Source organism: Homo sapiens, chromosome 18 (assembly GCF_000001405.40).
Source record: "Homo sapiens chromosome 18, GRCh38.p14 Primary Assembly".
Lineage (NCBI taxonomy): Eukaryota > Metazoa > Chordata > Mammalia > Primates > Hominidae > Homo > Homo sapiens.
The window spans coordinates 50,495,855-50,781,119 of NC_000018.10; the positions used below are offsets into that span (position 1 = coordinate 50,495,855).

At 44.5% G+C, this 285,265-nt stretch overlaps 1 protein-coding gene and 2 long non-coding RNA genes across 13 annotated transcripts, besides 3 other annotated features; 2 read left to right on the forward strand and 1 right to left on the reverse strand.

The window, feature by feature from the left end:
• The first annotated feature begins 63,757 nt into the window (after positions 1 to 63,757).
• MAPK4 (mitogen-activated protein kinase 4) lies at positions 63,758 to 235,972 on the forward strand. Of its 11 annotated transcripts, none has more exons than XM_017025839.3 (6): positions 63,758 to 63,989; positions 167,235 to 168,650; positions 219,225 to 219,369; positions 226,084 to 226,245; positions 230,108 to 230,321; positions 233,304 to 235,972. In XM_017025839.3, the coding sequence occupies exons 2-6, from the start codon at positions 168,105 to 168,107 to the stop codon at positions 233,998 to 234,000; spliced, it is 1,764 nt and encodes a 587-aa protein (XP_016881328.1). In that variant the 5' UTR covers positions 63,758 to 63,989; positions 167,235 to 168,104; the 3' UTR covers positions 234,001 to 235,972. The 11 variants fall into 11 exon arrangements, with proteins under 11 accessions (XP_016881328.1, NP_002738.2, NP_001278968.1 ...); NM_002747.4 differs by lacking the exon at positions 63,758 to 63,989 and adding an exon at positions 64,233 to 64,389; XM_011526076.3 differs by lacking the exon at positions 63,758 to 63,989 and adding an exon at positions 64,408 to 64,905.
• LOC124904302 (uncharacterized) lies at positions 208,589 to 210,285 on the forward strand. The gene is made up of 2 exons (XR_007066369.1): positions 208,589 to 208,999; positions 209,106 to 210,285. It is a non-coding gene; the product is annotated as an uncharacterized LOC124904302 (long non-coding RNA).
• Positions 225,622 to 226,122: an enhancer, noted in NCBI's record as "H3K4me1 hESC enhancer chr18:48247846-48248346 (GRCh37/hg19 assembly coordinates)". NCBI's record gives its function as "activates a minimal SCP1, AML or CMV promoter by ChIP-STARR-seq in naive H9 embryonic stem cells {active_cell/tissue: H9 hESC(naive)}" and the evidence as "EXISTENCE:reporter gene assay evidence [ECO:0000049][PMID:30033119]".
• Positions 226,123 to 226,623: an enhancer, noted in NCBI's record as "H3K4me1 hESC enhancer chr18:48248347-48248847 (GRCh37/hg19 assembly coordinates)". NCBI's record gives its function as "activates a minimal SCP1, AML or CMV promoter by ChIP-STARR-seq in naive H9 embryonic stem cells {active_cell/tissue: H9 hESC(naive)}" and the evidence as "EXISTENCE:reporter gene assay evidence [ECO:0000049][PMID:30033119]".
• A 16,342-nt stretch (positions 235,973 to 252,314) lies between the features above and the next one.
• LOC105372116 (uncharacterized) lies at positions 252,315 to 256,807 on the reverse strand. The gene is made up of 4 exons (XR_935467.1): positions 256,644 to 256,807; positions 256,440 to 256,509; positions 254,425 to 254,479; positions 252,315 to 252,434 (listed from the first exon to the last, which is right to left on the reverse strand). It is a non-coding gene; the product is annotated as an uncharacterized LOC105372116 (long non-coding RNA).
• Positions 280,317 to 281,024: an enhancer, noted in NCBI's record as "NANOG-H3K4me1 hESC enhancer chr18:48302541-48303248 (GRCh37/hg19 assembly coordinates)". NCBI's record gives its function as "activates a minimal SCP1, AML or CMV promoter by ChIP-STARR-seq in primed H9 embryonic stem cells {active_cell/tissue: H9 hESC(primed)}" and the evidence as "EXISTENCE:reporter gene assay evidence [ECO:0000049][PMID:30033119]".

Below are 285,265 nucleotides of genomic sequence, written 5' to 3' on the forward strand. Positions count from 1 at the left end.
TACATATAAACACATTTAGTGATCTCTAAAGTACCATCCAAATGCAAGTATAAAAGATTAAAATACTGTTGTCTGTTATACTTCTTAAATGCACACAGATATTACTATTTTAGTAGCTAAAAACAGAGCCAATTTTCTTATTGGCATTCTTCTATTCAGTAAAGTAGGTAATATAAATTGTATGAATACACATTTCCCCCCCTCCCCGTTGAGATTCAATAAAGTCATTTTTAGTTTGCTTGGTGAAAAAATATAGTAACCATGTTAATCTTTCCTAAATTAGCTCTCAAACCAAGAAAAAAAGAGGGTTGCTTAGCACTGATGTATAAGAACTAAAATGTTCTTTGAAATCAGAAAGACTTAGATTTGAATGTTGATACTTCCGCTTCTAAGCTTTGTGACATTGGTATATTTAATTTCTGTATATTATATGAGGATGATAATGCCTACCTTATCATGTATAAAAATTCAAAGGAGATGATTAAGGATGGTCCAATACTACTCACAACTCTGGCCCTAACCATATCCCACTCAATTATTTACCACTTCTTAGCTAACCCCTCCATTGAAGGAAAAGTTGCTCATTCTTATCAGGGCCTTTGATTGATCAGGGCCCAGGATATCACTGGGCCATATTTTATTAGTGGATGAAGACACAACATACCACAAAATGATAATCGTTTTGCTCTTCTGCACCCATGAAAAGAAGATTCACTTCTACCTCTTCTTTTTCATGCATGTGGTAGGCAGAATTCTAAGATGGTCCCCAATGATCTCCTCCTGATACTCATGCCTACACATAATCTCATCCCCTTAAGTGTGGGCTGGACCTGGGGACTTTCTTTTTCTTTTTTTTAAGTGGCTTTATTGAGATATCATCCACATATGATTCATTCATTTAAAGTGTACAATTCAATGGTTTTATTCAAAAAAATCAATATTAAATAAAGTATACTCAAAGATATATGAAACCATCACCAACAACAATATCTGAACATTTTCATCACCTGAAAAGGAAACTGTGTACACTTTAATTATCAACTCCCTATTCCCCTATGCCTAAGCAAGCACTAATCTACTTTCTGTCTCTAAATATTTGCCTATTTGGACATTTTATAGAAATGGAATCATATAATATGTGGTCCTTTTGCGACTGGTTTCTTTCACTTAGCATAACGGTTTCAAAGTTCATCCATCTTGTGGCATGTAACAGTATTTCATTCCTTTTTATGACTGCACAATATTCCATTGTATGGATATATCACATTTAGTTTATCCATTCATCAGTTATGAACATTCGAGGTGTTTCCACCTTTTGGCTATTATGAATAATGCTGCTACAAACCTTCAAGTACAAGTTTTTGTGTAGACATGTTTTCATTTCTCTTGCATCCATACTTTGGAGTGGAATTGTTGGGTCATATGGCAACTCTATGCTCAATCATTTGAGGAACTTTCAGACTGTTTTCCAAGCGGTTGCAACATTTTACATTTCCTCCAGCAGTGTATGAGGGTCTTGAATTCTCCACATCCTCACCAACAAGTTATTTTCTTTTTTTAAAATTAAATTAGCAATGTTAGGGTGAAGTGGTATCTCCTTGTGGTTTTTATGGATGCTGAGCACTGTTTCATGTGCTTATTAGCCATTTGTATATCTTCTTTGGAGAAATTTCTATTCACGATTTTTACCCATTTTTAAATTGAACTATTTGTCCTTTTATTGTTGAGTTGTAAGAGTTCTGTGTATTCTGGATACAAGTCCCTTATCAGATATATGATCTATAAATATTTTCTTCCATTCCATAAGCTGTCTTTTTACTCTCTTGATAGTGTCTTTAGATGCACAAAAGTTTTCAATTTTGATAAAATCCAATCCATTTTTTTTTCATTGCTCATATGTTTGGTGTCAGATCTAAGACTCCATTGCCAAATCCATAGTCATGAAGATTTATCTCTGTGTTTTATTCCAATAATTGTATAGTTTTAGTTTTGACATTGTGATCTTGATCCATTTTGAGTTAATTATTTGTATATGTTATGCAGTAAGTGTCCAAATTAATTATTTTCCCTGTGACTATCCACTTGTTCCAGTGCCTTCATTGAAAAGACTATCTTTTCCCTGTTGAATGGTCTTGCACCCTTCTTGAAAATCAGATGACCATAAATACATGTGTTTATTTCTGGACTCTCAATTCTGTTCCATTGAGCTATATATCTATCTTTATGCCAATATCACACTGTCTTGGTTACTGTTACTTCAGAGTAACTTTCAAAATCTGGAAGTGTGGGTCCTCCTACTTTGTTCTTCTTTTTCAAGATTTTTTTGGCTTTTCTAGATTCCTTGCAATTCCATATGAATTTTAGAATCAGCTTATCAATTTCTACAAAGCAGTCAGCTAGGATCTGATAGAAATTACACTGAATCTGTAGATCGATTTAGAAAGTATTGTCATCTTAGCAATATCAAGGCTTCCAATCTAAGAAAATGAGATTTTTAAAATTTATTAAGATTTCCCTTTAATTTCTTGCAACAGTGTTTTGTAGTTTTCCAAGTTTTATTCTTCTTTTAAGTTTATTCCTAAGTGTTTTATTCTTTTTGATGCTATTGTAATAGGATTAATTTCATAATTTTATTTTTGATTTGTTTATTACAAGTATGTAGAAATACAATCTTTTTTTATATACTTTAAGTTCTAGGGTATGTGTGCACAATGTGCAGTTTTGATACATAGGTACACATGTGCCATGTTGGTTTGCTGCACCCATCAACTCATCATTTACATTAGTTATTTCTCCTAATGCTATCCCTCCCCCGACCCCACGACAGGCCCTGGTGTGTGATGTTCCCCACTCTGTGTCCAAGTGTTCTCATTGTTCAATTCCCACCTATGAGTGAGAACATGCAGTGTTTGGTTTTCTGTCCTTGTGATAGTTTGCTGAGAATGATGGTTGCCAGCTTCATCCATGTCCCTGCAAAGGAGATGCACTTATCCTTTTTTTGGCTGCATAATATTCCATGGTGTATATGTGCCACATTTTCTTAATCCAGTATATCACTGATGGACATTTGGGTTGGTTCTAAGTCTTTGCTATTGTGAATAGTGCCGCAATAAACATATGTGTGCATGTGTCTTTATAGTAGCATGATTTATAATCCTTTGGGTATATACCCAGGAATGGGATTGCTGGGTCAAATGGTATTTCTAGTTCTAGATCCTGGAGGAATCACCACACTGTTGTCCACAATGGTTGAACTAATTTACACTCACACCAACAGTGTAAAAGCTTTCCTATTTCTCCACATCCTCTCCAGCATCTGTTGTTTCCTGACTTTTTAATGATTGCCATTCTAACTGATGAGAGATAGTATCTCATTGTGGTTTTGATTTGCATTTCTCCGATGACCAGTGATGATGAGTATTTTTTCATGTGTCTGTTGGCTGCACAGATACCTTCTTTTGAGAAGTGTCTGTTCATATCCTTCACCCACTTTTTGATGGGGTCATTTGTTTTTTTTCTTGTAAATCTGTTTGAGTTCTTTGTAGATTCTGGATATTAGCCCTTTGTCAGATGAGTAGATTGCAAAAATTTTCTCCCATTCTGTAGGTTGCCTGTTCACTGTGATGGTAGTTTATTTTGTCATGCAGAAGCTCTTCAGTTTAATTAGATCCCATTTGTCAATTTTGGCTTTTGTTGCCATTGCTTTTGGTGTTTTAATCATGAAGTCCTTGCCCATGCCTATGTCCTGAATGGTATTGCCTAGGTTTTCTTCCAGGGTTTTTATGGTTTTAGGTCTAACATTTATGTCTTTAATCCATCTTGAATTGCTTTTTGTATAAGATGTAAGGAAGGGGTTCAGTTTCAGCTTTCTACATGTGGTTAGCCAGTTTTCCCAGCACCATTTATTAAATAGGGAATCCTTTCCCCATTTCTTGTTTTTGTCAGGTTAGTCAAAGATCAGATGGTTGTAGATGTGTGGTGCTATTTCTGAGGCTTCTGTTCTGTTCCATTGGTCTATATATCTGTTTTGGTACCAATACCATGTTGTTTTTGCTTACTGTAGCCTTGTAGTATAATTTGAAGTCAGGTAACATGATGCCTCCAGCTTTGTTCTTTTTGCTTAGGATTGTGCTGGCAATGTGGGCTCTTTTTTGGTTCCATATGAACTTTAAAGTAGTTTTTTCCAATTCTGTGAAGAAAGTCATTGGTAGCTTGATGGGGATGGCATTTAATCTATAAATTACTTTGGACAGTATGGTCATTTTCATGATATTGATTCTTCCTACCCATGAGCGTGGAATATTCTTCCATTTGTTTGTGTCAATTTTAGATCTTTCCTGCTTTCTTTTGTGGGCATTTAGTGCTATAAATTTCCCTCTACACACAGCTTTAAATGTGTCCCAGAGATTCTGGTATATAGTGTCTTTTTTCTTACTGGTTTCAAAGAACATCTTTATTTCTGCCTTCATTTCGTTATTTACCAATACTCATTCAGGAGCAAGTTGTTCAGTTTCCCATGTAGTTGTGTGGTTTTGAGTGAGTTTCTTAATCCTGAGTTCTAATTTGATTGCACTGTGGTCTGAGAGACAGTTTGTTGTGATTTCTGTTCTTTTACATTTGCTGAGGAGTGCTTTACTTCCAATTGTGTGGTCAATTTTAGAATAAGTGCGAAGTGGTGCTGGGAAGAAAGTATATTCTGTTGATTTGGGGTGGAGAGTTCTGTAGATGTCTACTAGGTCTGCTTGTTGCAGAGCCGAGTTCAGGTCCTGGATATCCTTGTTAGCCTTCTGTCTCATTGATCTGTCTAATATTGACAGTGGGGTGTTAAAGTCTCCCATTATTATTGTGTGGGAGTCTAAGTCTCTTTGTAGTTTTTTAAGGACTTGTTTTATGTATCTGGGTGCTCCTGTATTGGGTGCATATATATTTAAGATAGTTAACTTTTCTTGTTGAATTGATCCCTTTACCATTGTGTAATGATCTTCTTTGTCTCTTTTCATCTTTTTTGGTTTAAAGTCTGTTTTATCAGAGACTAGGATTGCAACCCCTGCTTTTTTTTTGCTTTCCATTTGCTTGGTAGATCTTCCTCCATCCCTTTATTTTGAGCCTATATGCGTCTGCACGTGAGATTGTTCTCCTGAATATAGCACACTGATGGGTCTTGACTTGTTATTCAGTTTGCCAGTCTGTGTCTTTTAATTGGGGCATTTAGCCCATTTACATATAAGGTTAATATTGTTATGTGTGAATTTGATCCTGTCATTATGATATTCACTGGTTATTTTGCCCGTTAATTGACGCAGTTTCTTCATAGCATCAACGGTCTTTACAATTTGGACTGTTTTTGCAGTGGCTGGTACTGGTTGTTTCTTTCCATGTTTAGTGCTTCCTTCAGGAGCTGTTGTAAGGCAGGCCTGGTGGTGAAAAATCTCTCAGCATTTGCTTGTCTGTAAAGGATTTTATTTCTCCTTCACTTATGAAGCTTAGTTTGGCTGGACATGAAATTCTGGGTTGAAAATTCTTTTCTTTAGGAATGTGGAATATTGACCCCCGTTCTCTTCTGGCTTGTAGGGTTTCTGCCGAGAGATCCACTGTTAGTCTGATGGGCTTCCCTTTGTGGGTAACTTGACCTTTCTCTCTGGCTGCCCTTAACACTTTTTCCTTCATTTCAACTTTGGTGAACCTGACAATTATGTGTCTTGGGTTTGTTCCTCTTGAGGCATATCTTTGTGGTGTTCTCTGTATTTCCTGAATTTGAATGTTGGCCTGCCTTGCTATATTGGGGAAGTTCTCCTGGATAATATCCTGAAGAGTGTTTTCCAACTCAGTTCCATTTTTCCCATCACTTTCAGGTTCACCAATCAAATGTAGATTTGGTCTTTTCACATAGTCCCATATTTCTTGGAGGCTTTGTTCATTTCTTTTTACTCTTTTTTCTCTAACTTTGTCTTCCTGCTTTATTTCACTAATTTGATCTTCAATCACTGATACCCTTTCTTCCACTTGATTGAATCGGCTATTGAAGCTTGTGCATGCGTCACGAAGTTCTCGTGCCATGGTTTTCAGCTCCACCAGGTCACTTAAGGTCTTCTCTATGCTGTTTATGCTAGTTAGACATTTGTCTAATCTTTTTTCAAAGTTTTTAACTTCTTTGTGATGGGTTTGAACATCCTCCTTTAGCTCGGAGAAGTTTGTTATTACCGACCTTCTGAAGCCTACTTCTGTCAACTCGTCAAAGTCATTCTCCATCCAGCTTTGTTCCATTGCTGGCAGGGCGCTGCGATTCTTTGGAGGAGAAGAGGTGCTCTGATTTTTAGAATTTTCAGCTTTTCTGCTCTGGGTTTCTCCTGATCTTTGTGGTTTTATCTACCTTTGGTCTTTGATATTGGTGACCTACAGATGGGGTTTTGGTGTAGATGACTTTCTGTTGATGTTGATGCTATTCCTTTCTGTTTGTTAGTTTTCCTTCTAACAGTCAGGTCCCTCAGCTGCAGGTCTGTTGGAGTTTGCTGGAGGTCCACTTCAGACCCTGCTGGCCTGGGTATCACCAGCAGAGGCTACAGAACAGCAAATATTGCTGCCTGATCTTTTCTCTGGAAGCTTCGTCCCAGAGGGGCAGCCACCTATATGAAGTGTCTGTCAGCCCCTACTGGGAGGTGTCTCCCAGTTAGGCTACATGGGGGTCAGGGACCCACTTGAGGAGGCAGTCTGTCTGTTCTCAGAGCTCAAACGCTGTGCTGGGAGAACCTCTACTCTCTTCAGAGCTGTCAGACAGGGACGTTTAACTCTGCAGAAATTGCCTGCTGCCTTTTGTACAGCTATGCCCTGCCCACAGAGGTGGAGTCTAGAGGCAGTAGGCCTTGTTGAACTGCAGTGGGCTCCATCCAGTTTGAGCTTCCAGGCTGCTTTGTTTACCTACTCAAACCTCAGAAATGGCAGACGTCCCTACCCCAACCATGCTGCCATCTCACAGATCAATCTCAGACTGCTGTGTTAGCAGTGAGCAAGGCTCCATGGGCGTGGGGCCCACAGAGCAAGGCATGGGAGAGAATCACCTTGTCTGCCAGTTGCTAAGACCTTGTGAAAGGCACAGTATTTGGGGAGGAGTGTCCCATTTTTCCAGGTAGTCTGTCATGGCTTCCCTTGGCTAGGAAAGGGAAATACCCCGACCCCTTGTGCTTCCCAGGTGAGGTGATGCCCCACCCTGCTTTGGCTTGCCGTCTGTGGGCTGCACCCACTGTCCAACCAGTCCCAGTGAGATGAATCACGTACCTCAGTTGGAAATGCAGAAATCACACCCATCTTCTGCATCGATCATGCTGGGAGCTGCAGACTGGAGCTGTTTCTATTCGGCCATCTTGGAATGCCCCCTAGATCAGTCTAGAAATACAATCTTTTTACATTGATCTTGTATTCTGCAATCTTGTTGAACTCGTTTATTACTTTTGATAGTTTTTTTTACTAGATTCTTTAGAATTTTCTATATACAAGATTATGTCATTTGTGAATAGAGATAGTTTTACTTCTTCCTGTCCAAAATGGATGGCTTTTACCTTATTTTTCTTGCCTAATTGTCCTGGCTAGAACCTCCAGTACAATGTTGAATAAATGTGGTGAGAATGGGCATCTTGTGTTGTTACAGATCTTAAGGGAAAAGAATTCAGTCTTTCACCATTAAGTATGATGTTAGCTGTGGGTTTTCCATACATGTCCTTTATCAAGTTAATGAAATTCCTTTCTATTCCCAGTTTGTTTGATGTTTTTAATCATGAAATAATGTCAGATTTTGTCAGATGCTTTCTCAGCATTAATTGAGATGATCATGTGATTTTTTCCCTTCATTCTATTAATGCAGTATATTATATTGATTGGTTTTCTTGTGTTGAACCACCTTTGCACTCCTGGGATAAATTGTACTTGGTTATGTGTATAATTTTTGCACACTGCCAGTTTGGTTTCTTAGTATTTTTGTTTACAATCTTTGCATACATATTCATAAGAGACATGGATCTGCAGTCTTTCTGTGATGCATTTGTCTTATTTTGGTATCAGAATAATTTCTGGTCAGTTTCTGGGGAACAGATCATCTCATATTCTAATTTCATGGAATGAATTAGGAAGAGTTCCTTCTTCTATTTTTTTGAATTTGAGTTTGTGAAAAGTTGGTATCAATTATACATTTGGTAGAATGTCTGCATTGATGCCATCTGTTCCTGCTTTTCTCTTTGAGTAATCTGATTTTTTGTTACTAATTCATTCTTTTCCATTATTACAGTTTTGTTCAGAGTGTCTATTTCTTCTTGGGTCAGTTTTATTAGTTTATGTCTTTCTAGGAATTTGTTCATTTCATCCAGGTTATCTAGGTTTTTGCATATAATATCATATATTTTGCATGTATTCCCTTTATAATCTTTTTTTTTTTTGTCAATCTAGCTAAAGGTTTGTTAATTTTATTGATGTTTTCAAAGAACATGCTTTTGGTATTGATTTTTATATATTGTTTTTCTCTTCCTTGTTTCATTAATTTCTATTCTAATCTTTATTATTTTCTATCTTCTCCTTGCTTTAGATCTTTCTTCAGCATCTTCAGGTGGAGGTTAGGTTGATTTGAAATCTTTCTTTTATAATATAGGCATTTATAGCTATACATGTCCCAGTAAATGTCACTTCAGCTGCATCCTGTAAGTTTTGGTATGTTGTGTTTTTATTTCATTCATCTTAAAGGAAATGGTGGGAGAGAGAAACACGATAGGAAAAAAAGTTAACATTTGTTTTTTGTTTTGTTTTGATACAGAGTCTTGCTCCGTCACCCAGGCTGGAGTGCAGTGGCACAATCTCAGCTCACTGCAACCTCCACCTCCTGGGTTCAAGTAATTCTTATGCCTCAGCCTCCCGAGTAGCTGGGATTATAGGCGTGTGCCACCATGCCCAGCTAATTTTTGTATTTAAAAGATATTTAAAACACGATAGGAAATATTTGTGTTTAAAAGACATCTTTCTTCTTTTTAATATAGGCATTTATAGCTATACATTATAATATGTATAGCTATAAATGCCTATATTTTTGGATTTTCCTTTTTATTTCTTCTTTACATAATAGTTACTTATGACTGTTATTGTTCCACATATTTTCAAATTTTCTAAATGACATTTATATTTTAATGAGTAGAATATAATAAAGGTGAGGAGACATCACTTTTGAGAATAGGTTTCAAAAGACTGTGACTTCTCTCTCGTTTGCACATGCTCTGCTTGGCTTTTCCCACTTGCTTATTCTGATAAAGCAAGCTGTCATATAATGCACCACCATATAGAGAGGCTCATGTGTCAGGAACTGAGGGCAGCCTTTGGCCAAGAGGCCAATAAGGGACTGAAGTTCTCAGTCCGATAGCTCACAAGGAGCTGAATCCTATCAACAACCATATAAATGAGCTTGGAAGTGGACCCTTCCATAGTGAGCCTTGGTTGACAGCCTGATTGCAGTGGTATAACACAGTCTGAGCCCAAGGACCCAGTCAAGGCATGCCCAGATTTCCGATTCACAGAACCTGTGAGATAATAAATGTTGTTTTAAAACCACCAAGTGTTGAGGTAATTTGTTACATAGCAGTAGATAAATAATAAGATGTAGTTGCTTCAGAAAGAGGGCCTGGGTCCTTTGAATGGGCCAGATGCTTATTTTTATTTTCTGTCTCCATGATGTAAGAGGCCTAGAAAGGACCCTACCTCATACATTGTCTCTGTGCCCCACCTTCTCTACTGGAAACTGAGTGTGGTAAATCAGGTTGGATCTTTTCTGGGGAACTGACCATCTCAGATTCAGGTGAGGAAGAACCAAAAGGCCTCCTTTAAGTTCAATTCTTCAACTCAGAGTTTGTATTGGGTTGGTGCAAAAGTAACTGTGGTTATTGCAGTTACTTTTAATTGCAGAAGCCGCTATTACTTTTGTACCAACCTAAATATTAGTGTACAGTGGGGCTACCATGTCTAAAGTGTTCATTTGTTTCCCATTTGGTTATTGTCCTTCATAAGTAAGTTTGTTTGTTTATAACCTTAAGGGTGGAAGGTGAGAGGATAGAATGAAGCTCCCAAGCCCTACACCAAACCCTCAATAGAGATAATGAAAGCAGAGCATTCAGTACATAGTAAGTGCTCAACAAATGTGAACTTTTTGACTGGGTGCAGTGGCTCCTGCCTATAATCCCAGTACTTTGGGAGGCCAACGGGGGGAGATCACCTGAGGTCAGGAGTTCAAGATCAGCCTGGGCAGCATGGTGAAACCCCATCTCTACTAAAAATACAAAAATTAGCTGGGCATGGTGGCACACGCCTATAATCCCAGCTACTCGGGAGGCTGCGGCATAAGAATCGCTTGAACCCAGGAGGTGGAGGTTGCAGTGAGCTGAGATTGTGCCACTGCACTCCAGCCTGGGTGACAGAGCAAGACTCTGTATCAAAACAAAACAAAAAACAAATGTTAACTTTTTTTCCTATTGTGTTTCTCTCTCCCACCCAGTGCTCCAAACTCACTCAAGTTATGACATAGAGTCTCAAACTGTCTGCATTACACCCTGGGGTCACTTGTATTTTGTGGTAGCAAAGCTCCTAATTTGTTTGCTATTGATGTATTTATTGCTAGACCTTATTGAAAAAGGAATTCAACAAAATTCAACTCAACAAACACCTTGGTGATGGGCATTATGCTGAGATTGCACAAACAGAGGGGAATAGAACACAGTTTCTGTCCTTAGACCTGAATTCGGAACTAGTGCCTGGAGAGGGGGTTTGTTTTTACAGATCATCTCACGATTTGAAGGCCAGTCACTAAGAATCCACTCATTTTTTCCCCCATATTTCCCCAACTGAAATTACTCAGGAACAATGTCAGAAAGTCTAACACTTCCTCCATTTTGACTTCAGTCCTGGTGATGGGTCTTCTCTGAGGCCATCCATGTGGATATCTCCTAGGATACAACCATATCTGGAACAGAGGCCTGCACTAATGGAAGTCCCTCCATTACCCAATAAGAAAAATTGGGGAAAAACCCTGAACCTCAAGTCACTTCACAGCCACTTGTCACGAAATGTTCACAATAATGGTACAACTCAACAATGACTGCAGATGAATGGCTTCCTGCCTCTGTGTAATATACACTTGCACAATGGTCAGGACGTAGGACTGCTGTGAGAAAATGCTCTTGATCTGTGAAGTTGGAATCCAGGAATTCTGGAGGAAGATGGAGCACAGGTATGAGAGGAGGAAGGAGAGAATGACCCCTTCCCAGGCCTCCTGATCACGTGGGCACATCATGCTAACATTAACATATGAATGTGCGGGCTCACAGTTGCCACCTATTTGACAGCATTGACAGCAGGATGTTCAGTGTCCCCCAATTAATCCTGGTATGTCTCTGGTGAGTTCTGGACCATTGAGGTCCCCAGCCCACAGGCCACTTGAGGGCAGTGTCTCCCCACTGCAGCTGCTGCTGGGCTGCTCTCCAAAAGCAATGATTCTCCCTGCCTAGGCTGCTGTTTCCTGGGCCCCCAAAACTGCAAAGTCCTTCTGAGGCCAGTACTGCTGTCTGTTATTTCATCTTTTCTTGATGCACGCACTGCTAGAACCACACTGTGTTCTAGGTGGAAATCGCCAGCCCAGACCTACCCTGGCCCTGTCTGGCTCTTAGGCCCTTCAGCAACAATACATGTGCCCCAAGCCTCTTGCTTTCCTTTGTGAAAACAACCCCCCAAGGTCCTTTCCTCTAGTCTCTCCCCCTGGAACTTAAACTTACAACTTCTGTCCCACAGACTGGCCATTCCCTGCAAGCACATCAGCTGGTACCAAGAGGTTTGGGAGGCACTGCCCCACCAGTTTGTTAGATTCCGAATACATATCTCTGGGTGTCAGAGATACTTGTAACATCCTATTACAGTAGTTCTGGGAAATGGACTTTTTCTTCAGGGCAAGAAGAAAACTAAATTTTTTTAATAAGTTGGAATAGCACTTTTTGTCCCCCCTGTGGCCACACTGTTACAGGTATAACAGGTAGATATGAGTGAAGAAGACTAAATTCCTTGAGTAGCTTGTGTTGTATGTGACTGTGTGTGTGTGTGATGTTGACCCACGTGTACCTTAGTGCAAGATTAGAAGATCATAATGGAAGCCTCTCCCAGCTTCACTCTTGTCCTTCTGGAAATCCCATCCTGAGGGAAGGATGAGGTGAGTCGTGGCATGATGGCTAAGAACATTAACCAGTTTCCAGAGCAACGAAGGGAGCTTTGGAATCTGCCTTTAAGGAGTTTCTGTGCTATACTCCAGAAGAAAACTTAACGTTCAGTTTTTAGGTACAAACAGCTATGTTTGGACAAATAACTATGTCAGATGCTTGAATGAAAATATATCCTGGGTTTTTTCTTAGTCTTTCAAATGCATCCAAACCTTTCTGTTGTACTTTTCTAGGAGGCAGTTGTTTCTCTTCTCACAATGAATCAAGCCAGTTAAAAACTGCATGTTCTGAAAGATTGGATAAGGAAAATGTGGTATATGTATGCCATGGAATACTATGCAGACATAAAAAAGAATAAGATTGTGTCTTTTGGGGGAACATGGATGGAGCTGGAGGCAAATATCCTTAGCAAACTAACACAGGAACAGAAAACCAAATACTGCATGTTCTCACTTATAAGTGAGAGCTAAATGATGAGAAGTTACGAACACAAAGAAAGGAACAGCAGACACTAGAGTCTACTTGAGGATGAAGGGTGAGAGGAGAGAGAGAAGCAGAAAAGATAACTATTGGGTAGTGAGCTTATTACCTGGGCGATGAAATAATCTGTACAACAAACTCCTGTGACACAAGTTTACCTACGTAACAAACCTTCACATGTACCTCTGGACCTAAAATAAAAGTTTTAAAAAAAATAAAATTTTTAATTGCATATTAAACAAATTAATGTATAAGCCTGCCTGAGGGGTAAGGAGTAGAAGGAAAAAAGAATGAACACAGGTGGTGAGACTATGGCTACAGGCTTTGTTATTAACTGAGTGCTACTGTGCAAATTAGGCTTTCTGTGCCTCAATATCCAAACCATTAATGTAAGGGTTGTTAAGTTAGATTAGATATTCTTGTAGGCAACTTTCAATGCAAGTATTCTCTGACTATAGATATTCTCTCCCTCCCCCTTTTTCCCTCCTCCCCCATTTCTCCTCTGTTGACCTCTTTCTCCTTCCTATTTCCCTTCAAGATCCTGTTTCCTTTTTCTTATGTGTGTTGTTTTTATTCCAAGACTTTTACACAGGCTCTTTTATTTTCATCACCAGGCAATTTGTGCCAGCGAGTGTGATGCAAATATAGTTAGACAGGATTTTGGTTCTGACTGAATAAGAATTGCTCCACTTGAGTTTACAAAAAATACCCCCCAAAAACAAAAAACCACCACCCGGGCCCTCTAAACCAATTCTATTGAAAGTTTCTTGGCTTCTGAATTTAAAGAACAAGTTGTTCCTGTCGGAGATTCATTATAAAATGTTTGGTTCACCTCCTTCACCGTTAGTGACAAACACACAAAATGAATGCTCAGAGGAGTGTGCAAATCCGAACTGTCCTCCAGAGTAAGGACTCTCCCCTCTGCCGCTACATCAGTGAGCCCACGTTTACAATCTAAAAATTATCCTGAAGCCAAGTCTATCTAAGGACATGAATTAAGGATTCTCAGAAACTGAGTGTTTTCACATACACACACGTAGACACACACATGGCTTAGACAGTTCATGTCAAAATAGACTGAAATTAGCAACTTGGACTTTTAAAATAGTCTCTCTTACTTACGGAAACAAGTGGCAGTGATGGGCTGCTGAAATTGGGAAGAATAAGAAAAACCACAAAAATGGAAGCATCTTAAACTTCCTTCTATCAGTCAGTGACAGAATAGGATTCAATTGCTTGAGGTGGCTAACGTACTATGGCCAAATGATGGGAATCAGATGTAGCTTCCCTTTTCTTGCCACTTTTATCAAGGAGATAGAAAATAAAATTGGAGCAAGTGGAATAAACAACGCTTTAGTCCCTGAAGCCCAAGATAGGTGAGGAATTAAGAGCTCCTACTTCCCAGCTGAGTTACTCTCTAGGCAGTTAAGATTGTCAGGCCATAGCAGACACCGAAAAAGTCAGGGACCTATTATCCTAATACAGGGAGTAAGGGTGTTAGTAACAATAATCCAATCTGACATAGAGAGTCAATTCTAGAAAATATAGGTGGGTGAGCTTCATGCTGATCCCAGGATTATTTAATGGATGGTTCACAGGTACTTAGAAAACATTGGCTATAGGAAGCCAATACAAATTATTATTATTTTGAGACAGGGTCTCACACTGTAGCCCATACTGGAGTGCAGTGGTGCAATCACAGCTCACTGCAGCCTCAACTTCCCAGGCTCAAGTGATCCTCCTGCTTCAGTTTTCCTGAGTAGCAGGGACTACAGGCATGCTCCACCACGCCCAGCTAATTTTTAGATTTTTTTTTTTTTTTTTTGTAGAGATGGGGTTTTGCCATGTTGCCAAGGCTGGTCTCAAACTCCTGGCCTCAAGTGATTCTCCCACCCTGGCCTCCCAAAGTGCTGGCATTACAGATGTGAACCACTGTGCCTGGCCTAGGATTCTTTAAGAATAAGTCAAGTCAAGGTAATTCCAGATTTTTCTTACCCCCCTAGGTTTACTTAACAATGAAATAAAGGAAATGTACTTTATTTGGATTTTAGAAAGGCACTTTAAATTTTTTCCATGAATACTACTCAGCCATAAAAAGGAATGAAATAATGGCATTCGCAGGAATCTGGATGGAAGTGGAGGCCATTATTCTAAGTGAAGTAACTGAAGAATGGAAAACCAAGCATCATATATTCTCACTTATAAGTGGGAGCTAAGCTATGAGGACGCAAAGGCATGAGAATGATATAATGGACTCTGGGGACTTGGGGAAAAGGGTGGGAGGCAGGTGAGGGATAAAAGACTACACACTGGGTACAGTGGACACTGCTTGGGTGTGCCAGAATCTCAGAAATCAAATAGCTTACTCATGTAACCAAACGCCACCTGTTCCCCAAAAACTGTTGAAAAATATATTTTTAATATAGATATATATACTTACGTAGTATATACATATAATTCAAAAATTGATTCCATGATGTTCTTGAAGACAAGATGAAAAAATAACAGATCCTAAATAGTGTGGTTAAAGTTACAGGTGTTTATACAACTATTCTTAAATACTCCTGATGAATAGGTCATGTGTTTGCCTAGAAGGGGATCTTTCCAGCATGCTGCAGAGTTCTGCTTTTGGCTCTGTCTGAGCCACCATTTAATATCAGAGATTTGTGTGCAGCTAGAGATATGAGAGAAGCAGCACAGACGGGAGTCACGGATGCAAACAAAAAGCTTAACATTCACCAGGAATAAATGGCAACTACTCTCCTTAGGCATGTGGAAAAACAACATACCAAACAAACAGAAATCAAGTGCAAGATGAAGAACCCCATGGGAATGACTTGGGAGAATGAAGAAAACTTGAGAATTCTACTAGAAATCATAAGGACTTGATTAAAGGGAAAATACTGCTAGTTCTTACACGGAAAGACTCAGTGTTATAGAGATGTCGAGTCTCTCTCAATTGATATATATTTTAATAAATGAGTTTAACTCATTCCTATTTTGGGAAATTACTGATGTATTTGGAAATCTTTCTTGAGGCTCTTTTGCTTAGGAAGAAATACGTAAGGGCTTCCAGGTCACTGGCAATGTTCTACTTGTGGGTCTGGATTATGGTGTCGGGGCATTTGCTTTATAATAATGTGTTACATTTCACATGTGTCTTATACCTTCCCAACCACAACCTCTTTCCTCTCCCCAGAGGCAGCCGCCATCCACATTTTTATAGTAATCAATTTCTAGCACTTTGCAGCATGGTTTAAGATTCATTCAGTCTGCAGACATGTTGCCGTAGTTTACCTTTATTGCCATTTAGCATTTTTTTGTTTAAACGTAATGCAATGTGTTTTCTGTTTTCTGTTGGTGATTATTTTGGTTGTTTCTGGTTTTGTTGTTGTTGTTGTTGTTCTCTTTTTGGCTTTTTTGTTTTTGCCACAGGGTCTTGCTCTGTTACCCAGGCTGGAGTGCAGTGGCATGATCTCAGCTCACTGCAACTTCCACTTCCCAGGCTCAAGCAATGCTCCCTCCTCAGCCTCTCAAGTAACTGAGACTACAGGCACACGCCAATAGGTTCAGCTAATTTTTTTTTTTAATTTTTTGTAGACATGGCATCTTGCCATGTTTCCCAGGCTTGTCTTGAACTCCTGAGTTCAAGCAATCCTAAAAGTTCTGGGATTATAGGAGTGATCCACTGTGCCCAACTATTTCTGATTTTTGAATATGAAGAACATTGCTACTATGAACCTTCTTGTGTATGTGTCTTGGTGCATGGGTACTCAGGTTTCTCTTGGAGTTATATTCATATACATATACACACACACACCTAGGAGTAAAAGTGCTCAGCCACAGGATATGAGAATCTTCAACTTTAGCAGATAACATCCAAACTGTTTTTCAAGGTGGACATAATATATACTTCCCCCAATAAATGTCTGATTCCTTTTTTTAAATTTATTTTTTAGTGACAGGGTCTTGTTCCATCATCCAGGCTGGAGTGCCAGAGCATTCTTATTCTTCCACATCATTGCCAACTCTTGGTATTGTCAGACTTCTAAATTTTAGCCACTGTAGTAAGCCTAATTATCTTTAAAATTGTCATGTGCGTACTTAAGTTTATACTCTCAGAAACCCTGAAACTAATCACCACATATTTTCCCTGAGACATGACAAGAACATTACATGATTTTATTTTCCACTGCTCCTGAAACCTTACACACACTCACCCATGTTATTATCCAGAGTTTTAGACCTAATTATTTTTTAAAATAATATTTTATAAGCAATGCTTATTATATGGTTTACTTTTTGTTTGTGTAGCATTACTTCTTCCATCCCTTTACTGTGTTCTGGGTTCATTTTCCTTCTTGATGGAGAATATTCTTTGGTAATTCTATCAGAGCAGGTCTGTGGGTGGTAAACTTTCTGAGTCTGGAAATGTTTTTATTTCATGAAAATAAGGTGTCATTTCATATCACTGGAGTGATATGATGAATTACTTAAACAATTATGTTTTAAAATTAGATCCCCACTTCACACATATTTTTAGAAGGGTCCAGGATTAAAGTGTATACAATGACATTACAAAAATTGACAGAATAAAATATGGATGATTGTTTATATATAATCTTGGAATAGGAATTCCTCCTCTATTATGACATAAAACCTCAAACCTCACCTTTTCAAAAAAACATCATGAAGTTAAAATACTATTGCAAACCTGGGAAAAAACAATTGCAATGCATATAGAAAGCAAATAATTTATTTTCTTAAAATACAAACAGGATTAAAAATCAATAGGTAAAACAAACAAAAAACCTACTAGAAAATTTGAATATAAAATTTACAGAAAAAGAAATACAAATTGTCAGCTGTATTTCAAGATAAAAATACAAAATAAAATGAGATGTCATTTTCACCTACAGATTGGCAAACATTAAAAGGTTTTGTAGTTTCCATTGTTAGCACCAGAGGAAGCATGATGTAAAGACTCATTTTGTAACCTTTTTGAGAGATAATTTGGTAATACCTATCAATCTAAAACATGTGAACTTTTACTAAGTAATCAGACTTCCAGGAATTTATCCTAAGGATGTACTAACAAAACTACCCAAAGATGTATACAAATTAATCAATAAGATTTTGGTTAAGTCAATTAAGAAACATCTTCACAGGTAGAATACCTTTGCAGCCATTGGGAATATTAGCCTCCCAGAGTGACAGCAGCTTGTGAAGGAGGGACTATGATCAGCATTCCCATTTTACAGCTGAAGAGGCTAAGAAACTATGACTCTTTTAATCAAATTGATACAAAACTAGGAAATGAAACTTAATATGTACTATTATTAGGTAGCAACTATCAAAGGGATATAAAAGAGTGAGCCATATCCATTACATGGGAAGCGTGGCTGGGCGGCCTCAGGAAACTTAAAATCACGGTGGAAGGCAAAAGGGAAGCAAGCATGTCCTTGCTTCTATACGTCCTAATATGTCCTAACATGAAAAGATATCCACGTTACTAAGTTAAAAAGAAAAAGTGCAATAAAAAAGTAGAGTGTGATCCTTTTTGTTTAAAAAAATACTATATATGCTTATGTATACAGAAACCTTCTGGAAAGATAAAAAATAACTAACAATGATAACTTCTAGAAAGTAGGCCTGGTGGTGGAGGTGGAAACCTAACATTCATTTTACATTCTACTCTACTGTTTGAACTATTTCACCATATACACTCATTTTGAAAAGGCGGTTTTAGTTAAATGAAAGCTTGGTTTGGTCCCACCATGTAACCTGATTTCCCCAAAACTTAATGTTATTTCCACCTATATTATTAGATTACAGCATCCACAAAATAAAATAATTACATCCTTTCTGGTGGGAGTTGGAAGCAGACTGAATATCCTTCCTGACAACTGGAATATCCCATAGATGGCAGACCCTGCCTCATAAGCTAGGGAGTTTCCACTATTTTCACAGGCTCCACAACCTTAAGACAAGGATAACAGAGAAAGGACTTTTTATTTGTGTAGGAGACTAAACAATCCTTAAGATTTTTTCAACTCTATGACGCTATAACTCTAATATTTACAAAAATGCGTTTAACATTCAGGATTTTGGAAATGTATCTACTCTATAAGACTTCTAGGGTCAGTCAAAATGACACAGGAGCCAATTTCAAAGGGCTCTCACTGGTCAAAGGTGGAGCATTTATTCATCAAAAAGAAAAATAAATGCAAGGGTTTCAAACACATAAAACCTATGCAATTCCCACAGGCCTATAATAATAAAAAGTAAAAGCATCATTGGTCATCTTTGGAGATTGCTCGGGTATCAACTCATTATACTGAGAATGGATAAATATGAAGGGAATCAAGCATTTATTCTGTCTTTCAAGATTTATCCTGATTTTCAGGGAAAGCAAAGAGTTTATGAGGAAAATTCTCCTTTATAAATGAATCATAGCTAATTATTGCAGGAACAACAGAATTAGAAAAATCAAAATTTTCAACCTTAAGAAAATGGTAGATATAGGCACTGCTCATTAATGGTTGCTAAAAATCATTCAGGTGAAAGGCATATAGGGAACCCCAGAATGGATGAGGATCCAGCTTCACCTGAACCTACTGATCAACCTCAGCATTGCTAAGTGGGACATCCAGTCATTAAGTGCATTCCGGGTACGATGTGATAGGGGAACACAGACCACTTCCCAGGAAGTATTCTTGCCCCTCCCCCAAATTGAGCCTAAAAATTGGAATTAAGCCTAATTCCAATCAAGTTTTAGATCCACCCAAGAAATACAGGAGGTAGTGGCACATGGTCAGCAATACCACAAAGATGCAGTCAGTCAAGGCCTCAACGTGGGAAATTCTAAACTGCACAATAAATTACCCAGTTTACTAAAAAAATAAGTGGCATACACAAAAAGAGGGAACTGCTGTGCGTTAAAAGAGACATGATAGCAAAATGCAGTGTACAGACCTTATTTGGATCCTGAGTTGAACATACCAACTATGAAAGACATTTTTTTCAACAGTCAGGAATACTTGAACATGAACTTTTAGATGATGTTGAGGAATGATTGTAAATGTTGTTGGTTGTGACATAGTTTCAGGGTTAAGTGTTTTTAAGTTCTTATCTCTTACAGATACACATTGTATTTATAGATGAAAGTATTTATAGATGAAATCTGATGTTTGAGATTTACTTTAAAATAATTCATTAAACATGTTGCAAAGAGTGCATAAAAAGAACAGGAGGCTGATGTTTTCGTACAGGGGATGGGGGGCTCTGCTGTCATGTGTTTTTGAAATTTTTCATAATAAAAATTTTAAAGATAAAAAAGACAGCCTATTCATGTAAAGCATCTCATATTGCACCTAGGAGGCACTCAACGTATTCGCTATAATCATAGTAACAGCACAGAAAAATATTCTACTAATTTTTACTGACAAAGTTAATAAAAGACATTGAAATTGATCATTATGATATGATTTTGTTAGTACAGACCTTAACTGGGGAGACGGACTGGATCAAGTAAAGGCTCTGACTCTCACTTTAACGTATTTACTCAATGTCTCAAATACTGCATATGAATAAGTTCTTGGACTATGAACAATAAACTTTTAAAAATAAAATTCTGAAGCTAGCAGCTTAAGTTTTTTGGTTTAATATTTCTAGATGACAGTGTATTTGGGGCATTTCCTGCTTAAATAACTTCTTTCTTCTTGTTAATATTCTCACACTTTCAGAACTCAGCTATAAAGAAAATTAAAAACTAGGATTTTCAAATTACCTTTATAAGATACAAAGTGAAGTATCTCGTGTGATAAATGGATATGATGTCTAATTTTTTTCACTCTTTTGGGCTTGTTTCACACATACTCTTTCACTGTATAATTACCCTAAGTAACTTCTGATTAGTCCCTAATAGGGTAAGAGGGTTCATTGCATATTGAGAACCATTTTCCTCAAGAAAACAAAATTCCCTATATTCTCCACTCCCACCACACAGTTACCCGTTCATCTTCAGGTGTAGTTCCTGTAACAAGATAAGAATAGAGAATCCCTGTGGAGACAACCCTCCTGGTCCACCGAGCCCCGAAGCAGTGCCTGGAAATACCATTAACAGGCCATGCCTGGGGCCATATATGAGACTGACCACCTTAGGGATGCTCAAGGTAATCATTAACTCCCAACTTCCTGAGTCTAAAACCTTCTGGGACTCCTTGCTATTTTGAGAATATAATATTGTAAGAAAGGGAGAAAATGTTTTTTAAAATCATAACTGCCTTCAAGGAGTATGGATGCTATGACAGTCAAAGGGGCCAGGGTCTTCCATGCTGATATGGTAATGAGCCCTATTTTTCATCTGAGCACAATAATGGCTTTTGATTTGGGCCTGGTGCTGGCTGAAGGAGCATGGGCAAAAGAGAGTTGCGGCGCAGGTTTCCATAAATAACAAGAAGAATTTGGAATTCCTGGGGGCAATCTGATGGGGACAGGGGAGGGGAAAGGAAAAGAGACTGAAGGAGAGAGAGGGATTTAGTTAGTCGACACAGGCTGGGACACCATATATTGGAGGGAATCCGGCCAGTGAGACATCTACTGGCGCAGTGGCCAAAATGACCTTTACAGAGAGGGAGGTCTACTATGCAATTTAACATTGTGTTTCTGCAATTTAAATACTTTTGGTTTTCCCGAAAATTGCTGTACAAACGAAGGCCTTGATATGGTTTGGCTCTCTGTCCCCACCCAAACCTTATCTCGAATTGATTCCCACGTGTGGAGGGATTACAGGAGGGAGAGACCTGTAATCCCCACGTATTGAGGGAGGGAGGTGATTGGATCATGGGGGTGGTTTCCTCCATGCTGTTCTCGTGATAGTGAGTGAGTTCTCATGAGATCTGATGGTTTTGTAAGTGTTTAACAGTTCCTCTTTCACACACTCTCTCTACCCCTGCCTTGTGAAGAAGATGTCTTCTTCCCCTTCCACTACAATTGTAAGTTTCCTGAGATCTCCCCAGCCATGAGGAACTGTGAGTCAATTAAAGCTCTTTCCTTTATAAATTACCCAGTCTCAGGAAGTTCTTGATAGCAGTGTTAAAATGGACTAATACCGGCCTTAATGATCAAATTTTTGTTTATGTTTTGTTGCTATCTTGGTAGCAGTGGGGTGAAGAAAATCAAAGAAATACACTACATTCTCTATCAGGTTGGGTGGAGCCAGTGTGGAAAAGTATAAAGTTCATAAACTCAAGTATACTCATCAAAAGAAAGGAATTAGATCCAGAGGTGACCATGAGGACATGAGCCTCTGGGAATTTGCAAAAATGGGCAAAGAGCTTAGACTTTCTACCAGCTGTGGAGTGTTTGAGCAAAATCTTCTCTAGCTCTTAAGAGGCAAGGTTACCTCAGTTGATAATGAGTCTCACGACTCTGTGCTTGTGCCAAAACATCGCCCAACCTTCAAAGCGGTCACATCTAGTTTCTCTCTTTCTTCTTCTTCTTCTTCTTTTTCTTTTGTTAGAGACAGGGTCTCACTCTGTTGCCCAAGCTGGAGTGCAGTGGATGATCATGGCTCACTGCAGCCTTGAACTCCTAGGCTCAAGTAATCCTCCTGCTTCAGCCTCCCAAGTAGTTGGGACTACAGATATGTGCCACCACAACCAGGCTAATTTTTTAATTCTTTATTTGTAGAGATGGGGCCTCACTTCATTGCCCGGGCTCATCTTGGATTCCTGGCTTCAAGTGATCCTCCCATGTCGGCCTCCAAAGTGCTGGGATTACAGGTTTGAGCCACTGTGCCTAGCCCACGTCTGGTTTCTAATGTTGAAATGAAAGCCAAGTTTCCTTCATTAATCCCCTTCAGTCTGTTCCCATTGAGCCTAAATAGTTATAATAATTTCAGCCTATCTTCCTATGAAAGTGATTCAATCTCCATCAGCATTTCAGCTGAACTTCTTGGACTCATTTTCATAAAGACTAATTGCTTGTGTAAGGTTGTGTTTAAAACAAATGTTATCCAAGTTCAGTGTTTCTAACCATTACCACTGACATCAAGGAAGTTGAGTGTGTGTGGGAGTTTGATCATCCCCATCAATCCAGGAGGACACTGTTCTGGGAGTCTGAGGTCCCAGCTTTTGGTCTCAGCTTTACCATTTAACTTGACTGTGAGCCCTCAATTTCCTTATCTGCAAAACTGCAAAAGCCCTCAATTTCCTTATGTGCACTGTTCACCTCATAAGACTGTTGAGAAGACTAAAAGAGATAACACATCAATGATCTTATTCAGAACACAAAATTATGCAAATAAGGGTTAATATTTGGGCTGATAATAGTTCAACAATGTAAAAAATGTATTTCCTTTGTTAAGGACTATTTGATTCAACAGTGCGCCTGACAGAAGAATTACTCAACCCTGACTGTTCTTTATTTCTCAATGGGTGATCTGGCAACAGTCTAAACAAACACAAAATTTAGAACCCCTTTAAACCTTCCTAGTAGTTCATTTTCCTTCAAGCATTTAAGCAAGCCAACAACCCAAAAAACTTCCAATTTCTCTCCTATGAACAAACTCTGCACAGAGAACTCAGCCAAACTTACTTTAGCGGTTACTACCCTGAGGCTTTTGATGGTTCAAAAAGTACTTCCTTTGTAAGCCAAAAATCTAATCATTAGAGAGGGCCAATCTCAAAGAAATAGCCTCGGGACTGTAGCACTTGAGTTAAGTAGGAGAAGCACTTTCCGGAATAGTGTCTCCCAGCATTCTACTGGTTCAAGGCTGCAGTTGCCTTTGTCTGCTGTCATCCCTCTGCTGAATTCTCTTCCTGTTCCAGGGAACAAGGCTGAAGAGCCTCCAGGGCTCAATCATGCAAATGCTGATCAGATTTAGGTAACTAGGGCAGAGAATTTTACAGAGGGGTGGAGAAAGTCACTAGAGTGACACAGTAAAAATGCAAATTAATTTCAGAGCAAGCACTTTACCCACCTCCCAAGGCACTTAATGATTTCGGATGAATGACTCTGAGTCTGAGGGCCACCATGATGGCTCTTGGCTAGACTTTGGTTTCCCAGTCTCTTCTCCCTGAGCATCTAAAAGTTATTGCATGAAAGGGACATACACTCCCTGAGAAGAGAGCCCCACTATCTGTTCCTTATTTTTTTCTTAAATGCGTTCTCTCCTCAGGCTTTTCTCCTTTTCATTCCATTTCTAACAAGACCAAGTACAACATATTTACACATCTGAAAATCTTTATTGTCTAAATACCATCCATTATTAATTGTATACCTGATCCAATACACAAAGCAAGTCAGTCAGGGAGCAACGGCTTGCATTCTGGTTCCTCTAAAAATGTAGAGGTGGGGAAAATGATCAGTTGGGAGTAATTATAGGGCTTTTTTTAAGGAATAACTTTTTCTTTTTATAAAATAATAAATGCTCATTATAGAACCAGGCAAAAAAATTATAAGTAGCCTTAAATCTCTTTTGTTGGACATTGAGCATTTGGCTGTGAGACCCAGATGTAGAAAAATGGTGTTTTAGCCCAGAACACTTTCCTCTCCATGTATCACCCACAGGGGAGAAACGCACAAAGGAAGCAAGGTGAGGAAAAGCAACTCCTTACTATTAGGAGAGGCTTTGGCTCCAAAGCTGAGATTTGAACTCCCGGACCTGTGCTGGTTCACATGCAGTGCTCCTTTTCAGGAAAATAATTGGGCCTATATAGCCTTGAACCCATGCAGGATATAAGCTGCTCCATGAGGGACCTCTAATCCTGAACCCAAGGGGAATGATAGCTGCCCCTATTGAAGAGAGGAGCCAGAATAGGGGCCACTTAGGCTCTAGACCTATGATGGGCAGTAGCCCTGGGTCCAATTGCAGGTGGAGAGAGCAGCTCCGGAGAAAGAGAGGGAGATGGGACTGCGTAGCAATTCACCCCAGCCATGTGTGCTGACCGGGAAAACAAGGCCTGTTGGTGATCCAGGATATGACAGTGCAGATCCCCCTTGACCTCCTTGGGGTAGGCTAAAAGGAGTATGGAGGGAGGAGTGGAGAGATAAGGGGAGAGGTTTCCCCTAGAGATTTTTACCTTTGACCCTACACCCCCATTTTCAGGAAATCTATCTTAGGAAATAATCAGCTACCTATGGAAAGCTCTGCTTATAAGAATGGTCAATATGGCATTATTCATTCCATCTAAAATTCAGATATTAAGTGTTAAATTATCATAATTAAAATGATGAGGCTTTCAAAGGCAGACACTACATATCAAAGTTAGGAGCTATCGCTCTACCAAAGCCATTTTCTGATATCAGCACCACTTTCAAGGGGTTCAGCTCATAGCTCCAAAATATTTATTTTTCTAACTTTCACATGACTAATCCATTTTTCCAACAAGTAAAACAATAGAAAAAAGACAGTGAAATGCCTTTCACAGATCCAAAGAGTGGTGAAAAAGCCAAACATAATACTCAAAGACATTTGCAGCTGGGCAGGACTTTGGAGATAATTTAGTCCAGTACCCCTCATTGTACAGATAATAAAACTGAGTCCTGGTGAGAGGACATGACTTACCCAAGGTTAGGTCAGAAGCAGAGCCCTACATCTCTGACCCTCCCATCTGGGGCTCCCTCTGCGGCCCCTCCCTGAAGCTGCAGGGTCCTTTGCATTCTGGGAGAGATTTGGATTAGGCCCTTGCTATTGACACAATCTCTGATTAAAATTCGCATTCAAATAGAGATGCCCCATTTAACAAATACACGTGCAAGACACCCGGTAATATTTGAATGTCAGTAAACAATGAATAACTTCTTTTATTTTTAATCTTTTTGAGACAGGGTCTCACTCTGTTGCCCAGTCTAGAGTGCAGTGGCATGATCCTGCTCACTGCAACCCGGACCACCTGGGTTCAAGCAATCCTCCCATTTTAACATCCCAAATAGCGGAGACTATAGGAACACACCACACCCAGCAAATTTTTAAATTTTTTGTAGAGACAGGGTCTCCCTATTTTGCCCAGGCTGGTCTCGAGCTCCTAGGCTGAATTGATCCTCCCACCTTGGCCTCCCAAAGTGCTGGGATTACAGACATGAGCCACACACCTGGCCAACGATGAATTTTTTTTTTGTACAAGTATATCCCATGTCCATATATATTATTTGTGTGTGTGTGTGTATATATATATATATATATATATATATATATATATATATATATATGCATAAACACTGAAAATTGTTTATCTGACATTCAATTTGAAAGTTGAAATCTAGGCATGTTTTTTAAAAATTTGGGCATTTTTTATTTGCTAAAACTGGCAACTCTATATTCAAAAAGAGACATGTCAAAGATTGTTAGAATAAGAAAAGATCATCCATTCCAATTTTCTGATTTTTTACAGATGAGAAAACTGATAAGCAGAGCGAAGCTGCTACCTGCTAAGGTTCCGTGGTTGCTTGGTGACCAAGTTGAGACCACAACTCAGAGGAGATGGTTACCAGGGCCCCTTCTAACACACCATTCTGGATGTGCCTTCCTTCCTGACATTAAAAAAGTTCAACTTATAAATCTTTTAAGAATGAAATCCTAAGAAATCTCATGTGCAGTCAATTTCCCCTCCACACCTCTCTTAGGTTGCAGCCATACACTGAGGGCTTTCCTTGATGCCAAAACAACCTAAAGCAATAGAAGATTCTTGGAAGATCTTAGAACGGTGGATCTCAGACTCCAGCATGCATCAGAATCACCTGGAGGTGATCACTTGTTAAAATGCGCATCGCTGGGTCCCACCTCCAGAGTTTCTCATGCTGGAAGTCTGGGAGAGAGACCTACAATTTCCATTTCTCACAAGCTCCCAGGTGATGCTGTTGTTGCCGGTCCAGGAGTCACACTAGAGAACTACTGGTTTAGTTGATGCAGCCATGCCTATTCGATGAGAATTCCCTGATTAAACCAGAGGGAAAAAAGAAGTCTTGTGTTTGGGAATATTGTGTCTCAGTTATAGAAAATCATATTCTGGGCCGGGCGCAGTGGCTCATGCCTGTAATCCCAGCACTTTGGGAGGCCGAGGCAGGTGGATCACCTGAGGTCAGGAGTTCAAGACCAGCCTGCCCAACCTGGTGAAACACCATCTCTACTAAAAATACAAAAAAATTAGCCGGGCATGGTGGTGTGTGTCTGTAATCCCAGTTACTCGGGAGGCTGAGGCATGAGAATTGCTTGAACCTGGGAGGTGGAGGTTACAGTGAGCCGAGATCATGCCACTGCACTCCAGCCTGGGCGACAGAGAGAGACTGTCTTAAAAAAAAAAAAAGAAGAAGAAAATCATATTCTGTGCTGTATGTTATTAGAGAAATTGTTTTTTTAAGGGCAAAACCAGCCTAAATAAGTTTGCTGAGCTGAGATCAATAAGACTGGACAACAGCAATGAATTAAAGGATTATGAGGCAAGTTTAGTTGGGAAAGGAAAGAAGGAATAGGAACAATGATTAGTTTCAGGAAAGAGGAACCACGTGAACAATCTGAAAAAGCACTGTAGTCAGAATGTTCTGTGACTATGTCATACCTTTTATTTTTTCCCCCCAAACTTAGCTATCTAATTATGTGGCTAATTGCAGCTGAATGAAACATTCTGTTGAGATGATTAAGGCCAATATGAGAAATTCTGAGGCCTTTGTTCAATCACTTTTGTGGGAACTCAGCGCCCTATTTCTACTGTCAGAGCTGGAGGCCGCAATGCAGTTTCCCACCCCTCAGCCCCTCCTTCCCTCCCCATCCCTCCTCCTCCCAGCCACTGCTGCCTCCTTACTGCTTCCTAAACAATGACCAGATTGTTACACCTCTCTTGGCTTCTTCTGAAAGAAACCACCCAACTGAAGTTTTCAAATCTACCCTTTTCGTCCTTGTCCTCCTTCAACTGGCCGCTCCGCAGCCCTGAGCTTCAAGGCCAGGGAGTCCTGTCACATGTCTGCATCTCGCCTCACACTTTGCAAATAACAATGCATATGTGCCATAATTATTTGCTCTTCCACCAAATGGCATAGCTCATTTCTATAAGCACTGGGGGAAAGATGCTCTAAAACGTCCAGTTACATCTCCAACCTGAGGGGACTGAGAGAGACATTCCCAGAGAAAGAGCAGTCTTTTCTGAGAGACTTGGGTGGCCATGGTGTAATTCCATGGACAGAGCTTAATTGGAAAATATCCATGGCAGTAAATAAAGAGCAAAGGAGAAAAACATTCCCCTCAGCCAGCAGCTGAGGCAGAGAGAGTTGGCCCTGCTTGGTACTTATGGATCCCCAGGAACTCATTTCCAGCTTGCCTGAAGGCAGTCACTGGCCCCATGAAGTCAGGAGCTAAAAGCAAAGGGTAATAGTTCCCTGAATATAACTTCACAGTCCAGCAGCCCTCCCAGGAAACTCTGAGGGGCACCTCACCTCTGAGGCAAGTGCAATAAAAGCAGACTTCAAATCTCAGCTGGGAATTCAGGGGATAAAAATTAGAGTTAACTCCTTCAAGGATACCAGTGTGGTATCCTTGCAGTTTAATACTGGGTTCTGGTTTCCTCGCTGCCTCTCAAATAACATGCCTATGATTCCCTGCAGAGAGGCTGGGAGCCCAGTGTGGGCCAGGAATAAAGAATTGTGATATATCCCAAGTAACTGAGGCCATGATGAGAAGCAGCATTGGCTTGCAGGATTAAAGCAGTGGAATGGAAGGGGGCTTGTCACCCAGACCCCTCTCGCCACCGTGTCTCAGAGCCTTCATGGAGACAGGCAGACACATTCTTGGGGAGGGGTTGGACTGAGTCACACAGTTCCGGAGGCCACTATTAATTGTTGGTTAAACCAGTCTGCAAGAATAAACTGGCATGGAACAAAGAGGATGAGTGACCCAGCAAATGTGGCTCAGAGGGGGCACTTCAAGGGCTGGCTGCCTGGACCTCAGCAACAGCCACCAAAGGATTGAAAGGACCCAGCTGTGGCTTGTGAGGTTGAGATGGCTTTATTGGTAGGCCAGGAGCCAGCTGGGTACAAGGCATGATTTGGGGGCCCCTATGAAGATTTCTATTGCCAAGCCCTTTCATTCATTTGGAAACTCAACAATATAGCCTTTAAAACATAAATCCCCTTGAAGAAAAGTGGCTTACTCTCTCCAGTGGGCATTTATCATATTATGATCTTCCAGATAGCTCCCTCAACAGCTTTGGGAGGATCATACCCCTACTGCTTCTGTATGGTGTCTTGGAACGAACATCCCACAGGGGCCCGATCTTCACTCTTCCCACCCCTGGTAGAGTCAGGGGCTAAGCTCAGTGACCAAGGCACAGCCAGGGTGATACCTTCTCCTGGAACTCTAGGTCTTACACGAGTAATTTCCTAGATGCAAGGACAAACTTTTCATCACAGCAGCAGCAAGCAAACCCTGCCTGCTTCATGGCCACTGCCTGTTCCTGATGGCCCTCTTCCAGGTCTGGTCCTCCAGCCTCTTGTGACTTCACCCTCAGGAGTTAGGGACTCCATCAGTCAGGGGTGCTTGCTGCAAGCAACATAAACCAATTTGGGTTAATTTGATCCTCACAACTACCTTGTAAGTTAGATAGAAGGATAATTATAACAATCTCTAGAGTGAGGAAAGAGGCTCAGGGTGGTAAATATATTTTGAAGACCCAGCAGCTCTACGTGGCAGAGCCCAGACCTGAACCAAGGTCTTCTGTCCCTCCCTCCCCCACATCTATGGCCCAGGCCAGCCTCCTCTCAGATAGCAGAGAGTATTTTGATGCCTCAAAAAATAATCAAGAGAAGGGACTTGAACCCTGAGTTCACAATTAATGAAGATGCTCAAAATCAGGTCCTTCCAAGAGTAATTGGGCTGAAGGTGTGATGGACAGAGCAGGTGAATGAGAGAACACCAAAAGGAGGAAATGGAATAGCCTAGAACAGAAGAGAGGGCACAAAGGGTATGAACACAAGGAGGAGAAATTATTAATAAAAATAACAGCAAATATAAATAGACATATACCCATATATGTGTGAATGTGTTTGCTATGTGTAGGCACTGTTCTAAACTTTACCTATTTACATTTCATAGCCCTGCAAAGTAGGTAGGTATTACTTCCAAGACAGGTAGGGGCCGGGCACGGTAACTCACTCTTGAAATCCCAGCACTTCAGGAGGCCAAGGTGGGAGGATCGCTTGAGCCCAGGAGTTTGAGACCAGCCTGGGCAACATAGTGAGACTCTGTCTCTACAAAAAAAAAAAAAAAAAAAAGAAAGAAACTATTAAGCCGGGTATGGTGGCATGAGCCTTTAGTCCCAGCTACTCAGAGGCTGAGGTAGGAGGATTGCTTGAGCCCAGGAGTTCGAGGCTGAGGCTGCAGGGAGCAGTGATCACACCACTGCACTCCAGCTTGGGCAACAGCAAGATCCTGTCTCAAAAAAAAAAAAAAAAAGACAGACAGACATGTATTACCATTGTTGTCATTTTACAAATGCAGAAACCAAAGCACAGAGAAGACAGGGTTACATCGCTTGGTCACACTGCTAGTAAATAGTAGAGCCTGGATGTGAACCTATGTAGCTTGGTTCCATTCAAGTACACTTAGCCTTTATGCTACCCTGGCTCTCCCATTGAGTAAGTCAGCCCTAAGAATACCATGGAAGTAGAAAGAACGCTGAGGTTCATGAGGTCTAAGAGAAAGTTGTCCAAGTAGAAGGGGCATCAATTTGGATCCTGTTCTGCCTCAGAAGAGCTAGGTCATCTTGAACAAATCATATACCATCTTTAGTCTTGGATTCTACATCTAAAGAATAGAGCCAAAAATACACCTTTGTGAGGAATTCAACACAAGTCTTACAATATTAGGCAAATAGTAACTAAATAATATTCCCCTGTTGCTACACTGGAGGATATTTAATGGTGTTTCATAGGAAGTATGAAGGAATTGAGTAATGGTGGATCAAACTTTGGATCCCTCTCCAGCCCAGGAAATTAGTCTCTCCCCAAGAGAGATTTAAAGCATTCATCCCTTTGCCACCCCCTGCAGAAAACTGCTGGCCCTGCAGAGAGGAAGCCACCCGCAAAGAACACAGAGACACAAATCATCCATATTAGACAACCCAAGAGGCACACTTGGTTTATTGTCAGAACAGGCAGCCAGCAGAAGGTATTGGTGGGAACAGACTTTGTAGAAACCACTAAATAAAGACTGAGCGTAGAGGCAAGCTTGCTCACATGTTTTGGTGGAAAACTTACTACTGAGGGCTCAGCCTAAAGCATGGAACAGGAGTCTCAATATTGCAGTAGAGTGAGACGCACAAAGTGTGAGACATGGCAGAAGGCCTCCAGACTGCACCCAACATAACATTGTCTTCACCACACTTATCAAGGCTTATCAACAGCTCCTTGTGAGAAAGAGCTGGGGGTGGTATTAGAAGCCATGTTTCTCTTCGTAGTTGTTCTGTATGTAGCCATATCAAAATCTATCTGTCAACCTATCTTTCCATAAATATATGATCTTTGCAGAGCATGAGCTCAGTCTTTTTCATGTCAAACCTCAAGTTAAAGAAACCAGCCAAGAAGGTTATGGGGTGCTATCTAGACTTGGGAAATCCTATGATAGTCAAAATTCTGTGCCTGAAGTAGATAAAATAGGCAAGTGGCATCCCATAAAATTATATCTTGATAAAACTTATTAACTTAATGTTTTATGTAACATTAAAATAATATATGCAAAGCACTTACAATAGTGTTTTGCCCAGAATGGGTCATTTCTACAAGTAAATCTCTCAGGCAGCATCATTTTTTAAGTGCCCAAGGTCTAAAGATGACTGTATTTGATTTGATAGGGATTACCAAGGAAGATTGGACAGACTAACCATAGCTGATCACATACACATAATTATCAACAGCTTGGTAGGGTGATTGGAGCAGGAGAGTCCAGTGAAATCCATCAAAGAGGACATTTTGTCAAAGAAGTGCAGGCAGAAGGTTATGAGCCAATGGAAACGGAGAGTTTCAGGTTAGAGAATGGGATATGTGGATGCCTGAATTCTGGCAGAGGCCGGAGGTAGAAGGGAATATGAACACAGAGTGAGCTAGGTAAGAACGGGATGTCGTTGGAGAAGTGGCTGGAACACATGGTTGGGGAGTGTGGTTGGAGCACTCAGACAGTACACTGAGAAGAGGCATCCAGCAGGCTCCTGTCAAGGCTGTGACAGGCAGGAGGATGACAAGCTTGTTTCTGGAGGGGGAAAGGAGGACAAATCAGAGGAGAAGCAGAGCAAGGACTTCCAGTAAATTCTGCAATAGGACAGGAGTGTAAGCTGGGGACAGATGGTGCATCCCTGGTTATGGGAAAGCCCAGCATGCACAAACAAATGACCAGATGACATTCCAGGAAAAGAGAGCTTTTGTGTATGTGTGTCTGTGTGTGTGTGTGATGCCTGCTTCTACTACGTGTTCTGGGGCAGGGGTGAACATCAGGTTTTCATACAAGTACCAGTGCCCAGCCAGGTAGCTTTGGTCATAAGAGCCAAGACAAACAAACCTTTAGATAAGGGAGAAAAGGCAACATAGAGCAGGAGAGTGTCCAGTGAGTGGTGCAGGTAGATGAGGCCAGAGGAAGCAGGCAGGACAAGCCACAATGGGGAGGCAGCCTGTGGCCTGGCTTTTGAAGGAGGAGCAGGAAATTGGGCAAAGGAAGAAACATTCTGCTCCACTTTCCAGCTCTTTTTTTTTTTTTTTTTTTTGAGACAAAGTCTCGCTCTGTCGCCGAGGCTAGAGTGCAGAGATGCGACCTCTGCCTCCTGGGTTCAAGTGATTCTCATGCCTCAGCCTCCCCAGTAGCTGGGATTATAGGCACCCGCCACCATGCCCGGCCAATATTTGTATTTTTAGTAAGATGGGTTTTACCATGTTGGCCAGGCTGGTCTCAAACTCCTGACCTCAAGTGATCCACCCACCTTGGCCTCCCAAAGTGCTGGGATTACAGGTGTGAGCCACCACGCCTGGCCTCCATGTTCTAGTTCTCTATTCAGGTGGGTCTCACACTTGAGCATACATCAGGATCACTCGAAGACTTGTTAAGACAATTTCTGGGCTCCAACTCCAGAATTTCTGATTCAGTAGGTCGGGGATGGGGCCTGAGAATGTGCATTTCCTACATGTTCCCAGATGAAAATGACACTGCTGGCCTGGGGACTGCACTTTGAGAACTACTGATCTAAAACAGTGGCCTCAGAAGCAAGGTCTCTCTGACCTCCCCTCGCCCTCTTACTTCTCGCCTCTTTTTCTCCCCTGAAGTGAGTCATAAAAACCAGAATTCCTCTTTCCCAAAATGGATCATAGAAATTAGAATTCCTCTCCCCCAAAGCAAGCCGTCAAACCTAGAAAGGTCATTCTCTCCCTTCTTTCTTGAGTATCCTCATTCCAGAGGGGTCCTTGTGCCATATCCAGGAGGAAAGAATGCCATACAGAGGCCAAGAAGAATCTGAACAGACAGGCCTTGCTGGATTTCTGCCTTCCGCTCTCAGCATTCAATCACTTGCCCTTTTTCCAATCACATTTCTACACCACTGTCCATTCTTCATCAAACCTAGGCAGAAAAATAGATCTTTGGGTTTTTATTTCTGAAGGCTCCTATGTCACGTAAAACCCTGATTAAATAAATGTGTCAAGCTTTTCTTCTGTGAACATGTCCCTTATGGTGGGTGAGGACCCTTCCATGCCTATAAAACCATGGAAATTCTAATTTAGGAGCACAGAAATAACTACACCCCTTGCCTAGTCAAGAAAAAGAAAAACAAAACAAAACAAACACAGTGGCAAGAAGAATGAGTTGAAAGTTCCATTTTGCAAACTTGGCACATTAATGCCCTTCAGAAAGATCAGAATTTGGCTTGGTCAGGGACAGGAAAAAAGGTCACAAACCAGGATTGTGCTGTGGGGAGGAAGAGTTCAATGGTTCCAAACCCCAAACTAAAAAGCAAAGTGAGAAGGTCTGGCGGGGCTGGCCTCAGGTCAGCCAGGAAGACCAGTCAGACACTGGGGCAGGGCGGAGGGGGTGGGAGGGGCTACTTAGGCATTTGGAGTTGAGGAACACTCAAGAAAGCGTTCCTGAAACCAAAGAGACATCTTCCCTTGCTTGTCACAGGTGTTTGAAATACCAGTATTAAGGTTCCATTGAAAACAACAACACAAAAACAAAACCTCTGGGCACCTCCCTCTGAACTTGTAAAGAATTCAACCAGAGCAGACAGTCAGAGCCTACATTTTCATCCAGCCCCAATCCCACCTTGCCCTGGCAGATTCTGTCCTCCTCCAGCTTGTGACCCTCCACTGTCATTGTCTGAGCTCCTGACTCATGTGAGGGGCTTTAAGGTGGAGATTGCTTCTACTTCTACTTCTACTTCTTGCCCCACCCCCTCTGTGGGAGCAGTGATTTACACATAATATGCTCTTTTAAATAGTTAACAGTTGGCTAGGCGATGTGGCTCAAGCCTGTAATCCCAGCACTTTGGGAGCCCGAGATCGGCGGATTGCATGAGCTCAGGAGTTTGAGACCAGCCTAGGCAACATGGTGAGACCCCTGTCTCTACTAAAAACACAAAAAATTAGCCAGGCGTGGTAGCACTAGCCTGTAGTCTCAGCTACTTGGGAGCCTGTGGCAGGAGAATCACTTGAACCTGGGAGGCAGAGGTTGCAGTGAGCCAGGATTGTGCCACAGCACCCCAGCCTGGGCAACAGAGCAAGACTCTGCCTCCAAAAAAAAAAAATAGTTAACAGTTGTTAACTATTAATAGCTAATAGTTTTTGAATTAAACAAATACACAGGGAGCTCTTTTCCTTAAGATTACCTGATTTTAAACTATATTTTATGCACACATACATGCAGGACAGTTTCAAGTGTAGAGAGCTGAACTTGAAGTTGCAAGTTGGTTCTGGACCCTGACCTGTCACTTAGAAGCTGGGGAACCTTTGCATCTCTCAGGTTATTTGATTTCCCATCCATTAAGTGGACACCTGTCTGGGTTATCTCACAGATTTGTGCAGAAGAGGATCAAATGAGATGAGTGAAAAGTGCTTTTAAACTCAGGAATGGTATGAACATCAGAATGCTTCTTCAGACATGATTTCTCTCCATGGCTCCCTTTCATGTATATTCTTGGCTGTTTAACTTTGATCTGGCCATTGGATGACAAATGCTTAAGATAGAGATACTCCTGCCCTGTCCTTGAGAAACGAAATCAACTTTCTTTAAAGCTCTTTAGGGAAATAGTCTGTATGTAATGGTGATCTAGTCACAGAGCTCTGGATGTCTGATAATAAAATTAACAGACTTATATAAAAGTGGGAGCAGAGGTCCTGCAGCGCTGACATCATCCAACGGTAGCCCTTCCTATGTGGACCCTTTCAGAATGAGGCAAATAATTATTAAGTCTTAAGAGGTTTAAAGTGTCACTCTTGCTAAACCACATCTTTCTTGCACTCTAGATGTGCAGCTGATTTTTCAGACCAAGGTACAGGACCTTATATTTATCACTGTTTAACTTTACTAAATCTCACCCTTTGGGAAATATGGAAAAGTATGGGCTAGATGCAACGACAGCTAAATTTAGTGGTGACAGTTTTGGGGCAGAGCAGGTTAAAACCAGAGCCCAGAGGAATGCCTCTAGAACTCCATCTCCAGGTGGTGATGCTTCCGTTAATCAAGTTCTTTTGCACAAATGTTCTTATGTGTTCATAGTGTCCAAAACCTTGCAGAAACTCAGTTGTACCACCTACTGTATAGTCCTATTTCCCACCCCAAAAACTCTACTAAGGAAGGAAATAGGGGTAGAGTTTCCATGCAGGGTCTGTGACCACGTCTTCCTTTACACTCAATGTCTACAAACCATGACCTTAATAATCTGAATTGACATGAAACTGAGACTGTTTCTATTCTTCAGACACTGTCCCCTTCTCCAAGATCCTCAGAAGTGATAGTTTGGGCTGATTCTTCTTGTTTACTAATCCACTCATTTTCCCAGGATATGGCCAGATTATCCAGGCTAAGAGAATTGAGGCACTGGGACCAAGCTCATCACTTTCAGACACACTCTTCTCTCATCCTGACTGCCTAGCCTCACACAAGTTTGTTCTGCCTTTGCAGTCTGAGGCTTGCTCTCCTTGATGGAGAAAATAGAAGCACACCAGGAAGGAGTTAGGCAGTCTATTTACTTAATGTCATTCCCAGCTTATTATTTTTAGCTTCAAACACCTTGTGGCAATAATTCTGCAGTATCCCTCACTGATACTTGTTTTCTGCAAGAAACACAGAATTATGTACTCTCAGATAACCTGTGAGGGGAATAAAGACTGCCTTTAGCCTCCTTCCACTGCCTGTGTTAGGAGTGGTACCTTCCCTTCCAAGTGCCTTGTCTCTGTAGGGTTTTCTATCCCACCTTTCAGGGTCCTGCCTGAAACACACTGATGCTATTTTAACAGTGGGACCTTGGTAATAAAGCTAGAGGTGGAGTAGCAGGAAACTGACATTCTCTTTAGCATTGTAATGTCCAGGAAATAAGTTAGCAGGGGATTCACATTGGCAGGATGAAAGATCTGTTTATCCATCTCTCTCCTTAAGGTTAGATCATGATGAACGTCTGTTACCTCTCTCCTCTCCCCTTCACTCCTCCCCACTGCTGACGATTCCAGGACCTGACGTTTCTCTACCCCTGCAAGGGGGTGACCATTTGGAACCCCTGAAAGTCCAGAAAAAACACCCTGAATTTATCAAACAGTTTGGGAGGTCAAATTGAACGGAATGGATAATCCAATCCCTAAATTCCACTGTCCTGGGAATGCTGTGTGTGTTGTAATATGACATTCAAAGGAGGAATGAAGGACTGCTCACATGTACTTTCTTCTGCGATCCCATTTTAACGATAAGGAGCCTGGAGCTAGCAGCACACCTGGGCTGCATTCTTTCTCTGGCAGCATGCAAACTCATTTTTACCAAGGTGCCAACTGATTGCTAAGGTGATACCTCTGAGAGCCAACTGCATTTTATAATATCAATATCCACAAATATGTATTGGCCTTCTGCCACACTCACAGCATTTTCATTGACACTGGGGCTACAGCATTGAACAAGACTGTACCTGCCTTCATGGGTCTCAGATTTTAGTGGGAGTCAGATATTGAGCAATTAATCACATAAATTTGAAATAATAAGAGTAATATGTACTATAAAAGAGGAGCCCTAGGTGCTTAGGAGGCCCACATAGGGGAACTTAACTGATCCTGGAAGAGTCACTTTAAGAAGTGACATTTCATCTGAGCTCTGAAAATGAGTGGGTCTGGGTAAGTGCAGAGGAGGAGGCAAAATGTTCCAGAAAGAGATGAGCATGTATATGACTGTCCTGAGGTAGGGAGAACAGAGAGACTCTTCCACGACTGGAGTGAAGTGGGTCAGATGGGGTGGCTGGAGAGGTGGGCAGGAGCCAGGCCACACACAGTCTCCATATCCTGGACCAGTTCAACCCTTGAGGATTTTATTCCAAGAGCAATAGGAAGCCAACTGCAGGCTTTAAACAGGGGAGCAAAGTAATTAGATGTGCATTTTAAAAATGCAAACAGATAGAATATGGAAAATTGACTGAAAAGGATTAATATGAGAAAGCAGGTGGTCAGGTCAGTCCATTATAGTAGTTCAGATAAAGATGATGGCATATTGAACTAAGGTGGTGACAGTGATGATGAAGAGACGTTAATGGACTTGAAAGCCATTTACGAAGTCAAACATCCAGACATGGGGATTAATTGGATATGGTGTAAGGGAACTGTTCACAGTGGTATGTAGAAATGCCCTTTGCTGTTGTAAGGATGGTGGAGGAGGTAAGGTGGAAAAAAATCAGGGTTGTGTTTTGGAGATGTTGCATTTAAGGGACATTGGAAACAACCATGTACTTCATGTGACAATCTAAACCTGCCACTGGGACCCATGGCAAATTCCATCCAGAAATAGGCCTGCAATTATAGACCAGGTTATATAATCACCCTGGCAGAACTGGAATTACTGAGGTGTGTATCTAAAGGCAAAAAATGATTTACTGGGAGAAGTTGCAAAATGACTTCATTAAACTGTATCAAAGTAAAGCTCCATATTACTGCTTAAAAATCCATTTTGCCATTTTTTTTTTTTTTTTTTTTTTTTTTGCTGGATATAGACTTCTTTGTTGACAGGGTTTTCTTCCTCTCAGCAGTTTGAATATTATCCCACTGTCTTTTGGCCCATATGGATTCTGATGAGAAATCAGTTGTTGATCTTATTGAGGATTCCTTGTATGTGTCAAGTTGCTTTTCTTTTACTACTTTCAGAATTCCCTTTTTTTCTTTGTCTTCCAACAGTTTGATAATATATCTCAGCGTGATTCTCTTTATTTATTTGGGGTTTGCTTAGCTTCTTGAATGTGTGGATCCATGTCTTTCATCAAATATAGGGCTTTTTAACCATTATTTCTCTTTTTTTTTTTTTTTGAGACAGAGCCTTACTCTGTTGCCCAGGCTGGAGTGCAGTGGTGCGATCTCAGCTCACTGCAACCTCTGCCTTCTGGGTTCAAGTGATTCTCATGCCTCAGCTTCCCAAGTAGCTGGGACTACAGGTGTGCACCACCACACCCAGCCAATTTTTGTATTTTTAGTAGAGACAGGATTTCACCATATTAGCCAGGCTGGTCTTGAACTCCTGACCTTAAATGATCCACCCATCTCGACCTCCCAAAGTGCTGGGATTATAGGCCTGAGCCACTGCACCTGGCCAATTTCTTAAAATATTCTTTCTCCTTTCTATTCTCTTTTTCTGCACCTCCCATTATACATTCACTGGAACTCTCAATGGTTTCCCACAGATCTCTTAGTTTTGTTCATTTTCCTTCCTTCTTTTTTTTTTGTCTTGCTGCTCAGATTGGGCAATCTCACTTCATCTATCTTCAAATTCACTGATTCTTTCTTTTGTCAATTCACATCTGCTGTGGAACACATCTAGCAAATTTTTTCATTTCGATTATTGTACTTTTCAACTCTGGACTTTGTATTTGGTTTCTTCTTTATTGATATTCTCTATTTGGTGAGACATCATTCTCATAATGCCCTTTAATTCTGTATACATGGTTACCTTTACCTTTTTGAGCATATTTAAAGTAGTTGATTTTTGTCAGATAAGTCCAATATCTGGGCTTCCTTGGGCACAGTTTCTATTAATTTCTTTTTTTACTATGTATGGGCCATACTTCGTTGTGGGTATTTTTTGCATCCTTCATGATTTTTTGTTGAAAACTAGACACTTTGAAGGTTATAATGTGGCAACTCTGGAAATCAGATTCTCCTCCCTCTTCAGAGTTTGTTGTTATGTTAATGCTGGTGGTTTCTGTTTGTTTGGTGACTTTTCTGAACTAATTTTGTAACATTTGTGTTCTTTGTCACATGTGGCCACTGAAGTCTCTCTGTTTAGCTTAATAATCAGATAGTGGTTTGACAGAGAGTGCATGAAATGCCTGCAGCCAAAACCAGAGAAAATCTCCCAGCCTTTGCAGATGGGCTGTGTGTTTCTTTTTCTCTCCGTGTGTGTGTGTGTGTGTGTGTGTGTGTGGTGGGGTGTGTGTGTATGTGTGTGGTGTGTGTGTGTGTGTGTATGTGTGTGGTGTGGTGTGGGGGTGTGTGTTGGGGTGTGTGTATGTGTGTGGTGTGTGTGTGTGTATGTGTGTGGTGTGGTGTGTGTGTGTGTGTGTGTTGGGCATATCTTCAACACTCTGCTGGGCATTTTACAACTTTGTTTTAGTCTTTACTTCCTGCTTGTGCAGAGCCTGAAGGTCGGCCAGAGGTGAAAGCTTAGAGCCTTTCAGGTTTCTCCTGAGCATACGCACTGCCCTGGACATATGCATGGCCTCTAGATTCTCAGGAATAGGTGGTAGCTTTTCACAGCCCCATTCTCACTCCCCACCCTCTTCTCCCAAGCTTTCTGATATGTCTATTATTTGCCCCAACTGTTATCCCTTGTCCTGGCAGCAGCGGTGAACACATTTGCCTTAAACTGTTTCTGACAAATGCTCCCCCAGGTAGCTGCCTCTCTGCTCTTTGAAACTTCTGAATTAAGAAAAAGAAAGGAAAGTCCTTTCCACCAGTTCTTCAAGGACCCACCAGACAGGTCACACCAAGCACCCACAATTCTTTGAGAACAAAGTACACTCCATTTTGTCTGGTACCAGGAACCCACACTTAGAATGCAGGCTGCCATCTTTAAGACAGCTGTTGCTTCTGGGAGGAGGGGATGGGGGAAGGTTAAGTTAAAATGCTGAAAGTTGTTTTACCAATATTCAGCCTCCTTTTTCTTGATTAAGCATCAGTCTGGTTGTTGTAAACCTTTGACTAGTTTCCAGAGTTCCAATAAAATTGATTCTGACAGTTTTTAAAGGGTAGGTGCGGTGGCTCATGCCTGTAATCCCAGCATTTTGGGAGGCCAAGACAGGCAAATTTCTTGAGCTCAGGAGTTTGAGACAAGCCTGGGAATCATGGCAAAACTTTGTCTCTATAAAAACTACAAAAAAAAATTAGCTGGGAATGGTGGCATGTACCTGTGGTCCCAGCTACTCAGGAGGCTGAGGTGGAAGGATTGCTTGAGCTCAGGAGGTTCGGGCTGCAGTGAGCTGTGATCATGCTACTGCACTTCAGCCTGGGTGGCAGAGTGAGACCCTGTCTCAAAAAAAAAAAATAGATTCTGACAGTTTTTGCCAGTTTATTCACTGTTTTTGTGAAGAGTTCATCTCTTGGAGTTCTCTACTCCACCATTTTCATAGTCATCTTGCAGTGTGTGTATGCCTAAAAGAATTACAGGCTTTGAGTGCTGGCAGAATTCGTGATGGTTGGTGACAGAGTCAGAGAAGCTAGATACTGTCATTAGCTAGCTTAAGGTCTGGCAATGCCCATGTGGTGAGACTAGGAGACAGAGATGGGTAGATCCACTGAATACAGACATAATGAATGGGGTGAAGAAGGTGAAGACAGGAAGATCCAACTTTGATCAATATTTCCCCTCATTTCTTCCTCACATTATCTGCTTTTCTAAATAATAACTGTTAAATATTACGTGGCTAACTCCATGCCACATATTTAGGCACTACTTAGGAGACAAAAGAAAGAGCAAACCACATATGTGCCCACAAGAGAGGTTTAATTTTGCTCATGAGATGGCATTTGCCTTAAACAGTCCCAGAATTAATGCAGGGAAGGTAGACGCAGGTTGCTGTAATGTGGTTGACATTAGGATTTGTAAGTACTTCTTTAGGATTTGTAAGGACTAGACATGTGCTGTCCAATATGGGAACTACTATCCACATGTGACATTTTAAATGGAAATTTAGATTAGTTAAAATGAAGTAAAATTTAAAATTCAGTTTCTCAGTCACACTAGCCACATTTCAAGTGTTCAAATGCTACTTGTGTCTAATGGCTACTGAACTGAATAACACAGCTTTCATTGCAGAAAGTTGTATTGGACAGCGCTGGGCTAGAAAGTGGAAAACCAACTCAGAATGCAACTTACTCATTTTGAGAAATCTCCAACTCCTTGAAAATAATCACATATTGCAGCCATGAACAATGAGAGGCTAGTATTAAAGGTATGTTCCTTTAGGTCAGAGATTATGTCTTCATAGCTTTCTGAAGTAGATTCCTTCAAGGTCTTTCTCAAAATTCACATGAGAAATAGAAAGAGACATGTTAACTGGGAAAGAACTCCCGAGGGTGAAGGCCAGGCCCGCATGCTGGCTCAGTAACAGTGCCTCAGCTATCAAAGGGGAAGGGTGATTCTGAGGTTTTCAGGATGTTCATCAGATTTTTCCTCTCAAGCCCCATAAATTCATAACTAAGTCTTAGAGAAGAAGGCTTACATGGGTAAAATGGAGAGAAATCTTCTCACTCCCCATATCTCTGTGGTATGCTGGGATACATGACATGGTACTTTGGTTCCCACACATCAGAGTGAACTCCATTTGGGATTCAATCTCTCCCTTTGGCTTGAATTCAGCAAGGCTTCCATTTAGCTCCAGAATCAGGGGTAGGCAAAGCACAACTGCTGGCTCTGGCCGTGCCCATTCAGTAATAGCTCCTGTACAGGCATCATCCCTGCGCATAAGCTTGGAGCTCTGTATGAATGGAGTTCATGGGGCTGGGCAGGTGGCAGCAGCAAGGGCAGCCCTCTGAGACAGGTGCAGGCACCCAGTGTTGCCATCTCACTGAAGCTCTCTGCAGCTGCATCCAATCACTAATGAATAGGCCCATTGTGTTCTTATTTTCAATGACTATATTTCATTTCTGAAAGTTTGATTGGTCTCAAATCTGCCTATACATTTTCTAAATTGAGGTGTATGTTACATTTAAAAATACATAGTTTTTAAAATGTGCAGTTTGATGAGTTGGTGCACCTATGCAATCACTGCCTCAGTCAAGATACACAACATTTCCATCACCCAAGTAGGTTTCCTCCTGTCCTCTCCCAGTCAATCCTTCACACTCTCAACCCAGACAAAGAGCCATTGGTCTTATTTCTATCCTAATAGTTTGGTTTTGCCTCTTCTAGGACGTCATATAAATGGAAACACAGTATGTACACTTTTGTGTCTGGATTGCTTTGCTCGGCATAAGTTTTTGAAATTTCTTAATGCTGTTTCATTGTAGTATTTCTGTTGAGTTGTTTTCCATGGTTTGAATATACAACAATATGCTTATTCACTTGATGGTGAACAGTTGAGTTACTTCCAGTTTTTGTCTATTATGAATAACACCGCTATGAACATTTTCCTACATGTTTGTGGAAACATGTGTTTTGTGGACACATGTTTTTATTTCTCTTGGGAAAATATCTAGGAGTAAAGTTGCTGACTCACAGGGTTGGAGAATGTTTAACTCTTTAAGAAACACTAAATGTTTTCCCAAAGTGCTTGTATCATATTCTACCCCCTGTACCTTATGTGAGAAACCCTACTGCTACATGTCCTCGCTAACACTTGATATTGTCCAGCTTTTTAGTTTTTGCAATTCTGGTGGGTATGTAATGCTATTTCATTTTGGTTTTTTGTTTTTGTTTGTTGGTTTGTTTCTTTGTTTTTTGACACACTCTCACTGTGTTGCCCAAGCTGGAGTGCAATGGTGTGATCTCGGCTCACTGCAACCTCTGCCTCCCGGGTTCAAGTGATTCTCATGCCTCAGCCTCCCAAGTAGCTGGGATTACAGGCACCCGCCACCACACCCAGCTAATTTTTGTGTTTTTAGTAGAAACGGGGTTTCACCATGTTAGTCAGGCTGCTCTCAAACTCCTGACCTTGTGATCCACCCCCATCGGCGTCCCAAAGTGCTGGGATTACAGGCGTGAGCCACGGCGCCCATCCTCATTTTGGTTTTAACTTGCATTTCCCTAGTGACAAATAATGTTGAGCATCTTTTCATATGCTTATTCATATACTACTTTTATCAAGTTTCTCATCAAGTCTTCTGTCCATTTTTTATTAGATTGTCTTTTTATTAATGAGTTATGAGAGTTCTCTACTCTCTAGACAAGTCTTTTTCAGGCATAAATGACAAATATTTTCTCTCAGTTTGTGGTTTGAATACTTATTTCTTAATCATGCAATCAGATGAGCAGAAATATTTGATTTTGCTGAAATCCAATTTACCTGCTTTTCTTTTATAGTTAGTGTGTTTTGTGTCTTGAAAACTTTTTGCCTAACCTAAGATGATGAAGGAGGCTCCTATTTTTTTCTAGAAGCTTTAAAGTTTTTGCTTTTACAATCTTTCTCATGTTAATGTTTGTGTATAGTATAAGGTATGAATCAAGATTAATTTTTAAATACAAATATTAAGTTATTCTGGCACCAACTATTAAAAAACACTTTATTCCCCCCTATTGAATTACCTTGGGACCTTTGTCAAAAATCAGGCTGGGCGCAGTGGCTCACGCCTGTAATCCCAACATTTTGGGAGGCCAAGGCAGACGGATCACATGAAGCCAGGCATTCGAGACCAGCCTGGCCAACGTGGCAAAACCCTGTCTTTACAAGAAATACAAAAATTATCCAGGTGTGGTGGTACATGTCTGTAATCCCTGCTACTTGGGTGGCTGAGGTACGAGAATTGCTTGGACCCGGAAGGTGGAAATTGCGGTGAGCCAAGATCATGTCACTGCACTCCAGCCTGGTGACAGACAAGAGACCTTGTCTCAAAAAAAAAAAGGAAAAACACACACACACAAAAAAACCAATTGATTGTTTATATATGGGTCTATATTTAGACTCTCTCTTCTGTTACACTGATCTATTTTATTTTCCTTATGCCAATATCACATTATTTGGATTACTAAGGCTTTATAATAAGTCTTAAAAGATAGTATAAATCCTCCAACTTTGTTCTTTTTTTTTCAGAATTGTTTTGATTGTTGTAGGTACTTTGCATTTCCATATAAACTTTATGACCAACGTTTCAATTCCAACAAAAATATCTAATGAATTTTGGTTGGGATTATATGAATCTGCAGATCAATTTGGTGAGAACTGACATCTTAACAATATCAGGTCTTCCAATCAACAGTCATGGTATATCTCTCTATTTATTTATCAGTACTTTAAAGTTTTTAGTGTTAGGTATTCATTGGGCCAATATCTAGGAGTGAAATTACTTTACCTTTAGTGTAAAGGTCATGCACATTTTTTGTTAAGCTAATTCCTAAGTATTTTGTGCTTTTTGACGATATTGTAAATAATACTTTTGAGAAATTACATTCTCCAATTGCTTGTTATTACTACATAGAAATACAGCTGAGATTTTATATTGATCTTGTATTCTATAAAAGTAACTTTTAGTATGTCTTGAAGGTTTTGTAGATGGCTTTGGATTCTCTGTCTACACTGTCATGAGTGTAGATTAAAAAATGCCTCTTCTTTTAGTTGTGTCTCTGCTTCTAAAATGGAGAGTTACCTTTCCAGACATATATTTCTATAAAGTTATTCTTGGAAATGTAGAAGCCTTACCCTGTTCTGCTCCTTGTTCTTCTTTAATTTAACACATCTTGGAAATATTTCCATATCAGTACAGAAAACTTCTCCTCATTACTTTTTTTTAAAAGTTACATCCTCCATTGGGCAGATGTATCCATTTATTTACCCAGTGCATTTTGAATGGACGTAGGTCATTTCCAATCTTTTGTTATCACAAACTAGGCTGCAAGGAGCCCCTTTGATAAACATTATGTCGTATGTGTGCAGGATTAACTTTAGATAAATTCCGAGAAGTGAAATTACTGGGGCAAAACATACAGGCATATGTAATTTTGGCAGATATTGCCACATTTTATTTCACAGACTTGTACTACTTTGTACTCTCTCAGCAAAAGGGGGTAACTTTTCCCACAGCCTTCTTGATAAGGGCTTGTCAAACATTTGGCTATCTCTCACATCAAAAGGTGAGAAATGGTGTCTTGGCATCAACTGCTGAGGAGTTACTTGGAAAGTGGGCCCACAACTGCAGAACGATGGATGTCCTTTTGAAGGGGTTCAGTACTGCCTGGGCCACAAGTGTCTGTCTTCCCACTTGCCATCCAAGAAGGCCTCCCTTCCACAGCCAGCACAGCCCCTCTGACCATCCAGTGGGAATGCTCTGTGCCATCTGATCCCTGAGACTGCGGAGGCCTGATTTGACTTAGCTCACACCATCACCCACCCCACACCCCTTTTTAACCACGTGCCAAGATGGAGGTGTGGAGTCAAAGGGAAAGGCGCCTCCCTGCTGCACTCACACCTACACTTGTGTGGGACTCACAAGAACCAGCTTGAAACCTCCTTTTAGCTCAGGAGAATAATAAACACCCCTAGTATTGCCTAGAGGTGGACAGATTAAGGGGTGAACAGAGGATTGAAGACCTGCATCAAACGCAAGCGTATTAAAACCTCTCCAAAAAATTGAGAGTATGATACCCAGCCTGGGCAACATGGTGAAACCTCGTCACTACAAAAATAACAAAAAATTAGCCAGGCATGGTGGTGTGCACCTGTAGTCCCAGCTCCTTGGGAGGTTAAGGTGGGAGAATCACTTGGGCCTGGGAGGTAAAGGCTGCAGTGAGCCATCCATGATCACACCACTGCACTTCAGCCTGGGTGACAGAGCGAGACCTTGTCTCAAAAAAAAAAAAAAAAAGAGTTAATGACACTTAAATCAACATCTCTCCACATTGAGTATGCCCATTTCCTAACTATTAGGAGCTATGGAGGAGGATGTCCAGGGGAAAAAGAGGACAAAGATATTGCCATCACTTACTTTCAGCTTGCAATTATTTTTCCAATATGCTGAACTTGCAAATGCAAAGGCTATGAAGGAATTTCCTCAAATCTCTTATTTCAAATGCCCCTCGCCCAACCCCCTCCCAGAAAGCACTGTTAGGTGTTTTTAAGTCCCTTGTCTTCTAAGTCCCCTTTCTCAGGTTCCTGCCTGCTGTTCCCACTGTCTACAGCTACACAACACACACTTGATGCTCTGGGACTGCCTCAGGCTGCTGTTTACCTGTGGTTTGTAGAGTTGATACAGTGGCCCAAAGACAGACACACTGTCTGTATGAGCACCCTCCCCTGCATGAGCACACAGGCTTAGCCTCTGAGGCATTTCAAACCCCTTTCTAGGTTGCAATCAAAAGCTAAGTTTTTCTCTAACCTTGATTTCCATCATCCCCCTACATAAAGCCTTTCCTAGAGTAAGGTTATCCCTTTGCTGCCAGCATACACTACATTCACCACATCCATTCCTGCCTCCTGGTCTTCGCTCATGCTGCTCCCAACTCCCTCTCTGCTGACTGTTCAATGTATGTGCATCCTTCAAGATCGAGGTCAGCTTGCATCGCCTCCATGAAAGCTTCCCTGACCCTCTAGTCCCCAAACCATCTCTCCCTCTTTCTACTCCTAGCACTTTCGTTAGGGCCTTCACCTGTCACTTATCTCCTGCCTGTGACATCATTCGGCTCTGTCAAATGATTTAACTTCTCTTCCCTAGCGGCTTGTAAGTAACTTCAGGGCAAAACCTACAGATGATAGTTCACTGGGTTATTTTCACCACTGTGTCTAGAATTTACTATGTGCATAGCAGTGTCCAGTAAACACGTGTTCATTGAATAAGCAACTTTAACTCTTGCTCTTCTCCAGACTTGGTAACCATTGTAGTGAACACAGAAGGTCATTGCTTTGCACATTAGTTTTAACTCCAAGCAGGGCTTTTATCCCTGTTTTCTCACCCATGAGGCCTCAGAATATACTCAATTCATTCATGTTCAACCAGCATCGGGGCCCATTTGCTCTTTTTCATTAACCCACTAACTTATCACCCTTTTGGTAATCGGGGCTCAAGGACAGCTGTTTCACCAGCCCCTCTGGAAAGACCCCCTGCTCTCAGCAGCAATGTTCCAGGGTCCAGGCTCACTCTCCCTGGCTTCTCCTCTCAGAGGAGCTGAATATCAAGCTGTCAAGTGGGGCAGCCTTGTTCCCCAAGCACACCTGCCCTTCTCAGATGAGGCCTGCTGCCCCTACCCTAAATGTTCACACAATTTAAGTAGCCATTTCAACAGATAACCATGTCAAGAAAGACTCCCTTTGAACATTCCCATTTGTCTTTTCTCTTTCCTTTATACAGAAACTATCACTTACTCTTCCTTTAGGCCAAATTTTTCAGGAATCAAATTTTCAGGGTGGCTGGGCATAGTGGCTCATGGCCATAATCCCAGAAGTTTGGGAGGCTGAGGCGGGCAGATCACTTGAGGCCAGGAGTTCAAGACCAGCCTGGGCAACATGGTGAAACCCTGTCTCTACTAAAAATACAAAAATTAGCCAGGCATAGTGGTGCATGCCTATAATCCCAGCTGCTGGGGAGGCTGAGGCACGAGAATCACTTGAACCTGGGAGGTGGAGGTTGCAGTGAGCCAAGATTGTGCCACTGCGCTCCAGCCTGGGAGACAGAGTCTGTCTCAAAACAAATTTTTCTGGTCTCAAAAATAAATTCTGTTGAGGGTTTTAGGAATGTTGGAGCAATCCATTTGCTGAAATAAATTGAAAGCAGTACCCTAAGTAAAGAAAATCACTTTCTGACAGGTCCAGGATCCCCAGGTTATCTAGGGACCTCAAGAGGAGAGAGATTTACTCAACTCATAGGTATTTGAGGGTACAAACCCATGGCTGGGCTCAGCTTTTTAAAAAGTCCTCTGAGATTCCTTATGAAACAGAGTTCCATCAAAGGCAATTTTAAAAGCCTATGTGAAAAATAATTATTGTTGCTGCACTTCATACAAATAATCAGGCCAAGTATAATAAAGCAAATTGGTCTTGCCATGATTTGTCTTAAGTAAAAATGGAAGACTGGAGAGAGAAAAAGTATGCTTCAAAAACTATGGTACATGTGTTATTAGATTCTAGTCTTATCAGCTGTTTTTGAGGTTTTCTTCTGCAATTTAGACTCACCTTGCTTATTCCTGTGAACCTCAGTGATCTCTGACTGCTGCTCAGAAGAAACAAGAGGGATAGGTAATGTAAAAATCTAGATCGATATTCTAATTCTGGGCACGTAGTGGAATCAGCCAGCAACCCCATATCAGCTTGGTTCCAACAGTTGCCCAGTTCATGGAAAGCCTTCTTATTTAGTTTACTTGGGATAGTTTTACTTATTTTACTTTACTGTTGTGAAATATATTTGCTATTCTACTCTTTGTGTAGGAGTGCAGGATAAGCTTACTCAACGTTTTCTTAAATTGAATACTTATTGATCTGCCAGATATCACCTTTTGTTAGGACTCAAAGTTATAAATGGCCTCACCATATAGATGCTTTCTGACTGAGCTCCTCTCTACTCTGAATACAAGAGACCCTAATAGTTAGGCAGGAATATCATCGCCCTATTCAGCCTGAAGAAGTTACAGAATATGGATCTTTGTTCCTCTACAATCCTTGTAAAAGGGAGGGGGAAAATGTCAGAGGCATTTAAACCAGAGCGACTCCATCTTGAATAGGGGCTGGGTAAAATAAGGCTGAGACCTACTGGGCTGCATTCCCAGGAGGTTAGGCATTCTTAGTCATAGCATGACATAAGAGGCCAGCACAAGATACAGGTCATAAAGACCTTACTGATAAAACAGGTTGCAGCAAAGAAGCCGGCCAAAACCCACCAAAACCAAGATGGCAATGAGAGTGAGCTCTGGTCATCCTCACTGTTCATTATACGCTAATTATAATGTATTAGCATGCTAGAAGGCACTCCTACCAGTGCCATGACTGTTTACAAATGCCATGGCAACATCAGGAAGTTGCCCTATATGGTCTAAAAAGGGAAGGAGCCCTCGGTTCTGGGAATTGACCACCCCTTTCCCAGAAAACTCATGAATAATCCACTCCTTTAGCATGTAATCAAGAAGTAACAATAAGTATAAGCATCAGAGTGGTCCATGCAGCTGCTCTGCCTATGGAGTAGCCATTCTTTATTCCTTTACTTTCTTAATAAACTTGCTTTTACTTTGAAAAAATAAAAGAAAGCAATAACCAGGTTCTAGAATTAATTCTTTATTTGAATGTTGATACCATTTTTTATTTATTATTATTATTTAAAGATTTTTTTCCATTTTCATTGTGGCAAGATACACATTGTAAATTTACCATCTTAACATTTTAACTGTATAGTTTAGCAATATTAAGTACATTCATAACATTGTGCAACAATCACCACCATATGATTAATTCTTTGCATGAGGATTTCCTCAATGACTTGGAGGCTAGAAAAGTGAAACAGGCCGAGTATCCATCTTCGAGTTGGGCTTCTGCCTAGGGTAGTAGTCATAATGATAGGGACATAGGGAAGAGAAATTCTAGGCAGAAAAGTGCAGGTCCCTGGTGAAACACCACCCTCCAGCTGAAAAGCCTGAAACCGCAGCCTAAAGTGAGAACTTATATCCCTGTTTTCCGGCTTGAATGTTGCATTTTCCTAAACCACCCATGGCACCGTCCTGCCCCATCCTGTGCCTATAAAAACCCAGACTCAGCTGGTAGATGGGACTATGGCTGGACATCAGAGAGAATCAGCTTGACTTCAGAGGGACAGCCTGACAGGATAACTTTGGAGAAGAATCCAGCTGGAGACGGCTGCACTTCAGGGATAGATTACCTACCCGCCCCATCCCCTTTTCAACTCCCTTTCCTGTTGAGAGTTACTTTCATTGGCAATCAAATTTCCTGCATTTACCATCCTTCAATTTGTTCATGCGACCTCATTTTTCCTGGACGCCAGACAAGAGCTTGGGAGCCATGAGTGTGGATACAAAAGACTGTCACACTGGCCCTTTGCCCTCACTGGCTGAGGGCAGCCGCCTCATGCAAAAAGGAAAGGGGCCCAATGAACTGTTAACACTTAATCCACGGAAGGCAAAGCTAAAAGAGCACTGTGGCATGCCTCTGGGGCTCCGGGAGTTGCAGGCACCACCGCCTGGATGCTACCGCGGGGCCTGCACAGAATTTCACTCCTGCCGGCGCCAAAGCGGCTGGCTGGTTCCGCCGCTCGTTCTTGGACTAATTCACTCCAGTTCTTGCACTAATTCACTCACTCGCTTCCTCCCGTGAGGAGTTTGGAGTGGCGGGCTGAGTAAATGAGGCACCCCTGTCACGAGTCCTGTGAAGGGGTCGGGGAAATATCCTGCTTTGGTAACAACGACTTACATTCATACAGCTTCTCACGGTTTGCCAGATGTTTGCATATTCATTATCTCATTTGACCCTCCCTCATCATCACCCTGGGACATACAGAAGGTTCTGTCATGGGAGGAGGAGGAACCTCCATGCTTGGCCACTGCCTCCCTCCCATGCTGAGTCCTCTCCCTGAGTGGGATGTCATGACGCAGCCCGTGTGTGCCTATAGCAGAATGAGATTTCAGCATAGAATGACTGACAGCCTAACAACCATGTACCTTACTTCTTCTTAAGGAAAGGCAGAGAATAAAATCTGTCCAGAGGAAAATGACTGTTTTATCACTGGTCATGAGCCTTGATGGCCTCGTAAGACTCAAATAACCTAAGCTAAGGCCAAGAACCTGGGCCTGTGAGGGGAGGGTTGGAAGGTGGGCAGGGAATTTGAACTGCATGTATGTTGGATAGGTAGCCTCTCGGTGGCTTCATCTGCAGCACTGCCTCCTGCCCATCTGCCCTCGAGAGACCGGCCTCCTCCATGGCCAAGTTGTTGTGATGCTGCCACAGATATAACAAGATCCTTTGCCTGGGTACCATGAATGAGAGTCTCTTTGCCTTTTCCAGCCTGATATCATGCAATGTCCTCTGAGTAGAAGGGGATTAATCGTCCATCTGCTATCTACTGGTTTCAGTCCACATAAATGTCTCTGACCTGGATCTTGCCATAAGGGTTATTTGCTGTCTTTTACCTCTGTCTTTTGGCAATAGGGGTTTGGGCTATAGGGATGGGCTCTGACACATCCCCCTGCACTAAATTATTCAACATTCCTCTTATCTTTGCAGAGAAGGAGACTGAGGCCCAAGAAAGGAAATAAACCAAATATACAAAGAAAAGGAAATGATAAACTTGTGACTAAACATCAAATTTGCTTCCAAAGTTCCCAGCCGCTTGATATCAGAGGGCAACATGATGTGCCGTATAGACTTCATTTTGGAGAATTTAATATACCTGCTAGTTTTTCAGGTATATGTCCTTCCAGTGCCAACTGTATAGCCTCTATTCCATTTCTTTTCCTTCATAGCAAATTTCATTATTTTTTAGAAACAAAATTTTCTGATTATAAAAATAATAAATGCTAATTTATTAACAACACAGGAAAATGCAAATTTTAAGAGGTTCTTCTGTAACTTTTGACATTTTTATGTATTTCTTTCCTGCCTTTCTCTTTGCATATAAATAATATACATTATACATAACAACTTTATAATCATATTTATAGCCTGGTGCTTTTTATTGGATTCATTATAAATATTCATGTCATTAAAAATTTCTTTCAAAATATCATGTACATTGGCTGGAACAATATTCCACCATGAAGACATACCATAATTTATTTAACAATTCCTCTGTTGCTTGATATTCACACTGTTGCCAGCATTTCTCTATTATAAATAAAGCTGCAATTATCATACTCCTACCTAAATCTTTGTCAGTATCTCTAATTATTTCCTTTGGATAGATACCTAGAAGTGAAAAATCTAGGTCAAAGCTTAGCAACATTGTAACACATTTGATTGTGTGTGATACACAGTTGGTCAAAACTTCTCGAAATAAATGTCTGTATTTGATGTCACCATGCCTTTCCCCTTTTCTCCCGCGCTGCCTGGCTTTTGCCCGCTCTGTGTCTCTGAAATGGCTCTCCTGAAAAATCTCATGTGTGTTTTTCAGTCTCATAACACTTGACTCCCTCATAGCATTTGTACTGTCAGCTACCCACTCTTCCTCAAAACTCTATTTCTTTGACTTCTGGATTCCTTTCTTTCTTATTTATCTTACTGGTTTTCTGACACACCTGCCAAGACTCAGGAACTATTCTGGCTGTCAGTAACAGAAGAACCTGCTAACAGTGACTGAAGTGAACAAGGACTTATTTTTCTTGCACAACAGAAGACGACATATAGCTGCCAAAGTTGGCTTAGTTGCTCACTGATGCTAGGTCCAGTATCTCTGAGATTCTCTTGGTATTCCCTTCATGCTTGTTGCCTCAAGATCACAATGTGGCTGCTGCAGCACTAGGCATCACATCCACATTCAAGAAAGAAAAAATGAGGCAACCTCTCCCTTTTTGCAATCATTTTATTCAGGAAGCATGTTCTCTTTAGCAGGCCTCCTGCTGTGTTTCATCAGCCAGAACTGGGTCACATATCAGGCTGTAAGCCAATCTTGATTCATCCTCTGGAGGCCTGGGATGGTGTTACCTTCCTGAAATCAAGAGACTCAACCTGAACAAATCAATGTTGTTTTGGTAGGAAAAGGGGATGGTAGAGTGTGGAGAATGGCTTTGCATGGACATTGAAGAGAGTTGCTGCAATTGTTGATTTTAGATTCCTTCCTTAACCCTCTTCCTATTTGAGATGCTTCCTAGGAATATCAACCATAAACCCAGATTCCCCTCCTACCCACAACATGATGATAGTTCAAAACCTGAATCTCCAGCTCAGGGTCCAGCACCCTCACGGTATTTCTCTTGAGATTCTTCAGGTATCAGAAACCCACTTTCTCTGTGATGAATTTTCCCAAACTTGTCCCAATTTTACCTACTCCAGGGGCTTTCAAATGTATTTTAATATCAGAACTTTTTTTTTTGTTTTAAATGGACATTACATGGAAAGACATTACATAAAGCAGATACTTTTATTTCTATCTTGCAGTCCTCCTCCTCATGGGGTGGGTGGGAGAAGGGTTGTGCATCTCTGGGAATCTTTTTTTTTTTTTCTATTTAGAGTCCAGTTCTTGCTCTGTTGCCTAAGTTGGAATGGAGTGGCATGATTGTGGCTCACTGCAGCCTCAAACCCCTGGGCTCAAGTGATCCTCCCATTTCAGTCTCCTGAGTAGCTAGGACTACAGGAATGCACCACCATGTCCTGCTGATTTTTTGAAAAATTTTTGGTAGAGATGGGGTCTCACTATGTTGCCCAGGCTGGTTTCAAACTCCTAACCTCAAGAAATCCTATCTCAGCCTCCCAAATTCCTGGGATTACAGGCACCATACCTGGTTTCAATCTCTTGGAATCTTTAGGACATTGACAAACAGAGGTTATCCTGATGCCTTGGCCTGGAATCCCCCAAAGCAGATCCTAAGACAAATGCTTATCTGATACCACTCTATTAGGGAGTGTGGGCAGTCCCAGGGAAATAGGAGTGAGGAGAAAGGCGAGTCTTTCCAGTCTTCCAGGGCAGGGAAGGAGGGAGAGAAAATATGCAATCACACTAAGGAGCTAGTCAGCACTTGGCATCCCCCTCAATTGATTGCCTCATTTGCCAGACCCTCTTCTGAGTGTCCATATGAGCTGTTGCATCTTAGGACAATCCATCTCTGGGGAGAATATGAGAAAAGTGTATCTGCTGGCTCCTGAGCCCATTGGTCAAAACATCACCTTCCCATTATACGCAGGGTCTTGGTAGCATCTCACACTTCAGGGGCAGCAGATGAGCCTCAGAGCAGGAGGTTAGAAGTGCGCAGCATGAATAAGAGGTGAGGTAATGTTGAGGGTACCTGAGCAGGGACAGTCCCTGAGGTGGCCAGCCAAAATAATGTGAGGCCACAAAGATCTGAGGTGATACACAGAAGGAGTCTGATATAGTTGGTGAACACCCCTATTATACAGGTGAGAAAACTACAAGCCAGAGAGGGAAAGTGCCTTGTCCAGTCTTATACAGCTAGTTAGTGGTAGAATGCTGCACACTAGACTCTCAGGCTAGTGCTCCTTTATCCTGCTAAGCTCTCATTGCATGCATTTTTTTTACCTGTTTTTCTCTTGAAGACTCAAGAAAGCATCATCAAAGCCCTGACCTTTCTCAACTGAATATTCTAAGTGGCTTTGGTATCAGCTTTATCCAACACAGACTGTGTGCACATTTTAATTGGAGCATTTTTTGTTTGTTCGTTTGTTAACCAGGTTCCTTTAGAGTTAGGCAAAGGAAACTTCCACTTCCACAGTGAAGGGGAAGACTATTATTATCAGCCACATCTGCCAATATTAGGTAGAGGCTTTGTTCGTCTTTGCCACAATTGGGCAGCAGCCATCCTTATTTAATAAAATACTGAGGATAATTCTAAACTGAGAGTGATGTACCAAACTTAGACGAATGCTTTATAGTTTCATATTCTTTTTAATATTGAAAATTGCCATTTACAGTTCCCTTTCTTTTACAAAATCCTTTTCTGTGATTGACGTGGTATACATTAGGCATAACTATAATAATCATAGATTTTCTTCCAGAAAACAAAACCAAACTGGGGAATAGGTATTAACAATGCATAAAGAAGTCATACTTGTACTACAGAGAAAGGTGGGAATTAGTTACCTTGTTTTAGACCCTGGACCTTTCTAAGAATTGTTATTCTGTGAAATGATTTCCTGAGGCTGGCCACCTCCTAGGAGATGATACTGAAGTACAGAGGGCCCTTGAACAATACGGGTTTGAACTGTGTGGGTCCACTTATATGTGGATTTTCTTCTACTTCTGCCACCCCAGAGACAGAACTACCCCTCCTCTTCTTCCTCCTCCTGAGCCTACCCAAAGTGAAGATGACAAGGATGGGGATCTTTATAACGATCTACTTCCACTTAATGAATAGTGAATATACTTTCTCCTCCTTATGATTTTCTTTTTTAACTTTTGTGGGTGCATAGTATACGTATATTTTTATGGGGTACGTGAGATATTTTGATAGAGGCATGCAATGTGTAATAATCACTACTCTTTTAGCTTTTTTTTTTTTTTTTGAGACAGAGTCTCTCTCTGTTGCTCAGGCTGGAGTGCAGTGGCACGATCTCAGCTCACTGCAACCTCAGCCTCCCAGGTTCAAGCAATTCTCCTGTCTCAGCCTCCCAAGTAGCTGGGACTACAGGCGCCTGCCACCACACCTGGTTAATTTTTGTATTTTTAGTGGAGACAGGGTTTCACTGTATTGGTCAGGCTCGTCTTGAACTCCTGACCTCAGGTGATCCTCCCGCCTCGGCCTCCCAAAGTGCTGGGATTACAGGCGTGAGCCACCGTGCCTGGCCTCTTTCAGCTATTTTTAAATATAAAATTAAATTATTTTTTTACCACAGTCACACTGTTGTGCTAGCAAATACCAGGGCTTATTCATTCTTTCTATTTTTTTGTATCCATTAGCCATACCCACTTCCCTCTCCCACCCCCACTCCAACTACCCTTCCCAACCTCTGATAACTATCCTACCCTCTATCTCCATGAATTCAAATGTTTTAATTTTTAACTCCCACAGATAAATGAGAACATGCAATGTTTGTCTTTCTGTGCCTGGCTTATTTCACTTAACGTAGTGACCTCCAGTTCCATCCATGTTGTTGCAAATGACAGGATCTCATTTTTCTGTGGTGGAATAGTACTCCATTGTGTATATGTGCCACATTTTCTTTATCCATTCATCTGTTGACAGACACTTAGGCTGCTTCTAAACCTTGGTGATTGTGAATAGTGCTGCAGTGGGAATGCAGTTATATCTAAGATACACTGATTTCCTTTTTTTGGGGTATGTACCCAGCAGTTGGATTGCTGGCTCGTATGGTAGCTCTATTTTTAGTTTTTTGAGGAACCTCCAAACTGTTCTCCATAATGATTGTACTAATTTACATTCCCACCAACTGTGTATAAGCATTCCTTATGATGTTTTTAAGAACATTTTTTCCTCTAGCTTACTTTATTGTAAGGATATAGTATATAATACATATAAAATAAAACATATGTGTCAATCAACTGTTTATGTTATTGGTAAGGCTTCCAGTCAACAGTAGGCTATTAGTAGTATTCAACTAGAGATCATACCACTGACAGAATAGACTCCTTGTGGCAATAATATACCCAATTATAAACAAGACCTAAGGCCACTCTAGGCAAGGGTTAAGTCATGTACCCCCTACACTTAAAAAAAAACTATGTGCTGCCACAAAGTTTCTTCTCTTTCTCTATCAGCTAAACAAGCACTAGCCTCAAGACAAGCAATGTTGAAATAATTGCAGCTCACTGCCAGATGCTGACTGACATTCCCCCCACCATTCCACAAGCCATAATTACAGCTTTGATTGGATACAAGAGTGATTTCAGTCATTTCATCCTGCTAAAAGACCACTGACCATAGACTGGTTCTGGCTGGTTTACACAGGCTGTGCACTGAGTGCCTTCATGTCCTCTGCTTTACCTTTTGATGTATAGTGACGAATTGTAATGCATTTAAATGTTAGGGGTCCACCTGAAAGTGAACATGGGCTGACCGTAATAGACATGTTTCATTACTACACATGCATGTATCCCCTCTTCATGAGTATTCATAGCTCCTTCTATAACCTGTTGAACATGTATGCTTGGCCAACCTGTTCAGTTTAAATCCTTATTCCATCTTACCCTCCCTCAAAGTGTCTGCTTTTGGTCTTTGCTGGAGGCTACACTTCTCAGCCTGTCAGAATGGCCAGCCTGTGTCAGGATGGCCAGTGTAATTCACACTTTCTTGCAGAATTCAAGGACAATCCCACTAATTGACAGGCAGCAAGTAGCTGACATACTAGAGTGTTCTATAAAAACAAATGACACTGACTGACATGCAGGTATACACTCCTAATAAATTCACCAATCCTTGCTTTCCTTCTGGGTACACATACTTCCTGGCCACTAGATAGCTTTTATGAGGACTCAGGTTTGTTCAAATTCTTTTTCCAAAGAAATGGAACTTCCTAAAAGATTTTAGGTTGTTATATTCTTGAATTGGTTGAGCAAAATGTGTCTTCTGATCTTTGATAGTTGACTGAATGTGCTGGTGAAATAACTGAAATTCATTGTGCTTTCACTAAAGACTCGTGAGTGTGTCTGTGTGTTATTTATATTAAAAGTATTTAAAAACGCATTTGTATTTAATCTACCCAGTAATAATTTTTATTGTTTTCCCATGAAAATTACACAAGCAAGACTAACCATAAGAAATGCCATTACTAGTAAAATTTCTGATGCATAGACAGAGGCTGCCTTGGATGTGTGCTAAGGCTCATAGAATACAGACGATACAGTAATTTTAAGATGATGGTCTTCATAGAGCCAGAAACAATTTATTTTCAATTTTTGAAGTGAAAATTATTTCATCACTTAGAAACACATTTTTAAATGTCCCTTGAGGTTTTTTAGTTCCTGTAAACAACAACAACAACCATGTGTTGCTCATTTGAATTATAGCAGTGTATTTCTTATCTGGCATTGGGAGAGTGAGGGATTGGAGATAGTGATCCAATTCCACATTTACTGAGTGCTGATGGAGTTGGTATGAGACTGCTTTCCATATGTGTGCAACCCACATCCATGCTGAGAAAAGCTGGGGCCATGAACATGCTGACTTAGGGATAGGGAGGTGAGGCAGGACAGGAAGAGAACAAATAGACTAAGTTTAAAAGTTAGAACTGTGAATCTTTGTTCAGCGGGTTATAACCATCAGGGTGTAAATATATAACACTGTTCTAAGCATGTAGTAAGCACTCGATAATTAAGTGACTAGGACAAATATTAGATTAATTGTCTTCTAGGCTTCTGGATGTCAGGGACCATACTAGCTTGGCATGATCGTTGTTTGGGAATCTAAAACAATAATGTATACTCAATGATTTGGGAATTGAAGGATGAAGTTCATAGATCACTCTGAGGCTGTTTAGCTCAATTAGGTACCAACAAGACACAGGCAGTAAGTTTTATGTCCATAAAGATATGGGCTATTCATCAAACCATGGATTACTTTTATAAGCATGAGCCACTGTTGGTGATAAAGAAAAACTCAAGCAACAGGATAAGGGGGAAAACTCAGAATATATTCTAATAACAGGATATTGTTTGTATGAGAGGAACAGGACATTTTAGCAGGTCAGGTGATGAATTAAAACAACTTGGAGAAATGAACAAAAGAATCATTGGACTCTTTGGACTCTCAGGGAGAAATGACAAAAGAGTCAGACCTCAGTTAAATTCAAGTTTCTACACAGAGCACATGAAGGGAGGAAGTAGGGTACTGAATCTCAAATGTTTTTTGATCATGGGTCATAATTTAAAAACCATTTAATGGTGTGACCTATGGCATATATACATACAAACATATATATCTGAAATTGTAATGTCATAAGTGATACTCTTATCATTTACAATGAACTCTGTTATTTTCTATTCTATTCTATTCCATCATTTCAAGAATACCAGCACTATCTACCTAATTGATTTCACAGCCCATAATGGGTTATGATCTGTAGTTTGAAAAACACAGGGCTGGGTAAACACCAAGGGTAAGAAAATGTACTTAAAACTCTGGTGAGGACTTATCTATTATGGGTTGAAAGAAGAGACTGCTGGGATGGGCCAACCCAGTCAAGAAACTTCTGGGAAGTAAGCAGGCTGAGAGGTCTGCACTGCCTGTGGGAGTCAGGTGAGAGTCAAGATCTGCCCCAGGTGACCACTGGATACTGGTCACCTGGGTTAACTTGCTTTGAAGACATGCCAGAATTTCTACCCAAACCTATAAGACATTGAGCATTTTGAGGGCTACAGAGGAAGAGGGGGGGATTGGTATCTGGTATCACCGAGTGATGCTAGTTACAAAGGATCCTGGACAATGCTACCTTGATGCATGGTTACAATCTTTGCAGATCTTACAGAGGAAGTAATTTACACAGTAGGGACTCAACTCTTCCCTGCTCAAAATGTTGAAAGAGCGTCTCATGATACTTAGGATAAAGGTCAAAATACTTGTGATGGGCTACAAACCCCTTGCACGGCTTGTGCCCTGCCTCTCTCTCCACCTGCTCTCCCCACCATCTATCCTACCCTGTAGCCTGTGAGACACTTTCAAACTTTCCAAACTTTTCCTTAGTGTCCCTCATACTGTTCCCTCTACTTGAGCCACTCTTCCTCTGTTCTTCAACCAATTTAATTTTTACTCCCACATGAAACCTTTCCTGATTCCCCAGATGAGAGTAGGTCCCCTTGTTAGACCCTTCACAGAGGAAAATCACTTATTTGTGTAAGCATGTATTTAATATCTCTCTCTCTTATTAGACTATGAGCTCTGTGAAAGCAGGGACTATGTCTGACAAAAGATAAAAACATCTACTTTAAATATCTTATCAGGAAACTGCATTTCATTTTCTTTGATAATATTTAGAATATCTTCTGAATCTATGCTTATATCACCTTTTTATTGATAATATTAATTTTTTCTTTCTCTTTTCCTTAACCAGGCTTCTGAGGAGTTTACCTATTTCATTGTTCTTTTTAAACACCAGATTTTGGGTTTATTTATTCTTTTTACTATTTTTAGCAACACCACTACATTCTCCTATTAGTTCTAATAGTTCTTCTAAAAGAACTAGAGTCTGAAGGTTTTTAGTTGTGCAATTACAGCATTTACAATGAAACAATTTCTTTCTTCCTTTTCCATATTTGTATCTACTATTTCATTTTCATGTCTTACTGCTTTATTTTAGTCTCTAAAACAATATTAATAATAGTGGTGATAGGAGGCATCTCTGTTGTATTCCTGAATTTGGTGGCTTTAGTACAGCTCCACTTTGTGTGCTGTTTGCTGTGTTGTTTTTAGTAGTTAGCATTTATTGTTCCTTGAAGGACCAGTAAGGTTGGATGAAATCCAGAAGCGTCCTGGGAGTCACACGAAAAAATAACTATTTCAGGAGAAAGGAGTGATTGACTACATCAAATGATGGATAGGTCAAGTAAGATAAAGCCTGAGAACTGATCATTAGATTTAAAAACATAGAGGTCTGTGATGACCTTGACCAGAGCATGGAGTGATGATTGGAATGGGTTAGACAGAGGATGCGGGGAGAGGAGGTAGAGACCGGGAGAGGAGGCAAGTTCTGTTTTGCCAGGAGATGTTGTAAAGGGGAGAAGAGAGTTGAGGCAGCAGCTGGAGGAGAATGGGGTCAAAAGAGTATTTTTGTTTTGTTTTGTTTTTTAAAGATGGGAGACATTAAACTATATTTGAAAGTTACTGCTTAGGACCCAGCATTAAGGTAAAACTGGTGATCAAACAGAGAGAGGCATGTTATAGAGAGATGTGCTTACAAAAGTGAGAGGAGCGAGATCTTGTACACAAGTGGAGGGTGACTTTTTTTTTTTTTTCTTGAGACAGAATCTTGCTCTGTTGCCCAGGCTGGAGTACAGTGGTGGGATCTCAGCTCACTGCAACCTCCGCCTCCCAGGCTCAAACGATTCTCCTGCCTCAGCCTCCTGAGTAACTGGGACTATAGATGTGCGCCACCACGCCTGGCTAATTTTTTATATTTTAGTAGAGACATGTTGCCCATGTCGCCTAGGCTGGTCTTGAACTGCTGAGCTCAGGCAATCTGCCCACCTCGGCCTCCCAAAGTGCTAGGATTACAGGTGTGAGCCACTGGGCCCAGGCAGAAAGAGGCCTCATGCAGTATTCAGCCCTCTTGCCCTTCTGCCTTATGCCATATGAGGACACAGCATTCCTCCCCTCCAGAGGATGCAGCCATGAAGCGCCATCTTGGAAGCAGATACCTGACCCTCACCAGAGACCAATCCTGCCATTGCCTTGATCTTGGATTCCCAGCCTCCAGAACTGAGGGAAATACATTTCCGTTCATTATAAATTACCCAGTCTTAGGTATTCTGTTATAACAGCACAAACATATTAAGACAAGGAGGGAAGGCAGACTATGAGAGACAGGGACAGATGCTGGTAAGTGGGCCACTGTAGTCGCCTATTGTTTCTTTTTCTCCACAGACGTATAGCTTTCCTAGGTGATTCTCATAAGCGTGCAAGTGTGGAATCACTCGTCTATAGCTAGAACCAAGCAACTTACACAGCTTATCACTTCCTTCAATCAAGTTGATCCTACATCTTGGATCTCATCTCTCTTGTGATGAGGAAAGCCGTTTCCAGAAGAAAGAATGAAGAAAGTGTGATTTCAAATTCCTAGGCCCTAGATCCCACTCTATGAGAACAGCCCAGGCTGGTCTCAACTTCATAGCTGGACAGGCTGGACCTATGAGAAAAGAGAGGGAGGAAAGGAAAGGGAGAGGGAGAGGGAGAGGGAGGGAGGAACAGAAAGAGAGAGAAAGAGGTAGATAAATAGAGACAAGGAGAAAAAACGTCAGTCCTCTCCCAAGAAAGAAGCAACCCAAGAGGAAGAAGGGCACCTGGCTGCTCAGGGTATCCCCTCATCTAGAAGCCATGGTATAGTGGGTTCCTCAAACATGGCCAGTGCTTACCCCCGGAAGAGAGGCCACATGCAAAGTCATTGGCCCCGATGCCAACTCCTCCTGGGAACAGAAAGGGTGGGGTCAGGAATCTGTTTAATCACCTAAGTTGCTTCCCTCCTCTACCTAGATCTGAGTCAAAAACAGGTGCCATGGGAGACAAATTTAGCCAGCACAATATTTTTGAAAAGTATACCGAAATACCCTAAGCAAGGCAGACAGGGCACTTTTTTGCTCTGTGCAGCACCCCTTGCCCCCATATCCTCCAGGGCTACTGTAGATGTGGGCACCCCTGGCCTAGCTACCGAGTTACAGCTTCTGGTGTCTAGTCACAGGCAGTAAGGAAATGCTGGCTCATTTTTTTTTCCTCCCAGAAAAAAAGTCTTCAAACAGAATGACCTGGTGAACTTCCCAACTCCAGAATTCTGTGCAGTTATTTTCTAGTGACTGACACCGACTTCAGCCAGCTGTTTCTTTAGAAGTCTTCCCTATGGAGTAAAAATAAGAAATAACTTGTTTCCTGATAGCAGCAAGGAGAACAGAACACCACTTTACCTGACAGTGGAGAGCCCCAGACAGATACTCGCTTCCTGTTCATTCCCCTGCCATCGTACGGTAATGGGCACTGATATTAAACATGCATATTTCACAGTCTCTTGTCCCGCGATTTGGAGGATGGCCATTCACTATGTATGAACCACTCACTCATGCTCATCACACAGAGAAAATTACATTTTCCCAGTTGCCAAATGGAAGAGATAAATTATCTCACGTGGACAAGCACATTGCTCTCAAGAGCAGCTTCCAGACCTAAGATAAACAGATTAAAAAAAAAAAACAAAAACACGCTGGAGGGGGACTCTGAGCTTTCCAGGTGTTGATGGGGGTCAGTCTCTTCATTCGGACTCGCCAGATCCTCACTTTGCAGTTAGTGGGCTTAAAGTGGCGGGACATTTGCCCTTCTGTTTCTTTTGGATTAAATGAGCAGCCTTGGGGCCTCTTATTCTTCCTTCATAGAAGAGATGTTATAAAAATGAATAAATCAACACAAAACATTTCATATTTATGCCTACTTGCTGAATTGATACTACTTGTAATGAAAATCAAGGAAGCAAAATGTTAAAATGTTCTCTTTGGGGAAGACACATTGGAATGTCTTACCACAGATATACACACACTCGCTTGTTACACACTCCTTCCTTATCCCTAACTATTCTCTGAGGTTAATGAAGGTCCTGATAACTGCAGTCTCTAACTTAGCATATCATCCTAAACCTACTACCTGCACACATAGGAGTCGCAGCGCAACTATGTACTAATGGCAGCCAACACTCATTACCCTTCATACCACCATCACTGTGCAAACCCTTAGTGCATTTTCCAATATGATCCCACAATCCTTCATTTTTATGTTTTGCCCACGCTAAAATTCGACAGCGAATTCTTGCAACAATTATTAAGCGTCTGGAATTGTATTAGGGTCTGGGGGTAGAGGTGGGGGACGAAGCGGGAATAACTGCAGTACACAGCAGACCCTATGAAAGTGCCAAAACGCAGGTCTCACTCGGAAGGCTTTGGGAGTTGGGAGAGGAGAAGGCTCATGGGCAGCTAAAGCCACCAGTGACCTCATTATGCAATATTTAGGTTATCAGACTTTTCTATGCCTAGAAAAGCAGCGCCTCAACCATTCCAACGGGACGCACCGCGTTCAGTGACGACCCTCATCGGTGCCCACAGCTCTGGGCTCGCTGAAGGCACCACAGAAGCACCAGTTATTACCAGTGTTAGGGTCCAGTGGCTTCTTCTGTCCCTTTCCTCTGGATCCCAAAGTGTTGGTTCTCTTTTGTTAGTTTTATTCCGGTCATGCCAATGAGCACAGATTCACAGCCCAGGCGGCCCGCTCGGAATCCCAGGCCGGCTGGGGACCGGTGCACTTGGGCTCCGCGCCCCCTCGACCCTCGGCCCAGTGCCCCTTCCCGCGCGCGCGGGTCTCCCCGGTTCCAGAGCCCACCGGTCCCCGCCGGCTCCTTCTCCCCACCCACCCTCCCACCGGGCCCCCGGCGGCTGCAGCCGCGCGGGGCTGGCGGGGCGGCGACCGGGCTCAGGCAGATCCCCGCTTCCCGCCTTCTCGGCGCCCCCTCCCTCCCGGACGGAGCCCGAGGATCCCCCACCCACGGCGGGCGTGAGGAAGGGCTTCTGAGTGACTGGAGCTCTACCGCGTGTGCCCCGGGAAGGCCAGGCTACCCGGGACGGGGCTCGGCTCCCCAGGTGAGCTCGTCTCCGCGGGACTGGGTCCGGGAAGGCCCCAGGACCGCGCGGCTGAGCGGCCTGGAGGCTGCGGGAGGGCAGAGCAGGGCGCGCGGGAGACTGCCGCCCCCGGGCGCCCAGGGCCCGGCTCCCCAGCGCCACCGCCGCAGCAGGTGGGGGCCCAGTGGGCGGGGGCGGGGCCCGGCTCTGGGCGGAGCCGAGGCGGCGGCGGCGCAGGCTGGGGCCGGGGCCGGGGCGGGAGCCGGAGCCCGAGCTGGAGCAGCGAGCCGGGCTGTCGGGGCGACCGCGGGAGCTCGCCGTGCGCCGTGGCTGGGACCGGCCTGGCCGAGCGCGCCGGCGCCGCGGCCGCAGACAAAGGGCGGCTCGCGCCCGGGCCGCCACGCTCTCGGGCTCTGCCTCGGTAAGTGGCTCCCCTCCGCTGGCTTTCTCCTCCCGCCGCCTGCGCCTCTCGGAGTTCGGCGGGCTCCGGAGAAGCGGGGAAGAGATGAGACTTCCCCGCCCGCACTGCCTCCCCACCTTACCCTAACAATAAGCCCCCCAGGCCAAGCCACTGCCAAACTAGCGAGTTTCCGAGCGGCGGGGGTCTCCCGCGGGACCCGCCCGGCTGCCCTGGGTGAGCTCCTCGCCTGCAGACCGCGCGCCGGTGCTGTCCTGGACCCGTTTGGGATGGGAGGTTGCCGCTGGGCTCCTCGCGTTGTGTTTAGGGGAGGAGGACGCAGGGGCCGGGCGCCGCTAGGGGACCCCACCCCCGGGGACAGTCCGGAGCGCTTGGGGTCGCCGAGGGGCAGTTCACACTGCGAGTTCAGATTCGGATCGCAGTCCCGATTATCCTCCCCTCCAGCCTCTCCCTTTCTCGTTGAAGGGTTAATACAGCGTCCTCTCCCCTCGCCACCCGACAGAGGCGCCTACACTGGCGGTAGGTAGCCCCTGGGAGAGGGGGAGTGGGGGGACCCCGCCGCTTTCGCCGCTGGGCGACCCAGAGCCCCAGCCTGCCGGAGAGGGCAGCGGCTCGGGTTTGACATCCCAGCTGGGTCCCGGGCCGGCTCCCTGAGCCTCCTCCCGGGTTGCTCTCTATCAGGAAAGCAATCGGAAGTCAGGCCGGCTTTTGCTTTTGTTCTGCCAGCTACTCTACGGAATCGTAGGTGAAGCCGGGGTGGGCGGATGCCCCGGGAGGGGGCTGTGGCGGGAGTTCCAGGTGCGTCCCCGAAATGACCATTGGAGGCGGCGGCTGTTTCCCGCCCCTGGGTGGGGAATGGATTCCGATCGCTAATCGATACCCTGGAGCCAGCAGTGGGTCAGCAGCGTCCCGACAGAGCGCAGCGGCCGCGTACTGTCACGCGCCTCTCCAGCACTCTCGAAAGCACTACCTCGAGACGTGCATTTCCATTCATGGATCTGTGCCTGGGGGTTGATTAATGTCACCCCTGCCTGGGTTGAGGAGTGTCCACAACTGCTCAGTAGCCATTTACTGGGAGGTTACTGTGTGCAAGGCAGCTATCTTAAATAACCTTAATGTAAAATATACTTATTGAGCACCTACTATGTGAAAAGCAGGTATACTGCAGACTTTTCAATTGAATGGATATGTATTGAGCACCTACCCCGTGCGAAGGTGAAGCGTCATGACGTTCTCAATGTAACAGATATTTATTGAGTACCTACTATGTTCAAGATAGCTATGCTATGACCTTATTGTAATATGTATTTACTGAGCACCTACTAAATACTAAAGGCTTTTTTGCTGAAGGGTTGCCCAGTGTACTTTTGGGGTACGGATAGAAACAAGGGAGAGAAAATATAATATCTTCTGAACCTCGAGTCTTCAACTCCTTTAGTGACCTGCGTTTTAACCTTTCCAAACCGCTTGTGTGGTGTATGAAGGGCTAGTCTTCTACACTTGAGGGTACACTTCTATGCTTGAGGGTTTGTCAGACAGGAGCAGGGCTGAATAGTAAAAAGGCTTGCTCTGGAACCTCTTTCCAATTCAGTTTCCTTGCATTAGAAAAGTCAGCCTCTTTGCATAAAGCACCATGGAGTTATCACAGGGAATCAAAGGGCAATAAGGCAAAGCCCTAATGCTCAAAGGGACAGAGAATCCATGCTGGAGACAGACAAAAAGACACCTCCCTTTTAATGCTACTGTCATACCGTGCTTAAACAGCTATTGTGGGAATACTCAGTGCTTTAAACTAAATAACAAAGCAACCTTGGATCATCTGATCCAGAAGTTCTAGACAACTGACCTAACTCCTAGAATTCTGCTTTTGAGCAGTGAGGGATTAATTGTAATTTTTCTTCATGTCAGAAATTAATTGCATGTATTTTTCAATTACTAAAAAAAAGCAAACAAATAGAAATTAGTGATTTGTATTAATCCAGAACCTAATCTGCTTTAACTCAATTACTCCAGATGCGTGAATCTCCTGTTGGGTTGGTTGCAAGTTGACTCAAATTCGTTGTTTCACTTTTGCTGCAGGTTAAAAGTCTGCCTCTTACAAACCCTGGCTATATCACCCTCTTGTTTCTAACTAAACAAGATTTTCTCAAATAAACTTCATTCTGCATTTTGGCCAATAAAAAAAAAAAAAAAAAAGACACCTCCTAAACAAGGAAGGAACCAATAGGGGAAGGGAGAGGGAAGCATGAAGACAGGGCCAGCTGAACCTTCCAGCCCCTCACTCCAAACTGATACCAGTGATGTTGGGGTGAGAGAGTCTAAGTCCCATCATTGCCCATGGCTGGGGCCCTAGGACTGGAATTAAATAGTTTTCCTGCTAAGAGATTTGATGAATCTGTTACTCTGATAATCTTAGGATCTTGAGATGCACTGGAATATCCAGATTGGCGAGAAAATCATATCCATTAGCAAATATTTGAGTATTTACAATGCAATATAGGCATTTATCAGGGAAATGTAGTCTAAGACGTAGTCTTTGTCTTAAAGAACTCTGGTTCATGAGATAAACATGTAAAATGACAACTTGGGCAGCATATATGAAAAGCCAGGAGCAAATTCCTCCTGGAATTTGACATAAAAAATATTCTCACCACATGGAACTGTGGTTTTTCTCTTATCAGACATTGAGAACTCTCTACGTGCCTTGTATGTTTATCTTTTTGCCTTGGCCTCTAGAAATTCCTGGTAATGGCTTTATCCCAGCTTCTTGGTACAATGATTTTTTTCTCCCTAAATTATTTCTGAGACCTCTCTTTTAAATTCTTTATAAAAAACTATATTACAGGATTTTTGTTGTGAACTTGAAAGCCTCTCTGAAATCTTTTCTGTAAGTAAGCCCGTTATGAAAGATACATAGAAAATATGGTAAGTATTAGATGAATGTGCTCATAAGAAAAGGGGGAAAAACTATCCGGAATTTACAGAGAAAACAAACGGGCTTTGCAAGATGAAATAGGATTCAGATGGGCAAAGACAACTAACAAAGACTTTCCTCCCAAATTGAGGGAAATAGCGTTGGCAAAGGTGTCAAGGAAAACAAACCGAATTTAGAGTACTTTAGGTATTTGATAGATCTTCCTCTGGAATAGTTTCCATTCACTCAACACACGAGTGCTGCTGGAACATTTTACTGTGTCAAGGACTAGGCTAGGTGTCAGGTGGGGGGCATCACCCAGAACCAATTGAGGTTCAGCATGATCCCACAGCTGTCAAGGACCTTTGTCTCCTGTCCTGGCTGTGGGGTAGCACTGCCCTGCATCTCAGCCATTCTTTCAAGCATTCCTGGAGTTTTTTCACCTGAGCTGAACTTGACTGTAATCTTCTTCAAGGCCAAGAATGTGACTTTTTTTTCTCTCTGCATCCCTCCCTCCTTGCAGGTTCAGGCAGAAAGAGTCGGTAGGGTAGGTGACACTTATTTCAGTGACCTCTATTGCCCATTTCGTCACTCCTTCCTGGCCTCATCAGGGCCTGCTATGCTCTCTTCCTCTCCATCATTTTCAGCTGTTGAGAGCCTTTCACTGTATGCAAACTGGTCTCAGGGGAAAACCAATCTGTCATCGGTCACTTTCTCTTAAATATGAATGTAGGTCACTGTGTTCTCTCTTCCAGGGGTCTTTGCACTTTAAGCCTCATAATGGAATGAAAGGCTGTGTTCACCATGAGACAATGTCAGGCACAGACAAGTGGGTGTTGGAGGTAATTGGGGAGGCAAAGTGACTTTCTTGGTGCTCCTGAAACCACCACCCCCTCACATAGCCAGTCTTGGCAAGGGTCCTTGCAGTCCCATGATTCTTGAAAGTCTGGAGGCTTCATTGCTGTTTATCATGGTGCAGTGGTTGAAGTCAGGTAGTGGCTCTCTGTGAGCCACCTGTCAGCTTGGCCCTCATACATTCCACTCCAAAGTTTAAAGCTTTATCGTTTGCAGGGAGAATCCTTGCTTCCTTACCTATATGTGCCCATTATTTTAAGGCAGCTATTCTCAACCTGGGCACTATTGATGTTATGGGCCAGATAATTTTTTGTTATGGGGAGCTGTCCTGTGCATTACAGGGTGCTTAACAGCATCCCTGGCCTCTACCCCCTAGATGCCAGGAGCACTAAACACCAGCCTGCTCCCCAAGTTGTGACAACCCAAAATGTCTCCAGCCATTGCCAAGTATCCCCTGGGAAACAAAATCACTGCTGCTTGACAACCACTGTTCTAAGGGTTATTGGTTATTATGTATCATGCCATATAAGAGAGGCCTTATCTAATGTAATTCAATTCTTTTCAATAAAGAGGAACTATTACATGTGTAATTAACATGGCAGAACTTTTCATATAAGTAATTTCATAAATTAGAATAAATATCCTTTTTTTCAGACCTGATATCCTAATCTGGTTATTATATTAAGTTCATCTTTTGAAGCATAAAGCCTCAAATTCTTCTTTTTCTAGTGTGGCTGATTTATATACCACAACTGTGGGTAGCAGAACCGCCATTACCCACAAGATCATCCCCGCCTGCTGCTTGGGCAGTGCCTGGTAACCACCAGTCGGGAAGGAAAATGGCAGAGGAGGATTCAGTTCTGGTGGACTTGATGCTTATGTAATTTGATGGACCCTCTTTAAGGAAACGACAAAACGATAAGGGGAGCACATTGCTAGGACCCCTCCCAGGCCTTGGAAGGGTCCTGTGAGGACAAGTGATGGGCTCTGAATTTAAGTTTCATTAGCTTCTTGGGAAAGCAGTCTTTGGGAAAGCAGTCTTTGGGAAAGGTTTTGAGGAATGACTGGACAGCTGTGTTTGCAAGAATAGGAAGCTAGTCCTACCTGTGACTGATAGGAGCTAAGAGAATGTTCTCAAAGTATTGACTTAAATTGAGAGCACAGATCAAAATGGAATTGTTAAACCTAGGGTGACCTATACTTCTGTTAACATCTGCCCTCAAAAGTAAGAACTTCTGTATCGTCAGCAGCCCCAGGTCCACATGAGCAGCATCATAGGTGAAATGAGGGGCAGGGATCGTTCCGGTTTAGCAGGAGGCTCTGTGTTCCACTAGTGGGTAGTAGTAACTTACTGCACCTTGTAAACGAGGTTGGTCAGTGCTGAAGTTACTGCCTCGGGAAATGAATGAAACTCTTTTTCAGGTCACTCTAATGGTATTTGAAGAGTTTATAACAGGAGTACGTTGATTCAAACTTTTCTTTTGGAATACCTGAGCCTGGGATGAGATGTCCTTGCATTAAAACAGGCCAGGCAGGAAACACTTGCCCCCTCATTTTGGGGAGCAAGTAATTTAAGTACAGTTGTGTGCTACATAATGACATTTCAGTCAATGAAGGGCTGCATGTGGGACTGTGAAACTGTAAGATTATAATACTGTATTTTTCCTGTACCTTTTCCATGTTTAGACATATTTAGGTGTACAGATACTGACCACTGTGATACAGTTGCCTACAGTGTTCAGTACAGTAAGCATGCTGTACAGAGTTGTAGTCTAGGAGCAATAGGCCATACCATATAGCCTAGGTATGTAGGCTATTCCATCTAGGTTTGTGTAAGTATGCTCTATGATGTTCCCATAACCAGGAAATTGACTAATGATGCATTTCTTAGATGGATCCCCATCATTAAGTGATGTATGACTGTATGACTTTAAGAACTTAAAATAATAAGGCTTTAAAAATGAAACTATAATTCAGACTTCTCATTAATTAATCTTTTTCCTTAGTTTAGATCACCTTAGCTTCAGTGAGGAAGACAGTGTTCTAATTGTTGCTTTAGTGTAGAAATGTTAAATATAAATGCCTGGCCCTGCACAAGACTGATCTGGCAATGTATCAATGTCTAGATTTAACAAAAATTAAAAATAAGAAATAAGAAACACTCTACATGAAGATTTGCTGTAGGAGGGATTTCTTTTAAAGCATTGCTAGTCTTTCATTTGTATTTAAACAGGTCTGATTTGTATAAATTTTTCGAGTTGAGACCTGTTTGGAGATCTTAGGTCAAATGTGCACACAGTCACAGAAATTAGACCTGAAAGAGATTTTAGGGGTTTCTGGCCAGCCTTGCTTGCCCATTGAATAATTGGAGAAACTGAGGCTGAGAGTGGTTAGATGGCTTGCCAAGGTCACACAGAGATCAGCTGGGAGGCTGGCGCAAGGAGCCAGGAGCTCACCCCATCCCCTTGACACTCAGTGCTGCTGGGATACCGTTCTTCTGTCTTCCTGGTTGTAGAGTGTGTTGGTGTAGGGAGACCAGGCAGGAAAAGGGTTTGATAACTTGTCTCATTTCCAGGGCACCTGATCCTCAAAGAACTACTCATTAATTCGAACTGATTACATCTATGCCAAAGGTGTGTGTAAACACAGGCAGTACTGAAACTATCACAGAAAAATTGAGACGGTTCAATTGGTGGAATGAGACTATTTTATAAAAACTTCCTTTATTGCTTTTTTTGTATCATCTTTACAGTAAATAACTAGAATAAAAACATTTATTTGTCTATTTAAAAAAGTAATATATATTCATTATGGAAAGTGGCAAGAAGAATAAACAAATCCTACCGGTGATCCTGTGATACTTTAATCCCATTCGTATTTTGCTGTGTATTTTTAGTGTGTTTTTCAGCCCATTTTCAAGCTCATTTGAACAATTGAGACCATATTGTACATATAATTTTAATTTTTCTTGCTTTTTTATTAGAATAAACAATGTATGTGTTATTGTGAACATAATTTTTGTGAACATAAATTCTTTGTGAACATAATTTTTTTTTGTCTTTCCACAATGTCAGAGTTTTATTGATGCTTTTTTTTTTTACTTTAAGTTCTGGGATACATGTGCAGAACATGCAGGTTTGTTACATAGGTATACACGTGCCATGGTGGTTTGCTGCACCCATCAACCTGTCATCTACATTAGGTATTTCTTCTAATGCTATCCCTCCCCTAACCCCCACTCCCTGACAGGCCCTGGTGTGTGATGTTCCCCTCCCTGTGTCCTTGTGTTCTCATTGTTGTGAACATAATTTTTCATGTCTGCATAATTCAATCCTTAGAAGCTCGTTAATTTACCACAACATTTTGCTATTAGTGAACATTAAGTTTGCTCCTAATTTCTCCCTGCTGTGTCATTGCATGAGCAACTTTGTGTCTGTGCTTTTTCTACAATTTGGATTGTTTTCTTGGTATACATTCCAAAGAGTGAAATTACTGAGCCAAGGATGTGTATGCATTGTGTTCAATGGCTTTACCAAAATGGTGTACCAGTTTACCTTATATTGATAGCATACTATAAATGATGAAATTTCACCACACCATTGATAACATACTTGTTTTGTAATTACTTATGTGACAAAGTAAAGGTGTCTTTATTGCTTTCATTTACATTTTGCTTACCAACACAGCTAAACATTTTTCTATAGAATTTTTTATAGGACTTTGTGTGTGTGTGTGTGTGTGTGTGGGTGGGTGTGGTGTTTGTTGTTGTTGTTGTTGTTGTTTTGGTGAATTATCTATTTGAGTGTAGTGTTTTTTTAAAAAAAAAAAATGACCTGTCATTTGTCAAAAGGAAAAACAATAACCTCTGATCTCATAGGTATAGTGGCCATTTTATAAAGAATTCCGGCTGGGCGCAGTGGCTCACGCCTGTAATCCCAGCACTTTGGGAGGCCGAGGCAGGCTGATCATGAGGTCAGGCGATCGAGACCATCCTGGCTAACACGGTGAAACCCCGTCTCTACTAAAAATACAAAAAATTAGCGGGGCGTGGTGGCGGATGCCTGTAGTCCCAGCTACTCGGGAGGCTGAGGCAGGAGAATGGCATGAACCCAGGAGGTGGAGCTTGCAGTGAGCCGAGATCGGGCCACTGCACTCCAGCCTGGGTGACAGAGCCAGACGCTGTCCCAAAAAAAAAAAAAAAGAAAAAAGAAAAAAAGAATTCCATACAACCCTCATGTTCCATGATTCCAACATCTTCAGTTCCATGTTTCAGGCTAAACATTTTGTTGATAGTCATAGAGCTGCTTGTTAGTTCCTGAAGCAAGCTTAGATGGAGAGATAGAGTGCTTTATCCTCTTAGTGGAAGCCAAATTACATCGAGCATTTGCTAAGTGCTTCTCAGGCCTTAATTCTTATTCTTACAACAGTCTCTGAAGTGGGTACTGTCACGTCTCTCCATTTATACATGAGGAGAGTGTTGCCTAGAAAAGTAAAATAACGTAACCACAGTCACATACACTTTTAATAACTGCTAACTACCTCTGGATCTTTGCTAACATGGCCTGCCTCAGTTATGTACTTGGTCTTGGAGGGAGTTAGGGTTAGGAATATTAGAAACTTCATCTGAACTCTACTGCCTATTTCTGGGAGACTTTGTGGTGCAAGTTAATTTTACTATCTTAAATTTCCTCACTCTATCTTCTGTATCTCTTACCCTCCCCTGTGTTTGCCATCCTTTTCTTTTAATCTCTCCAAGATACATTCTGAATAGTTTCTTCTGACCTGTCTTCCAAGTCACAGTGTATCTCTTCAGCTGTATCTAATCTGTGGTTAAATCCATCATTTATTGCATTCTCAATCTTGATTACTGAATTTCCAGTCTAGAATTCTAGTTATTTTTCAAATCTGCAATGTTACTTTTTATGGGTCTTGGTTCTTTATTGTAATTTTTATGTTGAGCTTTTAGCTGCATGAGCATAGTAAGCATAATTGTTTTACATTCTGTATCTGGTAATTTTTCTATCTGGAATTCCTAAGCATCTTTTTGTCCTGTCTTTTGTTTGTTCTGGTTCTCATGCTGGTTCATATTTATGTTGTCATGTCTCCTTGTGTGCCTCATTATCTTTAAATGTGTGCTGGATATTGTTTTGAAAAAATATATGTAAGAATACCATGTGTCATTCATTTTAAGATGTACAGTGTTTTTATATTTTAGTCTCTGAAATCAGTATGTGTTTTATGTCATGAATTTTTACACTTCTAGTTGACAGCATTTTTTCTTTTTCACTGGTACATAAAATCATAGTGCTTCATATAATTAGTGATATTTAAAACTTCAGGACATTTGATAATTTGAGACTTTGGATAATCATAATAAAGATGACAAGAGTTCAAAAGAGAATTTTAATTAACTTCTTAAGGTTTTCTGGGGTATCAGCAATAGTGGGTCAATTTTGGGGCTTCAGATTTTCTAGATCACCCAGATGACATGAAGCCAGACTAGTTTACTTTTTGTTCTGTCTTACTTCTAGGGTCTATCAGAGGGTGTCCAAGGGAGACAATACAGTCGTGGGTTCTTAGTTTCCATTTCTGGTTGGGCCAGTAAAGCCCCTTCCTCATCCTTGTTTTCCGCTTATCACTAAAGATAGAAACTAAAAACCATGGCTTCAGGCTGCTAAAAGCCTAAAACAAAACAGAACAACAATAACAACAAAATAAGGTGGGTTAGACAAGCTTGGAGCTCTTTGGGGTCCTACTCTAAATGTAAAGCGGTTTACCAGGCCTCAGGGAGGCCCTGGCCTCTTGATTCCATGAGGCCGTCAATACGCTGCTCAGCTTCCTAGCTTCCTATTTTGGATTGACAGGCCCAGCCCCTCCAACTGGGTAAAAGCAGCCCCTAGTACTGAGGCCTACATGTCTAGATCTCTTTCTTTTCTCACATCTTAAACCTGAAATTCCTCCCTATCTTGTTAGCTTTTTGGTGCTTTTAGGAAGGTTTGTTGTTTGTTTGTTGTTAACCTCATCCAGCTTTCTTTGTTGTGTTCACTGGGAAAGTTGGCTCAAATTACCCAGTTCACTGCTGGCAGGAGGTGGGACCCAGTCAGATCATCTTAGAGACTGACAGGAGAGAAACACAAGTGACCAGCTGCTCTTTGCCTGACTGTGACTAGAGAACTTTATCTGCTCCCAACACAACACCCTGGTTGCAGCTGGAAAGCAGAAGTTGGGATGGATATATTTCAACTAACTGGACATAGCCACATGTAGATATATTTCCCTGCATAGATGAAACTAATTCCTCAGGCTGTTCCTAATAAGGCAGGTGATGTGGCTGAGAAGGCAGTCACAGGAGTGCTACCTGGAGCCCCATCTCGAACCTGCTTCTTCTCACCTACACTGTCCTGCAAAAGATGGGAATGTAGGACCAAGGGAAGTGTTGAGGCAGGAAGATGTTTTCTCTTTCAGCAGCTTTTAAGAAGTAAAAACTGTAGGCTGTATTTTAGCTGGGTAAGTTTCCTTCCATTCAAACTGGACCCCAAAATGTTCATGTTTAAGGCAGAACTTCTCTTCCATGGCCCAGACAATTCCTTGCAGAGGCTGAACCATCAGATCCAGGCTCAGGAGTCAAGACAGCCTTTCCAGATGACTCTGCTTGATGCTAAGGTTTGGAGCTTTATGATAGTTTTTGGCTTTTAGAATGCTTTTCTGCATGCTCAACCACGTGTTCTTGGAATCAGCAGCCACATCTATTTTCCCCTTACTTTCCTCCAACTCTTCCCCCAACTTTCAAGAAGCCAGAGAAGTTTACAAAAAGCAAAGTGTATTTCCTGAGTTTGAAAAGGCTGGACAAAGGGAGCCTGAGTGGTGGGAACTTCTCATCCTCCACCTTACCAGAGCCTCCATTGGTTTTTGGGGTGTGGGAGTGGGGTGGTGGCGGCTTTTATTTTTATTTTTGAGTACCTTTTTCCCTGGAAATTTTAGAGCTGAGCTATCCTCTCAGAAAATCACTGTCTGCCCAGGGAACCATAGCCTCCTCCCTCACCCTTCAGGTGTGTAATCATTGGGTAAAGAGAAGGGAGGTGTGGGTGTGCCCCTCTAGAAAGGGCCCTGTCTTAGGGGGAGGTATCCCACTGACTTTCTGGAGACCACCGTATACCATGGAGCCTTTTATGTATTCCACAATAATTTACCCTGCGGATTTTTAATTTCACAGTACTTCACACATAGGAAGGACTATAGAAAAATTAGTCCACCATATTGCTAGAAATAGAAATCCTCCAATTCGATTTCAGTAACTGTCCATAAAAGAACAAATCTGTAACCCCACTCCCAGGTAATTCTAGATTGTGACCGAGCCTTTGGAAGAAATGAAAAATGAATTAATTAATTTTGAAGAGGCAAATTTTCTGTTCTCCTAGAAGATGTGCCCTTCCATGATTATTTTTGGAGGCAGAATGGCCAGAAAGCCCTACCAGCCATAAGAATTTATGAACCATGACATTTGAAAACTTTCAGCCTGAGATGAAGTAAATTAATTCCTCCAGCATGATTCACTTTAGGTACAAGCCCAAATTTCTTTTATCAGTAACTTGGGCTCTTAAGGTGATTTTTCTAAAGAGATATAGTTATTTGAGACCCATCAGGGCCATTTTCTGTATTTCTTTTGTCAAATTTTCCATTTATGTGGATTTGAGTTTTTTCCAGTTATTTCGAGACCATCTTGTCTGCTAATAAGAGATAATATGCTGCCTTTTCAATAACATATGTGAAAGCCACAGGGAGTTCAGACAAAGTTAGCTGAGCAAATTCCTGTACTTATCAGAGACCATGACATCACCTTCAGTATGCGGTGGGCTTTTTACCAAGTGTCCAGCACCTTTAAAGAACTCAGAATGGTAAAGTATTATAGCTCATTCAATAGAAAAAAGGAACAGAGAAGTTCAGAAATCTGAAATGATTTTATTTGTAAGAGGAGAATAAGGAAGATGATTACTGTAAATCACATAGGAAGAGGAGGTGAGAAATATGTAACAATGGTGTAACTATGGTGGATTGCTTTTAGCTTTCCAGATCAGAGGTGAGAAAATGAAAAATTTCTTATGAATTATTATGAAGTTTCAATACTTGCAGTGTAGGACTCGAAGAGGGCTTTAACGACCCAGCCATCTGCTGTGTAATAAAGCCAGTGAAATATGCTCCATCAAAATGACACAGAGAAGAACGTTAGGGTACACAGAGTAGGAGCGAGAGTTTTTTACACTATGAATGAGAATATATCTAGTAAGTAGTTCTGGGTATGTTGTGGCCTGAATAACTGTCCATTTTTTTATACTTTACTATTTTCTTGAGCTGAATGGAGACTAAGGACAAAAGAAAGAAGACTCAGGTCATTATGAAGTTTGTTGGGTCTCTGCATGATTCCAAAGTGATAATGCTCTCAGTTGAAGTACTTAGTTAAAAGCTCAAAGTCTTGTTTCCATATGTCTATACCTGCTGTCATTTTTCAAAAGTTATTCAGTGAATTTGTTAATACTGAAACCCCTCCTTTCTTATCAGCAGTCTTTCTTCTGAGATTCTCATAAGATTCTCAATCTTATGAAATGCATTTCTGAACTAGAGGCAGTAAAAAAAAGTCCGTTGTCTTTTCTTTCCAGTTTATTCAGAAGCAAATCTCCAGAATCAAAAATCTATCCACCATTTACCTGCTGAATTTTCTCCCTTCGTTAACCAACAAACAACAGTGTTTTGCTCTACAATTTGAGTTCAGGATTTGGCTTCTATATTAAGTAACCTTCTAGTTTTCTCTTCCACCTCTGCTATTGATAAGAAATAATAATCACATTATTATTTAATTATCACCACCAAAAGCAACGTCAGATTTCAGTAATCTAAAACTATATTGCCTTAAACTTAGATTATTTGAAATAAGATCTTTCCTCTCCAGTAATGGATACCTAGAAAAGCAGGTGTATAGCTGTCTATACAGGGGACACACTCAGGAGCATGTACAGTTATGATTATGGGGCAGTCATAAGCTTTTTTCCTAGAAGGACACACAAGACATTGTTAGCAGTGATAAAGTAAGAAGTGATTGAGGATTGACGTGAGGGAAGGGATTTGTTAGTTTATATTTTACTATTTGATGTTTTAAATAAGCATATTTAATAAGTAAATAAGGAGAGAATTAAGAAGGTGGAGAAAAAAGAAGTCACTGTTTATAAGATCCTGTTGTGAATTTAACCTCTAGACCAGGGGTCCCCAACCCCTGGGCCACAGAACAAGTATTGGTCTGTGACCTGTTAGGAACCAGGCCGCACAGCAGGAGGAGAGCAGTGGGCAAGCCAGCAAAGCTTCATCTCTATTTACAGCCGCTCCCCATGGCTTGCATGACTGCCTGAGTCTGCCTCCTGTCAGAACAGTGGCGGCATTAGATTCTCATAGGAGCACAAACCCTATTGTGAACTGCACATGTGGGGGATCTAAGTTACATGCTCCTTATGAGAATCTAATGTCTGATGATCTGTCACTGTCTCCCATCACCCCCAGATGGGACTGTCTAGTTACAGGAAAACAAGCTCAGGGCTCTCACTGATTCTACATCATGGTGAGTTGTATGCATCTCCCATACCCAGCCCTGTACACAGAAAAATTGTCTTCCATGAAATTGGTACCTGATGCCAAAAGGGTTGGGGACCACTGCTCTAGACTAATTTCTCATTAGAAATTCTGGTTTTTGTTAATCATCAGACCAAAATCTATAGGAACATATGGTCAATATAGGTCACATATATCCTCCATGGTTTTGTGTAACTTATATTCTGCAGCATTTTTTCAAGTCCTCTTATACCAATGTCTTCTTTGAGCCTCCTAGTGGTGCTGTCTGGTATTTTGAGCCAGTATTATATGATTTCCATTTTACAGAGGGGAAAACTGAAGCTACGGGAAGATGTGTGGCTTGTCTTAGATGATATAGTTACTACCTGCTTCCCTAGTATTCCAGGACTAGAAGCCACTTCTGATTCCACATCGGCGTTCTTTTATCCCTGGTAAAAAGAATTTTGCTCTTTATTCTAGACATTCTTTTTTTAAATACTCCAAGCTGCCTCCTCTCTGGTTTTGTGCCATTGCATCTATTTCATTCTGTCTTGAATCATAGTTAGATGATTGTTTTCCTCATTAATTTCAGCAATATAGGCTGTCTCTCTTTTTGTAGCCTTACTGTGTCTAGTACATTATGGCACATATATTCATTCCTTAGTCTTTTCTTTTATGGAATTGGATTTAAGGTATTTTCTCCCAAATAATTATACATTTCTAGGAAAACAAAAGGAATAAATGAAGCCCTTTCTACAAGACTAATGTCATTGTTCACAAGAGAATTAGAATCACATGTTGTTTGAGTTGGAAGAAAATCATCGAGAGTATTTATTCTCTTGTTTTACAAATGAGGAACCTGAAGATCAAATAACTTCTGAAGATCCCACAGGGAATTAGAGGTGACATGGTATACAGAGCCCAGTTCTCCTCACTTCTAGCCGAGCCCTCCTTTTGCTGCAACAGTTATTACAGAGATTGACCATCAAGTTTTAGATGAATGGTCAATGCTGGCAAAAATCAGGTCATGCTAAATTAAAACTACAAATGTGAAGAGAGTTTTAAAACTCTCAAAAAGAAAAGGCTGTACTGAGCTTATTTTTCCAAGTTTTAATGAATGATTTTGTAGCTCTACCTCCTTTTAAAGCAAACCTGCTATATAAACATCAGCATTTTCACAAAGGAATTCGCAGTAGGAATCCTTGAGATGATAAGTATCCACACCAGGTGCATTTGCAATAGAGAAAAATCACCCTCACTTGTTGGGTAAATCCAGGTGCACAACATCAATGTGAAAGGAGGGATTAATGGTAATTTTTACCTCACCTGCAGCCTTCTTAAAATAGGAGCTGTTTCTGACCTGGTGAGTGAACTCCTCCTTCAGCAAGGAGCAGAGGCCATGGATGCTCTGTCTAATATTCATGGGTTGGAAACCTAATTCCTAATGCAACAGTGTTGGGAAGTGGGGCCTTCGGGGAGGCGTTTAGGTCACGAGGGCTCTGTCCTCATGAATAGATTAATGCTGTCATAAAGTGACTTAATGGAAGAAGTTTGGTCCCTTTCTTGCCTTTCTGCCTTCTGCCATATGAGGACACAAAGTGTCCTCCCCTCTGGAGGATGCAGGGTTCAAGGTGTCACCTTGGAAGCAGAGACTAGACCCTCACAAGACACTGAACCTGCCAGTTCCTTGATCTTGGATTTCCAAAACTGTGAGAAATAAATTTCTGTTCTTTATAAATGACCCAGTCTCAGGTATTTTGTCTTTGCAGAACAAATGGACTAAGACAACACCTCAGTTCCTAAATTCACTCCTAGGCACCTGAGTGCTCAAAAGCTATTCCCAGTTTTTAAACATGCTGAGAACAGAGAGCTGGAAAGGCTTATTTTTTATTTTTATTTTTTTCTGAAGTCACCCAAAGGAGAGACAGCAAAAGAAATTCCAAAGAGGGAGACACTATCAAAAAGTGTAAGGCAAAGATTTCATGAGGAAGATGCCAAAAGCAATTGCAACAAAAACAAAAATTGACAAATGGAACCTAATTAAACTAAAGAGCTCTGCACAGCAAAAGAAACTATCGACAGCAAACAGACAGTCTACAAAATGGAGAAAATATTTGTAAACTATGCATCTGACAAAGGTCTATCAATAATATCCAGAATCTATTAGGAACTTAAATGAATCAACAAGCAAAAAAAAAAAAAAAAAAAAACCATTAAAAAGTTTGCAGAGGAGATGAACAGATACTTTTCAAAAGAAGACATACATGTGGCAAACAAGCATATGAAAAAAATGCCAACATCACTATTCATTAGGAAATGCAAATCCAAAGCACAGTGAATTACCACCTCACACCAGTCAGAATGGCTATTATTAAAAAGTCGAAAAATAACATGCTGGTGAGGTTGTGGAGAAAAGGGAATGCTTATGCACTGCTGGTGGGAATTTAAATTAGTTCAGCCATTGTGGGAGACAGTTGGTGATTTCTCACAGAACTCAAAGCAGAATTACCATTTGACCCAGCAATCCTTTTTTTTTGGGTATATACCCAAAGGAATTTAAATCGCTCTTCCATAAAAACACATGCATACATATGTTCATCGCAGTACTATTCACAATAGCAAAAAATGGGATCAACCTAAATGCCCATTAACAATGGGCCAGATAAAACATGGTACATGTACACCATGGAACACTATGCAGCCATAAGAAGAACAAGGAGATCATGTCCTTTGCAGCAACGTGGATGGAGCTGGAGGCCATTATCCTGAGTAAACTAACGTAGGAACAGAAAACCAAATACTGCATGTTCACACATATAATGGGAGCCAAACATTGAGTACACATGGACACAAAGGAACAACAGACACTGGGGCGTGCTTAAGGATAGAGGGAGGGAAGAGGATGAGGATCCAAAAATCACCTCTCAGGTTCTATGCTTATTATGTGGGTGGCAAAATAATCTGTACACCAAACTTCTGTGACATGCAATTTATTTATATAACAAACCTGCATATGTGCCCTGAACCTAAAATAAAAGTTAAAAAAATAAAAATTTCTACCAACATCTAATGTGAAAAAGGCTTAATAGATTCCATTTTTAATTAAATCACATAATGAAATAACAAAGTGTCAGGTCTGTGGAAGTCCCTAGGACAGTATTTATTAATGAAGCAGTATAATGCAGTTTGTATGAAGCATATTCCTTTTATGCCAAGCCCTGCTCTGGATTCATAGGGTCCTAGGTGGCACCAATGCAAGTAGGCATAGTTGGAAAGGACCTCATGAGAATGGAGGTCTCTACAAATTCAATTCAGTTTAACAAATATTTCGGGTAGGTGCTGTAGGAGAGTTACAGTAAAAATTATAAGACAGACCCTGCTCTCCTGGAGCTTGGAGCTTGGAGCTTGGAGCCTGCGCCATGCTTTCCAAACTTGTTTGCACATTGGAATCACCTGGGGACCCTATAAAATATTGATGTCTGTGCCCATCCCACTGCCCTAGAGCTTGTGATCTGATTGTTCTGGGGTCTAGCATGAGGTTTGGAATTTTAAAAAGATGATTCTCAAGTGCAAACAAGTTTGGGAACCAATGGTATGTGTTGTCATTCTCAGCTTTGGCTGCGTTAGAATCACCTGGAGAGTGTGTGTGCCTGTTTGCATACACTCCCTACACACCGTATGCATGTGTGTATGAGGGCATGTGTTACACATTTGTGCCCAGGCTTCAGCCCTAGAGATTCTGATTTATATGGCGTGGGGTCCAGACATCAGTTTTATTTAAAACCCCAAATTAGGTGCATGTTAGAATCATCTGGGGCGTTTTTAAAATACCGATGTCTGGGTCTCACTCCAGAGACTAGGGTTTAATTGGTTTGGAGTCTAGTCTGGGAATCAGATTTTTTGTGAAGCTGCTTAGGTGATTCAAATATACAGCCAAGATTGCAATCCCCTGTGTTAACCAGCAAAATCACCAGGATTACCTTGTGCAGGGTTACCTTGTGCACCAGGGTTACCCTGTGCTCAATAAAAATGGGAACACATGAAACAATAGAAGCGTTTATAAAAATGTTAGTGCTAAAACTTTGGGCATTTCTGGTTCTTTGGACATTTCCGTAGGCCTGAATATGTTATGCTGTGATTTGGATGAAGGGTAGGCAGCAAAACCTAATAAATTCAGCTCACGACCACAGCCTTCATTGTGGCTACCAGTAGAACTTTGAGCTGAAACTGACAGCCAAGATCTTCCTAATTGCCCTGTTCCTTGTATCTGCAGTGATAGGAGTGGCACATCTGCCTGTCATACTCCTGATGTATCTAACATTGTTATTTGGAGAAAAATAACCAGAAACTGGTTTCTGTAACATTAAGGTACTCCAGCCATAGATTTAGCCTTAGGTGAACTCTGTGTAGTTCAGCAAGTGTTGACTGAGAGCCTACCGACTGCCCAGGGTTCAACAGAGAGCTCCCTGGAGCACAGACTGCATGTGTTGCCTGGTTTCCTTTGTTCCCTAGGCAATTCCTGTTTAGTCCAAGGCGTAAGGGGAGGGGCTGTATTTCTGCATCTGGCCCCCAGGTGAATGCAGCTGTTTTAAACTGCGAGCGCTCAGCTATCCTGGAAAAGGGGAAGTGGCCAGAGAGTTCATTGAAGCTGCTCATTGAATGGAATCTGAGCCGCTTCTAATGGTCTTTGAAGGCTCCACAACAGTGGTTTTCAAACCTGAGTGTGCATCTGAATCACCTGGAACACTTGTTAAACTACAGATTGCTGGGGCAACCCTCAGAGTTTCCAATTCAGTAGGTATAGGATAGGGTCCAAGAATATGCGTTTCTAATGCCTGTCCAGGTGATGCTGGTGGTGCTAGTCTGGGGACTACCATTTGAGAACCACTGGTCTAGGAGGAAGGACATAGTGATGGCAGATGGTGCCTGTTTGGTCAAGGAAAAGGAAATTATATGATTGCTGCAAATCTACCTAATGGTTACAAGATCAGGAATCAAAAGAACCTATTAGCAAACTATAAGATTGATAGATGGATTTTTTGAAAAAATTATGAAACACCTAATGCATGCTAGGTATTGTGCAAGCTTTGCTGCTATAAGGAAGAGGAAGAGCCGTTACTACATGAAGTGGTTAGTCTTGGGGGAGTAATGGACTGCTAAAAGGACACCACAGTACTGCTCCCATAATGCTCTGTAGAGGGAGCACCTGGGGCTTTCAGGGGACAAACATGGGCAGGAGGGAGTGTGACTCAGAGGAGGCTTCCAGGAGCACGTGATGTCTGGGAGGAATCTTGGAAGATGACCTGGTGTTTGCTAGGGGAAGGTGGGGCAGTATCCCTGGAGCAGCATGGGCAGAGGTGAGAGAGAACATGAGTAAGCCTCGCATGGAGAACCATACATGGCTTATGATAACTGGGGTAAAGAATTGGATGAGGAGGGGCAGCTTAGTCTGGACAGGCAGGCAGAGACTGGAGCACAGTAGCTGGGGCTGATCTGAAGGCAAGGAAAGTCTTTGAGGGGTGTAAGCAGGAGAGGATGGTGATCAGATTTGCCTGCTCATTGCCTGCAAGTTGGAAAATGGACTGGAGAGAACATGCACGTGCAGGAGACACAAGAGACTGTCACAGGAGTCCCCATGGGAAGTGATAAGGCCGCAGGGTACATGGCCTGTGCATCATTTTGTCCTTGCATCACTCTTGGCCTCTGCTCAGGATTTTAAATACTGTGTGTGCTTTTGGAGTGGCACCAGGCAGCAACTATTATGCTTCCCCCTACATGAATATTGTTTTTCAAGGAAAATGAAGTTTAAATGAATGTCAAGGGCAACTTTGAAGCAGATGAGTTACAAAAATGCAACCACTTGAGAGGTATGTGTGGAAGTGGAGTGGGACAGTCCCACCTCCTTAGTCTAGATGAGTTTGGGGAGGAATTGTTCTCTGCCTGTTCTGTTTTCTTTTTTGGTACTAGCTGGGAGTCACGCTTTTACCTTGAGAGCAGATTAAAAGCCCTGAGTCATAGCCCAGCCACCTGCTGGCAGCTACATTTCCCCACCTCCCAGGCCTATTCCCCTTCAATTTGGGGGCTTACCCAGGGAAGTCTCCCAGGTACCCTCAGGATGGTGCCAGTGCTGGGCATTATGGAGTCAGTAGGGCTGTCCAAAATAGGTGAGACCCACTCCATGCCCATCACAGTTGCACACCAGGTGTGCATGAAGAAAATGGAGAAGAGGGTGACAGTGGGCTAATTGTTGGCTAGGGACAAGTGCAAAGGGTGTTAGAAGGGGAGTGAGTTCTCATCCATTCCTGGCCCATCTTAAAAGAAAGCAACAGTGATGGATTTTACTTGTGGTACTACTCACTTCAATTTGGTGATGAAAATTTGATTTGTGGTTTCCTCTCACAGGGCTCTTCATCACACAGTAATTGATACATCTCCAAGAAGCTCTTGAGGAAATCTATTCCAACAGGTCCCATCAGCACCCAGGGAGCCTAGCAGGGATCTCAGCAGGCTCCACCTCCCCTGTCATCCCCCTTCCTCCTTCAGTCTGTGGGGTTTCATCAGAAGCCTGAGTAGGCTGGAGGAGGAGGAGGCAGGGGTCACACCAAAGGGATTGAAGACCAGTGTTGGCAAACGGTCTGTTCTCAGTAGTAGGGGCATCAAGCAATAGGTCACCTTTGTTGAGGTGGCTTTGCTGCTCAAAACCAACACAGTAGATGTGGGAATGGGCTGCAGGATTGGGAGCCAGCGGCTGCCTCAGGTGAGAAGGGTGAGAAGGGCAGGTAAGAGCAGGAAGTAATGGGTGTGACCAAGGGCAAAGTTTGCCCTGATCAGGGGAAGACATATGGCCTGAATACCTCCCCAAAGGCTGCCCCACACCTTTTGCTAATGACATGCCCATGCTCTTACTAGGTGGTTGCTAAAAATGTTTGTACAAATGCCCAAGGGGACTTCCATCAACCTATGGCTGGCTAAGGCCAAGCTGCTTTTTTCCTGCTTCCATCTGCTGTTTGTTTCTGAGCGAAGCTTGCCCTACAGTGGGAACCATCCTAGACGTCTGTTCCTTGAGTCACTTAAGGGTGTTCTGCCTTCTCTCTTTCATGGTGTTTACTGTTGGCCCTGCTCCGTGGAACAGCACTAGAATATAAACTGCCATATTCTCTAATAATGTCAATTGTGTGAGTCTCGCCTCCTCCGATACTAGTAAATCTTAGGGCAGAAACTTAAATCGATTACAGAACTTCTTTTATACCCCTCCTTTGCTCCCTGCTCTGCCTGGCATCAGGTAGTAGCTGGATGATATACTGAGATGCCTGAATTTCCCTTGGAAACCCAAACACATCTGCCTTTCCATTGTCCATCAATACTGCTCCTGGGGCCTTCCACCTTCTGCTTACCCAGTAGCACAGCTTGATGCCTGTATTCATCCTCACTCTGTGAGCACTGAAGGAGGAGGAGTTTGCATGTTCATCCTGGGCACTCTCAACATCCTAAAATGCACGAGTGCTTTTGCTTAAAAAGCAAGGCAGCAAGATGTATTCACTATCTGTGGCTGTAGCAAACCACCCCATGATTCAGAAGCTTAAAACGGCAAAGGTTTATTTGCTTACAGATCCTTTGTGTCAGGCATTTGGAAGCTGCTTAGCTGAGTGGTTCTAGTTCAGGGACTCTCATGAGGCTGCAGTCATGGTGTTGGTGAGGGCCACAGACATCTGGAAGCTTGTCTTGGGCTGAAGGATCAGCTTCCAAGGTCACTCATGTGGCTGGAGGCGTTGGTTCCTCTCTGCAGGTCTTTCCATAGGGGCTTATCACACGGCAGCTGCCTCCCTCCAGGGCACACACGTGATCCAAGAGAGCAACCGAGCAGTTACGGTACCTCTACAACCTGGACTCTGAAATGGCATGGTCATTGCCCTTTTCTTTCTCTTCATTAGAAGTGAGCCACTGAGTCCAGCCCACATTCAGATGAAGGGGAATTATGCTCAACTTTGTGAAGAGAGTGTCAAATAATTTTTGAACATATTTTAAACCATCACACAAAGCAGGTGAGCAGAAGAGTTGAGTTCATCCTTTGCCAGTAACTTATTTTCCCATGTGGGTGGCTTGGGAGCTGCTCTGGGGAACTCCATGCACCTGTGGGTAGAATGTGGTGAAGGGTTGAGATCCAAGAGTTAGTCTGACAACAGTTACTGGGATACGTGACATGTCCTAGGAGTTTGGGGACCTAGGAAAGTTACATGTAAATTTTTACTGTCACAGAGCTCACAGGCAAATGAAACTTTTAATAATAAGCACCATACAATTATCATTGTCCTTTTGAAAGCATTATCTATTGATGAGACTTCTGCTATTTCTAGAATTATGAAGAATAGGGCAGCTTAAAAAGAGGTGGGCTTATCTGCTGGAGGGTTAGAGCCCTTTCCTTCCACTGGGCCTCAGATTTCTCATATGTAAAGTGGAGAGGGACCCATTCAGTGGGTCTGTACCCTGGCTGCTTGTTGGAGCAACTCAGGGAACTTAAACAAAATACTCTAGAAGTTCTGATTCACTCAGTCTGGGATGAAGTCTGGCTACAGGATCTCCTCAGATGAGAACCACTGGGCTGGCTGATTATGAAGATCTTACAGACTCTGACACTCAGTGGCTCCTAGTGGCAAGCTCTCCTGTTCTGTGGTACAGCGAGGATGCTCAGGTGCGGGTGCCCTTACTGAGAAAGCTAAATCCTGACTCTACCACCTATCCCCACCCTAGTCACACAGAGTGGCCTAAGAAAGTGCAGGGCTACCTTGTGAATTAATGAGCTCCCTGATGTTAGAATGGCTCAGCCTGGGACCATATCACAGAGATGTTATGGTTGTTGCACCAAGAATTCCTGCACTGGGCAGGTGGGTAGACTAGGCCAGTGGTTCTCAAACTGTAGTCTGCAGAGCAGCATCAGTAGCCGCACCTAGAAGTTTTTTAGCAAGGCTCATTCTGTTATAGAATTCCTTTGGTGCTGCTTCACCAGCCAGAAATCTCTACAGCTGCTGCTGCCTCTGCCTGGGGCCTCACTCCAGCCCACTGGGCTCACTCCACCTGCTTGGCCTGGCAGACTGTGCTTGGCTTGTGCCCTGGCCCAGATCCCATGCCCGCTACAGTTCTGTGCTCAGCTCCTAGCTGGATTGAGCATGACACGAGCAGCTTCCATGTTGGGCACCAGTGTCTAGATGAGGGGAACGCAGTGATGCCCCAAAACTCAGAGATGCCAGCAATCATGGAGCCCCAAGGGGTGTTACAGCTCTTGCTCAGAAAGTCCCAAGGTCTGAGTCTGCAAGAAAAGTCACAGCTCTTTATTCTTGTAGCTCAGTGAGTGGAGGCATATTACAGCTCTCTTTCTACCATAGTCTGGTGAGTGAGAGCATGTCACAGCTCTTTTCGTTCCTGCTGCCCACAGCTCATTGAGTTCTGGGTTCATGTCCTGTGACCAAGAGGAATGAGGTGCATGGACACTAGGGAGTGAGTAAGGGAGAGAAGAATTTTATTGATCAACAGAAGGAAAGCTCTCAACTGAAAGAGGGGACCCTGAAAGCAGGTTCTGTCTGTGAGGCTGAGTTTGGGGGTTTTATGGGCCTAGAATGAGAGAATGTGTGTTTATTGGTCCATGGGTGGTCTTTGGAAAAAGCACCATTCGATTGGTTAAAAGGCATCATTCAGAAGGAACCAATCAGCCAGGTGCGGTGGCTCACGCCTGTAATCCTAGCACTTTGGGAGGCCAAGGTGAGTGGATTGCCTGAGCTCAGGAGTTTGAGACCAGCCTGGGCAACATAATGAAACCCCATCTCTACTAAAAATGCAAAAAATTAGCCAGGCATGGTGGTGTGCACCTGTAGTCCCAGCTACTTGGGAAGCTGAGGCATAAAAATTGTTTGAGCCCAGGAGGTGGAGGTTGCAGTGAGCTGAGATTGCGCCACTGCACTCCAGCCTGGGCAACAGAGCAAGACTCTGTCTCCAAAAAACAAAAAACAGGAAACAAGGAACCAATTGATAGAGAGGGAGGGTAAGATGGGGATAGAAGTTATCACTAGTCATGGACTCTATGTGGAACTGGCAGCTCAGTTTTCAGGCTTTAAACTGTCTTTGGATTGTAGGTCGGGTTTCACTGGGGACCCGTTCCTGTCTGCCTAGGAATTTGTCTCCTGTTGCTATCAATTCTCCCTTCTCTTCACACTGAATCAGAATTTCTGGATCTCTGGGGCTGGACCCTAACAACCTGGGTTTTACAAACCTTGCAGGTGATCTTGATGCATTTAAAGCTAGAGACACACTGTACTAGAGGACTTCTCAAAGTCCCTCTGACCCTAAGCTTTCCTCTTCACAGCAGTGAATTGGGGGCATAAATGTCTGTCTTTAGGCACAAATGCTTCAGGGCATATTGAGGATTGAGTAAGATCCTGTTCATCATAATTGCTATGCTTTCACTGAAGAGTGCCTGAAGTCTTCTTGCTCCTTGAGGACTGATGCTTGCTGGGAGTTCAACTGGGAGAGATTTCTGGATAAAAACCAATGTGTTTATCGTCCTTAAGCATCTAAATACCGTTTGCTACTTTACAGCATGTCTTAGCTGCTGCTTGCTACAGCCAGGGAGTCTGTCCAAGCCCTTTATGTCTCTTCTCTATTAAAGAAGAATCACACAGACCTATGGGATGTTCTGGGGTTATGGTGGAGGAATCAAATCAGAGAGTGCAAATCCTAATTTCCCATCCACTTCGTGTACCCCTGGCAGTGACCGAACATGAGGCTGGATGAACTGCGGAACTAAGCCTCTAGGGCATGTCTCATGTTCTTAAAAAAAAAGCCAAAAACAAAAACAACAGATCCTCTTTTTATAACTTTAGCAGTGCAGCCTCCTGAAATTGAAGATAGTGAAAATATGAGAGAGTATTTGAACTCTGCATGATGTATGAATTGTGTATTGTTCCCTAGCTATAGACTGTGTCCCCAACTCTTGCTAGCCACCTTGCAGTGTTTGTCCTTGTGGCACATGTTACAAACCCAGGTAATAATAAGCCTTAGTTAAGCACTAGTTCTCTCTACCGCCTATGACAGAAGAATCTTGACTGTACTTGTCAGTTGGAGTCATCTATTCCTTGTATTTATCTTTAATAATCACTGAAGGAGTTCATTTAATTCAGGAGCTTACAAGGATAACAAAAGAATTGGATGACAATGACTAGCATGAAACCAAGAGACTGACCTGCACACAAAATGCTAGTCAACATAAACTGTGAATATTGATTACAAACTACAAATATCAGTAGCGTTAACTCCGGACTCTCCTATTCAAGGAGCTGATGATACCCACAGCCTTGCATAACTGAAGGAAATGGCTTTGTTTGGTTCCTGTATAAATGTTTCTTGTCCATCATTTGATTCTGTGTTGGAAAGGTCATTTTCCTATGTAAAAAAGAAATTGTGTTATAATGCTAAATTACGCTAAGTTTCTGCCTGGTGTTTTTAGGTTCTCAATCTACAGGATCACTTAGGATGCTTTAAAAATAATAAAGATGCTTGGGTGTCAGCCCCAGAGGTTCTGATTTAATTGGTCATGGATGTGGTCCACGGGCCAGCTGGACTGGCATTTTAAAAAGCTAGCCCTGTGGTTCTAATGTGCAGTTTGGGCTGTGAACCACTGGCTTAGAGTTTTCATCAATTGCATTTCTATGATCTTTGATATGAATGTCGCTAATTTGCTACTATACACATTCATCCAAAGCTGACCCCTGAGGATGTTCCCTGTCCTCCAATGTGTGCTCTGCTAGGTGCCAGGTGGGGCCTCTACCTCTCTCTTTCCCTCTTCCCTGTCCTCTCTTTTAGCTGCGTGTTTGACAGTGGGGTAGGTAATATATCAACATGTCTGGTTTTTTCTACAGAGAATGTTAAAGTTGCATGCACCTGCAAGTCCCCCATAATGTGCAAAAGTATGAGTATGACCTTGCCTATGTTCTAATTCAGACTGTGCCCTGGGGTACTATTCTAGCATCAATGTCTACTTACACTAAGGCTATACTTGATCAATAAGGGGCTTGGTAAGTAGATATATTAGTCCGCTCTCATGCTGCTATAAAGAACTGTCCAAGACTGGGTAATTTATAAAGAAAAGAGGTTTAATTGACTTACAGTTCCACAGGGCTTGGGAAGCCTCAGGAAACTTATAGCAGAAGGTAAACCAAACATGTCCTTCTTCACATGGTGGTAGGAAGGAGAAGTGCTGAGCAAAGGGGGAAAAGCCTCATCAGATCTCGTGAGAACTCACTCACTGTCACAAGAACAGCATGGGGGTTACTGCCCCCATGATTCAATTATCTCCCAGTGGGTCTGTCCCATGACACATGGGGATTATGGGAGCTACAATTCAAGATGAGATTTGGGTGGGGACATAGCCAAACCATATTACTGGGTGTGACCATTTCAGTAATGACCCATTATCATCAGTGGAAAAACAAGGTGAGGATACCTGCTCTGTACAGGGACATCTTATATCCATTCATAAGGAACTTGAATTATTTACAATGTTTGCACAAAAGAGGCTTTTAAAATTTAATTTATGACTTTCTATGTCAGAAAACACAATTTCTGAGCAACTTTCTAATTGACATTAGTTTGTCAAAGCTATGTGATTTGGCTAGCTCAACTTAGCTAAGAGACCTTCAATATTACCAGTATCACTGATTTTGAACAAAGTATTCTGAAAGAGACATCCTATAAAAATGCAAATTATAAGGGGGTAGGGTCACCAAAAAATTAAAGTGGAAAATTACCTTCTTCTGCTTGAGGATAACAGATCTAAAAGTATTTGAGTTCTTGGTGCTGAAGTGCTGAAAACTGTTAGATGTAGAGTCAGCCAGCCTGGGTGTGAATTCCAGCCATGCATTTATTTACTAGGTACATAGAGTTGGGCAGAAAACGTAATGTATTTAGGCCTCAGAGTCCTCATCTGCAAATGTGGAGTAATAATGATATAACTTTTATGAGGAGAAAATAAGATAATCCATATAAAACACTTGGAGAACTGCTTAGCTCATGGTAAGCTCCGAGTGTACATTAGCCCTTTTTATGGATATATTTGTTTTCTTTCTATTGTTACCTGTGTAGAAAATAAAAAAGGGTCTTTTTTCCTACTGATCCAGGGCAAGACCTCAAAATGTTCTGAAAACAGTCACTCCAGGCAAATACTTTCATATATGCTTGGTAATATTAAAGACATTCTTCAATTTTCATTTAATCTTTACTTTTAGGATTTTGGGGGCTCTGATTTATATACCATTGCCATCTTGTGGTGACACCTTCAAATTGCAGGGTTTTTTAGAGGGATGAATTTTTTTAAGGTTTCAATCTGAGAAAATAAAATTATGAAATGACAGCTGGTAAAAAACAATTTCATATTTTTCAAAGCTCATTAACATACTCTACCTTATTTGATTACTACAAGAAGTCTGTAGAGTAGGTGTTATTATCTCTATCATATAAATGAGAATCAGGCAGAAGAGATTGCTGTGGTCTGAATGTGTCCCCTCCAAATTCGTATGTTGAAGTCTAATCACCAGTGTGATAGAATTAAGACATGGGGCCTTTGGGAGATATTAATAATTAGGTCTTGAATGGGATTCGTGCCCTTATAAGAAAGGCCCAAGGTAGCTTGTTTGCGCCTTCCACTGTGAGAGGACACAGCTAGAACATGCCATCTGCAAGGAAGGGAACCCTCACAGACACCGAATTTGCCAGTGCCTTGATTTCAGACCTCCCAGCCTCCAAAACGGTTAGAAATAAATTTATGTTGTTTATAAGCTTCCTAAAGTTTTTGTTGTGCAGCCCAAATGGAGTAAGACAGGGAGGGGTTAAATGTCTTGTCCAAAGTTTGGGGTGACTCAAAAGGGCAAGAGTCAGAGCTGGAGCCTAGGCCTCCTAGGTCTCCACCACCAGTCCTTTTCTGACATCCCAGTAGGGGCAGCCCCTCCATGAAGGTGTGGTAGGTGCTTCAGTAGGAGCACATTAAAGACTAACTTCCCAAGACTGCTGCTGGATAAGAGATTTTAGCTAATTACTTCACAGCAGGGTTTGGAATTCTCTGTCTAGATGGTCGATGATGTTGTTTCTTTCTTTCTTTTTTGAGATGGAGTCTTGCTTCATTGCCCAGGCTGTAGTGCAGTGGCGCGATCTCGGCTCATTGCAACTTCTGCCTCCCGAGTTCAAGTGATTCTCCTGCCTTAGCTTCCCAAGTAGCTGGGATTACAGGCGCCCACCACCACGCCCAGCTCATTTTTATATATTTTTAGTAGAGACAGGGTTTCACCATGTTGGCCAGGCTGGTCTTGAACTCTTGACCTCACGTGATCCAACCACCTCAGCCTCCCAAAGTGCTGGGATTACAGGCATGAGCTACCATGCCTGGCCTCAATGATGTTGTTTATGCCAGTATTTCTCAGTGTCTTTTTTGTCGTGGTAGAACGAAGAGGCATTGCTAATGTAACAAACCACCCCAAAACTTGTGCCTTAAAATAACAATGATTTATTATTTCTCATAATTTTGTAATTTGGGCAGTGCTGGGAAGGGCGATTCTTCCGCTCCATGTGGCATCAAATGGGGTTGCTCATTTGGCTGCTGTCAGCTGCTGACTGGGTTGGGCTGGGCCAGAAGGACCGAGAAGGCTTTGCTGTCATGTCTCACAGCTCTGTGCTTCCCCTTGTAACCTCTCTCTGTGTCTAGCTTGGGCTTCCTCACAGCATGGTGGTCTCTGGGTAGTTGGACATCTTTCATAGAGACTGGCTTCACAGGGCAGAAGGAGATGTTGCTAGTTTTCTTAAGACCCTGGGCTCAAAAGCCCCAGAATGAGCATCATTTCTAGCACCTTCTATTGGTCAAAGCAATTAACAAGACCAGCCCAGATTCACAGGGAGGTGAAATAGACTCCATCTTTGTTTGTTTGTTTGTTTGTTTGAGAAAGGGTCCCACTCCGGTTGTCCAGGCTGACCAGTGGTGCTATCTCAGCTCACTGCAGCCTCAACTTTCCAGGCTCAGGTGATTCTCTCACCTCAGCCTTCCAAGTAGCTGGGAATACAGGCACAAGCCACCATGCCCAGCTAATTTTTTGTATTTTTAGTAAAGATGGGGTTTCACCATGTTGCCCAGGCTGGTCTTGAACTCCTGGGCTCAGGAGATCCACCTGCTTCAGCCTCCCAAAGTGCTGGGATTATAGGTGTGAGCCACTGCACCTGGCTGTTAGACTCCACCTCTTAATGTGAGGGGAGATGTGAACATACGGTAATGGGAAGAACTGTTGGCAGCCATGTTAGGAGTCTGTCTACCAAAATAACATTCGTGTGTCCACTTGCTAAGAGAAACTCAGACTTTTTTACTAGCGTGTAGCATCCACAGATAAAAGAAGACCCTGTTAAACCCATCAAGTATGCATGATGGATTTTTTAAAATTCAGGAATAGCAAGTTCAATCCAAGGTGAAAATATGGTTGAGAAACAGCTCTGGTACGTGGGTCCCTGGCTGTTGACAGTCTAGGTCCACATTTGGGCTCCTTTCTGGGACTGCCCATAGCTTCAATAATCATGGCCCTGGTCCTAAAGATTATTTGGTGTATCTCACCCAAACTCAATTCATACAGGCATTTATGGATACAGAAAAAACTTGGAGAAATGACCAAAAAATTAGCCCATTAGATGGTATAAAAAATATTAACTCTAACGCCTGTAATCCCAGCACTTTGGGAGGCCGAGGCGGGCGGATCACGAGGTCAGGAGATCGAGACCATCCTGGCTAACACGGTGAAACCCCGTCTCTACTAAAAATACAAAAAATTAGCCGAGCGTGGTGGCGGGCGCCTGTAGTCCCAGCTACTCGGGAGGCTGAGGCAGGAGAATGGCGGGAACCCGGGAGGCGGAGCTTGCAGTGAGCCGAGATCGCGCCACTGCACTCCAGCCTGGGCGACAGAGCGAGACTCCGTCTCAAAAAAAAAAAAAAAAAATTAACTCTAAATGCATGACCGTGGTGTATCTAGAACATTTTGAAGGCAAATTATCGTTTAAATCTAAATAATCTGGTCAAAGAGGCACTTCACCAATTGGCTGTGGCTAGAAATGGTTCTCTTTCAGTTTCAGTCCATCCAACCACATTCTCACTTCCTGAGCATGCTTTTGTTAGCTCTTAATTGCGCTGAGAGAATTGGGTACAAGAGTTCAAATTGTAATTAACAGAAAATTCACAGCTGGAGCTTCCATTGTCCTGTGCGTTTAGTTAGTCCTCTCACCTGCAAATTTGCATTGCCAATATATTTATGTAGCTCTTTGTTGTTTCCAGAGAACTTTCAGATGCATCATTATAGTTAATTTTCATGGCAACTCCATAAGATAACACTGCATAAGATTGCTTCCCTGCAAAAAGAAGGAAACTGAAGTCCAGGATGTTAAGAACTTGATTGAGAAATGGCAAATCCAGATCCAGTTCCTCTATTTCAGTGTTTCTCCCTGTCTTCCACATTTTTCAGCCTATAATAGGCCTATCTTGATGCCCAGGGCAGGCTGACTAGCTGTGATGAGGAAGGAGCAGTTCTTGGGAATAAAGCCTCTGTCAGTAGCTTAATAATGGCCTTGGTCATGAAGGTAAGATGCAGAGATACACATATTTTTTAATTGAATTTCAGTTAACGGTGTAAAAACATACTATTTCTAGCCAACTGAGGGACTACCTAGGAAATATGTTTTTACCCAACCCCGATAGTGACTTTCTCCTTGGAGGAGGATTTGAGCTCATTCACTCCTGGACCTGAGCATCATGTAGGAGAGAGATAAGTCCAGCAGGAGCTCAGCTGCTGAGGCACTTCCATGACTGGAAGCACTTGGATCAGAGCTGATCAGAAGGTGGACCTGTCAGTCCAGCTCACCACACCTTATACAAGTTAATGAGGAACCTTTCTCAATAGCAATTAATGAGCTTTACTGCTGTGCTAAAATTAGAGCTGAAAGGTAAACACAGATATATCACTGGAATGGAATAATAATGTTATATATATGCAAAAATTTGAGTGTGCATTAGCAATTCTGTTGCCCTTGGAGTTCATCAAAGCCCTAATATGAGCTGTGCAGAGACAGAGGGACAATGCATTCTGCTTCGCCAGGGACAGTCTCAGTGCAGCTTGTCGTCCTTACATAATTACTATGTCCCTTTTCACTCTCATAAGTGTTCCGCTTGGCTGGTAAATCATACAGTCTCCCAAAGCACAGAGCTCAGCATATCATAGGCATTTAGGAAAGGTTAGTTCTCTTCCTTGACAAGTCAATAATATCTGCTGGGAAATAGCCACACAAGCTGTGCATTTTGTCCATTTAAGGAACCTATTCTTGACAGTAGAAGTTGAAATCAGGACATTTTCCTCAATGAAGGTCTTCTTTTTAAACGTGATAATGCTTATTCAAATTCATATTGGCACAATAATTGGCCTGACTTCTGCAGGCTTTGGATTCAGTTGAGCAAATGAGGAAAGGGGTCTCTGGTTCTTCTGCATAAATCAGTAAAATCATCATCACTAATATTGTCTCTAACTTAGTAAATTATTTCTTCTTGTACATGTTTATTTTCTCTCACAGCAACCCTATTAAGTGGGACAGTCTCAGGGACCAGAGATGTAACAGAAGTTTAGGAATAGGCTTAAGATCCACAACTAATTAGAGAATATCACTGAAACTGGGACCTGGGCCTCCCACCTTTTCATTCTACATTCTTCCATCAATCCTGCCTCTTGTAGATGTTCCCAACAGCTGTATCTTGAAGTATCTATGTTGACTTAAGACTTTTTTTTAGCACCAGTAAAACTGATGAAGAATTAGCATGCTGACCGAGGTGATGGTGCAGAATTGGCTTACTCTAAAACATGCATTGTTGCCAGTTTATTCATCTAGTGTGGCCGAGGGGCAGCCTCATGAAACAAGCCTTATATTTGTTTAGTGCATTTATGGTTTACAAAATGTTTTCTTTGCAGTGTCTGTTTGTGGCATCTGCTTGAAGCATTGGGAGTGTAAGGCACAGGTAAGCAGTAGAGGTCTTGCTATCACCATTCTTTGCCTAACAGAGGAGGAAAGAGGCTCAGGAAGATTAAGTGAATTGCTCAAGGTCACATATTTAGTAAATGCAAGAACATGGCTAAAGGCCATGTACTTCTGCTATCTGGTCTGCCAAAGGGTCCTCTTTCCTGATTTCAAGGGGCTTCTCTACCATGCTATGAAATTTGATTCTAGGGCCCGCCGGGTTCATCATAAGCACCTCATGAAGTACTGAGCTGACTCCTCTATGAAGGGGGACTAGTATGGTCTCTGACTGCTGCAGTGGTTAAAAATGAAGCAGCTTTGTACATGGTATTGACTATTTTAATGGCCAGAAAGACCAAAAAGTCCTGGGAAGTTAATTAAGGAGCTCATTTTTGAATGGAGCCAAGCTGGCAGAAGGCAATTAGAGACTGGGAAAGGACTTAGGAATGAAAGTGTTTTGAAAGCTTGTAGACCTTGCCTGTCATGAGTAAGAAATGAGATTGGGAACTCTAGAGGCTCACGGAGGTTAAAGAAGATAAAGAAACAGCCAGAAGAGGGTTCAAGGACATGCCAAACCTCCTTCTATTGGGAAACTGTGTTGGTTCCTTATTTGAAGCAGTGGGTACTTGAGGGGCAAGGAGTTTTTGACAAATAAAAATCTATAAAGAACAGGGCTCGAGGAGAAACAGTCACTGATGTGGAATTGAGGACACAAAAATACTCACTTTCTCTCTGTTAGAACAAAGCCATTCCCCCTCGCTAGGATCTTTGATAGATCTCAATAAGAGAATCAAAGACACTAGGCCCTCAGCCCAGCAGAAGCAGCCAACTCACGTGAACCAATTAATTACAACCCCCCCCGCTTGGTGTCTGTCTTCTTTCTTTCTGGCTTATTTTCTATCAACCTTGTGTGACTGAAGGCACAGACTGATGTAGATTTCCTTACCCGAATTAGAGGCTTGTGTTGCCAAGCAATATGGGAAAATTTATTGATTGATCAAAGTAAAAATGTATTGACTGATGGAGGGGAGAAGGCTGTCATGTCTGTTGCTTTTTGTTCATGACTTTTAAAGAAGTTGACTTAGAATCATTGGATCTTAGCATTGAAAAAAGGAACCTTAGGGGCTGTGTAGTCCAACTTTTCATCTAATGCAGGTAGGTACCCAAATAGAGGACAATTCAGACAATTTTGGAACACTCAGAGAGTTAAAACTTAGCATCTCGCAGCATTGTCCATTTGAATTCTAAACTCTTTACCTGTTAACCATAATATAGCACCTATTGTGTAGTGGGCACTGGTGTGAGTCCTTTACAATCACTAAGTCATTCGTCCCACACTAATTTTATCCCTATTTTACAGATGAAAAAATTGAGACATGGAGAGGTTAAGTGACTTGCCTGAGGCCACACAGCTAGTAAGCGACAGAGATGGGACTGGAACACAGGCAACCAGCCTCCAAACTGTGCACTTAATTACCAGCTTTGTTGTCTCTCTGATAAGACATCTCTAGTAATTAAGATTTTTTTCCTTTCTTATTTTGCGTCATCAAAATTGGCCCCTTGCAATTTCTACCCTAGAGTTTTTCATGTCATGATTCATCCATTATTGTCAGACACATCATTGTGTCTTCCCATCGTCTTTCCATCTGCAGGCTGGCAATCCTTAGTTCTCCCAACAGTTTCTCATGTGGCATGATTTCCATCCTCCAGGTGCTTCCTCTGGCTGTGAAAAACACCTGAGATTTACAGTCAGCCCTACCTGGGCTGGAGTCCCAGCTTCCCTACTTCCTAGCTGTATATGCTTCAGCAGATAACCCGCAGTCTTTCTGAGCAGAGAGTCCTCTATTTGTGAAGTGGAACGAATCCTAAACTCCCTGGCTCATTGTGAAGAATAAGCAAAGGGCAGGACTTGTAGTGTGAGCTCCATAAAGGGGAATTATTACTGTTGTTGTTATAAGCAATGACAACTAAATCCACTCCCCTAAAAGGACCTATAGATTGATGCAGTCCCAGTGAAAACCCTGGAAGGCTAATTTGAAGAAATTGACAAGCTGATTCTAAAATTTGTATGAACATGCACAAGATCCAAAATAGCAAAACAATATTGCAAAAGAAAAATGTTAGAGGACTCACACTACCTGAGTCAGGGTTCTCCAGAGGGACAGAATTAATAGGATATATATATATATGAAAGGGAGTTTATTAGGGAGAATTGGCTCACACAATCACAAGGCGAAGTCCCGCGACAAACTGTCTGCAAGGTGTGGAAGAAAGAAGCCAGTAGTGGCTCAGTCTGAGTCCATTCAAAAGCAGGGAAGCTGATAGTGCAGCCTTCAGTCTGTGGCCAAAGGCCCAAGAGACCCTGGCAAACCACTGGTGTAACTCCAAAAGTCCAAAGGCTGAAGAGCCTGGAGTCTGATGTCCAAGGCAGGAGGAATGGAAGGAGGCATCCAGCATGGGAGAAATATGAAAGCCGGAAGACTCAGCAAGGCAGCTTATCCCATCTTCTTCCGCCTGCTTTATTCTAGCCGCGCTGGCAGCCAATTGCATGGTGCCCACCCACACTGAGGGTGGGTCTTCCTCTCCCAGTGCACTGACTCAAATGTCAGTCTCCTCTGGCAACACCCTCACAGACACACCAAGAAACAATACTTTACCAACTCTAGGCATCGTTCAATCAAGTTGACACCTAATATTAACCATCACAGCTGCAGTAATAAAGATAGTATAAAGATAGACAAATAGATCAATGAAACAGAAAAGAGGGTCTAGAAACACACCCATACATTTACAGTCAATTGATTTTTGACAGACACAGTTGATTCGACAGGAAAGGCCTTTATCAGGTGGTGCTAGAAAAAAATGGATATTAATCTGTAAATAAAACAATCCTTGATCCTACCTAGCTCTGTACACATCAAAACTAATTTGAGATAGTTCATAAGCTTCATGTAAAAGTAAAACAAAAAGCTTGAAGAAAACAAAGCAGAATATTTTTAAGATTTTTGATTAGAGATTAGGGTACAAAAAGTACAAATCATAAAAGAAAATAAGATAAATTAGAATTTATCAAAACCAAATATGTCTCTTCATGAAGAGCTGTTATTAAGAAAATTAATAGGCAATCCATAGGCTAGCAGGAAATATTTGTAATACATAAAAATCAGGCCTTAAAATGAAATATTTGAAGAACTCCTACTAATCAATAATAAAAGATGAACCACTCAGTGAAAAACATGGCAAAAGACTTGAAAAGACATTTGATCTACAATTGGCCAGTCAAGGATTTAACATCATTTGTCATAAGGGAAATATAAATGAAAACCACAATGGGATACTATTCACAGCCACTAGAATAGCTAAAATCAGAAAGACTGGCAACGCCGGATGTTGGCAAGGATATGGAATGACTGGAACACTTCTAGAGTACTGGTGGGAGTATAAAGTGATACAATTATCTTAGAGAACTGTTTGGCAATTCTTATAAGGTTAAACATACATACCCTATGACCCAACCAATTTACTCTTAGTTACACAAGAGAAATGCAAACGTGTCCATAAAATGACTCATATGAGAATGTTTATAGCAGCTTATTCATAATAATCCCAAGTTGAAATCAACCCAAAGTTCCGTGAAAGCAGAATGGATAAACAAACTGTGGTATGATTTTGAAAAATGGAATAATACTCAGCAATACAAAGGATTAAAAACCCAAGATATGCAAAATAATCTCCAAAACATAATAGTGAATGAAAAATCCAGGAAAAAAACATACCTTCCAAATGATTCTATTTACAAGAAGTTCAAGAACAAACGAAACTAATACAGAGTGGTAGAAATCAGAACCGTCATTGCCTTTGGCGAGGGTGGGTGGGAATTGACTGGAAGAGGGCATGAGGAAGCTTTCTGGGGTAACAGACACATTCTATATCTTGATTGTGGTGATGGTCATATGGGTAGACACAGTCTTCAAGACTCATTAAATTGAACACTTAAGATCTGGGAAAATTCTACCTACATGTTAAGAGATAAATGGTAACATGTGAAATAGAAGATATTATGACTTATTATGAACAGTGACTACAGTAGTTTTTTATTCTCATGATTTGAACTTTCTGCTTCTATTAATGTAGACTGAAATTACGTTAGCTGTGTTTTTCTTTTTTGGCAGCTTCATCACACGCTTTCCATTTATTGTATTTGTGGCTAATGGTAACTGCCAAGTTTCTCTTCTTTTTAGACGTGAATTACTGCCAAGCAGGGCTCCTTTATGAAATACCTGCTTCGTTTGTCTCAGTGGGTGTCTATATGCAGGCCTTGAAGGAATGAATAGAACTCAGATAAACAAAGGTGGGATTTCTGAAAGGAGTAATGCTGTAAATAATAAGAACAGATTCCCATTAAATAGTACTCAGCGCTGGGAGCTTTTCTAGGGCTTCACACATGTTCACCCATTCAATTCTCACAACTCCATGGATAGGTGCTATTGTCATCCGCATTTTCTCCATGGGCTGACTTGAGGTACAGTGAGGTTAAATGACTTGTCCAAGGTTATATGGCCAGTAAGGGGTGCGGGTAGAGCTGGAGTTTGAGTCCTGGCAGCTCTGATGCCAAAATCTGTGCTTCTTCCGCCTGTGCTATGTTATGCCTGGCCCCTGGTTTGCTTCTTCTGTTTGATGTGTTGACTGTAATTGACCTGGGATTTGATCTGTCTCTGGTTAATCCTCTTACAATAGCATGAGCCTAGGTCACTCCCCTAAGGAACATCATACCCAGAGCATTTTATGAATCCTTCATGAGAATTCTCTTGTGGGAGAACCTGTTTATGAAGGAACAACACTGGGTTCATTAGAAGAGTGGCCCTGATGAGCTCCAGACCTCATTACAGGTCCAGCACAGTCCTCTCTGCAGTCTCTCTTGATGCACCTAAGTGCAAAGAATTCCTTAAATAGCATCCATTGGCCATAAGGTGCATGATGCTATTCTATGTATCCACCAAAATCAACATCAGTGGTATAATGTCAGATAAGGGAAGCACTGCTTGGTAGCAATTCATGTCCAAAAGGAAGAGAAACTTGGCAATTATCATTAGCCATAGATTCTGTAAATGACAAGAGTGTGATGAGGCTGTTAAACACAAGATCAAAACCAAACAAAACTTCACACAGTCTCAGCCCACGTTAATGGAAGTCGAAAGTTGAAATCATGGGAGTAAACAGCTCTACTGCACTCATTACTGTTTCAAGTAAATCTTAGCATGTTCAATGTCAGGTGTCATTATTTTTTAACCTGTAGGTAGAATTTGCACAGATCTTAAGTGTTCAATTTAAAAGCACAGATTTTGGCATCGGATCTTAAGTGTTATGACAATTGCATTTACCCATATAACCATTACCCCAGTTAAGATATAGAATGTTTCTGTTATCCCTAAAAGTTTTGTCATGTCCCCCTTCAGTCAATTCCCATTCAACCCAATGAAAAGTATATGTTGATCCCTAGAGAAAAGAAGCCTTCTGGACCAGATTGGGATTTTTCTTTACTAACCTTTACTAAGCACTTTGTACATGTCACAAACCCACAGGAAAGGTCTCTTGGAATTGGGTGGCATAGTCTGGAGACAGCTTGTTGCAGAGACAGATCCAGAGATATTACCAACTGGAAACACTAAAAGCTAGTTTCCACTCCCAGCGGCCAGTCCTGAATGATGCTCACCTGTCTCTGAAATCATGACTCTGTCCTGCTCATCTTGTTTCTACACTAGTGGCCCCAGGGAGTCTTGCTAGATCAAAACATAGGTTTCTGGTTTTACATCCCAAAGAAAGCTGCCATGAGCATGTAATTAACTAGAAAGTTCCAGGTGATGATTTATAAATCTTATTTAGACCTTTACAGTGATCTACTTTCTTAGTGGCTTGTGTCAAATTGGCTTTGGTGGCTACCCTTGAGTTGCTGTAAGTGGGACAGAAAGAAGACATTGATCATGTTGGACCAGGAGGCACCCCCAGGACATAGCATAGTGTTAGATATGGGGGAAATGCCTAATATATGTGCTTGTTTGAGAAACCATACCTAGATTATCTCTGGGGCTCCAGCATAGTTCAGCTGTGTATAGACACTTCTTTGGGCTGCAAAATCCTCATTTGAAAATTGAGATTAATGCCATCTCTCTATTGCAAGATGATGGAGAAAGTTAAATGAGGTATTAAGTAGTTAGAGCTCTGAAAATATATAAAAGTGGCACAGCATTAGGAAGGATCACATATTAAAGCATCTCTATCTCTTTGAAGAAGCTGAGCTGGGGGGAAAAACAAGTAGTGAGATTTGGGACAATGAAACAACTTTTTTAGTCCCTCTGTGTTTAAAAATTCACTCTCACACATTCATCCTTTTGGGTTTTAAAAGCTTCCTGGGCCTTCACGGCCCCTCCAACCACTACCACAACACCCCTTTCTTCCCAGCTAAAACCTCCAAGATATGTTAGACCTTAAAACTTGATCTTCTGAATGGAGTCAGCTGGGTTTAATATTAGATACCTACTGCATGCCAAGCACTGTGAAGGTAATAAAAATAAGCAAGAAATAGCGGCTGTCCTCCAGGAATTTCTAACTCGATCACATCACTTACAACAGGAGAAGAATCCCAGACAAACAGTCCTCCCGCTTCATTCACTAACCAACACTACTGGTCTTCTTACCAGTTTACCTTGATCTGTCTTGTCCCTGCCTTTTCACACATTAAATAATTAATTCTGGAGTTTTCTCTCTACAATAAGCAATGGCCTGGCTAGGAAAAAAAATCATCTCAAGAACTTCTAAGAAAAAACAAAAAACAAAATGACTGTGTCTTTTGAAGGAATCATAAGTATACTATGATTCTCTGTTCTCAGTTTATGGATAGCTTTGGTTTAAAACATGTCCATATGCCTTTATCTTCATAATTCATGCCTTAGGCTGTCCCTTCTTTACAACTAAACTTCACATTTTATTTGGATTTCACTAACTGTTTCATTAATGACCGCTTTCTGTTCCAGGATTCAGTCCAGAGTTTAGCATTGCACTTAGTTGTCATGTCTCCTCCGCTCTGAGTTTCTTGGTCTTCCCTTGTTTTTTCATGACTTTGGCAGTCTTGAGGAGTACTAGTCAGATGTCCCTGAAGCTAGGTTTGTCTGATTATTTTTATCATAATTATATTGGGGTTAGTGGGTTTTTGGGGGAAGAAACAACACAGAGGTGAAATGACCCTCTTGTCATGTCATATCAGGGGATACATGATATCCCCATGATTGGTGATGTTAACCTTGATCACTTGGTTAAGGTGTAGTGTTTGCTAGGTTTCTCCCCTCTGAAGTTATTATTTTTCTCTTTCCATACTCTGTTCTTTGGAAGAGAGTCACTAAGTCTAGCACACCTTAAGTTTTACCTCCTGCAGCAGGGTGTATCTGCATGTGTTATTTAGATTAATATGATTTGAACAGAATTAATATTTAGCCTCTCCATACAGCACCACTGAACTTCACACTACAGGTCATTCTCACTGTGTACCTTGAGAACAATAGCTAATTAATCCTAATTAGAAATTATAACAGGCTCTCACTAACTCTTACTTCTCTAATCTGTAAATAGAACAGATTTTTAAAAACCCTATCAGTCTTTTTACCTCACTTCTAAGCTAAGATTTATATAGCTAAAAGTGACAATATATGCTTAATCCATGAAATCTATGTCTATGAACATATTTCATTTTTTACTTTTATTATTATTATTATTTTGAGACGGAGTCCCGCTGTCGCCCAGGTTGGAGTACAGGGGTACAATCTCGGCTCACTGCAACCTTTGCCTTTTGGGTTCAAGCAATTCTCGTGCCTCAGCCTCCTAATAGCTGGGAGTAAAGGCATGTGCCACCACACCCGGCTAATTTTTTGTATTTTTAGTAGAGGCGGGGTTTTGCCATGTTGCCCAGGCTGGTCTTGAACTCCTGGGCTCAAGCGGTCCACCTCCCTCAGCTTCCCAAAGTGCTGGGTTTACAAGTGTGAACCACTGTGCCTGGCCTGCTTTTATTATTTTTAATAGACACATAATAATTAGATACTATAAATGTATTTAAAACAGGTTATCTGTGGAGCCTCAGCCTGAGTAACTTTCCACAAATGTTTTACTTTGTGTTTTCTGCTTTCCTGAGGAGTATCTAAGTCATTTATAGAGAAATGTGTTTGTGAAAATAGCTTGGATTTTAATCTATATGTTATATTACAACCTCTAAATGGAACATCTTACTCTAAGGGGTGCAAAGCCAATTATTACATATAATTAGGTAATATCTGCATTCTCAAAAAACCCCAGTCTCCTTATGACTTGGTTTCTAGTAGAACAGGGTTTAGTTTCAGATGCCTTCAATTCTGCCGAGTAGAAGCCACTGTATTTGATATAGTTTGTGTATTCTAATCATTTCCCCGTATGTATATGCATCTATGCTTCACCCCAACCACACTGAATATTTGGAGAGAACAGTCGGCGACTTCCAGCTTTGTCTCCCAGTGACTAGCCTGTGGCATTTGTAGAGTTGTTGGTTGTTTATCCAACATTGATGTGTGCCTTTCCTTCTATCCCACAGAATCCCAATTTATTCAGGAACCTCTCCCCTCTCCCTAACCAGGCATCTCAGGGGAAACTAACCGACACATAGCTCCAGGGGCAGGTCTGATTGGTTGAAGGCATTCCTCCTCCTCATTCATGATTAGCCTCAGAAGGGGCACATGGCCCCAAACAGCCCATGTAAGGAGCTTGCTGGGGGCTTCTGAGAAATTTTTCTTCATCTTAAGACAAAATGACGGGAGTGGTGAGGTGGCTTCTCTACCTATAGACACTCATGCATAGCCATGACCATCAGAGCCACTAGAGCTGCCCACCTCCAGTCAGGGCACAAAACCAGGAGAATGTCAGGAGAACCACGGACCTGTGCTAAGCTGAGGCTTCCCATTTGTGAAACTGTAATAAATGTACTTTCTGTTTTAAGTTCAGTTTCCTGTTACTTGCAGTCAAAGACTTCCTTGGTGATATACATTTATCAATAAGTGTCTTTATTTGATTGATTTTAGTGTCAAAGAACCTCTTAGAAAGAAGAGGATGCTTTTTAAAAAGTGAAAAAAAAAAATCACTAGTTCACTTTGATTGGGAAAGGAATTTCATCCTAGATAGAAATTTTTTAAAAATATGTGGTTTTTATTCCTGTTCATTCCTTGTTCATAAACTTGCACATTAAATGTTATTTTAAACTTTAGTATTGTTCACGATTTGAAGATAAAAAAGTGGTGGGCACAATGGCTCACTCCTGTAATCCCAGCACTTTGGAAGGCCGAGGTGGGCAGATCACTTGAGCCCAGGGATTTGCAACCATTCAGGTTTTGAACATAGTAAGACCCTATCTCTGTAAAAAAAAAAAAAAAAAGAAGAAGAAGAAGAAGACAGAGAGAGAGACATAGTGTGAGACCCTGTTCCTATTTTTAAAAATACAAAAATTAGCTGGGCATGGTGGCGCGTGCCTGTGGTCTCAGTTACATGGAAAGCTGAGGTGGGAAGATCGCTGGAGCCTGGGAGGTGGAGGTTGCAGTGAGCCAAGATTGTGCCACTGCACTCCAGCCTGGGTGAGAGAGCAAGACTCTATGTCAAAAAAAAAAAAAAAAAAAAAAAAAAGTTAGGGTGCCGTTGATTGATCTGTTTTGTCCTAGTGTGAAAATTGCCTGGCTTCTGGAAACCATGAAACAGTATAGATTGTAGCCTCCTCTGAAACACATGCAACTTTCTCTACCCAGAGTTATTTTGTCTCAATTCCTTCCACCCCTCCTTCCACGGCTGCACCACTTCTCTTCCTCTTTCTCTTTTGGGTGTCCTCCTGCAGGTGGTTGTCCACTGAGCTGTGTCTTCCCAGATGCATGGTCAGCTCCACCTGGGTCTTTTGAATAGGATGCACCTCTCCAGTACTGCAAGCTTCACCTGGCTCTTTCTTGGAGATCCTGTTTGCTGCAGTATAGTATCAATTTATGACTATTTTGCTTCCTATTGAGACTCTGTGTGTGATGTCCATAGGCTTTCAAGCCCTGGAATTTCTCACCATTTCCTATCTTTTTCTTGCTGTGGGTCACTGGGCACATTCTGTACTCTTAGTCTTCTTCCTTTGTCATACCTCTTGCCTTCCGTGGCAGCTCATTGCAAGGGCTTTATGAGAATAGCTTTCTTTTCTCATCTCTAGTGGACACTTCATGCTTGTGTTCCCTCCATCCTATGGAAAGGACCCATTATTTTGATATTGCAAACCTTAGGCCAGTAAGTAAATTTCTTTTTTCTCTCCAGTCAACAGCTCAGTATTTCCTAGCTGGTATGATCCAGCTTTATCTCACACATTTTTATAGTGTGTTTCTTAAATTATATTTCTCAGAATATAGTTCCTAAAGGTATTCTATAGAAATATGATTCCATAGACAATGTAATTTGAGAAATGCCGCAGATCTTCCCAGAGAGTCACCATGCATATTAGCAAGTACATCGTAGGTCCCAATAAACCCTGTATAAAGACAACTGTTTAACTTATTTAACTATAATGCCCTCCACCTCTGCTTCCCCTTCGCCTCCTCACAACAAGGTCTATTCAATAGCCTATGAAACTGATCCAGTAGAATTTACCTTTCCCTGAACCCATTTGGGCTTTGCTGCTTCTAAGCCTTTGCTTTTGGGGTTCCTTACTTGGAACATCCTCCCTGGCTATCTTTGTCTATCAGAATGACCAGCCCTGCCCCCTGAGCCTAGCTCAGATGGTGACTGTGTGATACTTTACTTTAAAATATTTCCACATTAAAAAGTGCAGCAGGGATGTGGGCATAACTGAACTCCAGTCCACAAGGGGTAAGCGCTTAGCATTTGAAATATCCTAATCAGGAATCAACATTCCAGAGGTAGTTATTCAGCATTCTAAGTATGCTTGAAATCTATACCAGAGGGTTTGTAAATTAGCATAAGGTATGTGAGAAATGAATTTTCATTGGTGTGACGAGTGATGTTCAAGATCAGTGATTGGTTAGAACGATTGTCTAGGCCACACTCCCTGCATGAAGGAGATACAAGAATCAGCAACCCCATTCCCTGGGTTCAGTACTGTGCTCTAGGCCAACTGCCTGAGGGTCTCAAGGACCCTGCTTCAGGGAAGACCTCTGGTGCCTGAGTCCCCTATAATCCTGGAATATTGCAGCCTCCTCAGATGTTGGGTGTGGGCTGAGGTGTCAGAGGGCCAAGATGGGGACTTCCCTGAGCTACAAAAACTGCTCACATGACTGTGCAGGCTTGCTAATAAATTTCATCCAAGACCTGCTTAAATTGTGTCTTACCTCCTGGTAAGGAGGTAGTGGAGAGGGGCTGCATCACCCTCCACTAATCTGGAGGTTACAGATAGTTACTGCAAGAACCTGGCAAGCAGATGTGGCCGGTCAGCAGACAGGTCAGTCCCCCATGGGCCATGACCACTGGCCCAGGCCTCTCCCCTGTCATTTCTGTTCTCAAGGTGATGCTGACCAGGGTGAGGAGTCATCAGCCACCCCAGAGCTCAGCCAGCTCTACCAGCTTCCATCTCCCTGGTGTGTCTTCTGTCCCAGAGTCAAAGTGGCTGCATTAGGGACCTATAAGCCACTAAGGTACTTGGTTAAGGGACATCCACATCTCCTCTCACCCTGTGACCACAACAAAGAGGGGCTCTTGTCATGCCAATTTCCTGCGTGTGCCCTGCCCTCCTCATCCTCCTAAACTCTCCTATGTCTACACACACACATTATTGGGGTTCCTGCAGGATCCATGCCTATACCAGCAAATGTGACTCTGTCATTCCTCCAGAGTCACTGATTTTCCACACTAGCCCAATGTCATCAGTCCTGTCTCTGCCTCTGAGTCCACAGCTGCAGAATGGGAATAAAGCAGTATCTCCTCATGGGCCTGTATGTACAAACTAGTTTGTATATACAAAGTCTAGAACACTGCCTGGCATCTTGTAAGCACTTGTTAAGTATTCATTATTCCTTTTATCTTTCTTTCTTCTTAAAAAATTATTATCAAAGCTTTGTCTTAACAGGTGGGTTCATTGCACTGGTGTGAAATGAACAAATTCTGGAGGTTGTAATAGCCTTCTATTAACCAAGATAGATGTCACAAAGAGATAGATATCACAAAGACCATGCACTAATGTTCACTCCTTTACTCATTGGGGCCTTTACTTGGAACTTATTTGCTCTTGGTTTACAAGGAGTTCTAATAAGCTTGATTTGCTTCCTTACTTAACAGAGGATTAGAACAAACAAATTAGAAGGAATTTGAGGCAGGCATACCCAAACCATCAAGGAGTGACTGCTGATAGTGAAGAAAGAGTCATAGAAGTATAAGGACAAGACAAGAAAAAAAACTCAAATTCTGGGATCATTTAGGTAGGAAAAAATAGCCCCATGCCTCAGTACTTCTCAAACCATGTCATTGTTCTAAAGCCTAGGGTAACGGTTGATGTTTATAGTGATGATTTTGAGTTACTGAGAGATTATTAACTGATTTTTAGCATGCTTTGTTTAATGAGGCAGGAAAGTATGTGATATGCTTTAGAACTTCCAACATAGTGGTGAATGTTAAAGTTTTGATGCTGAGAGTGATCAATCATGCTCTTGTTATTTGTTAAAGCAATTTATATAATTTATATAACATATCCAGTTCTCACTTCATACCGGATAAATAAGGCATCACTTTCCATGGTTAGTAATTGCAAAATACCCCTAATCCATGAGGTATAAGCTTGCTTACTCTTTTAGAAAAACAACTCCCAAATCTGACTCTTGCTAAATCCTAAACAGTTTTATAGATACATGTGAGAACAGAGCGTGTAGAATAATCGATCTGAGAAAGAGACTGATACTTGTAAATAAAGCAGCCCCTTTTCTAAGTTCTATGTTTAACTTCTACTTTTTGTCTTGGTCTAAAAGACCTTATCCACTGTTAGGTTTTGCTGAGTTTGGAGCAGATATATTTTAGTATGAGGGAAAGAGCATGGGTATTTCACTGCGTTGCTGTGCTCAAGTTTCCCTTGGCTGTTAACAGCTGCCAGTCTCAAGAGTGCAATGGCCTGGAGCAGGGGGCTTTGCCCCACTGGTGACTAGGATGTGATCCGGTCTGGACTCTGACTTGTCTTGTGCAGAGACACATAAATTCATCAACAGCTAAGGGATTTGAGGCTCTGTAACAAATGATAGTGCAAGAGACAGAGCCTTAAATTATTGAACATATTTCTCTATTAAGGAGCAGAGGGTGCAGGAGGATGGTAGTTACAGCCTGACATTACTGCCATAGACTCTGCCACCTACTGAGCTCTCACTATGTACCAGGCCCTGTGCACACATCAACGCTTTGATGCAGATGCCATCAACCCTACAAGGCAGATGCTTTATATAATGAGGAAACTGAGGCTCAGAGATGTTAAGTGACTTATGTAAAGTCACACAACTAAGTACAGAGGAGATCAAGTTGAAATCCAGATCTGTCTGCCTCTCTGGGCCATGCTTTTAACTACTGGATGGGCACTGGGGAAACATCTTTTCCCTGGGACCAGCTCAGCCTTGGTCTTTGTGCAGAGTAAAGAGGCAGCAGAGGGCTCCCAGGAAGATTCAGGTACTGCTCTGAGGGAGAAATGTCAGGGACAAAGATTTGGATCCATTTGGAAGGGATCTTGAGGAAACATGGGTTATATTACTTCTCCTAGAGGTGGGTCCTCTGCTCTAGGGCCCAACAAAACCAGTCAGCAGTGGAAGCTGCTTCCACCTTGCAAGAGAAACTCTTTATGCCCCTGCTCCTATGGCCAGCGTGTTTGTCCTCAAAAGTTTTTCCAGGGTCACTTCTAACTGGGCAGTTTGCCGATCTCCTTAGATATTCAGTTCAGGCCTGAGGTGGTTTTCATTTGGGATGTCTCTCAGAGGGGCAGTTGAGCTGTCATTCCTTCCAGGGAACAAGAAGCAGGAGGTAGAGGGGAGGAGGACCCATGGCCCAGCCTCCTTCCGGGGCAGGCCTTCCCTAGCAGAGTGCCTGCGCTCGTTCCTCCATACAGCTCACCTGGTTGCCACTCTCCTGCTCCAGCGAACATGGCAGCCTCTGTCCCATGTCTCAGTCTGGTCTCACTTCCTCCTGGATCTTCTTGTTCTTTAGGTTAGTGGCAGTCAGAGGGAAAGATAAGAGATCACGAACTCAAAGGGGAAGAGTCATGAGGGCAGACTCTGGCTTGGTCCACATGCTTTGGCAAGGCATCCTGAACCACAGGAAAGTCTGGGCTGCAGCAGAAAATAAGGGCTTACATTTCTCATGGAGTCAAAGAAAAAGGAGGTGGCGGGGGCGGGGGTGGCAGAAATAACAGGTATCATGATAAAACAAGAGCACTGCAGAGGGAATGGGAACGTGCCCTGGAGTCAGACAGACATGGGGAGAACCCCGCCTGCCACTGGCTGTGTGATTGTGGACATGGTCTTAGTTTTTGATGGCGATTTGACAGATATAAGCAAAGGAATCCTGGCAAAGAACAGTGGGGGAATATTATAGACCAGGTGAAAGGGGCCAGATTTTTGAGGGTCTTAAGTGTCAAGCAGAGGAGTTGGGATTTTGTCTTTAATACACTAGGGATTTTGTCTTTAATACACTAGTGAGCAGGGATGTTGCCTGTTCAAAGTAGTGCTTGAGTGAGATTAGCCTAGCAATGTTACATTCCGTTTACATTCATGCCTGCATCTAGAAAAGTAATGCAAAAATGCTGCCCTATCTATTGGTAGCCTGGGATGACTAACGGTGGTCTTCAGTGCTATCTACCAAATATTTCTAATTTTCTGCCTTCTGGGAACATAGCATTGCATTTTCCTGTCTGCTTCAAAGTTAGGTGTGACTGTGTGACCTACCTAAACCAAGGCTGGGATTGGCAAACTTTTTCTTAAAGGACTAGGTAGAAAATATTTTCAGCTTATGGGCCATACAGTCTCTTTTGCAACTACTCAACTTTGCTGTTGAAGTACGGAAGCAGTCACAGATACTGTGCAATGGGGCAGGCATAGCTGTGTGGCAGTAAAACTTCATGTAGAAAAACAGGCAGCTGTCCAATGTGTGTGAGCAGAAGTGACACTTTTGGACAGAAGCTCTAAGAGCTGGTGCCCAGTTCACTGCCGCTGCTGTAATCCTGGAGGCACATGTGAAAGTTCAAAGCCTGTGTCAGGCTGGGACCCCAAGTGACTACGTGAGCCGAGTCCCTGTCAATGCATGTTGCACACATAGCGTGGTTAAGAAATAAACCTGGCAGTGTTAAGCCAGTGCGATTTTGATGCTGTTTCTTACTGCAGCATAACCTCTCTCTGCGGAATGATACAGTATCATCTTTGTATGCAAAGCATCACATCACCATTCTCTTAGTCCTCATCATTACAGCTGACATTTAATAAACACTTACTATGTGCCAAATACTAATGGGGCCAGGGGGGAGGGGACTTTACTAACATCATTTCAATAATTCCTTCTCACAACCACACGACATGAGTACTGTGATTATACCCATTTTTGCAGAAAAAGAAAATGGAATTTTCGAGAGGTGAATTAACTTGCTTACGATCTCACAAATGGTTAAGTGGAGGAAGTAGGATATGAGCCCAGATCTTCTCATTCTAAATCTAAAGTTCTTCAGCTCTGTGTATCCTGCCTCAGGTCCAGGCCTTTGGATTTTTTCTTTTATCTCTTGTCCCCTTTGCTACTTTGATCACTGTTCTTGGCTGTGTGTGTTATTTTGACGTGATCCACAGTGGCCCTGTGACAGGGCAAGAATGAAGAATCTTGCCTCCAGAAAAGCGCTGCTCTGAGCAGTGGAGGTGAGAGGAAATAGCCTGGAGGGACGAATTGGGTTACCAGTTCTGACGCACACAGTAAGAAGGCCACGTGGTGATTGGCAGATCCTTAGGAACCACTCTCAGTCATGTACCCATGTATTTCCATCAGTCATCCAAGGCCAATTGTCATCTTTCCATTCTCAGCCATGTTCATGTCTTTTTTGACAGGAAAAAATCATTTATATTCTGGAACTGTCTTAAGAAACTGTGCTACTCCCCTTCCTGGCCTGAATAAGCTGTGACTGTCATCTCTGATGGGTTTAAAGACAATTTACCAATCTTGTATTGCAACAGCCTTCATCTATTGGACCCTATAATAAGAAGCCACATAATGAGTTCTTATAATTTGCAAGAGCTACCATTGAAGACACTATCCATTATGCTATTTAATATCCCTCACTTAAAGTCTCATTTAATTAATTTTTCTATTTAGTATCATGGAATTTTTTCAATAAAATTATACCTTTCCCTAATCAAAAATGAGCATTACATAACCAATTACATTTCCCTTTTTACCTTGCCCGTTGGAAACCAGGATTTACTTGATACTTGAAAATATAACTGTTTTGACTGAGGATCATGGTGGATAATGTTTACTCATTCTCCCCCTGCTCCTCCTTCACCCCTGAGGATTCAGATATCTGTTTCTGACTTTAAGTTTTAAATGTATAACATTTTATTGTAGGTCACTGAAAATCCTTCTTGGAAGTAGATAAGATGTCAATTATAATTTATAACTTCACTAGGCCATGTGATAGCAAGTCAGTGAGTAGAGTGGAGTTAACATTCCGAGCTTCTGCTTCCCTCATCCTGGTTGAGAGTTCTTGTTGTTTATCATCTGAGAGTGTCATCCCTCAGTGTGGGATACCTTGAAGATACAGATCCACTTCCTTTTTTTTACAATGACAACTCAAGGTGTTATCTTTGTTCTAAACTCACTTCATGCAGGGACCAATGATCCAAAAGAGAGATTTTGGGGGCCATCAGATTTGATGAAATTAGTCACAGCAGCAGATGCTTTTTATCAAGCACTTGCTTGCCAGACATTATACTGCCCATTTTGCATGCTGTATTATGTTTACCCCTCCAGCCTGTGAGATATGTCTTCTTTTTTTTATTTTATTTTATTATTATTTTTGTTTAGTATTTATTGATCATTCTTGGGTGTTTCTCACAGAGGGGGATTTGGCAGGGTCATAGGACAATAGTGGAGGGAAGGTCAGCAGATAAACAAGTGAACAAGGGTATCTGGGTTTCCTGGGCAGGGGACCCTGTGGCCTTCCGCAGTGTTTGTGTCCCTGGGTACTTGAGATTAGGGAGTGGTGATGACTCTTAACGAGCATGCTGCCTTCAAGCATCTGTTTAACGAAGCACATCTTGCACCACCCTTAATCCATTTAACCCTGAGTGGACACAGCACATGTTTCAGAGAGCAGGGGGTTGGGGGTAAGGTTATAGATTAACAGCATCCCAAGGCAGAAGAATTTTTCTTAGTACAGAACAAAATGGAGTCTCCTATGTCTACGTCTTTCTACACAGACAGCAACAATCTGATTTCTCTATCTTTTCCCCACATTTCCCCCTTTTCTATTCGACAAAACCGCCATCGTCATCATGGCCCGTTCTCAATGAGCTGTTGGGTACACCTCCCACACGGGGTGGCGGCCGGGCAGAGGGGCTCCTCACTTCCCAGAAGGGGCGGCCAGGCAGAGGCGCCCCCCACCTCCCGGGCGGGGCGGCGGCCGGGCGGAGGCGCCCCCCACCTCCCAGACGGGGCGGCTGGCCGGGCGGGGGCTGCCCCCCGCCTCCCTCCCGGACGGGGCGGCGAGATATGTCTTCTTCTTGGGCTGGGGAAACTGAGGCTCATGTAGGTAAAGTGACTTGCCAGGACACACAGTCAAGGAGAGGCTCACACAGTCAAGGAGATTTAAACACAGGTGTTTGTGACGAGAATGCACTCCTTCTACTTTGCCACTATCGATTCTTGATGATCATGAGGATGTCAGGTACTGTTCTTCTACATGCTAGGTACTATTCTAAGTGCTTGATTGTATTAATGTCCCTATGATAGGTTCTGCTACCACCATTTTACCATGGGGAAACCAAGGCACAGAGAGGTTAAGTAACTTGCCATAGGTCACATAGGTAGTAAATGGTGGAGGGAGGATTTGAATCTAGACAGTTTGGCTCTAAGGCCCACTTGTTTGCTATGCTGTACTCTCTTTGGTCATATTGGTCTGTAGATATGGTGGATATATCAGACAGAAAAATTAAGATCTTGGGTCATGAAGCCTGGATCCTGGTTCCCATTCTGCCAGATACTATGTGCCAAGTAGTACAGATAGGACTTTACCAACATCGCTCCAATAATTCCTTCTCACAACCATATAACATGGGTACTGTTATTATACCCATTTTTGCAGAAAAAGAAAATGGAATTTTGCAAGAGGTGAATTAACTTGTCTACGATCTTGTCACCTCCCTTCTGTACCAACCAGGGTCATGGTTAGAAGACCAGAACCACACCATTTACTTTAGCAGAGTTTAAGGAGGGAGTTGGTTAAACAGGCATGGGAGGCCTACCCTGAGGTAACATAGAGATATAACCACAGGAAGCAGCCGCCACCCCCAAGGCCAAGGGAACAGAGGACAGAAGCTTGGAGAAGTGGGGCTCATAGAACTACAGCTCAGCCTTCAGAGGAGGGACCATCACTTGGCTGGTGTCGGTATCTTAGGTCCTTGCAGGAGGGCCTCCCAGAGCAGAGGCTCAGACCTTGGAGAACTGGGCACTGCCCAGAGGCTGCTGGTACCTCTGAGGGGTATGGTGAGGCTGGTTCTGGGAGTGTGGGAAAATGGGAAACCACAACCAAGTTCAACGCCAGGGTGAAGAGCCATCACTGGGTGAGCTGCAGGAGCAGCCCTCCTCCTGCCTTGCAGCCTCCCTCTAGTGCCCCCTGTTGGCAGAAACAACAGAGAGCCAGCTGTCAAGGAGCACTGTGATTTGCAGATTTTCTGATTTCCAGCCCAGTATAATTGAACAGAGACTAGAAGGGATCGTTCAGGGCTGAGAGACAAGAGCTTCATAAATGGTAGACGTTATTGTGCTGCCATTTCTTTATTGATAAAACGATGAGACTGAACAGATGGTGTGCAGGGAGCGAATGATACTCCCATTTACCCCCTCTCCTGGGCTTCTATCACAGCAAAAAGATATAACTGATCAAGTTCTCCTCTCCTTCTCCCCTTTCTCCACTTGACAGTGAGCATCTTGAGGCCTAATATGTTACTTCTCCCAGTAATTGTCTAGTGCAAAGGACAGTTCTTGGTGAGGGCTGCTATTCTATGCTTGAACTATATAACTACCAGATTTGGACATGTACTTAGGTCACCAACTATTTAATGACCACCGAGGGTGTGTCCAGCCCTGGGCCAGGGACTGCAGAGAAGAAGGACATGCTTGAGGTGTTGACTGGCTGTGAATGAACTGACAGTCTTCTTACATGAGTGACATGAACCCAACAAGCAAAGAGCAGGTTCTCGCTTACGTGACAAAATGTCTCAAATTTGGGTAGGTTCAGGTAGAGTTTGAGTTCAGGAAAGGGAGCATGATCACATGACTTGGAGTAATTGTTTCTTACCAACCTCCAATATACTCACTTAGAGACACCATTTCTCCAAAAGTATGTGTGCTTGGAAAAGCTATTTTATTCTGCCATCTCTAGAGGCTCCCAGTGTTGTGCCTTCCTTGGCATCTTCTTCCCGTCATGAGCCCAATAACGTGCAACTTATCATGTTTTAAAAAATTAAGGTGGAGATATCAAGAGAACATTCAGAAGTTACTTGCTCATGGCTGCAGAAAATCTGCAACAGAGAAATCACCTTAGGAGCAGCCCTGGGTGCATCTTCACCAAATGAGTGAGCACAGCTGACCTTTTGCTAGAAGGTGTCGCTGAGCTCCTTATCTAGGCCCAGGCCAGAATGTAACCTTGCAGATAAGATCCCATGGGAGAGCTGCCCATCTCTCTGACAGTGGGAACATTGTTCCCTGGCCTCAGGGAAGGCTTCAGGGAGTCATTTAATGACGTAGCGTTTGATCTTCAGGGTTTGCAGAGAAAGATAAAATGGCCCAGAGGAAATGAAAACATTCCTCTGGAGTCACCTGCCCACGTCAGCAAGATGCAGGAACACTGGATTGAACAACTGAGAAGTACTCTGGTGCTTGCTGGATTCTTTGAGATGATCACACCATTGACATCACTTTCCCTGATCAGAATACTGACTCTTTATGCAGGAATGGGGCTGTTCTTTACATAGAGCCCTCAGGCACACTCCATAATCTTTAAAGATCGAAGTATGAGTTACATAAAACAAACCCCAGGAACCTGAAATGCATAGCTTGACAGAGTTTTCACATGTTTACACTATGTGACCAGATAAGGTCATAGACTATTTCTAGTACCCTAGAAGACTTCTTTAGGCTCCCTCCTAGGAAGCTCTCTTCACCCTCCCATTCTGACCTTAGATTAGTTTTGTCTGATCTTGAATTTTATATTTTATGGATTTTAGAAGAGAATACTCATTTATGTCTGGATCTTTTGCTGAATATTGTACAATTTCATTTTTACTGATGGAGAGACTGGATACAAGTTCAGAGAAGTGTTATGGCCTGAACAAGGTTTTACACCTGCAGTCCTATAATATTTTCCATTTCACAGCTAATTCGCTATAATCCATATATCCAGCCATGCATACCTCCATTCATCTAAACCTATCATAAGCAATGGCTTTGTGTCAGGGATAATTCTAGGTCTTGGACATATAGATATGAGTATGTCACCCCTACCCTCAGGGAGCTCCCAGTATAGCGGGAGAGAAAGATTTCAGGTGGATAATTAAACAGGACTTGTGAGGGCATAGAACAAGAGCTGTATATTTATGTGCATACTGAGAGGAGGAATCTGTGACTGGAGGGCTCATCATGGAAGGGATGACATTAGAGCAGAATTGCATTCTTGGACATTTTTCTTGTTTTTTCTTGCCAGCAGGGATGCAAATTCTAAGAAGACAGGATTGGGGTCATCTTCTGTGTACATCCTATAGCACCCTGCAGTCATGGAGCTAGCAGGAAATTATTGCTGAATTCACAGCCTACAACCTTTAAACATTGTGAAATGTCTTCTCTAAGGGCATGAGTAGTACACCTAGAATCTTCTAACTAGACAGAAAGCAGAAAGTGACAGGTTCCCATCTTGAGTGATTTGATTAGATACTTAGAAAGGCTATAAAGATCTTTGGCAAACAACAATGCCAGTTTCTGCAGAGTTCCTGGTGTGGAACCTTGTAGCCGGAGAAACATAAGGCCCTGGATGAATCTCTGAAAATCGTGTCTGCCAACTTGCTTCTCTAGGTGAAGCAAGTGAGAACTTTTACAAGACTTTTTTTCATCCTTACAGGACATTAGAAAACACATTGTGGCAAACACATCCTAAGGTGACTTGCAATGAATATAACCCCTTTATAGTAGCCCCCCTGTATAATCCTCTCCCTTGATCATGGCAGATCCTGTGCATCTAACCAATAGAATATGGCAAAAGTAATGGGGTGTCACTCCTATGATCATGTTATGTTATAGAAGACTCTGTCTTAGCAGACAGAAGAGAGTGTCTCTTGTTGGCTTTGAAAAAGCACACAGCCGTGTGTGAGAGGGCCTGTGAAGAGAGCCACATGGCGGGAAGCTGTGTGTGGCCTCTAAGACCTGAGTAGCCTCCAGCCAGTAGTCAGTAAGAAGCTGGGTCCCTAAATCCTACAGCTGCCAGGAAATAAATTCTGCCAACAACCTGAATGAGCTTGGATTCTTCCCCAGGCAAGCCTCCAGATGAGAATGCAGCCCATTTGACACTTTGATTGAAGCCTTGTGACCCCGGAGCAGAGGACCCAACTAAATTGTGTCTACACTCCTTACCCACAGAAACTGGGATATCATTAATATGTGTTGTTTTAAGCTGCTAAATTTATAGTGATTTGTTACAAAGCAATAGATAACTAATACATGCACGTATCTGCAAACACTGATTGTCTCAAAACAATCCTTGTGTGACACATAGTTCTACAGAGATTGTAAGTCTTATATACACCATACATAGGCTGTAGAATAATAACCAATGAATTATTTTTATGATTTGAAGTAGCATTTTACTTTTATACTATTGTGGGCTCTGACTTATCTAGGAAGTAAGCCAGGGCATTGCATTGTTTAGGACATAAGTTTAATTGCCCTAAGAGAGACCCTAAATCAGCCCCTTTTCTAACATTTGTAGAGCTCAGGACAAGAAGACAAATGAATGAAATACCATGTCTAAGTAATTAAAAGTTATAAATTGCTGTTTAATATATTCTATTCAACTATATTGACAATATATCTTTATAGTGACATGTGGAAAGCTATGGTCTTGATATCATTGAAAGTTGGCAAAATGTTAAAGGTAATAGAATTTATTATTATGCCTGTTGGGTATTCTGCTAATGGACAATGTTTGGATGAAACAATAACATATACATATAATTCATAAATTATATATACTATAGCAAATTTTCTTGCCTTCATTTCAGAATAATCCTTAATTAATGTTGCTTTATATAACTAGTGTTCAGTTGTCAGTAAGGACCTAAAAGACTAAAAAATTAAATGTGTGTCAAATTTGAATGAATTACTATCAAAATGTAAATTTAAACTAATAAATCAAAATTAAAACATTCTAAATTAATGTTTTTCAAAAATTTTAAACAGTATTTAAAATATCTAAATATCTAAAATTTAAGATCAAAACACATGAATAATACCAAATTTTAAATTTAAATTTAAATAAGGTTGAAATTGTTACTTAATTTTTAAAACACTTATTTGAATCATATTTTTATAAAAATAAAACCATTTTTAACTCTAGCTTTTCAAGTATATGTAGTTGCCAATATAAAGGATCAGTTTCACCTGTATCAAAATATCCCGTATACCTCATAAATATGTACACCTACTACATACCCACAAAAATTAAAAATTTTAAAAAATCAGTTTCACATGTCACACGTATTATCTCTAGACCTATCTAGATGTGTATATATTTAAAGGTTACGAATTGTTTAATATTGCAAACTATTCCATAACTTTCATATGTAACTCTTGTGGTTATCACACTACTTCAGTGGTACTGGTAGAATCAAGAATTGGAATATGAATAGAATCAAGAAAATGAGGATTCTTCCCTTCTGGGAAGCAATACTTCTTGGTTATTCAGGAATCTGTTACATTGCTGGTCTCTGAGGGAGGAGTTGTTGAGTCAATACTTAAGGGCTGGCACTGCTCAGATTCTCCCTGTACTCTGCGTCTGTCTCTGATGTTGGCGATGTCACAATCCCCAATCTTTCACAACATTTGGACACAGTAGCCTTTTGTTTTGAGGACTAGGGCAAGAGATGTGGAGAAATGTTTCCCTGAAGGCTGAACATTAGTCACATAAGTGGATGTTCAGGTGCCCACTCGCTCGTGCTGTGTCGGTGCCCAGCACTGGGTCCTGAGCCACTGGGTGCTCATGTGTTCTTTCATAATTGTGTTGGGGGGGGAGATCCAGGGCTTCCTGATGAAGGGATCCAGTGCACATGCCCTCTTCTGTCTAAGTTGTGGTGGAAGCTGCAGCCCCGAATATTAGTTGTTTAAACAATTCAGAAATTTACTTCCTTCTCATATAGCACTACAGGACAAGCAGTCCACCATGGCACAGCAGTTCCACAGCCTTGGGGACCCAGGCTCCTTCTATCTTGTTGTTCACTTTTCCTGAGATATTGTCCTCATGGGCATGGCTCAGAATGGCTCCCATTGTGCCTGCAGTTTAGCCAGAAGGAAGGAAAAAAGGATGAAAGGCAGGACATGCCCCTCTTTTTCCAGACCTGATCCTGCAGCTGCGCACATCAATTCTACACACATCCCGCTGGTCATAAACAGCTGAGAGATGGAGTTTTCCATGGGTGGCCTAGGGTCTAACTCAAAGTTATATTTCTGTGGAAGAAGAGGAGAACGCCATTTGGGTGACAACTGGTAATCTTTGCCACAGGTGTATTTTTTAAATATAAATTTGGGAGGGATAATGATAATTTAGATTCAAGGATACAAGGTTGCCCAAGTTCAGTTCTGCTTTTTCAGAACAACAGACAGATAGGAAAGAGCTTTGAATGGTTTTAAGCACATTGCAGGCCAGAGGCTACCTGAAAGGTGAAGCTGAGGTCCCTAACTCTTTCAAGATACCTTGGGGAAAAACTGGGTTCAAATCTACAACCAGCCACAAACTAGTAAGGTGACCGAGCCAGTTACAGTACTGCTCTCAGCTTCAGTTCTTCTTTTTCCATAAAATGAGGGATTTGGACTAAACTTCTGGTTTACAAACTGGGTTCCAGGGGACCTTAGGATTCCTCAGTGTCACTTCAGGTGTCGGGGACTGGCTTTGAACACTTCTTCCCTGTGTATTTATTTGCCAAAGAAACTCCATTTTGATTGGGTATATGTCTTAAGGGTCTGTGTAAATCTTCCTTTGGGGGGATAAAAGGGTGGGGCTTCTAATGCTACAAAGAAAGTTGAAAGATGCCTGGACAGTGTGATACCTAGTGGAGGCAGCTTGGCATCACGTCGGATTGCCTGGATTGAAATCCCAGCTCTGCTGCCTAGCTTCTGTGGCACCTCAGGCTGAAGTACTCAACTCTCCTCAGCCTCTGGAATGGGATTTCCTCATCCATAAAATATGGTCATTGTTATTTACTTCTCAGGATTGTCCTGAGGCTTAAATGAAATAATATATTTAAGAGGGCTTGTATTAGGGTTCTCTAAAGGGACAAAACTAATAGGATAGATAAATATATGAGGGGGAGTTTATTAAGGAGTATTGACTCACACGATCACAAGGTGAAGTCCCAGAATAGACCATCTGCAGGCTAAGGAGCCAGAAAGCCAGTCCCAGTCCCAAAACCTCAGAAATAGAGAAGCCAACAGTGTAACCTTCGGTCTGTGGCCAAAGGCCTGAGAGCCCCTGGCAGGTCACTGGTGTAAGTCCAAGAGTCCAACAGCTGAAGAACCTGGAGTCTGATGTTCAAGGGCAGGAAGCATCCAACATGGGAGAAAGATGAAGACCAGAACACTCAGCAAGTCTGCTCTTTTCATTCCTGCTTTTATGCTGTCAGCTGATTAGATGGTGCCACCCAGACTGACGGTTCTGCCTTTCCCGGTTCCCTGACTCAAATGTTAATCTCGTCTGGCAACACCCTCATAGACATACCCAGAAACAATACTTTGTATCCTTCAATCCAATCAAGTTGACACAGTATTAACCATCACAAGGCTTAACACATGTCCTGGCATAAAGGACATGTTGAATAAATGGCAATGACTGTTATCATTACCACCACCATCAACTTTATCTCTAAGGCTCCAGCTTTTGGCTGTAAGGCTTTATGTTTCTTTGAACTATTGTGCAAGATGGAGGACCCTTTGATGAGGGAATAATTATTACTGGATTTTTCCCTTTGCTCTTGGATTTTTGCAGGTTTTCTCAAAATAAGGCATAGTAGAGCCAGCCCATTGCAGGTAAAACAATTTGAACAGAAGACATCGGGACATCGGGGTCTGTAATTTCAAAGGCATTATTGAAACAACTTTTTTCTTAACAGAGGAAACAAAATTAATCTTTTAAATCAAGGAGGAAAATTATTTAATTTTAATGCTGCACATGGCAGGAAAATAAAGTGCAAAGTTTACAGCACTTTATTTCCTTCTTACCAGGAAGGAAGAAGGAAAACCCCATGGTATTATGTTTTGTCAAACATGACTTTCCAGGGACTAAACCAGACTTTGATTTTAGACCCCTGTTCATTCTAGTTTGGTAAACCCTTGACAAATTCCAGTCTGTTCCACCCACAGGAGAGGGTCATGTTACCATCTCAGCTGCAGAGCCGATGAGGTGGTTGTACCGACCTGTAGGATCCCAGAGCTGAGAGCTGGAGATCATTGATTATAACTCTCTTCATGGGCCAATCAGGTGTTATATGAAGAATCAAATGAGAGAAATGTGACAGGCTTCTGATCCTCCCACTCATGATTTAAAATCTTCTCTAGAACATTCCTGTTACAGCTTTACTACTACTTGTAAGAAGACCTTAAGCCACCCCTCTTCCATCTCATTTTCTATCTCTGTGACTGTTCTTGCTTATAAAAGTCTTCAGCCTGAGCACTGAATTGATGCTCAGAGTTTATCTAAAGCCAGAATCTTCTCCATGTTGTTCTTGACAAATGGTCAGTTCTTCTTCTTGAACATGTCCCATGACAGGGAACTCACTGCTTTATTAGGAATCAGCCATTCTTTTGGAGGAGAGCTCCAACTTATTTGAAAACTTTCTTCTTTTGCCCTAAAACTGGTTTTCTAATATATATCTATCATATGTGTATGTATACACTTAGCCTTTTTTAACCGTCTGGATCAAGCCTACATAAAGTTTAGCCCCCTTCCCCAGGCTGCCTGGCAAATACTTGAAGCTAACCTACCTCCATCTCCAGGCTTAACCTACTGAGCTCTCCCATCATCTCTGATCCCTCATGATAGGTGATCCCTCACCTATCTGCTCATCGACCTCTGGGCTTCCCTGGTATTGTTGAAAGCGTGCTTGTTAAAGTCAGTTCACCCAAACTAGTTACTACGCCCTGTACCTGTTTTTCCATTTCTCCCCATTTTGCTTGTAAAGCTCTACTTGATACCCCCAAATAATAGTTTGATTAATGTTGGAGAAAAGAGGAAGAATATATACAGGCTAAGTTCTATGTCTCTTCATACATTTCTGTATCAACACAGCTTTTAAAAAACAGTTCCACCGTAAAAATGTATATATAAAATCTGGGGTTCACCAAGACCTTCAGGCCTTTTCCAGTGACTATTCCTGTATTTCAGATAAAACTAGGGGTAAACGCTGCATCTTTTATTTGTCTTTACTACATTTCCCTTGGCTTTGAGAATGTTTGTGTTTTTGCATTATCTCTAAAATGTATGAAGGTAATGTTTATATCTATTTCTATCTTTAGAAATGTTAGAGACCACATGCAATTAGACACCATCTACAAGCTTAATGAGAAAGCACTGGCTTCATTGGTAAAAGCGTGACCATTATTATGGAGTGGGGCAGGTGTTTGAAAGGATGGATCAGGGCAAGTAAGAGCATCCCAAATCTAAAGAGAAAATGCAGACTGTGCCCCCGAGAATACTATCTGAAAGTCAGTATGGTAAACACTCAAGCCCTCCAAGATGCAGGTACCTGGCCCGGGTAACTGCCTTCTATAGAATATCTTTCTACGACCTAGATTGGTTAAAGTCATTACATGCTACTTATGCAAGAAGGTGAATGTAAACTGAGAACTGGTCAAATGTATCATTTTAATTAGGCCGTCTCCTTGCAAAAAGAAAACTATGTGAAAGATCCTTTGTGAAGAGCCAAATTTCTATAAACTTGGATTAACATGTGCCAACCAGAGATTCCAGGCTAAAGGTATAGGAAGTCCTGATATTATATACTGACTAGTCTGCAATTATGAGACTTTTCATCAGGAAAAATTAAGTGATCAGCCATGATTTGTTTTTCTGTGAAGGGTTTACCCAGTACATCAAAGCTCAGTTTAAATTAAACTGGACCCAGAATCATTTATTTATTTATTTATTTTAGAGACAAGGTCTTTGTTCCCCAGCCTGCAGTGTGGTGATACCACATAGCTCACTGTAACCTTGAACTCCTGGACCCAAGTGATCCTCCAACCTCAGCCTCCCAAGTAACTAGGACTACAGGCATGTGCCACCACACCTGGCTAATTTTTTTGTTTTTATTTTTATTTTTTTTAATAGAGACAGGGTCTCACTGTGTTGCCCAGGCTGGTCTCAAACTCCTGGCCTCAAGCAGTCCTCCCACCTCAGCCTCCCAAAGTGCTGGGATTACAGGCGTGAGCCACCACACTGGGCCTGGACACAAATGGGCCTTCATCCAGTGAGACAAGCAAATTTCAGTGTCATTGATGACTGCCTCTTTGTTCCTGCGTCTTTTCAGTAAGACTTTCTCAATTCAGAGAGCACACTCACACTCCATGGAAACCTACTCATAATGCTAAACCTCCTTTTAACCATTTCATTCTTTTACCAAAGCTAAGCCAAATTGACTGATGTTTCTGTCCTTTCCCTTCTGCAGTCCTTTCTCTCTGCGGTGCTAGTGAGAGAGGAGGCACAGCCTCATGTGGGTCCACAGGGAGGCTGGCGTAAGTAGAGATGCTGGACTGAGTTACAGAGCTGCCAGCCATGAAACAGAAATAGGATATTGGCTCCCCCAAGGAAATGCAGGCTGTGCAACTTCTTTATTTGGGTTGGCAACAATAGGCATGCACTTTGCTTCTGCTGAGGCCTGATCACTTGCTGAATATTTATTTGTCCCAAAGATTATTTAGCTATCCTCAGGAATCCAGGCTCTCTGGCCAAGTTTTCTCCTTTGGCATGGGTTCCCAGTGGGGAATGTGACTGATCCTTTCTCCCTTCAAAAGGGGCCATAATGACCATCGAGCTGGAAGTGGAAGTGTTATAGGAGAAGAGCAAAATGGGACGCAAGAGGACCCATGACTTGTGAAGACAGCGGCAGAGCTGACTAGAACTTGGATCTCCAAATCCAGTGTTCTTTCCAGAAGGCCAGAATCTCTCAAACTTTCAGGAGCATATCATTATATGAAGAACTTATCTAATAAAATGCAGATTTTTAGTTCTCCTCATTAGAAATTCTGACGCAGAATCTGCCTGTTTAATGTGTATCTTCATGTGGCCATGAACTGAGATACCATCTCTATGCATGAGATCACTCTGGCCCATCAACATTTACTTTCTGCTTATACTCACCCAGGGATGGGAGTGTTGCCAGACAGTTAAATATGAAAACCATCATATCTTCTTGCTCATTTTTTTAAAATTATAGCACAGGCCAGGTGCAGTTACTTGTGCCTATAATCCTAACACTTTGGGAGGCCGAGGTGGGAGGATTGCTTGAGGCCAGGAGTTCAAGACCAGCTTGGGCAACATAGTGAGACTCTATCTCTATAAAAATTAAAAATATATATATATAGCATAAAGAACATTATAAAAACATTAAAATAAACTTGCAGAAAGAAAAAAAATCCACCCATGGCCCAGAGCTCCATCAAACCATCTATCTACTTTCCCTTCCATGTTTGGAGAGGTTATCCTTGTATTTAGATAACTATCAACCTAATAATTATTTTATCTTATTTTTACTTCTTTTGGCCAAGTATCCTCTTTATTATTTGACTTGCTAAGAAACAGGGCCCTTGAATGCTATTAAAGAAGAAAAACAGTGCTTAACTTTATCGATCATTTGCTACATTACTGGGCACTGTGCTCAGGGTTTTATATACATTCACTCATTTAATCCCATCAGCCTTATGAAGAAGGTCCTAGTATCCCCATTTTCCAGATTAGGAAACTGAGGCTTAGAAAGGATTAATAGCTTGTACCAAATCATAAATCTTCTGACTCCAAAACATATGCTCTTCTTTTCCAAACTGCCTTCTAGACAGCAGACAAAAGACAGAAGATGCTTGGCCTGCAGCTCTTCATCCCCATGAAGAAGGGAGAACTACACAGGAAACAACTAAAGGACAAAAATAACAACTGTTCTTAAGCACAAAAATGTGCCCTAAAGATACATAGTGCTGCAGGGAATGAGAGTGGGGCAATATCTATGTGAGCAGGAAACCTTAAATACAAGGGAGAAAAATGGGACACGATCCTAATGGCAGAGGCTGCTATTATAGGTTTGGGGCCAGCAGAATTACTTGGTGAGATGAAAAGTCACAGAGAGCCACAATCCGCCAAGAAGCCATCCATTTTAGCTGACTCTCCAAGCAGACCCTTGGCCAGATCCACTAAACATTTCAGATTTGACTCTTTCTCTCCAGAGCTGATAATCAGCACAGACAGGATCCCAGATGGTAGGAAAAAGGGGTGACAAGCTAGAGAATCAAGCTCTGAGTAAGTGCAGATGCCACCAGGAGCAAAACTTTTTTCCAGAAATGAAACCTCCATTGTTGCTAGAGAGTTTGAGTTCTAAAAGCTTTGCTTATGATTTCCCTGGAGTTTCTTGAGGGTCTCCCATATCCAAGTACCTGCGATACTTTCTGTCTTCACCATGCATTTGGCACTTAGCATTAGCTAATGCCATCATTTCATGTGCTGCCCATCACCATCGCTCCATGACATTTACTACCTGTGCACTGCACTGTGCCAGGCACAGAAGACATTTGTAAGTCTCTGCCACTGGGTGTGTACAGCCTTTCTGGGTAGACAGGGCACATCTTAATGCCTATTAACAGCCCTTACAGTTCACTGTGATCTCAGTAGACTTTATTATAAGGTGAAGCAGGATGTAGGGCAACCATTGAGAGGACAAATCAAAAGTGGGTCAGACAGGCAGAGGGAGAAGCCCTGAGGTGGTGATGGGGTTTTCAACCATGTATTTTTTAGGGGCCTGGCCTGGGGCATCACACGTGCTGGTGGGTTCCCTAGGAAGCAGAGTCTGCGCCAAGATTAACTTGAAGGGCATTTGTTATTCCAAGGGGTGCTTCTGGGGTTAAGGCTTGGGAAAGGGGGAAGAGGGAAGAAGGGTTGAAGGGTGGCTGGGCTGCAGGCACAGTGTTAGCTTCCTCTGATGTGTGGGGACTTCTGCAGCCAAAAAGGTCCTTCAGAGTTGCCCCTAGTTGGAGGCCCTTTGTATTTTCCTATCCTTGGCTGCGGGCTGCCCTGGACAGGAGGTGTGAACCCTGGCCAGGTGACTCCGTTCAGCCAAGTCAGTCCTTGGAGGGGGCTGCCACTGAGTCTGCTGACAGCCTCCCAGCAGCCAGGGCAAGGAGGCCTTCATTCCTCAAGGAGGATTTGGGCCTCATGTACTGCCCTCAGAGAGGCACTCAATAAACATTGACACATGGGCTGAGAACACCTCTCTCCCTCATGTCACAGGGTCCCTGATTTGTGACTTGGACGCAGGCAGAATAGGTTTGGAACTACAGCATTTGTTTAAAGAATAATAATGAACCAGGCTGCAAAAGACCATTTTGTGAATGATTGTATAGCAGCCACCACAAACTGCTAAATGTATGGGTTTCAGACTTTACTGTAAGAGCATCTTCTGTAATGAGAGTGAAAGCCAGTGCGCCCAAGCCAATTAATGATTGTCGGGGAGAAAGTAGTGACCTGTACAGTCAGATACATAGTCTCATTTCACATACTCTTTCCAAAAGATTTTTATTTTCAGGAACAGAGCCCTTGAAGTAAGATAACTATCTCCTGTGTACACATGTGGACGCAACTGTTAGTTAATTCAGGAGACAGCTAAGGAAACAAAATAATTTATAGTGTGCTTCCCTTCCAGGAGTCGAAGTAGCTCTTTGGGTATCATTTGTCAGGCTGTAAGAGAGCTGTAGGAGTTCAGAAGGGAGTATTTAATCTATCTGTTTTGGCAGAGATGGGGGAAACTCCATAGAGTGAGGTAAATTCCCTGAAGTCTCAGGCGGGGAGTGGTTAATTCAGAACTAGAACCTGGTCCCAGTCAGGTCTCAGCTCTTGATGCATCAAGCTCCTGCGAGCCAGCGGGGCTGGTTTCAAAAGAATTATTAACATTGTGCAGCAGTGTAGATTTTTCTACAAATTCATTTAGACTCATCCCAAATCAGCTTGTCCCCACTTTCCTGTCTGTGTAAATGGAACCTTCAACACCCAGTCCAGCAAAATAATTATCTTCTTTAGCCCTTCCTGTCCTCAGTCTTCACAGTGAATCTGTCAGCAGATCCCATTAGTTCCACTTCCAGAATGCATCTCGCATCCCTCTGAACCCCCAACCCCATCCTTGACACTGAAGTCTAAGCCACCATCATCACCTGCCTGGACCACCTCAGGTGGCCTCCTTACTGTCTCCCTGTTCCAATTATTGTGGGGAACTGCAATACATTCTTTGCATTTCAGGAAATCAGCCAGAGGGAACTTGTAAACGTGCAAATCAGACTACATCATTTCCCTGCTTGGAACACTTTGCTGTTTCCCAGTGCACTTGGGATAAAGTCAAAACCTCTTACCGTTTTAACATACAAGGTCCTGCTCTGTCCACCTCTTCAACCTCATCCCCAACCCTGCCCTTCTGGATTCAGCCCCACTAGTGTCTTTGCTGAATACACCAAGTGTGTTCTGCCCCAGGGCCTTTGCACTTGCTGTGTGCACTGCCTGGATTGCTCTTCCTCAAGTGGCTACATGGGTGGCCCCTTCTTACCTTTCAGGTCTCAGGCCACGTGATTTCTTTTCAGAGACACCTTCTGGCCAAAATAATCTTTTCCCCTGACGTATGCAATCACATCACCTGTCCCTATTTATTCCTGCTGATTTTATTTTATCTCTGTTTACTTACCTTGGTATTTGTCTTCTCTCACTGCAGTGTAAATTCCACCAGAGCAAGGACCTGTTTACTAGTTTATGGCTAACACAATGCTGGGGACAGAGCAGGATGTAATCAGCATTTGGCAAAAGTATGAATGGATATATGAGTATATGGGCTTTGTATGGCCTGTTGCACAAATGGAAGCAGAATACAAGAGTACCAGCCAAATTACAATTTCCCAATTACATTCCTAGATATTTGTACAATAAGTTATAATTTGCAAATATTTTATTTTTGGTTCCAGAAGAGTAAAGGAAATCAACACGTGGGCAGTGTAGTACTGTATATGGCGATGCTGTGGAGCTATTCCATGATGTTGCAGTCTTCCTGTTCACCTAATATTGTTAATAGTATATAACTTACAAGATAGTATATACTGTAGGGTCCTATTTGACTTTTGAAAATGTTATTATAAGCAGAAAAGACTAAAAGGATGTTACCAAAGTGTTAGCCAGACTTATCCTGGATGTTAGGGTTATTCCATTTTGTTTTTCTTTTCTTTATTATCTGATGTTTATATGATGAATTTACAATTTTTTCAAAGTATAAGTTTGTTTTTTAATAATACCATTGGTGAATCCTTTTGTGATGGTGATGGTGTCATTGGTGAACATACTGTTTTAAGACAGATCTCTTCTAAGGTACACAGCTGCTCTTCTTGGTGGGCCCTGCCTGGTATGCCTGCCTGGTACAGCTGCCTGGGAAGCTTTGGCTGCCTGGGATCTAGAGAACTTGCTGTGTTCAGAAAGTGACACCTGAGAGCACCCAGCAGCAAGCTTAAAGAGTGTTGGGTCAGCTCTAAGCTTTGTCAAAACACAGGACCCAACCAAGAGAGCCTATCTTGTCCCTCAGCCTGTGGCACTGAATTCCACTCTAATTCACTCTCTGGGGTACCTGGAAGATGAGGACTATCTGGAAATGAAAGACATCCTTGATGACTGGCACTTGCTCCAGGACACTGGTGGGGAGAAGCTGAGGCCCAGGACCTGAAAACTCAGCCAGCTTTGTGCTTTCCCGAGCTTTCTCAGGGCACAGGGGGAGGCATGGGAGAGAGAACAAGTCAAGGAGGAACCAAAGCTGGTCCTGGAAAATGCAGGGTCTGCATCAGGGATGGATGGCCTCCATCACCCCAGGAGACCGAGCCTTGGTGACCAGAATCTTGGGATGCTAAGAGATGGCAAAAGCGCTGGGCATGAATTATGGCAAGATTTTTTTCCTTCCTCACTTTATCCTTGCACTTTATTTTTCTCCTTTGCTGGGTCCTCAGCATCATTCTTTGAGAGCCTTTTTCTAGCTTCCTCCCTCCAAAGACCGCAGGAGTCACAAACCCCCATTCCGTGAGCAAATGTGTATTGGGCTCTTAGCACATGCAAGGGCTGTGACACAGATGGCAGAGGAGGCCAAGGAGTAGAAGACAGCCCCTTCCTTCATGGAGCTTCCAGTTCAGTTAGAGAGGGAAGACATGCTCAGTGGGCAAAACAAAGTATAAGGTCTGAATACCATTGTAGACTCGGGGTAGCACATGCCCATACCAAAGCCAGGCTGGACCCAGGATTGGTGAGGTCTGAAGTTTATACAGCATTGGGAGATCCTCATAGAAAGAAGAGATAGAAAATAGCTAGAGCCCCTCCCAGGTCTCTGGAAGGGGCTCTTGCTAGTGAGGAGTTCTTGGCTTAAGTGTTGTTAGTTTCTTGGTGTATTAGGGTTCTCCAGAGAAAAACCAATAGGGTGTGTGTATGCACACACACACACACACACACACACACACACACACACACACACACATATATAATGACATTTATTTTAAGGACTCAGCTCAAGTGATTATGGAGACTGACAAGTCCAAAATCAGCAGGGTGGTCTGGCAGGCTGGAAACCCAGGATAAGCTGAGGTTGCATTGAAGCCTGAAGGCCATCCACTGGCAGAATTCCTTCTCACTCAGGGGAAGTCCTTCATTTGTTCTATTAAGGCCTTCTACTGACTGGAAGAAGACCACCCACATTATGAAGGGTCATCTGCTTTACTCAGAGTCCACTAATTTAAATGCAAATCTCATCCAAAAACATCCTTACAGAAACATCCAGAATAATGTTTGACCAAATATCTGGGCACCGTGGTCAACCAAGTTGACATAAAATTAACCTTCACACCTGGCAAATCCATCTCTGAACGTGAGGTCTGTGGAGGGAGGAAATGCTGTGGACCAGATGGTCAGAGCAGGCTCCCTGGGAGAGGTGGACTTGAACCAACCTTGGGGATGGCTTGGGCATCATGGCGTCTGCGGTCCTTGCACACTGAGCCTCAGCGTGGACGGGGAGTCTGTCCCATAGCCTTGTTGGAGGCGGGAAGGATTCTGGGATGGCCGAAGGGGTTGGTAACCTTTGGCCCAAGGGTTCATCAAGGTGTCACATGTGGCCCACTTGCTCCGACACTGTCCCTCTCTGGGAACCTGTTTTTCCTTTTTCTCGTCCCCTCTCCCCTCCCATTCCTCATCACCCTTTCTTCCCGTCTCCTCCCTCAGGTTAAACCTGGAACGAGACCAGGCCCTTCAGGCTCCCAGGAAGTCACAAGGTGTCTCCAGCAGATGTGCTTCATCCAAATCCTCAGCATGAACACAGCTTGTCCCACACCCAAATCCTCAAGATGTTCAGGGGGCTCTGTAGTGTGTTCCCCAACCCTGTGCCCTAGTGACTCTTTGCGCTTGCACGTGGTGTCATTTATTATGCAGGTGTACTTTGTCAAGGGAGCCCCTCTGCTCACAGCACAGGGAAACCAGCCTCCTGGCTATCTCCTGTCCCTTGTTAATCTGCAAGACAAATGGGTGTTGTCATTAGGCCTTGTCACTGTGAAGGGAAGGGAGAGTATCACCATTCCAGCTTGGCATTTTTGTCCCCCCTACCACCCCGCCCCCCGCCCACTCATCTTGGCCACATGGCCTCCATTTCCGCTCCTGCTTTGTTTCCTCAGCTGGCTCCTGCCCAGACTTCCTGTGGACCACATGGTCAGAGGAGGCTTCCTGGGAGAGGCGGACTTGGACCAGCCTTGGGGAATGGCTTGGGTGTCATGGCATCTGCTGTCCTTGCACATCGAGCCTCATGGTGGACTAGGGAGTCTGTCCCATGGCCTCATTGGAGGTGGGAAGGATTCCGAAGGAAGGATTCCCCTCAGGGGGAAGGTTCTGAAAGCAAGAAGCTGACAGCAATTATCTGAAGAGGTTACAATGGATAGCAATAGTTCCTTGAGGCCACAGACACTCCCATCTGGAACTTTCCTTCCACATCCCAACCACCAGCTTCAGGGGTGGCCCGAGCTCTGGAGGAAGGAGAGGCTGCAGCTGTTTCCCACTCCAGGCCAAACCGAGCCTTGAGATCCTTCTGACTTGAAAGCAGAGCTGAACACCCTGCCACTGTGTTGTCTTCAAACCAAAGTTGTTGCTTATAAGGACCCCTTGCCTGCATTTAGCTCTTACAGCATTGAACAAACTTCCTCACAGTAACCTGGCAAGGAGGGCAGAGCCTATGTTACGATCCCATTTGAGAGAGCAGAGGTGAGGCCCAGGACTTGAGACAGATCCCTTGGCTGGTACTGCCTGCCCAGGAGATGACACAGAATGCAGGGTCTCCCATGCCTGTGAGTTTGGATGGTGTTGATTAGGCCACATCCGAGACCTGGCTGCATAGGAGCCTCTCCAAATTTCCTCATGGGATTTGTGAGGCAAGTCTGGCGACAGCAGCATTCTCCCTGATGTCTTAGATTCTCATGTGAGTCCACAGGGCTCAGGCAAGCATTAGACAGACTGGGAGAGGTGACTCAAGGTGTTCTTTCAAAGCAGAGGAAACAGATTTTGTCATCAGGGAATAAGCTCCCACCAGGCCACCACACCCATTGGTCTGCGTGGTGACTCCTGACACTGGCTCCGAGGTAGGGTTCCCGGGCAGTAGGGGCTGGGGAGGGGGAAGGCCTGCTTCCCATTGTAGCCCTCCCCAGATGCTGAGTTGCAGCTAGTTCAGCTAATTGGCAAGAAAAGGAGAAGCAAAAATAGTGAAAATCTGCGAATTAATAAAACAGCCTTGAAGCAACCGCCAAAATGTGTACAAATCATGAAGTAATTAGAAGTGTGAAGAATTCTATCGGGTTCGCTGTTTCCAAATCCAACATCTGATCGCTTTAGGAGGCCAAGGGCTGGCAGGCCACAGGGAGTAGAAATTCTTTCCATTGCCGTCTGATCTCGCCTCCCTGGGGCCTGGGTTCCCTTGAAATCCTTGCAGGGTCCTGGAAGTTTCCATGGGACTTGCTAGAATCAAATGTTGGCCTTTTGGGGGCCCGTTAAGCACACGCAACGCCTTATCCAAGTAGCATGTAATATTTTAGAATAATGCTGTTAAGATTTCGCAAAGTGTTTTTTGGATCCATGTTCTTATTTAATCTCTCACTATCACCAAATATTTTTATGTCAGTGTTTTTCAGAGGAGGGAAGCAAGGCCCAGAGAGTGAAGTGGTGTCAACTCAATTTTAAGAGCCCATCAGGAGCAGAACTAGGGCTAGAGCCAGGATCTTCTGATAGCCCCTCCGACCTCTCCTCTCCCACCCACATTCCTCCTGTGGGCTCTGCTGCATCACTCAATGGTGCCAGGCATTTGTCTATCACAATTGTCTCAGCTAACAGCCAACTACTGTTCTCTCTGGCCATGGTTTATTACATTTAGGTAAGTTGTTCAACCCATTTGTTTGATTAATAAAATAAGACCCAGGCACATTTAGTGATTTGTCGATTTTTCATTTTATTTTATATCCAGATTAGACTGGGGAGAAAAGTATTTCTTTTCTTTGTCCTTCTGGAAACACATTATAGAAAGAGATTTCAGGGCTGAAGCCTTGTGGTATACCTAATGCGGAAGGGTAGAAGCAATATGTGATTAGAGTTTCATTGCTTGACTTCGTTCTTTCTGCTTTGTGGGGGCTTTCTCAAGAGTAAGTGCTCACATTCGCTAAGATGAGGGAGGGCATTGCTCAGGGCTGAAATGCAGTGTATTCAGGCTTAGAAATTCTGAGAGCAGAAACCAGAGCAGAACCCTGAGAGAATCATGTAACAAGCTTGACGTGTGTTGTTAATTCCCCAAGCGGTAGCAGAAAGCTCCCAGGAGGCTGGCGTTTACATGGTTTATAGCCAGACTGAGCAAACAACAGTGTGATTAAGTTACACGCATTAGTTGGCTCCATAACCAGAATAGAAATGTATGTTTTAATTTAGGATGGAAAGTTTTCAGCAAAGCACTTGCTACTTGCACAGACTTGTCTCTGGTCCTCAAGTTTGGCCAACAGTGGAGCACTCTGTGGGAGAGGAAGTCAGAGAGTTGGAGGCAGGTCCAGGAACATAATTTGCAGGGCACAAGTGCAAGATGAAAATTCATGCTCCTTGTTCACAAATGATGAAGAAATTCAAGACAGCGACAGCAGAGCATCAGCTAAATGCATGGTCCTTTTGAGCTTCGTGGGGCACTGTGACCCCATGGGCCATCCGTCTTTGAGGCTGGACCATGTTGGAAACCACTGGAGAAGGCAGGGGGTTGGGGGTTGAGCCTGGGGCTCAGAGGTTCTGTGTTAACCAAATGCCACTCAGCTGGAAGATCAGCGATGGAAATCAGTTAACATTTAAGAAATCACCTGGAGGCCCAGGCTCTGTTCCAAGCCATTAGGGATTCGGCAGTGAGCAAGCAAGGGCTGCTGTGAGTAGGTAAAACTGAGGGTCTTGTCTGTACCTGGGCTTCGTAATAATGATGCCCATCACTGTTGTAGGACCAGGCACGTTATTAAACATGTGCATGTGTCTGGGCATGTTAAGGGCTTTAATGAACATTAGCTTTAGACAGACACGTAAACAGCAGGTGAATGTGTGATGGGGAACCTGAAGGAACCTCCTGTGTTGGGAGATGGGGGAGGGGAACGCCTAACCCATAGTGGCATTCGGTCTGGTAGGATGCTGGCCGAGTTCCCTTTGGATAGATACTGAGACTTGAGGGATTTATGCCCCAAAGCTGTTTCCTCCTGTCTTTTTTGTTTTTTAGACAGAGCCTGTCTGTGTCACCCAGGCTGGAGTGCAGTGGCACGATCTCTGCTCACTGCAACCTCCGCCTCCTAGGTTCAAGCGATTCTCATGCCTCAGCTTCCTGAGTAGCTGGGATTACAGGCGTGCACCACCACGCCCAGCAAATTTTTGTATTTTTAACAGAGACAGGGTTTCACCATATTGGCCAGGGTGGTCTCAAACTCCTAACCTCAAGTGATCCACCCACCTTTGCCTCCCAAAGTGCTGGGATTACAGGTGTTAGCCACTGCATCTGGCCTGTTTCCTCCTCTCTTTCTCTCTAGACCAACCTTCCGTAGCCATTCTGGGCATCCAGGAGTACCCAGGATATAGGTGCTGACCTGACCCAGCTCCTCTGTCCACAATGTCATCCTCTTCGGACACATCCTTCAAGGTCCTAACTAAAATTCTGCACTCCTCTGCACTCCTCTGATCCTGCACCTGGCAGGTGCTTAGTGGTCTGCTGGGTAAACAAATATTAGGATTAGCTCCTCATCCTAATATTCACAGCCCTCCGCAGTCTGACCACGTCTGCCTTTTGGCTGTGCCGCTGCCATCCCTCCAGTACACAGAACCAGCCTCTCTCCCTGAATCAGCCTCCACATTTGTTTTTCCCAGCTGGGAGCCTCACCTGTCTTTGCAACTTTGGTTCAGTTCCACAGACAGGTACCAAATGCCTCTGTTTACAGCCTTTCTCCGACCAAGGTACAGTAGATCTTCATTACCCATGGATTCTGTATTTGCCAATTTTACTACTCCCTAAAATTTATTTGTATCCCCAAACCAGCACTCACAGTCCTTTCACAGTGATTCGCTGATGTGCACAGAGTGGTGAAAAATTTGACTCGCCTGACATGCACATTCCCGGCCGAGGTCAGACAGGGTGACACGCTGCCTTCTGGTTTCAGCTCTCATACTGCAAACAAGTGTCTTCGCAGTCTATTTAGTGCCACTTTTTTTTGTTTTGCATTTTTGTGCTTTTTTGTTGATGGTGATATTGCAGTTCTGAAATGGCTCCTTAAGCATAGCGCTGAGGTGCTATCTAGTGTTCCTAAGCCCAGGGAGGCTGTGATGTGCCTCACAGAGAAGATGTGTGTGTTAGATAAGCTTTGATCAGACATACGGTTGGCTGTGAGTTCAATGTTAACGAATCAACAATATTCTGGTACATCCAGAAAAAGGAAGAGGAAATTCACTAACAATGTCCATGAGACCACTCCATTGTTGCCATCAGAGGCTGGCAGGAACATGACCATATTAGAATGTAACTACCATGAATAAAGAGGGTCAACTTAGCGTCTCCTAAGTGTGAGGCATCATTCAAACCCTTCCTGAACTTTGTGGCTTTCTGCTCAGTCCAGGACCGTGTGCTTGCTCTGTCCTGCAAACTCATTTTGTACCAGCATCTTCCCATTGTATTTAGTACTCAGACTCTGACTTCTGATGCCCCTTGAATTGTTATTTTAACTCTCCATGTGTGGCCCCCAGATGATGGTCAGTCCTCTTAGGGCAAAAACCTACTGGCCTCACAGTGTCCTTCCTGGAGAGATGTGCTGAAGCCAAACGTGGAAAAGTTGTCTGATTAGAATGTGTTTTCAGACAGATACTAAACACAGTAGGAAATAATACAACTTTATCAGCAAGATAAATACAATCTTTATCAGCAAGGAACACTTCAGAGTGCCTCCTGCCTCAGGGTGGTTGTGAGAATCAGAGATGTTTGTAAAAGCACAAAGTGAACTTGGAAAGTGCCATGTAAGTGTTAGGTGTCTGTTGCTGTTGGCACGTGTGGGTGGCCGTGAGAAAGGCACAGTGGGGGAGCTGCTGGCTTGATCTCCTAGGTATGGGCCCTACTGTGGTTAGAGGCTTCCAAATGGGGCCCCAGAGTGTCAAACCTACCAAGTATTTCATGCCGTTGAGGGGAAAAGGTGGCATTTCAGGTGGCCTTGGGTTAGGTCCCCTGGGGCGGCGGCCTCCTCTTTGCTGGCAAAAGCCACGTATTTCTCTCCAAATTTCACGTGGCTGGGAGTTACCGTGGGCATTCTGTGGATTGCAGACTCTGTGTTTCTTCTCTTCAGTGAGGGGAGGCCAATTTTCTTTTTGTTGCTGTTTGATTTCCAAATAATTAGATTTGCAAAGTTCTTTTGTGTTATGTCAGAATCTGTCATTCCAGTGCCCGTCTCAAATGTCAAGACGCTGCTCCTGATCTTTCCCTTCCAAATGAGTCATCCAGCATCCCCTCTGCCTGTAGTATTTCCCTCAACCTTGTCTCTTGCATTCTTTCATGTTCTGTCATGTTCTGTGTCTCGTTATGGAATTTTGTGAGTTATATTATACACCTCTGGACTTTAATCATTCCTTAAGGACAGAGACTGAGTCTGGTTTAATTTTTTTTTTTTTTTTTTTTTGAGACAGAGTCTCACTCTGACATCCAGGCTGGAGTGCAGTGATGCAATCTCGGCTCATTGCAACCTCAGCCTCCCAGGTTCAAGCAATTCTCCTGCCTCAGGCTCCTGAGTAGCTGAGAATATAGGCATGTACCACCATACCCAGCTAATTTTCATATTTTTAGTAGAGACAGGGTTTTACCATGTTGGCCAGGCTGGTCTCAAACTCCTGACCTCAGGTGATCCACCTGCCTTGGCCTCTCAAAGTGCTGGGATTACAGGTGTGAGCAACTGCGCCTGGCCTGATTTTTTTTATATATACCGCTGTGCTAAAAACACAATGCTATAAAAACACAATGCTATTTTGTTTTTGTTTTAATTGTCTCTTGGACTGATGGAGTAATTTACTAAAAGCCTTAACAAAGGTTAAGGCTGTAGTCTGGATTCCTGGACAATAAGGAAATGGGTGTGCCGAGGTCACACTCCAGCTCCCATGTCTCTGTATGGCAGGGAAGAATCAGCACAGCTCTTGTCTCCTCTGCTGAGGGGAACAGCTGGTTTGTGGCATAAGAGAGATGGAAAGGACACAAGGTCTTCTCGTGGAGTCTAGAGACTTTGCGAAGGCACTGGGGAATCCCTTTTGCTGGAAATTTTTAGGCAAAAGTGACATGTGTCTGTCTGGAATGGTTGCCTGGAAACAAGTCTGCCTGGGAGTGAGCCACTGTGCCCATCCCACCCTCGCTGGACCCAGTAAGAGTGCCTGGGCCCTGGCCTGTTGTGGCAGAAGGGTTTGAAGAGGTCCCACATCCTGTAGCAGTGCGCATTCATCCCAGTTGATGTATAAACATCATAACAAGTCCTGGCGCAGAGACTGTTCTAGTGCCTGCATCCCTAGCATATTTGACAACACTGTGGGCTCTGAGGGCTTGATTCTTCTCAGGGGACCTCTCTTTGCTCAGTGGCTTCCCACCGCAGCCACTTGGGCTGGCTGCTGCCAGATTAATCTCCCCAAAACACTTTGATCTAAGGCTCAGAAGCCTTAAGTGGCTTTGCACTGCCTAAGGGATAAAACCTAAACTCCCGAAATCTTACTATAAAGTCCTGGAGGGCAGGGACTCCATCTGATACTCCTTTGTAGTCTCCTCCTGATGGTTGATAGGGTTGGTGATGAGCTGCCGTGTGTCGGTTTGATTTTATCTGTGGTCACTTCTGGAGAATTGCGAGACTATAGGATTTTCTGTCAGCTGGCCAATTCTGCATCTAAGGTAGGAAGGATCATCTGCTTTCACTGTGGTGTGTTGCTTTTGCTTGTAACTAGGTGGGGGCCTTAGTAAGAATTCCAGGAACATTGTGCCATAAATTTGGATTTGGGGAGGGGGAGGAGGTGTAGGAGAACAGTAGTTTGGTAAGAGGTTGAAATTCAGAATTTGTTTTTTTCCAGCTCCCTGTGGTTCCCAGAAAGAAACCTTTTTATAACTCTCAGGTGCACCATTTCTCTCTTTTCCAAATATGCTCAATGAAAACCGGTGCCTCCCTTCCTATCAGGACTGGAGCAGAGCTGAGCGGGGGTATTCTGAGCAACTCTTGGTTCTGCTCCTGAAAGGGGCAGGATGTCAGCACCTGGTGTGCATTAATTCAAGTGTTGTTTGCCTGGCATGTGCAACTTTTTTCAGCATGGCTGTCAGGTGTTTTTTTTTTCTTTTTTTTTTTTCCTTTTCTGAAAAATTGAGGAACGCATGCTCTCAGACTGGGTTCAAGAACAAGGTGAGGTCAGTTCCAGGAGTGAAAGATCTGAGTGGTCCATTGTCAGGACTGGGAAACGGTAGCCGAACACGAGTAGTCTCTTACTTCTCTGAAATCCCTTGGCGTTTATTTTGTTCCTTGATCATTGGCGTGGATCACATCCTGCCTTCTGTCATATTTGACTTACATCAGTTATTAGAGCATTACCTCTTTTAGAGTGGGGATCAACTGTCATCCATTTTTAAATTTCCCCATAGGCATAAGAGGTGTTTTTGTAGATCATGGAAGAAATTCTGTGATCTGAAACAGCCAGGCTCAGCTTTTAATTAGGGAGCCAGGGAACAACTAGGAACCAGGAATTACCAAGGATGAAAATATATTGGTTTAATATCCAAATAATATTATTCCCATTATACCAATGTGCTTCAGTGTTTCTGTTCTAAATTCTTAAGGCCTACAATCATGGGTCGTTTTGCTATCTCCTCCTTCTGTGTAATGAGACTCAAGCCACACCAGGTCTTACACACTCCAGAGCAGTGGTGCTCAATCCTGACTGCACCTTAGAATCAGCGGGGTTGTTCTTAGACATCCCTATGCTCAGTTGGCGCTCCAGACCAATCAACTGAGACTCTCCAGGGGAAGGATCCTGGCATCCATATTTGTCAAACTCCTCAGGTGATTCCAGAGTGCAGCCAAGGCTAAGCATGAGCTATTTGAGGGCAGCGTATCTGTCTTACTAATCATTATATCTCCAGGGCTTCCTATGGTGCTTGGCACAGAGTGGGTTTTCAGTTAACATCAGTGCCTCCTGTCAGTATCTCCTCATGGATGTCAAATGACTTCAACCAACAGGATTCTGAAACCAAACCCAGAGCCCGTCTCTCTTCCAAGTTTTCCTTCTCAGCATTTGCATCCCCATATATCTAGTAGTATGAGCCAGAAATTTAGGATTCAACTTCAATGCCCCCTATCACCCCCAACATTCGGGCCCTTTACTGTGCTTGATGATTTGACATGCTGAATCTCTCTCATATCTATGCATTCATTTCTATACCCACCAGCACCACCCAAATACTATCCAAGTATCCAAATTCAAGATACTATCATCAATCCCCTCAACTACCTTAAAAGCTCCCAAGCTGGGCTATCTCTGTAGCGTAGTCCAACCAATCCATTCTCCACACTGTAGTCAGAATCATCCCTAAAAATGCAAATATGATCTTGTGATCTACTGATTAAAACATCTCAGTGACTTTCTGTTGTTAGGAGACCAAACTCCTTAATGTGATCTGCAAGACTCCGTGGTCTGGTTCACTAGGCCCTGGTCCATAAGACCCCATGCCTGGTCCATAAGACCCTCATGATTATTCAACAAGGCCCCTGCAGTCTGGTCCACAGGCCCCCATGGTCTGGTCCACGGGTGCTTATGGTCTAGTTCATAAGGTCCCTATGGCTTGGTCCTCTAGGCCCCATGGTTCGGTCCACAAGCCTCCATGGTTCACAAAGGCCCCAGGATGTGACCCCAAAGGCCCATGGCCTGGTCCACTATAGTCCATGGTGTGGTCCACTAGGCCTTGATGGCCTGGTCCACATGGTCACATGGTCTAATCTACTCTCTCAGACTCAATTCACTCCACTCCCTGCCTTATTCTTTGCACTCCAGCCTCTCTTGCACTTACACTTCCTTGCATTCTATGCTGCCTTCAGGCTTGGGGCCTTTGCACACCCATTTCCTTCTATCTGGAGCACTTTCTCCCTCTCCCTCCTTGCCTAGTTAATTTCTGCTTATTCTTCAGTTCTCAGCTTAAGGACCCCTAACTCAGTGACACCTTCTCAGGTCCTGGCCCCAAATCCCTTCAATACGTGCTCTCGCAACGTCAGGGTCACTTCCTTGTAAGTTCTTACCTCCATCTGCAGCTCAACTTCCATTTCTGTGATTATTTGATCAATATCTCTCTGTCCCACCTGACTGAAGCCCCAAGAGGGCAGGGGCTATGTCTGACTGTTCATTTTATCCCCAGTTCCGAGCAAAGGGCAGGGCAGCTAGGAAGTGCTTGGTAAGTATCTGTGGACTAAATACCTGCATGTTTTGCAGAATAGTTCCAAACCTCTTTAGTCTTGCTGCTCTGTAACCAGGTGACTCCTCCTGACCCCTCTTCTCTTAGGCAGGGGCTGCCTCTCCTGCATGAGACCCATGGGGTGACTCCTGACAGCCCCATTACATAAAATGTTCCACATGACATGTCTGCTTTGCCCTATTTTCAGCAACCTCCTGAAGATCTATTAATATCCATATCCATCATTTGCTTTTCTATGGGAACCTTTCAATGTTTCCTAATCTCCCCTGAACTTTCCTAAAGCTGAATTTTTAGGGTCTTCGTGTACATCCTTGATTCCTTCTGGCCCACAAGGATCTTCAGGAGTTACTCTTTTTCACTTTGGACGCTGCATCATAGTGTCTTACGTCACTCAGATGCTTTTGCGTATTGGTGTTTGTGGTCTCACGGTAATCTCAGGGGTGGCTGGGTGGAGTATGTGAGATCATCTCTGTTCACGATGAGAACATAAGGCCCAGAATCAATTTCCCAACTCCTGTCACAGCCTCCTGCTTGCTTCTGTTCCCTAATCTTAAAACCACTTAGAAACAAAATCCTGCATCCAAACCTCGGTTTCTTTGAGTCTTCCCAAAGCACTGGTGAGAACACTGGACGGGAGCTCAGTTACCTGGTTTCATGCCCTTCTAAGACATCTCCCATCTCTGGGTCTCACTTCACTGACTTTGCAAAATGAGAAGTTTGGACCAGATTATTGAGGATCCCTCAGTGACAACAGTGATAATAATAATCATGGCATTAATAGTAATAATATTAGCTAACTTTTATTGAGCGCATAGCATGGGTCAGGCAGTAAGTATTTTACATGTATTAGTTCATTTTTTAATTCTTTAATTCCATCTACAAGCAAACAAAGTAGAGATCTTTGTGGCCCCATTTGACACATGTTGAAGGTCAGGTATAGTGAAGTTCAGCAACTTGCCCAAAGCCACTGAGCCAGGAAATGGCAGAGCCAGAATTTGAACCAAAGAACCCTGACTCAAAACCCCTCACTCTTAACCAGCTAAAGTAAAGGACAGGGGATGGGCTTTGGAGTCAGACAGGTGTTTAAGGCCTGACTCTGCCACTTGTCAGCAGTGTGGCCCCAGCCAGGCTACTTCTATGCACCTGTTTCCCCATACGTAAAATAGGAATAATGCCTGCACAGGGGTGTATTTGTGTGCTGGGGTTGCTGTGACAGAATACCACAGTCTGGGTGAGTTAACCAACAGACACGTATTTTCTCACAGTTCTGGAGGCTTGAAGTCCAAGATCACAGTGTTGGTGGGTTGGTTCCCCTGGAGGTCTCTCTCCCTGGCTTGCACGTGGCCACCTTCTCACTGCGTCCTCACGTGATTGCCCCTCAGTCTGTGTGTGGCCTACGTCCTAACCTCCTTTCTTATAAGGACGTCTGTCATATTAGATTGGGGCCTACCCCGATGACTTCATTTTACCTTAAGAACCTCTTTAAAGACCCTGTCTCCAAATACAATCACATTCTGAGTTACTAGGGGTTAGGGCTTCAGCGTATGAATTTGGAGGATACAAGTCAGTCTAACAAGTGGGTTTTGTGCACCTTAAGGGCATCATGCATGTAAAGGTCCTGACTTGGTTAATGCTGGGTCCTTCCCCTCTCTCCACTGGTTCTAACTTCATATCCATTGCTCTATTCCTGGCTAATGATGAGATGCGATGCTAGGTTGGCAACATGCGAGTGAGCATTGGGTGGAATCTGTCTGTTTGGCAGCTATTTCTAGAGTGGAAAAAATCTCTGCCTCATTTTAGATTGCTTATGGCATGGTTTACAGTCCTAGATTTAACATTGGAGGCCTTGAAGTCTTAGAAAAATATTATGATAAATCACAATCCTTCAAACAAGCATGACATATTTTATCCAAGGACGTGAGCTTGCCTTTCAAAAGTGAATTTATCCTTCTGCCTGAGTAAGGCAGCACGTCTTTCCCCTTGCAGCTGAATAGCTGAGGCATCAGCACTTTTAATACAAACAACAACAGGCATCCTGGAGTTGCCAAGAGCCGCTGCACCCTGAAGGTTTCCGTATTTACTGCCGGGTGTCACTTTCTCTTCTGGGAGACCACCTATCCAAAGTCACAGTAGGTTAGAGGTGAACGACCCAAGAGGAGCCAAGGGAGTTGAAACCTAAGTCAGCACTGTTGCATTAATGCAGTTGTTCTAGCATGGAGAAATGAACATGAAAAGAAATGTGGGAGTCTTTTCGGAGAGAGATGAAGTTCTGGAAGGAATAACTGAGAGTCAGTAGCAGCAGCAGCATCAGCAGCATCCTAATCCTATTAGCAGCTGCTGTTGACGGACTGGCTGCTCCCTGCCAGGCACTAAGCAATGTCCTTGTGTACATGATCTCCAGCCTCTATATTGCCCTGAGAAGTGGATTTGATTATCCTGTTCTTCAGACAGGGAACTGAGACTCAGCAGTATTAAACCACCTGCCCAAGGTGCTATGCTAGGAAACAGCAGAGCCAGGGTTCCAAGCCAGGTCTGCTTATCTGCAGGCCTCCACAGAGGAGGAAGGCCTTATATGGGCACAACCTGGGAATGTCATGTAGGTGACCAGGCAGATGGGGGAGAGCAGCTGCCTCCTAAGTCAAGAGGGGGCGCCCTGGTACCCCAGGCTCAAAATGGCCTTGCTGTTTCAGAAACCTGGGGAATGGAGAAAAACACAGCTAAACCTTGGCCTGTGGGTGGAAGTGAGCAGCCTTGAAGACATAAAGTAATTCCCTAAGGGCTGGTGCCAAGCTGGATGACTGGAAATGGGAGTGAACCAAGAAAGCAGAAATCTTTAAGCCTGAGCCAAATTAGTTAAGTTCTGAGACAGAAATCTGTCATCTGCCTTTTCTCTATGTAGTTTGCATCCTGAAAAACCCTTTTCCATGGTGTTCACTGAGTGGGCTCTGAGAGTTTGGTATTTTGTTAAGGGAGGTGGGGGTAAATGAGAAAAAGCTGTAATCTTAGTGTTGAACCACTTTTATGGTTCAATATAAATGTTCCAAAATTATATATGGTCATTGTAGAAAATTTAGGAGAAAATGCAGAAAATTATAAAGGAAAAAAATTCTGTAATCTACCACTCACAGATAATAAGCAAAATGTTAAAAGATGACCCTTCTAGTCTTTTTGCCATACAATTTTAAAACATAAAAGGGATTAGACTCTGCACCATTTAGTAACATTTTATCACTTAGCGCCACATCATGCACGTTTTCCGATGTCTTTAAATGGCCTTTTCAAACATAACTTTTCTTCCCCATCAGGTGACGTATCATAATTTAATTAGTCCTTCCTTGTTGGACATTGGGATGATTAAGAGTTTGTTCCCTTGATTAGCTCACCTGGTAGAATATTCCATTAGGAACCTGGAACAGTGGGACAGGCATCTATCTTGAGAAATCTATGCTATTTATATACTCTTCGCTCGTTAATAATTGTCTCTATTAGCAACTAACCACAGGTCTGAACTAGCGTCTGATATTTATAGCCACCTCACTTTCTTTTGTTCTCCTAATGGAATCAGTTTAAATATGTCACAAACCTTTTATTCTACAAGGGAACATTAGAGCAAGATATTCATCTCAGGAACTGTGAGCATAGACCAGTGTTATTTATATATATCTACACACATACGTGATCTTTATATAGACAGACAGGAGCAAAAGGGCACACAGCAAAAACAACCACACTAGCAGTAGAAGAGTCCCTTCCTGTCAACAATGAAGCATTTGGAAGGAAATCAGAGGCATACAACCAAATAGGCTTTTTACCCCCTTGGGGGCCATATCAACAGCATGGCTATTCAGGGGCCATGCTCTGTCACCTTGAGGTCATGCCAAAGAAACTTGGACTTATACACAGATCTTAATCGGCTCTTGTCCCCAGGACATTCTTCTTGTTTACAAAAAAAAAAAAAAAAAATTATATGGATGCCCTTACCAAAAGAGCAGGGATTGTGGCTATTTTCTTTTTTTATCTTTCTTTTCTTTTCTTTTCTTTTTTTTGACAGTCTTGCTCTGTCACCCAGGCTGGAGTGTGCAGTGGCACGATCTCAGCTCTCACTGAAACCCCTGCATCCTGGGTTCAAGCGATTTTCCTGCCTCAACCTCCCAAGTAGCTGGGATTACAGGTGTGCGCCACCACGTCTGGCTAATTTTTGTATTTTTAGTAGAGATGGGGTTTCACCATGTTGGCCAGGCTGGTCTCGAACTCCTGACCTCAGGTGATCCACCCGCCTTGGCCTACCAAAGTGCTGGGATTACAGGCATGAGCCACCGCACCCAGCCAGTTATGGCTATTTTCATCTTTCATCCCTTCTGTTGGCTTAAACACACACACACACACGCACACACACACTGATGCATTAGTGCCTGCGCAGTCAGGGAAGGAGAGGAAGGGACAACTTAGAGACTGGAGCGGGCTTCCATGAAGGTACCTAGAAAAATAAGGAAAAGGCTGATGTCCTATAGCAAACAAAGATTATTTGCAAATTCACAAATCAGCGTTTTTGTCTTTTAAATCTGCTTTTGCCAAAGATGATTATTTGTCAATGTCAGAAGATCCGCATCAGCTGTCACCTGGAAAAAAAAGGGGAGAGTTGAGTGAGAAGTCCTGTTTGTGACCCATGAAGCCAGGCTCCATTCTTTGTCTTCTCACTGGCTCACTGAAGATCTGAAGGAGCCACATTCCACATAGAAATCCCCATAAAGCATTCCTCTGAAACACAGAATATAAAAAGAGGGCTGGACGATTATCAGTAGTTGGTTCTAATCTCAGCCTGTCACTAAATCCTGATGGGATTTGGACAAGTTTCCCTACCTTTCTTGGGTCTCAGTTTTCTTATCTGTAGGGAAGTTCATACAGGTTTGTAGATTTTAAATTGTGTTTAAAGGTGCTTTGGTGTTTTATAGATACTTGATTTGAACTTTTTAAAAAATCTATATCTTTTTTAAAATTATAATCCAAATAACACACTCTGTTCTATAGATGTTCGATTTGAACTTCAAAATATATATATACTTTTATCTTTTTAAAAATTGTAACCAAAATAACACTCAAATATGTTATTTATCAAATTTCAACATACTGAAACCCTCAATATGCTAATTTGATTTTTAGCTGTCCACAGTTTATTCTGCCATCTCTTTTTAACTTAAAAATAACTTGAGATTATCAATATGAACTGTTTAAAAAAAGTTATTGTACCATTTGCTGTAACTTATCTGTTAGGATTTCTCAATAAAATGCTAGTAAACAACATTTAGAAATAAACTAGATAATTATTACATAAGAATCAGGTTCAATGTTCTCATTGTCTTTATAACTAAATAGTTAAAACTTATACTAAAAGTAAAGTAAATTTATGCTAAATAGCATAATTCTGTATCTATCTTGTAAGTGTTCAATAACTGTTAGAAGTTCTCCTCATATGTACTTGGTTTCCTGTAAGGGTTTGTATTTTACAAAAGCCTTCTGTGGCAACATTACTTCCGAAAGCCCTTTAGACCTGACATTCTATATAACTTACATTTTTACATGTAAAACAAAATATGTTTGTGGCCCTGTAAATATAACAGTATATATTAATGACCATTAATGGTTTTAGTAAAAGTCAGGGGATTGTAATTAAAATAAGTCAATGATAACCACTTTAAAAGAAGTCTAAGCAATATCCCAATTAATGAAATTCCCCTAAATGAATTCTAATTAATAATTTGGGGCAAATTATTTTCCCCGCAGTTTAGCTGCTGTTTGCTTGTCAGTTGAAATGTATTATTGTATATTTGGGAAGAGGAAATTGACTTGAAGATTGGGAAGTCCAGCCCATGCTCCAGAGCTGAAGAATTCCACCCCAGGGGATTTTAGGAAATGGGTTTCGGGTGATGGTTCAATTGATCATTCTAAATTAAATTACTAAGTATGCTTCATATTTGGTTTAGAAAAACTGCTGGTGTATGCATTTTGCCCTTCTTCCTTTATCTTATTTTATGAAACAACCACCCCAATATAGTTAGTGAAGAAAAACTCTGAGAAATTGCCTAAACTCAAGTAATAAGGCCTATGAGGATGCTGTTTTCAGGAGCAACTTTGCCCTGTAATATAAACACAGGGAAGCATGAGTTGAACAACCCCTGCAGGGTGTTAACCACAGGGGGACCATCTGGCCTTTGAACACTGCATGTGGAACCTGATAGAATAGTTCTTGTTCAGATATGCCACAGGTCAGATCTCATGGCCCAGCATCACTGAACCCCTGCAAAAGTAAAGGTAAACAAATGAGGAACTGCCATTCTATCCAGGGACGCCAGTGTCACCAAAGAGGCAAGTGTTGGCCAGGCTGGTCTCGAACTCCTGACCTCAGGTAATCCGCCCACCTTGGCCTCCCAAAACGCTGGGATTATAGGCATAAGCCACCACGCCTGTCCTGCAGCATATTTGATTTTGATAGTAATTCAGACTTTTTAAAGTGCTAGTGTTGATTATCCTTTTGGTGCTTTATTCGTTAACTTTCATTTCTCCACCCATCAACTTTTAGCAGCAGCTCTCAACTCAATATGAGAATATACTTGTTTTCCTTCCCTCGTTCTTTCCTCTACCTCCCCAATATTTTTTCCACTGTATTTTTTCTTCACATTGTCAAAGTTGATGACATTTACATGTTGTTTGTGACATGTTTACCTACAGATTGATTCTCGAAGTTGAAAACCAGTAAGCAGCATTTATATTATGAATTTATTTAAAAACAATTCCCAGCCAGGCACAGTGGCTCACACCTGTAATCCCAGCACTTTGGGAGGCTGAGGCAGGCGGATCACTCAAGGTCAGGAGTTTGAGACCAGCCTGGCCAACATGGTGAAACCCCGTCTCTACTAAAAATGCAAACATTAGCCAGGCATGGCATGGTGGTGCACACTTGTAATCCCAGCTACTCTACTTGGGAGGCTAAGGCGGGAGGATCACTTGAACCTGGGAAGCAGAGGTTGCAGCGAGTCGAGGTCGCGCCACTGCGCTCCAGCTTGTGTAATGGAATGAAACTCCATCTCTAAATAAAATAAAATAAATTCCCTCCTCACTAATTCTCATCCCATATCTTCTTGTCCAGTGCGACTCAGAACACTGTACCCTCAGAACTGCCACTTGAGGCTTAAGAGGATGGAGATGGGAGGGAGAAGGAACCGCCTGCTTTTTTACACACAGAGGTCTGGGTGGTGGAAGGAGGCTTCAGTAGTTTCATGCAAGCCTCAAGTAATCCCATGGTTTTAGCCCCTCCCACCTGCCGGTCTTGCCTCTTGTTGACCTCAGTCTAGGGCCTCTCCAAATATCCATGGGGCTGACGGCATCCTCCACGGCTGCCCCCTGCACCTACCCTCACCTCACTGTGCAGTCTGGGCCAAGACAATTGAATTCTTTGCCTTTCAGAAATGTCTTAACATCCCTTGTCCTCTGACTGTTCCCGTCCTGTTCTCTTCATCATTATGGGGTTATATTGATGAAAAGATCCCCTTACTATCAACTTTAATGCCCTCTCGGTGGAAAGGGAGATGAATGCCTGCAGATCCACATCTTAGTAGAAATCTGAGTTGCCTCCCCTTCTCTTTGCAGCTGCTTTCCAGTTGGACTTGAGTCCAAGAAGATTTGAGATTTCTGCACTGAAAAGGACACTTTGCTTAGATAACTTTTCATTTGGTTGGGAGAGGGAAGGGGGGAACAACATGATAGGTAAAATAATGTTCACCTTTGGTTGCCTTGGTAAGAGCTTCCCCCTGTAAATGACACCTGGGGAGGTTGAGGGAGACAGAAGAGCAGCTGACAGGAAGACTGAGGGTCGGGGGATGGGAGGGTAATCACCAGATTGGAACCACTGAGTGGCAAGGATCCACTAGCTGGCTGGGGACAAAGTCACACTTGCCATTGGGTATCTGGAGGGCCCCAAGCCTATTCAGTCATGCAGCAAAATCCTCAGGAGTTCCTAGAGCAGGGAGAACAGACACAGGGAAGGAACTGCTTTCCTTACCTTATCCTTTACCCACTGCTCCAAAGGGCTCCTTTCCCCTCCCTCTTCCTTTCTCTCCAAGCCCTGGAAATGGCCTCTGCAATGTCATTTTTAATGTGCTGAAAGCCATTCCCCGCATCGCCAAAATAGCCAAAGTGATGCCTAACATTTATAACCAGGATGTAGATTTTCATTCCATAGAGATAAAGCTTAACATAAAAATCCCCTGGGAAAGGGAACCTGGTATCTTAGTAGAAAATGGCTGAGCTCAAATCCTCAATGTGAGTGCTAACAGGGAAGAGTATGAGTGTTTGAAAAGCAGGAAGAGAGGGCACCGCAGAGAAAGAAAAGGAACAGCAAGCGACCTTGGAACCAGGCCGATAGATGTTTTTTCACCATTTGCATAAGACGTGCTATTCCCCCATCATCCCACCCACTCCCACCTCCATCCTCTTCTAGAAGCTGCCACATGGCTATTCTAAGGGGACACTGCTCAAACTTGCAGTGGAGAATAATGGATGGGATGGGGATTTGCAGGCGAGAGCCATCTAGAGGGAAGGTGAGGGAGAGCAGAAGGAGAGGCCTGCAGGCCAGGGAGTGGGTGGCTGGGAGAGAGTGGCAGGGAGAACTGGTGGAAGGCGGGATATGGCGAAAGACACGCTCAGAGGCAAGGGAGCTTTCTGCTGAACATCTACAGCACTGGGATTAAAGATGAGAGGTGAATGCCAACGCGCCATCCATAGGAGAGATGAATGCCAATGCGCCATCCATAGTGGCCTTAGAAATAACAGCTGGGGTTAAAGATGAGAGGTGAATGCCAACGCGCTGTCCATAGTGGCCTTAGAAATGACAGCTGCGATTAAAGATAAGAGGTGAACGCCAACGTGCTGTCCATAGTGGCTTTAGAAATGACAGCACCATGAGCTCTCAAAATTAGCAGAGATGATTTTGCTGTGTTCGGACTGGAGGAGAGATGGGCATATGAGAATCAATGCATGAATGTGTGTGATTATTAGACACTCTACACAGTGACAGCCATTTCATGCCAACAGTGGAAGCCACAGTTATCTTATTTTAATTTTTTTTTCTACAATGAGCCTACTTATGGGATTCCTGTTCTGACCTCAAAAGGAAACAGAGCCGGAGAAGGGCAGTCCCTTGTCAAGGGGTGCATGGCAAGCCAATGGGAATTTAATTGTGTCACTCATTACACGGGCCTTATGGTCAGGACAGCTCTTAGTAGGTGTCCTGGGGCATTTAATTCACTCAGGCAGCAGAGCCTAATGGTTGAGGGCATGGCATCTGAGGGTGGAAGGCTGGGGTTTGGGGCCCAGTTCTGCCACTTTCCAGATGGGTATGTTTGGGCAAGTTCCTTAACCAGTGCATACCTCAGTTTTCCCATGTGTAAGGTGGAGGTAATAATGGCATGTTCCTAGGTTAGATGAAGTACATTGTTTCCTGTTATTACTGTCTAGTTTGGAAGGTAAATGGGATCTATGTGATTATTTCAGCAATCTTTTGTGTGGTATTTTTACTTTTCACACTGACTTCATAGCTGTTGCTTTTAACTCTTACAAAAACCCTGTGGGATAAAAATGGAAGGCATCAATTCCAGCTAACAGGCGAGGAAACTGAGGCTCAACATCACAGCATCTGTAAGTGGCAGAGGTCAGACTTGAGCTCAGAGTTGGTGTTTTTTGTTTGTTTGTTTTTAAGCCAGAGGTTCTCAACTGTACTCCCTGCTAGAGTCACCTCCCCTTAGAGATTCCCCTTCCCCTCTCCAGCCAAGGCTGTCCCTGAAGCTCTTCCTCCATGGGCCTTTGCCTTCTCCCATCGTTTTCCAGCAAGTCACATAGGCATCTTTACTTTTTTTAGTGGAGCACTACAAGGGTGACTTACCCTTGGCTGTTTTCTGGTGGTCAGAGTGACTTCGTCCTATTCTGTCCCTGGGTCCTCTGTGCCCTGGAAGCACACCTGGAGCTGGCCATCCCGAGTGAGGGATCCCACTGGGAGCACGGAATGGAGCAGAGTGGCACCAAGCCTGGACCCCCTGAGCATAGACAAAGTGGAACTGCAGAGGGACGGGGGCTGCAAAGACTTTCAGCAGGGTCTGCAATGATCTCTGTCCCCAGGGCTCCAGCGAACCCAACCAGGAAGCTTCTGTGTCCTCACAGGACAGATAATGATGACCCCCCTTGCTCAAGCTTTCTCAGAGGGGAGCACAATAGGTCCTCCCCATCTGGCCCCACTTCTTTCCTCAACTTGATTTTTCTACCTGTGGCCTCCCATGGCCCAGCAGAATCTATCTCTCTAGCCGTCTCTCTATTCCTCCAGCAACAGACTTCTCGAGGTCATGGTATGGACCCTTGCCCACCTCCTGGATAGCCTCTACTCACTCTTCAATTTAAATGTCACTTCTTCAGGGAGCCTGCTGTTTCTCCCCAAAGTAATGGTCTCCTTGCTACCTCCGTCCTGTACTTTTCCATCATATACTTATCACAGTTGTGATCATCTGCAGTCACAATTTTTTGCCATTATTTGCATCACATCTGCCCCTCCACTCCCAGACTGTAAGTTCCATGGGGCCCAGGACTGGATCCTCATTGCCTGGTACATAGTGATGCTCTATAAATATTACATGAAAGTATTAAATATTCAATAATGCTACATGCAAGTGCTTTGGACAGTGAAAGTTGCTTTGCAAATGTGTTTTCATCTTGATTTTATTGCTATCCATGGGGTTACCAAACAATAAAAGAACTGTCTGTGGCAGCTGAGGCTTCCAGAAGAATCAGGCAAAATGATTCGTAAGGAGAATTTATTGAAAATGGTCTGTAAGCTACACAGTGTCTTGTGGTGTGGCTGCTCCTGAGGGAGGGAAGTTGAGAAGCGAGCCTGAGGATATAACTTGTACTCAGTTTTGGTAAACAACCCAGATTCAGCATCTTGAGTTTGTCAGTGCGATGATCTGAAAGCCTGGAGAAGAAAAAGAAATGAACACCCGAGGGAGGGGCATGCAGTTGCTGTCCAGGTTTTCTTCTAAGCTGGTCTTCCTACTGTGTCATTTGAAGCCTTGCCTGTGTATGATGCCTGAGAGAGCATGTGCTGTTACCAGAATTTTACCGTCGGCTCAATCCCTTCTCCACTCCCAGCTTCTTTCGATGCCACTGAACTCTCACACCCCTATTTAGTTTATTCCTTTTTCCACACCTCGTTCAGCTCCTTCCTGACCTCCCCATTTTCTGTCCTTTGCCACAGTTCCTGCCTGCTGTGCCATTGTAGTCTGTGAGCCCAGCCTGGTCTTCAGTGCTCAACCATTCATTCCACATGTTCCTCTTAAGCCTCTGCTGTCATTCTAGAGAGCTAATCCATGATTCCCCCAGCAAATCCCACCCTTCAGGGAAGGGCACCTTTATGACTCACTTCCCCCAAGCACCTCTTCCAAACACTTGCCACTCTCAAGTCCCTAGGCCCATTCCCACCCCTGCATCATTTTTTATTCATCAACTTTTTATTGAGCATATACTTACTACATGCCAGAAACCATACATGGTTGGAGGTATAAGGGTAAATCTAGACACCATGCTTTTGCTCTTGGGATTCCCAGTATGATGGGAAGAAAGACCCAGAGAGAGAGAGAGAGAGAGAGAGAGAGAGTCCCATGAGATAAGCACTGTGGGTGTGTGTGTTGTGCTCTGTGAACTGGAGGGATGTTAGCTCTGAAGGTGTCAGGGTAACATTTCAGCACAGCATGAGCAGGGTTGCTCCAGGCAAACAGAGAGGACAGTGTCACAAGCAGGTGGACCTGCGTGTGTGGAGAATGTGGTGAATCAGGGAAGATCACCCCATTCTGTGTGGCTGTGGTGTGGGGGGCAGCCTCTGGAGAGTGGGGAAGACAGGTGCAGGCATGACCGTGGGGGCTGTGTGAGAAGCTTGTGTGTGAGGAACCTGTGGGGCAGTGGAGAGCTATTCAAAAAAACTTTTTAACAGAATGAAATGAATAGATATGTTTTAGGAATAATTGAGGAAAGGAAGACTGATTGCAGGGGATGCAGGAGGGCGGCAGAGAGAGCATTGCAGGGTTTATTCTGAACATATTCATTGAGGGATGCCACAGATCCTACAGTGCTCTCTGCTGCAGGAAAGCAAAAGTAAATGGTTCTCACACCCAGCTGCTGCAGGGGACAAAAGCTAGAGGTGGCATGATGTAGCATCTAGGTATTTAGAGATGTCCAGGACCTACCCTAAAGCAGTGCGGATGAAAGGGGACAGGCTGCAGCATCGCCACGATAAGGCTTTACCTCCCTGCTTTACTGTAGCCTCACCCCTACCCTCGCTATGCTTGCCCTGGGAGGTGGCCTCATGGGGGCAGGTCAGCAAGACTGTCCCAGGCCTTACTCCCAGCCACCATTGCTGACAACTCAAAGGAAGGTAGAGAGAACCTTAGGTCCTTGGAGCCTGGATGAGGGTAGACTTGAAGCTGGGACTCTACGCCTCTCTGCAATTATGTCAAAGAAAAGACAAAATGATCCACAGGGTGAAAAGAGATCACTCTCAAAGGCGATTTGTTTTGCTTTTTGTTTTATGTGAGAGAAACACTTGCCTTATAAAACTAAACCTAGGGATGGGGGTAGGCCCTGGGTGCCAATCTTCCATCCCAACCCCAGTGATCTGATCCCCTAGGGGCCCTTGGCTCAGTCCCGTGTGAGACCCACTTGAGTTGCTCTTCAGGCTTTCTGAGGCTAGGCCCCTTGAGGTGTCCTCAGACTCTGTCTACCCACTCCCACACTTGGGATCCTAATTTGCAATTCAGGCAGTTGAAACTGATTCAGAACGAAAAACAATTGACATCACTCCTTGAAAAAAGAAAATGATTTTGTCATTGGCAATATAAAAAGGCCTAGTTCTAAAAGCAATCTGCCTTCCACCCAGAAGGTTTGCACTGGACAGGTGAGGGTTCTGTCCCCTCCTGCCACGCTCAATGACAACATCCTCACTTGGTTTCCTCCAGGTGGGAAGTGATCAACACAGGAGAGGCAGCCCCTCCCGCCTATGCTGACCTGATCCAGCCCCACCTCTCCCTGTCCAGCCTTTACCTCTTCGTGTGTGTTCCGTAAGGAAGCTCTGTGCATGATGCGTATAAGTTGACCACCTTAAGTACTTTTCTGAGCCCCAAGTTGCTCTGGCCCATGCATTGGGTTAAAGGCAATATCTATCAAGTACTCTTCCTCCCAAAGGGTAGCTTGGAAGTAGGACTCTATATAAGCCTGCGGGGTGGCTGAGATCTTCCCCAGGCAGCCCCTGCCCAAACCCATTGACTTCCTCTTGTTCCCAGCACATAAGGACCCCGGGTCATAGCAAGAAGACAGAGCCTGGTTTCTGCTGGTTCTTGAGAACTCATGAAACCCTGAGGTTCATTTATCTGGAGTGTGTAGAGGCAAAGGAATGCTTTAGTGCGTCACCATCCAGCCCGCTGCAGGCCAAATATCCAAGTGTGTTGGCTGGGGCCCCAGCCCTGATCTGGGTTCCCAGTGAAATAACTACACTGTGCAGGTTAAATCCAGTTCCTGTCCTGGACTCCCAGTGCCTGGAAGAACTGTAGAGATCTTGGCTACTGGCAGGATTGCATTTGTCAAGCTAATGTGCTGCTGCTGTTGTCAAGGTTGCAGTATTTTCTGCATTGAGGACTATATCAAGTGTATGTCCAAGGCTCCCAGGCAGTGAGAATACTCCGTCTCTGTGTCCTGAGTGCTAATCACGGCAAAGCAACTCAAAAAGAAGGCAGGCAGCTGCCTCTGGGGCTGGAGGTAAGGTCTTCTCTCTTGACATCCTTCTGCCCATTGCCCCCTTTCCACTACCCCCTCCCTTTCTCTCTCCTCTTTTCCTCTCCCTAGCTCCTCCTGTTTGTCCCTGCTCCCCTAGCCTGGGCCTGCACCCTGGCTCATATCATCAGGATCCTGAGTGTTTTGTTTCCCACCGATGCATGTGGGCATGAGACTGTCCACTTTCCTGTGATTTATTCACTGTCTTGGTTACACCTGAACAGAGGCATCTTTTGTGGCTGGCCTTAAGGGGGCTTGGCTCTCCAATCTCACACTAGAATGAATTGATGTTTTCCTCACCCAGCAAACACTGGCTGGGCCCCAGTGGAGGCCAAGTGCTGTACTAGGCACCAGCCCTGCACTTCCTCACCAGGACAGGGCTAATTCTCAGTCCCCTCCTGCCATCGCTTCCTGAGGGCAGCCTGGCTCCAGCTCTGTTGTAGTGAAGGGAGAGGATTCTGATTTGGAATGCTGGTAGCTGCTGCCACATGGTCGATATGTGACTCTTTCTTTCCTGATAGAAAGTTATTACTTAATTATTTGAGGAGGAGGAGCTGTTTCTTTGCAGTTGGCCAATCCTGGCCATGCACGGGCCTTTGCTGGCTGGATCAGGTTCCCCTTCCTCACCTGACGTAGGATGCCCTGTAAGGTTAGCCCCAGGCCCAAGAAATGCCAAAATGGGTTGGGCCTGCTCCAAAAACAGGAGTGACCTTGGAAGAGTCCTTTCCTCTTTCTGGATTTCAGTTGCCTGGGTTCCTGCTGTAATTAGTATGAACTGACTAATGCCTGAAGGCTGGATGGTCACCTTTTTCAGCATGAAATCAAACCAGCAAGGAACGCAGGTGCTGCTGGGGAGACTGGGGTTCCCGTTGAGGCTCTTGTTCTTTGTCTCATCTGAGAGCTTACAGTGGATTCCCCACTGCCCATCTCCCTGGGTCCATGAGCTCCATTGCTTTCTTGTCCACTCCGCACCCAGTCGGTGGAGCCTCATGCCTTGTCATCTCCCTCCAGGGAGCTCTTCACCTGGAGGCTGACCAGTTCTCTCCCTCTCTCACCATGTGTACTGTGATCCAGTGGCCTCCCACGGGCCCTGACCATCAAGACTAAGAGGGTTGTGGGTGTGTGGAATGCGCTATGGGCCTGCAGGGCATTCCTTGTTCCTAGGAGATCAATGCGCTCCCTGGTATTTCTCCTGCTAGAACAAGGAGCCAAGTGCAAAAGCAAGTGTACAACCACGTTTCCTCTCCAGCACTCATGTCCCTACCATGTGATCTCTGTGGCATGTGGGTCTGACTCTCAGGGTTTCATAATCTTTCCATGAAGGAGGCACCCACAGAGGAGGGCAGCGGACACATGGCGGCAGTCAGGAAGTTAGAACCGAGGGAATGGTGTCACCATAATGGACTTGGTTAGCCAGTTGGCAATTCATTGTAGATTCATTCCTTGATACCCCACACCACAGGCTGGATGTCTTTGTGTGTCCTGGAAGAGGAGATAGAAATAATTTAGCCTGATGCTCCCGCCAGTCTCCATTCCCAACTCTCACAGAAAAGAAACTCAAAACACATGTGCAGTGGTTTCACCTCTTCCCGTGTGAAGGCCACCCTACTATTGGAGGTGTGTTGAGACTTGCCCAAGGCAGGAGAAGGGGTCACACTACCAGCCCCTACAGCCCACTTAATTCGCGATGGGTGCTGTTCACTTTGGTATAATTGGGTTGTGGTCATGACTGTACTTATTTCTGGAAGCACATCTGTATTGCCAGCCCGATTGTTCTTCTCTCATGAGTAAGTGGGCAGTGTTGTTATTCCCACCTCACAGAGATGAGACTTCTTGCTGGAGTGCTCACAGGCAGCGGCAGGACCAGAATCCAGGCCTCCTGGCTCCCTGGCTTTCCTGGACTCTGACAGCCCCGTATGGTCCAGGGATTGTTGACCTGACCTGTCAAAATAGATTTCTTCACCAGAAAACAGGGAGATGCAATCGCTGGGAGAGGGATCACTTTTTTCTGCTTTAGGAATGATTTCTTGTTGCCTCTGAGCAAAACCCCTGCAAATGATTAGCCTCCCCGGGAATAGTAGGAGGTAGCCATGCCTATGTGTCAGCTGGATAAAGAGCTGATGCACCTGGGTAAGAGGCAGGCTGGGCTGGGTGGAAGGAAGTCAAGAACTCTATGAAATTTAAAGGGACTGAATCTAGGATTTAAATCAGATAAGACTTGTGAAATTCTCATGTCTGGTTGGTATCCCTCGGTGGGTAGAAAGAAGTCAGTATTAGAAATTTGAATTTGTAAACTATGGTCTGGAGTATGGAGCTTCTGAGAATGCATTTGCACTGCTCAGATATTAATATTGATGCAGTAGGTTAGGAATTAGGTGCTGAGAATAGAGCGATGCACATGATGAGTTCCTGCCCTCACTGCACTTCCAGTCAAACATCAAACACAGCAGTTAAAACTGAAACAGAGAGAAAAGTGACATAAAAGGGCTAAGAGGGGGACACAGCCTGAACAGATAAGCTAGTCTGGGAAGGGAAAGGAGACATCAGGGAAGGCTTCCTGGAGGAAGGGACATTTAAACTTAGACCTAAAGGATGAATAAGAATTAGTGGCTGGGTATGGATTACACCTGTAATCCCAGTACCTTGGGAGGTTGAGGCAGGAAGATTGCTTGAGCCCAGGAGTTCGAGACCAGCCTGGGTAACATGATGAAACCTATGTCTACAAAAGTTTTAAAAAAGAAAAACCTAGCTGGACACAGTGGCATGCACCTGTAGTCCTGGCTACTCAGGAGGCTAAGGCAGGAGGATCTCTTAAGCCCACGAGTTTGAGGCTGCACTGAGCTATGATCGAGCCACTGCACACCAGCCTGGGTGACAGAGCAAGACCTTAGTCTCAAAAAATAAAAAAAAAAAAGAACCAGGCGAAGAGAAGGTGGGCAGTTTCCCTAACAAAAGGAACAGGTTTTCCTGACAAAAGGAACAGCAAGTGTGAAGGCCCAGAGGTAAGGGAAATGTGACATTATCTATAAGCTGAAAGATACCTTTTATGGCTGGTGAGTAGAGTTCAGCGAGACTGGAGATCAGAGGCTAGAGACAGTGAGAAAGGATGTCAGTTCCCAAGATGAGTTAAGGAAGCAAGGTAAATCCTTCTCCAAGAAACTGGGAAAATTAGAAAAACAGAAGCAAGCACTCAAGGATGCTCAAGAGTGCTCTGTAACAGGAAGCCCCATGGGAGATGACAGAGTTCACTGGTGTTGGAACCACGCCTAGTTTAGAACCCAGGCTCTACCTTCTAGGGTGTGATCTTGAGGAAGTCATTTCAACTCTCTGCAAAATGGAAGGAAGCGGAGGAGAATGGGCACCTGCAGGGCACCTACTGTGCACCACGCACTGTGCTGAGTTGATTAATCTACTGAGAATAGTTCCGCCTACCTCACAGTGTAACTAATGAAACTTCAACTTAAACGTTGTTGAATGTGTATGACTATGCCCAGCACCTAGGAGGCCCTCAATAAAGGCTAGCGCAGTTGGACTGTGTGCCTGGGGAACAAGGCAGGGATTGGTGCCAGAGACAAAGAAAGATCCCGTTAGCAATGGGAGCGTGAGGTCAGAGTCAAGGCCACCGATGCACATGGGCTCCGACTGAGTGCCAGCTCCAGATGCTTGGCAGAGGCTCTCAGGAGTGCTGTTTTAGAAGGACTTTGATTCTCCTGGCTCATCAGGAGAGAGTCATGACTGATTATCAATGTCTGCCATAGGCACAAAATGGAGTGAAGTAGTATATACGGCACACATCTGCCATTGCTGGTCGAAAGCAAGATAATACGGACTCCTGTGGCTACAAGCCAAGGATCTTTGAGCATCCCTGCCATGGGCTAACCCTGCAGGTAGAAAGTAAGTGGTCCCATTTATGGGTCCCAAAATTCGGCAGGAAAACTCAGGTCTGAACACTGAGCTGCCAGAGGACTTTCTGCATTCCCATGATGGCTTATTAAATGTGGGCTCACAGAGTTATCTCCCAATTCAGGGAAGGCACAGTGGCCTGCAGGCACCATTCAATAAGTACTGAAGCCAGTGTGGGAGAATTAAAGATGCAGGCTCTGCCTCTCCTCTGAGAAGCTCAGATCCGGCTGGGATCACTTCCCTTCAGAACACAGCCCAAACAAAGCAAGCCCCAAATAGGGCCTCACCTTATTTAGCCACTGAAGTCATAATTGCACTGATTTAGATTTTGAAAGAGGCCACCATCTTCTGCTATCTCAGATCTCCTTCCTTTAAAAAGAGAAGTTTCCCCTTGAATCTACAAGGGTCAAAGGTTGCAGGAGTCGTTTAAAATCAGAAGGATTTACACACCTGCTACACATGCCCCCTGGCACACTTGTGGACCAGAAGCTGGACTCAGCCTTCAGCCTGGGCAGGGGCCTTTGTGCAGCTGGTGCTATGCCCGTGGCCACCGGCTCCCAGACTTCCCACGCAGGGACCCAGATGCTCCCCTTCCCCAGCTTTGCTGATGTGGTGCTGGAGTTCCGACGAGGCAGCCGGAATTTCTCTCCGTGCTATTTTAGTATCGCTGAGAGGCATGGGAAGGCTTTGTTCTCCCTGGCTGGTTACGTAATTTTCAAAAGGAAAACAGAGCAAAGCCTGAACGCTCCTGGAGTTTGCTCTTTGGGGAGGAGGGAACTCCCCACCCAGCATCTGATGTTCCTTCTGCAAACTTCTCTTCCCTCCCTCAATTCTTTCCTCTAACCACCCCACCTCAGGGAGGTGAAGATAACAGGGTCCCCTCCTGTTTCTTTCTCAGCAGTGTCCCCACAGGCGTGTTCTTTAGAAAACCGTATTGAGGGAAACACAACCCAGGGTGGGTGGCATCACTGCCTCCCAGGGACCTTAAGATGTTTGCAGTCACCACAGGCTCACACGTCCCAGGGGGAGAAGGCTCACCTGAGGCCCATCATGGGCAGCAGAGCCTGTCAGTGGTTCCTCTGCTTGAGATGTATTTATTTTAGACTAAGCTGGGCTTTTGGCTCGGGTCGGTTGGTGTCCTGCTGGCTGGTGTTTGTGAAGGGTCATCCCAGGTCCTGGGCTGGGAGTGGTGCTGGGCATGAGAGAGGAACAGGCATAGGGACTGTAGCCCAAGGTTGGCATCATGGGCGGCACCATTAGGAGCAGCCATCTGCCCATATATCAGGGTTTCTGCAAAGGAAAATGAGTTCCTGAGCATGCACAGGTCACTCCACACGAACCACTGCAGCCTGCACTCCTCTGGGGTGGAGGGAGCAGCGCTTAATTTCAAAAGCCGGAAAGCCAGGGAGAGTTGTTTCTCCTAATTCCTGGGGGTCCCCCTGCCGCCGCTGAGAGTGAGACCCGGCTGAGTCTCAATGGTAAAGATCAGCAGTTACACAGCAGTTCTTAACTCGGTGAGGAAACACCTCTGGTCATTATGCTTTTGGGGGCCTGTGTGGCCTCCTCCCTTGAACCCCTGCTTTTAGCCCCTACTCACTCTGGAGGGATTTAAAAAACTTTCTTTTCTGGGCCTCAGGGATGCTTTTTAAATTTATCTTTCCATGTGGGTTGTACTGTGTCATAACCAAAATCTTACTGCAAACATGGAGCCATTCCTGTGTCCACTGATATTTATTTATTGAATCCCTCTCTATATGCCAGACACTGCCCTGGACCCTGGGTTACATCAGTGAAAACAGACAGGTAAGGTTCCCCTCCTCCCCAGAATTCTATCTGACTCTGGAATCTAATGAGATCCATGCCAGGTGAGACCCAGGACCCCAGACTCAAGGAGGGCTTTTCAAGGCCTCTTCTCTATTTTAGAAAGTCAAGAACTGCAGATCTCCAAGTCCTTCCTCTCCATTAGTTAGCTATCGCTGTATAACAAATGTCCCAACATTTATTGGCTTAAAAACAACATTTATTACCACGCAGCTCCTGAGAGTCAAGAATCTGGGCATGGTTTAGTTGGTGCCTCTGACTCGAGGTGTCCTGGGATGTCCATCAAGCTGTTGGCGGGGCTGTAGTCCACTCAGGGCTCAACTCAGGGAAGGGTTGCTTCCAAGCTCACTCACACGGTGGCCAGCAGGTCCATTTCTGAGAACTCACAGGGATCCCCCCATAGGGCTGCCTCAAGAAGGAGCAGCAGCTTCCCCAAAAGCGAACAGGAGAGAGTGATTACCTCAGATGGAAGCTACAGGCTCTTTATAACATGATCTCAGAAGTGGCATCCCATTCTTTTTGCCAAATTCTATTCTTTAGAAATGAGTCAGTGAGTCCAGCACCCACTTAAGGGGAGGGGATGACACAAGGCCTGAAAACCAGGATCACTGGGGCATCTGGGAAGCTGCCTTCCACATCCTCCAAGAGCCTCTCTGACTGATGGGACTCACCCTGCTTCCTGCTACGCTTATAGTAGGAATCACACAGTTGGCCCCTGAATGTTCCTGCATTGTTTCCATAATTATTGTTGTAGTTCCACTCCCCCAATATGAATATAAGCTTCTTGAGGTCAGAAGCCATGTGTCCTACCTCTTCTCACTTTCCATTTAGACCAACCGTGTGCTGAGCAAGTTACTGTCAGATCATCTCAGCCTCAAGTAAAAAAAAATGTAAAAGTCCAAAGCAAAAATGTCTTAAACAGCAGTAGGGCTTAACAGTCTCTCTTGGCAAGAAAGCTGGAGGTGGGTAGTTGCAGGCGTGGCTCAGCTCCTCAGCGATGCCAGCAAGGTCCCACACTCCTCTGCCACCTCCCCACGTGGCCTCAAGACAGCTGCTGCAGCACCAACACCACTTCCTCTACAACCGCATCCACAAACAGGAAGTAGGATTTCTTCTTGCTTGGGAAGGAAACCTTTTCCCTTAGGACTCCCCAGCAGGCTTTCCCTTAGGCTTGTTGACCAGAACAGGATCATATGACCACCCCTAAAGCAATCACTGCCAAGAGGGAATTGTATTACCACAGTTGGTTTAGATTCATGGTCCTCAACAGGGATGGGTTTGGGAGATGACATCACCTCCTGGGACTCCGGGAAATGTGAGTCTGACCCAGGGACCAGGGAGCGCTATTGGCATTTAGTGGGTTGGGATCAGAGTTGTTAAACTTCCAGCAATAGTATATGGTACAATCCCATAAAACAGAGAGAACTGCAGAAGCTGAGGCCGGAGTCATTGTGTAATCACCTGAGTGAGCTTGGAAGCCGATCTTCCTCCCTATTTGAGCCTTGAGATGACTGCAGCCCTGGCCAACAGCTTGACCTTGAGTCCGAGGCACCCAGCTCAAATGCCAACACCAACCCTGTTGAAAACTGCTGATTGAGACCAGTGATTTTCAACCAGAGGTGATTTTGTGCCTCCCCGACAGGTGACAGTTGTCAGTGTTTGGAGACACTTTCAGATGTCACAGCTTGGGGGTGTGACTGGCATCTAGGAGGCCGAGGCAAGGGATGCTGCTGAACATTCAGCCGTGCACAGGATAGTCCCACTGCTAAGGATCACTTGGCTCAAGATGTTGACAGTGCTGAGGCTGAGAAACCCTGGTTTAGACCCACTGGGAGTCATTCCTGGGTAGGCTCAGCTGCCTGATGGCCGAACCAGACCTGGTTTGTTCGTGAGGAGGAAGCAGGAACGTTTCCTGGGTAGGTGGCCACAGTCAGTGTCAGCTACAGGCCGTGCTAGTCAGGATGCCTGCAAGTCAGCCAGCTCGTCCCAAGGATGCCCAGTCCCTGTGCCACAGGCTCTAGCATGGCTGAGGTTCACAGTTAAAGGTCAAGAACATGATGGAAGGTGGGGGTGTGGTTGTTTAAAATCAAGGGTTTTTTACTCCACTTTTAATATTATTTCAACATTCTATTTCTTGGTTTCTCTTTCCATAGAATGGGCTTACTGTGGCCTCCATACTGGGTTGAACAAAGGCTGAAAAGGTGGCTGCCTCTTGCTTTAATTTGAGACATACCACAAGGTGTGCCTACCCCACATTTTTCCCTCACTGGGCCTGAAAACTCACACTGAGCCTAGATGGTTTGTGGTAAGAGTCACTCGCTGGGGCTGAGATCATACTATGGCGATTAGAGCGTGAGTGTTGGACTTGGACCAACCTGAGTTGACATCCCAGATTCTTCACCTGCCAGAGGGTGACTCTGGGAAAATCACTTCCCTCTTGGAGCTCCATGGAGGACGATATCAACCTCACAGGGGTGTTGTAAGACCCAACTGAAATAATCAGGTGAAGCCGTTGGCCTCTGGTAAACCCTCAGGACATGCAGTTCCACCATCTTCATCATGTCCTCTTTACCATCTCTCCAGCAGGCTTCTGTTAAGATGCAAGTGGGGTTGCGGAGCAAGGCACATCAGCCATACCACAGAATTGCAGAACTAGAAGGGACTTTAGGCCAGATTAGGTAGCTTTTGGAGAGCTGGGCCCTGAGGGCATCAAATTTGCATATGAGCTGAACCAAGCCTCACCTCCTAGGTAGCTCCCTAGGAGGCCAGGCCTGGGATAGTGTCGCCTTGAGGGGCAACAGGAAGACTGAGTCCAAGAGGAAGGAGACAGTGCAGTGCAGGAGGAGCCAGAAAAGGGCCGGGTCCCAACACACTTCAGGACCTGCTTGTGAATGAGCTAGAGGATGTTCCCACGGAGTCTAGAGCAGAGGTCCACGAACTACAGCCCACAAGCCTAATCTGGCCCAGCACCTATTTTTGTAAATAAAGTTTTACTGAAATGCAGCCATGCTCATTTGTTCAGGTATATTGTCTGTGGCTGCTTTTGTGCTATAAAGGCAGAATTAAGTTGTGTTGAGTGGTTTCAACAGAGGCTGTATGTCCTACAAACATGGAAATATTTGTTATCTGGCTCGTTATAGAAAAAGTTTGCCAATGCCTGGTCTAGAGGACTCCATTCACATAGACCACAGTGACTCATTAGGATCATGAGCCTTGGAGTCAGACTGACTGCGATGTGAATGGTGCCACCTAGAACTGTGCAGTGCATAGCATGCTCAGCTGGAAATAGCGGCTCCTCGGGAGAAGGGCTTCCTGTAAGTTTCAGAGTGTTCAGGAGAGGGGAAGAAAGCAGTGTCTGTGAAATGTCAGCACCTTGCTGGGGAGATAGTTCCTGTGGAAAGTCGAAAGCATGAGGTTCGGGAGGATCTGAGCAGATGGGGAGGTAAGTCTAAATTTAGACTTTCCAAAGCTGATTTGTAAACCAAAGCCCCAGGAATCCCAGAAAGGGACAGTTGGCACACGCCATCTCATCTCTGGTTTGCCTCCGCATGTTAAAAGGCTGGATGAGTGAGAGAATAATTAATTGGCCTCAACTAAGCTGTTACCTGAGAGTCAGTGAGAAAGCAGTTGAGAGCTGAAACTCCATTGTTCAGAGTCCTGAGGGTAGAACTTTCTATTCCTGTGTTTTATTACGATGCCCAGCCATGGAATCGTGGGGACCTTGGCTGCTCTTGTGAGAGTTCCATGCATTCCTCTTGCTGGGTGTCATTCAAGCACGATTGAACGAGTGACCTTTCCATCTCAGACAGTGAATGCCACCTCCCTGGGTTTGAAATCACACCTGTGATTCGGAGCAGCTCTGAACCACCACCTTTGAGCTGAGAATGGTTGGGCTTTGCCCTGAGAAGCTGCACCACACCAAGAGCTGCCATAACCACTCCCCTGCCCAGGTGGACACATCCAGATGCCAGTCTGCTCCTCCCCAGGGCCAGTGGGCCCACACCTCTCAGCATATCATGCAAGAAATGGACCACTAACCTTAGACTTCTTAGGCGGTGGATGCCTTGTAATCAGCCCACCTAGGGAGAAAGGCAAAGGGCTTACAATGCAAATTACAGAGGAATTGGAAAGAATTGCTCTGTAAAGAAACAGGAAAGAAAGAAACAGAAAATGAAGAGGCTTGAGAAGAGAGGCATAATAATAAACTCAAATGGGAACAGAGAAATGGTCAGACAAGAGGCTGCCTGATTAGAGCACTGAAACTCTAAGAGAGGCAGCATCTAAGCAGAATATGTTACTAAGAGGATTGAAGTTCAGAAATATTAGTTGGTCTGAATGGTTAGGGCTTGTTGTGAGATGCGCCCTTTGAACAATTTCCATGGCAAGTATCACAAGGGACAGTGACCACCTAGGAAACGTGGGCATCACCACTGTGTAGACATAATGAACGGTACTCAGCTCCTTCCAGTCAACGGATATTTTCTATGCTCTACTTTGTGCCCTGTAAGCTACTTGTGAAGCTTACAGTCTAGTTGGGAGATGGACATGTACAAAAAGTTAAATAACAGCCCAGGCTAATGTATGGTAAATGCCAAACACAGCGTACACATGAGTGCCACAGGAGTTTAGAAAAGGGAGACATGTCATTGAGAACCAGGATGGATGCTTTAGGAAAGAAGTGAGACTTTGGATTCTGAATGATAGGATTTCAACAAATGGGGGTGGTGGGGAAGCAGGAGAATATTTCAGGAACTGGGAAGATACAAGCAAAAAAGCCAGGCAGCAAAGAGTCTATTTAGCAGCCCACAAGAAAGGTGGAGTGGCTGGAATTGAGGCTTGCCACGTTGACATCGTACCTGGCCCCTAAGCTGACAGCATATTGGGAAGACCACTGAAAAAGAGACACACACACGGGATACAGTCCCTCCCATGCATGAGAGGGAAAGAGTTTTAAAAATAAATAAAGCACCTCTTAATTATTCGCTGATTATCTGCATTGCAGCTGATCTCAAGCAAATCCTGCATTCAGCTTGCTTGTGATGTCATCCCCTCTGCTTAGGTGCTCATTCCTCTCTCTGTTTACAACCCAGCAGAAGCTGGAAAGGAAGAAGGCTTAAGCATGTCTCTTCCTAAAAAAAATAATGATATGCAATTGCCTCTTTTTGCTATGCCCTTGGGAGTCAGACCAGGCTTGTGGGGAGAAAGAGAAGCTTCAGTGTAGTTGCCATTACATGACTTGGGCAGCAGGAGTCAAGGAGGGAGAGAATGGAGAGCTGTGGAGGCTCTTTGATTCCCCTGAGTTAGGTATCCAGGCCAACTTCGCTAGCACAGGCCATAGAATCTGGTTCACTGGGTGCTCCCAGCACTGTCTCTTAGTGGCTGGGCATCCTCAAACAGAGTGAATGGTATTCATTTATCCATTCATCAGATGGATATTGACCCTATGTATGCTGAAAGCACTAAGCTGGTGCTCTCCAAGCCTTGGTATCCTCACCTGTAAAGTTAGAACTGGAATCAGAATCGATGTTTCTCAGTGGAAGTGCTGTTGGCATTCAGGGGTGGAGGGGTGGATGTCAGTGGATGTGCTCTGGGCATTTGGGCATGGAGGTGGGAATGCTCGGTAGAATGGTTAGCAAATCCGGCCCTACCCATTAAATACCAGTAATGACTCCCAGTCAAATAAGGTGAGGAGGGCAGTACCATCTCCAGATAAGGACCACGGGCCTTGTTTTCTTAGATTTCTTCCCAATCTGAAATTCTGTAAGTCTATGGTTGTTTTGTTCCTGGACCCAGTAAAAACATGCAGAACAGAATTACCGAAGATCTGACAAATTATCAGAATCTTGAGTACATCTTATTCAAATGTAAGGGAATGTTTAACTAAACAGCAACAATAGGTAACATCTGTTAAGCAATTACTATGTTCTAGACCCTTGGCAAATTTCCTTCATTAGAAGTCTTTACAGGCGATCTGATTGTTTACTATTTCAGATCATCTGTGTCCCCTAATTTGCCCCCTTAATTTCAGAGCATTGAGTTGACTATCGTTTTTGCTTCATTTATCTTTGCAGAGTTGTGCGAAGTTCAGATAGCAAAGTGTCTCTATAGGAGGCCCTGCGATATGAGAATAAAGCAGCAGTCTGCCAAGTTCATGCCTTTGTGTTGGATACAGTCTTCTTTCTTTGTGTGTCTGTGGTCTTTATGAACTTAGAAAACCTGCCAGTCTCTTAGACGCTATGATATTACCTTACTTCAGAGATCTGAATTTACATGTCTAGTTTTGCAGGGTTTTTCCTCCCCACTTAGTTCCTATACCTGTAATTTGAGTCAACAGCCACCAGAGGGCAGGGACAGTGAAGTTTAGATTTGACCCATTGCTTTGAAGAGCGAGGTCACATTGTCAAAAAGAATACAGCTCACCATGCCAGTTTTGATATAGCACTGGGAACTCTGCACCCTGGTTTCTGGGCAAAGAGAGTCCTTTTATTATAGGTGGCAACATTATTTCCTTGTAATTTGGTACATGGGCTTCTTCAACTTACGTGGAAAGCAAGAGATACAAATGTCATTACATCTTAGTCCCTGTGAAAGCCTCTTAAAATGTTCAAAGACATTTGTAAAAGAAGGAAGAAAAGGAACCCAAGTGCAAAAACACGAGTATCGATCCTTTGTTTTCTGTCTGCAACTCATTGCTTTCTACTCTCACCCTTCCTAGCTAGCGCTGATGTGTGTGTTTGGAGAGCATAAAACAAATTAATTTTCCGAAGGTCAGAAGGGATAATTCTCCACCGTAATTTGCACATGTTAAACTTGGGGGAGCAGGCACTGACATAAGAGGCACAGCATCTGATGGTCTTATCAAATCAATCCATCTTCTGTCTCTTCCAGGGGAGTGCTACGCACAGCAGGAGGGTGGCTGGGCAGTGCAAAGCCCCGGAATCCCCTGAGCAAGCAGTGTTTCAGCTGGCTGGACAGATCAAATAACACTTGGGCTGGTTAACAAAAGACGCAAGTGGGAAGGTGTTGGAAGCCGGAGTGTGGAAATTTACCCAACGTTATTTCTTTGACAGGGAAGGAGACTTGGTCTGAAAGATGCCACATTCCTGCAGCCTCTCTTGGTGCAGTGGAATACAGTCTTGGGCGAGGTGGCGTGGATGAGCTGGTGAAAGAGGATGCTGCCCACATCCAAAGGCTCCAGAGGATCCTGGCCTGGCAGCTGAGCTCCCCTGCATTTGGAACCTCAGGCGTAACTTGGTGTAGAGCTCATGAAAGGTGCTTGTGTTTCTCCAGCTTTTTTCACCAGTGCTTACCAGACTGGCTCAGGTTTTGGAATCTAAGGTGAGCTGGTAGAAACAGGAGAGGTAGAAAGAAGCCCCTGGATGCCTCCAGAATTCATTGATGGGATCCCTGCATACTGCTTGGAACACAGAAAGAGGCTGTGACACAGCTGAGCTTTGGAGCATCTTAAGGAGCTCAGCTCAGCAAACAACTCTTGCATTTCAGCCAGAAAGAGCCTCTTGTAACAAAGTATTCAAAGGGGAGAGTTTCTGCATCTTTTACTTTGCAGTCCACTATGGTAGAAAACTTGACATTCCATAGATAATGATACTGGGTTTTCTTTCCAAGATGCCAGCTTTAAAAGAAATATGAGCCATTCTAAGCTTTAAGAAGGGTTCAGGAAACACAGGAATTAGTAGACAGCCCTCCCAATGCAGGTTAAGACGACAGCCTGCGCCCCCAACTAGCACAGCTCAGCGAGCATGACCATATGCCATTCTCGTCTCCAGAGAGCTGGTGGCAGTGACCTCACTAGGAGAAAACACATCCCTCAGCCGTGGGACTTGACAGAATGAGGTGCGCGAGGGAGGCCGCTAGCCGAGACTTGGCCTTTCCTGACTGCCCCTGTGTTACCTGGGCAGCTCCAGATCACTGAGCCCACAATGGCTGAGAAGGGTGACTGCATCGCCAGTGTCTATGGGTATGACCTCGGTGGGCGCTTTGTTGACTTCCAACCCCTGGGCTTCGGTGTCAATGGTTTGGTGCTGTCGGCCGTGGACAGCCGGGCCTGCCGGAAGGTCGCTGTGAAGAAGATTGCCCTGAGCGATGCCCGCAGCATGAAGCACGCGCTCCGAGAGATCAAGATCATTCGGCGCCTGGACCACGACAACATCGTCAAAGTGTACGAGGTGCTCGGTCCCAAGGGCACTGACCTGCAGGGTGAGCTGTTCAAGTTCAGCGTGGCGTACATCGTCCAGGAGTACATGGAGACCGACCTGGCACGCCTGCTGGAGCAGGGCACGCTGGCAGAAGAGCATGCCAAGCTGTTCATGTACCAGCTGCTCCGCGGGCTCAAGTACATCCACTCCGCCAACGTGCTGCACAGGGACCTGAAGCCCGCCAACATCTTCATCAGCACAGAGGACCTCGTGCTCAAGATTGGGGATTTCGGGTTGGCAAGGATCGTTGATCAGCATTACTCCCACAAGGTATGTCTGGCTGGAATGGCGGATACTGGTGGTCCACAGAATCCCCAAGAATACTTGCAGCATTCCCAAGCTATTCCTAGCTCCATGGTAGTCAGAGGACTAGAGTTAGTAATTAGGGGAGGCTGGAGGGTGCTAGGAAGATCACTAGCCTGAAAAGTTGTTGGAGGCGTGGAGGGAGATCTGGTTCTTGGTCTTGGCTCTGCTATGTGGCTTTGATCACCCTGAGCTGTGCCTGCAGAAGCTGGACTAGACGATCTCCAAAATTTCTTCCAGCTCTAAATTCTATGGCTTGAAAACTATGTGGTTGGTGAATTTGCCTCTAGCATCTTCTTATCCCTGCTGTCCACTTAGCCATCCCATGTCCTTCCTGTGTGCTCAGGACACACCCTGAGGCTTCCCACCCTGTGAGCCTCATGCTCTGGTTGGTCTCACCTCCCTCATCCCATCCAAGCTGACCCATTCGGTGTCCATTTCTCTCAGTCAGTGGACAGCAGGCACAAATTGTTGATCTGATGAGCTAATCCTTCACTGTACCTTATCCAGCTAATGACTCTGTTCTCCTGGGTCCCGTGATGCTCTTGCTTCTCAGTGTGATGTGAAAGCCATGGGTGGCAGACGGTACTATTGCGATTCCCCGTGGTGGGTGCTAAATGCTCCACCAACTGCAGGGATCAGAGCTGACCCGGCCACTCTGCTGGAGACAAATGTCACACTGAGTTGTTCTCAAGGGCCCAGACCTCCTCTTACCTGATCCATTCCTCTCTTCAGAAGCTGGGAGTCCTCTGACATTCCCTTCCTTCCCCTGCCCCGGGTTCCTGCCACTTTAGGGGTGCCTCTGAGCCCCTCAGCATGAGCATGTTGCCATGTACCCTGCAACAGAGCTGGGGGCTGGCTGTGGCTTCCAGCCTGCTGCCCAAACCTTGATGCTACAAAAAATGTTATTAGAATAAAACATCTCCTTGGGATTAGGTGTACAGTAGTCTGTTATCATCCAAGGGGCTGGGGTGGGTCATGAAAGGGGAGGGTGGTTTTGACCTTGAACATGCTTTGGCTGTCTCCCTGAGCCCCATTCCTCTGCCCTCCTTTAGCACCCCCACATAGAAGGGCACTGATCTGCCCTCTACAGCTGCAGTGCAGGGCATCACAGGGGGCAGGGAGCAGGGCTCCCTGTCCTACCCTCCCTGGCTGGAACTTGGGCTCCAGCCCAGGTTTCAGACCCCAAATCAGCCCAGCTGGCTCTGGCTCCTTGGTGCCACAAATTACTTAGTGACCTTAACCATGAGCCTGCCCTCTGCCCCACTCCTGCAGCCAAGCCATCTGTCAAAACTGACAGCCAACTCTGTAGGAAGGAATGTCCATGGGCTGGGGCCTGGGGAGGCAGGGAGAAACAGTGCCCTTGTATCTCTTTCTAATTCCTTGAACTGCTTCTTTTTTCTCTTTCTTCTAAGGAGCAATGACTCCAAACCACCAAACCAAGGGTTTTAATCCAAATCTGTTCTTACTTGGTAAAAAACCTAGAAAATCCACAAGACTCTTATATGTGGGATGCACAAAAACTACCTTCTGAATTGGAATAAACCGGTACATTTGAGTATCATATGATGAAAGAACCTGATTAAGTGAGCTGCAACAAGGAAAGAGCTTAAGACAGCACATAGTAGGGCTTTAGGAAGGTCCAGGAAGATGGTTTATTGTGGCGTAAACTGGCTATCGCAATAATTCTTTGGGGGTGACATGGTGTGAGCAAAGGACCCTTTAGGAGGAGTCAGAGGTCTGGGTTCCTTCTAACAGTGCTAGCTTGGATGTAGATAGTCACTTACCCCCTGGGAGCCTCAGTTTCCCCTCTTTGACAGGGATAATAATTGTGCTCTGTCTGCTCCTCTGGCTTATGGTTAAGAATCAAAATGATCCATGAATGTAAAATTCCTTGGAAAGCAGTCAGGACTGCATCCATTCATTTAATGGATATTTGCTGAGCCAACATCAAACCCAAGCTCAGTGCTGGGAGCTGGAGAGACCAAGGCTCACACGATCCCCCAGCAACCCTGAGGGCTGGGCTTAGTGTTATCCTGTCACTTGGGACTGGAAGCCACTTCCCTGGTTGAGACTTTCATTTTCCCAATGTAGAGGAATTTTGATGTTCTGACTTGCTCTTATCGGGTTCTCTTTAATAAAATTCGCTGTGGGAGGTTAAAGAAATCACTGGAGGCAGTTATGAGCCCAGTAGGTGCTCACATCATCCCTGCAACCCCGTGTTTGGCAGATGCCACCCACCCCTACCCCACCTCCTCCCTCATACACTTTCTGCTTTTAGCTTTCTGCCCTCTCTTCCCACAGTGATGATGAAAGGCTTTATATTTGGTGCTTTTATTTATCCAATGTGCATTTAAATCAGTTCTCGTTTAATCCCCATAATGCTGTGAAGCACTTAGGGCAAATGGTTCATTTTAAAACAGAGAGAAACGGCTTTCTCAAGCTTACACAGCTGATATGGCCAAAGGACACAGGATCTGAGGCCTCTTCCTCTCCTGATGGAGGGTCTCTCTGAGCGCTGTCTCCTTCATGAAGTCTTTCCGGATTCTGGGTTGGAATTAATCATTCCTTTCTCTGAATTCCCATGGCACTTTCCCCATCCCATCATGGGTATCTTCTAAGACTCATCACTCTCTGCTCTGTCCTAGGAGTATTTGAGTCTGTCTCTTTGTACTCTCCCAAGCTGAGAGTCCCTTGGCCCCTTGAAAGCTGTCTCTCCTTCTTTATGGTTCCCCTCCATGGATTCTGATCACTGTACCTAAGACATGGCCCTCAATCAATTTTGTTGACTGTATTGAACAGATGGAAGAATAGTCATCTACTAGCACATTGCAGAAAGGGAGCTGTTGGGTTCATTGATTTTGTGTGGTTGGAAGGGTTGACTCTCAGAAAAAGAGCACATACTTCTTCCAGACAGTAGGTTGGTTGTGGTCAGATGTGTACATCTGGGGCATGCATCTGCTCTCTCCAGTGTGCTTGGAGGATGCTGTCTACACACAAACTTCTCGAAACTTAACCCCTTCTAAAGTTTTATGGATCTCCACTCCCTTTGAAGAAGACCATGCTCACCTGGGCTGCAGCGAGTGCCTTTGTGTGGGACAAAAAAATGCCCCTTCTCCCTGGCTGAGACAGCCCAGGGCCAGCGATAGGCTTAGTGATCCAACTGGAGCCTTGTTTGGAAAAACTCTCAGAACATTTTTCCTCTGCTCTCACACCACAACAACATACCCAGAAGACTTCTGTGACCTCAAAACCTTGGGGATTTCTCCCCACCGGCAAGCTAGCAATCAGTTCTTCAGTGGACACCAGCTGGGTGTCCCCCAATTCAATTCCAACACTATTTACCTGGAGATAGCATCAGATCCCACATGTTGAGGGACACAAGACTGCCCCCTCCTTCCCACGAGTCATATTAATAAGTCCGTGCCTCCGGAACTTCTGATGGACTGGCTTCAAGTTGGGGTTCCCATGGTCCCCTCTTTGAGTTTAATTAATTTGCTAGAGGAGCTCACAGAACTCAGGGAAACACCTATTTACATTTACTGTAAGGGTTAGGGTTAGGTTCATGTAACACTTCCTTACATTTATTATGAAGGACATTTTCAAGGATACAAATAAACAGCCAGGTGAAAAGATATACAGGGCATAGTCCAGAAAGGTCCTGAGCACAGAAGCATCTGTCCCCAGGGAGTGGGGGCGCACCACCCTCCTGGCACATGGATGAATTCTTATTCGCCCACCCAGCAGTGTGCAGCAGCCTGGTCCTCATGCCTCCCATCTTTCTCATGGGTGGACAGTATGTCTCATTTGCTCCCACATCCCCTCCTCTAGCGCAGGGCCTGACACTGGGCACGTGCCCATTAGGTTCATTTAGTGAAGGAGATACCAAAGGAAATGGCCTTCTCTTCTCTAGTGAGCAACTGGCCACGTCGAGGTTTCAAGTTGCAGTCAGGATGCATGCTGGGTGTGTGCCCCCTACTGCACCACCCCTGGGGGTCTTGGTCTTTGCAAGGTCTAGGGGCCATGTAGAGGCTCCTGCAGCCCACACTTGGGGAGATGGTGTGGGTGGCAATGGAGGATGTTCCCTTTCAACAGGGGCAGTCTGGAAAACACTGCCTCTGTGTTATTCTCACTCATCTCGCCAACTGCATGACCTTGGGCAAGTCCTTTTGCTCATGTAGTTTATCCCTAGAATAGATCTGTAAAAAGACCTCACACCCATGTTGTCCATCCCTGGCTTTTCACAGATGACAAAACTGGAAGGGAAGGAGACTCGCTCAAGGTCACACAATGAGTGGCTGAGCCTGGGTTTTGACTCCATGTCCACTGTTTTCTCAGAGCTTCACTTCCCGATTGTCTTTTCTGCCAAATCGGGAGAGTCAGGCCATTCTGCTTATTTCATAGGATTCCTGTTAGAGTCAAACGAAAAAGCGTGGCTGTCAAAGTGCATTCAGATGTACGCAGGGCTAAATCACTAACCAAACTTTGCCCAAAGAGATGCCACGGCAATGCCAGGCAGACACCAGATGTCAGTTTCCCCTTCACTGAGATACGGACCCCACTCCTGACCCAGTGGCCTTGGGGCGAGTCTTGCAACCCCACCTGAGGGTGGCTTCTCAGCCCGTGGTCCTGTGACAAGCCCTTTCTACCGCTTCCTCTGCAGGCCCGCTAATGAGTTCTTCGTTGTTTGTGTTGAGAAGAGGCAGCTGAAGGATTGGAGTGTGCTTTCTTCTGAATTTATCCCATTAGGAAGCAGACTATCTCAAAAGAGAAAAAAAATGTCATTAAGACTTCACTGAGCACTGTGTAAGGCTTAAGAAAGGTCAGGAACCACCTCAAGAGTATGCGGAGGTCCTGAGGAGCACGATGACAGCTTGACTCACGGTGAGAGTGTGTTGCTCCAGGAAGGGCCACCTCTCCTCCTACCATAGAGTCCTCGCTGGGGCTGCTGGGGGGACCACCCACTACCCTTGCTTGTAGCACTTATTTTACCCTGGGCTCACTAAACCTGCTCATCTCCACTACAACATTCAAGAACCGTCAAACTCCTGATCCAGTAACCTTCTATGACTAGCGTGCATCATGGCATTTACAGTAAAGCTAGCCCTCTACAGCTCACACCTCTGACTGCCAAAGGCACATATAGAGGCCCCATTGCCGGGTCTATCGTTCTTGCAGCAGTACTTCTAAAATTAGGTGGGTATGGTATAATACAAGTTACTTTAATTCTAATCCCCTGGCAGAATTTATAGCATATCCATTCCTCATTCTATCTCTCTAAGGGATAATCATAACAAGTTCTATTTGCTTCTGACAGACTGACCTAAAATCACTCATTGCAGCCGGGCACAGTGGCTCACGCCTGTAATCCCAGCACTTTGGGAGGCCAAGGCAGATGGATCACAAGGTCAGGAGTTCAAGACCATCCTGGCTAACATGGTGAAACCCCGTCTCTCCTAAAAATATAAAAAATTAGCCGGGCGTGGTGGCGGGCACCTGTAGTCCCAGCTGCTTGGGAGGCTGAGGCAGGAGAATGGCGCAAACCCCGGAGGTGGAGCTTGCGGTGAGCCGAGATCGTGCCACTGCACTCCAGCCTGGGCTACAGAGCAAGACTCCATCTCAAAAAAAAAAAAAAAAAACACTCATTGCCTATTTTTTCATAAGCCACATGGCGCTTGTCTTTCACATATCCGCCTTTCAAAGGGGCAGTAAGCAGAAAATACCCAAGAAGGAAAGGAAGAGGAAGGTCCCATCAGAATTTGGGCAAAGGCTCATGTGTTTTGGTGGATCATTCAAGCAAGTCTGTTTCCTGCGGGACTGGCCTGCCTTTGAGCCTTTCTGCTTCATAGCCCTCTGTCTTCTTTCTTCGTTCAAGATCAGACTGCTTCCATGCTTTGCCTCCATATCTCATTAGGATGCCTTAAAAATTAACTAGCAGGCCGGGTGTGGTGGCTCACGCCTGCAATCCCAGCACTCTGGGAAGCCGAGGTGGGCAGATCACTTGAGGTTAGGAGTTTGAGACCAGCCTGGCCAACATGGTGAAACCCTGTCTCTACTAAAAATATAAAAATTAGCCAGGCGTGGTGGTGTGTGCCTGTAGTTTCAGCTACTCAGGAGGCTGAGGTAGGAGAATCGCTTGAACTTGGGAGGTGGAGGTTGCATTGAGCCAAGATCACACCACTGCACTCCAGTCTGGGCAACAGAGTGAGACTCCGTCTCAAAAAAAAAAAAAAAAAAATCAACTAGTGTAGTGGTTCTCAAAGTGAGGCCCCACACCAGCAGCCTCAGCTTCACCTAGGAACTTATTAGAGATACAGATTCCCAGGTTCCATCTCAAACAACAGCCCTTAGGGTGAGGCCCAGCAATCTGTGTTTTCACAAGCCTCCAAGGGATTCTGATGCTCCTGAACTTTTAAGAACCATTGACCCAAAGACATGGGATTGCTTATCTCAGGACAGAAAGCTGATGCTCCTGATGTGTTTGCTGACGCTTGGAGCTGTGGCTCTCAAACTTCAGCACAATGAAGGAGACTAAGAATGCCTCCCAGAGAACACAGGTGTGTCTGAAGCAGGTGCCTTAACCAGAAGGGCTGCTAATGGTGGGAATCTCAGGCTCTGTGACAGGGGTCATGTGGATTGTTTTAAGCATGATGACTTTGGAGGGCCTCACTCACATCACCTTGGAAACTGCCTGCTACCCCATGGCACGAGTTTACTGGAAAGCTACACACACCAGGGACCTAAACCCATAGGAGGACTGTTTATGTTTAGGTTTGATTTTTAACAATTAGGTGATACGAACAATAATTTTGGAAAACATAGGCTTTTCATTCTGGTGTGAACTACTTCACTAGATGTTATTTAAAAGCAAAAACACTGGTTTCACAGTTCAGCAAGATTGAATGTCTGATTGAGGGCTCAGCAAATTACTGCAGTTTGTTAAGTTTGTGGTTCAATTTGAGGTCCCAAAGGAGGAAAAGAGGTACATGATGTCAAACACATGCAGCCAGCTTCCAGTGGCTTTGCGTGGGAGCTCTGGTCAGCGGGGTTTACATGGGTTTAATCATGCTGAGGCCAGATGCAGTGGCTCATGCCTACAGTCCCAGAGCTTTGGGAGGCTTTGGGAAGACTGCTTAAGGCAAGGAGTTTGAGACCAGCCTGGGCAACAGCGAGACCCCCATGTCTACAAAAAATAAGAAAAAATTAGCCAGGTATAGTGGTGCACACCTATAGTCCCAGCCACTCAGGAAGCTGAGATGGGAGGATCACTTGAGCCCAAGAGTTCAAGGCTGCAGTGAGCTATGATTATACCATCGCACTTCAGCCTGGGCCACAGAGTGAGACCCTGACTCAAAAAAAAAAAAAAAAAAATCATGTTGATCAACTTCATTTCCTCCCTCTCCTGGGCACTCTGTCTTTCTTTGATGGCTTCTTGCCTGAGAAAAACACACAGAAAGCTCTCCTAAAGCACAAATTCTCTCCAAGCTGAAACTAGGAGGAGAAATATTCAATCTGTGACTAAAATGGGGTCTCTGCCGGTGATCAAGAGAGTGCCCTTTTAGTGTCTGTGTGTTTATATTCAGGTCTCCATAGTGCAGATGGCAACCCACAGGGTGCAGGGAGTGGAGAAGGATTTTCCCAGGACCCCAGAGTAGGAATGGGGTCCACAGGGCTGGTGCTGGGAGCAGAACCCAGCCATCCGCGGAGGCTGGATTTCATGGGAAAATGAGCTTGTGGAAGGGCACTTTCTGAGGGCTCAGCTAGCAGGAAAGGTCACTTTCTTCTGAAGCCACTAAGCATGTTATTCCAAATCAGTGGAGCTGAAAAGATTTATTTAAAAGGCTATGAAATATCCCTTTTTTAAAGGGAAAAATATGATCAAGGGGATTAGAACGGAGGCTGTACTTGAGAGTCAGGTGTCCCTGAACACCCAGGCAGACTTGGAAAGCTCATTGTGTTGGCGTTCAGTGCCTCCCTGTCCCCTTCCCATGGCAGAAGAGGATCCCGAGAAGAGGCTCTTCCCTCTGTCCCTGGGTCTCTGGGGTCCTCTTCTACCCACTCTCAGAAGAACACCACACCCAGGCCACCCTTCCGGGAAGCAACCCCACTGAGCTTGGGGTGATATTATAAATCTTTAAGCACAAGCCTGGCCTGGGAGATGACCAATCAGAAAGGAAGCCAGCCAGGGTCCTGAAGCAGGGTCCTAGAGGCGTCCTGCTTGCCACCAGTTCACCCTTTATTGCTGGATCAAGGGGAGGAGCAAGGGAGTCAGGGGCTTGGAGTAGTGGCTATTTACCAGTCAGCTTGCAGTATTTCATTATTCAGCAACTGGCCCAGCTATCTCAGTGCACATCAGCCACGCTGTGCTGCTTCCCTCATATCAAAGTTCCCCCTTTCCAATGTGCCTGTGGGTCTGGCTGTCCACTAGGGGTAAGCAGTTGATTAAATGGCTCAAAGTGCTGGGCATAGTGGCTCACGCCTGTAATCCCAACACTTTGGGAGGCCGAGGCAGGTGGATCACTTGAGGTCAGGAGTTCAAGACCAGCCTGGCCAACATGGTGAAACCCCATCTTTACCAAAAATACGAAAATTAGCCTGGTGTGGTGGCAGACACCTGTAATCCCAGCTACTTGGGAGGCTGAGCCAGAAGAATCTCTTGAACCTGGGAGGCAGAGGTTGCCGTGAGCCGAGATTGCACCACTTCACTCCAGCCTAAGCGAAAGAGTGAAACTCCGCCTCAAAAAAATAAATAAAAAATGCCTCAAAGGGATCAACAGCCCCCTCTTCGGAAGCCCAGCCTGCTCACTCACCTGGTACTCCCCTCACCATGAGAGCTGCCACCTCCTGTGGCAAGTGCCAAAGCTCCTGAAGAATTCAACAGGCAGGAAGTCTGCAGCCCGCTAGGGACGCTGGAGTGGAGCTAGTGTGTTTCATGCAGTGCAGGCTTGCTGGTGACAAATCCTTTGTTTACCTAGAAAGTATATTTTTTATTCTCATGTTTAAAGTTTATTTTCCCTGGGTGTAAAATGCTGAATTGGCCGTCGCGGTGGCTCACGCCTGTAATCCCAGCACTTTGGGAGGCCGAGGCAGGCGGATCACCTGAGGTCAGGAGTTTGAGACCATCCTGGCTAACATGGTGAAACCCAGTCTCTACTAAAAATACAAAAAATTAGCTGGGCATGGTGGCGGGCGCCTGTAGTCCCAGCTACTCGGGAGGCTGAGGCAGGAGAATGGCATGAACCCAGGAGGCGGAGCTTGCAGTGAGCCGAGATTGTGCCACTGCACTCCAGCCTGGGCGACGCAGCAAGACTCCGTCTCAAAAAAAACAAAAATGCTGAATTTACCATTTTTTTTCAATACTTCAAAAATGTCATTGCCTTATTTCCTGTCCATGTTGTTTTTAAAGAGTAGTTGGTCTTCATTCATAGGATTGTTCCCCTGTATGTAATGTGTCTTTTTTTCTCCAGCTGATTAATGAATATTATTAAATGGAATGAAGTGGGAGGGCCTCGGTGCATAAGTGTTGAATAATGAGCTCCTCCTTCCTTTTATACCCAAGATTTGCTGGTGAGAGAACTCACTCCCTCTCAGAGGGTGTTTTCAGTCCTGGTGTAAAGGACCCGACCTTCAGTCATTGCTCCAGTCTCTCCACTTGGGTACACCCAAGTTGTAAACATCTCAGGAACAGGACACTGTCTTATTCTATAGGCAGATATTCTTTGGTTTATATCGAAGAAGGATAATTAGAAAATTGAATCAAATCCTTTTCCGTTTTCTCCTGAAATGTGGTTTCTTGATTTAGCTTTGCTGCGGTAGCCTGTTGAGAAGACAGTAGTATAGAAATAGAAGGCTCGGTGGGGGTGTGGGCATCGCATTGCTGTGATGATCCTGCCTTTTGTGGTTACCTTCTATTTCAGTCTCACACATCTGTGAGCTGGGAGAGACCAGCCCTTATCCTCGCCTCATCCGCTGCCACTCCACTCCCTCGTGTTGTAACTGACTTGTCACCATTCCCTGGAAAATACCATACCCAGTGACAGCTCTGGTCCCACACACTGTTCCCTCTGTTCCCACATAAACTCCTGCGGACCCTGCTCAAATGTCCCACCTCTGTGAAGCTTCACCCAGCAACCCAGGGAAGAGTTAATCACACCTTCCTCTGGCTGTGCAAAGCCGTTATCCCCACGTTACTGTGATGATCTGTTTACATGCCTCTTCCCAGACAGACCTGGCAGGGCCCCTAGAAAAACATATGTATCTCTTTCATTTCTATATTCCTGGCACCTAGCATAGTATCTGATCCATTGTATGAGTTCATTCAATGCTAATTGGCTAATGAACAAGCCAAGCCTCTGCCTTTCTATTGAATAAGCATGGTCTTCAAGCATAAATTCTCTTCCTCAGGGCAGCATTCAAGGATTTGAAGTCATCTACCATGTCCCTCTAAATCTCGGTAGGCTAGAAGCCCCCCTATACAAAAATATTCAGGTACTCTTCTAAGTGCTTAATGGGTGTTAACCTACTAAATCCTCATAACAACCTAATAGGTGCTGTTGTTGCCCCCATTGTCTAGATGAAGACACTAAGGCACAGAGAGTAACTTATCCAGGGTCACCTGCCTGGTCAATGGCAGCGTTGGACTGCAAAGCCCAGTGGCAGCTCAGAGACTGTGCTCTCAGCCACTGAGCTCAGCTGCTTTGATGGCCATTCAGGTGACTGCATTTCCAGAGCTCACACTATCCTGACTGCCCTTTCATTGACCTCCTTCTTGGCAAACCATTTTTTTTTTTTTTTTTTGAGACGGAGTTTGCTCTTGTAGCCCAGACTGGAGTGCAATAGTGCAGTCTCGGCTCACTGCAACCTCCGCCTCCCGGGTTCATGCGATTCTCCTGCCTCAGCCTCCCAAGTAGCTGGGACTACAGGTGCCTGCCACCAGGCCCAGCTAATTTTGTTTTTATTTATTTATTTTTTTTGAGACAGGGTTTCACTCTGTTGCCAGGCTGGAGTGCAGTGGCACGATCTTGGCACACTGCAACCTCCACCTCCTGGGTTCACGTGATTCTCCTGCCTCAGCTTCCCAAGTAGCTGGGACTACAGGCATGCACCACCTTGCCCAGCTAATTTTTATATTTTTAGTAGAGGCGGGGTTTCATCATGTTGGCCAGGATGGTCTTGATCTCTTGACCTCGTGATCTGCCCGCCTCAGCCTCCCAAAGTGCTGGGATTACTGGTGTGAGCCACCACGCCCAGCCCATTTTTTTGTATTTTTAGTAGAGACGGGGTTTCACCTTGTTGGCCAGGCTGGTCTTGAACTCCTGATCTCAGGTGATCCGCCTGCCTCAGCCTCCTAAAGTGCTGGGATTATAGGCATGGCAGACCCTTTCTTAAAATGTATCTTCCAGAACAGGTGCTATGTGATTTAGCTAGCACAGCATCAGTGGGGATGCGACATTGCTGCTCTGTACACATCACGCTGTTCATGTTGCCCATGGTCTTTCGGTAGCCAGGTTGCACTGTTGGCTCATTGAGCCTGTAGTCAACTAACTTCTGTTAGCTCTGTATACTCTATTTTACATGAATATGGTTGATCTTTTTTTAGCCCAAGTACAGGACTTTCTTTACCCTCATCCCTTGTAGATTTCATCTTCTTGGCTTCCTGCAAATATTGTAACCTGATGAGATCTTTTTGGATCTTTGTTCTGTCACATAATCTTATCCCTTATAGCTTCATAATTTATAAGCCTGTCTTCTAGGACTTCACTCATTTCACTGGTTAAAATATGTGTAAAGAGATTAGACCAAAGGCCTAGCCACTAGACACGCCCCTCCAGAGTGACACTGACATTCTTTGGATTTAGCCGTCAAACCAGTTATCAATTTACATAGTTATATACTTTTTACCCAAATTTTTTCATTGTCCACAAAGATGTCCTCAGGGGTTTTGTAAAAGTGTTTTGAGACTCAGGGACACTGTAATATCCTTTCATTCTATCTCAATACAATTTGAAACTCATCCTAAAGTTAAAAAGTGACATTCAAGCTGCATGACCAGCTGTAACAGTTTTAATTCCTAGATACATGGAGCACAGATGTTAGGAAACATCACCACTTTAGAGAGAACCCAATGCATGAAAATCTAAACTTACAAAATTATATTGGAGGCTAGGGTGTGCTTAGGTAAACTATCATTCATCCACTAAATAGAATTGTTACACGAGTATGTTCTATGATGTTTTTGAAGAGTTTGCAATAACATAGACAATTTTGTGTAATAATAGTAAGTTTGAAAAGCAAGATACAGAATTATGAAGATGGTATGATCATAAGTTTAAAACAAGGAGAAAATAACTAAACATTTTTTTAAAATAGACTTGAGTAAGGGTCCCCAACCCCTGGGCTGAGGACCAGGACTGTCTGTGGCCTCTTAGAAACCAGGCCACACAGCAGGAGGTGAGTGGCTGGTGAGGGAGCATCCTCACCTGAGCTCCGCCTCCTGCCAGATCAGCAGTGGCATTAGAGTCTCATAGGAGCTCTAACCCTATTGTGAACTGCGCATACAAGGAATCTAGGTTGCACGCTCCTTATGAGAATCTAATGCCTGATGATCTGAGTGTAACAGTTTCATCCCAAAACCATCTCCCAGCTCCTCTTCCCGGTCCGTGGAAAAATTGTTTTCCACGAAACTGATCCCTGGTGCCAAAAAGGTTGGGGACTGCTGGGCTAGAAGTAAAAACTCCAAAATGTTAACAATGGTTCGACAAGGCATAGCCTTCTTTCAATAATTCCCAAAAATATGTAAAATGAACATTCATGGTTTTATCACAGTAACCTTTTCAGGTGGGAAGTTGGGAAAGTTTGCTGCAACAGTTTACCCATTGCAAAAAGAGTGGTAAACCTGGATTATTCGGTTACTGAAAGAAAAGGGTCAAGCACCCCAGCGTGTGGCCCAGGAGTCCACGGACAGGGACCCTCAACTGCCTTCTGCTCTGAGGTGCCCACTGTGTCATGTGTGTAAGGTTTTTTTTTGTTGTTTTTTTTTTGAGACAGGGTCCCACTCTGTTGCTCAGGCTGGAGTGCAGATCATAGCTCACTGCAGACTCCATCTCCCAAGCAATCCTCCTGCCTCAGTCTCCCAAGTAGCTGGGGCTATAGGCACATGCCACCATACCTGGCTATTTTTTATTTTATTTTATTTTTAGTAGAGACAAGGTCTCGCTATGTTGCTCAGGCTGGTCTCAAACTCCTGAGCTCAAGCAATCTTCCTGCCTCTGCTTCCCAAAGTGCTGGGATTATAGGCATGAGCCCCTGCACCTCCCAGGTCTATAAATCTTACCTCCCCACCCAGAGTGGCTGCTCTGCCTCAGGCTGCAGCCTCTGGGAAGAGGAGACTTCTGGACAGGCTGGTGGGGTGAGGGTGGGTTCCATGCCCCCGGGAAATAGGACAACCTCCTCATAGGTAGAGTGGGCAGGTACTAACTAGTGCCATGTGAGCCTAAGCAAGTTACTTAACCTCCCTCAGGCTGGCTCCATCCCCTCATAATAACTCAGGTTTCTGTGTTCTCAGATACCTAAAATTGTACCACTAATAGTAAATTGTATTGGAGTGGTTGACCATGTATTAGTTTCTCTTCTAAGATACCGATAAAGGGAGTGAAGATGAGTGGGAACAAGTCAGAAAATTCTTACTGTAATGAACTTGTCAAAATGGATTAATTAGGAAGCACTGGGCTAGGGGAAGGGAGTTGAACTCAAAAGGAGACCAGAATACAGAGCCCCCTTAAATGTTGACACATTTGCAATTTGGCCAAAGCCTGCCTCTAGTACTGTGGTTATACACTACAGGTGATATTCAAGATATTTAACAACTGGTAAGCTTTGGGACCAACCAATCTGAACAGACATCGGCAGTGACCAATCAGAGTAGATACTGTCTGGGAGCCGCCATCACCCCTCCACCCTGTACAGACTGGAGAGCGGGCCCTGTCTTCCCAGAGGTGTTCACTCAAGGGTCCACCAGCGACTTCCCTGTTCAGGCACTCAGAGCAGCAACTGAGAGGTCTGCCCTGGCACAGTCACTTTGGGAAGAATACAGCTTTTTTTCCCTCCCTTTTTCAATAATTCCCAAAAATATATAAAATGAACAGGCCTTGGTCCCACAGCTGCCCCCACACTCTTATTCTTGCTTTCTTCTCTTCCAAGATAACACGTTTGCCCTCTGCTGTCCATCATGCACCTGGCAGGATCCCCTTGTTTTCTGGGTGAAGGCAGCAGGAAAGGGGGAGCCATTCCTTGCCCTCCCTTTTGTGGCATGGCGGCCCCACCTTTGGCTTTCAGATGACACGGCCAGCAGGTTTTCTGGGGTATGGGAGACTTGAGGGTATGGTCATGAAGATTTTTTTTGCAGCGTCTTCTGCATACAAATACTACCATCTGTAGGAACCATGCAAACTCCAGCAGTAAGCTCGATGAAGCCATTGTGATCCGCAGGACTCACCTGAGGTCTTCTTGGGGTCAAATTTTCCCCATTGTCAATCCCTATGCCTTTTATTATGGAATTGGAGTCTGAGTTCCCCATGAAGGAGAGCAAGCCCGGGAGCACAGAATGGCCTGCGTGGCCTGGTTTCACAGGCCTGAGGCATCACTGTGTGTGAAGGTGGTTTTCAGTAGCCCACTTGCTGAGCTGGGTGGAGCCCAAGGCCAGGAGGACTGAGTCATGGGTGTGCTTCCGTGCAGGTCTTTTGTCTTAGCCACGTTTTCTTGTCCCCAGCTGCCCTTCCAAGCCTGACTCTAACCAATTTGCAAATGCTCTGGGTCGGAAGCTAGGGAAGGAGTGATCAGCCAATGGCTTCTGTAGCTGGAAGATCAATACCCTCATATCTACCCAGAAATATTTCCTACAATTCACAATAATGCACCCTAGGGAGTTCTTTCCCACCCATAACTCTGGATCCTCATACCAACCCTCTGAGAGAAGCGAGTCAGGTTAATTACTATCCTCCTTTGATAGATGAGCACAAAGGAGCCCCTAGGGTTGAAAAGCTCATCTAAGGCCCCACTGCTAATGAGAGACAGAGCTGGGACAAGATCTGCCTCCGGGAACCTGGAACAGCAGCTGATGTAATCAGGCTCCGTTCCAGAATTTGAGAACTTTCCTGGTACCCTCTGTGATGAGAAGAGGGAGTAATCATGGCATGGAGGCGCTCGGGCTTCCGCTTTGCCCAGGTGGAAGCTTGGAGAACAAAGCAGTTCTGTGACCTCCCTGGGCCCCACTGTGAGCAGAGATGGGGCCAGGACAGGAAAGCCTCCTCCCTGCCCTCCTTCCTGTGTCCCTCCTGGTGGCCTCTCCCCGTGCTCTTACGCTGTCCTCCTCTACTGTCCCTCCTCACTGGAGACTCACTGAGGCCCAAGGCCTGCTAACTAGCAACATAGATTCCCACCAAGGGACCCAGCGCTCGCCGCCCCACACACAGCGAGTTAGGAAAAGGCCACTACCCAGAGTATTCCTTTCAGTAGAACAGTGCTTTTATATTTGCTTTTAAACTTTTTTTTTTTTTTTTTTTTTTTTTTTTTTGAGACAGAGTTTCGCTCTTGTCGTCCAGGCTGGAGTATGGTGGCGCAATCTCGGCTCACTGCAACCTCCACCTCCTGGGTTCAAGCAATTCTCCTGCCTCAGCCTTCCAAGTAGCTGGGATTACAGGTGCCCACCACCACGCCCAGCTGATTTTTGTATTTTTGGTAGAGACAGGGTTTCACCACATTGGCCAGGCTGGTCTTGAACTCCTGACCTCAGGTACTCCGCCCACCTCAGCCTCCCAGAGTACTGGGATTACAGGTGTGAGCCACCGCGCCTGGCCTAAACTCTTTTTAAAAACAATGTTATTGAGATATATTAACATACCATACAGTTCACCTATTTAAAGTCTACAATTCAATGACTTTTAATGTATTCAGAAATGTATGTCCATCAGCAGAATCAGTTTTAGAACATTTTCATTACCCCCAAAAGAAACATCATCCCATCCCCCTTCAGCATCACCTGTCCCCACAAGGTCCCTCATCCCCCAACCTTAGACAACCACTAGTCAGCTTTCTCTATCTATGGATTTGCCTAGTCCGAATATTTCACATAAGTAGAGTCACACAACATGTGGTCCTTTGTGACTTCTTTCACTCAGCATAATGTTTTCAAGGTTTATCCATGTGATTGAAGCAGGTATGAGTACTTCATTTCTTTTTATTGCCAAGTACTATTTCATTGTTTGGATATGTCACATTTTGTTTGTCCATTCATTAGCTGATGGACATTTGGGTTGTTGCTACTTTTTGGCTCTTATGATAAAGCTGCCATGAACATTCATGTACAAGTTTTTATGTGGATATGTTTTCACTTCTCTTGGGTATATACCTAGGAGCGAAATTACTGGGTCATGTGCTACTGCTTGAGGAGCTACCAGACTGTTTTCCAAAGGGGCCACACTATTTTGCATTCCCACTAGCAATGTATAAGGATTCAATTTATCCACATCCTCACCAACACTTTTTTTTTTTTAAATTTTAGCCATCCTAGTGGATGTGAAGTGGTGTTTCATTGTGGTTTTGATTTGCATTTCCCAGATGGCTGATGACGTTGAACATCTTTTCATGTGCTAATTGGCCATTAGTATATCTTCTCTGGAGAACTGTCTATTTAGACCCTTTGTTCATTTTTAATTGGGTTTTTAAAATTATTGAATTATAAAAGTTTTTTAAATATTCCAAATGTAAGTCCCTTATTAGATGGATAATTGCAAAAAAAATTTCAACCCAAATTTTCAACTCAAGTTCTTTTGTGTTGTCTTTTTCACTTCCTTGATGTTGTCCTTTGAAGCACAGAAGTTTTTCATTTTGATGATATCTAGTTTATGTCCTTTTTCTTTTGCTGCTTTTGTTTGTGGCATCATATCTAAGAAACCACTGTCTAATCCAAGGTCATGAAGATTTATGCCTATGATTTCTTCAATTTTTGTAGTTTTAGCTCTTCAGTTTAGGTCTTTGATCCATTTTTTAGTTGATTTTTATACATTGTATGAGATAGGGGGTCCAACTTCATTCTTTTGCATGTGGGTAATGATCCCAGCACCATCTCTTGAAAACACTATTTTTTCCCATTGAATTGTCTTGGAATCTTTGCAAATATCACTTAACTATAAATGTAAGAGTTATTTCTAGACTTCATTTTTTGTTGCTGTATATATCGCTGTTATTCCAGTACTATGCTATCTCAACTACTGCAGTTTGTAGTCCGTTTTGAAGTCAGGAAGTATGAATACTCCAACTTTGTTCCTTTTCAAGATTGTTTTGACTATTCAGGCCTTAGAAAGGAATAAAATGCTGATACAGGCTATAATGAGTGAACCTTGAAACCATTATCCTAAGTGAAAGAAGCCAGTCACACAAAGGCCACATATTGTAGGATGCCATTTATATGAAATGTACAGAATAGGCAAACCCATAGAGACAGAAAATAGATTAGTGGTGCCCAGGGCAGAGAAATGGGAGAAAATGGGGCATGACTGCTAATGAGTATGGAGTTTTTTGTTAGGTTGTTGAAAATGTTCTGGAATTAGATAGTAGTGATGATTGTATTACCTTGTGAATAAACTAAAACCCACTAAATAGTACACTTTAAAATGGTGAATTTTACGACGTGTGAATTATATCTTGAAAAAAATTTTAAGAGATAATTTGAATACCTTATATCTATGAAAAGCATCGTATATGTAGTTTAAAATCTTCCCACAAAGAAAAAAATACCCTCCAGGCCCAAATAGCTTCATTGGTGAATTCTACCGCTATTTAGGAAATAAATAATATCAATTCTACAAACTCTCCCAAAAATTGAAGAGAATACTTCCCAACTCATTCTAAACCTTATTGTGATAGCAAAACATGACAAAAACCTGTATAAGAAAAGCAAGTGACAGATTAATATCTTCCATTAATATTGATGCAAAAATTCTAAACAAAATTTTAGCAAATTGAAGCCAACAATATATAAAAAGGATAATACATATTGACCAAGAGTGTTTTATCCCAGGAATGCAAATTTCATTTAATATTTGAAAATCAATGTTATAACCATTTTGGAAAATGATTTGGCAGTTTCTTTAAAAGTAAAACTTACATCTGTCATATGATCCAGACATTTCACTTCTATGTATTTACCCAAGAGAAATGAAAGCATATGTTCATAGAAAGACTTGTATACAAATGTTCATCACAGCTTTTCCATAACCAAAACCTAAAAGCTACCCAAATGTCCATCAACATTCAAATGAAAACACTAGTCTTTCCATAAAGTGGAGTCACCACTGGGCAATAAAAGGGAATAAACCATTCACAACACTACAGATGTATCTCAGGAGAGTTGTGCTGAGTGAAAGATGACAGAAATAAATGAAGTAAATTCTGTGTGGTTCCATTTATGTAAAATTCTAGAAAATGCAAACTAATCTACAGTGATGGAAAACAAATTAGTGGTTGCCTAGGGATGGAAAGGGATTACAAAGAGGAATGATGAATATTTTGAGGATGATGAATATGTTCTTTTTTTTTTCTTTTGAGACAGAATCTTGCTCTGTTGCCCAGGCTGGAGTGCAGTGGCGTGATCTAAGCTCACTGCAATCTCCATCCCCCAGGTTCAAGTGATTCTCCTGCCTCAGCCTCCCAAGTAGCTGAGATTACAGGCAAGCACCACCATGCCCAGCTAATTTTTATATTTTTTTAGTAGAGACGGGAGTCTCACCATGTTGGCCAGGCTGGTCTTGAACTCCTGACCTCGAGTGATCCGCCTGCCTCACCCTCCCAAAGTACTGGGATTACAAGCTTGAGCTACCACTCCTGACCTAATATGTTCATTATTTTTATTGGTGATGGGGTGTGTGTGTGTGTGTGTGTGTGTGTGTGTGTGTGTGTAAACTTACCAAAATAGCACACTAAATATGTGCAGTTATTGTATTTCAGTTATACCTCAATGAAGCTGTTTTAAAATAAATACGTTTATTCAATTAACAAATATTTGAATGCCAACTATGGTCTAGGTGTTGGAGATACAAGGCTGAAACACAAGACTCTAGACAAGGTTCCTGCCTTCGTGGAGTTTATATTTAAGTGGAAAACTTATATAGACCAGATTATTTTTAAGAGTCCTGGAATTTACCCACACAGCTCTTTCAGCCCCAGAGGAGAAGTTTCCTCCCTCCCAGAGCTGCAGGAGAACTGGCAACACAGCTGGATGTAGGGTGGCATGGAGCTGGGTGTAGGGTGGCATGGCGCTGGAGTCCAGTGATAGACTAACAGTGGTTAGATTGTCTCGCTTCTCTCTGGATGTCCCCCTTAAGGCGTCTGATCACCATCCATGCTCCCACTCCTGACCAGCAGGAAGTGGGTCAGGTCTGAGAACAGACCCCTGTGGTCCCTTGTAGTCCTTCATGTCTGAGAACAGACCAGATGGCACCACGGAGACCTCCTGAGCCAGAGAGAGCCAGGTTGTGTTGTGCAGATGGAGGGTGCTAAGGAAAGAAGGGAAGTCGGAGTAGAGAGAGGGGGCTGCCCTGTTGCTAGAGCACTTTCTGGCTAATGTTTTCATTCCTTTGGAGGCTTGATTCCATTAAATAACCTGGTGGAGCCCCTTTTTTGCTTAAACTTATTTGAGTGGCTTCTGTTATTGCAATTAAGAAGAGCTTTGACCAGGCGTGATGACTCACATCTATAATCCTAGTGCTTTGGGACGCTGAGGTGGGAGGATTGCTTGAGGCCAGGAGTTCGAGACCAGCCGCAGAAACATCGCAAGACCCCTTTTTCTAAAAATAAAAAATAAATTAGCTGAGCATGGTGGCGTGCACCTGTAGTCCCAGCTACTCAGGAGGCTGAGGCAGGAGGATCACCTGAGCCCATGAGTTTGAGGCTACAGTGAGCCGTAATCAAGCCACTATACTCCAGCCTGGGTGAGAGAGCGAGCCCCTGACTCAAAAAAAAAAAAAAGCTTTTATTCCCCTTCACTCCCTTGGGTGAGCTCTGCCTTCGGGGGGTGAGGAGAAGACACCTCCTGGCCTCCCCATCACAGTGGGCTGTGGCTTGGACCCATTCATTAACTACAGCAGCTGCCACCCTCAGAGAGCAGGCTGTGTGGGAAGGGAGGGAGGTCAGATTGCTCCAACCACCGAGGAAGACAGGTGAAGGCAGGCCTGGGTGAACAGCCTTGGGAACTCTCCAGAAGGCATCAGTGGGAAGGCACTGGGATGAATCTAAATAGGATGAAAAAGGAGGCTCCAGGCAGACCCATAGGGATTGAGGCCAGAGGGCCGGGAGCAGTGTGTTAGGTGCCCTGCAGACGTCTCCATGTTTCGGTGGCACCGGGCCCCATCTTTGTTCACCTGGCTGTCCTCCATCTCCTTCTCTTCTCACCCCTTCTTGTTTTCCTGTTTCCTCTCTAAGCCTCCTAGCTCACAGCACTCATGATGGATGTTCCATGCCCACCAGAAACACACAGTACTAAAACCATTGCTCCTTTGGGAACAAAACCTTGGCCTGAGATTCAGGTGATCTGATTTCTAGTCTCCATTCTGCTCCCAACTCACCAAGTGACCAGGAGCAAACATTACTGCCTGTGCCTTGAATTCCCCACCTAGAAACTTTCTTCTAAAGGCACAGAAGCAAAGTGGAAGAAAGGCCAGTTGGCTGGCATCAGGGGCCTGGGTTCCAGCCCTGCCTCCTGAGTGTTAACTGTGCCACCTCAAGCAAGTTGCCAAGCCCGGTGGGTCTTGGCTTCCTCACTCACTGTCCAATGAGAGAGAATATGGCCAGCATCCCACACGTGGCTATGGGGAAGATCCTGCAGTTCCCTTTAAGTCTTAAGCAGAGGGAAACTTTCCTTCATCCAGCGGGGGCCCAATGGACACATCTGCTTTACCAAGTGAGATTTTCCTGTCATCTACAAGAACGCGTAGAGAAATGAATGTGCAGTGCATGTGGGGGAGGCACCGGGATGGCATAAAGCCAGCCGTGGGATTGCTTATCCAGCCAGGCAGGACTCCTGTCCTGGCATCTTCCCTTGCCACCCATCTGGAGACCAAGACCCCAAATTCCAGATGTGAGGCTCTGTGAGATCAAGCCAGTCCTCACACCAGAATGACCTGCATCCTTCGCCTTCTCAAGGGAGGCCAGTGCTGTTTACTTCACACCTTCCGACGGTTTGGGAAGAGAATCCAATGTTGTAAAGCCTGCCATCTTCTTGAATGGCACCAGATACTGACACTCGGTACACGCAGCTCTCTGGAGCATGCTGTTTTCTCGGTGGCACTGATCTGCTGCCTTCACAGAGAGTTCTGATACAATCATGGCATGCAGAAAAGAGCAAAATATCAAGGGGCCAGAGCACCACGGTTCTCAGACACACAATGGGAGAGCCAGGTAAGGACATAGAAATCAGCCAGCCCCCTAGAAAGGCCCCCTAGAAGTAACTCACCTGAGGTGATGGTAGAGACTGGATTTGCTTTCAGGAGTAAACCAAGGAACAGCAAAACAAAAATAAGCCTCGTTAGGAGTCGTGTTACTCTTTGGTTTTTAACTTCAAATTAATTTCTCTTCTGAACCTTCTGCAGACCAAGCTGCCAAATGTAACTCCAGTTTTCCACACTTCTGCCTATAGCCTTGCACCGTAGTGAACTAAAATTCAGAAAGACTGGAAGCTAAGGAAGTCACTCAGTCATCAAACATTAAATTCTGTTCCCTGGCAGCTATGTACCCAGGCAGGAGATTGAATGGGAACTCTTTGGAGAGATTTCCAGCAACAGGAGTTGAAACAAAAAGTCTTTTCTGCTTAATCCTCATTTAGCCAGAGCACTAAACTGCTTCCTAAAAAGCACCAAAACTTTGTCCACATGATATTCTTTACAATGGTGCGTCCTTTCTGAACAATGGATTTTCTTCTCAGATGTGGCTCCCGATTTAAGCAAACCAAACCGACACAACTTCATACCTGCTGGATGGCTAAGGGATGTTTGCTCACATTACAACACTCATCTTGCCAGCTGGCTTCCTGTAGCTTCCTTTAAACAGATCGAGATTTTTCTCCATCCAATGTGAGCCCAGTGGACACGTCTGCTATGTGAAGTAAGACTGTCCTGAAATCCATGTCGGTTATTTACCCTTGTGGTACTCACGGCCATCCAGAAGGGTATTGCCTCCTTAAGCTCAACTCTGGCTGACTGGCGGAGAAGAAAGCAGAGATTAGACAGAGGTCACAGATTCTGAGCAGTGAGACCAAGGAGGCAAGAGCAGATGGATCTGAGGTCCCTGGCAAATTATTCTCTGCCTTATACTCTGCCACTAGTGTTTTCCACAAAGCCCAGATGGAGACGGCCAAGGATTGTGTGTGTGTTTTATATATGTATGCATCTATACATATATAACAGCTTTAATGATATGTAATTCACATACATATAAAAACATAGATGAAAATAACTTAGAATTCACATACCTTTTGCCCATTTAAATTGTACAGTTCAGTGTCTTTTAGTATATTCCCAGAGTTGTTCATTCTTGCCATACCAATTTTAGAAAATTTTCATCATCCCAAAAGGAAACATCATGTGTCACCATGCCTGGCTAATTTTTTTTCTATTTTTTATAGAGACAGGTTCTCACTGCATTGCCTAGGCTGGCCCTGAACTCCTGGGCTCAAGTGATCCTGTCACCTCAGCCTCCCAAAGTGTTGGGATTACAGGCGTGAGCCACCATGCCTGGCCAATGGTAGGATATTTAGAAGCATCCTTGGCCGCTACTTACTAGAAGCCAGTAGCTCCACCCCTCAAGTTATGACAACTAAAAATGCCTCTAGACATTGCCAAATATCCTTGGGGGCCCAAATTGCCCCCCAGTTGAAAACAATTATGTTATCCTAAAGTAGCTCACTCAGTTTGCGAGTTTTTGTGGAACACTGTAAAGCTCAGCCTGACCTCTTTGTGCCACCCAGCAAGTTCCCAGAGGCCTGCCTCGCTCTTTCCCTGGTACACGCCTGCAGGAGGTACCTGCTTAGGAAATGGATGCTTCCATTCCAGCTGAATCAGCACCCGGGTCTGAAGTGCCCACTCCCAGCGAGACTCTGCGGTGTGACCTCGCCTGGCAACTCGAGAAGAGCAGTCTGCTGGGCAAACACTTGGGCAGGACAAGCAAAACCCCCACAGAAATCCTTCTGGGCCACGTGTCTGCTTGCCTGTGGTCTCGAGGGCCCTGTGTTGCCACTAGAATGCCGTCAGCTGCTCCTTTTTGGAGAGATTTAATGGAGGGACTGGAGGCAGGGACTAATTTCAGGTGTCTCCTGGGTCCTAGGAAAAAAAAGAGAAAGCCCTGGTTTAACCTTTAGCGAGATCAGGACTGACCAGGCACGAGGCTGGGTACTGAGAACAGATGACTAAACCCATTCCCTGCCCTCGGGGTCAGGGATTCTGCTGAAAGGTGATCATGGGCAGCTGCCTCGCCCTCATCCCCAGCTTGGTGCTGGCACTTCTCTGGGGTATAGACATCTAATGACTGAGTCCCTGCCGTTGAGAGGCTACAGTCTGGTGGGGGAGGCGGCAGGTTGGCAAAGCTTACAGAAATGAAATGGAGATTGCAAAAGCTCTCTGAAGAGACGAGGCTGGGCTGGGGTGATCAGGGAGGCAGGAGCCAGTGCAACTGAAGAAAGATGGAGTTTGGAGGTGCTGAGTTCTGCAGATGAGTGTTCCAGGCACAGACGGCCCCAAAAGCTGCTTTAGACTGGAAATGTCTGGGCTCCAGACCCCTCCCCAGGGCCCCAAACAGCAGTAAGCCTATCTCTAAAGAGCTGAGGTCAGAAAAGGCATGTGGAGGCCCCACTGGGGAACATGACTTGAGTTAACCTCTCATGAAAGTACTTGCCTGGCTTCTGACTCTTCAAGAAAGGCAAATAGAATAAAGAGGCTTCCCACAGAATTTCAAGATGACAGAGAATCTGTGGATGAATTCTGCTAGTGAAAGACAGTGCATATCACAACCTGGATGGAACTGGAGACTATTATTCTAAGTGAAGTAACTCAGGAATGGAAAACCAAACATTGTATGTTCTCACTCATAAGTTGGAGCTAAGCTATGAGGATGCAAAGGCATAAGAATGATACAACGGACATCAGGGACTCTGGGGAAAGGGTGGGAGGGGGGTGAGGGATAAAAGACTACAAATTGGGTTCAGTCTATACTGCTTAGGTGATGGGTGCACCAAAATCTCACAGATCACCACTAAAGAACTTACTCATATAACCAAATACCACCTGTTCTCCCAAAAACCTATGGAAATAAAAAAAAAAAAAAAAAAAAAGAAAGACAGTGCATATCCCTTCTAGGACTCATAGAGCAAAAGAGGCTCGCATAAAGCTATCCTGCTGGCCTGGTGCGGTGGCTCACGCCTGTAATCCCAGCACTTTGGGAGGCTGAGGCGGGCGGATCACATGAAGTCAGGAGTTTGAGACCAGCCTGGCCAACATGGCAAAACCCCGTCTCTACTAAAAATATAAAAAATTATCCCAGGTGTGGTGGTGCAAGCATGTAATCCCAGCACTTTGGGAGGCTGAGGCGGGCGGATCACATGAAGTCAGGAGTTTGAGACCAGCCTGGCCAACATGGCGAAACCCCGTCTCTACTAAAAATATAAAAAATTATCCCAGGTGTGGTGGTGCAAGCCTGTAATCCCAGCTACTCGAGAGGCTGAGGCAGGAAAATCGCTTGAACCCAGGAGGAGGTGGAGATTGCAATGATCCGAGATTGCGCCATTGCACCCCAGCCTGGGCAACAAGAGTTTTGAAACTCCATCTTAAAAAAAAAAAAAAAAAAAAAAAAGCTATTCTGCTGCCTGGAATTCTGATTCCTCATGCGCTGGTGTTCCACCTTTGAGGAGATGGGCAGGGGGAATAGATGTTTTAGAGAACAGCACTGAGGACTAAGTCACAGGATGTTCAAGTTAACAAAATTGCACATATTTGCTGACTTTTCCTTCAAGGGCCTCTAGGTTAAAAATGAGGTTGTCCAGCCAGGCGTGGTAGCTCACGCCTGTAATCCCAGCACTTTGAGAGAATCGCTTGAGCCCAGGAGTTCAAGACCAGCCTCGGTTGGGCAACAGAGCGAGAACCCACCTTGACAAAATTTTAAAAAAGGGGGGCTGTTCTTCTTGAAGACTCAAGTACATAAGCTAATAAAGGCTCTGATAAGTCCTGCAATTTACAAACCAGTTTAACTATATCTCAGATTTCTCCAAATTTGACATGAAGTCTATTCACTAGGTAACATCCAATAACAATAACAACAACACTTTAGGAAGATTGAGCTAGTGCAACCTCTTATTGTAAATGGTGTCTTAGGAATTAATACCGTGGGTCCTAGAATCTGGTCATCCTTATTAGAAAGGGGTCCTAGAGGTCTCATATCAGGACTCCAGGTTCCCATCTGGACAGTATAGGCAGGAAGAGTTTGGGGAAGGGGCTGGCTTTTCCCTCTCACCTGAGCTAGAGCCCCAGAAGGCTTGCCACTCCCAGGCTGGCTCTCCTGCCAGGTGGCAGGACTCCCTTCACCTGCCTCAGCAAGTCATTGAAGTGACCTCCCTGGCCAGAAGCTCTGGCCTTGCTTCTTCCCAGGGCTTTTTCCTTACAAATAGTAGAAAAGGAAAATGGTAGCTGCACTCTGTATTTTAATGTGATACGTTCAGGTTGAGCTTTTATATTTCTAACCTACTCCCACGCCTACTCTTTCAGATCCAGGTGTGAGTTTAAATGCAAACCATACCAATTTCTTTCTCAGAAGAGCATCTTACTACTAACAGCTCAATACCATGAGTTAGCACTGGCTGAAATGTTTTAGAGAACCCAAACTTATTTGGAGAGCAAGACATTCAGAACAAAAACGTAAAGAGCTTTGAACAGATTTTAAATGACAAAGGGATTCTGTCCTGTGCAACCATTTAAAAAGCTCTTTTAACACTAATATGAGAAGTCATCTGTAATAGATGAAGGAGAAAAAGTAGGTTCCAGTAAAGTACAATAGGATCATTTCAATTTTGGAAAAAGAAAGTCTATGTGTTTGTATGTGGAGACAGGGAAGGAAAGACGGGAAGTAAACCTACTTGTCATTCCTCTTAGGGAATGGAGGTGGGGAGTAGCTTGAGAATTGAGGAACGACATTCACTCTGAAGTGTACTTCTTTAATTATTGAAATTTTTAAATGAACCTGTGCTACTTTTGCAATTAAAAAATACAAATCTGCCTTGCTGGATGGCAAAATGAAGCCTCCAAAAATGGACTGGCCAGGAAGTCATAGTGTGCCCTGGGAATGGCAGGTACCAAAGAGGTGTGAAGGAACAAAAGTCTGTCTTAACTGGGGGCACAAAGGAAGGATTCATGCTCAGTTGAAATTTGCCTCTTTTTATTTTGAGACAGGGTCTCGCTGTGTCGCCCAGGCTGGAATGCAGTGGCTCAATCATGGCTCACTGCAACCTCCGCCTCCTGGGCTCAAGCCATCCTCCCACCTCAGCCTCCCATGTAGCTTGGACTACAGGTGTGTGCCACCAAGACTGGCTAAATTTTGTATTTTTGGTAGAGACAGGGTTTCACCATGTTGTCCAGGCTGGTCTCAAAACTCTTGATTGCAAGCAATCCGCCCGCCTTGGCCTCCCAGAGTGCTGGGATTACAGGTGTGAGCCACCACACCCGGCCAAAAAATACAAATCTAAATGCAAATCTGCCCTGCTAGATGGCAAAATGAAAGCTCCAGAAATGAACTGGCCAGGAAGGCAAAGCATGTCCTGGGAAGGGCAGGTACCAAAGAGGTGGGAACAAGAGTCTGACTTAACTGGAGGCACAAAGGAAGGATTCATGCTCAGTTGAAATTTGACATGTTTTGCTTTCTGATAAGAAAACGTAAAGATCATGAAGACCCGTGCCATTCAACTTAACAAATCCTGAGGCATATTGTGTATACCTACTCTGTGTCGATACAGTTCCTACACACATATATGTGGTCATTTAAATGCCATATGACATCCAAGTTGAGGCAGTTTTCCAGAACCAATCATTCTCAAGTCAGGGCATATGGAAAAGAGACATTTAGCCTGGAGAATTCCTTTGCAAAATAGCTTATCATTTTCAGGTTTTGCCTAAAGATTTTCAGCAGGCTCTGGCCCCAGTGCACCTTTGTCAAGGGAGCAGCTCCAATAGTTTGTCAAGAGAATAAAAGTATCGGCAGCCAGGACTGGTTTTAGCCAAAACTGCAGAGACGGCAGAGTCTTTTCTTGTAATCTCCCAGTCTCCCATCTGTCTACCCCTTCCCTACCTGAGCACTCAGATCTACACTTTGGTTACCCCCATCTCCTTTCCCATCCCCCCTCACACCCACCTTCTTTCAAAATTCTTTGATAGATCTTAAAAAGGGAGCTGGTGCCAGCCTTTACACTTTAGTATGAATGTAACTCAGGGTCACATAGCTTAGAATGTCTACATTTTAAGTTTTATTTTGGATTATGAAAGGGGAGGTTGAATCCCTTTCCAGGTAAAAGATTCTTCAGGCATCAGCTAGCAGGTAGAGGCAGTGGTTTTTGAACAACCCTTCTGCTGTTGCTCCAGAAGCCACACTGCCTCACTGTTGTTAGCCTGTAGCCCAGGTCCTGGGCATTCTCACCCAGAGGCTCCATGCAGGGCCTCTCTCCGCGCTCTGGAGGGAATTGGCCCTCATTCTCCGTGGACCAAATGATGCATATGAGATCTCTGGTGCAGGCCACTGCATTCTTTGTAGGACAGAATTTCGACATTCAGGATCAAGCAGGGCCTCAGATTCACTGTTGAGAGCCCAGGGGAAATAATGCTGGACAGTAGCAGGGACGAGCCCTGGTTCTGTTCCTTAAGAATTATGTGACCTTAGGCAAGCTATGTATCCCTCTCTAAGCTCAGTTTTCTGACCTATAAAAAGGAAACAACAGTGTTGATTTTACAGGGTTGTTCTAAGGACTAAATGAGATAAAGAATGCGAAGTGCTTAGCATAGTGCTGGGCAGGGAGAGGGCCCTCAATAAATATGAGCTGTTTGCAGCTCTTATTACTTGGTGGGACAGAGCTAGGGGCCTGTGGGAAGAAAGAAAACAAAAGGGCCAAAGCAGGCTAGAAGCTGGGGTTGGAGAACTCAGAATAATGACACCTGTTTCCATCAGCTCCAGCTTTGATCGTGTCCTTTTACAGGATCCCCAGGCAGGAGAACACCGAGTTAGGAATGGTGACTGGCTTCCCAGTAGAGTCTGGGTTTTGAACTCATGAGTAAGGACAGCAGCTCCTCCGTTTTGCAGGGGCATCCACCTGAACCACAGGCAAGGCAGAAGTGATCCTAAGGCGTTAAATAGATAGTGCAGGCTAGGCACGGTGGCTCACGCCTGTAATCCCAGCACTTTGGGAGGCTGAGATGGGTGGATCACTTGAGGCCATGAGTTCGAAACCAGCCTGGCCAACATGGTGAAACCCTGTCTCTACTAAAGAAAATACAAAAAGTAGCCTGGCATGGTGGCGCATGCCTGTAATCCCAGCTACTCAGGAGGCTGAGGCAAGAGAATCACTTGAACCTGGGAGGTGGAGGTTGCAGTGAGCCACGATAGCACCACTGCACTCCAGCCTAGGCAACAGAGAGAGACTCTATCTCAAAAAAAAAGATAGTGCACAGTCTACAAGCAAAGTGAATATATTTTACCTGTGCCTGTGTGCCCTCACTTTATACACAATTGTAATAAACTTCATCATGTGGTTGTCAAATCCGCAGCGGACTACGAGCAGCAAACTAGGGACTCAACAGGCACACCAAGCAGAGAGCAGTGATAGCTGACAGTCTGACAAAGAGACAGAAAAAAATACAAAGGCAGACTGAGAATTCACCAAGAGTCACAGCTCTCAGGCTCTTTAGAGAGGTTTCTTCCGCCCTTCGACTTCTGAGTGCTGCACTATGTGATGATCCAAATCATAACTGATGTTCGAATCTTGACCCTGTAAAAGGATATTAAATTATCGTCAATTTTAAGCAGCCAGTTGTGTGAATGACAGTAGCCTCTGGGTGGAGTGGTGCTTTCAAGCGTGCATGTGCTTTCCGTGGGTTTGTTTCCACGTGTTTGCTTACCATTGGATTCCCGTGGTAATCCTGTGGTATAGGAAGGGTGTGTATTATTTTATAGAGAGAAAAACTAAGGCCTAGAGTGGCTAAGAGACTTGCCTGGGCTTATGAAACGAGTGAGTGGTAGATCTGGGCTTGACTCCAGGACTTCTGACTTGAGGCTCAATGCATTTTCCACCAAACACATTTTCAAACCCTGTTCCTTGGATCCCCAGGGTTCTGCCCCAGGGCCACAGGAGGGTTGCAGGAGCTGCTGTAGGATGCAGAGAAGGCTCATGCACAGGGCTGTGGCTTCTTGCCTCTGATTCAGTGAGAAGCATTCGGTATTTATCTGAAAGAGACTTGGGATGGGGAAAATCAAAAAGGTCCTATGCTGAGAACATTTCTATCCAAAATGACTAAAATCCAAAGAAAGTCGTGGGCTGTGTGCATACTGCGGTAAATCTGCTGCTCTCTGAAAAACTTGGCCATCAGAATGACCTCCCTCAAGGATGCCACAATCTTGCTGGACACAGATTTTCTGAGGACAGCCCTAGATGACTCTCAGCCTCCATCCTCCCTCCTCATGCACGTGGGCTCCTCAGGCCACCCAGGGCCATTACTGCCCTTCATAATCCCTATCCCATGGGCCAAACACGTCCCCCTCACCTCAGAAGTCCCCTGGCTGGTGTCCTGTTCTCTCAAAGTCCTGCTGAGAGACAAATGGCAAACTCCCAAATGAACTCCACTAAGAAAGCATGTTTATTTTCTCTTGTATCTTCTCCATCCACCGGAGCCCTATGTTAAGCTATTTACAGTGGGCTCATGGCTGTATCTCCCCAGCTGTGAGTAATTAATACTTAATGAATGACAGATGTCACTCTGGTGGACCCAGAATATTAACCCAAATAATTTATTCTTAATGTGGGAATATCGGGCCCATGACTGGCCCTCAGGAAGTTGTTTGAGTAGAGAGGCCTTTGGTGACCCCATAGAGGTGGTCACTTATTCATCCAGGAAGATTGGGACCTGCTTGTCTCTTTGCCAACACCCAGCTCTCCTTGCTCCCTTACTCTGCATCCACACCAACCTCAGTGAGAGAGGAGAGAGCAAAGAGGCATCCAGATGTTAGTCATTACTCCATCACCACTGTCACCATTGACAGATGCTTACTGACTGTGAAAAGTCTGTGCTGGGTATTGCAGGAGGGAAATTATATTATTACTTCTTTACCTGGCCACTCTAAGCATTAAATAACCCTAAATGGTAAGTGCCTGATAACTGGCAGTGTTTATTATTATTACTGTTGCTCTCTGCCTGTCAGAAGCTGATGATTGAACCGGAAAGACAAGAACATAGACTCAGGCCAGGCACGGTGGCTCACGCCTATAATACCAGCACTTTGGGAGGCCGAAGTGGGCAGATCACTTGAGGTCAGGAGTTCGAGACCAGCCTGGCCAACGTGATGAAACCCCGTGTCTACTAAAAATACAAAATTTAGCCGGGTATGGTGGCACATGACTGTAATCCCAGCTACTCAGGAGGCTGAGGCAGAAGAATCGTTTGAACCCGGGAGGCGGAGGTTACAGTGAGCCAAGATCATGCCACTGCACCCTGGCCTAGGTCAAGGCTCCATCTTAAAAAAAAAAAAAAAAAAAAAAAAAAGATAGACTCAAGTCTTAGCACATCAGGGAAAGTGTCATGTATAGCCAGTGTGAAGCGAGTGATACCGACTGGGTCTTGTATGGAACACTTTCCTTTCCATTCCTACCTTTCTAGCCCTGTTTTCCCCTATATAAGGGGTCATTTGGAGCTGGAGGGCATTCCGAGGACAGGGCGCTTGACGTGAGCCTTGTGGGTTGTCAAGATTTAAAGAGGGAGGGAGGAGGAGGCACTCCAGGTCAGGGTGATGACAAGACAGAAGGTGGCGGATGCCACGCGTGCAGTAGAGAGAGCTAGAGAGAGCGCCTGGGGAGCCGAGAGTGAGAAGGCTGCATAGGATGAGGACGGAGGCAGAGGGAGCACCTGAGAAATAAGGCTGCAGGATTTGGACAAAATATAACAAGCAAGAGGAAACCATCAAAGTCTCTATCAAAATGGAGATTGCGAAAGGGAGGGCAGAGTGACATCTATTCAGAGCTGGGAGCTTCTCCTACATTTTCTGTTTCATTCTGACAGCAACCCTATGAAGTAGATATTGGCTCCTTTAATGCAGCTGAGGAAACTGAGGCTCAGAGAGGTTAAGAAAGTTGCTTTAAGTCACCAGCAAATAAGTTGCTGACTCAGGATTTGAACCCAGCCTCAGAGCTTGTGTTTTCAGCACAGTACTCAAGGGATCCTCATCTGGGAGGGCACTGCAGGATGCAGTGGGCAAGATGAGAGCCAGGCTCCCCTGATTAAAAAAAAAAAAAAAGCAAACAAAACTGTTGGCCCTGCACTGTGTACACCCTTACCCTGTGCTGGAGCTCCCAAGAGTCAGGGCACCAGCGGAGCCAGGACATCCTAGAAGGATTCATAAAGAATTTGATGTTTGCTATTACAAAAAATCAAATACTCATTGTGGGAAGAAAACTTGACCTTTGTTGGACTCCCTTACACTTATTTTATGGTTTGTATTGCTTTTACTTGAATTGCATACAGGACAGGGGAACTGTAACAGCATCAGTCCTGAGTGGCTCAGAACAGCTGCTTCTGCCCTAGGGACCCACTGAGCTGAGCACTGTTGGGGATACAGCCAGTGAGGTCCTGATTTTGAGGTGGGCGGCATCTCCTATGCTTGAGACACAATTGGCTGAGTAGCAAGTAGCGTGGGCTTCCTTGGAAAGAGGCAAATGAAAAATGCAGCAGAACCTGCAGGTCTGAGAGGATCCGCACACCACTCACCCTGAACGCAAACCCAGAGAACCCCCTCATCTTCCGGCTGAAAGCCAGAGCCTCAGCTGGTGTGATTGATGTGTGTTACTCATAACACAGCCTGAGAAATCAGGTGCAGGAACTGCCCTTTTTAACAGCGTAACTTGTTTACACGGATTCTATGTGAGAACCTATTTAATTAAGGTAATTATGCACACAGACAGATGGTGATGGCAGCACACACCAACACCAGCTGATGGCAGTGGGGTTGAGGTCCTGGGACATACAGGGAGTCTTCCTGGTATGGGGTCCCTTGCACACATTTGGAGGAGAGACACGGCACTTGAGCACCTGGAGAGAGAAAAAAGTGGGGCCTGAAAGAGGCAGGAGGGAAGGCGCAGAGACTTGGGTCCTGAAAGAGGCAGGAGGGAAGGTGCAGAGACTTGGTGGTGGCCAGACCAGCAGCATCAGCATCCCCTCGGAACTCATTACACATGCACATTGTCTGGCCACACCTGAGACTTGCTGAATCAGAAACCCTGGGGGTGAGGCCAGCAATGAGTTTTAGCAGACTCCCCAGGGGGTTCTGATGCATGCTTAAGGTTGAGAATTGCTGATGTAGAGCATAGCATAGCTGTTCAAAACAAAACCTGGGTTTATTCAGTTTTCACACTTAACTAGCCACTCTCACCTTCTCTTTCCCAAGCCTGACTTTACTCATCTGTAAAATAGGAATAAGAACAGCAAACCTACCGGCGTAGCATATGGGTGTCACAGAATGGGAGCTTCTCTGCTTGGTTCACTGCTCTGTCCCAGCACCCAGAAAAGTACCTGGAGCAGAGTAGAAGCTCAATAGATATTTGCTACATTAATAATTCAATAAATGTATTCATTGAGATTTTTGATGTAAAGTGTTAACACAGTGTTTGGCAGGCATACCGTAAGTGCTTTTAGTAATACTGCTGTTATTGGTGATGGTGATGATTAGTTCCTGTTCAGCAAAATGAGAGACTTGACTGAAATCACTATAACATCTCTTTTAGAGAAGGAGGCAGGTGATCAGATCCACAGCCTCTGAGGTTTTTAACCACACACTAAAATATTTAAATGGGCAGGGGACAGGGGAAGCTGTCACTTGGGCCACAGAGGGGAAGGTAGGAAGCCGAATAACATCAGCCACCCCTGAGCCTGGGCCTACCAGTACAGAGCCATGCTCAGCCATCTGGAGATAGAAATGCTCAGGGGTCCCCAGGTAGCTTGGATGTTTCACTGGCCCAAGTGCTCCTATCAGCTGCTCCTTAGGGCCTGTGGTTTTCCAGACTGACTTGTGGAAAGGGCTTGTCAAGGCCTTCTTTACTCACTTCAATTAGGGGAGTTCGCTCTTATTCCCTGTCACTCTAGGAAATACTGAACTGTTGTAAGCCTACAAAAATCAGCTCCTTAGGCAACAATGATACTCTTCTCCCCTGAAATCAAAGTGGCAGCTGATCATGACTTTCATTCTACTGAAGGAATAAATGAAGAAACCTAGTCTGGGACCAGATTACATTTATTGGCCCTGCCCCAAATACTTCTATTTATGACCATCTTTGATCAACATCAAATAAAATCAAATCGGGCTACAATTCAACAAGCTTCAGAGTATTAGGCCTTCCACTGAGTGGCCAGGGGGCTTCTAGAACCAGAGGCATTCAAACAGCCCTAAATTATCAAGGAACATAACTATAGACACAACAGAGACTCAAAACTATGGCAATACCATGAACTCCATGCTCATAAATATTCATTTATTAAGTAAATACATATTTATCAAACATATCTAAGTATATAAAATAAATATGTCCTTGTATTTTTTGTTAATTACATGAAACAAGTTCTTAGCAAAATATATCATCAAATTGACTAAAAAAGAAAGAAAACACCTAAATAATGCAGTCACTACTAAAATTGAATCAGTAGCTAAAACTTCTCAGAAAGAAAACCTCATGTCCAATAGTTTTATCAACTTCAACCAGACTTTCAATTAACAAATAATAGAAAATAGAAAAAAAGCTTCTACCTCCCTGCATTATAGCCTTGGTACCAAAACCAGACAAGTGTAATATGAAAAAGGAAAATTGCGGGCCAGTCTCACTTATGAGACTATATTTGCAAAAGCCCTGAAAACAATATTGACAAACAAAATTCAGTAATATAGCCAAGCACGGTGGCTCACACCTGTAATCCCAGCACTTTGGGAGGCCAAGGCAGGCAGATCACCTGAGGCCAGGAGTTCAAGCCTGGCCAACATGGTAAAACCTTGTCTCTACTAAAAATACAAAAATTAGCTAGGTATAGTGGTGCACACCTGTAATCCCCGCTATCTGGGAGGCTGAGGCAGGAGAATCACTTGAACCCAAGAGGCAGAGGCTGCAGTGAGTCAAGATCGTGCCACTGCACTCCAGCCTGGGCAACAGAGCAAGACTCTGTCTCAAAAAAAAAATAAAAATTGAGTAATATATAAAATATATCCAAATTGAACTCATATTAGAAATGCAAAGTTGGTTTAACATTAGAAAAATCTATTCTTTTGACTTACCAGAAACAAAGGAGGAAAAAAAGACCCCATGATCATCTCAATCGATGCAGAAAAAGCATTCTAGCAAATTCAGTATCTGTGAATGATATAACCAGGAATAAAAGAACTACCTTCATCCAAAAGAAATTGTTTCTACCAAAAACCTTCTGCCGTATTATGTTTAACAATGAAATGTTAAAAGCTTTTTCTTTAAAACCAGGAACACATAAAGGTGTTCACTATTTCTCAGTACATCATTGCACTAGTGGTCCTAGCAAGCAAAATAAAATAAGACTGTTGTTATTCACAGATGATTTGATCGTTTAAATAAAACTCAACCAAATTAGTGACTTAATAAAAAGACTTTAGCAATATTGCTAAATATAAGATCAATATACAAAAATCAATTTCATTTGTGTATACTGGGGGCTAAAAGCAAAAAACATAAATAGTATACCATTTATAATAGCACCCAAATGATATTTGGCAATTTGTCAATTAAGTTCTGCCTCAGAATTAGGGCAAACTTTGCAGGTTAAGAGCAGTCCCACACAAGGGTGCTCTCACCTCAGTCAGTTGCCACAAGCCCGGGGGTCCCTAGGTCACCTGCACATCTGACCCAAGAGCTACAAATTTGGAGATTCTCATCTTCCCTCGGATTTAATCATTCACTTGACTGGTTCCCAGAACTCAGAAAAGCCCTGCATTTGTTATTATAGTTTTATTACAAAGGATTAAAGTCAGGACCAGCCAAAAGAAGAGACCTAGAGGATGAGGTCTGGGAAGCTCCCAAATGTGAAGTTTTTGTGTTCTCAGGACATGTCACCTTCTTAGCACATGGGTATGTATCATCAACCAGGGAAGCTCACTTGAGCTTCAGTGCCCAGAGTTTTTTGGGGAGGGTAGGAGTTAGGTTCATGACCTAGGCATGATTGATTTAATCATTGGCCACCTAACTGAACTCAACCTCCAGCCCCTCTCCACCCCCTGGAAGTTGGGCTGATACCACGTGGCTCAAAGCCCAAGCCTTCTAATCACAGTCATCCCCATCCTGAAGCCATCTAGGGACCAACCATGAGTTGCCTCATTAGCATTAAGTCAGATATGGTTCCAGGAGCCCACCATGAATAACAGACACTCCTGTCACTCAGGAAATTCCAAGGGTTTAGAAGCTTCCTCCAGGAACTGAGAATAAAGACCAGCCAAATTCTTTATGATGTATCAGGCAGTTAGAAGTAAATCAAACAACAACAACAAAATACCTAGTCCCTCTTGACAAACTCTCCATATAAATACACTGGAATACTCTACAACTGTGAAAGTGAATTAGCTACAGGTGCACACATCAACTGTTGCATATATTTCAGTTTTGCAAACCAAATTCACTGGCAGCGCTGTGTGATTAATAGTGACGCAAACATCAGCACTCTTCTGTGGGCCCATCTGCTGAGAGTGGGCAGGACCCACCAACCAGGGTTGTGGAAAACTGTGAAGCAGGCAGACTTTATCTTCAGAGCCCATACCCACCTCCTGTGCCTCTTCCCCTCCTCAGAGCCGCACCTCCCTCCAAGTGTCTGGGACATTTGCATTCTCTTTGCTTCCTCAGCTCTTCAAAACCCTCTCGGGTGCATTGCTAAGTGTGAAGGAGAAAATCCCTGCAGATTCTCTAGGCGGGAGTTGGGGGTGGGGGACAGGGAATTTGCTTCTCTAGCTATTCCACTCAAAGTTGCAACTGTGGGTTTTGGCCCTTGGTAAAGGAATTTAAGAGAGTAAGGTGACAGAGGAGGAAATCAAACCTTTTCTGGTGGCCGAAATTCTCACCAGCTTGTTTAGGTGAAGGACAGAAACACCTTTCAAAACCACACCAGCTCCCCCTGCAGCCATGCCCTTCACGTGTTCCCTCCTCTAAGGAATACCAGGGACCTCTTTGCAAACTCTCCAGCCCTCGAGATGATTTTCCTCCGCCTATTAGAACATGGGCCCTACCATGGATTAGATTACTTCAAAGAAGGTTCCTAGAATATGTTTCTGCTTTCCAAGCTTAAATTCTAACAAGACACCCCCACCCCCACCCCCATCCTCCTTGGCCATTATCCTCTTCTTTTGCCCAGCTTACTCTGGTCAGGGCCAGATTTACCGTGGAGTCCATGAAACTTAACCCCAAGGCCTCTCCTTTGCACAACCCTGACCAAGGCCCTGGGAGGGACCCTAACCTTGTGTTCACATGGTCATGTGTTTTTGTAATATTCACAAAGCAAGTTATTTTGAGAGCAATCTGTTAGCAAATGGGCTATTGCCATTCAGACTTTCCCTCCTGCTGGATGCCGCTTGCTTGGCTGGGCATTTGGGGGAGCTGACTTAGGGGAGGTTGCAGTGGAGATGCTTTTAGTTTTAGTGGGCTATGTTTACGTGGTTTGCAGTTACTTCTGTATGTGCAGTTAGGTTACTGCCAGCATTGTGGTGTAGGAATAACTTCTAGAAATCCTGCTAAGGCCCACGGAATCAACTCATGAGGTCCTCATGCAAACACGGCCCACCCTACAACTCATAACATGTGACTGCAACTAGGACATCATCAACAACTTGGTTAATGAGTGTCGTTAATTCAAAGAGAATAGAAGTTGAGTCACCACATAAGAAAATTAGAAACGCCCCCCAAATCTTATAGGTCATGTACAAAAGAACACTAAATAGAATTATTTCCCAAATTTGATAATCCAGAAAACTTATAAGGTAAAAGAACTTATAAATATCAGCCATACAAGGCTGGGCATGGTGGCTCATGCCTGTAATCCCAACGCTTTGGGAGGCCAAGGCAGGTGGATCGAATCACTTGAGCTCAGGAGTTTGAGACCAGCCTGGGCAACATAGTGAAACCCTGTCTCTACTAAAAACAGAAAAAATTAGCTGGGCATGGTGGTACACACCTGTGTTCCCAGCTACCAGAAAGGCTGAGGTGGGAGGATCGCTTGAGCCCAGGAGGCGGAGGTTGCAGTGAGCTGAGATCACACCACTGCACTCCAGCCTGGGTGATGGAGAGAGATTCTGTCTCAAAAAAAAAAAAAAAAAAAAAATCAACCATTCTAAAGTATCAACCACACTAGAAGAAAGACTTAGTTATCTTTTTAACTACCTAACTTTCAAAGACTGAGTTATCTTTCAAGCTGGGCGTGGTGGTGCATGCCTGTAGTCCCAGCTACTCAGGAGCCTGAGGTCGGAGGATCACTTGAGCCCAGAAGTTTGAATCTAGCCTAGGCAACATAGCAAGACCCTGTCTCTTAAAAAAATAAAGAAGCATATTACAAAATTGTCACAGAAGAGAAGATCAGAGATTATGCAGCATGTTTACATTTGCTGCCAGCAGTTTGCCAAGCAGCTAATTAGTAAAAATGTTATTTTTATGAATGGTGTGGTGTTTGTAGTATTTGCCAGCTTTTTATAATTTTTAATTTGCTGCAGTTCCTTTTCTGATTAAACATAAATATTCATTTTCATATCTAATTTTGTGTTCATGATTTTGTATTTTTAAGAGGCTCCCCAAACCAAGATCCACCCTGGCCCCTTTTCTGTTTCCTTCTTCATACAGTGACTGCCCCATCTTCCTGCCCTCATCTGGTGTTGACTGTGCCCTGGTTTCATGATAGTCTTTGCAGTTGAACCAGCATACTTACTGCCCAGAGCTGGAGTGTATGCTCCCTGAAGACAGTCCCCTGATTCAGAGTACCACAAACAGGGCCGGACCTACTGGAAACACTTTATAAAGGCCTGTTAAAAGAGCATCTGAAATGAGACTGTAATTCTCTCGAACAGGTGACCCGGGAGCTGCCTCCCAGTATGTGGGCACTTCAAAAGTGGTGTATCTGCCTGCAACTTGCAGGTTTTCCCAGAATACAAGAGTTTCTGCAGAAAAGATGTGGTTCCCTGTGAATAGTGTGATCCAAAAAGACCTTTCCCAAAGTCAGGGTCAGACAGGGTTACTGAGCCAAGAGTTGGATTTGGACCCTAACAGAAGCAACTCTGGAGACCCCTCTCAAATTGATCTCAAGACCTTTCTGCTGCCCTCCTCCCCATGCTCACTCCCCTTCTCCATCCCCACTGCCTGTACTTCTTCCCTGCCTGGCCAGCCTGGGCAGTGGTCTCAGTGCTACTCATTCAGCAGGCACCTCCTTCCTCCAGTAACCTGCACTCTCCACCTTGCCCAGCCTCCCTTTCCTAACCAAAACATCCCTGCTTTTCCAAGGGGCCAGAGCCTCTGTGGAGTGAAAGTAGCTGGCATTTCTAATGGCTTTTATAACACGCAGCCACCTGCCTTCAGCATCTTCTGTCTGCAGGCACCAGGCACACCAAGAGGTCCCAGCACTCAGGGGCTCTCAGGATAAGTGGGGGAGGCAGTGCGCCTCCATTCACACAGAGCATTCAGCAGGCGCCATAATATTAGTCTTGCTAACAGAAGACAGTGGGCTTAACAGGTCAGTATGTTTCCTCTCCCAGGTATCGAGTTGATATGTTGACAGGGACCTTACCCAGCATTCCTCACAGCCTGTCCTGAGAAAGACTGGTCCCCATGATGCACTTAGAAAAAAGTGGATAAGTGGTCAAAGAGGTTTGACAAGCACTACATACTAAATCCCCATCTAGAAGATTCTGAGACTTTATAAATAAGCTTCACTGGTTGTTGCCAGCCTGTCCCAAGGGTGTTTGGGCACACATCCTATCTCCCCTGCTAGCTATTAACATCTTTGGAATATGAATTCATTTCAGGAAACACTACCTTACTATCTTAACTAAAAACAGCAAGTCTGTAGGTGAGACTCCTGCACCCAGACAGGCAGGTGGTCAAGTTCAGGAGGAGCAGGGCATCCCCAGTGTTCCACAGGGAGCTACTTCCTGCCTACATTTAGGCTGGACCACCAGGAGCCTCCTCCTTCCCCACACCTGCCCTTTCCAGGCAGACCTTGTGACAGAGAGACTTTTAAAACTTCAGGTAAGCTCTCTAGGGCCCATTCCATTCCCTCCCACGCCATCTGTATAATGAGTCTACCTGGAGACTCCAAAATCTGTCACGCCCTCCAGACCCATCTAAGTTCTACCTCATCCCGCATCAGTAGAAAAAAGAAAGGCCAGACACGGTGTCTTATGCCTGTAATCCTAGCACTTTGGGAGGCTGAGGCGGGTGCAATGCTTGAGCTCAGGAGTTCGAGACCAACTGGCCAACATGGTGAAACCCTGTCTCTACAGAAAACACAAAAATTAGCCAGGCGTGGTGGTGCATGCCTGTAGTCCCAACTACTTGGGAGGCAGGAGGATCACTTGAACCCAGAAGGTCAAGCCACTGCACTTTAGCCTGGGTGACAAAGTGAGACCCTGTCTCCAAAAAAAAAGCAAGACAATCATGTGTGTCTCTCTCTTATTTCTCCTAGTCTACTGATTGCATCACAAGCATTGTGGGTCACATTCCAGAGCCTTCTGAGAAGGGAGAAGTCAGGGAAGTTCCTTTTGTTCTTCTGAGCGTTCTCTGCAAGTCAAACTGGGGAGAGTTCCAGTCCTGTGGGGTGGGAGCAGCTGTGAAGAGGCTGGAATCGGAGGGAACTTTGGGGCCTGGAGGCCTAATGGAGGACTCTGTGATGTTGGACTATGTTGTGTCGTTACCCTCCCTGCCTCTGCATCCTCTTCTGTGGAGCAGGGACAATGACAGCAGCCATCCTGGGAGAGCATCATGATGACCAAATGGAAGGAAACAGAGGGTGAGGAGCACCCCAAGCACATGGTCAGCACCTGGCAGGTGGCTGTTATTATTACCCACTCCTCAAAAGTGCTTTTGGACTCACATTTTCTTTCTTTCTTTTTGAGGGTGGAGGTGTAGAGAGGTGAAATAAAGCTCTGAGTCTGACCTCCAGGTTGGTCCCAGGCAAGATTAGCAGCCTGAGGGGTCCGGCTTCCACACGGTAGCATGAATAGCATGTTCAATAGAAAACCGGACCCATACCCCACACGGCAGAGGGCTAGGCTTGAGCACAGACACTACCTTTGTCCTGAGATTTCTACATGGCAATGAAACTTCGAGCTAATTTTCTCCTGACTGGTGGTCAGTTCCTGAATTTCATGGGCATATCAATCATTCCTTTAGCTCAACGTTTTTACTCCATTCATTCACCCGATTGTAAGTGAGCGCCTATCTTGTACAGAGGTGCACTGCAGACAGAGGGAAAACAACTGGCTCTTGCCTTCAGGAGCCCTCGCTGCCTCCCCTGCTATAGAGTTAATGAAGTTAGATGAAGGGGTCCAGGAGGCTGTGTGAACACAAAGCCTTGCCAGCTAAGTCAGAGAGGAGGGTCCTGCAGTAATATCCCCAAATGTAAAATGAAAAATAAATACCTTCAACAGGGTTCTCAGGAGGTGAGCTGAGCTACTGCTGGCAAAATCCCTTGTACAGAGTGGATGTCAACAAATATTCCCTCCCCTCCCTAATGTGCTCTCAGTTATGTACCTGGATGTTAATAAGGGAGCTGAGAGAAAAGTTTGCTAGGAGGGCGGAGAAAGTTTCCACCCTCCTCGGGGGAAGAGGTCGGGGACAGAAAGGGGAGGCCTGGGGCTCAGAGACCAACGTCTCATGTCTTCTACCACATGGCCACGTGGCTCGCCCCTTGACTCACTCTGGTCTCTGCTCGAATGTCCCCTTACATGAGAGGCCTTTCTGGACCACCCACCCCATCACTCTCTATCTCCTTACCCTGCTTTATTTCCATTCCTTGCACTTATCTCCACTAGACATATCATCCATTTGTTTGTTCAGCTGTCTTTCCATCCAAAGTGTGCACCTCATGATTACAGGGACTTTGTTTTGCTCACTGCTGGGATCAGATCTCAGCTCTGCCAATTATTAGTTAATTTGATCTTGCTCAAGTTAGCCCCATCTCTCTACCTGTTTCACAGGGTCATTTTGATAATTAAATGCACTATTAATAAAGCAGTACTTGGCACGGTGCCTGGCACATCATAATTTCTCAATAAACGATAGCTATTATTATGATCAGTGATTTTTCAGTAAATTTTTACTTCCTGTGGTTCAGCCATCTGGGGAAAACCTCTGCGGCTACTCAAGGATTTATCTTATCCTGAGGGGAGGTAGAAATAGAAACCTGTACTCATCCAGGAACCATGAAAATACTACTTACCTTTCCAAAGCAGGTGAACTCAAGACCTCTAGAGATGCTGGTTCTCAAATACAGCTACACCTTGGAGTCACCTGGGGAGCTGTAAAAAAATCACTGATGCCTGGTTCCCACCCCCCCGCCTCCGCCCCCACAGATTCTGATGTGATTGGCACAGCAGGAGTCCTGAACGTCAGTTTTTTTTTTTTTTTAAGTTCCCTAGGTGCTTCCAGCCTGTAGCAGGTCTGAGAGCCCGTGCTCTAGAGTGCCACCAGATTTCCCCTTGAAAGCCAGCGTGACAGATGTCTATTTGTGGCTTGACAGTTAATGCATCTTACTAAAAGAAGCCATTTGCACAAGGACTGGCCTATTAAAAATTAATCACTTTGGCCTAGCAGGGCTTCTCACTTAAAGATTGCTGTCCATTGTCATGCAGCACCCCAGGATGCTAATGCCCCACAGAGGAGAACTTGTAGCCCCTCCAGCAGCAAAATCAGATAAGGAAACTGAGGCAGAAGCAGCCCAACCAAATCATCCCTCCACCCACCTCTCTACCCAGCCCAGCCACTGGTCCTGGTGAGGATGGTGGTAATGGAGCTGCCAGTCCTGGTACATCACTGAACAAACAGAACATGTTATCCTGTCTTTGAACTGTAATAGGATTCAGAGTTCTTGATTTGGACCCCATGAGGATAATGTCCAAAGCTTTTATCAGACGGTGAGCTCTAGCTGAATTAGAAGACAACCACATTTCACCGAAGTGCTTTTTAAAAAGAAGCCCAACTCCATTGCTCCCACTTTCCTGCTGTTTAAAAGTAAGGAGAAGTACATTACGCTAAATGAAATAAGCCAGATGCAAAAGGACAAAGCCTGTATGATTCTGCTTCTGTGAGGTCCCTAGAGCCATCAAACCCATACAGATAGAAAGGAGCATGGTGGTTGCCAGAGGCAGGGGGCAAGAACAATGGGGAGTCATTGTTTAAGGGGGACAGACTTTCAGTTTTGCAAGATGAAAAGAGTTCTTGGCTGGGTACAGTGGCTCATGCCTGTAATCCCAGCACTTTGGGAGGCTGAGGAGGCAGGTGGATCACTTGAGCTCAGGAGTTCAAGAGCAGCCTCGGCAAAATGGCAAAACCCCATCTCTACAAAAAATACAAAAATTAGCAAGGCATGGTGGCCCGCACCTGTAGTCCCAGTCACTCTGGGGGGTTAAAGCCCGAGGATCGCTTGCAAGTCTTACTGGGAGACTGCAGTGAGTCATGATCGTGCCACTGCACTCCAGCCTGGTGACAGAGTGAGCCTCTGTCTCAAAAAAAAAAAAAAAAAAAAAAAGTTCTGGAGATGGATGGTGGCGATGGTTGTACAGCATTGTGAATATACTTAATGCCACTGAACCGTATGCTTAACAGTTAAAATGGTGAACTTTATGGTATGTGTATTTTATTACAATTAAATTTTTTATGGCAATTTTATTATAATTTTTTTAAAGTCAAAGAAAGTGACCACACAGGGCCTGGAGTGTCCAACAAGGGCCTGCAGGCCTATGGGAATTTATATGAGCTTTTGGTTGATTTCCATGGAAACCTGGGAAGAGATGGTGAATTTCAGGATCTGTCCAGGATCCCCCAGAGGGTGGAGTGGAGAAGGGGCAGCCCTGAAAGGGGATCAGCAGATCAGCATTTAGGGCATCTTAGAAGTTTATGAAAATTCAGTGCAGCTGATTTAGCCAAACGATTTCTTCACCCATGTTTACTTTAGCTGCGTAATAGAACGTGCCAGATGATTTCCCAGTGATTGCGATGTGAGCCAGGCTTTGTGATGTGTTCCCTCCCTCAATTTGAGAGAGTCCCTGCTGCATGCTTTCCTGCAAATAAGTTTAATGGAATGAGTTTGCTATTTGGCTGTGGTATTATTCCTTTTTAAAAAAGGTTTCTCACGTGCCTCATATGTACATTGGCACAAATAAGAATTATGCCTTCAGAGGGAGATGACTACAGAAGAGAGGCTGTATATGTCTGCTTCAGCGGGACCTCTGGGAGGATGTTGTTCTTCTAAATGATCTTTTGATGAGTGTCTGTAACTCAAAGAATTAACCCCTATTATAGGTCAGTCTGCTGCTCGGTTTGAGAAATCTGCCTGGCCTGTAAGTAAAGCAAATCATAATTTCTTAGGGCAGGCCAGTATCATAAAGACCATCTAGGAACTTGCTGGTCCAAGTGTGGTCATCTGAACCGCAACATCAGCATCACCTTGTTTAGACTGAGAAATGGAATCTGCGCTTAACCAGTCGAGGTCCTCAAGGGATCTGAGAGCACCCCAAAGTTTGAGAAGCCAAGCTTTAGGGTCTCCACCAGGAAGACGGTTTTGGCACATCTCTCCACGAGACTGTCTGTTCTGTGCTTGGACCCTCTGCTTGTCTAGACAGCCCAGGCCCCCACAGAAAGCCCTGGCAGCCTTAGAAGTCTCTCTTATGTGCGAGGCAGTGGAGCCCTCTATTCAGGTCAAAGGAGCTACATCTGCACAGCCTGGGGTTGAATTCCAGCTGTGCCACTTATAGGCTGTGTGAGTATGGACAGGCTGCTTACACTCTCTGTGCCTCAGTTTCCTCCCTGTAAAATAACTATGATGAGAGTCCCTACCTCATGGGATTGCTGTGAGGATGAAATGAGTTAATCCATATAAAGCAGATAAAACTGTCTGAGGAGCTCAATAAATGTTAGCTGGTATTATCATGTTGCATAGATTTCTGTCTCACACATTGGCTCTCGGCTGTCCCCAGAGCCTCAGAGAACAAGCTTAGCTCCTCTTCTACATGACAGCCTTGCAAATGTCTACAGGCAGCTCTCACGCCCACCCCTTCCATGTCCTCCAGACTGAAATTGCCAGGTTCTCGTGTGACAGGCCTTTGATTTCCACTGCTCCTCCACCGGGAGGGCTCCTGGGAACCCAGTCCCCTGAAAGAATCACAGTCTCCCTGCCACAGCCTCACTTTTCCCCTAAGTTTTTCTTCTTCCAAGGAAGTGCAGTGCCAGGGGCCTTCCTGAGGCCTTCCTGAGTCCATTAATCCCCTGCTCTCCAGACTGCCCGGGGAATTGGGGGAAGCGTGATGGGGTGGAGAGGGAGCACAGAGCCTGCAGCCTCCTTGCTCCACCAGTGCCCACCTGCTAGTAAGACTTGCAAGGGCCCCACTAGGGGCGCAGGCCTGCCCAGGCTAATTAGAAAAGCAGAGACACACATGGCCCTTCTGCAACCTACGCTGAAACGCCTTCCGCACTAGGAGGGGGCATTCGCCTCCCCTGGGGAGCTCATTCAAGATGGAGATTGGAGGACTCCAAGTCGGCAGCTCTGAGTGGTCTGCACATTCACAAGCACATCTCTTGGAGTGCTTGTGAATTCACAAGCATGTCATTGGGGATGGGGGAAGGCCTGGCAGTATGAAAGTGATGAGTGCAGGAGCCAGACACCCCTGACCACTTCCCAGTTACAGCACCTTGAACCAGTCATTTTATTAGTCTGTGAAGGGCCTGCATCAAATTCATGTAAAATACTAACACAGTGCTGGGCACAGGGTAAGTCCCACAGAAATGTTGGCCATGATTACTTCCTGGTCCTTACATTTTTTCCATATTAACATTTCATCTCTCTAACCATGTGAAATGCTCTTTGAAGACAAGGGATGATCTGAATCATTTTCCCATCCTTCACACAGGGACAGACACCTTAGGCTCCCAGGACACATTGCAGAAACTTCTGGTTGGGAAGGCGAGGCTGTCAGAGTCTCTTATCATCCTAGCCTGGAAACAGGGGCAGCCCTAAACATTGCTTCAGCATGAAAGGAAAAGCAACCCTTCCCACCCTGTCCTCATCCCCCAGAGCTAAAGTTGACTGGGCTTTTATTCTTGGAGAATGTCATCTCATTTAAATTCACCATACCATACCAGGCCAGGCACGGTGGCTCATGACTGTAATCCCAGCACTTTGGAAGACTGAGGTGGGAGGATTGCTTGAGCTCAGGAGTTCGAAACCAGCCTGGGCAACGTGGCAAAACTCTGTCTCTACAAAAAATACAAAAATTAGCCAAGCGTGGTGGCGTGTGCCTGTAGTCTCAGCTACTTGGGAGGCTGAGGTGGGAGGATCGCTTGAATCCGGGAGGCGGAGGTTGCAGAGAGCCAAGATGGCACCACTGCACTCCAGCCTGGGCAACAGAGCGAGACCCTATCTCAAATAAATAAATAGGCCAGGCGCGGAGGCTCACGCCTGTAATCCCAGCACTTTGGGAGGCCGAGGTGGACAGATCATGAGGTCAGGAGATCGAGACCATCCTGGCTAACACAGTGAAATCCCATCTCTACTAAAAATACAAAAAAAAATTAGCCGGGCGTGGTGGCAGGCACCTGCAGTCCCGGCTACTCAGGAGGCTGAGGCAGGAGAATGGCGTGAACCCGGGAGGCGGAGCTTGCAGTGAGCAGAGATAGCGCCACTGCACGCCAGCCTGGGTGACAGAGTGAGACTCCGTCTCTAAATAAATAAATAAATAAATAAATAAATAAATAAATAAATAAATAAATTCATCATACCCCTAAGGGATTAGTAGGCACATTATCATTAAAGGGTGTAGTAGAAAGTTTATTGGATTGAGCCTTCTCCCCCAACCTTCCAACTCCCACACGCAAGAGATCAGGCAGTGGGGGCACAGCAAGGGCAGGCACAGGAGACTTGGCTCCAGATCAGAACTGGTGCCCACCCAGCACGGGCTTGCTGGAGCAGCTGGGAGTGCCCACCCTTCTGGAGTGACTTTGATCCAGGCTGTTCTGAATTCCCTGGCAGGCAGCTGGGATCGAGGGCTGCTTCCCTGCTCCCTCTGCAAAGAGAATGCTCAGAGCTTTAATTATACCTTCTCTCTATCCTTCAGGGGCCCCTAATTATGCTCCTCACAGGGCAGCTGCTGCTAGATTATTTCCCAAACACCTCTGAAGCTTTTAAAGTCAAAGCCTCCCATGGGCTCTGCGTGACTCTAAAGGGACAGCAAAATGGGTGGATGGGAGCAATAGCTGACGAAAGTCCCAAGGCCCCTTAAAAGGGTCTAGAAAGGAAACCATGTTCATCTGCCTCCCAGTGGGCACAAGGTGGCAGGAGGAAATAGACGATTAGGAAGGGGCCACTCCCATCTTGTTTCTTGTGCTCTGAGTGGTGGTCACAGAGAACTGTGGGAGTGTGCACTTCATGTCTTCTCAGAGCAGTGATGTTACAAAGCCTCACACAAGAGGCTGGCCCCAGCTGGCCTGCAACAGCCGCGTGCAGACGCACCCACTTGTGCGCCAAGTGTGCCTGCTGTCCTGCTCACTCCCTCCTTGGCCACCCTGTGCATGGGCATGCCCTGCCTGGGGAGACCAGGTCTGATCACAGAGACATGTTCCTCTCTACATCCAAAAGAAGCTGAAACTATCCTCACCCTGCAGGCTTGGGCAGAGGGCTATTTGGAGATTTTTTTTGAGCCAATATACTTATTGATTTATGAGCTCTTTTAATAAAATTGGGTCTCGACTTCTGGGTATTCTTTAAAGTTTTTTTTTTTTTTTTGTAGAAAATTATCCTGAATTTCACCCCATCCACTCGACTGCAACTCCTCTCTTGAATTCTGATCACCAGTACCATGTTGTGGGCCCCAGAGCCTCTCCCATTCGGACACCCAGGGCTCAGCTCAGCTGACAGCAGGGCCCTGGTCCACTGTGTCTGCCCCCAGACCTGGGAATGGAGCTTCCCATATATTCCCATCTCCCCTTCCTGGGGCTTCTCTTGCACCAGCTTGGCAGAAGACACTGCACCTTCCCAAATTCTTCTCAGCCTTGTGGCTTCTGAAACATATCAACAAATCCCCTTTAAGTGTCGGGCACAGTGGCTCATGCCTGTAATCCCAGCACTTCGAAAGGCCGAGGTAGGCAGACTGCGTGAGCTCAGGAGTTTGAGACTAGCTTGGGCAACATGACGAAACCCCATCTCTACAAAACATACAAAAATTAACTGGGTGTGTTGGTGTGCGCCTGTGGTCCCAGCTCCTTGGGAGGCTGAGGTGGGAGGGTCCCGTGAGCCTGGGAGGCAGAGGTTGTAGTGAGCCACTGTTGCGCCACTGCATGTCAGCCTGGGCGACAGAATGCGAGAACCTGTCTCAAAGAAAACAAAAACAAACAAAAAATCCACTTTATGTTTTTTTAAAGAGTGTGAAGAACAAGTAACCATAGGAAGATAGCTAGTAGTTAAAAATTCAGCAGGCTCTTGTTTTTCATTAAAAAAAAAAAAAGGAAGAGCTGGAAAGCAACTTTCTTAGCTCCTATCATGACCTGGTCTGTAATTCTGGCCCAAGGGCAGCCTTACCCATGTCAACATCTTTCTTTTACTTTCAGAGCAAGTGTTTCAGAAGAAAGCCCCCTGTCCCCACTGTTCTTTAACCCTAGACTCTGAGGAGAGGCAGATGTCAATTCCAGACCATTCTGTTTCATAAAAGACTGTGCATTTACATATCAGAGAAAACTCCCCTGAAGCTACCTCCCCTCTGGGTACTCTTGCTTTAGTCTTTTCCCTGACAATCTCACCCTCTGACTGAAAATAAAACCAGACTATTTTTTTAGAACCCACCCACCTAAAAATGAACTTCTACAGACAGTATTTGGCTTGTTCCTGTAACTTTTAGAATCGAACTTAAATTCCTAACAGCCTACTGTACACACACCATGGATGAGTCTCAGATGCATTGTGCTAAGTGAAGGAATTCAGACTCAAAAGGCTACATACTGTCATTCCATTTATACAGAAGGTAAAATTAGAGAGACAGAAAAGAGCAGTTGCTAGGGGCTGGGACTAGGGGTGACCAAAAGAGGGCATGAATAAATTGTTTGAGATGATGGAATTGTTACGTATCTTGATTGTGATGGTGGTGACATGACTATGCTTTTGTCAAAACTCACAGAACTGGTGAATTTTACCCTATGTAAATTATACTTCAATAAACTTGACTTTTAAAGCAATTAAACTCTTATAAAAATGACATTGGCCCATCCTTTGTTGGAACAAGATAAGGCATAAGTGGCTATCAACTTATATAAACTCCACACCCACCTTGGAAAGTGGAACCTGGACCACCTTGTAGTCAAGTGTATAAAAGAAGAGGATCAGTGGTCCCTGCAGAAGGTGCCTAAATTTGGGAGGAGGTTCAGACCATATGAGATGTTTCCTTTTCATTCATTCATTCAACAGTTCAGCAGTGTTTACTGAACACTTCTTAGGAGGCATGGGGCTGGGCTATGCGCAGTAGCTGCATAACAAGACACAGCTGCTGCCCATGAGGGGCGCACAGTCTAGTGGTCCTTGGAGGGGTGGGGATGCAGAGAAGTAAAGAAACAGCAACAAAACAAGGAAACTTCTGAGAGGAAGCTGGCCTGAGCGTGTCAGCCGGTAGCACCATGAGTACGGGGATATCCCTCATGGAATGTACACTGTCAAATGCACAAAGGACAGAAGAAGAGGGCACATTCTACAAATTTTAAGGAGTTCATTTTGGTGAGAGTATTGAGGCCAGCGTATGGGATGCTCTATGATTTCCAGCTGAAGGGTGTCTTCTGCTTTTCCTCCTTCCTTCTACCAGTTTGAGGCTCTACTCGGAGGAAATATGTGCCACAGAGGGGAGGAAACTGCTGTCCTTTCCAAAGGTTTTAGACATTTAATAAATCTTTGCTGAACAAATTAAGGGATTTCAGATTAATAGGTCAAAAGCTCCTGGGTCCTGGCCTTCTTAACTTTTCATCTGCTTTAACCTGAGACTGTGATACTTCTGCATCAGTAGAAAGGAAAGTGTGAATGCTAAACTGCGAAGTAAAAGACCATCCCTGGAATCTCCCATTGGATCTCCTTGGTCCTAACTGTCTCACCTTGACCCCCAATGGATCTATACATTTTTTTTCTTACATTAGAAAGACTGTTCTAGGGAATTCAAATGGACATTTCCCAGATGTCACTCTTGGCCCAGTTTTCTGAATTATGTAGAAAACAATTTCTAAATTCCCTGGGTATATTTTCCTAAATCATATATGGGTATATGTCCTCGCTATATACCATAAGGAGGGAGTCCATCTCAGACCACAAATCACTGAGCCATGGGCAAAATCAGCTAGAACATTTATCCCCCAGAAAGACACAGTCAGACTCCGAGAATCTCATGGACCAACGAAAGCTGTGTCCACTTTGTTGTTCAGGACTGCTTCCACATAGCATTTTCCTGCATCCATTATGAAGATGGTCTTATCTGTTCTCAGCAAGAGCCTGGTGCCTGGCTTTGTGGCAGCATTAATTCTGATCTTCAGTGTCAAAGCAACCAGCTTGAGTTCAAGCATATGGCTAATTCTGAGATTCATCCACTGGATACAGAAAACGCCAGAGTCTCATGGTTACTCTGTTGCTAGCAGTAATGAACTTGAGCAGGGCTCCTGTTTCTCCATCTTCTTACTAGACAAGGGCAGAGTTACATCAAGGTGGGGTGGGAAATCATTTCTTCTAAAATATTAATAACCTGAATTCCTTTCTATAAAGGAGAACCCTCGGATCTCGTAAGATTCTCTCACCAAAGCATTTCAACCCCACAAACCAGGCCCAGCCCCTCTAACCAGACGTCTGTTCACTCATGCTCCTTCAAGATCAATGGGAAAGGGGCAAGAATGAAAGGGACCCTGAAAGAGGTCTGTTTCATGGGAGGGGAAACTGGAAGAGGCGTGGGAGGAAGGGTATCCAAAAATGACTGATCAGTGGAACCAGAAATTTTGTCTTTCAGGGTTATCTGTCAGAAGGGTTGGTAACAAAGTGGTACCGTTCCCCACGACTGCTCCTTTCCCCCAATAACTACACCAAAGCCATCGACATGTGGGCCGCCGGCTGCATCCTGGCTGAGATGCTTACGGGGAGAATGCTCTTTGCTGGTGAGTTGCTAACTATGCCACCTTCCTTCTCATCTGGCGTCGTTCCATAGAAAGGGGAACTGAGTGCAAAACACTTACAATCACAAAACATGCTCATCTTTTGCTGAAATTACTTCTGTGGCTTTTATGACACTATTTGGAGGCACCTTATTATATTGTCAGGCAAAAATACTGGAGAGGCTAAAAAAATAGTAGCCTTTTGAGCACAGAAGTTTTTGCAATCAAGTAACTACTTTGCTATGACCTAAATGCTTGTGTTCCCCTAACATTCAAAGGTTGAAATCCTAACCCCCAAGGTGATGCTATTAGGAGGTGGAGCCTTTGGAAGGTGATTAGGTCATGAGGATGGAGCCCTCATGAATGGGATTAGTGCCCTTGTAAATGAGGCTGGAGGGAGCTTGTTTGCCACTTCCACTGTGTAAGGACACACTGAGATGGCATCATCTATGAAGTATGGGCCTCTCACCAGACACCAAATCTGCCAGCTCCTTAATATTGGATTTTCTAGCCTCTATAACTGTGAGAAATAAATGTTTGTTGTTTATATGCCACCTAGGCTATGGTACTTTGTTATGGCAGCCTGAATGGACTTAGACACACTTCTACTCAAACATCTTGAGACTGATGGCTGCAAACACACCCACCCTACATTTTTAGCCCCTTCCTCCTCCCTCCCTGCCACTGTTCCCTGTCCTTCGGCCACACCAAGTGACCCACTGTTTTCCTAATCTATCATCATTTTTTGTTCACTTTGGCACAAAGACCTCCTTCTCTGCTTAGAAAACTCCTAGTGAACCTTCAAAACCCAGCTTATGTCTTGTCCTCCATGACGTCTCTCCTAATTCCCCAGGGCATGAGTCATCCTTCTTGGCTCTCCCATTGCACTTCATACTCATTCTCGCACTCTCCCTCTTTGCTAGGAAGAGCACTTGCTCTCTTCACTCCCTCTCTTCCATTCTCTCCTCACTCTGCAGCATGGTTCACGCCCCCTCCATCTGTCTGAAGCTGTTCCCACCCAAACTGCCGTGTTCTTAATCCAGGGAACCCATTTCAGCCTCATTCTGTAGCAGTAGTCAGCGACGACTGTCACCTCCTTCTTGAAACCCTCTTCCCTGGGTCTCCTCCTCCCTCTCTGGCAATCCCCCCTCAGTTGCTTCTCACCCACCATGAGCTCTACTTCCTCTGCACTATGTCCCTCAGCCCTTCCCAAGTTTCCACACTCAGCCCTAAATGCTGCTGTCACTTACTCAAAGAATTTTCATCCATCCCCTCCACCCAGGCTAACTTTGTAGAGGCTGGAAGCCCAGAAATGTTCCAAACCACCGTTGGTAGAGGACCATGGTGAGGCCAGTCTCCACACGCTCTGGCTGCAGCATGAGCCCCGTGGGCCTGCCTCCTTGCCACCTGTCCTCTGCCTGGATTCCATGCCCCTACAGAACTCCGGGCCTCATATCCGGTCCTCCTGGCTGACCTCTCTTCTCAGTGCTTGCAGCCCCGCCCTGTCCTCCTAACCATGCTGTCTTGGCCTCAGCCTCCCTGTGAGTGCTCTCCCCACCTCCTCAGCCTGCCCTGCTTCTCCTCAGGGGCACCGTCTCCCCTCAGCTCTGTTGAGTTGAGGCCATCCTTTCTCCCATGCCCTGTACACAGAGCGGGATAGAGCCTCTGCATCCTCCTTGCTCACCATTGCTTGCCTGCTATTAACAAAGCAGCCCTCCTCTGTGGCCTACCAGATGGCCCCTCTTCTTCTCTATCTTGTCCTCCCGTGCCAGCACCTCATCTCATCTCCCATCATCCCCCACACTGAGGCTGTTGGCACCTACGTCATGGCCTCCCTCTCCACAATTGGTCCCACATCATTCTGGCTGTGAGGCTGATGTGACTCACTTATCTACTATCCTGACACAGAGCCCCACATCCTCAGTTCCTGGGACACTCACTGCCCTTGTTGTCAGCCTGTCCTCCCCACATCCACCCTGGACTTTGTGTCATCACCCAGAACTGCTCAGGGGAGGAGAGATCTGAAGCGAGTATCAGAGTGGCAGACGCTGGGGAGCTGAGTGTCCAGGGAATGGAAAAGGGCACGAAAGCTGGAAGGCCTGAGAAGTACCCACCCACCTCCTTGCTTGATCATGACTGCAGTGTGGCCCAGGGGGAGCGTGTTTTCTCTTGGCAATCAGCTTACAGGAGGCATGGCCAGCACTCATGGCCTGCATTGGTAGGCCTAGGCTCCTGGGGCTACCCCACACTTCCATGTTGGGAAGGGAGGGGGAGAGTGAGGGAGTAGGATAGCCTTACCCCAGCCCCCTTTCAGAACCCCAAGACCTAGTAAGATTCCCCCCACTAAAGCCCCTGAATCCCACAAAATATAAGACAGCAGTGGCCCTTCTAGTATCCCCTAAGAGCAAAGGTGTGTCCTTAGCATCCATGTGGGCTCCCTCCACCCTGAAATCTCTGTCTACAAACCTGAGCCTGCAAGTGGCAGGGCTAATCAAGATTCCCTGTGGCCCCACGGGGAGCCGACAATCTCAGTTGCTGGCCTGTTGTTCTTGTTCACTGTAGAGTGACCACATATGGGCAGCTGGTGTAATAATTAGCTCATGGGCACTGCAGACCACCTAAGCCCACAGGTGAAAAGGAGCTGCCCACTCACCTGTCAAAGCCCCTGGCTCTCACAGCTGCTCATCTGCTGTGTGCACAGAACATAGTGCTAAGGATGGGGAGAGGGATTGCTGTGGGACAAAGGGACAGTGAGGAGGCAGGGGGAGAAAGTCAGACAAGGGCCTCTCCAGGGAACTTATGGTCTTGAGACAGAATTTTAGATGCCAGCCCTAGAAGGGGCCCAGGACAGCCCACCTCTTTTTTAACAGGTGATTTGGTTTCAAATAATGCAGGGTGGGAAAATGAGCCCAGAGAAGAAGAAATGGCTAACAGTGGCCTTTCTGAGGGAACACCAGCAGGACATTAAGAGAAAGCCATGTCTGAATAGCTAAGAAAGTCTTTATTGTGTTTTGTTTTTGAGACAGTCTCGTGCTGTCCCCCAGGCTGGAGTGCAACGGCATGATCTTGGCTCACTGCAACCTCCACCCCCCATTTCAAGCGATTCTCATGTCTCAGCCTCCCGAGTAGCTGGGATTACAGGCATGTGCCACCACACCCAGCTAATTTTGTATTTATAGTAGAGACGGAGTTTTGCCATGTTGGCCAGGCTGGTCTCAAACTCCTGACCTCAAATGATCCACCTGCCTCAGCCTCCCAAAGTGCTGGGATTACAGGCATGAGCCACTGCACCCAGCCTGCCAAGAAAATATTTATATTGGGCACAGTTAAATCTTAGGCACCATAGGAGCAGATTTATCTAATAAGGAGTAATGAGAGACCCAGAAAATGTAATCTCTCAATCACAGCAATGAGGGAATTATTCAGTGCTATGCTGGGCTAGTCACTCTTTCATTCATGATGCTAACTTCTTCCAGTAAGTATTTAAAATACATGCTATATATAAAACATATATTAATATGATATGTTAATATTAATTATATGTTAATGTAACATTAAGTAACAAGAAAAGGTAAAATAGGTTGGGCATGGTGGTTCATGTCTGTAATCCCAGCACTTTGGGAGGCCGAGGTGGGCGGATTGCCTGAGGTCAGGAGCTCCAGACCAGTCTGGCCAACATGGTGGAACCCCGTCTCTACTAAAAATACAAAAAAATTAGCTGGGCGTGGTGGCATGCACCTGTAATCCCAGCTACTTGGGAGGCTAAGACAGGGGAATTGCTTGAACCAGGACGGTGGAGGTTCCAGTGAGCCGAGATCGTGCCACTGCACTCCAGCCTGGGCGACAGAGCAAGACTCCACCTCAAAAAAAAAAAAAAAAAGGTAAAATAAAAACAATGGCAGGAAAGTCAGATGAAGCTGAAGTCAGGGCTTATGTCCAAACATTTAGGCCCTGAGTACAAACGTCTTCATTTGCCCCCTGGACTCTCAGGAGCCCCTACAGTTTTCCCTCTGGTGGATTTTGTGCTTTGGGTGGATCCTTGACCACGTGCTGGGGATACAAGTCTGAGTAAGACATAGTCTCTGTCCTCAAAGGTCTGATGGTCCAGCAGGGGACACAAAAGGGTTAAAAACAAAACAAAAAAAAATACACAGTGAACCTATCTGTGCCCAGGGTGAGCCATCCTGCTATCTTATTTTTCCAACTGAAATTGCACAGACCTCCCAGTTCCGTATTTTCCAGCCAATTCAAGGCAGGGGAGAAAGGAGGAACAGGTGGGAGGGAGGTCTCGCCCTGGACTCTGACTCAAAGACTCTTCCCACCCTAGCCATAGCCACTAAACCCTGGATGGCTCAACATCTCTGGCCCTGCCCCCACGATCTGGGTCATAGGTGCCTGGCTGCCTCCATTCTCCCAGCCTTGAACCCTCAGCTCACAGGGCTGTGCTCCAGCTGCCCTTCCAACAGGCTGACAACCTTCAGGCCAGACGGAGAAGAGCTGGGCTTCTCCATACCACAGCAGGCAGGTGACTCACTGAGAGCCCAGACGAGACTGTATAATCCACAGTCTATTGGCCTCTCATCTTCAGGCTCACTGTCTGTGGTCACGAGATGGTCGCAATCGCTTTCAGGTTCTCATGCAGAAGTGTCCAACGAAGAAAGGTAGGGAGGGGTCAGCCAGGGCAGCCAAACAGCTCTCCTCACATTTCTCTCTTACCAGGGAGGAACACCTTCCCCGGAAGTCCTTCCAGGAGATTCCTGTCCCTGTTTGATTGAATCACATGGCCTCCCCTTATTGCAAGAGAGGCAGGGAAGGCAACAGCTGGTGTGACATGGAAAGGACCTTCTTTCAGTAGGAAAGGGACATTGACCATAGTATCCTCCATGCTTCACACCTTCTCCCATTTTCAGTGGTGGCTTAGTAGACTCAGTGTTAAGATGCCTCCCCCAAGTGACGTCTGTCACAAAGAATCACTCACGGATGATTAGGACATAAATCCCCAAGGTGGAATTATTCCATCAGCTTCTCTCAAAGCCACTCTTCCCCACTCCTAGAAGCAAAGGAAGTCAAGAGTTATTAAACATCTGCTACAAGCAAGGTATTTCTCCCGGAGCCTTCATCTGCCAACACACTTGACTCCTTATAATACTCATTCCAAGTATAAATAATCATCCTCATTCCACAAGGGGTGGGGGAGCTAGGTCTGCCTCCAGGGCTGTCTGCCACCAAAGCTCTTGCTTTCCGCCCCAGGCCATGGATTCCCAGGGAGGCCCCACTGGCTGCCTCCCATATGACACCATTGATCTCGGGCAGGAGCAGACAAGTGAAAGAGGCTCATTCTCTGCCCCCACCCCCGCTGTGGTTGAAGAAGCTACTCCAAGCAGAAGGTTGTGTATTACTAGTTTGTGTGTCACACAGGAGAGGGGTCAGGGGCTTGGGAGCAAGGTCCCACCATCTCTGTCTGCAGCTTGATCACCCATTGACCTCATGGTCCCCTGGTGGGTGGTGTGGAGTACACATTTGGAGAGAGGACCCCACAGGGGGCTTCCAGAGCCCTGAACTGACCCAATGAGTCCACTGCAGGGAGAGGCCAAAAGGACCTCTTCAGGAGAGAGCCTGAGGCTGCAGGCACTTCTTCGGTCAGTATTCACATGTGCTTAGGGCCACACAGGGAACTGTGGGGGCACCTGGGAGAGCCCTCATCCTAGGCTGGATGACTGGAAGACTGGAATCCCATGGGAATTCATGGCAAGGGGAGGGCCCTCTGTGCAGCTGGATGGGCAGGGAAGACTTCTTGAGGAAGGAGAGGTATGGCTGAAGTTTTAACCTAGTACAGCTAAGTGGAAAGGCAACTCAATCAAAAAAGAGAAAATGGAAGTACAGAAGAACAGCCTGGAGGTCAGAGAAGGACAGCAAGGAGACCCATCTGTCCAGAGCCAGAAATGCCATACGGTGGCCAGTGGTTGTCTGGGTGTGGGAGGTGAGTTGAGTTTCTGAGACAAAGACTGAAGCTTCTTATGAATGAAAACTATGCCTCACCGATTCCCAGCAGTCAGCGTGATGCCTGGCATGGAGAAGGTGCTCGATAAATAACTATTTATGGAATGAGGGAATAAATGAATGTTTGAGTCCATCCTGTCCCACCAAAGTGCCCCTGCAAACCTGGCATAGCCTGGCCTGCCTTCCTTCTCCCAAGGATCACAGAGGCCATGTGCTCAAGATACATCCCAAACCCAATTTGTTATTCCTGATTTGTTTTTCTCTTGAAAGTTTCCTAGATGGAACCCTCTTAATTAGAAACCAAAAGGTATGGCTCATTCCCAGCCTTAAAACTGTTTCCTTCCCCATCCTAGTAAAGATTGTGCAGAGAGGTCTATGGGAAGTTGCACTTGGAAGGCCTTGAGCCAGGCTGTTCCCATTCTTTAGTGCTGACTTATATCCAGCTGGTCTGAGACACAGAATGCTAGGGGAATAGATGGGGCCTTGCAGACTACCAGATTCAACTCCCTTTTTCTACTTTTGACAAAGCCAAGCCCCAGAGATGTCAGCCACCTGCCCACAGTTGAGCAGCAAATGAAGACCAGAACCCCGGTCCCAGCCCAGTGCTGCCCCACTGCCCTGTGTTGTCCCTCCCAGAACACCTGGCACTGCTTTTGGGCTACTGCACACCACAGCCCCTTGGACAGCACACTTAACCATCTGGCATTGCCTCCCCAGGGGCCCATGAGCTGGAGCAGATGCAACTCATCCTGGAGACCATCCCTGTAATCCGGGAGGAAGACAAGGACGAGCTGCTCAGGGTGATGCCTTCCTTTGTCAGCAGCACCTGGGAGGTGAAGAGGCCTCTGCGCAAGCTGCTCCCTGAAGTGAACAGTGAAGGTACCTGAGCCTGGCAGCCAGGCCAAGTGTCCTGGGAGGATGAGCTAGGCTCCACCTTGCGGGGTAGGGGGCAGGCAGGTCTCCTTCCAAAAGGGCAAAGCATGGTCCTTGGATATAAAAGTCAAGGCTCCCCTGCCAGTGGGCCTTTGCCCTAACTACTTCCAAGCTGTGGATGCTGGGCCTCAGGAGTCCATTAGGGGCAGTCATTAGTGTTCTACCCTTGTTTCTGCTGCCTTTTGCTTCTCATCTTCCTTGCTCACCTTCCTCCCTCTCTTTCCTTCATCCTCCCTCACATTTTTGTCCTGGAAGGCTTGGTGTGCTGCAAAGAACAGGAGCTTCCTCAGCCTGAGGGCAAGACCCAGGTCCCATTCCACCAGTGATGAGCTGTGTGGCCTCAGGCAAGGACCGCCCTTCACTCCTCAGGCTTACTCCCTCTACTGTATATTCAAGGCTCAGCAGGCCTGGGAAGAGGCCAAAGGCTCTAGCTGCCTCTAGCTCTCAGAGGCTCAGGAGACCCAGTCTCGGTGACAGCATCCCTCAGCAGCCGAAACGTCCATCTTGTGACAGGTGCAGAACAAGGGAGGCAGGCCCCAAGACCACACTGGGGGCATTAATTCTGAGCTCCATTTATTACAGGACAGAAATAGACCAAAGGTGATGAATCTGATGACAAAAACTCAGGTGCGGCACAGGTGAAAGGCGGGCTCTGGATGAAGCAGGGTTGAGGGGCTCAGTGTCCTGCCCACCTGCCTCTCAATCTCCAGACATGCTCCTGAGAACCCTTCCAGAACCCCTGGGGCTCTGAGCAGCTCAGTTTGGAATCCACTGGGCCAGAGGAAGGTGACAAGATTGTACAGAAGCTTCATTATCTAAGAAATGACTTAAAAACATCCGGGGAGGGTGAGCCTAGGGAGGAGGAGTTTCTGAGGGGCGGTGGCTTAGGAGTTAAGGTGAAGCTTGTACAGTAGCAGATAACCCTGAAATCTCCGTGGCTTAACCCACTTACAGTTTATTCATTGTTTACTTCACTTCCAGGCAGAGTTGGGAGCATGGATGGGCAGGGGAGGATGAGTGGCTGTGCCCGGGACCCAGGCCATCAGGTCTGCCATCTTCAGCAGGTGGCTTTCAAGGTCACCTTGGGCATTCCCTTCCAGCCAAAGCCAGGGGAAGAGAGAGCAGAGACTCTTGCAGGAGGTTTTTCTGGGTCAGGCCTGGAAGTGGGGTACACACAGCACTTCCACCCCCATTCCATCAGCCCCAGGCACACAGCCATTTCTCACTGCAGGAGGGGCTTGGAAAGGCAGGTCAGAAGGGTGCCAGGATGGATGTCACATGGGACATGACTGCTGCCTTGAAACAGAAGAGGGGAAATCGTGGGACAGAGAGGACATGCTGCTTTGGGGAAACCACTGAAGGCAGAGGTAGGCCCTAGGGTAGAAGTTAAAGGGGGATTTAAGTTTGATAAAAGGAAGTATTTTCTGGGGCAGGTGTGGTGGCTCAAGCCTGTAATCCCAGCACTTTGGGAGGCCGAGGCGGGCAGACCTCTTGAGCCCAGGAGTTTCAGGCCAGCCTGGGCAACATAGGGAGACCCCATCTCCACTAAAAATATAACAAATTAGCTGGGCATGGTGGCGCACACCTATGGTCTCAGCTACTTGGGAGTCTGAGGCAGGAGGATCACCTGAACCTGGAAAGTTGAGGCTGCAGTGAGCCGTATTCCCATCACTGTACTCCAACCTGGATGGCAGGAGTGAGACCCTGTCTCAAAAAAAAAAAAAAAAGAAATGAAGAATTTCCTAGTGTTTGGGCTTCCCAGAAGTATCTGGGGACCTGCAGGAGGATCAGCTGTCAGGGAGAGGGAAGAGCAGATTTTCATCCGTGATGGAGTCTGTGGAGCAGCTTTGGGGTTGGTACTCGACTTTTTTTCTTTTGCGACAGGGTCTCACTTGTCACCCAGGCTGGAGTGCAGTGGTATAATCATGGCTCACTATAACCTCAGCCTCGAGGGCTCAAGTGATCCTCCCACCTCAGCCTCCCGAGTAGCTGGCACCACAAGCATGCGCCACCTTGGCTGGCTAATTTTAAAATTTTTTTTGTAGAGACAACCCACTACTGGCCCACCTGGCCAACTACTACTCGTCTTGCTAGAAACAAGCCCAGGGTGATCTCAAACTCCCAGGTTCAAGCAATCCTCCTGCCTTGGCCTCCCAAAGTCCTGGGATTACAGATATGAGCCACTGCCCCAGTGGTGGTACTCATCTTTTTTAAAGATGATACTGCCTGCCTCAATCTTTACAGCTTTAATTCTCTCATTTCCTTGTCAAAAGGTCAAGTCATGGCTGGGGCCAAAAAAGGGGCCAGAGGCCCAAAGAGAGAAAAACCTGCCCAGACTTGAAGCTGGGCCCCGCACTAGACTGGCCCGATTCTTCCAGTCCTAGGAATTTGTCAGGCAGATCCTCTTTTAAGTTTGCAACTCCAGACCCAGAAACACGCTCTGAGCATCAGACTGTTGGGGGTGATCAGAGTTACTGCTGCTTAACTAATTTGGGGGTCTAGGGTTACACTGCAGCACTGCGTCCTCCTGGGAGGCCAGTGACCTTCTGAATCCATCGATTTCCTCAATCACTGATGAATTTTCTTGCAAAGAGATACAGGGCTGGTGTGAGGGGCAGGTTAATGGTGCAGGCTGAGGCCCACGAGGGAGCTCCTCGGAGGGATGGGCAGCCTGGGCCTTGAGCTCAGCTCCATTTCTCCCTCTCCATGTGGGCTGTAACATGAGGAGCCAAGTCATGATTTAAGCGGACCTCCAGAGATGCCAGTGCTGAGAAGGAATCCAAACTTCTAGGCTAGTCCTTGCGCTGAGATAACCCAGGGCAGAGCTCCAAGAGCAGAGCTCCCAGGGCACCCACCCCTGCTCAAGGGAAGGGCCACCAGTGCCTGTGTGCAGAGCTGCTATCTGCTGAATTTTGGCATACATTCATGCTGGTTAGCAAACAGCCTCTCGCACAAGGCTTCTGAGTGTCCCTTCCCTTCCCCAGGTTCCCACTGCCCAGAACTCCCCCTTGATCCAGACATGAAAGGACTACTGCTTGGCAGAGCAGGGGAATTCAGCCTGGTTGTTCAGTATCTGTAATATCTATCCATCCATCAAGGCTGTCTGCCTTTGTTGAACTTCCAGGGGCAGCATATGGTAGGAAGAGCTCTGGATTCGGACCCAGGAGCTCTGGGCTGTGGAGACCCTGTCCCACCCCTCGACTGCAGCATTCCCCTTTCTCACTAAGGCTTTTTACTGCTGCACCTGGCACTCCAGCCTCAGGGCTTCCTCAGGAGCAGGCTCCTCCGTCCCATTCCAGCAGCCCCTTAAGCCATGACAAAGGGAAGTTGGTATATAAATATCCCAGCTTCCCTGCCCCGCAAGGGGAACCACCTCTGAGTGTGGCCCACACTGTCTCTGGAGGATCCCAGATGCCCACAGGAGTAACCTGTCATGAGTGTGCCTTGTTCTGGTTCCCCCTCACTCCCCCACCTGTGCTTGCTGGGATCCCCCACCACATAAACTACCTACAACCCTAAGCCTTGTCTCTGGTTCTGTCTCTGGAGAAACCCAGGCTGAGGCTGGACCTTGAGCAAGTCACTTGATCCTCTGAGTCTGTTTAATTCATTTACAAAATCTAGAAGGCAGCATCTGCTTTGCCTTTGTCACTGGATTGTGACAAGGGTCTTGAGAAAGAAAATGGCTAAAAACCTTTTAACAAATGCAGAAGCACAGACACCAGCACAGAATGTCACCGTGCTGAGGAATCTCCTTCTGAGCTCAACAAGGGCAACAAATGACCTTCATGTCCGGCTTTGCTCCCTGCAGCCATCGACTTTCTGGAGAAGATCCTGACCTTTAACCCCATGGATCGCCTAACAGCTGAGATGGGGCTGCAACACCCCTACATGAGCCCATACTCGTGCCCTGAGGACGAGCCCACCTCACAACACCCCTTCCGCATTGAGGATGAGATCGACGACATCGTGCTGATGGCCGCTAACCAGAGCCAGCTGTCCAACTGGGACACGTGCAGTTCCAGGTGCTCGCAGCCCTGGGTTCCAGAGCCCACATTTCCCTGTCCTCCCATCTCTATTTTGCCTCTAATCCTCCGTGACCTTCCCCTCTGTCTCCCAAGTTGCATAGCTCATTGGACGACTTCTCCAGCTTAGCTTCCTGCCTTTCTCTTGTGCCCAGACACTACCAGTAAATGACCAGTGTGAGTTGCATGTGTGGGTCAGAGGCCTTCCTTTGTGCAACACCCCCAGCTTCCCTCACCATGACTCTACTGAACATGGGGTTCAATACAGTGCTCCGCAAGGATTTAGTGAACACCATGGTAGGAGCTCACTTCTAGCAGCCTGGGAACTTGCCCTTGAAAAGTAAACTGCAACAAGGCGAGGCAAAAAAACAAAGCAGAGATTACCATTACAAAACGCTATCTCATGTTTCATGTTGGTAACTCTTAAAAATGCCATTAAAAACCAGGTTCGGTGGCTCATATCTGTAATCCCAGCACTTTAGGAGGCCAAGGTGGGAGGATAGCTTGAGGCCAGGAGTTCCAGACCAGCCTGGGAAACAAAGCAAGACCCCATCTCTACAAATTTTTTTTTTTAATTAGCCAGGCATGGTGGCACACGGCTGTAGTCCCAGACACTGGGAAGGCTGAGGCTGGGGAATCCCTTGAGCCCAGAAGTTTGAGGTTGCAGAGTGAGACCCTGTCAAAAAAAAAAAAATGCCATTAACGGGGGCTACATTATTATTGCCCATTGACACACAAGGAAGCTTCAGCTGCAAGGTTAAGAGACTGGCATCATGTCACACCCCTGATGGGCCTCTCTGCAATCTGCATCCATGTCAGACGCTGCTAAGCAATTATAGGACCATTTCCTGCTAAACTGGGCTTGGCTACAGAATCCTCAACAGGTGTCCCTGGAAGCCACTACCAATGAATCAGCGTTGGGTAGAAGATGTATTTTTAAACAATTTCTGCCTAGGCACGTAATGATCTCTTAGATCTTTTCCTGTTCTGACGTTCTTAGATCAGGCAGCTAAACATTTGGGCATCACCATCTGCTAATTCTGGGAGGGAGTGCTGGTAGCTGCTCAGTTTAGAAACAGCAGTCGAGGGCTCAAGCAGCTAGGACTCCGAGGGGGCCTAACTGGGAGTCCCACTGCCGGGGGAATGTGACAGCTAGTTACATAAGTGACAGATGAGCAATTTCTCCTTTTTAGTCATTTGACAGATGATGGGTTTCAGATTAAGGAGGCACTGAGGGAGGGCCAGGGCGACGCTGCTATTTTTGGACAGGTTTGCTGGCTTGTTGTTGTCAATTGTTGTTTTCAAGCATTGCCAACAAATAGAGATTAATGAAGACTCTGTCTTCTGCCACCCCTGGGGCAGCCCTGCCCTTGACTGTGGTTCCTGCGGCAGCTTCCCCTTCCTCCAGAGAGCCTGGAGGCAAAGAACATTGGCTCAGGGAGAGTCATCCTATACTTTCTGCGACTGTGGCATAGGGTTGTGCCAGGAAAAACTGTCACAGGATTTGTTGCTGCCTGTCCACCCTGACCACCCCTAAACCTGGTGCACCTCACCTGTGCTCCCAACCTTTGCCATCACACCTGCCCAAGGGAAGAGGATGACAAAGGACCTTCTTGCTGTGGGCAAGCTCCTTACCCTCTTGGAATGCTAGTTTCCCAACTGTAAAGCGGGGGTGATAACACAAAGTCCACAGGGTTGCTATGAAGACTACAGATAATGTATGTTTGGCACTTGGAATAGAGCAGCCAAGGGTCAGCGTCTTCACACACTCTTCCTCCTGGAAATTTCTGCCCAAGGCCACTCAATCAAGGAGGCAGGGTTCAGCTGTAGGAGCAATTCCTGCCCTAGCAGCGTCACTGGGAGGCGGGCAGTGCTGAGGCCTTCCTGTGCCTCTCCAGTCACACTCTGTGGGCTACAGCTGCCAGGTCTATCCCACACAGCCGAATCTGCCTCTCCTTGGTCTATCTGTTGGGCCTGCTCAGGGAGTAGCTGGCTGCAGGCTGATGTCCTCTGTGCTCCTGCCTGCCCCACAACCCCAGGGTTCTAGGTAGAGCACCCGCACAAGGAAGGGAGGGCTCCGCCAGAGCTGATGGCCTGCCTGTCTGCCCATCTGCCCTTCATTTGCTCTTGGCTAGCTGACTTCACTCTCCATGGCTGCAGAGCAGTCGAACGGGGCAGAATGCCAAAGATCTTCAGCTTCTCTGGAGGGTGTCTGTAATCTTTCTGTAGGTCCCACCTGCCCTGCGTCAATGCAAGGTGCTATGGGGCCCCCAAGCAGATCCACCAGGGCAGGGGTTCTCAGCCCTGGCTGTACTTAGAATCACCTGGGGGATCTTCAAAACATGCTTAATCAGGTCCCCACCCTAGACCTACTCAGTCAGAATTGGTGGGGGGAAGCAGTGAGGCAGACATGCTATTTTATTTTTAATTCCCCTATGTGACTCTAATCTGATCCAGGGTTGAGAAGCACTCACTGGAGCCTTGCTCCTCAAAATGTGGGTCCAATGCCCAGCAGCATCAGAGCAGCTGGGAGCTTGTTAGAATCTCAGGCCCCATCTCAGATCTACAGAATCAACATCTGCATTTTAGCAAGACCCGCAGGTGATTCGTGCATCTATCAGCTTTTGAGAAGCATTGCACAGGTGGATCCCCTAGAAAGTTTCACGAGGACAGGGACGTTTGTTTTGTTCACTGCTGTATTCAGTAATGTCTGGAACAGTGAGTGCTGGCACATGGTAGGTGCGCAGGAAATATCTGCAGGGTTTCGAATGCGTACAAAAGAACACAAGAGTTAAGCCGAACAATCCATGTCCCCAGCTGAGCCCCCAAGGCTCGCCATTACCTGTCCATCACCCTCCCACCTTGAGGGATGGGGGTCGAAGGCAGGTGTGTGAGTGGCAAACAGGGATTAGAGGGCTTGGCTCCCTCCCGGAAGCTACCTGGCTTGGGCATCCAATCACCGCTCTGTTTGTACCCTTGCAGGTACCCTGTGAGCCTGTCGTCGGACCTGGAGTGGCGGCCTGACCGGTGCCAGGACGCCAGCGAGGTACAGCGCGACCCGCGCGCGGGTTCGGCGCCACTGGCTGAGGACGTGCAGGTGGACCCGCGCAAGGACTCGCACAGCAGCTCCGAGCGCTTCCTAGAGCAGTCGCACTCGTCCATGGAGCGCGCCTTCGAGGCCGACTACGGGCGCTCCTGCGACTACAAGGTGGGGTCGCCGTCCTACCTGGACAAGCTGCTGTGGCGCGACAACAAGCCGCACCACTACTCGGAGCCCAAGCTCATCCTGGACCTGTCGCACTGGAAGCAGGCGGCCGGCGCGCCCCCCACGGCCACGGGGCTGGCGGACACGGGGGCGCGCGAGGACGAGCCGGCCAGCCTCTTCCTGGAGATCGCGCAGTGGGTCAAGAGCACGCAGGGCGGCCCAGAGCACGCCAGCCCGCCCGCCGACGACCCCGAGCGCCGCTTGTCTGCCTCGCCCCCCGGCCGCCCGGCCCCGGTGGACGGCGGCGCCAGCCCCCAGTTCGACCTGGACGTGTTCATCTCCCGCGCCCTGAAGCTCTGCACCAAGCCCGAGGACCTGCCGGACAATAAACTGGGCGACCTCAATGGTGCGTGCATCCCCGAGCACCCTGGCGACCTCGTGCAGACCGAGGCCTTCTCCAAAGAAAGGTGGTGAGGGCGGAGGGGCCGCTCCAGGCCCCACAGAGCAGGAGACCCCCAGAGAAAGCCGGGGCTGGCAGGAGGCGGCCGCCCTTCCCGCCCCTCTCTGCTGCCTTGGGGTTGGCAGAACACGTGAAGGATCCGAGGAGCGAGAGGAATGTCCATTTCTTAAACTGCCTTAATAACTAGCCTTTAACCTGTGGGAGCGGGTTTGAACAGGACCCTGGCTTAGGGGTTGATCACTTTCCTAGCAAAGGGGAGACCACATGTGGTGCACAGGGAAGAAACGGCTTTAGACAGCAGTCTGCGGGCCCCACCTGGGTGGCAGGATGCCGAGAAATCTTGCAGAGGTAGCTCCGAAACCATCTGGCCCAACTAGCCTCAACTGACAGCTGAGGAAAGGCAATTAGGCCCAGAGAGGCAGAGACACTCGCTTAAGATCACAGGCTTAGTGTGAGGACGAGCTTGAAATCCCAGTCTCCTGGCCCCCAGGCCAGGGTCTGTCCACCATAGAATGTCTTCCTCTACTGGGGTCGTTCTGGCTTTTTGTTAGAAACTTGGTCTGAGATGTTTCTTCCCTGTCCATTACCATTCGATGTTCTTTTATTCAGAGCAATGTTTCTTGTATTCTGAAACTGGAAACTGAACCAGTTTGTTTCTCCTAGTCACCAAGCATACTTTCCTGGCTCCCCAAGTACTTAAATGTTCTCATCTGTCGCACCCCTGTATTTGCCTCACCCCTGCATGGTCGGAAATCTTCGTTTCAGGTCAGAACAGCCTGGGGTCTGTGGGTAAAATCAGCCCTTCTCCCAGGCCTGTGCACACACCCCCTCAGCACTCCCTATGCACTTTCCTGACACGCAAAGACACAGCCCTCTTTCCCCACTGGGCGTCCTACCCCAGTGAGGTTGAAGGCACCAATTCCAAGAATCCCTCCAACCTCCCTGCCAGCACTCCCCCTTCACCCCACACCCGGCCCCCCCACCTAACCACAGCGCCTCTCCAGACCTACCTCGGGACCTAATGTTCTCTACATGAACTGCTCATTTGGAGGACAGCAGTGAGGTCCTGCCATAGAGCAAATGTGTTAGGAGAGAAGGTTTCACATGGGACCCAACATCCTTCATCAATACTTTCCTGAGTTTGATCATCCATTTAGCCTTGACAAACAGCAGACCCTACAGAGATGTGTTGGAGAGCACGTCGTGACCTTGGGGGCAAGGAATCCAGAAAGGTAGGAAGATATGAAAAGAGAGGTGTCAACAGCAAGGGCTCTTAGGGGTCAGGCACCAGCATGGAGACCTCATGACAAAGGAAGGGACTCAAAGCAGCAATGCCCCTCATAGTGTAGGCTAAGGTGAGTTTGGTGCATGCAAACCTGTGTGCTCACCCACAGAGCATGGGGTAATGGTGTGTAGACACAGGCCCTCTGCAGAAGCGTGGGGTGGGGACACTGACAGCCCCTATCTGGTCCCCAGGAACATTCTACCATTTCTGCCACTGGTGTTCAGCTCCTTCTCTTCCCCCAACACTCCCAAAGATACCCACAGGAAGTCCAGCCAGTTTCCAGGTAGAGGATTCCACCAGTTGGTCTTGGGCTGCGTTCACCCTCACATCACAGCACCTTAAATCTAATCAGCAAACTATAATTTGTACGTTGAAACCTGCAACACATTAGAAACTTATATTTAAAAACAGAATTAATCACACTGACCAACTTTTAAATGGAAAATATGTAAATAGGAAGTGTTTGGGTTTTGTTTTTTCTTTAAGAAAAAGAAATGTACACCACTCCTCATGTGCCATTTTGTCCTCAGAGGGCGGCTTTACTTTTTTGGTAAAGGAACAAGCTGCTGGCCTTGACCAGGAGTTCATATATAACTGTTATTACAGAGGAATTGTTATAACTACTAATGTTTTTAAAAAATTTATTAAACATTATTAAACTTGATCAGGTCAGGCCAAATAAAGTTTTATTGGAACACAGATTTATTTATGTATTATTCATTTATGTATTATCTGATCCTGTCTTTGAGAGTGCTAAGAGCCTAGCTGGCTTCTCCCTGTGCCCATGAAGGCCACTGTATTTGGGGGTGGGGGAAGGACTCGGGAGGGGACAATCTACAGAGATTGGTAATCAGGAGGTGATTCCAGAATCATCTGGTGAGACCTGGTGTCCATATTGTGAATTTCAAACTATATCTTGGCGCTAACACCAAAACTTCTGACCAGGGCTGGTTCTCTCCTCTAGTCACAAAAGGTGCCAACATCATGAGATTGGGGGGAACCAACTACCTAAAAATACCCACCCGTGCTACCCCTCACAGATGCCTGAGATCCCATCCATCTGAAGTCGACCCCTTTGTAATATTAAACTGTTAGTCTTCATTTGTAATTCAACAAATACAGTTGACCCTTAAACAATACAGGTCTTTTGGCTAAAAGAACTTTCTACTGTTGAAATGCACCTGAGCCAAGAGGAGCAGCCTATTAAGCCAATTATCAGATTATTTCCAAAGTGTCTGCTGAGCGTGGCCATGCTGAGTGGATGCAGGTGAAGGGAGGCCAGAGCCAGGCCACACACCTGGTTGAAATTTTATATTGAAGAAGACTTGAAGCCCAATGTGAGGCCTGGGCTGCTAGAATGTAGGAAATGGAGTGTGGAGAGAGGGAATTGAGAAGCACAAACAGCAAACAGCACCAAAGAGGAAGGAGGACCGAAAAAGGAGGAAAGAGGGCACCTCAAAGGTAATAGTTCACAATCTCATCCAGCCACCTCTGATTCTAAGATGAAAACTTCTGTTAGGAGGGGTCCTAGGTCTACCCTATGTGAATAACATAGGGATCAGCAAACTATGGCCTCCAGGCCAAGTGGTTGTATTGGAACAAAACTACGCTTATTCATTTATATATTTGTCTGATCTTGTCTTTATTTTATTTATTTTTATTTATGTATTTATTGAGATGGAGTCGTGCTCTGTCGCCCAAGCTGGAGTGCAGTGGCACAATCTCAGCTCAGTGCAACCTGCCTCCCAGGTTCAAGCGATTCTCCTGGCTCAGCCTCCTGAGTAGCTGGGATTACAGGCACCCCCTCCAACACGCCCAGCTAACTTTTGTATTTTTCATAGAGATGGGGTTTTACCATGTTGGCCAGGCTGGTCTCGAACTCCTGATCTCAAGTGATCCGTCTACCTCGGCCTCCCAAAGTGCTGGGATTACAGGCATGAACCACCACGCCAGGCCTCTGTCTTTACTTTAAATTGTGATATTTTATATCATGGATTTTTTGCAATAATATTTTTTAAATATTGCATTCAAATATTTATCTTGGTTACCGAGGCTTTCGGCACCCTTAAATTTTGTGCCCAAGGCAAGTGTGCCTCACTGGCCCTCAACCTAGTCTTAGCCCTCATCTATGGCTGCCTCCATCCTACAGAGTTGAGCGGTTGCAACAGAAACCTCATGGCCCACAAAGCCTGAGATATTTATTACCTGGCCCTCTCCAGAAAAAGTTTGCTGACCCCTTGTGTAAGATGCTATGTGGCCTCCACGTCTTTGTGAATAAGTACACAACTTGCCTTGTCTTTTCTAGCCACTGACATTCCAGTTCAGAAATGCCACATTTCCATGACATTTTCTAATTACACATCCTATTTTCATGACATGATTGTCTCATTACACATCCTCGTTTACTTTCCATTCTTTAGGGAAATGTCTTCATTTGCTAGTGAGAAGTTTCTAAAAGTGTGGGAACCATCCTACTTGAGCTGAGGCTGAGGGGACATTATGCCAGAGGTTACTACCATGATTAGAAACCAGGCTTTTTGCTAGGATGGTTAGAACAGGCAAAAGCTCGACTTGAAAGCTGTGGTTCTCGATTGAACTAGTAAACTCCACATGGAGAGGGAAAATGTCTGATGTCCCCAACTGCTCGATTATGAGTCAAACTGTAGCAAGGGTGTGTCAAACAGCATATTCTCTTCATTGAGACTGAATCACTGAGAAAGCCCAGAAATACCTGCCTGGGTAATAGTCCTGTCTTTATTCATTATTCAATGAATATAAAAATTGACAGTAGATGGGCATTTACAGATCATCTAATCCAACCCCCTCATTTTGCTGATGAGTAGACTGACAGCAGCAAAGTAATTTGCCCAAAGCCACACAGTCAGTGGCAGAGCTAGAACAAGAGCCCAAATAGTCTTTCCAGGATAAACTCGTTTCATTCAACCTAACTGGGATACAGATGCTGCGATTGATACTTGGAGGAACAAAATCAGCCCTGAGGATGAGAACAGACCACAAAGGCAGGAACCAGGCCATCACAGGCCCCATGCTCTGCTCACCTCTTTGCCTGGGTGCTGGAGCCCTGAGCCTCTGGATGCCTGGAGCCCCAGAGCTGCCCTTAGTAATGGCTTTCTGCCCCTCCAGACAGTTCCTGCCTAGCTTGGGGCCTGATCTGTGTAGTAAGGAAACAAAGAAAAGAGAAGAGGGCACTGGCTTAGTTTGATTTCCTTCAGCAGCAAACCGTGAGATACGGATTCAAGTGCAAGGTTGTGGATGAGGAAACACTGAGAGGGCAGTGAGGAGGTGACAGGGAAGACAAGGAAGCAATAAACGGTGCAAGCTCCTGCTGTGGGGAACTGTAGCTGTGTCCTGGCAGGGAGCTCCAGGAGGCAGAGCGCAACATACACCTGTGAGACTTCCTGCTGCAGCCAGGCCTGGGTTGAGGACTGCTCTCCTGGGATGCTCCCTCCGCAGCACCTCTGGCCTGCCCTGCACTGCAGCAGAATGGGCTCCAGTGGCTAGAAAAAGGCCACAGGACCAGGCGCAGTGGCTCATGCCTGTATTCCCAACACTTTTGGAAGCCAAGGCGGGCGGATCACCTTAGGTCAGGAGTTGGAGACCAGCCTGACCAACATGGCGAAACCCCCTCTCTACTAAAAATACAAAAAAATTAGCTGGGCGTGGTGGCATATGCCTGTAATCCCAGCTACTCCAGAGGTTGAGGCAAGAGAATCACTTGAACCTGGGAGGCAGAGGTTGCAGTGAGCTGAGATCGCACCGCTGCACTCCAGCCTGGACGACAGAGTGGGACTCCCTCTCAAAAAAAAAAAAAAAGAAAGAAAGAAAAAGGGCATAGGCAAAAGGCCACAGGTGCTGACAGATGGGAGTCGGGCTGGCATGCAGAGAAAGGTGAGGGCCAAATGGATATTAGTAGAGCACCGACAGGTGTCAACAGTAGGATTTAACAGGAAGCAGGTCCAGGACCCAGGCAGAGAACAGCTGCTTAGTGCTGGCAACACACTCCCTGCCCTGGCTTGGGTTTTCTCAACTCTTCCTGGCCCTCCCTTCTTCCCTATAAGGATAAAAACTGGCTTTCAGCAACACATGGCTTTTCTTTTCAATCTCCCACACACCCCAAGTGTACCATCAGTTTTCTACCAATAGTCTCACTAATCAACTTTGGGATCAGCAATCCCAGCCATGGTTGAGAAGTGTTGGTGTCAAACCAGTAGGGTCTTTGTGTCAGAGCCTGCTAGTAGGCCTGGGGCTTAAGTGAAAGAGTTGTGTGCTCTTGCCTGACTTGAGGGACATTTTGGTCCTTGAGGTGTGAGTTTCACCTCATTGAATTACATTAAGAACTTCACTAAGACCACCGAGAACCCTTCTAGATGTTGACACCTGAGATCTCAGAATTGAAATTACTTAGTCTGCACTGATGTTCTCCCTTGCTCTGCACATTCTTGACTCACCAGTATCTGAACATTCCTATGCCTTGATGCCTGTTAGTGCCTAGTGGCACACGTAAGAGTGACAATGTGGCAGGGCTGAGTCCAGTGCATAATCAGGAAACCAAGCACAACCCACCAGGGGGCTGAACCCATGGCTCAAGGCTCCATGACACAGCACTCCTGCCAGGCAGCTCTGCTAAACTCTGGGCCACACTCCATTTCATTAGTAGTGAATGGCTCCGTTTCCATCGGAAACCAAAAAGAGCCATCTCAAGGTTGAAGTGAGACCGGTCTCAAGGCCCTTGCGATGGGCTCATGTTGGCCCTTCAGTGCACCTACCCAACATACAGGCTCTGTGGTGGAAAATAGGGAGCATAGGAATGACGCAAGTGTGTGGCTGAGAGCAAGACCGTGTCTTCAACAATTGCTTCATCCTGTCTCCCAGAACTGCTCACAGGTACACGAAAATGGTTTACGTCTTCTCTCCTGTAATTCAAGGGCTCAATACTAAGGTAGAGCTTTAAACATTGAGAAATTCAGAAACAAGGACGCTGTGAGCCATGCTGTGAGTTTTCCACTCCACTGATAGTGTCAAAATATGGCTGTGGGGTTGCAATGGCCATCAGAGTTTGACCATCGTTGTCTTGAGTTGGTTCCCTAAAATCAGTGCCTGAGATGGGCATTTGGGGGCCAGTGATTCACTGCCCGAATGCTCTAGGAAGTGGGGGATACAAGAGACCAACAGAGTATCAGCTTCCTGTATTTCCCCTTCCTAGACCAGGGGGATCTCAGCAGGCTTGTGGTCCTGGCTACAGACCAGCTTCAGCCTGGTCCCACCAAGAGCTCTGGTGCCTGAATTGCACCATAGAGTGGGGCCACCTTGAGAAAAGAGGATGGCCTTTGGTGCCTCCATGTCATCCAGTCATGGCTGCCAGCTGGGGAGGGTGGGGCGAGGAAACAGAACTCATTCAGCCAAGAGCAACTCTAGAGGCAGCTAGGAGCTATTTAGCAGCCACAACCCACAGCAGCTGGGTGATGGGTATACTCCCTGCTGTAGGGGATCTGGGCAGGTACCACCTGCATTGCAGGGCACTGCACTAGGCACTATGGGGGATAAAGAGGTAGGAGAAGGACCCGCCCCCAGAGGATTTTATCATTCAAGTGGGAAAATGGGGTAAATATATAAGGTCTCTGAGGTGCACCTGGAGACCTTCAACGTTCCCCACCTGTTGAGCCCTCCATGGCCCATCATTATTGATTTCCTGCTGTTGATATTCCCAAAAGTTGCCTCTCCACCACTGCTCCCCACCTCAGAACCCTCAGCCCAGTGACTGTCTTGAGGATCCCCAAGACCACCTTAGGCTTCATGATTCACTAGAAGGACTCGCAAGACAGAAAAGCTGGTATACTCACGGTTATCATTTATAACCATGAAAAGGGATTAGAATCAGCAAAGGGAAAAGGCGTATGAGCAACCTCCAGGAGAAGCCACATCTAAGCCTCCAGGTGTCCTCTCCCAATAGAATTGCATGAAGATGTGCTTAATTCTTCCAGCAACGATGTGGGTAGTATTGTCAAACCAGAAAATGTCACCTGAGCCTTGGAGTCCAGGGTTTCTATGGGGATGGTCAAAGATAGCCATGCAGTGCCTACGTGACCTACTTAGTCTCCAGCCCCCAGAGGTCACACTGATACAGCATGGCCCAGGGACTCAGGCACACAAAAAAAACCACTCTTATCAGGCCGTCTATTCCAAGGGCTCAGAGGTTATCTCCCAGAGGCCAATCAAGAACCTGTCCTCCTAAACACAGGCCTTTCTTTGAAATGTGCAGGGTTTGAGCAAGCAGGGCCCACCAACTTAACCCTTTACTGCACAGTGACATTGAATATATTTGTATCTTTTGCAATTCTGAAGTCATGTGAGTTTATCTTATGTGAGCATTACAGCAAAACTGAGGCAACACAGCTACTTATAATAGAGATCTTATTTGGTACACGTGCCTACGTACTTTTAAGCATGTGTAGCATCATTAAAACATAACAATAGAAGCATGCATGCTGAGACAGAGCAGAACTAACACCTGAGATTCCATTTCTTATTGAATCATGGTCTGCTTATGAAAGCTGAACCTGTCAACGAATGTGCAAGCTAGCTCACTGCTCATTCTGTCAGCGTGGTTATTACCATGGGGGCAATAGTGCTACATGCAATGATGGGTTGCTGTGAAAAGCAATCATCTCCAGCCACCCCAGAGCTGCACTGTAATGTGAAACTGAGGGCTTTGGAGTTCTGAGGCCAAGGGAGCTCTGTGGCTGTGCAGTTGCCTGAGGAATGGCTGCACAAAGAAGCACGGTTAAGAGATAAGGATGTCGGCCGGGTGCAGTGGCTCACGCCTGTAATCCCAGCACTTTGGGAGGCCAAGGCAGGCAGATTACTTGAGGTCAGGAGTATGAGACCAGCCTGGCCAACATAGTGAAACCCCGTCTCTACTAAAGATGCAAAAATCAGCCAGCGTGGTGGCCCATGCCTATAATCCCAGCTACTCAGGAGGCTGAGGCAGGAGAATCGCTTCAACCAGGAAGGCGGAGGTTGTAGTGAGCCGAGATTGCACCACTGTACTCCAGCCTGGGTGACAGAGAGAGACTCTGTCTCAGGAAAAAAAAAAAAAAAAAAAGAGATGAGGATGTCAACAGCCAGGCTGAGCCACGTGACAGCTCCAGACCTTGGAAGATTCCAAGAGACATGTGGAGCTGGGTTCCTGGGGGCTCTGGCGGTGAGAAGGAAGGAAAAGGTCAGACTCCTCCCATATAGGCTCCCCCTGGGTATGATTAGAGGGTGTGATTTTATGTGTCAATTTGGCTGGGCCACCATGGCAAGCCAAACATTATTCTAAATATTTTTGTGAGGATGTTTTTGGATGAAATTAATAATTAAGTCAGTGAGACTTTATGTAAATCAGATTGCCCTACATAACACGAGTGGGCCCCTCCTAATCAGTGGAAGGCCTAAATAGAACAAAAAATGACCTCTCCCAAGCAAAAAGGAACTCTGCCTGCAGACAGCCTTCTGACTTAAACATCCAAGCACCATTGGCTCTTCCCTGGATCTCCAGCTGCTGGCCCACCCCGAAGACTTCAGACTTGCCAGCCTCCATAATTCCTTAAAATATATTTCTTACTTAATTTTAAGGAATTAGGTATAATTATTAGGAATATGTATACACACAGAGAGAAGTATATTTAAGGAATTATATTTTAAGGAATATATATTTTAAGGAATCAATAAGATATGTGTGTACACTGCATATACTCACTTATAAGTGGGAGCTGAACAATGAGAACACATGGACACAAGAGGGGAAAAACACACACTGGGGCCTGTCGGGGGGTGGGTCAGGGGAGGGAGGGTATTAGGATAAATAGCTAACACATGTTCAGCTTAATACCTAGGTGATGGGTTGATAGGTGCAGCAAACCACCATGGCACACATTTACCTATGTAACAAACCTGTGTAATGTTACCTACGTAACAAACATGCAATGATGGGTTGCCGTGAAAAGCAATCATCTCCAGCCGCCCCAGAGCTGCACTGTAATGTGAAACTGAGGGTTTTGGAGTTCTGAGGCCAAGGGAGCTCTGTGGCTGTGCAGTTGCCTGAGGAATGGCTGCACAAAGAAGCACGGTTAAGAGATAAGGATGTCGGTACACATCCTGCACATGTACATCCTGCACATGTACCCTGGTACTTAAAATTTAAATTAAAAAAAAGATATGTGTGTATATATTTGTGTGCATATACATATATATACACACACATATATATATACACATACATATATATATGTATATGTGTACACATACATATATATATGTATATGTGTACACATATATCTTATTGATTCTGTTTCTCTGGAGAACCCTGACCAGGGGTTCCAGGACTTTACATGTCCTGTTCCATTTTAATTCCCACAACTGGAGAGATAGGTTATTATACCCATTTTACCAATGAGGAAACTGAGGCACAGAGAAGTAATTTGTCCAAGGTCAGCGAACATAGGAGTTTGGAGCAAGGACAATAGAGTCAGACAGGCTGGACTAGAATACCAGCTCTTCCAGTTACTAGCTGTGAGACCTGGGGCAAGTTACTGAACCTTTTTATGCCTCAGTTCCCTCATCGGTAAAATGGGGATAATAATGTTATCTATCTTATAGCATTACTATGAGGATTAAAGATGTTTAAATATGTAAAGCACTTGGACCAATACAGTGTTAGGTATGTAGAAAACGTTTTGCAGCCGGCCCTTCTCATCCACAACCAACAATGGATCAAAAATATTTGGGAAAAAAATAACAATAAAACAATTTAAAAATTCAAATAAAAAATGCAGGCCAGGCACAGTGGCTCGTCTGTAATTCCAGCACTTTGAAGGCTGAGGCGGGTGGATCACTTGAGCCCAGGAGTTTGAGACCAGCCCGGTCAACATGGCAAAACTCCGTCTGTACAAAAAATGCAGTAATTAGCCAGGTGTGGTGGTGCACGGCTGTAGTCCCAACTACTCGGGAGGCTGAGGTGAGAGGATGGCTTGAGCCCGAGAGGCAGAGGTTAGTTACAGTGAGCCAAGGTTGCGCCATGCACTCCAGCCTGGGTGACAGAATGAGACCCTGTCTCATAAAAAACAAACAAACAAACAAACAAAAAAAAAAAACTGGAGTATAACAACTATTGTCATAGCATTTCCACTGTATTAAATTATTATAAGTAGTCTAGAGATTATTTAAAGCATATGGAGGATATGCATAGGTCATAGGAGAAAACTAAGCCATTTTACATCAGTTACTTCAGCATCCTACATTTTGGTATTCTTGTAGGTTTTGGAGAAAAGGCCCTAAGGATACCAGGAATGACTGTGTAAGTGTTTGATAAATAATTAAAATAAACAAGGACCAGGCGCAGTGGCTCACACCTGTAATCCCAACACTTTGGGAGGCCAAGGCAGGTGGATTGCTTAAGCCCAGGAGTTTAAGACCATCCTGGGCAACATGGCAAAACCCCATCTCTACAAAAAATACAAAAATTAGCAGAGTTTGGTGGTGCACGCCTGTGGTCCCAGCTACTTAGAAGGCTGAGGTGAGAGGATTTCTCGAGCCCAGGAGGCAGAGGTTGCAGTGAACTAAGATTGCGCCACTGCACTCCAGCCTGGGCAACAGAGCGAGACACTTCTCAAAAAATAATAATAAAATAAAATGAACAAGATTATACCAATTGTAATTGGTGGATCCAGAATTCAAACTTAATAATGCTGACAATGTTATGTGATCTCTGGGGTTTTCACACTACATCAAACAATATGGAAAATCCACTTATTACCCTCCCTTTTTTTAAAGGCAGACTCTTGCTCTGTCACCAAGTGGGGCCAGGTATAGTGACTCCCTGCAGCCCCAAACTCCTGGGCTCAAGTAATTCTCTTACCTCAGCCTCCCAAGTGGCTGTGACTACAGGCACCCACCACTACGCCTGGTTAATGTTTGTATTTTTTGTAGAGACACGGTCTTGCTATGTTGCCCAAGCCGGTCTTGAATTCCCGGCCTCAAGCAGCCCTCAGGCCTCAGCCTCCCCAAAGTGTTGAGATTACAGGCCTGAGCCACCACACCTGGTCCCACTTCCCCATTAAAAATAAAAATCAACTGAAAAGTACACTACGCCCCACCTCTAACCCCACAGGGAAGGCCCCTGAATCCAGATTTGTACTGTGGTGACCTTCCTCAATCACCCCTCCCATTCCCACCACAGTAATTGGACCAGGGTGCACACCTGATCCAAGTTGAGCAAATAATAATCCCTCTCCTGGAAATTTAGATTTAAGGTACAGAGATGATTGTCTGTCTTTGCTGTTGCTTAAACTGAGGACAAGAGCTCTAGGGAGTATGTAGACAAAACCTACAACCAGACCAGAGCTGAGAGAATCCAACTATAGGAGACTCATGAATGCCAGGTGGGAGTGGGAGATGTGGAGGGGCCTCAGAGGGCCAATTTCCTCCCTCACAGTTCTGCCTATGGCTGTGCTTTTGGCCGTTCTTGCATTACTATAAATACCTCCGCCGGCCAGCTGGGTGGCTCAAGCCTGTAATCCCAGCACTTTAGGAGGCTGAGGCGGGTGGATCACCTGAGGTCAGGAGTTTGAGACTAGCCTGGCCAACATAGTGAAACCCCATCTCTACTGAAAAAATACAAAAATTAGCCAGATGTGGTGGTGGGCGCCTGTAATCCCGGCTACTCCGGAGGCTGAGGCAGGAGAATTGCTTGAACCTTGGAGGTGGAGGTTACAGTGAGCCGAGATCATGCCATTGCACTCCAACCTGGGTGACAAGAGCAAAATTCCATCTAAAAAAAAAAAAAAACCTGACACTGGGTAATTTATAAAGAAAAGAGGTTTGATTGGCTCACAGTTCTGCAGGCTATATAAAAAGCACGGTGCCAACAGCTGCTTCTGGGGGGGGCCTCAGGAAGCTTGCAATCACGGCAGAAAGCGAAAGGGAAGCAGACATCTCACATGGCAAGAGCAGGAGCATGAGAGTGAGGGAGATGCCACACATTTTCAAGCAACCAGATCTCGCATGACTCGCTCATTGCCAAGGGTTTCATGCTAATCCATTCATGAGGGATCCGCCCCCATGATCCAACCGCTCCCACCAAGCCCTACCTCCAATACTGGGGATTACATTTCAACATGAGATTTGGAGGGGACAAACACCCAAACCACATCAGGCTGACCCTGCCTTGGCAGGGCAGAGATCAATCAATGACAAGAGATGTCTCTTTGGTTTAGCACATACGTAGGGTCTCTTTGACACCTTCTTGAGCTGATGCTCTCACTGGGGAAAGACATTTAAGGACCAAAGACACAAGGTTGTAGGTGTAATTAAACTTCCATAAGGATCTGTGAATAGGAAAGTTGATTCAGCCAACAAATGTCCCCTGACCATGGGAAGGAGACAAGCCACAGCTGTTTTTACCAAGTGGAGCTCATTAAATTAATTACCTTACCACCAGACAGCTCATTCAACACCCTGGAGGAGTTTTAATAAAATCAGGGATGTCTGAGCAGAAAGAGGCCATCTAGTGAATCCAAACGGTCACCCTAGAGAGAGGGTCGCAGGCCCAGGGAAGCTAGGTGACAGCTGCAAGTTCACACGGCAAGCGGGTGGCTCCTGGCTCATAATCTAGTGCTCTTCCTTCTACAGAATGAAACTTTATCTTGGGATTTGTGCATTCACTGGGGTTGGCTATTCAAAAATTCCAACATTCTTTTCTCTTGTTTCTCTTCCTCCCTAGAGGCTGAAAAAGTTGCTTCCCTTGCCTTCCTGAGAGCAACTCACAGCCAGTGACCCAGTTCAACAAGATATAAAAGGATGTTTCCTGAGAAGCTTCTCAATACTCAAGTTCAATGGGCCACATGAGGAGCAAACCTTTACCCTCTGCTTTTTGCTTTTAAATGTTGATGCAATGCTGGAACCTCAGCAGCCCCCTTGAGATCATGAGGCAATAGGACAAAGGACAAAAAGCCAAACAGACTGAGGGAGTGTAAAAGAGGAACAGAAAGAGCCCACAATGACAAAGTTAAGCTGCTGAATCAGCCCTAGAGCTGCCTACATTTCAGTTAAGAAAGCAATAAATATCCTTGTGATTAGGCCAATTCATCTTTGGTCACAAGTTTTCCTTTGCTTACAGCTGAAGGCAACCCAGTGATTACAGGGTGAATTTGAAGGCACCTGGTTTCTCCACTATCTTGTTCTTGCTACCCCTTTGCAATCTGGGATCCCTGCAGCTTGGTAGACTATATAAACTTGTCCTGTTCTCTAACACCTACAGTTGGTGAAATTTGTTACACGCCTGGGACCACCTGGCTGCTCTTAGGGGCATATTTTGCCCAGTGTTATGTCTCTTGCTGCAAAAAAGCTGACTTTTTAAAGAGCCAAATGAGCAAAGCTTTCAAATCACAGTGAATGAGTGGGCTCTTACAGACACTATACAGCCACAAGTTGCCTCTCACCTCCTCCTGCCACCCAGAGACATTTTCTTGATTTATTGCATTTTAACCCATATCTCTCTAGCCATCCATCTCTCCAGCCTATATTTCGAGATGTTTACTGGATACTTAGCCCCTCTCAGGAACAACCCATTCCCCATTTTTCAAGTCCTCCTGACTTTAACATCTTCCTGTGTCTCCTACCTTTGCATTTGCTGGGGGAAGATAGATATTTATACAGAGAAACTCCCATCTGCAAGCCCCATTTCCTCATAAATTTTAATCCTATTTCTCCTTCAGCATGAGGGGTGAGGAGTGGCTCTGGCAAAAGAGGAGAACGTGAGGACATGTTGTAGGCTCAGCCCAGAGGCCCACAAAACCACACACTCCCTGTCTCCTTCCCCTTCTCTGAGCCATACCCTCTCAGGGCAGTCATGGCTTAGAACTAACAACTGCACAAGATGAAGAATCTGAGACCTTTCTCTACCTGCTTCTCTCACTGAAATTGATTTGCCCTACCCTTTTGAAATCCTGGTTGCTAGAAGTTCCTGGTCCTCACTGTCTAATCCAGTAACCTGTGGCCACATGTGGCCACTGAGCACTTGAAATGTGATTAATCCAAACTGAGATGTGCTATTTAAGGAGAAAAAACACTTTTCCTCTACTGTGTTCTTGATTCTCTTGCTGGGGCCCTAGATACTAAATTGACAAAAGATAGATTAACAAGAGAAAAACGAACAGTTATTAATATGTCCAGCATGCATACGCTCAGGAAAAACTAAGCGATGACTAACTTAAAAGGGTAGTTAGTACTTGAGGCTTATAGAACATTTTAACAAAGAACAATAAAATTGTAGAAAAGAGACAAAGGAAAAAGGATTTAGGCTTTAGCAGTGGCAAGCTGTGAGAAGGTAAATATATGACAGGTGGAACTAATGGAAGAGAAAAGTTATTTTAAGGCCAGGTGCAGTGTTTCATGCCTTTAGTCCAGCATTTTGAGAGGCGAAGGTGGGTGGATCACTTGAGTCCAGGAGTTCAAGATCAGCCTGGGCAACATAGCGAAACCCTGTCTCTACTAAAAACACAAACATTAGCCAAATGTGGTGGCATACACCTGTAGTCCCAGCTACTTGAGAGGCTGAGACAGGAGGATCACTTGAGCCCAGGAGGCAGAGGTTGCAGTGACCCAAGATTGCGGCACTCCAGCCTGGGCAACAGAGCAAGACTCCGTCTCAGAAAAAAGAAAAAAGGTGCGTTTAGTAAGGTTGTTATGCAGAGTCCTCTTGTTGCTATTTCCGAGCTGATAAGAATCTAAAGGTGTCCCTGTCTGTTTTTAGGAAAATGGGGGAGAGGGCAGGGAGTTGTTTTCAATCCTAGCATCTGCTGTTTCTCAATTGTCTTCAGCTAAAAATAATCCTTATGGCAAAGTGGCATATTTTAGGGTGATGTATTCTGATCCCCTTCAGCTGCAAGTATAAAATAGACACCAAATTTCAAAGACTTAGCTCACCCCCCAAAAATAAAATATCTCATTCATAATTTTTTATATTGATTACATGTTCAAATGATAATATTTTTGATATATTAAATAAAATATATTAGAACTAACTTCCCCTGTCTCTTTTTAATGTGGCAGGCTAATACACAAATTTTAAATCGCCCATGTGGCACCTTTACAATGCTATTGGACAGCATAGTTCTAGAATGCTATGAGCTGACTACAGCCATAATCCTTTTTCAATAATATTCCACTTCAGTGGGGTCTTTATCTTCTGAAACCAAAGGAGGGGCACTCATAGCTGAGCTCCAGGCCCCATGTATCCTTTGTGGGGCAGGCCTCCTTCAAATCAATCACAAAAGTGTTGGTCTCTTGTCATAAAGATTGTCTACAAACTCAAATAGCCCCAAACAACAACAAAAAAGTGGTTTTTTGTTTTGTTTTGTTTTGAGACAGAGTCTCTCTCTGTTGCCCAAGCTGGAGTGCAATGGTGCGATCTCTGCTCACTACAACCTCTGCCTCCCAAGCTCAAGCAATTCTCTTGCCTCAGTCTCCCGACTAGCTGAGATTACAGGCGCCCACCACCATGTCCAGGTAATTCTTATATTTTTAGTAGAGACGGGGTTTCACCATGTTGGCCAAGGTGGTTTCTAACTCCTGACCTCAAATGATCCACCCGCCTCAGCCTCCCAAATTGCTGGGATTACAGGCATGAGCCACAGTGCTTGGCCAAAAGTGATGTTTATTAGACAGAATAGTATCTCTCGAAATTGGAGGGCAAGAGGCCAAACTGGGTCTCATAAGGAACTACCCTTAAGCCCCTGGGAAGCCAAGGCCAAGGTTCTTTTCTCCACCTCCCTGTGCAAAGCGTTTTATTTTCTCATCTCTTGGCCCAAACACTTTAATTTCACTTCAAGCCCTGAACCTATATGTCCTTCTGCTTCACCTAAGTTTAGCAGATCAATCTCTGAAGTCACCAGGACGGAGTGGAGACTCAAGATGACCTGCTTACCAGATTACAGGTAATTTATTTTATCTCTAGTGGTGCCAGACGTTGCATTTTACATTTGAGTCCCATGACGCTAGGCTGTGATTTATTTATTAGACTTGACAATGACATAAGTCCGCCTTGTGCATGCAGAGGAAATTTTAGTCTGATTCTGAAAATGGAAGGAGCTGCTGCCAAGATGTTCACTGATTTAATGTTGGGGGAGGGGGTAAGCCTTTCACTCTCATGAAACTTGCCTTTTGGCTTGTAAAATTAGGTGAAAAGAGAACACTCTTATGATAACTCATAATTATGAAGATTTGCATATACGGAGGATGGTGGAAATCAAACTTCATTCCTTAAATACCTAGTGAGACTTGGTCAGACAGCCAGAGCTAAACCTCTTTCCTTTTCTTCTTCTTCTTTTTTTTTTTTTTTTTTTTTTGGGATGGAGTCTCTCTCTGTCACCCAGGCTGGAGTGCAATGGCATGATCTTGGCTCACTGCAACCTCTGCCTCCCAAGCTCAAGCAATCTCCTGCCTCAGCCTCCAGAGTAGCTGGGATTACAGGTGTGTGCCACCATGCCCAGCTAATTTTTTAGTAGAGACAGGGCTTCACAATGTTGGCCAGGCTGGTCTCAAACTCCTGACCTCAAGTGATCCTCCCGCCTCGGCCTCCCAAAGTGCTGAGATTACAGGTGTGAGCCACCGCGGCCAGCTCAGGGCTAGACCTCTTATGAGAGTGGCAGATGTCTCCCCAAATGGAGTGATCAAAACTCTGCAGAGAAGACCCCCAGACCCTCTTTCCCACTCTAATCTGTTCCCAGATGCCAACCTCTAGCCCTTAACAGCCACACCATTGAGATCACATGCAACCACACTACCCAGAAGAAACAACGCATTTCACTAGCCTGAGTTCCTTCATCAGCTCAGCTAGATTTGGAACAGGTTGCAGAGAAAGGGATAGAGATCAGGCTGGTTTTGATGAAATGGGCAGAAAAAGCATGAGCCTGCAACAGAATCTCTTTTCAAGAAACAGAAACTAAAAAGCAAGTGGAAGAATCAGTGACCACTTGGTAAAGGAGCTAGAAGTTAAACTGGACAGAGAATAAAGAAGTGAATTTCCACAGGGAGAGTTGGGGAAAGGCCCTCTGGGATAACTTGGGTTTTTTTGTTGTTTTTGTTTTTGTTTTCCTAGATAGAGAATCTGAAATCCCTCTCAGGAGAGGGAAAGCCAGATCAGGCCAGGAGCAAGCCCCACTCTGGGGCAGAAACTTGCAGGAGGCTGAGAATAAGACCTGGTGAAGATGGAGGAGGAGGTGTCTGTACCTGTCCACAGCTTCATAACTTGTGCAAACACTGCAAGCATTTAGTCTTTCAGGTGTGACCTTCCTGGGTTGGCCTATTCACTAACCAGAAGCCCTTTAGTGGATCTTTCCTTAAAGGTGAAATCCGTGTTGATAATTTCTCCTTTTAAAAACTATATTGCTTGACATTTTGGGCTGGATGATTAAACAAACAAACAAAAACCTACATTGCCATGTTTCCCAGACCTGATAACCTGAGAGGTAAGCTAGCCTTGTGGTACTGAGACCAATGTGGACAGCATGTCTTTGCCTCTTCTCTAGACTGTGTTAAAAAAAAATTAACTGGGAGGCCATTAGGCTTACACTGTTCCGGCACCTTGGGTTCCTACATAAACGAACAAAGGCCAGTGTCAGCAATAAAATGAAACTTAAGCTTGATCAGTCAGAAACTGACAACTAACCTCTAACTGGGGGACTTGCCACCAGATCATACCCAAACAAGGCAAATACCTGCCTGCAGCCCATCAAATAATTCTTTGCCTCTGCTTTCAGCCTATAAAAGCCCTCTGCTCATGCTGCTAAAGCAGAGCCCTCTGAACCTCTCTTGGTTCTGAGTGCTGTCCAATTCATGAATCATCTTTCGCTCAAATAAATTCTGCTAAATTTAATTTGTCCAAAGTTTTTCTTTGAACTCCTGATGTTACAAGACTTTCAGCCCTAGCCAGTTTCTTCTCCAATAATTTCTAAAGTCACCAAGAGGCACCTTACCTGTGTACCAAAGAAGCCATCTTGGCCACCCCATGTCCCCCTTTCAGCTCAGGCTCAGAGAGGGCATGCTTGCAGTGGAGGCCACGGGGACCTGATGTTCACATGGCAGCTGCTGTGACTGCAGGAGCTGCAGGGGAGTAACACAGAAGCCCTACTCAGAGCCCCTTCCTGTGGCTGCCTGAGGCTCTAAGTTCTACAAAGACTGCCATTTTCCCTTTTCCTGCCTCCTCCTACTGCTTGAACGCTCCCTTTCCTTAAATAAAGGCAGAGGGAGGGGCTTGGTCTCCTCAGGCAAATAGGCTCCCAGCAGGTTCCCGCCACCAGGCCCCAAGCAAGCCTAGACCTGCCTCCCTCTCCTGGGGCTCAGGCCAGGGTCCCTGCTGTGCAAGTGACAAACAGGTCACTTCTTGGCTTTTCTCTTCTAGAAAGAAACTCGACTTCAAAGAGGAAGGGTGGGTGAGCCTGCTAGGGTTATAGGATTAGGCTCTGTGAAGCTGCTGTTAAAGTTTTATGAGCCCCAGCCTAGCTGTGAGAGTGATTATCCTGCAGCTCCCCAGCTGTTCTCCAGCCCCAACACGCAGCTCTGCTTCAGAAGGCAATGCAAGAATAAGGCAACGCAGGAATCCGGCCTCAATGGCCAGAGCAGATCTGAACAGATTGCTGATAACACTCTGGTTGCTTGCCAGCAAAACCTCCAAGTTGCTTTGTGTAATTTTTTCCCTCTACTCTTTTCACACCTCTCTGTGGTGGCCCCTGGCGAAAATCAACCATGTCAGGGTCTTTTCAAGGCTTGTTCTCTCACCAGGGTCAGCCCAGCCTGGAGGAGGCATTTCATTTGCACAGAACAGCAGGATGACAGATCTGCCATTAGTATTCATGATCTGGAATCCCAGGAATGGACTCTCTGGACATGTGGGAGTAGGTTGGGCTGACAGATCTAAATCAAGCTCTGAATTCTCTACTCTCAGAGCTCCGGCCCATCTTCTGTCAAATGGGTCACAGATCCACTGCAAATACTGGCCAGTGATCAGATGCTGCTGACTTGCTCAACAGGGTCAGGCTTTCACCGTCAGAATCGGTGGCAGGTTACTAACAAGAGGAAGGACCAAGGAGGGTTACCATGGGGATGTTTGCATGTGCCGAGATAGAAATCAGAATCCAGGACCCTGCAGTGATTTCCATCTGAGAGAATTTGCTATAAGGTAACTATTAAATAACTGTTCCCCTGAGTTCCCTAAAGTCATCCCGAGGAGGTGCCATGTTGCCAAGGGCCAGGCTGGAAACCTCCCAAGCCCCACCCCTTGGCCCAAAGGTAAGAGAGATGGCAAGAAAGAGTTGGGAGACAGAAATGGTCTACTGTCCCCTCATCTCACCCTCCCCACGGTTACCACCCGCCCACCAATGCAGGGCAGCCTTTGACCTTCCCTGGAAGGTCTGATGTCATCTTTAATGGTCTGTTTCCATGACTTGCAGCACTACAGGTTTGGGAACCAAACAAATGACAGGTTAATAACAATCAGACTGGGATTTGGCGATGAACCCTCACTTGTCAGAGGCCTCAGTGTTAATAACCGTACTTCCAGTTCAGGGACGCTCTGCTAATAAGGTGAAGAGTGTGGCTTGTTGTGTGTGAAGATTACAAAGCAGAAAGGTTTCTCACATGATCTATAAATTCGCCCATGTAAACTACCTAAGACAAAGGCTAAATACGTTCACTTTGGGGGCTGAGATAATGCACAAAGGAAAACTGTGTTCTTCTAAGCTAAAACTAACTGCAGAAGTCCAGAGAAGGTGAGTGAGGTGTCCCACCAGGAAGGTGGGGGGCGGGGAAAGGATTCTCACTGCAGCCCCGAGGGCTGACAATGGTGCTGAAATCCAGGCTGCCACTGTCACTCCTCACATCATGACATCCCACTGAGAAACACCGCAGGACAAAGCAGCCCAGAGAGAAGTCACTCTAGATTTCCACCAGGAACACACTGCCCGACTGTGCATCACCTGTCCAGAGCTTCCTTGATCCTGTAACCCCTCCCCCTGGCTCCCTTCTTCTGGAGTGTGGGAACAGGGGGGAAGCAGAGAAACAATGACAGCTGTTAAAGGAACCACTAGCCACTTACCTTGGTGCTGCTGTTGTTCCTAACCAGCCTTGGGGAGGAGAGGAGCAAGTGCAAACTATGAAGAGAAGTTAGGCAATTTTAATCAGGGCTTTGAAATGCAAACCCCAACACACTGAGCAGAGGGGGTAATGGTTGGAAATCATAGGAGGAGGTGTATTATTTTTGGATACATCATAAAGCTAAGAAGATATTGAAAAATACCCACTGAACTAGTGTCAAGGGGAGGGTCGGGGAGAGGGCCAAGTCTCAGGACAGGACAGAAAATGGCCTCTACTCTGCTGAGAGGGAAGTGAGAGCAGAACTGGAGACCCTGGGACTGTCTGCCTGCAAGGCAGATACCCAGAGGGTCCCTGGCCAGCACTCATGAAGTCCACAGTGGACTGAAGGGAAGCAGGGGCTTGGTCTTCAGGTTGGGGGACACAGAATGGGAAGCTCAGGGTGACACCTGGTTGGGGCCAAGGAAAGGAGAGTGGCCTCTGGGGAAGCAGACACAAGGCATGGAAGGCTGCTATGGTCTGAATGTTGACGTCCTATATATGGTGAAATTCTAACCCCCAAGGTGATGGTGTTAGAAATGAGGTCTATGGGAGACGACTACATCATGGAGGCAGAGCCCTCATAAATGAGATTAGTGCCCTTATTAGAGAGGCCTGAGAGAGACCCCTGGCTCCTTCCACCATGTGAGGACACACTGAGAAGGCACTGTTTATCAGCCAGAAAGCAAGCCCTCACCAGACACCAAATCTGCCTTGATCTTGGACTTCCCAGCAAGCTGCCCAGTCTATGGAATTTTGTTATAGCAGCCCAGATGGACTAAGACAAAGGTTTGGAGTACATGTGTGTAGTAGCAAGATCACCAGTCCAGGAGACGGGAGATCCAGGTCTTAGTATCTGAGGTCCAGTCCTTCATCTCTCTGAGCCTTTGCCTGCCCACACATGTCAGTGGGGAGTGGGAACCCTGCCTCATCTGCATCTCATGATTGAGCTGATCCATTGGGATGGCAGGTCTAGAAGTGCAACATATTACAAAGTCCTAATGCATGTGCAGTCTGCAGGATTACTTCAAAAGGAGGAGTTAAGGTTCACACACACCTGGATGGCTGGCTGAAACTTACCCACTATGACTACTAGTATGCTTTGAGCATCACCAGTCTGACAGGGGCAAAGTTCCAAGCCAATTCTTCACTTAGGGGGGACTCTGATGCCTTCCATCTGCCACTTCTTGGAAGCCATGAACCCCCAAATTGGATCAAATGCTGGGAGATGGAATTACCAGGAAGTGCAAGGACTAATAGGTTGGGGGAGGCAGGGAGAGGGGAAGGAGTTGAGGAGAATGCAGCCAGCAGCTGCTGCAAAGGCTGGAGGAGAGGATAATTAGATCAGGCTCCAGAGGAGCCAGCGGGAGGAGCAACCTGTCTTGTGTCTGCTGACCACGTGGTCCAGGCTGGAAGGGGCAGCGGCTGGTCCCCTCAGGCCGGCAACACAGACCAGACTTGCTTCTGAACCAAGTTAATCTCATCTCATCATTTCCCACCTGCCCAAATGGTCTACCCAGCTGAATTCTGAACTGCCAGCCTAATACGTAGGTTCTACATGATATAACTTGAGGACTAGAAAATGATCCCAAACATAAAAAACATCCCGCCCACCCACAAGGTGGGGAAGGAGTTTCCACTGTTAGGACTCTTTCCCCTGGGAGATGCTTGTCACCTGTCAAAAGGTGCCCTTGGAAACCAGAGAAGATGCCCCCAAGAATAATGGAGACAGAGCAAGGAATGCAGCTTACCCTGAGAGTAAAGGGGCAGGGAGGGAGACAATGGGGGAGGGAGGCAATGGGGGAGGATAAAAAAGGAAAAGCAGAAAAGGGGAGAAGGAGTGGGGACACCAAAGAGGTGGAGACTTATGTCTGGAACAGTGACATCATGCTCTCCACTTACCTCATCTGGCACAAGCTACCCAGGGGCTTGTTTTCCTATGAATTAGAATGTTACTCAATTTGATTTCTGTGTACTTACCCCCATGAGCTATTTGTCCTATTGAGTGTCTCTAACAGCACGCTCCCCACCAGCTTCCTCAATGACAATCCTGTTCCAGGAGCCAAGAAAATATATATATATATATATATATATATATCTGGACACATGCAGAATGCAAACACCAAGTGGGACAACTGGAGATTCTGGGACAGGGAAAGATACCGAACCCTTGGGGTTATGCACCTGCAGGGAGAAGTCTGTGCTAGCCACCTCTCACTTCAGCACTCTCCAGAAGCATGGGCTCACCTCTTCCCTGTACCATTAGTTCAGAAACATCCACTCTTGTCTCCAACACCCTGACATGCAGACTTGGTCCATGGAGCCAAACTTCCATCAGAATCAGGGAAGAAACTATAAGAGCAGGAACAGACTGAGTTAGGAGAAAAGGAGGCTGGATTTATAAAGATTGCATTCCGTGGCAGCCATGGTTTGAATCTGATCCTTGGGCCTCGTTGTTCCAGCTGACATGGACAATAAGAAATGAGGACATCTGGGCTGGGCGCAGTGGCTCACGCCTGTAATCCCAGCACTTTTAGAGGCCGAGGCGGCAGATCATTTGAGGTCAGGAGTTCGAGACCAGCCTGGCCAATGTGGTGAAACCCCGTCTCTACTAAAAATACAAAAATTAGCCGGGTGTGGTGGCGCACGCCTGTAATCCCAGCTACTTGGGAGGCTGAGGCAGGAGAATTGCTTGAACCTGGGAGCTGGAGGTTGCAATGAGCTGAGATCACACCACTGCACTCCAGCCTGGGAGACAGAGTGAGACTCTGTCTCAAAAAAAAAGAAATGAGGATATCTGGAGGCCAGGAGACAGCTGGCAATTCAGTAAGTGTCAGTCTGAAACTGTTACCGTCACTCTAAACTCAAGTCAGGCCACTCTATTCCTGTGCCATCGTTTTCTGGCCTACAAAACCAGGACAATTAAAAATCACTTCAGTTATTTCCTCAATGAACAAATATGGAGTGAGGGTCTACTGTCCCCCAGGGCCTGGCTGGGGAAACAGAGATAAATATCACAGCCATAGAGCAACTAAAGACAACTGCACCTTCTTTCCTGTTGAGGACTTCAGAGCCTGCACTGTGGGCAGCACTGTGACCTCAACACAGCCTCATGAGGGAGGCAGGTTCCAGAAGAGAACTCTGAGGGCAGGAGTTTCGGTGCTGTCTCTCTACAACTACACAGCTGGTCCATGGCTGGGCTGGGCTGCAACCCCAGGGTTGGAGGCCTTGGCTCAGAGGCTTGGGGGAAACCTATGGCAGGGAGTGGGGAAGGCAGGGAGAGCCTTTTCTGCTGCAGTGCTTCTGCTTTGTCTCTCTTCCCCTTCAAACTCCCTTTTTTCTTTCTCAGCTGATCAGAGCCTAAGGAGGCACCAATTGGCTAGTGGGACTCCAAGTGATGATGAAAACCCTGAACTCATGGATAAAGGGACAAAGGAAACTTGCTCCCTGGAACCAAGGACTTGTGATGGGGAGAGTGGCCCACTATTTCAGGACACTCCTGGTAACTCCTGTAGATGGTCCTCCCCTAACAGACAAAGACAGGCAAAGCCGCAATGGCTGCTTCCACCTCATGAGTGTTAGCACAAATTCATTCATTCATTCATTCATCTGTTTATTGAGCCCTGCTATGTCAGGCACCCTGGGGGTATAGTGACGGAGAAAGCAAATAAGGTTCCTACCTGCAAGAAGCTTATGGTCTAGTGCAGTGCACCCCAACTTTTTTCACCTTGAGGTACACCTAGAAAATGATTAAATGTGTATCAACTATCAGAGTGACTGATGAGATCACTCTGGCTGGTGGGGACCAGCCCAGATCCTCCAGCTGACCCAGGACCCCACAACCCCTCCAGTCCCAAGGGCTGAGAGGATCAATATCATAGTAAGCCATGCACCCTGGCTAAGGACCTCCAGCTACATGGTTATAGGTGGGTTTCTGATTTGTAGCTACCGGGGCAGTCAAGATTAATGGAAAACAAGGGTACTATAACCTGGGAGTGTTAGACCTCAGAAGAATGAAACCATGGTAGTTTCAAACCATGGCTGCAAATTCTTAACATCCCTCCCATGAAGAGATGGTGTCCATATCCCCACCCCTCCCATGAAGAGATGGTGTCCAAGTCCCCTCTGCTAAGTGGGCTTGTGACTGCTTTGACCAATAGAGTACAGCAGAAGTGTGATGCTGTGTGATTTCCAAGGCTGGGTCATAAAAAAACAGGCAGTTTCCACTTTGCTGACTGGAACCTGTGCTTTTGGAGAACTGAGCCTCCACGTAAGAGGTTCCACTGTCCTAAGATACCATCACGGAGAGACTATGCATACATGCTCTGGTTGACAATTCCAGCTAAGCCCACCCTTCAGACCCACACCAGATATGTAGGCGAAGAAGCTGCCTATGACTCCAGCCCTTTTTGTTCAAGTTTTCCCAGACATCATGGAGCAGACAAAGCCATTTCCACAAAACCCTATCTGAACTCCTGACCCACAGAATCCATGGCATAATAACATGGCTATTGTTTTATACCACTGGGCATTGGGACAGTTGTGCAGCAGTAGAAGCACCAGGACAAAATCAAAGCCCCAACTAAGGATGCTGGGCTGACCCCAGTTCACAAGGATGACCCTCCACTGCATGTTACCACAAGAGGTGAGGGTAGTGGGAGAAAAAAGACAGCTCACAGGAAAGCAGCTTCCTCAACCTCAGTCTTCCTGGCAGTGGCAAAGTTAGCATACCCTCAGCAGGTCAATCTTCTAGTGGTCTACAGTCTGCTCCTGCAGCCTTTGCATGGACTTTGTAAGCACCCAACTCCCTGTATTAAATCCTTCTCTGCTGACAAGAACCAGAGTAGCTTCTCATACCTGCAACTGAACCTACCTAATGCAGAGCCCAAATACCCTGCTCACACTCCCAGAGCCAACTTGGTTTCTCTCCATTTCAGAGATTGGCTCTTAGCCTTTTCACTGATTATCTGTGAAATTTACCAGAATCCTTCTAGTAAGTTTCCTTTGCTTTGCCAAAATTGATTTCTGTTGTTTGCAACCAAAGAACTCCAATTGATACAAAATTTAAGCTGCTAATTAAGTGAATATCTTATCTAGTAGTCTCCCCTTATTCACAGTTTCACTTTTGGCGGTTTCAGTTATCCAGGATCAACCATGGTCTGAAAACATTAAATGGGAAACTTCAGAAATAAACAATTCATAAGTTTCAAAAGACTTTCCTTATAGTATATTATAATTGTTCTATTTTATTATTAGTTATGGTTGTTAATCTCTTACAGTGCCTAATTAATATATTAAACCTTATCATCCATATATATGTGTGTAGAAAAAACATAGAATATATAGGGTTCAGTATTATCCAAGGTTTCAGGCTCCCATGAAACATCTTGGAACGTATCTGCCTTGGATAAGGGGGGGACTACTGTATTTAACCCCCTTTTTAAGAACCCACTTTTCAGATGAACAGTGTAGAAAAGAATAATTTTCACATGATTTGAAGATACAACCGTAAATGTTTTTAGTCTTTAGAGATAGCTTTTTTTGTGCATGAAAAATAATCTTCAGAATTTACTTTGGTATTTAAAGCCAATTATTACAGAAACAAATTCAAAGGCTTAGTTTTCCCTATGTTTTTAAGTTCAATTTAGACATAGTATTCAATTTATAAATCTTTCAAATTTCACAATAATTTTAAGAAGATTTGTATAACTTAATTCCTTGGAATATTTTATCTGTATTTATAAACCCAACATAATAAATTCCCTTTTTAAAATAATTCAGTTGTCTAGCTAACCAACTTTTCCAAGTACTAAAGTGATTCTTACAAATCTCCTAAATCAAGTTTATAAATACAATGATGAAGTTCTTTTAAATGTGCCTATGCTATTTATAGACTAAGATTCTCTTGCAGTTTTCAGCTTAGAATTTAAATTGATTGCTCGGGACTGTAATTAGCCAAATTCTCCAAATACTTTTGGACACCTGATACAGTTTGGCTGTGTCCCCACCCAAATCTCATCTTGAATTCCCACATGTTGTGGGAGGGACCCAGTGGGAGGTAATTAAATCATGGGGACAAGTCTTTCTTGTGCTGTTCTCATTATAGTGAATAAGATGCATGAGATCTGATGGTTTTAAAAAGAGGAGTTTCCCTGCACAAGCTCATCCTTTCTTTGCCTGCCACCATCCACATAAGATGTGATTTGCTCCTCCTTGCCTTCTGCCATGACTCTGAGGCTTCCCCAGCCACGTGGAACTGTAAGTCCATTAAACCTCTTTCTGTAAATTACCTAGTCTCAGGTATGTCTTTAACAGCAGCATGAAAATGGACTAATAACACCACTTGGGTCCTACCTCACACCCTCACAGCCTACCTTTTGCTTTAATCACTCCTGTAGTAACCACAGGTGAGGCCAGACAGCACCTCTCAGCTTCAGTCTCTTGCTTTGTACCTGTGTAATTCTCAGACATTCAGACGCTATGGCAAAGGGCTCCTTGGGAACTGCTCTACATTCATAAACACACACACACACACACACACACACACACACACACACACAGAGCGAGCGAGAGAGAGAGAGAGAGAGAGAGAGAGAGAGAGAAGGGAGGGAGAGGGAGAGGGGGAGAGAGAGAGAGAGAGAGAGACTGACCCCAGAAGTGTACGGGATATCCAGTGAGAGAATGAAGCCAGTGGATAAAGGATCTCCTCTACCATTTTTCCGGCAGACAAACCTGAGGCTTATTCCACATGGTTCCTCAGAAGTGCCCAGAAGGATGGAGCATCAGTTGCCCGTAGCAATGACCAAGTCAATTATGCACCCAGTTTTATTGTTTTACTCCTGTTCCCTATATCCCTTATCAGATAAACTACCTGCCCCTGAGCTTCCTCTCAGCTCTGCTTTCCAAGGTGAATGCTGGCTAAGACAAATGCTAATGCACACAAATTATTCCCAGATTTTACACAATAGTCATACTAGGGGTTTGATTTGCTTCATAATCTCTGTTCTCAGTTCTAAATCTCCCCAGGGTTAAAAGATTCACCAGAGCTGCCATAACAAAGTACCACACCTGGGTGGCTTAAAACAAGTGAAACGTATTATCTCAGAGTTCTAGGGGCTGAAAGTCTTAAATCAAGGTGTCAGCAGAGCCACGCTCCCTTGAGACTCTGGGTAGAATGCTTCCTTGCCCCGCCCTGGCTCTGGTGGTGGCCCACAATCCTTAGCGTCCCTTGGCTTGCAGCTGCATCACTCCAGTCTCTGCCTCCATCTTCACATGGCTTTCTCCCTGTGTGCGTCTTCACATCAACTTCCTTCTGTGTATGCTGGCATCCAGATTTCCCATTTTTATAAGGATACACAAGTACTGGATCGGGGCCCACCCGAATGACTTCATCTTAACTTGGTTCTCTGCAAGACTTTATTTCCAAATAAGGCTACATTCTGCAGTACTGGGGATGAGGACATCAGTGTATCTCTTTTCAGGGGGACACATAACGCCACAGTGCCCACTAAGGAAACAATTAAGTAATTCTAAGCAATTAGAGGGATTTCAAGCAAATTTTCAGGTTTTCTGTCAGCTGGGCCATTTTGCAAATTGGCTAGAGATTTTGACAGGATTTGAGATCAGAAACTGTGAAAGGCCAGACACCATGGCTCACACCTACAATCCCAGTATCTTGGGAGGCTGAAGAGGGAGGATAGGATTACTTGAGCCCAAGAGTTGGAGACCAGCCTGGGTAAGATGGTAAGAGCCTGTCTCTACAAAATAAAATAAATAAATAAAACTAGCTGGGCGCAGTAGCATGCCCTTGTAGTCTCAGCTACTCAGGAGGCTGAGGTGGAAGGATTTCTTGAGCACAGGAGATCAAGGAGTGCAGTGAGCTATGATTGTGCCACTGCACTTCAGCCTCGGGAACAAAGCAAGACTCCATCTCTTAAAAAAAAAAAAAGTTGAAAGAAGGAAAAGAAAAGAAAAACTGTAACCGAGCCATCTTCCACAGTTACCACACCAATGGGAATCTAAGTTCATGCCTTCCAATGGAATTGTGGAAACAGAGATTACAAACTATAAAATCATGAATTAGCTTTGGCTAGAAAATGTGGAGGAAAGCAGAGTTTCCAAGGCCCGGTTAGCAACTGCCCAGGAACAACCCTAAAAACATGAGAGACTGTTGATACAGGTGCTTTGAAAAAATAAGTCCTGATGTAGCCATTAAATCTTATTAGGTAGAAAAGGAAAATAAAGTGCATATTTACACAACTGTGAACAAAAAACGTAAGCTAATTCTATCACCAGTCTGTATCTTGTCCTCAGAGTTGAAATCTCGTCTAGTTTGCTAGAAAGTCCAATGATCTGTGCTGTAATATTGAAAGTTTTATTTTTGTAGTTCCAAAGATTTTGGCTTATAATCTTAAGACTAATGTGTTTGTTTTATGTAAATACATTACAGAGGATGTTTATTGTAGAAAACAGCATTTGTTCACTTGAAGTTCTAAGCTACATTTGTCATAGGAAGTTGATTTTTCCCAACAATCTTGGTGACAAATTAATTCACTGTGACATCACTTGTCTGGCTCAAATTAACTCCTATAAAATGAACAAACTAGCTTTCTTAACATTAGGAACATAGATAAAGGAACATTTCTTCTTGCAACATGCATTTATAAGTAAAGTAGTGCTAACAGATGAAGCTTAAGTACATTTGAGAGATGATCCTGAATTAAGATCATTTGATAGATGATGAAGTTGCTTGAATTCAAGTTACATATTACCTCATTCTTAAGTCTAATGATTCTGTATCTAACCCAAAACCAGGATGGCAGACATTTGATGGGATTTGACTATCTATTTACTTGATGCTACTATGAATTCATTTCATGTACTCCCTACAATCTATGAATCCATTTAAATCCATCAAAATGACATTTGCTTGGATTCTGCAGCTCTTCCTGGCTTTGTCTGGCTTAAAAGTCAGAACTTCCAAGGTCTTATGCATGACAGGAGAGAGGTCAGCTTCATAAAGGCATATGGGTTGGACAACCACTTTCACTGTTGCCATAAGAAATTTCCAGGTGAAAAATAAGGAATGAACAGAGAAGGCTGATCCTTCTAATGCATAGTTAAAACCCTTTAAAGAAAATCAGTGGATCTTTGGCAAACATTATACATTCTAGCCTTTTTCATGTTAAGCGGAAAACATAAATTATATCCAAATAAGTGATAATAAATGTATCTGAAAGCTCCATGCTTCCAGAACACTTTGCACCAAAGGCTCCTCTCTGAGGTCTTGGGAAGCAATGAGGCAAAGAAGCTGCATGTTAGATTCCGACTGAGTGGTGCAAATGACTGCTAAATTAGTGTGAATTATCTGGGCTGTTCCATGTGGCCATCCAACCAAAGTACTGCCTGTACTGCAGAACTGCCAGAGAAGGCCTCCTGGCCTCTATTTTATTCTTCAACAACAAAATACAAAGTACCTCTTAGTTTCTGACATGAATCAAAACTAGTCAAAAGATCAAGCACGGGGGCCAGGCACAGTGGCTCATGCCTGTAATCCCAGCACTTTAGGAGGCCACGGTGGGCTGATCACTTGGGCTCAGGAGTTCAAGACCAGCCTGGAAAACATGGTGAGAGCCCATCTCTACAAAAAATACAAAAATCATCCAGGTGTGGTGGCACACAACTGTAGTCCCAACTACTTGGGAGGTTGAGATGGCAGAATCGCTTGAGCCCAGGAGGCAGAGGTTGCAGTGAGCCAAGATGGCACCACTGCGCTCTAGTGTGGGTGACAGGGTGAGACCCTGTCTTAAAAAAAAAAAAAAAATCAAGCAGGGACAAAAAGTGGGCACTTGCAAGACACAGGAAAACCGCAAAGAAATGCTAGGGCTAGACGGAGGAGGGGGGAACTGAGCTATAAACTGGTCAATGAAGATGAATAATCTATCTTGATTTCTTTGAAACAAGGCAGGGTCTGAACGAACAAATGGATACAGATGAAAGCACAGGGAGGTGAAGGGGAGCTGTTGCTTCTCCCTGGGGTCTTTCTGTTCCCCTCAGCTCAGTCATTTGCCTCATCTTTTCCCATCCTGCCTTGCCAGTGCATGCAGCCCACAGCCCCTCCCTGCAAGGGCTATCTGGAGGCAAAGAGGGTGGATTGGGAGTTCTCTGTGGCTTGGGAGTGGGAACCATATTCTTGGGTCTGGCACAGACTATCTACCAATCTAGTTGGTTCTGGAAGCTTCTCAGAGCACCTAGGCTTCATCTCCTGAACCAACCAGAGGTCCTCCAGGACTTTCAAGTCAGGTAGCACTCAACTTACCTCCCAATAGGGGAGTACAGCTCTCAGGCTACCCAAGGTACCCTACTCCCAACCCTTCCCACTTCTGGTGGCAGCTCTGGACCCAACAGAACTGCCCCCTCCCTATCACATCCTAATTCTGCTTCTTCTGGCACATCTAAAATTTCCTTCTGCTCTCTCTTGGATCTGCTACTGATAGCCAGACATGGGCTCAAGGCTGCTATGATCTGAATGTTTTATCCCCTCTAACTCATATGTTGAAATCTAATCCCCAAGGGGATATTAAAAGGATCAGCCTTTGGGAGGTGATTATGTCATGAGAGCTCTGTCCTCATGAGTGGGATTAATGCCCTGAATAAAAGAAGTCCGAGGGAGGGGTATGTGTGTGTGTGTGTTTACCCCTTCTACCATGTCTACCATGTGAGGACACAGCAGAAGGTGCCATCTATGAAGAACAAGACCCTCAAAAGACACTGAATCTGCTTGCACCTTGATCTTGGACTTCTTAGACTCCAGAACTCTAAGCAATCAATTCCTGTTGTTTATAAATTACTCAGTCTAAGGTATTTTGTTAGAGAAGCCTAAATGAACTTAGAGAAAGGCTAACACATTATCTACTTTCAGGACTCATTCAAGTTACTTGCTAGACGTTGTAGGAGTTACAATCTTTCACGCATTCTTTTTTTTTTTTTTTTTTAATGGAGTCTCGCTCTGTCGCCCAGGCTAGAGTACAATGGCATGATCTTGGCTCACTGCAACCTCCATCTCCCGGGTTTAAGCAATTCTCCTGCCTCAGCCACCCCAGTAGCTGGGACTACAGGCACATACCACCACTCCCGGCTAATTTTTGTAATTTTAATAGAGATGGGGTTTAACCATGTTGGCCAGGCTGGTCTCAAACTCCCGACCTCAAGTGATCTGCCCGCCTTGGCCTCCCAAAGCACTGGGATTATAGGTGTCAGCCACTGCACCCGACCTTTTCATGCATTCTTTACAAGAGTTTCACTGTCACAGCCACTGTTCTGCTATCTAGGTTAACTCACACATCCCTGTGACCCACAAATGTCAGAATAGGGCACTATTAAATGACATTAAGTTCACCTCTCAGTTTCAGTTCTGCCCAACAAATGTAATCCCTAAGGAATCTCATTCTGTTCAAGGGACATCTCAACTTTCTGAAATAGGAGAATAGGTTTCCATCCCCTTCACCTTGGGAAATACTATAAAAAGTCATATCCCTGTGAATCACAACTTAACCACACACTCAGGCAGGAGTGTGAAGGAGGTCTTCCTGTCTTTTTCGTATCTGAGCCCCTGGATCCCTTCTTGTGACCGGCACTTAGTGAATGGGAAAATAACCGTAACAGCAACACCACCACTAACCACTATTCAACCTCTAGGACAACTATGAAGGGGGTAGATGTGCACAAGGGAGCCTAGGTGACAACGATGGGCCACTTGACTAACACAGTCACAGCATCCTATAATAAAAATCACTATAAATTCACAGAATTACAAGTAATAATAATTATAGCTAGCATATACTGTCCATCTACTAATACTGCTCTAGTGATTACTCTTGGTTTAACAACTTTAGACATCATCTACTGACTTCTTATCACAGACATAAAAATTGAGGTCTTATCCCACATCCCTTTCTGCTCCTTACATCCTAATGAAGTTATGACTTTGAATTAAGTTTATATTTAGAATCTGGGCCGGGCGTGGTGGCTCACACCTGTAATCCCAGCACTTTGGGAGGCCAAGAAAGATGGATCACCTGAGGTCAGGAGCTCAAGGGCAGCCTGGTCAACATGGCGAAACCCTGTCTCTACTAAAAATACAAAAATTAGCCGCATGTGGTGGCACATGCCTGTAGTCCCAGCTACTCGGAAGGATGAGGCAGGAGAATCACTTGAATCTGGGAGGCAGAGGTTGCTGTGAGCCAAGATCATGCCACTGCACTCTAGCCTGGGCCACAGAGTGAGACTCCATTAAAAAAAAAAAAAAAAAAAAAAAGACAACACATTAGAATCTATTACTCTATGTTTATTATTGAGCTAAGTAATGTTCTCTGATTACATTTCCTTTCTTATAGTTTGTTTTTCCTGGAGTTAATAATTGTCTTTTTTTATTCCAATCATTTTCTTAAACTTATGGTTTTAAGACTTCCCACAACCTCCAACAGCTCTGTAAAATATCTTTCAATCAAAACTTACATACTGTCAACCTGTCAAGTCTTCTGTCAGTTCCATTTTCCCCTTGAGTTTCCCCCACAGAGCTCCCTATTCTCTGGTCCACTCAGAACCAACTTTCCTGACTCCCTAGACCTACTTTACTCTTGTCACTCACACCTTCACCCTTCTTCTCTCTCTGGAGCTAGATCCCAGGTTTACTGGATCACATCTGCTTTGTTGTACTTGCTAATTTTGATGAACTATCCTCCAAGAGCCTCCTGAGAGAGTGTGTGGAGGTATATCAGGATAGAATGGTTTATGCTTCAGTAGCACACAACCTCAAGAATTTAGCAACTTTAATACTAAAGGTTTATTTCTCACTCCATGACATAATCACTGGGGATTACCAGCTGGAAGCAATGTTCCACATCTCCTCACTACAGAATCTAAGCTACCCAAAGAGTCATTATCACAAGCATTGTAGCTCACTGAGACAGACTAAAGGAAACAGCATAGTGAAGCTTCCACCTGGAGGTATCCCACATCATTTCTGCTTATATTTGATATGGCCACACCAAATCAAAGAGGAAAAAGGAGAATGGAAAATACTTGTTGAATAGCACTAATGACTATTGCAGGAGATTAATTTTTAAAAATATTTTTCATGGCCAGGCACAGTGGCTCATGCCTGTAATCCCAGCACTTTGGGAGACAGACGTGGGCAGACCACTTGAGGTCAGGAGTTCGAGACCAGCCTGGCCAACATGGTGAAACCCCATCTCTACTAAAAATAGAAAAATAAGCCAGGCATGGTGACACACGCCTGTAATCCCAGCTACTTGGGAGGCTGAGGCACAAGAATCGCTTGAACCCAGGAAGTGGAGGTTGCAGTGAGCTGAGATTGCACCACTGGGTGACAGAGCGAGATTCCGTCTCAAAAAAAAAAAATGTCATATCTAAAATGTCTTGATTGTGTTTCATACTCAATTAATAATGTGTGGGAATAGAATTCAAGATAAGAGACAATTTTCTCCCAGAATTTTGAAAAGAAAGTGTCCCATGTCCCTTAGCTTCCAATGTTGCTGTTGGGAAGCCTCATCATGCCAGGCTCTTTCCTGAGGCTTTGTATCTGACCTCTTCTGCCTGTTGTTGTTGTTCCCATATTTTTTCTCTTTCTCTCTCTGATAGATTTTAGGATTACATTTTTATTTCTGCTGTTATGAAATTTCACAATGACATGCCTTGATATGGATTTTTTTCCCATTTATTGTGCTAGGTATTTTTAATCTGACACTTATGTACTTCCTTTCTGGTCAATATTCATGTACTAGTTGATAAGTTCCTCCTTAGTGTTTTCTCTTTTGTCTCTCTCTAGAGTGGCGATTAGATGTCAGGCTCCTGGAATAGTAATTTGTTTTATCTCTACTTTCCTATTGTTCTTTTTGGGGTTATTCCTTCTAGGACATTTTTCAAGCACTTTACATATGCATATAGTTTAATTTTTATTTCCATGAGCTTTTCCTTAACTGATTCTTCCTACCATGTTGCATTCCACACCCCTCTCTTTTCATTCTGGCTCCTCACCCTCTGCTGTGTCTTGGTATATGACCCTAAGACAATGTCATGGCTCTCTATAGTGTCCCTAGGGATTTGGGTACCTGGATGTTGGTTAAACTCCCCATTCAACCCTGCCCCAGCCCCAGCTTTTCCTGGTTAGGATGAAGTTCCAGCCTAACTTCTCACGTCTCCTATTTTTCAACCTTTTAAGTTGTTCCACATTCAAGAAAATTGGAGTCAGAGGCACACTCAGCCAAAATTCACAATCACTGTTAAGGAGAACAGACAGAGGCAAAACAAAAAACAAAAACAAACCAAAGAAAAAAAAACTCCTAATTCTTTAAAATGCACATTTCTTTTTTATTGCCTGTCTTGAAAAAATTTAATGTTCCTGACTGTAAATTGAATCATACAAGTATTTATTTAATATCCAGCCCAGTTTTGTGTACTGAGGATACAGCAATAAAAAAAATACACAAAGTCCCTGCTCTTCATTCTAATGAGGAGAGACAGATAATAAGCAAAATGTAATGTGCAGGAGGTGACAAATATTAGACAAAAATAAAGAAGACTGTCGGGCCAGCAGTGCTGGCAACTGGAAATGGGAAATGCTGCATTTTTTAAGACAGTCTTTCTGATCCCTTCTCTGCTTAATTGTCAGCTGTATGTTGAGTCCCTCCCTACATTAGTTTGTTCTCACACTGATACAAAGAACTACTTTAGATTGGGTAATTTATGAAGAAAATAGGTTTAATTGACTCACAGTTCCACAGCTGTACAGGAACCATGGTTGGGAGGCCTCAGGAAACTTATGATCATGGCACAAGGCACATCTTCATATGGCAGCAGGAGAGACAGAAAGCAAAGAGGTAAGTGCCATGCACTTTTAAACCATCAGATCTTGTAAGAACTCACTCACTATCATGGGAACAGCAAGGGGGAAATCTGCCCCCATGATCCAATCACCTCCCACCAGGTCTCTCCCCCAACACTGGGAATAACAATTCACCATGAGGTTTGGGTAGGGACACAGAGCCAAGTCATGTCATTCCACACCAGCCCCTCCCAAATCTCATGTCCTTCTCACATTTCAAAACACAATCATGTCTTCCCAATAGTCCCCCAAAGTGTTAACTTAATCCAGCATTAACTCAAATGTCTGGGTCTGAAGTCTCATCTGAGACATGGCTCAAGTTCCTTTCACCTATGACCGTGTAAAATAAAAAAAAAAGTTAGTTACTTCCAAGATACAACAGAGATACAGGCATCAGGTAAATGCTCCCATTCCAAGTGGGAGAAATTGGCCAAAACAAAGGGACTACAGGTCCCATGAAAGTCCGAAACCCAGCAGGGCAGTCATTAAATCTTAAAGCTACAAAATGATCTCACCTTTATTCCAGTTCCCAACAAGTTCCACATCTCCATCTGAGACCACCTCAACCTGGACTTCATTGTCCATATCACTATCAGTATTTTCAGCAAAGCTGTTCAACAGGTCTCTAGGAAGTTCTGAATTTTCCCACCACTTTCTGTCTTCTTCTGAGCCCTCCAAACTGTTCCAACCTCTGTCCATTACCCAATTCCAAAGCTTCTTCTACATTTCAAAGTATCTTTATAGCAATGCCCCCACTTCTTTGGTACCAATTTTCTGTATTAGTTCACTCTAACACTACTATAAGGAACTACCTAAGACTGGGTAACTTATAAAAAAAAGAGTTTGAATTGACTCACAGTTCCACAGGCTATCCAGGAAGCACGGTTGGGAGGCCTCAGGAAACTCACAGTCATGGTGGAAGGGTGAAGGGGAAGCAAGCACATCTTCACATGGCAGCAGGAGAGAGAGTGTGTGAAGGAGAAAGTCCCACACACTTTTAAACCATCAGATCTTGTGAGATCTCACTATCACAAGAACAACAAGGGAGAAATCATCCCCCACAATCCAATCGCCCCACCCCCACCAGGTACCTCCCCCAACACTGGGAATTACAATTCAACATGAGATTTCGGTGGGAACACAGAGCCAAATCATATCATTCCCCAAAAGAAAGCACCTAAAGGTTCAACAAGTTGATTCATCCACCTCCAAATCCAGCATCTCTGAAAGATGAATAATTCCCCGATAGGCTTTGGCTAAAAAGGTCAGTGATTGAAGGCTGGAAAGTAAGTCAAGTACTTGAGCATGCCCAGCATGCTCATGTGAGGAGAACAGGATAATGACAATTCAAACTCCAGTTTGAGAAAGGGAGAATGGGAAACCACACGTGGTAGTCACTGGAATAGAAATAGCAGGAACTCCTGCTACGATTTGACTGTGCCTCCAAAATTCATGTGTTGGAAACTTAATCACCAATGTAGCAGTTATAGAAGATGAAGCTTTGAAGCTTTTTGAAAGGTGTTTAAGTCATGAGGACAGAGTCCTCATGAAAGGATTAATGCTGCTATAAAAAGGGCTTGCAAGAGTAGGTTTGCTCTCTTCTGTTCTTCTGCCATGCAAGGACATAAAGTTCATCCCTTTTTGCCCTTCTGGTTTCTATTATGTGACGGTGCAGCAAGAAGGTCCTCACTAGATACCAAATGCCAGAAACTTGATCTTAGACTTCTCAGCCTCCAGAACTCCAGGTTTAACATTCTATTCTCTGTAAGCAACTTAAAGATTGACCTAGGAATTATCTGCCAACTCTGTAATATTTTCTGGCAATAAAGTTTCCTTTAAATTTAATAGGCTTCAGGGGCCAAAGCACACACTTCCCAGAGTCTGAGAGCCACCTCCCTGGGACCACTCCCACTGACAGCAACCCCAACCCCCAACCCCAGCATCAGGGCTGCAGTGTGTGTGCACATATGCTGAAGACAGACTCTCCCAGTCCACCATCATGGCTGCCACCACCACCTGAATGTGCTACTAGGGAGCCTGGGGATTGCCCCACCCTGCCCACCACAGCCTGTGCCCATGCACCCCACTAGAAGGCCAGATGACAGGCCTAGGTGGCCTAGCACCAGCCACCCCCCACCTTTTGCCCAATCATGATGCCCAGAAGCCTGAGGATCATCATATCCCACCCCCCACTGCTGGCATCTATGCACTTCTCCCAGGGGCCAGAAGACAGGCCCACCCAGCCTGTTGCTACCATCACCACCAGCGCCCACCCATATGCACCACATGGGAACCTGGGGACTGGCGTGCACAGCCCATCACAGCCACTGCTAACAACAGCACATGCTGGTTTGGAGCCCAAAGGTTGTCCCACGAACACTACTGCCATTGCTCATCCCACACATCCTATCCAGAGGACTAAGGAATAACCTACTTGCCCAGCCCACCACTGCCATAGCCAGCACCTGAACAATCCACCTGGAGGCCTAAGAATCAGCCCACCTGGACCTGCTAACACCAATGTTAGCAGTGTTAACACTATGTATACCTCCCAGGGGCCCAAAGACAGGCAACCTCAGCCGGCCACTATGACCACTGGGACCTGAGAACTGGCCACCATCCCTGTCCCCAGCAAAACCTCACCATACCTTCCACTAAAAACTGCAACCTAAGCCACTGAGGAAATAACAGACACTACTGATGCTGTTTACAGCTGAAGAAATTGTACAGAGACAACACTACTATGCACACCCAGAATCAAAGCTAAAATGCCCTCCTGACCAACACCATAGATACAGCTTTAGGAAAATGTATTCCCCTATGAAAGCCAATCCAAAAAATTGGAAGAAGAGACTGTTACACCAGATGCACAGGTACTGTAATAAGAGAAATCGAAAAGCAAGGAAATATGACACCTCCAAAGTACCACAATAATTCTCCAGCAACAGATTCCAATGAAAAAGAAATGTATGAAATGCTGGGAAAATAATTCAAAGTAATGATATTAAAGAAGCTCAGTGAGGCCAGACACAGTGTCTCATGCCTGTAATCCTGGCACTTTGGGAGGCCGAGGCAGGAGGATTGCTTGAGCCCAGGAGTTTAAGAGACCAGCCAGGGCAACATAGTGAAACTTTGTCTCTATTAAAAAAAAAAAAAATTTAAAAAATTAGCCAGGCATGGTGGCACACACCTGCTGTCCCAGCTACTTGGGAGGCTGAGGTGGGAGGATCACTTGAGCCCAGGAGGTTGAGGCTACAGTGAGCCATGATCATGCCACTGCACTCCAGCCTGGGTGACAGAGTGAGAGCCTATCTAGAAGCAGCAGCAGCAGCAGCTCAGTGAGATATACAAGAACACAGATAAATGATACAAAGAAATCAGAAAATTCAGGATATGAATGAAAATTTACCAAAATGATAGATATTATAAAAAAGAATCAAAAAGAAATCCTAGAACTAAAGAATTCAAAGATAAAAACTAAAATACATTTGGAACTTCTGATATATACTAGATTAAGCAGAAGAAAGAATTTCAGAACTTGAAGACAGTTCTTTTTAAATAACCCAGACAAGAAAAAGAGAATAAAGAGTAAAAAAGAATAAACAAAGCCTACATGACATATAGTACACCATAAAGTGACCAAATAGTCAAATTATTGAGGTTCCAGAAGGCAAAGAGAGAACAAAGGAATTAGAAAACCTATTCAACAAAATAACAGATGAAAAATCCCCAAGTCTAGCAAGAAAGTTAGGCATACAGATATATGAATCTCAGAGATTCCCAAATAAACACAATCCATGGCACATCATAGTCAAACACAAAATTCAAAGACAAAGAGAGAATTTCAAAAACAGTAGGAGAAAAATGTCTAGTCACTTATAAGGGAATCTTCATTAAACTAACAGTGAATTTCTCAGCAGAAATCTTGCAGGCCAGAAAAAATTGAGATGATATATTCAAAGTGCTGAAGAAAAAAAAAAAACTGTCAGCCAAGAATCCTATACCCAGTAAAGTTATCCTTAAAAATGAAGGAGAAATAAAGTGTTCCCCAGACAAGCAAAAACTGAGGGAATTTATCACCACTTGAGCAGTCCTACAAGAAATACTTAAGGGAGTTCTATACCTGGAAATGAAAGGATGATTCACTTCCAAATGTAGGACTCCCTTAAGCATTTCTTGTAGTCTACCATTATGAAAACACATGAAAGTATAAAACTCACTGGTAAAGCAAACACACAAATAAAGAGGAGAAAGAACTCTAATGTTACCACTACTGAAAACCACAAACTGCAATAATAAACAATAAGAGAGAAAGAAGGGAACAAATGATATACAGAACAAGCAGAAAACAACAAAATGTCAGGAATTAAGTTCTCACATGTCAATAATAACATTGAATGTAAACAGATTAAATTTTCCACTTAAAAGATGCAGACTGGCTGAATGGATGAAAAACCATAACCCAACTATATGCTGCTTTCAAGAAACTCACTTTACCTGTAGACATATAGACTAAAAATAAAGCAATGGAATAAAGATATTTCATGCAAATGGAAACAAAAAGCAAGCAGTAGTATCTATACTTATGTCATATAAAACAGACTTTAAGTTTAAATGGTAAAAAGAGACAAAGAAGGTCACTATGTGTGATGGTTAATATAGAGCGTCAACTTGATAGGACTAAAGGATGCACAGTTTTGTTCCTGGGTATTTCTGTGAGGGTGTTGCCAAAGGAGATTAACCTTTGAGTCAGTGGACTGGGAAAGGCAGACCCACCCTCAATCTGCACAATCTAATCAGCTGTCAGCACAGCCAGAATAAAAGCAGGCAGAAGAACATGGAAAGACTAGATTAGATCAGTCTTCCAGCCTACATCTTTCTCCCATGCTGGATGCTTCCTGCCCTTGAACATCAGACTCCAAGTTCTTCAGCTCTGAGACTCAGACTGGTTTCCTTGCTCTTCTGCTTGCAGAAGGCCTATTGTGGAACCTCACCTTGTGATCGTGTGAGTCAATACTCCTTAATAAACTCCTCTCTATACATACATCTATCCTATTAGTTCTGTCCCTCTAGAGAACCCTGACTAATACACTATGTAATGTTAAAGGGATTAATTCAGCAAAAGGCTACAACAATTTTACATAAATATACACTCAACACTAGAGCACCCTGATATATAAAGCAAATATTATTAGACTGAAAGGGAGAGATAGACTCCAATACACAATAGTTGGGAGCTTCAACACTCCACTCTCAGCATTACACAGATCAGGTAGACTGAAAATTAACAAAGAAACATTGGATTTAAACTGCATTTCAGATAAAATGGGCCTAAGAGACATTTACAGAACACTTAATCCAACAGTTGCAGAATACACGTTTTTCTTGTCAGCACATGGAACACACATTAGGATAGGCCATATTTTAGACCACAAAAAAATTCTCAACAAATTTAGAAATCAAAATCATATCAAACATCTTCTCAGACCACAATGGAATAAAACTAGAACTCAATAACAAGAGGAACTTTGGAAACTGTAAAAATACATGGAGATTAAACAGCATGTTCCTGAGCGACTTTGGGTCAATGAAGAAATTAAGAAGAAAATAAAAAGACTTTTTGAAACTAATGAAAAAGGAAACACAACATACCAAAACCTATGGGTACAGCAAAAACAGTGCTAAGAGGGAAGTTTATAGCAATAAATTCCTACATCAAAAATGCAGAAAGATTTCAAATAGTCTAATGACACACCTCAAGGAACTAGAAAAGCAAGAACAAACCAAACCCTAAATTAAGAGAAGAAAAAAAAGTAAAAATCAAAGCAGAACTAAACAAAATATGACTAGAAAAACAATATAAAAAGGCCTGGCACAGCGGCTCATGCCTGTAGCCCCAACACTTTGGGAGGCCGAGGTGAGTAGATCACTTGAGGTCAGAAGCTCAAGACCAGCCCAGTCAGCATGGTGAAATCCATCTCTACCAAAAATATAAAAAATTAGCCAGGTGTGGTGGCATGCACCTGTAATCCCAGCTACTGGGGAGGCTGAGACAGGAGAATAGCTTGAACCCAGGAGATGGAGGTTGCAGTGAGCTGAGATCACGCCACTGCACTCCAGCCTGGGTGACAGAGAGAGACTCCATCTAAAAAAAAAAAAAAAAAAAAAAAAAAATATATATATATATATATATATATTCAACAAAATGAAAATTTGTTTTTTGAAAAGATAAATAAAATTGATAAAGTGCTAGCTAGGCTAATCAAGAAAAAGATTTAAAAAACCCAATAAACAAATCAGAAATAAGAAATGAGATATTACAGTTGACACCACAGAAATACAAAAGATCATCAGAGACTACTACGAACAACTATACATTAACACACTGGAAAGCCTAGAGGAAATAGATAAATTCCTGGCCATACACAACCTGCCAAGATTGTATCAGGAAGAAACAGAAAATCTGAACAGACCATAATGAGTAACAAGATTCAATCAGTAATAAAAAGTCTCCCAACAAAGAAAAGCCCAGAACCAGATGTCTTCACTGCCAAAATCTACCAAACTTATAAAGAACTAACATCATTTCTTCTCAAATTCTTTCAAAAAAAATTTAAGAGGAGGGAATTCTCCCTAACTAATTCTATGAGGCCAGCATTACCCTTTCAATAAAACCAGACAAGGATTCAAGGAAAAGAAGAAAACTACAAGACAATATCCCTGATAAATATTGTATTGGTAAGGGTTCTCCAGAGGTACAGAACTAATAGGATATATGTATAAATGAAATGGAGTTTATTAAGAAGAATTGACTCACACAATCACAAAGTGAAGTCCCATGATAGGCCATCGGCAAGCTGAGGAGCAAGGAAGCCAGTAATGGCTCAGTCCAAGTCCCAAAGCCTCAAAAGTAGGAAAGCCAACAGTGCAGCCTTCAGTCTGTGGTTGAAGGCCTGAGAGCCCCTGGCAGAACCACTGGTGTAAGTCCAAGAGTCCAAAGGCCAAAGAACCTGTTCAAGGGCAGGATGTTCAAGGGCAGGAAACATCTAGCACAGGAAAAAGATTAAAACTGGAAGGCTCAGCAACCCAGCTTATTCCATCTTCTTCCACCTGCTTTTTCTAGCCACTCTGGAAACCGACTGGATGGTGCCCACCCACATTGAGAGTGGGTCTTCCTCTCCCAGTCCACTGACTCAAATGTTAATCTTCTCTGGCAGCACCCTTACAGACACACCCAGAAACAATACTTTACATCGTTCAATCCAATCAAGTTGACACTTAATATTAACCATTACAAATATCGATGCAAAATTTCTGAACAAAATCCAAATCAAACCAAATCCAACAGCATATCAAAAAGATAATACACCATTATCAAGGGGGATTTGTTCCAGGGATACAAGGATGGTTCAACATACACAAATCAATAAATGCAATACATCATATCAACAGAATGAAGGACAAAAACCATATGATCATGTCAATTGAGGTAGAAAAAGCATTTGATAAAGTTCAACATCCCTTCATGATAAAAACTCTCAACAAACTAGGGGTAGGAGAAAAAAAAACCCTCAATGTAATAAAGACCATGTATGACAAAACCACAGCTAACACCATGGAGGAAAGTTGAAAGCCTTTCCTCTGAGAAATGGAACAAAATAAGTATGCCCACTTTTATCACTCCTATTTGACAGAGTACTGGAAGTCTTAGCCAGAGCAATCAGGCAAGAGAAAGAAATAAAAGGCATTCAAATTGAAAAAGGGGAAGTCAAATTGTCCCTCTTTGGAAATGACATGATCTTATATTTAGAAAAACCTAAAGACTCCAGCACAATACTCTTTAGGTATGATAAATTCAGTAAGGTTGCAGGATATAAAATCAACATGCAAAAATATATACACCAATAATGAACTAGCTGAAAAAAAATCAAGAAGGCAATCTCACTTATAATTGCTACCAAAAAAAAAAACCTATGAATAAATTTAACCAAGGAAGTGAAAGGGTTCTACAAGGACAACTACAAAACACTGATGAAATAAATTGAAGAGGACACAAATAGAAATACATCCCATGCTTGTGAATCAGGAGAACTAATATTATTAAAATGGCCATATTGCCCAAAGCAATCTAAAGACTCAATCAATCTCTATCAAGATACCAAGGATATTTTTCACAGAAATAGAAAAAAACAATCCTAATACTTGTATGACACCAAAAAAGAGCCCAAATAGCTAAGGAAATCCTGATTAAAAAGAAAAAAGCTGGAGGCATCACACTAGCTAACTTCAAAATATATTACAAGGCTATTATAACCAAAACTGTACGATAGTGGTATAAAAACAGACACATACACCAATGGAGCACAATACAGAGCCCAGAAATAACTATACTTACCTACAGCCAACCAATTTTTGACAAAGGCATCAATAATATACATGGGGGAAAGGACACCCTCTTCAACAAATGGTGCTGGGAAAACTGGATATCCATATGCCAAATAATGAAACTAGACGCCTATCTCTCACCATATACAATAAGCAACTCAAGATAGATTAAAGACTTAAACATAAGACCCAAAGCTATAACACTACTAGAAGAAAAGATAGGGAAAACACTTCAGAACATTAATCTTGGAAAAGATTTTAAGGCTAAGGCCTCAAAAGCACAGACAACAAAAGCAAAAGTAGACAAATGGGACTCTATTAAACTAAAAAGCTTCTGCACAGCAAAGGAAACAATCAACAGAGTGAAGAGACAACCTGTAGAATAAAAGAAAATATTTGCAAACTATTCATCTGACAAGGAACTAAAATCCAGAATATACAAGGAATTAAAACAACTCAACAGTAAAACAAACAGACAATTCCATTAAAAAGTGGACAAAGGACATAAGTAGATATTTATCAAAAGAAGACACACAAATGGCCAACAGGCATATGAATAGATGCACAACATCACTATCATCAGGGAAATGCAAATCAAAACCAGAATGAGATATTACCCCAGCTAAAATGGCTATCATAAAAAAAAAACACACAAAAAATAACAGGTGCTGGCAAGGATGTGGAGAAAAGGAAACCATAGGTGGGAATGTAAATTAGTAGTCATCATGGAAAAAAATATGAAGAGTTCTCAAAAAACTAGAAACAGAACTACCATACAATCCAGTGATCCCACTACTGGGTATTTATCCAAAGGGAAGGAAATCAGTACATCAAAGGAATACCTGCATCCCCATGTTTATTGACACACTATTCACAATACCAAAGATATAGAATCAACCTAACTGTCTATCAATGGATGAATGAATAAAGAAAATATAGTATATATTCACAATGGAATGCTATTCAGCCATAAAAGGAACTAAATTCTGTCATTTGCAGTGATAAATGGACGAAACTGGAGGTCATATATTAAGTGAAATAACCCGGGCACAGAAAGACAAATATTGCATGTTCTCACTCATATGCAAGAGTTAAACAAGTTGATTTCATGGAGGTAGAGAGTAGAATGATACACATCAGAGGCTGAGAAGGGTATCTGTGTGCATATGGGTGGTAGTGTAAGGGAGGATGGAAAGCGGTTGGTCGATGGGTACAAACATACAGTAAGATTGAAGGAACAAGTTGTAATGCTTAATAGCAGAGTAGGGTGACTATAGTTAACAAAAACGTACTGTATATTTCAAAACAGCTAGCAGAGAGGACTTGAAATATCCCCAATACACAGAAATGATAAATACTCGAGGTGATGGATATCTGAAATACCCTCACTTGATCATTACACATTCCTATGCAAAAATATCACATGTACCCCATAAATATGTACAAATATTATGTATCAATAAAAAAGGAATAGGCTTTCAAACTATTCCTACTCAATCTGATGTACCAGTAACTCAAACCCAGAATTCCTTAGTAGTTTTAATCTTGTGATCTAGCACTAGTCCTGGTAATTTGTTTTCTAGCAGTTTACCTTAGCCTTGGTGTTCTGTCCACCTCGGTAGCCCTCAGTTTCATGGCATTCCACTTTTGAATAATGCATACTTGTAAGCTGGGGTGACCAGGCTAGGAAATGATGATTCTTACCGAGACAGCCAGATGTGAGCGGGTCCCTGGAGAAACTCCCACCAGCCTGCCCACTGAGGTAGAGCCTCAGGAAGTTCACGCCCTTTGCATCGGGGAGGGGCCTGGCCCCTCCTCTTCCTGTGTGGAACTTGGGATTCAAACGGCCTGACAGGAGGCGCTTTAGTGGAGGGACTCTGGCCTTGCAAGAGTCCCTGTTTCCCCACTTCTTCCCTTTTTACCTAATAAAACCCTGTTTTACTCACCCTTTAAGCCATCTACGAGCCTGAATTTTCGTGGCCATGGGATGGACAAGAACTTCCCCCGTCTTTAGCTGAACTAAGGAGAATCCTGCAACATTTTTGGTGTGCAACGTGTGGGCTCGAGAAGCAGTGACTGAAGTGGGGACTCAAAACCTCTCACTCTTGCTTTTACGCCTTTTCATCCTCGGACTTCTGAGGGTGGGGGAAACCATGCCTCCACCCCTACCGCCCCCCACCCCCATCGCTCCTGGACTTTTTCACTGCCTTTTCCTTCCTTTTTCAGGACCCACCAGGGAGCTCACCATGGCTCCCCTCTCCCTGCCGGGGCTGGGATGCATGGCCCAAGCGTCCCGCACAGCTGGCTGTCTGGTTCCCAGCAACATGCATCCTTCCCCTTCCCTGGCCAAGGGCTTTAACAATATCGGACAGTGATTAAGCTTAAACTTGTCTCCTGGCGGGGCGCGGTGGCTCATGCCTGTAATTCCAGCACTTTGGGAGGCTGGGGCTGGCGGATCACGAGGTCAGGCGATGGAGACCATCCTGGCTAACACGGTGAAACCCTGTCTCTACTAAAAATACAAAAAAAAATTAGCCGGGCGTGGGGGCAGGCACCTGTAATCCCAGCTACTCAGGAGGCTGAGGCAGGAGAATACCGGGAGGCAGAGCTTGCAGTGAGCCGAGATCGCGCCACTGCACTCCAGCCTGGGCAACAGAGAGAGACTCCGTCTCAAAAAACAAAAACAAAACAGAACAAAAAAATCTTGTCTCCCTGGTGGAGGAACCACTTGCATAAGAATAAGACGTTCTTCCCCAGGCATTAAACTTTTTCTTTTCTTTCCCCTTCTCTACCCAGTCAGCAAGTTAACTTTAAAAAATGTTTTTTCTTTTAGAAGATGTTTTACTAGGCTAGGCAACCCCCCCAGCCCCCCACCGCTCCCCCAACTATCACTGTATTATCTGCAAAGTTTTGGCTGTGAAATCAAGCCTCCATCTTGTTTTCTATCCTGAGGGCATAGCTGGTAGCCACTTGGCAGCTTTGTTTAGCAGTCCTGCCTGAGGGGATGAGCCCTCTCGGGTTCGATAGCTGCATGTTTTCCTATCCCTGTCTCTTAAAGGCCCCCAGCCAGTGACTGGGTTCTCTTATGAATGTGTGTACTGTGTATGATGTCTGTAAAAAGAGCTCTAATTAATTTGGCATAAAGAAGCGCAAACCCTTGGATCAACTACTTTTCTTAAGGCAAGGTAAAGGCTGTAGTACCTTTCAGTTCAGGTGACTTTAACCTTCAAGAAAAAAAAACAGCCCTAAAGACTATTGGTAAAATGCAGGTCAGAGGCAAGGTTTGTTAAGTATTTTGAGGTTACAAACTGCTTTCTGGGTTTTGAGAACTATTTGACTTGCCAGCTTCACAACTGGCAAGGCCTAGGGACATGTGGAAGTAACCACCCTTTAACTAAGAAGGCAGACCTTGGCTGCAGTTAGCACACAATTAAAGCAACTTACCAAGTTTTACCTTAAAGTTAAAAATTAGGAGGGATTACCATTATAACATGTAATTGTGGACTACTGGAAATAGATTTAGAATCAAGGGGTATAAAAACAATAAAATGTGGTTTTTGTTTTGTTTTGTTTTTTGGAAAAGGTTATGAGAAGGCATGGAAATGTAAACTGTGGTCTAGGGTTAAAGGATTGTTTTGAGTTAGATAGGAAAAGCTGAAGGTTCAAAGAAGTGGTGGAAGAATTGTGGAAATTAATCTTGGAGAAGAGGTTCTCTGTGTGAAAATATTGACTAAATTCAAAAAAGGGTATTATATGGTTTTTCTGTAAGTTGAGCATTGAAATAAAAGCATAACAAAGTTTTCCTAAGGCGCTAATCTGCTCTTTGGCAAAATAAATAACTTATGGTAATCTGGAATTCTATTTCATAATATCAAGTGTTTTAAACCTCAAACAATTAACAGCCTTCCCAAAATCAAACTTCAGTTTCAAAATTGTCTTCCATGGCACCTAGCTTTTCAGATACTTCAGAGGGTGCCTGAAGTGTCCAGAAAAGAGAGGTAAACAGGATTGTTTGACATGTTTAGGTACATGGGATTGCCAAAATAATGCTCAATCTTCTTTAGTTTATATATTGGGGAATAATGCTAATATGTGTTCCAAAATTGTATGAGATTGCTGAAATTCTAATGTCTGAGTATATGCTATCAATTATAACTAAGATTGTTATGTTACGTTGTTGTAAACCACAGAAGATAACCACACTTCTTTGTCATTTGTGTTTCTAACTGTAACTATCCTGGACATTTTGCTATTCACAGACAGTTGTTGTCTTGTTTTAATCCTTTCAAAACGTAGTTCATAATAAGCTGTAGGACTTTGACAGGTGCACTCAAATACAGGCTTCTGATAATTGGATATTGTGACTTTGGAATACAGGAAAATGTACAGGACTCATGAGCTGAAATGCTCACAAATATCTAGCAAAACAAGAGTTAACTAAATGGACTGAACTCAGGAAGCTGAAGCAACCTTTTTGACTTTTGCTTGGAATATTGCTGATCCTTGTTTTGTTTTTCAGAGTCAAGGAAACTTATTTTGAGCTATTTACAGCCTTTAATAATTAAGCATTTTGATCCTATGATCAAAATTTGGAGGATGTTTGTTTCTCTCTGCCTGGTTCCTCCAGAACTTAGAAACTATCTTTGAGTATTCTTAACCTATGGAAATATAGGTGTTTGCATCAGTTCAATAAGAATTTGTTTTTCTTTTGCAACAGGACAGAATTGGAGAAAATGGTTATTTTACTAAGGCTTTGACTGGAAGGGTATGCTTCCCTTTAAGGAGTTAAGCTCGAATTGCAGAGCCAATAAAAGCCCCATGGGGAAACTGGCCTCATACCCTCATCTTCACAGTCCCTGTACAGGGTTCCTGACCTGTGGCCAGTAAAGAATGTCACTTTCTAACAGGTCTAGGAGCTCCAAGTTTATCTTGGGACCTTAAGAGGAGAGGATCACCCAACTCACAGGTATTTGAGGATACAAACCCGTGGTTGGGCTCAGCTTTAAAAGATCTTATCTGAGATTCCTTGGGGAGCAGAGTTCCATCAAAGTCACTCCAAAGACCTATGTAGAAATAATTATTCTTGCTGTACTTTATGCAAATAATCAGGCCAAGTATAAGACTAAAATCTATTTTGGAAACCACTCAGTCCTATCATAATTTGTTTTTTTTTTTAAACAAACATGAGGACCAAAGAGGGAGAAATCATGTTCCAGAGCTAATCAAACTTATTATACATCTGTCATTAAATTCTAAACTCATTAGCTGTGTTTAAGTTTTTGCCTACATTTTAGACTGACCCCACTTATTCCTGTGAACCTACCAGCAATCTCTGGTTGCAGCTCAGAAAGAAAAAGAGGGATGGATAATGTAAAAATCTGGATCAATATTCTAGTTCTTAGCAATTATCCTGCAAATCCTGCCAGGTGGGAATAAATAGGATCACTTGGAGGTTCCTTTTTGGGAAAGTAAGACCAAGGGAACTAACCAAAGCCAAGCACCATGCACCCAAATCCTAGCAAACATAACTATAGCTACCAGTTATCTGGGTGTGTCGCAAGACATCCTTTCCTCTCCCTTGTTGGAGGAGGACTCAGTTCCACAGTTCCACCTTGGCATTTGGCTTATGACAAGGAGCCCGTGCAACCCCTGCTGAGATACATTTTTGTCCCAGACTCAATTCCAAGCTTCAGGTCAAAGCCCTAGGAAAGAAAACTGGATCTGAGGGATCCAGAGACAAATAACAGGAGAGGTTAAAAGGTACAGTGCAGGCGAGCATGGCTGATTCCTGCCCATTAAGCCAACCCCAAGCTTCCTGTTTCATGGATAAAGGCCACATTAATATCCATAGCATAAATGAGGTCTAGGGAACTCCAAGGCTACTGACTTGACAGTAGGGGGGATAGAGGCTTAGGTGAGAGTGGATAATTCCTATTCTCTAGGCCTTCCCTGCTTCATGGGTACAAACCGTTTTGGCATTCATGGCGGGACTTGCCAAGGTCACTGGGACTCGGGAATGCAAGGATGGAAGAGGGAAAGAGGACGCTTTTCCCTCTCTCCCTCATGTACCCCAGGTATCTGCTAGGAAGAGAAGGGAATCAGGGATGCCTGCTTCCCTCTTTCTAGATGGGTAGCCATTCATCTTTAGTCTGTACCCCTTTCAAATGCATCCTGAACCCTTGGGACTCCTTTAAAAAACACCTTCTTTTTCCTTTCTTCTCTTCGGTTCTCTCTTCGCTGATAGGTAATTGTGTTTCCGTGCTATGGAACACTCCCCTCAGATGCATCCTCCAAGGAAGTTGGAAGAAAGGAAATATTTACAACCCAGAGGAGCCAAATGAAAAAACAATTTGTGTGCTAATCAGATTGACACAAGGTCTCAAGAAAGACGATTTAATTATGTTCTATTCAAAAGACATCTTTCTTTATATTTTCCTGCAGCTCAAAGCAAAAAGATAAGAACTCTTGCTAGCTTCATTCCAGAACCATTGTTTACCCATCTAATATATAAGATCTAATATCTGCGTAAATGTCAGAATTTGTAAAACATAATTTAGATAATTGTGGAAAATCAAAATGTGGCTTGTGCAGAGGATAGTATATTCATTTTCTATTGCTGCGTAGCAAATTACTACAAATTTAGCAGCTTAAAACATCATCCATTTATTATTTCACAATTTCTGGAGTGCAGTGGCAGGAGTCCAGGCATAGCTTACCTAGTCCTCTGCTTAGGGACAGAAGGCTGCACCCAGTGTGTTAGCCAGGCTGCATCCTCTTCTAGAGGCTTGAGTGGGAAAGAATCTGCTTCTGAGCTCATTCTTGTTCTGGCAGAATTCATTTCCTTGGACTCTATGACTGAAGTCCCAGGGTTTTTGTGTGCTATCTGCTGGAGGCCACCATCAGATCCTAGAGGTCCCCTGCAGTTCGACTACCCACTGTTCTTTTCTTCTATGACATGGCCACTTAATTCATCAAGCCAGCAATAAGAGTCTCTCTAACACCTTTGTCATATTCTGTTGGCTAAAAGCAAGTCACATGTTCTGCCCACATACAAGAGAAGTGCACATTAAATTTAAAGACTGGACCGTCAGGAGTTAGGAAAACCAGGCTTGAATCAGACTTTCTAGCTGTATGTTATTGCGCAAGTAGCTGAACTTCTAACCTCAGTTTACCTATGTATGAAATGGGCTAATTGTCATATTTTAATTAGTATGTTTTCAACTGCAGACAAATGACCAATTAAAAGTAATAATGAGAAATTTATTTTATTTCTTTCTTTTTTTTTTTTTTTTTTTTTTGAGACGGAGTCTTGCTCTGTCTCCCAGGAGGGAGTGCAGTGGCATGATCTCAGCTCACTGCAACCTCTGCCTCCTGGTTTCATGTGATTCTCCTGCCTCAGCTTCCCAAGTAGCTGGGACTACAGGTGCCTGCCACCACACCTGGCTAATTTTTGTATTTTTAGTATTAGACGGGGTTTCACCATATTTGTCAGGCTGGTCTCAAACTCCTGACCTCA

Bases quoted from the DNA above. Each gene is read 5' to 3' on its own strand.
- MAPK4 (XM_017025839.3), top strand. From the start codon at position 168,105: ATGGCTGAGAAGGGTGACTGCATCGCCAGTGTCTATGGGTATGACCTC. The intron at 168,651-219,224 runs GTATGTCTGGCT...TTTGTCTTTCAG, and splicing joins ATCAGCATTACTCCCACAAG to GGTTATCTGTCAGAAGGGTT. The intron at 219,370-226,083 runs GTGAGTTGCTAA...TTGCCTCCCCAG, and splicing joins GGGGAGAATGCTCTTTGCTG to GGGCCCATGAGCTGGAGCAG.